The sequence below is a fragment of the Canis aureus genome, chromosome 10 (assembly GCF_053574225.1).
Source record: "Canis aureus isolate CA01 chromosome 10, VMU_Caureus_v.1.0, whole genome shotgun sequence".
NCBI classification, from domain to species: domain Eukaryota; kingdom Metazoa; phylum Chordata; class Mammalia; order Carnivora; family Canidae; genus Canis; species Canis aureus.
In genome coordinates this window covers 27,365,021-27,648,224 of record NC_135620.1, presented here as the reverse complement: position 1 = coordinate 27,648,224, position 283,204 = coordinate 27,365,021, and the positions used below count along the sequence as shown (strand labels likewise).

Sequence of the window (283,204 nt, the reverse complement as noted above, 5' to 3'; positions counted from 1 at the left end):
TGTCGGTATTGATTTGGGTACTACCAACTCCTGTGTGGCAGTTATGGAAGGTAAACAAGCAAAGGTGAGCATGTTTGGAAGCTCTGGATCTCAAATAGGAGTTAGTATCCAATCTGGGATTCTGTGCCTTTTGGCTTAGATAAGGGACATTCTAAAAGCTGATTCTAAGTTCCTAAGTTTCTTTTGAGGCTAACCTATGTACTTAATTGCAAGATGCTGTAAAGTGCATGGATTTGACACCAGGATTTAAGGGTGTCCTAGCATAGAGATAGGACTGTTCCCATTTAGGACCAATTGGGATGACTTGCTCTGTGGATTATTTCTATCATCAGAATCATGCATTTTATAAGTCAGATGAACCATGGCTGAAGGTGCAAGAAGAGTCTAGAAGCAAGTGAATCTCCACATAACATGTAGGCTGCATCTTAGGAGCTTTTACTGTGATAGAGGCTGTTCCTCCTGAAGGACCTCCTTGGTTTGTTCATAAAACCTTTATTCCCACTGGTTTCTTTATAAGATGCAGAGCACCTGGTATTCCTGAATTGTTATTTGGCAATTTCTTTTTTAAATGCCTGAAACTTGTAGCAGCATGAAAAAAAATTGAAGTAGATTTAATTTTCCCTACAAAAGGAAAGAGTACCTTGTTCCATTATCTTAGTGTGAAAGATTTGATATTTATTCGTGTTTTTGTTTTTAGTTATAAAAAGTAAAGAATTAAAAATACTTTTAGGGGCACCTGGGTAACTCTGTTGGTTAGGTGTCCCAAATATTGATTTCAGCTCAGGTCATGGTGTCAGGGATGTGAAATGGAGCCCCACATCAGGCTCTGTACTCAGCTGTGTGTGCATGTGTATGTCTCTCTCTTAAATACATTAAATGAATAAAGTCTGTTTTTAAAAAGTAAAGAAAAGTAGTTAAAACATGTACCTCAAAGAGGAGGTATTTAGGAGCTTTCACAGCATAAAAGCATGCCCATTAGTACTATTGTTGAACATTTGTTTTGTGATTTGACAGATGTTTTGTGTCTTAAAACAATAGCAAGACTAGTGGTGACTGGAACCTCATTTTCTGTCTGTCTCTGGGAGTTTTAGGTGCTAGAGAATGCTGAAGGTGCAAGAACCACCCCTTCAGTTGTGGCCTTTACATCAGATGGTGAGCGACTTGTTGGCATGCCAGCCAAGAGACAGGCTGTCACCAACCCAAACAACACATTCTATGCCACCAAGCGTCTCATTGGCCGGCGATATGATGACCCTGAAGTACAGAAAGACATGTGAGTAATAGGAAAAGCATAGTTACTTCTAGAGGCTATGAGGAGAATCTTTTCACCAAGATTCTTGGAGCATCTAAGAATTTTGGAGTTTTACATACTGTCCATGCGGGCATGTCCTGCCCCTACCAAAAGGGTGTCTCCTTCAAAAACGTTTTTCCTGCCTTCAGATAATAGGTCTTCACTATGTATTGGCATGACTGAAGATTTGGCTAGTCATTTAGGGACCACATAAATTGATGGCATATAAGGCCTAGGCCCCATCATGTGCTGTTCAGCGATGTTTTCAGCATTTGTCTGTGCTGTAATATGTATCAGTACTTCGTATCTTTTTTATGGCCAGATTACATTTACATCGTATGCATATACATTTAACCCTTAAACACACAGGGCATTGTGGGGCTGACCCTTCATGCATTTGAACACCTGTGTATAATTTTTTGACTACCCAAAAAGTACTGATAGCCTACTGTTGAACAGAAACCTTGCTGATAACATAGGCAGTTGATACCACATTTCGAATGTTTATTGTGTATTGTTTATCATGTTTTAGTAAACTACCTTAGGATTTAAAAAAAAATGTTAAGCCATAAGGAGGAGGAAATCTTTTTACAGTATTGTATTTACCCAAAAATATTCACATATAAGTGGACCAGTGCATTTAGAACCCATGGTGTAAGGGTTAGCTGTATACTACATTTTATTTATTGGTTTGTAAGTTAATGGGCATCTGGGAGCTATTAAGAATACTGCTACAGAGGTGCCTGGCAGTCTCAGTCAAAAGAACTTGTGACTCTTGATCTCTCAGGGTTGTGGGTGTTCAAACTCCATTTTGGGTGTAAAGATTACTAAAAATAAACTCGAGGGACGCCTGGGTGGCTCAGCAGTTGAGCACCTGCCTTCATGGCTGGGGTGTGATCCTGGAGTCCCAGGATCGATTCCCGCATCAGGCTCCTCACATGGAGCCTGTTTCTCTGTGTCTCTGCCCCCCCCCCCCCCCCCCACGAATAAGTAAAATCTTAAATAAATTCGAAAGCATACTGCATAAACATTTATGTAGTTTTTGTAAGGATCTCTGTTTCTCTCTGCTAGATATCTAGTAATGGACTTGCTGGGTCCATTGGTAATTCTCTAATCACTTCCAGAGCAGGGGCACAAATCTTGTGTTTGGCAGGAAGTAAAGAATGTTCAGGTTTCATCAGGGTGTTTCTACGTGTTAATGACTGCTTTCTAAAGGTTTTCATTAAATGGATTCTTGAAATTTTCATTTGTTGGCCATGAATCTCTTGGGATAGAGGATGGACGTTCATGGTGTATGGTCACCTTGTCATGGTAGGTTGTGCGGGCACATTTTTTCAAATACAATTTTTATATCTTTCAGTAAAAATGTGCCCTTTAAAATTGTCCGTGCCTCCAATGGAGATGCCTGGGTTGAAGCTCATGGAAAACTCTATTCTCCAAGTCAGATTGGAGCATTTGTGTTGATGAAGATGAAAGAGACTGCAGGTGAGAAGGTTTAGATCCCATCTGGGAAAGTTTAAAGAACTGGATGGTTCCTCAAATACCCTATGTCCCTTTGATGACTATGGTGGGTGTTGTACAGAAAACCTAGAAATGGGGAAACTATTATTGCTTACACATTACCGTACATATTGAGTTTATCTTCAGAGTTTCCTAATGGTGATTTGTCTATCTTTTCCACTATAGAGGGGTGGTATTCTGTATTGAAGGCTGAAAGACTACATAATAGTCTTTGGGCTCTGTTAGATAAAACTTCTCATTTGGAGAAACCAGTGGCTGTTTTAAGTCTTAAGAGTAGGTCATTGTAGCTGGTGAACCTTCACTTAATGTTAAAGGTGAGATCTTGGGTCTTCAACTACTATCTAATTTGAGTGTTTTCCTAAAAGGTCTCTCTGTATTAGGTCACATACAAAGAAACTCATGAGTATTGTCTGTGGCTCCAAGAGGATGACAGATTGTTAGCTTGCATTAGTAATTGTATTAGCTGTTTCATCTGACAGAGTCTCATGATTGTATTTCATTTTTTAATTCTTTTCCAGAAAATTACCTTGGGCATACAGCAAAAAATGCTGTGATCACTGTTCCAGCTTATTTCAATGACTCTCAGAGACAGGTGAGTTCAGTTGGTGTTCTTATTCAGGAAGGTAATGGTACTTAGGACACAGGGTGGAAAATGCTTTTTTCTTTTCCTTTAGGCCACTAAGGATGCTGGCCAGATATCTGGACTAAATGTGCTTCGAGTAATTAATGAACCCACAGCTGCTGCGCTGGCTTATGGTCTAGATAAATCAGAAGACAAGATGTAAGTTTGTGTAGTAAACTCCACCTAGGTTTGTGAGACTCCGTCAATGGAACTTGTCTGGCCCATTCGGTACAGTATGTGACTTTTTTTTTTTTTTTTTAGTTTATTTATTAGGCAGAGGGAGAAGCAGGCTCCTTGTAGGGAGCCTGATGTAGGTCTCGATTCCAGGTCTCCAGGATCACGCCCTGGGCGGAAGGCAGCGCTAAACCGCCAAGCCACCAGGGCTGCCCTGAGTATGTGACTCTTAATTCAGGATGGTGAGATCAAACCTAAGTTGGGCGTGGAGACTGCTTAAAAAAAAAAAAAAAAAAAAGTACTGTCAATTTTGCTTTTAAAAAAATATTTTAAAAGCTTTTTTTTTTTTTTTTAATTTTATTTATTCATGGGGGCGGGGCAGAGACACAGGCAGAGGGAGAAGCAGGCTCCATGCAGGGAGCCTGATGCGGGACTCGATCCCAGGACTCTGGGACCACGCCCTGGGCCAAAGGCAGGCACTAAACCGCTGAGCCACCCAGGGATTCCCTTAAAAATGTATTTTAACTGTGTATTTACCAATAGCTATTAGGCCCACATTTTAACATACTTGTTACTGCCTAAGAAAACTTGGATTTCATTATTATACTTCAGGGAAACCATCAAGTTTATGTTCATTTGGTTATTAAAATTTATACCCTTGCAGCAGGTGTTAATTCCTTTCGGTCTTTTTTCTTTCTAGCATTGCTGTATATGATTTAGGTGGTGGGACTTTTGATATTTCTATTCTGGAGATTCAGAAAGGAGTGTTTGAGGTGAAGTCCACCAATGGAGATACATTCTTAGGTGGTGAGGACTTTGACCAGGCCTTGCTACGACACATTGTGAAGGAGTTCAAAAGAGAGGTTAGTTACCAGTATAGTTAATATGTAGACATTGGGATGTTGAGAATTTCTTTATTCAGATGGATCTTTGCTTTATGTTTTGCTCTTAATAGAACATTGACTAGAATGCTGAAATAATTGCTTTTCACTTTCATGGGTGTACTGAAACATGTGGTTGTTGTAGTTTCAGTTTGGGAATAAACAAATTAAAAAGGATATGGTACTCTGTATAATGTTCGCAAAAGAATTCTGGGAACTCCTCTTTTGAGCCAGAACCCGGTGGTTGGGAAGAAATATGATTAGTTTAGCCTTCTGACTCCAGGCACAGATAGGCTTTGCAAAATAAGATTTCTTTTCCTTACTGATTTTTAAGGGTAGTAAATGATTCATGCTTGTTTATAAAGGTACAGTTCTGTTTTATGTTGTTATATGTTATCACTATACTTGAAATAGTATTTATCACCTTGCTAATATTAGTATTGTGTGTTTTTATTTTGTAGACAGGGGTTGATTTAACCAAAGACAACATGGCACTTCAGAGGGTTCGAGAAGCTGCTGAGAAGGCTAAGTGTGAACTCTCCTCATCTGTGCAGGTGGGATGTGGACAAATCCTAATAGTCTTAATGTTTTTAGCCTTAGTTTATTTGAAAAGCATGTTCTAATTGGTGTAATGTCCATCTAATCTTTTTAGACTTTTCTGGTAAAAGTATAAAAACCTTCATAAGGTAGTAAAAGGCTTTCCAGAAACAAAGTAGTATTTCTTTAAGGATGAGCTAGAATTTGTTAACCACCCAAGTAAGATTCTATATACCAGAGCCAAAAAATAATTAGGATTTGAATGACACTGAATATGTTTTATTTGCCTTAAATTAAAGATACTGATTTTTAAGATCTATACTGGTGTTGTGCAAAATTAGAATCATTAGCCTAGAAATAATAGGAGCGTCTAGGAACTGCTGCTGTCTTAAGATCCCTCTTTGTGGGAGTCTCTAATTGTCTCATGATTATTTGGATCACCAATCCAGAAAGTGGGCTATGAAACCTGGCTGAAGGCTGGGGTGTATACACTTACATACATTTCTCTCTGTTGGCATCTGTTGAAGGTATCAGCCTGTGTTGTTCCAGTCTGAGAGGTGAAGCTTCACTTTGCCTTAACCACTAGGAATAGAACTGTATAAAGCTTGCTGGGTCTGGGTCAGAGATGCAACAAGATGGAAGGTAGATTTGTTTCTTGGTTCTTAGGCGACAGCAGCAGGAAAGCAGAACCTGTGACTACTTTAGTTCTTACTTTGACCATGGATTATCCAGTGTGGGGAGACTTGGATTTAAAAAAGTTTTTTAAAGTAGCTGTGAGGAGTAACAAAGTCATATAGTCCTCCAGGATGATGGTGTTACTTTATCCCTGCTGTCACACAGAGTGGCAGAACTGCAACATGTGATGGTTAGGGTTAGAGGTGAACTATGTGACGTAGTTCATAGTTCATAGTGCTGCAAGAGCGCTTAAAATTCTTCCCAGGAGTTTGACACTTTGGAAGGGAGAGGTTGGTGGTTTTTAGCGTGATTCTTATTAATGGGCATTTGAATTGTTTCCTGCCATTTTGCTGTTGAAGCAAAATATGTTGAGCATTCTTGCATATTAATGTTTGTGCATGTGTGATTATAAATCTATAGAATAAATTCCTAGAAGTGTTAACCTTCGTGGGGTTTACAGAGTGGTTTGGAAAGATAGATTTTTTTTTTTTTTTTTTAAGATTTATTTATTTTAGAGAGGATGTGGGGGAGGAGAAGAGGGGAAGAGAGAATCTCAAACAGACTCCCTGCTGAGTGCAGAGCCCAATGTGGAAGTCCACCACAATTGTGAGATTGTGAGCTGAAATCAAGAGTTGAATGTTCAATCAACTGAGCCACTCAGGCACCCCAAAGAGGTAGATACTAATTAGGACATTATATTAATAACTGTCAAGCCAAAGGTAATGCAGTAAGTTAAGATCCCCTGTAGGGATCCCTGGGTGGCGCAGCGGTTTGGCGCCTGCCTTTGGCCCGGGGTGCGATCCTGGAGACCCGGGATCGAGTCCCACGTCGGGCTCCCGGTGCATGGAGCCTGCTTCTCCCTCTGCCTGTGTCTCTGCCTCTCTCTCTCTCTCTCTCTCTCTCTCTGACTATCATAAATAAATAAAAAATTAAAAAAAAAAAAAGAGTGGCCCTGTAGACAGAGTGCTGGGATTAAAGTCATATTTTATCACTTAATAGCTGTGTGGCCTGTGATAAATTATTTAGCATTTGTTTGTTCTTATTTTTAAAATGAGGATAATGGTGCTGCTTTCTCTCTTAGAGTTGTAAGGATTCCTGAATTGACATGTGGTTAAGACGTATCTTAACTAGTACTGTAAAGTGTCATTAATATGGTAAAAGAGCAAAGTTAGATTTGTAATTGACAGATGCTGAGAGATGAGTTGATCAGAAAAAGATAAAAAAAGGGTCAAGGAAGTATGAGGCCCTGCAGTGACCTGAGAAAGGGCTAGTGTGTGAAGAGCAGGAGGGCAGGGAAAATGGAACATCATGAGACTAGATGCTTTATAGATGGGATTTAGGTCTATCCTGAGAAGAATGAGTATAAACCAGCAGGGAAAAATTTTTTTTTAGTAATCCCTACACCCCACATGGGGCTCAAACTCCTGACCCCAAGTTCAAGACTCATACACTCTGCCACCTAGCCAGCCAGGCACCCTGGTGAAAACTTAATTTAGGGGCAGTAATATGGTCAGATAAGAGATTATGAGCAGTGCTCTGTTAGAAGTGGAATAGAGGTTTGTTCTGGGAGGGGTCCTGTGGCACAGGCAGCCTTGGTGGAGGTGGTACAAGGTTGAGACGCTGTTGTGGTACATGATCAGCTGGTGGTGAGAGGAAGGACTGGGACTAGAGTGTGATAGAATGTGTTGAATTTGAGAGGGGGGGACAAAAGTTCGTGACAAACTGGTTTTAAAGAGGTGAAAGTCCTGGAGTTCAGGTTGTCATTAATGTACAGCGTTTGAACTGTCATTAATAGTGTCCATGTGAGGGTTTTAAAATTAAGTTTTAGAATGCTGTTTGTCATTTGTACAGCCTATATTTTAAGTGCTGAGCTATATGTGGCTAGTGGTTGCTGAATTGAACAGCACAAATTACCATTGTAGAAAGTTGTATTAGGTTGCATTGTGGGGTTTTTTGATTTTTTAAGATTTTATTTATTCATAAGAGACACAGGCAGAGGGAAAAGTAGGCTCCATTCAGGGATGTCGGACTTGATCCCGGGACTCCGGGGCAAGCCCTGAGCCAAAAGGCATACGCTCAACCACTGAGCCACCCAGGAGTCCCAGATTGCATTGGTTTAGATCATTAAATTGTTTATTTGGTTTATTAACATTTTGCAAGAGAAAGAAGGAAATTGTCCGTGGTGTTCTTTAAAGCAGTACTCAGTACCAGTGTTCTACAGAAGGTTGTGTTTTAAGTCTTGCTATTTATTAAGCATTTAAATAACTAGGGTAGTTCACCTGATGAGAGATGGTTAAGGATTTGTTCCTCTCTCTTTCTCCCTGGCCATGCTTTGATGTGAAATTGGAGGGGAGGTAGAAAGTAATTTTGTTTGAGGGTCTACCTTGAGACAGGTTTTGGCATGTTTAGTGATGAGTTTTATTTAGTCTAAATATTCTGAATCCAGGCCTTTTTAGGATTTGGGTTTTATTAAATAATGGCTGTTACCTGGTATGGTTGTAGCAAGGTATACTGCTTACCATGAATGCGATGGTGGTAAAGTCAGTCCTTGGAGTTACCTTTAGCATTTCTGTTACAGCTTTCTTCCCATATTCTTGAAACTAAAAAGCCTTGGCGTGGGGAGAATATTTGGTTCAAAGTATGCCTTTGACTTTATTGTGTGCGTGTACAGAGTTTTTGAAAACATGGTTACAGAAAACAGTGGTATGACTCTTAAAGTATGTTTAGTGGAACTGTTCTTTGTGTCCTGAAGGGGGATTTTCCTTGCTATCAAAATCTTCATTGTTGGTAACAGATTCTAGAATTTTTGCCTTTGGGAATAGAAGACCTCGAATCTTAATGACTCTTAAAGAGTCATTGTCTTTGGTGGCCATTCGTGCAAAATGGGTATCACTCTCCCAGTAACTTTGAAAGTCTTCCTAATGTGGGACTGTGGTCTTGCTTTATTTGAAGTAATATAGAAACGTCACCACTACGCATGCTCTCTCTGCTTCCTTTGCAGACCGACATTAATTTGCCATATCTAACTATGGATGCTTCTGGACCCAAGCATTTGAATATGAAGCTGACACGGGCTCAGTTTGAAGGCATTGTCACTGATCTAATCAGGAGAACCATTGCTCCATGCCAAAAAGCCATGCAAGATGCAGAAGTCAGCAAGAGTGACATTGGAGAAGTGATTCTTGTTGGTGGCATGACTAGGATGCCCAAGGTATGGACCCATAAAATCCTTGGCATGGAAAAGCAGAGAGGGCAAGCACATGTTTTTTCTAGACAAATGGTTTGTGTAGGGACATGAGTATGTGGTGTTCCTGCCACAGTGAGCTGAAAGGATGAATTTGTGCCCTCACTACAGTTCTTTTTTAGCCTTTTTTTCTTTTTCTCTTTAATTAAAAGGTGTCAGAAAAAGGATTGGGAAGGGCAAGGATGTCTTTGAGGTGGTAGCATGGAGGATCCTGGCCTTCATTCTTGGAGTATTTTTAGGAATGAAACAAAGTTTGAGATCAGACATAGCTTAAAACTGGTAGTATCTAGCCTGTAGAGGCGATTATGGGCATGAGTGTCTTTGCACTATGGTGTTTGGGGTTTCTAACTATCTCTTCAACAGAGACTTGTGCAATGATGGATTTTATTTATCAACACATCATTCTGATAAGATAGGTGTGTGGAAAACTAATGACTGAGCACAGAACCTGTTGAAGATGTAATTCTTGTATAGCTTGAATAGAATTATCTTGGGCCTTGGTAGTAGTTTTTCTCTTGGGGTTTCTGGGCTTAGGAAAATATGCAAAGAATAAACACTAAGAATAAGAGGCGTTGGACCAGGAAGATATCTTTGGGTTAACAAATTATCCCAGAAGCTATTTAAATAGCACTTTTTTCTAGCATTAGTAAAATAAGCAGGAGGGAAGAACAAACCTCACATTAGCACCAGTGTTGAATTTTTAAATTAATCACTGGTGCTTTTCTTTTTGTTTTTTTTGTTTTTTTTGTTTTTTAATTTTATTTATTTAGGGCAGCCTGGATGGCTCAGCGGTTTAAGCGCCTGCCTTCGGCCCAGGGCGTGATCCTGGAGTCCCGGGATTGAGTCTCCCGATGGGCTCCCTGCATGGAGCCTACTTCTCCCTCTGCCTGTCTCTGTGCGCGTGTGTCTGTCTGTCTCTCTCAAATAAATAAATAAATAAATTTAAAAAATTATTTTATTTATTCATGTGAGACAGAGAGAGGCAGAGACACACAGGCAGAGGGAGAAGCAGGCTCCACGCAGGGAGCCTGAGGCAGGACTCCATCCTAGGACTCCAGGATCCCACCCCAAGCCGAAGGTGGCACTAAACCACTGAGCCACCTGGGCTGCCCCAACCACTGGTGTTTTTTGTTTTTTGTATTTTGTTTTTTGTTTTTTATTTATGATAGGCACACAGTGAGAGAGAGAGAGAGGCAGAGACATAGGCAGAGGGAGAAGCAGGCTCCATGCACCGGGAGCCCGATGTGGGATTCGATCCCGGGTCTCCAGGATCGCGCCCTGGGCCAAAGGCAGGCGCCAAACCGCTGCGCCACCCAGGGATCCCCGCTGGTGCTTTTAAGTTAGTTTTTAGTTGAACTGTACAAAGAGGAGTTGGAGTATATCTGAATTCTAGTGTCTTGTATCCTGTTTCTTTTTTCTTGGTGTTTGTTAAGTAGACTCCCTGTCCAGAGTGAAGCTCAAGACCTGAGTGAGCTGAGATCAGGAGTTGGTTTTAAGATTTTGAGAGAGAGCACATGAGCTGGGGGAAGAGTGGAGGGAGAGGGACAGTCAGACTCCATGGCCTATCCCAGGACCCTGAGGTCATGACCTGACCTGAAATCAACAGTCCAGCATTCGGTGTACCATGCCACCGAGGCATCCCTTCACCTCTGTTTCTAATTTAATGTGTTCTGTGGGAAACCTAGTAACAAAAATTCTTCTCAAATCTTAAAAGGGCTATGAATGATAGTCAAATATTTGAGTGTTACCCACTTGGCACATTTAGGTCATTTAAGAAAAACTAAAATATGAAATAGTAACTTGAGTGAATATTCTTGGATCTGTAGCAGCTTGTCCTGAGATTTTGCTGTGATTTTTGGGACACGTGTACTCTTCCCTTCTTGAGTAGTTGCCACTTAGTAATGAATGACAGGTTCTTTTTTCTTGATGGCTCAGGTTCAGCAGACTGTACAGGATCTCTTTGGCCGAGCCCCAAGCAAAGCTGTCAATCCTGATGAGGCTGTGGCCATCGGAGCTGCCATTCAGGGAGGTGTGTTAGCTGGTGATGTCACAGATGTGCTGCTCCTGGATGTCACTCCTCTGTCTCTGGGTATTGAGACTCTGGGAGGTGTTTTTACCAAACTTATCAACAGAAACACCACTATTCCAACCAAGAAAAGCCAGGTAAGAGTCACCTACTCCTACATTGTCATGGAGATACTAGGGTCTCTGATAGATGTGATTGCACCCCCTCTTGTGGAGCTTTTCCTAGAATACTTTGCTTTCTGTATTGAGAGCCCATAATAGTTGAGTGGGTGCTAAGAATCTTGTTTTTTGGGAGGTTTTTTTTTTTGTTGTTCCTGAAAAAGTTATTACCTGTCAATAGTGATGATTGTAGGGAGGGTATCAGTAGTCTCCTTCACCAGATTAAAATAACTTTACAGAAGGAACTTCATCATTTGGGACTAAATTCCCTGTGTTCTTCTGTACTGTTCTAAAAGGCAGTAAAGAGAAGGAACTGGCCAAGATTAGGGGAGTGTACTTGTTTTATGGGTGAGTGATGGCGGGGGTTCCTTAGATACCAAGCAGGGCTAGTTGGACAGTGGCTCACTTTTTTTTTTCTGTCTTAGATTAAGAACTATTTCTTGCCTTTCCCAATTTTGAAGTTTTTCTGAAAAGCTGTTAATATCTAACGGATATTGCTATTTGTTCAGTGATATATTGCCAACACATCATTCTGAAGAAAACTGTGGTGACTTCTGTGACTGAGTATAAAATAAATGACATGGTCTCTGATCTATCTCTTCAGATGAGCATGTTTCAACATTTCATCTTTTTAGCTCCTCCTCTTGAAGCCTTTTTTGTGAATGCTCCTGCTTTGTATAGTGCATTTACTTAGTAGAAACAGTAGCTATTGTATACCCTTTGACTATGCTAATTAATCCTACTCCTGTTCCCTGCAAAGATTTAATAAGCCTTTGTTCGGAACATCCTGCGCCTTGGACTCTAAAGTGTTGAGATGTGAATTTCTTTCTTTGGCTTGCACTTTATATAAGGGAATTAGCCTGATCAGACTGCCAATCCAGAGAATTTCTTTCTCCCTAGGTGTTTTCTACAGCTGCTGATGGTCAAACTCAAGTGGAGATTAAAGTGTGTCAGGGTGAAAGAGAGATGGCTGGAGACAACAAACTTCTTGGACAATTTACTTTGGTGGGTATGAGGAATCATGGATAATATATTGCTCATTCCTTTTACTATACAATTAAACTATATTTTAACCCTTAATGATAACCAAAACACTAAAACACAAGGACCTAGTCTGTTACCTTAGTTCAATGTACAGATGAATTCTGCAGCTGGATACCCATGGCTTCAATTTTTACCTGAAAGTCTTGTTTGTTCTCTGTGTCTTAGGAACTTCATCAAGAAGATGATAAATACAAGAGCCAGGAAAATATTCATAAACAATATTAATCAGGAAAAATTCCTGATTGCTAATTTAAGATATATGCTATTGGCCTTTGTCAGCATTGTTTATTAGTTCTTGGGAGATGAAAAGTCGAGGAGACTTTTCCTTTCATTCACTAGGTCCTTGGGTACATAAAGCCATTATGGTTACTTGCTGTGGTGAATCTTTTACTGAGCCCTGTTTATTTCAGGTAGCAATGAAACTTCTACCCTTATTAGAAACTTGTGGTTTTGTACATTTTATTTTAACTATTGTTTGTTCCTCCCAGGAACAAGTTACTTGTTTACCCAGAAAACTGTACAGATATGGAAAAGAACACGGGACCTCTTAGGGGGGAAACTTAATACTGTGTATTTATTTTAGATTGGAATTCCCCCAGCCCCTCGTGGAGTCCCTCAGATTGAAGTTACATTTGACATTGATGCCAATGGGATTGTACATGTTTCAGCCAAAGATAAGGGTACAGGACGCGAGCAGCAGAGTAAGTACTCTTATTTATCAGAGTGTTAGAGTGAGGCGAGGGACCTTGGAGTTCCTCTGGTTGAGAACTACACCTAATAGGTTGTACATATCTTTACCCCCAGCCTTAGGGGAGAGGAGTCAGTCCTTTTTGCCTCTTTTCTCTTGGATTGGCAGGTTCAAATTAACAAGTGTGATGTTTATTACCCCAGATAAGCAAACACTGGGCTTCTGGATTATTGAAGTTTTGGTAAGCAGGCAGGTCAGTTTGGTCTGTGTATTTCAGACCCTTCATTTTCTTTTTATTGTAGGAGTACAAAGTTTTCCTGTCTTTTATAATACACCTCAAAATCGACTACTCTGAACAGAAATACTCATTTTTCTTAATACGATAGAGTAAGAAGCAGAAGATTTTACTTGGAAAATAACAGGATGCCTTTTTTTTCCCTCACTGTAGTTGTGATTCAGTCTTCTGGTGGGTTAAGCAAAGATGATATTGAAAATATGGTTAAAAATGCAGAAAAGTATGCTGAGGAAGACCGGCGAAAGAAGGTAACTACTTTCTGCCTCTGCAGCTGGGAGGTGAAAGTGGGAGTTTGGAGATGTATCCTTGATCATCTTTGTAATCTTTCTTGGAATCTATCCTCCTTCCCTCTTTGCTGGAAGCTTTTGTGTGGAATGCTTCTCTCAGTCTTTCCGTATCAGAATTCTTATGTTCTACTATCTCAGCTAAAATCCCTTATCGACATCCTAGACTACTTCAGACCACAGTAATTTGTTTTTATTCTGTAACTGTATGCATCATTTAGCATGTGGTCTTGCTCAATGGGGACATTCAGCCAACTGGTTGTTTGGGAAGTCTTCATACTAAATTTCTAATTTCTCTTAGGAACGGGTTGAAGCAGTTAATATGGCTGAAGGAATCATTCATGACACAGAAACAAAAATGGAAGAATTCAAGGACCAATTGCCTGCTGAGGAAGTGAGTCTTCTTTTAAAATAGTAAATGAAGTTAAGAGGTAGTGTCACCAGTGTCAATGAAGTTTGTTTTTCTGTGTGGGTCTTGATAGGCATTTGGCAGTAGTTTTTGTTTCTGAGAGGCTTTATATTTCTTTTTCATATTTTCACATTTCATGAATGTTTATTCATTTGGGGCCATTTCACAAATAAATGGAGGGGCGCTGGGGTGGCTTAGTTGGGTAAGTGTCTGTATTCAGCTCAGGTCATGATCCCAGGGTCCTGGGATTGAGCTCCACATCAGGATCTCTGCTCAGCGGGGAGTCTGCTTCTCCCTATGCTCCTCCCCCCTGTTCATGCATGGACGTGGGCGCATACGTGCATGCCTGCTCTCACTCCCAAATCTTTTTTTAAAAATAAGAAAATGTAGATAGAATTCTAAGGACAAGTTCTGTCAGTGATAGGAATTTGGGGGTTTTTTTGGTTTTTTTTTGTTTTGTTTTTTAGATTTTATTTATTCATGAAAGACACAGCATGAGAGAGAGAGGCAGAGGGAGAAGCAGCTCCATGCAGGGAGCCAGACATGGGACTCCATCCCGGGTTTCCAGGATCACAACCTGGGCTGAAGGCGGCGCTAAACCGCTGAGGCACCTGGGCTGCCCTAGGAATTTGTTTTTTAATGTTTCTGAGTATTACTGCTACATAAAATGGGATAAGAAACCCAGGGGAAAAAATTTTTTTTTTTTTTTTAAGTGCAACAAGCTGAAAGAAGAGATTTCCAAAATGAGGGAACTTTTGGCTCGAAAAGACAGTGAAACAGGAGAAAACATAAGGCAGGCAGCATCTTCCCTTCAGCAAGCATCACTGAAGCTCTTTGAAATGGCATACAAAAAGGTATGTGGGCTGAAGGGCATTTTGCGCAATGAATTTGCCCCTAACTTGATCTCAACAGAACCGCTGTTGATTATTATCATTGATGGCACTGTACATGGCCATTTATGAAACAGTATTGGAGTTGGAAATACTTTTCCTGCCTTCTTGACTCTGCTTTGGAAGGGAGGGTAATAGCAGCCAAAGGGAAGGACACACAGAAGCCAAAAGTAGTGTACAAGGAGGGAGGGAGTGGAAGAGGCAGGATATGCCTCCATTTTTTAGTTTATCAAAGTGCAAACTGTCAGCCTTAACATTAAATGAGTTGCTCTCAAATATTTTAACAGATGGCATCTGAGCGAGAAGGCTCTGGAAGTTCTGGCAGTGGGGAACAAAAGGAAGATCAAAAGGAGGAAAAACAGTAATGCCAAACTTTGGAGTCGAAATATGATGCTTGGGAGTGAAGGGACTTCTGAGCAGAAATGGGCAAACTTCAATCTTTTACTGTGTTTTTGCAGTATTCTATATATAATTTCCTTAATATGTAAATTTAGTGACCATAAGCTAATGATCATTTAATGAGAATTTCAACCGTACAAAATTCAGAGTACTCTGTAGTCATTTATCACCTGCATGTAAAGGGAGGGGAAGATTTGTTGATCATTATAAAAACAATGTTTTGTGCTTTAGTAGCTGTATTTTCAAGAGGTGAAACCATACCATTTCTGAGAACGATGAAGGTAGTCGGCCACACACCTGGAATGAGACCATATGGGGATGAGATCTTCTAGTGAATTAAGAACTACTACACCAGCCTATGTGTACATGGGATTCTTCATGAAACTGAGGCTTTACAAGGCAAGCCAGCAGTGCCATGCTGGAGGGTAGGGCAGGAGTAGCTAGATCAACAGAAAAATAGCTGTTACGTACAGCTTTGTATTTTTAAAGGTAATAGGGCTCCCTGACTTTCCTAAGGCATATTTTTCTAGCTGCCTTCTGGCCTGTGTCTGGCTTCCTTGTTGATGGCTTTTTTTGATCATTTTGGTTTTTTTTTTTTTTTTTTTTTTAATAAATCTGAAACAGTATCTTGATCTCTTGTTTGTGAGAAGTGAGGCTCTGAGATTTAGCTTAAGGAATAGGACATGAATACTTCCCCAAGTTCTCTGACCTAAAGCCATTCGAGTGGAATACAGGATTTTCTAACATCAGCTGAAAATACAAATTCAGGATTTGGAAGGGCTGGTTGATGAAATAATATGCATTAATTACCAAGAACAAGTCCATCAGGAACTGATGCTTCCAACATTTCTCCTGTTTAATCTTGAGTGAGTTGCCTTGTCCCATATCCTGTCATGTAGTTGCAATTACATGCGGACACCTTCAGAAGAAGGGTGAATATCTTTCCTATTTATTTAAATGTGAAGAATTCTTTCCAAAAGTTTTCCAGCAGATCCCCCCCCCCCCTTTTCATGGATTACTGCCATATACTGTGCTCAAAGGAATCTACTGTTCAAGAACATGGGCTTAGATCCTGTTAGATGTAATGCCTCCTTTTATTTTGTGATATCTAGAAATTGCTGTACAATTAAGTCAGTATAGTTAGTGCTTTAATGTGAAGGAGATTGTTTACACAGTAATTACATTCCTGGAAATTTTAAGTGTTCCTTAACACCCATGTAAACACTTGTGGAGATTCCTATGAAAAATAAATCCTAGGCTCAAATTTTCAGCTACATGAATACTTGGGAACCTTGTGGGATGCACAGTAACTCTTTGTAAAAGATTATTTTTTGACATATTGTAGCATCTTTTGTCAGCCTTTCCCCACTGAATGCCTCTAGAGTATCCTAATCATTGTGATAATAAGCACCCCCGCCTCCAAGGACTTCTAAAGCACCCCAGTTATAAACCAGTGCCTTTTTATTACAGATTCATCCTTGCTATCAGGTAAAACTGCTGCTTGGAAAGGTACTCAGATAACATCTCAAGCTACCCCATGTGTAGTGAACACATGGCACAGTATTTCAGTTACCTACCAGTAAAAATGATAGTGGTGCAGACAACCTTGAAAGACAAAGTTTTTTTATTTTTCAGATCCATTGTCCCTTCTGTAGTGACAACTGCTTGCTTGGGCACCAAAGGACTTCTTTACCTTGCTAAGAGGTCTTCCCAGTTAAATAAGCTGCTTATAGATGCCTAAACAAAGTCGTCAAATCTTAGTCATTGCCCCAAGTACACCCAGAACCATCCTCCTACCACTGAGTGTAATTTACTGGTTAGTAGTTTTCCCCATTTAAAATCACACCCTTGGGGCAGCCTGGGTGGCTCAGTTTAGCACCGCCTTTGGCCCATGGCATGATCCTGGAGACCCGGGATCTGGTCCCATGTCAGGCTCCCTGCATGGAGCCTGCTTCTGCCTCTCTGTCTCTCATGAATAAATAAAGTCTTTTTAAAAAATAAAGTCACACCCTTGCCACTGATGATTTCCCACTGTAGTCCTCAAATCAAAAGTAATACGTGGCATTTCAGGGTGCCTGAGTGTCACTTAAGGCTCAGGTCATGATTTCAGGGTTGTAGGATCAAACCCTAAGCCCAGTAGGCTCTGCTCAGTGGGAAGTCTGCATGAGATCCCCTACCTCTGCCTACCATCTCCCCTTACACACCCTGTCAAATCTTTTATTTTTTTTTTAATTTTATTCATTTATCCATGAGAGACAGAGAGAGAGGCAGAGACAGGCAGATGGAGAAGCAGGCTCCATGCAAGGAGCCTGATGTGGGACTCGATTCAGGGTCTCCAGGATCACACCCTGGGCTGCAGGCGGCGCTAAACTGCTGTGCCACCGGGGCCGCCCCCTGTCAAATCTTTTAAAAACCATGTGGCATCTGTCCTTTTAGGTAATAATAGTTTCTTTACTTTTTTAGGACACTGATTTTTGAGTATAGGCCATTTCATTTATAGAATGGCCCTTTGTATTCACCTGATGATTTCCTTGAGTTCGGAGTCCTGTACGTAGTATTGGTAGAAATACCACATAGGTATTAGGTGTATCGATATATTCATTACCAGGGAGGATAAATTGCTATGCTCCACACCTGTTCGTTATGAAACTACTTTTAATAAGTTTTTATGGTGGCTTGATTTTCAGTATAACATTTACACTAGAGATTCCATAGCAAGAAGGAACTTTAAGAATAAAAGTGAATTCTTATAGATGGCACATGAGATAGAATGAAGGGACGAGCCAGATTTTGGAAACTCAGATACCACCGTGACTGCTTTGTAAGAGCTATGTCTCCTCTAGTATCAGAACAACGAAACGGGTGAAAGCTTTAGATAGAGGAACTATAGGGTGACCTACATTAATCTGTACAGCATGGAGGTAATTTAGCAATTACAGAACCACTGAAACAGCCATTTCCATAGGTTAAAAAACACTGAATATCAACAATTTGATATGGTTAAGCCTAATACAATGTACCATCCTCAAACCCATTTCTGCTGCAGCACAGTCAGGAAGCGGAAATTTGGGGGGAAGGGTGGAGAAGAGTCTTAAGCAGGCTCAAACACAGAACCCAATGCTGGCCTTGAGCTCATGACCCTGGGATCTTAGCTGAAATCAGAGTTGGATGCTTGACTGATGGCCACCCAGGTGCTCCAAGAAGCAGAAATTTTGACTCTAAAGAGAACTGGCAGCTGAATCAGCCTTTAATAGTTATGAACTTCAAGTTTGAGATCAGGCAACAGGAAAGAAACATTGCTACCTAGGACAAGTGGGCTGGCTCAGTGGCAAAGCATACAACCATGATCTAGGGGTCATGAGTTTGAGCCCCACACTGGGTGTGGAGCCTAGTTAAAAATGAGAAAAAATTCAACCTAAATCACAGGTTCTTTTTTTTTTTAAATCACAGGTTCTTAAACAGGTTCGTTCTTGTACTCCTGACCCAACAGGTGGAGGTTTGAAGTAATAGGGAAACAGGGAGTCCACATGAGTGACTTCCGGGAGTCCATAAAACACTAATTCTAGAATTCAATATATTTCTGAAGAAATGGTCTGTTGCTTTTACTGATTTCTTGGGAACCTGACCCAAAATGGGTTAAGACCATTGTTTTCCTCGATGGGAACTCATTCCACCTTTACTGGTCTAGCTTAATAAATTCAAGACCTACTCCTCTGGTCCATGTCCCCCTTGCATTTGCCAGTTCATCAATTTTGCTTTTGTATTTCTTAAGCATCCTTATCCATCTTCATTAAGCCTTAACCACACTGGCTGTGTACTCATAATTTTACTCTAATATTTCTAAAAGGATTATTATAAAAAAAATGATCACATAAAAAAACGTGAGCAACTCTTTAATAGCAACCAAATGTCCAAATTTACCCATTTCACAACTTTAAGAGCTTATTTTAAGTAATTTCTACACCCAAGGTGGGGCTCAAACCCTGAGATCAAGATTCACATGCTGTACCTACTAAACCAGCTGGACGCCTGGTTCACAGCTTTTTGAAATGTTAAACCAGAAACCAAATAAAGGCTACACATCCTATATTGGTTGATAGGTTCCTGAAGACTTTCAGACTATACGTTTCCTTGCTTCCTTTCCCCCCGCAACTTTGCTATTTATTTATAAAAATTTATTGTTTTAAAATAATATTCTAAAGAGGGAGGGATTACTCTATAATATTCTAGAGACAGAGAGCATCTCAAACAGCCTCCCCATTGAGCAAAGAGCCAGACACAGGGCTCAATCTCATGACCCGCAATTTATTTAAGAAACTGGCCCACCTGTCCTATAATATCCCACATAGTACATTTTACTGATTGCATCCCTGTGATGACATTTAACATGTTCTTCCATCCCCAACTGTGAACTGATTCAAGCTTCCTGACAAGAATAGGTGCTGCATATTTCCATCAGAGGGTACATAATTCTGGTTGGTTCTTACGTGATGTTAGCCACTGATAATTATTAACCTAGATCTCTAATTTCATTAAAAGTAATGTAGCCTGGAGCACAAGAGTGTCTCAGTTGTTTAAGTGTCTGACTCTTCGTTTTGCCTCAGGTTATGATCTTGATCTCTCCCTTTCCCTCTCTCCCAGCTCTCGTGGGCGTGCTCTCTAAATAAAATCTTAAAAAGTAGGACTATCCTATCTTCACTTTTTAGTTGGGATACGTCTGTAGTGAGAAACTTGCCCTCATAAGAAGTACTTAGTTACCCTGAGGTACAGTTCATACAGGATTCTTTATGTATTGGTTTTAAGAATGAGTTGGTTTTGTATTATTCAAAGGTGAGACCAATGAGGTTTCTTAGGTGTCAGTGTGAGCTCACAGATTTTATGTGTTTCAATTCACTGTAGTTCATAATGATGCTGAAATTGTTCTATTTTTGGCCTGTGGAAGCTCTTCATGTTGACTCTTAAGTTCTTTTGATAGGACCTCAGTAGTCAAGAACAAGTCTCTTCAATAAATGATGTTGGGAGGGCAGCCCCGGTGGCGCAGCTGTTTAGCACCGCCTGCAACCCAGGGTGTGATCCTGGAGTCCCAGAATCGAGTCCCACGTCAGGCTCCCTGCATGGAGCCTACTTCTCCCTGTGTCTCTGCCTCTCTCTCTCTCTCTGAATAAATCTTAAAAAAAAAAAAAAAAAAAAAAAAACCATGGTGTTGGGAAAATTGGATAGCCACATGCAAAAGAATGAAGAAACTGGGCAGCCTGGGTGGTTCAGCGGTTTAGCGCCGCCTTCAGCCCAGGGCGTGATCCTGGAGCCCCAGGATCGAGTCCCAGGATTGAGTCCCAGGTTGGGCTCCCTGCATGGAGCCTGCTTCTCCCTCTGCCTGTGTCTCTGCCTCTCTCTCTCTCCTCTCTGTGTATTCTCATAAATACGTAAATAAAATCTTTAAGAAAAAAAAAATGAAACTGTACCACTATCTTACACCATACACAAAACGGATTAAAAACTTCTAAGAGCTGAAACCATAAAACTCCCAAAAGAAAATAAAGGCCTTAAGCTCCTTGACATCTGTCTTGGTGATTTTTGGATTTAACAACAAAAATACAACAGGAAAAAAGTGGGACCACATTAAACTGAAAAGCTTATGCACAGCAAAGAAAATAAGGCAATCTAATGAATATAAAATAAGTAAAATATCTGAAAAGGGTTTTTCTTTTTTTAAAAGATTTTATATATTTACTCACGAGAGACACAAAGAAAGAGGCAGAGACATAGGCAGAGGGAGAAGCAGATTCCATGCAGGAAGCCTGATGTGGGACTCGATCCCAGGACCCCTGGGATCATGCCCTGAGCTGAAGGCAGATGCTCAACCACTGAGCCACCCAGGTGTCCCGAATAATAAAATCTTAAAAAAAAAAAAGATTCTCTCCCCTTCTTGGAAAAAAAAAAAAAAAGGACAAGATATATCAAGTGTTGGCAAGGATATGGAGAAATGGGAACATTGTGCACTGCTGATGGGAATGTAAATTGGTGCAGCCACCATGGAAAAGTGTGGAGGTTCCTCAACAAGTTAAAAACAAAAATACCGGGATCCCTGGGTGGCGCAGCGGTTTGGCGCCTGCCTTTGGCCCGGGGCACGATCCTGGAGACCCGGGATCGAATCCCACGTCGGGCTCCCGGTACATGGAGCCTGCTTCTCCCTCTGCCTGTGTCTCTGCCTCTCTGTCTCTCTCTGTGTGACTATCATGAATAAATAAATAAAATCTTTAAAAAAAAAAACAAAAAACAAAAATACCATATAATCCATGGAATTCCACTTTGGGTTATTTACCCAAAGAAAATGAAAACACTAATTCAAAAAACTTGCAGGAGCACCTGGGTGGCTCAATTAAGTGTCCAACTCTGATTTTGCTCAGATTATGATTGCAGGGTCATGAGATGGAGCCGAGTCAACGCCGCACTGGGGTCAGGCTCTGCACTGGCACGGAACCTGCTTAAGATTCTCGCCGGGCAGCCCGGATGGCTTAGCGGTTTAGGACCTGCCTTTGGCCCAGGGCGTGATCCTGGAGAACCAGGATCGAGTCCAGCATCGGGCTCCCTGCATGGGGCCTGCTTCTCCCTCTGCCTGTGTCTCTGTCTCTCTCTGTGCCCCTCATGGATGAATAAATAAAACCTTAAAAAAAAAAAAAGATTCTCTCTCGCCCTCTGCCCCTCTCCACCCTGCCTGGCATATGTGCCACATGTGCACTCTTGAAAAAAGGCGGTGGGGGTGGGGGTGCATCCCATGTTCACTGCAGCATTACTGACAACAGCCAAAATATGAAAAAAAAGTCTAGGCATCCACTGGTGGTGAATATAGAAGATCTGTGATGCATGAGCAAGAACACACCTATACTATATATATAAATAATAAAACACTCTATGGTCATAAAAGAATGAAATCTTCCCATTTGTAATAATAAGGATAGACCTTGAAGGCATTAGGCTAAATGAAATCAGAGAAAGTCAAATATATGATCTCACTTACATGTGGAATCTTTAAAAAAAAAAAAAAAATCACAAGCTCATACATACAGAGGACAGATTGCTGGTTGCCAGAGGCAGGGGTGGAAAAGGGGGGCATGGTGGGGGTGGATAAAAAAGGTTACAAGCTTCCTATTATAAAATAACTACATATTAGGGATGAAAAGCATGGTGACTATAGTTAAAATAATTTTTGCGTATTTGCAAGTTGCTGAGGGGCACCTGGATGGCTCAGAGTCTGCCTTTGGCTCAGTTCATGATCCCAGGGTCTTGGGATTGAGCTCCACATCTGGCTCCCTACTCCATAAGAAGCCTGCTTCTCCCTCTCCCTCTGTCTGCCTGCCATCCCCCTGCTTATGCTCTCTGTCAAATAAATAAAATCTTTTAAAAAATAAAAAATAAACTTGCTGAGAGTAAATCTTAAAGTTCTCACCACAAGAAAAAAAAATGGAAACAATGTACAGTGATATATGTTAACTAGACTTACTATGGTGATCATCTTCACAATATATATATTCAATCTTTATATTGTACATCTTAAAATAATACAATGTTTTATGTCAATTATATGTCAAAGTCTATTAAGATGTTACAAATACTTACATAGAAGGAAAAAAAAAGGGGGGGCAGCCCGGGTGGCTCAGTGGTTTAGCGCCGCCTTCAGCCCAGGGCCTGATCCTGGAGACCCGGTATCGAGTCCCACGTCAGGCTCCCCGCAGAGTCTGCTTCTTCCTCTGCCTGTGTCTGTGTCTTTCATGAATAAATAAAAATCTAAAAAAAAAGAAGAAAAAAAAAAAAGGCCCCAGTAGTCTTTGATAATTTCTTTTCTTAAACATATACAAAGGTATTTCGGGCTCATCTTGATCATTTCTGCCTCAGTCTTGTAAACAGCTACTTCTCTTTTCATAGTTACCTATTTAATATTCCTTTGTTCTTTTTCCCCTTAAAAGAGACCATAAGGACTGCACTACATCTAGTTTTTCACCACATTATAGAGAAAACTGGTATCCACTAAGTATTTATGGAATTGAACTAAAGGATTATCATTTGGGGACACCTGGGGGGCTCAGTGGTTGAGTATGTCTGCCTTCGGCTCAAGGTCCCAGGATTGAGTCCCATATTGGGCTCCCTGCATAGGGAGCCTGTGCTTCTCTTGTCTCTGCCTTTCTCTGTCTCTCATGAACAAGTAAATAAAATATTTTTAAAAATTATCATCTGTCTCACTATTCTACCAATGTCTACTGAGTCAAGAAAGGCACCACTGGAAACATTAAACACTTACTTATCTCCTCCCCAGATGATCCAAAGGGCAGGACTCAATCTCACCTTGCTAATTTTTCTTTGATGCTATAGGAAGATAGTGTATCAGCTAGTGAGTGCTCCTTTCAACAGGACTCTTTTAAGATTTTATTTATTCACAAGAGACACACAGAGACAGAGGCAGAGACACAATCAGAGGGAGAAGCAGGCTTCCCTGCGGGGAGCCCGAGGTGGAACTCAATCCCAGGACCCCAGGATCAGGACCCGAGCCAAAGGCGGATGCTCAACCACTGAGCCACCCAGGCGCCCCTCAACAGGAACTCAAAAAAATTCCAGAACAGAAAGAATGAGTGTTTTCTATGTGCATTTTTTTCCTAGAGTTGGGGTGTGATCCTGGAGACCCGGGATCGAGTCCCGCATTGGGCTCCCTGCGTGGAGCCTGCTTCTCCCTCTGTCTGTGTCTCTGCCTCTCTCTCTGTGTCTATGAATAAATAAATAAATAAAATATTTAAAAAAAAAGAAAAAACAAAAACAAGATTACAAATTCACATACAGATGTTTGATCATTTAGAAAAGAAACTACTGTCCTTCCTTAGTTGTAGCACCCATCCCACTAAAGGGTTATATTATACCTCCTGTGTTCAAGTATAAATGGTACTTTATACTTGACCATTTCAAGTCACTTTCATACACTGTAATCCAGTTAAGCAACTGGATCTTACGCCAATTTACACAAACCTTTGAGCTTTAAATTACACCAGTATGTCTTCTTCATTGGCTTTTACTTACTGTAAGATTTCATTTATTTAAGGATGGAATCTATGGGATGGAACTGCATTCTTCAAATTCATCATGCTTAAGTACATCCAAGAACTTGAGGGCAGATTAGACATGTTCTTTATTGATCTTCACCTACTTCATGAAGTGGTAAGCACTTACACACTTTTTTTTTTTTTTTTAAGATTTACTTATTTGAGAGAGTGCACGCACAAGACGAGGTGGGGGAGGGCAGAGGGAGAGAGGGACAAGCAGACCCTCCACTAATTGAGGAGCCCCACTCAACCTCACAACTCTGAGATCATGACCTGAGCCAAAATCAAGAGTCAGACGTTTAATCCCAACTGAGCCATCCAGACATCCCACTTCACAGATAGCCTAACTCAGAAATTATTTTTAACTATTTTTAGGCAATTTTTTTCTTTTGAAATAAAATCCTTTTTAAAAAAAAAAGATATTTATTTAAGTATTTGACAGAGAGAGTGCAAGAGAGCACAAGTAGGGGGAACAGCAGAGGGAGAAGCAGGCTCCCCACTGAGCAGGGAGCCTGACATGCAGCTGGATGCCAGGACTCCAGGATCACAACCTGAACTGAAGCAGATACTTAACTGACTGAGGCACCCAGGCGCCCCTAAATAAATCTTACATGGAACTCTGATCGATCAAAGACAGGGAAAACACATAACTAAGAAGATACCCAGGAAAAAATAATTCATTATACTATAAATAGTTATCAGGATGTTTATTAGTTAGGGTAAATAAAAAGCCATGAACATAGAACTTGAGATCTCCAAATTTTAATATTGTACCCACCACAGTAGTTAGAAGCCAATAAACATTAAGGATATTCCAAGGGGAATCTTCCCTAAATCCCAACCTTACCTGGGTTGGATGATACTTGTGCCCTCCTCAGACTACTCACCTAGGCAATAGCAAAAAAAAAAAAGACCTTCTCTCCTTAAGTTATTAAATATTTTTTTAAAGATTTTATTTATTTATTGAGAGACACAGAGTCACAGACAGAGTTGGAGAAGCAGGCTCCATGCAGGGAGCCCAACATGGGACTCGATCCCGGGTCTCCAGGATCACGCCCCGGACTGAAGGCGGTGCCAAACCGCCAAGCCACCGGGGCTGCCCTAAGCTATTAAATATTAAACATCATCAGGAAATTCCTGCTTTTCTATCTATAACCATGGGACCCTTGTATATAACAGACAACTCCAAGCTGGGCAAATTGACAATGTTTAACAGTAACAGAGAGAAGGAACAAACAGGGACAAGTATATCTAGTTAGAGACCCTTGTGATAGCTAAGACAAACACAATGTTGAGGCTTCAAAAAGTTTGCTGCAGCCCAAGAATAGTTTCCAAATCACATAAAAATCCTGCCACAAAGCAACAAGACACTTGTGATTGATATCATGGCCACAGTAAGTATAAAGGAGGCATTATCCAAGAACTATCAGATGCTGACCAGCCTAAGGCCCAATTTCTAGGCCCTAAACCACCACAATTGTTCCTTGGCACCCACACAACCCTCCCCACATAAATCCCCAATATTTTACCCTCTAGCTGTGAAAAGTTCCAAATTTCTAACACTTATTAACACACCAGCCACTGAAACAGGGAAAAAGATCCCACAGACCATTTTATTGGGTTCCTCTTTTCACCAGGAGAAAAAAATCCCTAGGAATTGTAATTTGGACCTGCTCTACCTTTAGGCTCTCAACTTCAATTTTTGCTAGAAGTAGTGTAACAGGTCAACAGATGGATACTGAAAACAGTGGAACAGGACAGAACATATTAGGAGAAACTAAAAAGAGAACTAACATCCACTATTGACATAGGTACTGCACACAACAGACAGCATCCCCATCTTTAAAAACACAGATTCTGCAAGATTTAAGTGACTTGCCCAACGTAAGGAGCAAAGTCAGGGTTCAATCCTAAGGCTTCCTAGCTCCAGAGATCTTTCCTTTAACAACCCCACTGACTTCCAGAAGAGTCAAAGGGTACAGCCTTTAGTAAGTCTTTCCACAACCATTCCTCCTCTGCTTTCTTCACCTTGGCTACTCTTAAAACTGGTCTGCACACTGGCAACCAATTATCTCATTCTGTACTTAATGGCATTGTGTTCTCAAGCTGCTATTGATATTTTCAACATCATCAAAACAATCCATTTCTCCTTCCCTCCCTGACCTGCACCACTAACTAGGAATATTATCTATATCTCAATATTTAACTTTATTATCTAACATTAAACCTGGAGAAGTAGTTCTGAGGTCAAGTACAAATCCTTCACTTTTCAGAAAAGGACCACCTTTGTCTAGAGAGGTTATATACTCTATTCTCATCATATGACATTTTGATAAAATCTGTATCACTCTTATGTCACAGGAGGTTCTTCCTGAACACAGATGGTCATGGTTGCATTTTCAAACCCTCTTCTTTGATGAAGGAAACAGCATCCCTATTCTATTATCCTCCAAACCCTTCTGCTAGAGCTCAATGCCAGGATTTGCCTCTAAGACACTGGTTTCCAATTCTAAATGCAGAGATGGTGAATTTACAGCAACTAGGCAAGTAAGCTTCCGGAGCTACAGTTAAACTACCTGGGACTAAAGTTTCTAAGAAACAAGCTACATATCTCAGTGATTACCAAGTTTGAAGGATTTAAAGGCTGACCAACAGCAATTCTGAGATGTCACCATCTTACTTCAGGGTGAATCACATATAAAAGCAAGCCTGTGAGGTGGTCTAGAAAGCCTATAAAGCATGAGACATGGACCTGAAGAAATCCTATAAACATAAAAACGAAGAGAGGTAGATCAAGGCAACCAACTGAAGAAAGTAGGAATTCGGGCAAGGGAAACAAAGCAGGGAAAAGCTTGGGACATAGTACACACCCAGTCAGTAACAGTGTTTATGATGATTTACCTTGAGAAAGTCCACTACTAAGCACAGAAAATGGCACACAGAAGTACAGTAACTATTACGTAATAAATGAACATATGCCATGAATTACAAAATGGTTCCTAAAGAAAAGATTCCACCCTGGGAATTAATTTGCTGGGGAAGAGACTTACCCATGTAGAAAATGCATCCTCACCTTATGGCAAAAGAGGTAATGGGGCTGCTGCATGATAAAATGCACTGGACAATGAACGTGGAGTCTAGAAGCCATAAACTAGCTGTGTGACTCTGAGTAAATCCCTTTCACCTTTCTTTGCCTCAGTTTCCCAATCGATTAAATGGGGATACCCCCATCTCCAAGGTGTGAGCAAAGTAGAGGTAAGATGGAAAAAGGAGTCAAAGTCCACACAAATCCAACTGCCTGACATCACCAATCTCAAACTTGACAGGCCCAAGAAAAAACTTTCGACCATCCCCCAAAACCTGCTCTTCATCTTTCCCCTCTCAGTAAATGTAACCATTTCATACTCTGGAAAGTCTTGCTTTCTCTCTTTTTTTTAAAAAATTTTTTTAAAGATGGTTTATTTATTTATTCATGAAAGACAGAGAGAGAGAGGCAGAGACACAGGCAGAGGGAGAAGCAGGCTCCATGCAGGGAGCCTGACGTGGGACTCGATCCCGGGTCTCCAGGATCACACCCTGGGCTGAAGGCGGCGCTAAACCGCTGAGCCACCCGGGCTGCCCCCAGTCTTGCTTTCTCCACACCCAATCCATCATCCAGTCCTATCCATTCTAACCCTCTGTGTATCACTGACCTCTGTCTGCACTATCCTCACCCTAGTCTAAGCTACAATTATCTCACATGAATGACTGCAGCCGCCAAAATGATCCCTAGGCTTCCACTTTTGCTCTTTCCAATCCAAACGGAACCATCTCCTTAAAAACATAACCATATCTTCATGTCATCTCCCTACTTCTTAAATCCTTTAAGCTGTCCAAGGTCAAGAGAAAGAGGCCAAACTCCTACACCTGGCTTTCAAGGCCCTAAATGACTGTCCTCTGCTCCTCAAGCCACTTTACCCATTCCTGCTCTTGTTCAACACACTGGCTTTTTATGCACACTTTTTTTTTTTTTTTTAAACGTGTTATGCTCCTTCCTGATAAACCCCTACTCATTCTTTGGGTCTCATTCCAAAATTAGGCCCTCTTTTACTACAGTAACTACGCTTTTATGCAGCTAATTTATTATACAAAAGTATACAATCACAAGTGCCGTCGCAACGAAACTGAAAGTTCCACGGAGGTAAGCACCGTTATAGACAGTTCACCTCAGCATCCTCAGAGAAACCGGGTCTGCCATACAGTTTGGGCCCAAATATTTGAACAAATTCACACACAGTCAACTAAAAACCCTAACTCAAAAAGATAAAGTTCTAATTTATACAGCTGCCCATATTGCTTCAACACCGTCCCACCTTCACTCTCAAAAGCTCAGACTAAACCTAAACCCTTGGTGACCTATTCAGGTACCTCAAGGTTTCCAACCTCCCGCAGCCCCCACTCTCCCCTCCCGCCCCCACAAGGTTCCAGGTCCAAACTGAACAATCCTAGCCCTGAGGAGAGACGAAACGCGCCTCCTTTGCCCCTGCGGGTGGCGGGGTCCCAGACCACCCGGGGAAAGTTTCCTGACCCAGACACCCATGCTGGGAGCCTGGCACAAGTCCGCGAACACTGACTGACGCACGTCGGCCGGAGCACGTCGTCAGCTATCAACCCACGAAGCTTGAGGCGTTTCTTCGAGACTTCGTAGGCGCAACTCAAACCGTGCGTCCCGGCCCGAGCGCCTCGCCGTGCGTCGTAGACTTCCAGATGCCCATTCCATTCACCGAAAACAGACCGAAAAGACGACGACGCCGGCGCCTCGCCCTTTAAAAAAACACCCCCATTGGAGGCTGGCGGGTAGCTGAATGAATCCTCGCGAGAGCCACCGGCTTCCGCCCGCTGCCTCCGCTCGGCTCGCCGGACCGGAAGGAAGGCGGTACTTCCCCGCCCCGGGCCCTACCTCACAAGGCAGCGCGGCCCCACTGAGGCCAATCAGAGAGCTTATTGTAGGCCGCGGCGCAGAGAGCCAATGGCAAGTCGCGGCGCGCTCAGAGCTTCCTCTCTTCCGCACCGGCCCCCTCCCTTCCGCCCGCTGACTTCCACTCAGCCTCTGGCGGAGGAAGTGATGTCACAGGCCCCATGTGAGCGGATTGCAACACATGCAGCTGCCTGGAGAGAGGGAGCCGGTGTCCTACGTCAGAGCCGCCGCCGCGGAGCCGCCGCCGGGGAGGAGCAGCCGCTGCCGCCCAGGACTGGGCCCTTAGGTAAGCCGAGGGAGGGAAAGGCCAGCGACCGCCGCGGCGGACCGCGCAGGGCGGGAAGAAGAGGGCCTCTTGGGGGTGGCAAGGAAGGGGGCCGCTCTGCCCCAGCGGCGGCGCTAACTCTGTGGTCTTGGTGTCTCCGGGCCCCGCCGGGCCGCTCTAGGGAGGAGGAGGCGAGAAGATGGCGGACGACCCCAGTGCTGCCGACAGGAACGTGGAGATCTGGAAGATCAAGAAGCTCATCAAGAGCTTGGAGGCGGCCCGCGGGTGAGCGCCGCGTCCGGCCCCCCCGTGCCCTCTTGGTTCCCGGACCCCTCAGGATGGCCGCCCCCGCGCCGCATGGCCGGATGAGAACCAGGCACTAGTCAACTCCCGCCTTCTGGATCTCTGGGTAGTAGCCCCCAACCCAGGGGCGAGGGTCTGCGCGGTTGGCGGGAGAAGGGGGTCCTTCCCCTGCTTCGGGGTAAGGGGCCCCGCTCCCGGGGCTCGGACCACTTGACCCCCTCGTGGAAGGCCATTGATACTTTTGAATCTCTCCCAGACCCTTGAATCCAGCACCTCTCTCTTCTAGCTCCAGGTGCTGCCACCCTGCCCGGGTGCTGTTGGGGAAAAGGGCTCGGCCTTCCTTTCCGAACGCCCTTCCCTGATTTCCTCCTCTCTTCCTTCACGTTTCTTAGCCAGGTCTCATTAAAATGGCCTCCCCCTCCCGGTCTTCTAATACCGGTATGGGTGAAGTTTGGATGGGACAGGAAGGAGAGGTGGTGAGGGACAACCTCTTTATGACTCTTCCTGATATCTCTGGGTCTTCCAACACTCCCAAGATGACTTCCCCCAAATCCTCTAATTATCCCGGAGTTTCCTGGTGTTAGCTGTTACAGTATCCACCTATGAAATGAAAATGCCAACGTGTGCGGGGGGAAGGGGGGGATAGAGAGAAGATTTTGGTTGACGAATGCGTATCTGTATATTCAGGAGAAATTGGATTGTGAGGCCGTTGAAGTGAACTGTTAACTACAGGGTCCTCTTCGGCCTTTCTCTGGAACTTCCAGGGATAGAGGTGCCTGATGTACTAATGCTTGTTGAAATTTAGAACTGAATTAGGTGGGCTTTTGGTCTCCTTTTGTAAGTTTTCTGGGTGGGCCCAGGGGAAGATTACATTGAAACTGGCTGTATGTGCTTTTTTTTTTTTTTTAGATTAAAAAAGAATTACTTGTTTTGGGAATGTATGTCAGAGGTATTCCCATTTTTTTAGTTTACTTATTTTGTTCCTTTCCTGGTTATAGGAACTTTTTGCTTACAGGAAGTGGCCCAAAAAAAAAAAAAAGGCGTTTGGAACATTACATATTTGTATGTCTGAGCATTCTTAGAATAGCAGAGTGCCTTGCTCCAGGCTATGTTGAAAGTTTGTTTTCAAGGCAGGAATTGGACATTCTGGTTTCCATCCCAGGGCTGTTCTTGATTGGTTGGTTTGCAGTGATAGAATTAATCAAGCTTTTAATTGTTACTATATGAAATAAGGTGTACTTAGTTACATGGACGGCCCTGAGCTAATAGATTGGTTTTGCCTTGTGTTTTGTACTTACTAAATTAGTGACAGTCCTGCTTGAGATGAAGCTCCTGAAAGTTTGGCTCTCAGTTTAGCGACTTGGGCTTTTGCTAACCCTTTCCCTAGTACAAATTGAAAGTAGCAGCTTATTTTTTACTTCTTAAGTTTGTTTCTTTGAATTTAATAAAATACTCAGACCTATTTAATAATCTTACAGGAACTTGAACACAAGTGGTTCTCTGCCATATATGTTAGATTGAATAATTAGTCCTCAAGTGTGAGCATATTTTACAAGGGGGGGTAGGTAGTACAGGTCATGACCCATTATGTATGATGCACTACCAAGAATTAGATTCTTTTATTTCACTAGGATCTTCTGTTGTGTTACTTTCAATTGAGTATGGCTTTTATGGATTGTTGTTGCAGTGTTTAAAGTTGGATATGACCTGTATATTTGTTCTCTTATTACTTTACTTTGGGGGCATTAGAATCTGCATACCTGATATTCTCTGCAGAAGTCTAAAGTGTACATTTACGACGGTAGTTTCCCGGTTGTCTGAGTGTAGTGACGTTAAAAAATAACACTGTGTAGTAACAGTATTCCCTTCTGCTTAAGGAAGCTCATTCTCATATTTGTCCCTAGCCATGTTACCTAGCTACCTGAAACTTTTAAGCTCCTCTTCAAGGCTTTTAGAGGCTTTATCCCTTTGATTAGTAAAGTTTTAAGCACACTTAAAATGAAATTCTTATGCATAACTTTTCTTCTAAGTGATGGAGTTAGTTTGAACATTTTAGATAAGGATTAAGCTGTCTAAACTATCTGGGAGTAGTCTTCATTTAAACAAATAATGTGGTTGATAATCATGTCCTGCTTTGCCTTTATTCAGGGTTTGATTGCATTTTGATCCCATGAAAATTTTAAATCTTTGCCATCTCTGGGTATCAGTAAGGAGCCACAACTGTATTCAGTTTGGCTCTGAAGTTTCCCAGTACATATCAGTTTTCTTTTCAGAAATAGGAAGATTGCGTGTTCATGGCTATATTGTATTAAAATCAGACTCAGATCATCATACTGTATGATGAGAAATGTTTTCTTTACCTAATGCTAAAATATTTTAAGGAGAAATGCCATGACCTTTAAAAAACTGGATGACAATCTGTGTGCTGGTGTTTGCAGGTAGCCTTTGGGCTGAAGGAGAAAACTGAGGTCTTCAAGCATGGTTATTAGCACTAGTAAAACTTAGTGTTGGATTTATAGAATTGTTTTTGAAATAAAGTTTTGTGGGGTTTTTGTTTGTTGTTTTCTTTTTTAACTCTCCCAGCAGTATAGAATTCTGGGCACGAAAACCAGATTGGTTTGTTTTTAACAGTAACTATAAGAAATGCTGGGATAAGAGTAATTTTGAAATTCAAAGTCGGTTTATGACTATCTCTTGATAATATCACCCAAATGTAGCTTTGAAAGGGAACCACTGCAAAATGGACCCAGTAATTAAGTACATCTGAACAGAATGAAGTTGCTAAGCACAATAATTATTAAGTGTGTAGTATATTATAGACACTGTTAAGACACTATTTCATTTAATCCTCACAAGAAGTATTGCCACCTTTTGATAGCCAAGGCAACTGAGGCTGAGAGGGAAATAACTTGGTGTCTGAAGTGTAGCAGAGCTCAGGACTTGAAGCATTGTGTTATACAATGCATTGAATATATTTTATTTTTTCCAAAAACACAAGGCTGGGTTCACTCAAATTGTAATCTAAGCTATAATAGACTATTTTATTTTAAAGATTGTATTTATTTAGAAAGAGAGCATGGGTTGGGGGAGGAGGTGGCAGAGAGAGAGAGAAGCAAACTCCCCACTGAGCAGAGTCCACAATGGGCTCAGCTAGATCTCAACCCTGAGATCAGGACCTGAGCAGAAACCACAAGTCTGGTGCTCAGCCAACTGAGCCACCCAGGCGCGTATAACAGACTATCGTAATGTTGTCATGTCTTTGGAAGAGCATTCGTAAGAGCCAAAATGGCTAAAATAGGGAACTTGGTGGAGGCTTTTGTAGCCCTCCTCATACTTAATTTTCTGAGTTGAAAGAAGTATTACACGTATAACTTAAATTTCGGTTTGTGGAACATACCTATTTAGTCTCATGTGAGTCTAATAGAATGTTAGGTTGTATGTTAATAAAATAACCTGCCACTACTTTTGGTATACATAAATCCCACTTAAGGTTTAGTGGAAGTTCTTCCTGGTTTGTGATTGCTCCTGGTACATTCTTCACCGTTGGCTGAATGAGGACAAATGTGTACATAAGCCAGAACTGGAACTAGAGCCACGTGAATGGAACTGTGGTTGTGGATATTTTGGATAAGGAACTAAAGCAGGTGAATATATCTTAAAAGAAAGATGGGTGGGAAATTTTGGTGTTTTTTTTCCTGCTAATGTTTTCTGAACCAGCAAGAAGTAGCTCCAAATATAAGGCTGGGAGATTTATAATTTTCATGTAATAAAATCATTGCCAGAGCCTGTTCTAGTTAAGAGCAGTGGTAAATGTGACAGACAAGGATAATTTGGGCTAAGTTGCATCTGTGAGTGTTCGAATGTTTTTTTACTTAACTTGACCAAGGAACCTTGTATATTTCAGAAATAATCTTAGATAACCCATGTTTTAAGATCTGCCCAGTTTGTAGACTTTATTTGGGTCTTCTGTGGTGGTCTTGGGCATTTTAAAATCTTACTGTTTAGTTAGAAGCAATTTGTAGGTACTTTGACTTTGAAGGAAATAGAAACAACCTAGCTTACTGACTGCTTTTCCTCTCCTGAAATACATAGCTTCTTTTCTCCTCTAAGTAGTTCTGATAACAGATGGGGCAAAGGGGGTTCCCCCACATTAAGCATTTTTCCAGTTCTTAGCGGATAACAGCTGGGTGTCCTCCAGTTTAATTCTGGCACTACATAAAGTTAGCATCTGTCCCGTTAAGTGCTCAGTCCCACAAGACTGCCCCCTTTTATGGTAAGTCTGGGCCTCCCCTATTTCTGACCTATGGGCATTAAATTGGGGATTTAATAATTTGCTAGAGTGGCTCACAGAACTTAGGGAAACACTTTATTACGTTGACTGGGGGGAGGGTTGTTTGTTTTGTTTTAAGATTTTATTTATTCATGAGAGACAGAGACATAAGCAGAGGGAGAAGCAGGCTCCCTGTGGGGAGTCTGGTGCAGGACTCAATCCCAGGACCCTGGGATCACGACTTGAGCCAAAGGCAGAGGCTCAATCACTGACCCATCCAGGTGCCCCCACATTGACTGGTTTTATAAAGAATACAAATGAAGATTATATAGGGTGAGGGTCAGAAGCATCTGAGTACAAGAACTTCTGTTGCTGTGGAACTGGGGCATACTGCCTGGGTTTACCAACCTAGAAGTTCACTAAATCTTACTTACGAGTTTGTAAAACTTAATCTGCAGACTCTCCTTCCACACCAGACCTTTCTCAGAGATCTGTGGATGGAGCTGAAAGTTCCAGCCCTCAGTTAGGTGGTCTTCCTGGTGATCCCAGTGGCCCCACCCTTAAGTCACTTTATTATCATAAACTCAGGTGTACTCCATAGATATTCCTTATGAATAGCAAAACCCATCACCCAGAACATTTTAAGGGCTTTAGAAGCTTTGTCAAAAGCTATGTACAGGGGATCCCTGGGTGGCTCAACGGTTTGGCGCCTGCCTTCAGTCCAGGACGTGGTCCTGGGACCCGTGATCAAGTCCCACATCAGGCTCCCTGCATGGGGCCTGCTTCCCCCTCTGCCTGTCTCTTCCTCTCTCTGTGTGTGTCTCTCATGAATAAATAAATAAAATCTTAAAAAAAAAAAAAAAGCTGTGGACAAAGACCAAATACATTTCTTATAGCACATAGCCATTTTTTAAAATCTATACAGAATTTTTCACATTGTGTTGGATTAAAAGTAATTTTGTGAGAGGCTCCTGGGTGGCTCAGTTGGTTAAGCATCCAACTCTTAATCTAAGGGTCATGAGTTCAAGCCCTTTTATAAGGCTCCATGCCCTGGTGTTGAGTCTAATTTTTAAAAAAGTAATTTTGTGAGATGAATGGGCTTATTTTAACCATAGAGACAAATAAGATGGACAGGCTATTAATATGGTTTTATATTAAATGTGTTTGAATACCTACTCCAAGTGAAAATTATTGTTGATTTTTTTTTTTTTTAAGATTTTTTTATTTATTCATTAGAGAGAGAGAGGCAGAGACACAGGCAGAGGAAGAAGCAGGCTCCATGCAGGGAGCCCAACACGGGACTCAATCCAGAGACTCCAGGATCACACCCCAGGCCAAAGGCAGGCGCTGAGCCACCCAGGGATCCCAAAATTATTGTTTAATAGAACATTCACCTGGGCAGCCCAGGTGGCTCAGTGGTTTTGCGCCACTTTCAGCCCGGGGCGTGATCCTGGAAACCTGGGATCGAGTCCCATGTCGGGCTCCCTGCGTGAAGCCTGCTTCTCCCTCTACCTGTTTCTGCCTCTGTTGTGAGAAAACTTAAATAAGTTTGGCAGCAGGGCTGAATGGCCTTAAATCGTATTTGAAGATTCAGGAGAAATGTGCCTCTTTTCCTTAGACCCACTGCTGGAACTGTCTAACTGAGAAGGTGAAGAGCAGAAATTTCTTCAGAGTCCAGTGAATTCTCTAGCAATCTCAGAATAAAACCTTCTCATAGGCTACATTCTATAGATGTCTCTTATCTTAATGAGGAGGAGAAGTGATTATAGGGGTTCAAGGCTCTCCTCTCCTTTCCAACAGGTTGGAAATTAGGTTTCTTGGGCAGCCCGGGTGGCTCCGTGGTTTAGCGCCGCCTTCAGCCTGGGGTGTGATCCTGGAGACAGAGGATCCAGTCCCACGTCAGGTTCCCTCCATGGAGCCTGCTTCTCCCTCTGCCTGTGTGTGTGTGTGTGTGTGTGATGAATAAATAAAATCTTTTAAAAAAAGGTTTCTTGTGGGTACTTTCCTCAAAGAACATGAAGGTTCCCTTTGATAGCAGCTTTATCTTATACCACTGGACACACTTTAAACCCTGTCTGCTGTCTGTTAAGATGGAAACATCCATTTTTTCATATTTTTGTCACTTTCTGAACAGACAGGTTTTGTTTTGTTTTGTTTGTTTTTGAGAACACAAGTGGGGAGGAGGGGCAGAGGGGGAGGAAGAAGCAGGACCCCCCCCCCCCCCCCCCCCCCCGCCAGTGAGCAGGAAGCATTATGAGGGGCTCTATTGCAGGACCTCAGGACCACAACCCCAGCCAAAGGCAGACACTTAACCAACTGAGCCACCCAGGCACCTAGAGGATGTTATCTGTTAACTTTCATTTTATTTTTAAGATTTTATTTATTATCATTCTCATAGATGCAAAGATGAAAACAGATTTCATTCTTATACATTATACACTGATCACATTTTCTGTGATCCAGCCCTTTCTCTTTTATCTACTTAATTTGTATGTTAATGGATGCTTTATAAGTTTGCATTGTTCTTTTTTTTTTTTAAACCCTCCAAGTTCTGTATCTTTTTTTATTTTTTTTAAGATTTTATTTATTCATTCATGGTAGACACAGAGAGAGAGGCAGAGACACAGGCAGAGGGAGGAGCAGGCTCCATGCAGGGAGCCTGATGTGGGACTCAATCCCAGGACTCCAGGATCACGCCCTGGGTGGAAGGCAGGCGCTTAAACCGCTGACCTACCCAGGCTGCCCTGTTCTGTATCTCTTAACAGTAATTTTCAGACATGAAGTTTTCATCCAGTTTATGCTTTGTCTTTTGTCACTATCTTTCCATTTTCAGATGCCTGATAACTTCTTGTCATGCAGATAACTCAGGAATATTGGGCATATGCTCCTTTGTTTTCTCATTTTATTTGATATCCTCTAAGGTCCCCTTTAGGAGAATGATCCCAGTCAAAACAAAAGATTGTCTTTTCCCTGCTGTATTTGGGGCCTTTAAATTAGATTTTTCCTCAAACTCACATCTAAGTATATGAAAAAGAAGCCCATAAATGCATTTTAACTACTAACCAGTCAGCTTAGAAGCTTCATCAAATATCTTCTATAAGTTGGACACAGGACATTTGGAAGAAACGTGTGATACAATGAGAACATGGTCTCACACAACCCTGGATTGATATGAATCATTTCCAGATCCATGTTAGTAAATACAGAACAACACAGTAAATGTTGAAGTGGGACATGGTGTAAGCAGATGAATAGGGTCTTGAGCAAGGTATTGGACATTGTCAAAAAAACAAGACATTGTATAACTATTCAGGCAGATTTCCTAGGGGTGGCAAGTAGCGTTTTAGAATGTTACCTAGGGAAGTGTTATTTGGCTGATACAGTATCTTTGATACAGTGGTGGAGTGGAGCTGTAACTGATCTGCAGCTTTGAAATTGAAATTGAAATTCATTCTTGATTGAAAGCCAGTTAGCCTAAAATTAGATCCAAGAGCTTTGTGTTGGTTGATGGTTGGTGAGCTGTCGGGGTATTGAAATAGCGCAGAGCATTTGTGCATGTGTGCCTTGTTCATAAAGTTGGCATGACATAGCTGAAGACAATCCCAACAGTTTGCCTTTCAACCTAAATAAACTTTAGTTTGCAAGTAATGAAAATGTGCTGATTCCCAAACATGAATTCCTTAATACCTCTGGATTTTTTTTTTTTTTTTTAACTTCAGTTTGCCAACATGCAGTATAACACCCATGCTCATCACATCATGATGTGATTAAGGGCCTTCCTCTTTTTTTTTTTTTTTTTTTTTTTTAAGGGCCTTCCTTAATGCCCATCACCCAATTACCCTCTGGATATCTTTAGCTTTTTACTGAAAAAGCGTTTTCTTCCCTTTTTGGCTACCCCATTCTCTGGCATCTTCTGGCCTTGATGACTTCACTTAAGCAAGGAGCAGCCTCAGGAAAGACAAGGTTAGAGGTTCAGGACTGGGATATGTTTTAATGAAGTTATAAAACTAGTTTTCTGAAGATGAGTTGAATAGCATACATTTTGACTCATAACAGCTTTTTGAGGAAACTATGACCATTTCATGGATGAAGAAATTGAAATATAGAGATTAAGTAGCTTTCATGATATCATAACCTTACATAAGGGGCAATGTTAGATTTTCTGTTCCTACTTTTCTGATTTCAGAGCCTGTAATCCTGTTATACCATACTGCCTTGCTCTTTGATTAGTGTTTTTTCTGCTAAGTAAAAACATCTCCCATTCCCTTCTGAAAGGACTCTTATCCAAGGAGATTTGCATTTACTAGAGGGAGCAGGTGTGCTGAGACCCAGAAACAAAGATAAAAGGAAAACAGGCATGCTTTTTGCAAATCTACCCAAGGAAGAACGTGGGTACCAAACATACTCTTAATGAGCATCACTGGTGAGGGAAATAACTTGCTTTGAAATCCTTCTCCAGAAGCTCATTTTGTGTATTAGAAAGAACAGTAACAGGAAGGCAGTGGCTTTTGTTTTATTTGAAAAGTACTTGCATTGTGATAAATATCAGGTAAATTGTCTCATTTATAAGGTCCCATGTAGAACGCTGATCACTAATGCTGGTTGTGATTGATATCTCTAGGCTTTGCCTTGATGAAAGAATGCTAGAGAAAGTTTCCAGCTGCTGCTTCCTGGTGGAACATTCCACTAGGTGAGCTTTGTGAAGTTGTTATAATTTTTTTATATGTATTTTTAAAAATTTTTTGGAGCAAAGGGCAGAGGGAGAAAAAGAATCTTAGGCAGGCTGTACACCCAGTTCAGATGTGGAGCTTGATCTCACAACCCTGAGATCATGACTTGAGCTGAAATCAAGAGTTGGATGCTTAACTGACTGAGCCACCCAGGTGCCCCTATAGTTTTTCTGAGACCAAGTAAATGCCTATAAATTGTAGAAAAAGTAATACACCAGATATATACATTTTTGTTTTGGATGACTAATCCTAATGTTGTTGAAGGTAAAGTATGAAAATGAACCTTTGTAAACTTTGTGCTGGAAATTTTTGCTGGGACATGTGAGTTACTCTTTATGACAGAGGCTGCTTTAATGTCTCAGTATGTTCAGATCTTGGACCTTGTCCCATCTGGTAATGGCATCTGACCCCTAAGGTCAATTGCATAAATCAATTTCAGGTAACTGTCTAGCCTTTTGAACAGTAACAGAATCCTCCCTCCTAGTTTGATATTCTGCAAGCTCTTCATAAAAGACGGCCCCATCCACCTCCAACCAGCATAAGAGATGATGGGGCAGGGCATCAAGTTGAGGGTGAACAAAAGAAGACACTTTGGAAGTATTAGTTTTGTTATATTAAGGACTAACAATGGTTTGAAGGGTTTGGCAAAGGTAAAGCTGAGACAGTCATTTCTTGGGGAGTGTTAGTTCCTCTCCAAAGACTAGCAAAATTTTAATTGGTATTTTGTATGGTAGTTTAGAATAAATCTCTGGTGTTTGCTTAGAAGAGACTATGTAGAGAAGATCTTATTTCTGATGTTAGGAATTAACTGTATTCATCAAATTCATGTTCTAAAATTTTTGTGCCCTTAAGGTTATGTAGACCTAGTGTAAGCAACACGTTATTTCACTTTTTGATACTTGGTGGAAGAGAAAATGGGTTCAGATCTTTGAAGTGACTGATAACCAGACAAGTGGTGACTGACTCTGGATTATGTCACAATAATGAAAACCCATGCCACAGCTGTACGATAAAGTTACTTAAAGTTTCAGAGGGAAATGGATTTCTGTATTTCTTATGATAAGTTACAAAACCATTTTGTAACTAGTGTTCTTGCCATATTATCTTGAACTGCATTTTTGGTTTGGTTATTTGTTCTATTGGAAGATTTGGTAAGACCTGTAATCCAAGAAAGGTAATTACCACCTACTACCAAGTCCCCTTTTATCTCTGGACTTAGACTCTAGTAAGACTTACCACACCATCTAACGTGCTTCCCCCCTCCCTCTGCTGTGATGTTAATTCTTTCTGACTATACTATTAAAGAACAGAGGGATAGGGTACAAGGAGCTAGAATTCCATGTAGTTACCTTTTAGTGAGCCCTTAATATTTGTTATCCACGCTAAGCACTTGACATATATTACAGAATCCTCATGACCTTGTGAAGAAAGTAGAAACTCAGGCCCAAAGAGATTTATGTAAGTTGCTGTAGGTTATGTAGATAATACATGACATGAACCCAAATCTGATTTTATAAATCTGTGCTCCTGGGGTGCCTGGCTGGCTCAGTCAGAAGAGCATGTGACTCTTGATGTCATGATCATGGGTTCGAACTCCATGTTGGGTGTAGAGATTACTTAAAATTTTTTAAATCTTATTTAAAAAAACAAAAATCCAGGCAGCCTGGATGGTTCAGCGGTTTAGCGCTGCCTTCAGCCCAGGGCGTGATCCTGGAGTCCCGGGATTGAGTCCCATGTCGGCTCCCTGCATGGAGCCTGCTTCTGCCTCTACCTGTGTCTCTGCCTCTCTCTATCTCTGTATCTCTCATGAATAAATAAATAAAATCTAAAAAAATAAAACACGGGATCCCTGAGTGGCGCAGCGGTTTAGCCCCTGCCTTTGGCCCAGGGCGCGATCCTGGAGACCCGGGATCGAATCCCACGTTGGGCTCCCGGTGCATGGAGCCTGCTCCTCCCTCTGCCTGTCTCTGCCTCTCTCTCTCTCTCTGTGACTATCATAAATAAATAAAAATTTAAAAAAAATTAAAAATAAAAATAAAAAATAAAACAAAAATCCATACTCCTAACCAACCTCCCACATTGTTTCTGTATTAGGCCCATATCAAAAAGATATCTACAGTTTCAAAGTTAAACTTAGTTTTGCGGGCAGCCCCAGTAGATCAGCGGTCTAGCGCCACCTTCAGCCAGGGGCGTGATCCTGGAGTCCTGGGATCGAGTCCCACATCAGGCTCCCTGCATGGAGCCTGCTTCTACCTCTTTCTCTCTCTGTGTGTCTCTCATCAATCAATAAATAAAATCTTAAAAAAATAAATAATAAACTTAGTTTTGCATGTTTGGTAAAAGAAAAATAGAAATCCCATGGTGAATAAAGAATATGGACAGGGGATGATGCCTAGGTGACTTAGTCGGTCAGGCATCTAACTTTGGCTCCTGACCTGCGGTCTCTGCACTCAGTAAGGAGTCTGCTCCTCTCCCTCTCCTCCTCCCCCTGCTCATGCTTGCTCTAGCTCTCTCTCATATAAATAAATAAAATCTTAAAAAAACAACATATGGACAAAGGCAGTAGAAATTAGAGAGGAACTCGTTGCTTTATACCCGATGATCCATATAATGTGGCTAGCTTAGCGATTCCCAAAAATGATTTGAATAAGATTTAAGTTGAGCTTTTTTGAGCTTAAAAAAGGATGGTGGGAAGCTTTGGCTACTCATCTCCTAGGCACAATCCCAGTCATCAAACATTGATATGATAGCTCCTTGGGGAACACACACTCTAAATCCCAACTACAGAGTATAGTAGGCAGTCTACTACCTGGTCCTAAACTGAAAGTAATTCTGTTAAGTTGGGGTGATGAGATGGGTGGGCAGGGCATTTGGGGGTAGTGGGTGTTCTGTCAGGGAAAAGTTGGACAGTTCATTGTGGTTGTACTGCTGCTAGGCCAAATGACATCTGCTTACCTCCAGCTGGTGGCTTTCTGAGTTTGTCTTCTCTAGTTGGGGACAGAGTCCTAGAATCCCTGGCTTCAGCTGGCCAAGAAATTCTGCTTCAAGTTGCAGAAAGCAAGCCAGACCCAGTGATTCTCAGCCCTATTACACATCAGAATTGATATGATTGTATTTGAATCAGTCTTTTTTTTTTTTTTTTAAGATTTTATTTATTTATTCATAGAGACACAGAGAGAGAGAGAGGCAGAGACACAGGCAGAGGGAGAAGCAGGCTCCACGCAGAGAGCCCGACGTGGGACTCGATCCAGGGTCTCCAGGATCACGCCCTGGGCTGCAGGCGGCGCTAAACCGCTGCGCCACTGGGGCTGCCCAGGAAGGGGAGATCTTTTTGTGTATGAGAATTATTTTTTTGTTTTGCTCTTTTAGAAAGTTTTCCCAAGGAAAACTTGCACTGAAGTGCAAATAGTTCAGTAGACAGCCTTGCATGAACCACAGTTTTTTTTTTTTTTTCCAGCTACCTTTCTAAAGTGTTGAGCATCATTGATGAACTTGATAAAACTTATACAAGTCAGAGTGCCTAGATTGTCTTTGCCTGTCTTTTGTCAGAAGGTACCTTGAATCCAAAGTCTGCAACTCTGTGATACCTGAAGTTCTACACACCCCGGAGTACAGGCTCTGCTCTGCTCACCTTGCTTTTTCTACCTTACAGGTATTTCAGACCTGGCCCATAGAGTGACTTTATCAATGCTGCCCTGTCCATATTGCTCAGGGTTCAGGAAACCTTGGATGAATAACTGGTGGCACTATCGTAACTTCCCACATCAGGAAGGGAAACTTTTCCTTCAGCGGTGTGAGACTGAAGGAAGGAAGAGCTGTCAGCTCTTTATTTAAATTCTCTTCCTTCCGGAGTTCTGTCTGGCTTTATTTACTGTCTGCATTTAGTCTATTTACAACTACTTCCTTCTGTCTCCCAGCTATTTTGTTGCTCAGAAGTTAGTCCTCTGGAAGCATTGATAAACCCTTCTTTGATAAGGGAAAGTGCCCCAAATATGGTGAGAACAAGAAGGAATCTAAGAGCAGAGGCCCCAAAAAGCCTTATGTACCACATTGTTAAATGCTTTGTCTTGCTTTGCCCAGTCTTTACAACCTGCATGTGAATCATTGCTGTGCTGCATAATTCACTGACTCTTGAATGAGAGCCTTTTGATTTTTGGTAAAGGATATAGTGACAAAGCAGAACAGATGAAAACCTATTAAAATTTTTTTTTTTCTATTAAAATTTTAAAAGGATATGTTGCAGATGTGTCCAGCAACTCCTTGGTGAAAGGTTTACTTCTTCTTCCCTGTGGGTTGCTTGGGTTGCTTTAAAATAAAATATTCAACTTCCTTGATTTTATTTTGGTGTTTACACAAACTGGTCTAACAGCTTTGATTGGCTTGCCTTGGGGGTAAATGAGTGCTTATTTTGTTTGGAAGCTTTACTGGAAAAACTTTATTTCTCTTAAAGCCAATATACAAAAACAACAACAACAACAACAAAAAACCAGGTATTATAAAGTAGCCTTTAATAAAGAGGAACTTTAAAAGGTGGGGTCACCTGGGTGCCCCAGTGGTTGAACGTCTGCCTCTGCCTTCGGCTCAGGGCGTGACTGGAGTTGGGATCGAGTCCCACATCGGGCTCCCTGCATGGAGCCTGCTTCTCCCTCTGCCTGTGTCTCTGCGCCCCCCTCTCTCTCTCTCTCTCTCTCTCTCTCTCTCACAGTGTGTGTGTCTCTCATGAATAAATAAAATTTTTTTAAAAATTAATAAAATAAAAACTTTAGGTGTTTGTTTCCACCACCACCATCCCACATAGGATAGTTTCACGGAAACTAGTGAAAGGTACTTTTTTGAGTGTTAATCAAAATCCAAAGGAGTAAGAAGCCAAAACTAACTTTCAGGTGGTGCTTGAGATTGAGCAACTTGGCAGAAATACGACGATTTTTTTTTTTTGCAAGCTACATTTCTGAATTAGTTAAGTAGAAACCTATTCCTCGGGAATCTTCACTACTTTGTACTCTCTAGAATGTTACATGGATGTAAGTGTAAAGTTGGTTGTCCAGCTCTGGTGCTATACAGTGAAGTTGCTTAATGAATGCTTATCTGCTTAACCTATCTGCAGTGGAAAGTAAATAGCTGCTTATCTTAAGGTCATTGCTTTGTCCTCTGCATGATTATCTTGCTTTAAGGATTTCCTTCAGGCATTTTGAGTTAACTCAGTGAATTTGTCCCAACATCCTCTTTAGCGTCAAACTTTTCATCCTTTGGGGTTTGGTGCCTGTTTGCTTCCTGAGCTGAGTGAGCTTCACCCCTGCTATCCTTGGAGCCCCTTCTCATTCCATTCCCTACTGATTGCCTCTTTGCTAGTTCCATCTCCTAGGAAACTACTCTGTAAATCAGAGCACGTAAGCTTTTAAAAACTGAGCCCTTTTGAGAAATAACTCTTACTCTGTAAAGATTTCCAAGAGCTTATAGGGTAGAGAAATATGCTCTCTTGAGAATTATTAATCTAAAAACTAGCACAAGCTAGTAAAAGTCGGTATTAAAATATGTCTTTTTTCCCCATCTTCTATATTTTCATATTGTGCATGTGCATAAATTGACAGGCTCCTGTGTAGAGACAGGTAGGTGGTAGCTACAATAAAAGGCCATATTTGAAGTTAAATTTACCTGCCTAATGTTTCCACGCCCTCCCAGAGGAAACACCTCATCTCCTCCTTGATCTGTAGAGTTTGACATAACGTCATAAGAAATTATCAGAAAGGCTCTTTGGAAATTTCCTTCTTAGAAACCTAGCCAGAGGGCAGCCCAGGTGGCTCAGCGGTTTAGCGCCACCTCCAGCCCAGAGTGTGATCCTGGAGACCCGGGATTGAGTCCCGCATCAGGCTTCCTGCCTGTGTCTCTGCCTCTCTCTCTCTCTCTCTCTCTCTCTCTCTCTCTGTGTGTGTTTCTCATGAATAAATAAATAAAATCTTGAAAGAAAGAAAGAAAGGAAAGGAAAGGGAAAGGGAAGGAAACCTAGCAAGATAAATATTGGAAGAATAGCAGTTTGTTACAGTTGGTTGCTTTAAAAATAAAAATAGGATCCAACAGATTCACTGTAAAAGCTTTTTTTTTTCTTTTTTTTTAATACAAGGTACCAATTTTGTTTCATTTGGGAATTCTTTTTCCATCTAGTTCAGAAACTGGAACATGGCCACAGGTAGATCAGTACGTAGAAATTTTTATTTCTAGACACTTTGTCCTCCTTTAGAAAAAGTTTCTTGAGACACCTGGATGGCTCAGTGGTTTAGTGCCTGCCTTCGGCCCAGGGCCTGATCCTGGAGTCCTGGGATCGAGTCCCGTATCAGGCTCCCATGCCTGTGTCTCTGCCTCTCTCTCTCTCTCTCTGTCTCTCATGAATAAATAAAGACCCAGGCAGAGGGAGAAGCAGGCTCCATGCAGGAAGTCCAATGTGAGACTCAGTCCCCGGACCCCAGGATCAGGCCCTGAACCGAAGGCAGGCACTAAACCACTGAGCCACCCAGGTGTCCCTAAATAAATAAAATATTTTTAAAAGTTTCTTTTTGTAGTTGTACTGAGAAAATTGATATGAAAAACATTTAAGAGAGTGATAAACCTGACTTAATGTGTGTTTGCACATGAGCAAAGGATTGTTTTGGTTTGGTTTCTTAAGATAGATATTTATTTATTTATTTATTTATTTATTTATTTATTTATTTATTTATTTATTTATTTGAGAGTGGGAAGCACAAGCGGGGGGGGATGACTGAGAAGCAAGCCCCCCGCCCCTCCCCACAAGCAGGGAGCCCAATGTGGGGCTCCATCCCAGGACCTTGGGATCATAACCTGAGCCAGATGCAGATGCTTAAGCAATTGGGCCACCCAGGCGCCCACAAAGGGTTGTTTTGAAGCATCTTTGCTTTGTGGTCATTTTGATTGTGTTTGTAATGCCAAGTGAAGCTGCTCTTCTGTAAGACGGCTTGATTGTCTGGTTTGGCTAGAATATTTGCTCCCCTACCCGAGGGGTGGCAGCAGTGCACATAGCATACTTTACTGTGTACTGTCATTGATCAACTTGTAGTTCATTGAGGAAAGTATTGCGGAAGTTATGAACATGCCTTCTGGGTTTTGAATAGAAACCTCAGCAGAAACAGTGCCAGTTTCAGAGATAGAAAAAAAGCTGATAATCTGAGAGTAACTATTTGATAGTTGGAAAGGCTAGATAGGCAGCCTGTCTGCTTATAGAGAAAACCTGTCAAGAGAACCTGTGGTATTTACCACTAGGAGGAAACTTCGAAAGGGCAGGGTCTTCTGTAAATGAGGTCCCTTTCTATCACTAATACTGAGGAAAAATAAATTTGTGAAATTCGTTTTACTGTATATAATACAGTTATGTATATTATATAATATAAATTGGTTCAATTTATAGGTAGCTATTGTAAGAAAGCCAGCTATTAGATATGGGTCTCATAACTTCCTATATATATGTATTACAGAGTTGATTCTGTTCATATTGCCACTCTTCCTAATAATACTGATGACCTAGTTTTTTTAACAAAAATAACAATTTATTGTTAATTTAGTAAACACAAATTAACATTTCTCAGAGAAACCTTGGCTTTTCTAGTAAGCTGTCAGGTTAAAAGTCCAAGAGATTTTAAAAGGAGTAACCTGTTCTGAGTCTTTCCTATAGATTTTTTTTTTTTTTTTTTAAGATTTTATTTATTTATTCATGAGAGAGAGAGAGGCAGAGACACAGGCAGAAGGAGAAGCAGGCTCCACGCAGGGAGCCAGACATGGGACTGGATCCCGGGTCTCCAGGATCACACTCCCGCTGAGCCACTGGGGCTGCCGATTTTTTTTTTTATAAACTGCCTTATTCATACACAGTTTTACATACTGTAAAAATTATTCCCTTTTTAAATATCTATTTTTAAAGTAAATAAGCTCTATGCCGAACATGGGGCCCAAACTCACAACTCTGAGATCAAGAGTCCCATGCTTCACCAGCTGAGCCAGCCAGGCACCTCTAATTACTCCCCTCATCATTTAGGGGCAGGATGGGGTTTTCCTGCTTTTGTTGTTTTAAAGATTTATTTATTTGAGTAATCTCTGTACCCAGCAGGGCTCAAACCCACAACCCCAAAATCAAGAGTTGCACTCTCTTCTGACTGAGCCAGCTGGTCAACCTCTTAATTAGGCCCCTTTTAAAGGACACAGCATACTGGTTTCTTAAGAGTTATGCAACAATCACCGCTATCTAATTTGAGAACATTTTTATCAACCCAGAAAGAAGGTTCCCCATACCCATATTTGTTTTCATTTCTCTTGAGCATATACCTCAGATGGTATGGATGGATTGGTTGTATCATGTGGTTAACTGTTGAACCTTAAATGATTAGCAAGTATTGTCTCCCATTCTGAGTTGGCTTTTTACTTTCTTGATGGTGTCCTTTATCTTTTTTTTTTTTTTTTTTTAAGATTTTATTTATTTGCAAGAGATTGAGATAGTGAGAGCTCGAGCAAGGGAGAGAAGGAGAAAGCAGGCTCAGCCTGGGAGCTTGATCCCAGGACCCTGGGTTCACAACCTAAGCCAAAGACAGATGCTTAACCACTGATCCACCCAGGCACTCCTGATGGTGTCCTTTAAAGCATAAAAGTTTTTAATTTTAGTAAAATCTTTAAAAAAAATAAAGTGGAACTAAAAAAGGGACGTCTCGGTGGCTCAGTGGTTGAGCGTCTGCCTTTGGCTCGGTGCGTGATCCTGGGGTCCTGGGATTGAGTCTCCCATCTGGCTCCCTGCATGGAGCCTGCTTCTCCCTCTGCCTATGTCTCTGCCTCCCTCTCTGTCTCACGTGAATTAATAAAAAATAAAAAAAAACTTTTTAATGTACCTTCAGATAACGTAGCTAAAAAAGATGTCATTGGCATCAGCATCAGTTAGAAGTAGGTGGCTACTCCTAAGGGTCCATCCATGTGGCAAGGCCTTGGTAATAGTGTCTGTCCTCCATAGTTCAGAGTTTGGTCCTCATTTTTCATTCTGGAAGCTTAAAAAGCTTGAATTTGTTTAAGCACCCAGAATTGACCAGGTTCTTAGTGTATGGTGTGTGTGTGTGCACGCGCGCGCGTGTATCTTCTCAAAATCAAAAGTGATTAATACGGGGATCCCTAGGTGGCTCAGCGGTTTAGCACTTGCCTTTGGCCCAGGGCGTGATCCTGGGGTCCCAGGATCGAGTCCCACATCGGGCTTCCTGTGTGTGGCCTGCTTCTCCCTCTGCCTGTGTCTCTGTCTCTCCCATGAATAAGTAAATAAAATATTTTTTTTAAGTGATTAATATGTAAAGCACATTTAGAGATACACATAGATGTGTGTGATTTCTTAATTGGGAATATGTGTGAATTCCAAGACACTCCCATTATCAGATTACTTAGGGTGCTAAATTAGTGATTATAAATTCATAGTGAGCCTGGAATTTAAAGGGGGTAAGGGCAGACAGGGTAATATTCATTTGTTATTTCATCTGGGCTTGGTAAAAACTGGTTACATCATCCTGTGACAGCTTCTCCCACTGAAGAACCACAAGATTCTAGGCCTCTGCCATGGACTCTGTCAAATTCCAGCCTGTTGTCACCCCCTAATGAATGTTTCTCTCTTGACCCTTGAAGAATGAGGTGTTTCCCAAGCATCTCTTAGAGGGCTGTCTTTTTCTTTACATAGCTAAAATTCATTCATATACTTGAGTACGGGGGCATCTGGGGAGCTCAGTTGGTTAAGCGACTGACTTCAGTTCAGGTCATGGTCTCAGGGTCCTAGGACTGAGCCCAGCATGAGGCTCCCGGTTCAACAGGGAGTCTGCCTGTCTTTCTCCTCTGCCCCTCCCCCCTGCTTGTCCGCACACATGTATACACACACACTCTCTCTCTAGCAAATAAAATATTTATTTAAAAATAAACGGGGGGCAGCCCTGGTGGCTCAGCGGTTTAGCGCCACCTTCAGCCCAGGGTGTGATCCTGGAGACCCGGGATCGAGTCCTGCGTCGGGCTCCCTGCATGGAGCCTGCTTCTCCCTCTGCCTGTGTCTCTGCCTCTCTCTCTCTCTCTCTCTCTCTCTCTCTGTGTCTCTCATGAATAAATAAATAAAATCTTTAAAAAATAAAAATAAAAAAATAAAATAAAATAAAAATAAACGGCGACAGCCTGGGTGGCTCAGCGGTTTAACACCAGCTGCAGCCCAGGGCCTGATCCTGGAGATCCAGGATCTAGTCCCACTTCGGGCTCCCTGCATGGAGCCTGCTTCTCTCTCTGCTTGTCTCTGCCTGCCCCTCTCTCTCTCTCTCTCTCTCTCTCAAATAAATTAAAAATCTTTAAAAGTAAATAAATAAAAATAAACAAACATGGGACACCTGGGTGGCTCAGTGGTTGGGCATCTGGCTTTGACTTAGGGCATGATCCTGGAGTCTTTGGGATCAAGTCCCACATCGGACTTCCTGCATGGAGCCCGCTTCTCCCTCTGCCTTTCTGCCTCTCTCTGCGTGTCTCTCATGAATAAATAAATAAAATCTTTAAATAAAATAAAACAAATAATTGAGTGCCTACCATATTCTGAACAATGATAAACATGAATTTAAACTCTTCACTAATGTGGTACTTGAACCTCTAATGTTATTCTTTCTTCCACAGCAATGGCACAAGCATGATATCATTGATCATTCCTCCCAAAGACCAGATTTCACGAGTGGCAAAAATGTTAGCAGATGAGTTTGGAACTGCATCTAACATTAAGTCACGAGTAAACCGCCTTTCAGTCCTGGGAGCCATTACATCTGTACAACAAAGACTCAAACTTTATAACAAAGGTAATCTAGAGCTTAATCATTTTCCTCCTCTACTTTATCTTGGTTATATTTTCCACTGTGATCCTGCCATGATGCCTTTGGTTACTAATGTTTTTGTTTTTTTCAGACATCTATCAGCAATGTCCCTTCGGCCTTGGAATTTAACTTTTTTTTTTTTTTTTTTTAAGTTTTCTTTAGTAGTTCATTAAAGACATAAATCCTCCTTTTTAAAACATTTCAGAATTTTTCAAAATTAGGGAAAGGATTCTGCAGGAAAGATGACAAATATTTCTGCCTTATATAAATTAAGCTTTAAAGGAGCCAGGGACATAGGGCATCTGGCTGGCTCAGTCAGTAGAGCATGCAGTTCTTCATCTCCAGGTTGTAAGTTTGAGCCTCGCATTGAGTGTAGAGATTACTAAAAATAAATTTTTAAAAAAATATTTGAAAATAAAGGACCAGGGACAGTAGACTGTTGGAATATTTTCTGTTAATTGAGGAAAATTAGCTGCAGGTTTAAGTAGAGAAATTGTGTTTTTTTGCAGTACCTCCAAATGGCCTGGTTGTTTACTGTGGTACAATTGTAACAGAAGAAGGAAAGGAAAAGAAAGTCAACATTGACTTTGAACCTTTTAAACCAATTAATACGTCATTGTATTTGTGTGACAACAAATTCCATACAGAGGTAAGAAGTTCAAACAGAAAATTTTCATCATTCTAGAAAGAAACCACATACCCATTAGAAGTCATTACCAATCCTCACTTCTTTCCCACCCTCTCAAGACCTCTCACCTCTAGGCTATGACTGATCTTTACTGTCTCTAGATTCGCTTATGTTGGGCATTTCATACAGTGGGTAGCTTTTTGTGACTGGTTTCTTTAACTTAGCATCAGTACTTCATCTCTTTTTGTTATGAAATGATATTTGTTGCATTTTATGTATCTGTTCATGATTTGATGGGCATTTGTGTCATTTCCACTGTTTGGCTATTAGGAATAATGCTGCTCTGAACATGTACACATTTTTGCATGACAGTGTGTTTTCATGGAGGAGGGGCAGGTGTATGCTTAGGAATGGAATTTCTGGGCGGCCCTGGTGGCTCAGCAGTTTAGCGCCGCCTTCAGCCCCGGGCGTGATCCTGGAGACCTAGGATCCAGTCCCACAGCAGGCTCCCCGCATGGAGCCTGTTCTCCCTCTGTCTGTGTCTCTGCCTCTCTCTCTTTCTCTCCTCTCTGTGTGTGTCTCATGAATAAATAAATAAAATCTTTTTTTTTTTTTTTTAAATAAAATCTTTAAAGAAAAAAAAAAGGAATGGAGTTTCTGGGTAATGTAATTGTTTAAGCTTTTGGAGAATCGTCAGACTGATTCTAAGTCATTGTACCACAAGGCTGGCTATTAGCAAAAAGTAAAAATACTTTGTGACACACTTAATGACCTAAGCATTTAGCATGTTTGAGGAAAGTGCTAAATTGGGTTTGGAGAACTAGTTAGAGGTAAAGATGTAACTGCCCACCTGATCTCCATCTCTCTCTCTCTCTCTCTCTCTATATATATATATATGTATATATATATTTATATTTATATATATGTATGTATGTATGTATACATACACACATGAACTTGGTTGTATTTCTAGCACCCTTAGTTATCAGCTCACAAATGATAAAATCTTTAGGACTATAAGAGCTTCCCCCCCACCCCAATAAAACTTTTGAGTGACAGAGCTGCCATAAGATAAAATTTTAAGGGTGGAAAGGAAGCCTCATTAGAGTGACCTAAATCAGTCAACAGTAGAACAATCAGGAATTCACAGCTGGCTCCTAGTTCAGTCTTTTGCTTTTCATCGACCTAGGGAAAAACCTCTACAGTGGAATTAGAACTGACATTTGTCGACACAGTTTACAATGGATGATTTCTGCTAACTTGACGGGAAGTCCAGTTCCAGTTGAATCTTGGTTTGTTGCATAGATGGTTGAGATTGTTCTCTTGGCTATCTTGTCAGTCTCCTTCTGGGAAAAGCTTCATTGGGAAGGCTCTTATCTAGTCCCATTTACCTGTATCTAGTTTCATGAAAGCAGATTTTAAGTCTTGTTAATTTAAATGCTACCTGGTATGCATATTATTTAGCTTTAACTTATTAAGCTAGCTTCATTAGTATTTCTAAACCTTAACTCTTACAAGGTACTGTTTAATCTTGTTAGCTCTGTTTATTTTGGCTTTTAATTGATATATTGATAAGTACATATGAATGTGACCTGCACAACACAATTTATGTTCCGTGTAATCAGGATGATTATACAATTTTTTTTTTTTAAGATTTTATTTATTCACAAGAGACACAGGCAGAGGGAGAAGCAGGCTTCATGCAGGGAGCCCGATGTAGGATTCAATCCTGGGTCTCCAGGATCACGCCCTAGGCTGAAAAGTGGCGCTAAACCACTGAGCCATCCGGGCTGCCCTGATTATACATTCTTATGAGGGATAAGTATTCCCCAATGAGAATTCCTGAAAACCTAAATTAAGCTACCAAACACTGTGACATAATGTGTATAACATTCATGTCTTAATGCTAATGATCAGACATGGTTTGGTTAAAGATTGACCCTTATCCCTGGGTGGCGCAGCGGTTTAGCACCTGCCTTTGGCCCAGGGCGTGATCCTGGAGACCCAGGATCGAATCCCACGTAGGGCTCCCGGTGCATGGAGCCTGCTTCTCCCTCTGCCTGTGTCTCTGCCTCTCTCTCTCTCACTGTGTGCCTATCATAAATAAAATTTAAAAAAAATAAAATTAAATTAAAAAAATAATAAAATTAAATTAAAAAAAATAAAGATTGACCCTTAATGATTAATCTGCTTTCTGGTCAATTCTTAAAAGAAATTTTCTTCCTTAGTTAAAATGGAATGGATATTTCTTAGCTCCAGAAAAGCCTGGCATCTAGCATTTAGTCATCTATCAGGTGTAGACTCCCATCATGAAAACTCTTGCCCAGGACTGTTTAAATATTTGCTCTTTCAGGAGGCAGAACCATGGGGATACAGTTATATGTTAACCCAGAAGGAGGGTTTTCCCCCATAAAACCCAAATCATTTAGCTATATAATACCTTTAAAAGAAGATTGAGTTTTATATCCTGATACCATTAAGGAGGCTCAAGACATAGGAGTTAAATGAAAAATTTCCAAACTAGATCTTTTTATAGACTTTGTTTCCGGGTTTTTTACTCATATACTCTTACTCTAGAGTTGATTTACAAGATACTCTTTGCTATGATGAATACTGCCTGTTGATGCTGGGCTTTTACAGAAAGTCAGCTTTTGGAGGTTAGACTTATTTTGTTAGGTTAGACTTCTAACTGTTATGTTTGATGAATTGCCATCACTCTAAATTAAATCAAAGACTAGAATGAACCTGAATCCTCCATCTCTTTTGGGTTTGTATTCATGTGTCCAGGTCAGGTTTGTTGAAAGGCTTCACATCAATATTGTTGGGTTTTTTTCCCCTGCAGCTGGTTCAGAATTGTACATATGGGTTACATATTTATAGCTGAATTCCAGATTATTCCATAAAATGGCTTTTCTCTAAGTATTCATACCATTCTGGGTGGGGTAAAAGGGCTAGTATACCTGCTTTTGGGTTTTGTCTTTACCCTAGCAAAGCTTAGGTATTTATTGTGTGGTACTTATGTTTGCTTTTCAGGCTCTTACAGCACTACTTTCAGATGACAGCAAGTTTGGCTTCATTGTAATAGATGGTAGTGGTGCACTTTTTGGCACACTCCAAGGAAACACAAGAGAAGTCTTGCACAAGTTCACTGTGGATCTCCCAAAGAAACATGGTAACACAAGAAGAGAACACAAGCCCATTTTATCTGTGTCTAGCAATAAAGAAACAAATAGTACTGTTGACCCTTGAACAACATGGGAGTGAGGGGCACTGACCCCACACACACATAGCTTTTGTTGAAAATCGGCATGTAACTTTTGGCTACCCAAAAACTTTACTAATAAACTATTACTGGGAAGCCTTAGCATTAACATAAACCATCAATTAACACATTATAAATGTTATATTATACTATTTTTTTTACTATATTTTTAAAGTAGGAAAAAATATTTTAAAAATCATATGGAAGAGAAAATATATTTACAGAACTAGATTGTATTTATTGAAAAAATCCATATATAAGTGAACCCACACAGTTTAATTCAAACCTTTATTATTTAAGGGTCAGCCTGTAGGGGCGCCTGACTGGCTCATTTGGTTGAGTTTGCAACTCTTGATCTCCAAGTTTTGAGTTCAAGCCCCAAATTGGGGGTAGAGATTACTTTAATATATATTTTTTTAATAAATCCAGGTGATAGGATAAACATCATGAAAGGACTCATGACTCCTTGGTGCCTCTGGCTCCTTCTTTTGATAAGATAATTAAACGTTTTAAGCGGGTAACTATTATCAGTTTATGCCAAACATTTAGTTAAGGAAATAGTAATTTTTCTCTTTGTACTTTTGTTGGGTAATAGCATGATTGCTTAGTTTTTATTTAGCAAGTTATTTTATGCTTTTTAATGATTGCCCTTTCTCCCCCCACTTTTTGTGTCAAAGGTAGAGGAGGTCAATCAGCCTTGCGTTTTGCTCGTTTAAGAATGGAAAAGCGACATAACTATGTTCGGAAAGTAGCTGAGACTGCTGTACAGCTGTTTATTTCTGGGGACAAAGTGAATGTGGCTGGTCTTGTTTTAGCTGGATCAGCGGACTTTAAAACTGAACTAAGTCAATCTGATATGTTTGATCAGGTAAGTGAGAAGTAGATGCTTTAATTGCTAGGCGGTAGTAAGTGCGTCTTTTGAGTACTGGAACACGTGCATCTCTTTGGGTTTTCAAATGATATATTTCGTGTTTAAAAACCTAGCTCTAAAAAACAAAGAAAAAAGAACCTAGCTCTAATTGGCAGAATTAAGGTGTTTATTAAGAAACACCGTCCCCCACCGCCCCCCTGAACGCCTGGGTGTCTCAGTAGTTAAGCGTATGCCTCCGGCGCAGGTCATGATTCCAGGGTCGTAGGATTGAGTCCCACATTGGGCTCCCCACTGGGAGCCTGCTTCTCCCTCTGCCTGTGTCTCTGCCTCTCTTTCTCTGTCTCTCATGAAAAAATAAATAATAAAATCTTTTTTAAAAGAAAGAAAAAAAAACATTCCCCCAGGGGTATCTGGGTGGCTTAGTCGGTTAAGCATCTGCCGTTAGCTCAGGTCATGATCCTGAGGTCCTGGGATCGAGCCCCACATCATGTTCCTGAGCAGGGAGTGAAGAAACATTCTCCTGTACTTTTCTCGGTATTTTTTCTCTTTTAAAACCAGCCATTTTAGATAGAATCATTCTGGTCCTATGGCAGCTCCTAGTATAGTGGATAATTGGCCTCCAAATGAAGTATGATTTCAAAGAAACTAAGGGCTGATTTTTCTGATTTATTCGTTGAGGTAAATAAAGCATTAAAACTCTTAGCAATATGACAGAGCGGATTAGCTGACTTGATCCAGAAATATCTTTGGTTTATGACATGGGCTGGGACATAATCACATTTCCAAGGTGCTCTACTGGAGAGGGAGCAGCATTATGATAGAAGTCTCAACCAAAATGGTGGTGTACGCTACCAACTTAGATGGCAGGAACAGTCTCCTTTTTCCTTACCAAGAAACTTAGTCTTAAAAAAAAAAAAAAGAAAGAAAGAAACTTAGTCTTGATGATTAATGAGTTGGCCTCTTAAAGGTCTAAATGAGTATATGAATAATTGGCTGGGGAAGTTTTATCCTCGACGGTGTTGCTCATGGAGATCTGCTCCTGAATAAACTGGGTTCTTACCCTATATTCTCCCTTTTCAGACTTAAGTGTTCACAGTGCTGAGCTTTGCATGCCATTAAGAAGAAGTGGGTGTTAGCCCCAGTGACCCAGCAGTTTAGCATCGTCTTCAGCCCAGGGTGTAATCCTAGAGACCTGGGATCGAGTCCCCACATCAGGCTCCCTGCATGGAGCCTGCTTCTCCCTCTGCCTATGTTTCTGCCTCTCTCTCTCTCATGAATAAGTAAATAAAATCTTTAAAAAAAAAATGGTGGATCTTGGTAAAAGAGTTTTGAAGTACTAATGATGCTGTTTTGTTTTTTTTTTTTTTAATGTATATCTTTGTCAGAGGTTGCAATCAAAAGTTTTAAAATTAGTTGATATTTCCTATGGTGGCGAAAATGGATTCAACCAAGCTATTGAGTTATCTACTGAAGTCCTTTCCAACGTGAAATTCATTCAAGAGAAGAAATTAATAGGTATCAGTGAAATACAATTTATTTACTTCCTCTTTGAAATGTTTTTATCTGTATATTTGTGTGTACGTGATTTTATGTATGTAACAAGATGGTGAAAAGGGAAAAGTTAGATTTAGCATTTGTATTAAAAAGTTCTTCAGGGCAGGCCCGGTGGCTCAGTGGTTTAGTGCCTCCTTCAGCCTGGGGTGTGATCCTGGAGACCCGGGATCGAGTCCCATATCAGTCTCCCTGCATGGAGCCTGCTTCTCCCTCTGCCTTTGTCTTTGTCTTTGCCTCTCTCTCTCTCATGAATAAATAAAATCTTTAAAAAAAAAATTTCTTCAGTGGAACCCATCTTTTTTAGTCATGGGTTCTAATAAATGGGTTCACATTTCTACTATTTCTACCGTTTGGCAACAGGAACCAAACTTCAGTCTTATTTTGCAGATTATCCCTTGTAAGAGAGTGGTAAATAGAGGCCCTTAATTAGAGACTAATCTGGCCATTATTTGGCCTCGTTTCTGATTTAACAGCACACATATTTTTACAAACAGTTGTGTTTTTGGTCCAGCTCTTAACCTCTTGAGTCAAATTCTAGAGTCTTGACTAGAGTAGTAATAATTTTTCACTGACTTTTGGCACATAACTCATTTTTTAAGGTTTTTTTTTTTTTTTTTTTTTTCCTCTCTCTCTCTCTCTCTCTCTCTCTCTCGGATTTTGAGCAAGAAAGTCTGTATCTACAAAGGAAACCTTAACATATGTACTTACCTCTCCCTAATCACAGGACGATACTTTGATGAAATCAGCCAGGACACGGGCAAGTACTGTTTTGGAGTTGAAGATACACTAAAGGCTTTAGAAATGGGAGCTGTAGAGATTCTAATAGTCTATGAAAATCTGGATATAATGAGATATGTTCTTCATTGCCAAGGCACAGAAGGTATGTGAATTAGAAAATAAAATAAGACTGCTATTTCTTAGTGACCTCTGTGTTCTGGAAACCTTGGGTGGCGATTTGGAAGAGGTGGCTTCATTTTTCATAAATTGTTTTGCTTGAAGTGATAAATGTCTGCTTAAGACTTAGGTTTCCTGAGAACAAGAATCTTGAATGTCTTTGGTGTTTACTTATAGTAGGAGCAGCGTACCTGTTAGCCATTCAGTGCATGTGGACTAATGTTTATGAAAAGAAGGTTTATGGGAGTTCAGAATCCCTTTCACCTAACCTGACTTTTCTCATGAGACTTATATCTGTTACTATATGAGAACCAGGTTAACACCTTTTTTTCCCCAATACTACAGAAGAGAAAATTCTCTATCTAACTCCAGAACAAGAGAAGGATAAATCTCATTTCACAGACAAAGAGGTATGTGGTTGTTTTCCTAGTTTGGTGATACATGCATGGAAACATAAATCCATGTTAGAGGGGCATCTGGGTGACTCAGTGGTTGAGCATCTGCCTTTGGCTCAGGTCATGATCCTAGGGTCCTGGGATCGAGTCCCACATCGGGCTTCTCGTGGAGAGCCTGCTTCTCTCCCTCTGCCTATGTCTCTGCCTCTCTCTCTCTCTGTCTTTCATGAATAAATAAATAAAATCTTTAAAAAAAAAAATCCATGTTAGAGCACTGACAGTGTAGAGTATCTGCCTTAGGAAACTGAACTTCATACTGTTGGCACTTGGGAAGTGGTGGGCAACAGGACGTGGTCACCTCTTTTCTCCAACATGCCAGTCTGATTCTAAGAAAGGAGGTTATGCCATAGTTACTGTTGCTTGGGATTTTTAAAGTAGTTAAGCATTTTTTTTTTTTAAGATTTTATTTATTTATTCATGAGAGACACAAAGACAGGCAGAGGGAGAAGCAGGCTTCCTGCAAAGGAGCCCAATGTGGGACTCAATCCCAGAACCCCAGGATCACGCCCTGAACTGAATGCAGACTCCCAACTGCTGAGCCACCCAGGCATCCCTAGTTAAGCATTCTCGTTCTTGAAGTAGTAGAGAGGAAGATTTGACTGACTAGTCAAATCTCTTTTGCACTGTGAATCTGCTGCTTGCTTCACTGACTTTATCAGCTCTTACACTGAAACAGCTTCTATAGGTTTGGTCTAAATGGTCTAAATGCCATCACCATAGCTTAAAGTGTCGTCTGCCCAGCACAGATCCCTTAGGGGTAGTAGCTTCCTCAAATTGTGTCTTGAAGGACTTTATTTTTTACAAGGCTATTCCCAAAGCAGTTCTGTTGTGTCTCTTCTGGGTTGTTAAACGAGTACTGCCTAGAGACACTTTACAGTCTGACTCTGAAACAACAGGAACTAGAAGCTGAAAAACTAAGTGTGTGTTGACATTTCATCACTAAACCAGAGACTTAGGAGGAATGTTATCGGAAATAGAACTGTCCTGGGCAGCCCCAGTGGCGCAGCGGTTTGGAGCCGCCTGCAGCCTGGGGTGTGATCCTGGAGACCCGAGATTGAGTCCCACATCGGGCTCCCTGCATGGAGCCTGCTTCTCCCTCTGTCTGTGTCTCTGCCCCTCTCTCTTTGTGTCTATGAATAAAAAAATAAAATCTTTTAAAAAAAAAAGAAAGAAAGGGGATCCCTGGGTGGCGCAGCGGTTTGGCGCCTGCCTTTGGCCCAGGGCACGATCCTGGAGACCCAGGATCGAGTCCCACGTCGGGCTCCCGGTGCATGGAGCCTGCTTCTCCCTCTGCCTGTGTCTCTGCCTCTCTCTCTCTCTCTGTGACTATCATAAATAAATAAAAAATTAAAAAAAAAAAAAAAGAAAGAAAGAAAAAGAACTGTCCTATCAGAATTATGTCACTAGAAACCAGAACTCATATAGAAAGTTGTACACCCACTCAATGAGAGGGAGAATGAGAATGATGGCGGATGGGGAAGCTAGGATCACTAAGTCTTGATACATCTTGATCCCATTTTTTCTGTATCTCATGGTCACCCTTGTAGACAGGACAAGAACATGAGCTGATTGAGAGTATGCCCCTGCTGGAGTGGTTTGCTAACAATTATAAAAAATTTGGAGCTACATTGGAAATTGTCACAGATAAGTCACAAGAAGGATCCCAGTTTGTGAAAGGATTTGGTGGAATTGGAGGTGAGTAGCAAGGAAGGAAGTTAAAGTCCAGGGTCTCAGGTCAAAGCTTTACTGTCTATCCCAAAATCAAGTTACTTCAGGCAAGGTGTCCTTATCACCCACCAAGGCAGGTGGGTGGAGGCAACACTTGGCATGGTCGTGGGTTCCTTGGTTGGGACCCTTTTCTTAAGATTGATTTATTTTAGAGAGGAGGGGGAGTCTGCATGCATGGTGGGTGCGGAGGGGCAGATGGAGAGACAAACTCAAGCCTTCTCTGTGCTGAGTGTGTGGAGCCTGACATGGGGTGCAATCCACCATCCTGAGATTACTACCCAACCTAAGCCGAAACCAAGGGTCAGGCATCCAACCGACTGTGCCATGCAGGTGCCTTATGGTTGGGACTATTTTTTATTACCATCTCTTTGTTTCCTGTAATTCTACAAGGGAATTGGGCTTTCCTTATCGAAGCAAACCCTCCCCATCGCAAGAACACAGACACAGATGATTGACTCTTTGATTTGCTTCCCCAGGTATCTTGCGGTACCGAGTAGATTTCCAGGGAATGGAATACCAAGGAGGAGATGATGAATTTTTTGACCTTGATGACTACTAGGTAGTCGACATGGGTCCGGCAAAATGTGCCTCACCCTCCAGCATCCAACCCAAGGAGCATACCCGTGGTGGAATCCAAACAGATCCCTGCCTTACAATTGGAACATTTCCAGAACTTAATCCATGAGCATTGGATATTGAAAAGAAAACCGAAACAAAACGAGACCCAACCCTACACTTTGGTTTGTCATGGTGTCAGCGCAGCAGCCTACAACTAAGTTCCTAAAATCCCACTTTGGACTAATTTAAAAAAGAATCCCAGTTTTTACTTTTACTCGATGGTGAAATTGGTTGCTCTTGTATTTTATGAAAAAAAATGATTTTTTTAACCTTCATACATAGAATCAAAAATACTTTAACTGCTGTAAACCTTCAAAAGTTAATAGAAATGAGATCATACTGGTTTGTTTCTTATTTTGATTGGAGAAAAATTAAATTGCTGCATTTCGCAGTGACCCATTTACATGGCATTCTCAGCTTAGACTGCATAAGAAGAAATACACGCGGTGAAATGTCGGAACCGTTTCTCTCTTGGTCTGTTTAATGTTGAAAGGGTGAGCTAATAGGAGGCAATTTCAACTTCACTCCCTCACACTACTCCTCCCCCTCCAGACTGTCAGTTTCAAGGATGCAAACTGCATTGCAAAGTCAAAACTGACACATGAAGCATTTGGGCCAAGTGCACTGTTTGCTTCCATCTGTTTTGCAGTTGCATTGACAAGGGTTCCCATAATCTTAGCCTACTAGAAACCAGTTTGGGATGGATATGATGGGGCTTCTGTGCTATTGCTGGGATTGGGAGAAATAAAACATGCAATTTAAGTGGACGCAAAGAAATTTAAAGAATATTTTATTTTGCTTGGGTCTGTCCTTGGTAAAAGGGAGGTGGTCGTGTTTTCCTTGTGTTGGATGGCATGAGATTATGTGAATGTTTTGATTTTTTTTTTTTTAATGAACTGCAAGGTTTTTCACAGGAACGACTGACAAGACATGTATGACTGTGCATGTAATTATAAACCCCTGGCCTCCTGGTGGGGTTGGAGCATCTGTTTCAAATATGGGACTTACAAGCACCTCTCATATGAGAAATTATGGGAGGGGGGTGGTGGGGAGGGCAGGGGTGGGAAGGGATGGGACACAGCTTCTGGCACCAAGGACTTAACTATATGGTGGATCCAAAAGTGGGCCTGAAAACCTGAAGCTTATGCTTCACAGCTGGGCTCTAAGTGGGACTTGACCCCAGCTGGCATGCAAGGTCATGGCATGCCCAAGGTGGTGACAGTGAATAAAGTGTATAGGATGTGCCCAGTGGTAGCAATGGAAAAAAAGTATACCAAATGGACTTTGAAGGACCAAAGGTTTTTAAAAGTCAATTGGTATCATTCCCACACTGATAGGGTAGTGGGGTGCATTTGGTTTTCAAATTGGGTACTTTTAACACTTTAGTGCCTGACTGCTGTTCTTCACTGACTTGACTCAGTCACTCGTAGCTTTATTGGTCTGAACCAGCTCCTTGTTCCCAGGTTGCAGACCTGCCTATCGTTCCAATAATCCTGTTTCACTTGAATGAAGGGAGTATGTCTTAAATGTAAAGCTTCTGGTTCTCACACTGTACTCTGAGGTCCAAATGACTGTCTTTCAATGTATAACCTGATGTCTCAACCCCCAGTGAGAAGAGTCAATTCTTTGGTATTCACCAACGTGGGAGGCTTCACCGGAACAGGCTTTTGCTTTGGGCTCTGCTGTTTGTTTGCAGAACACCCAAGAGCGAGCAAACATGCTCTCTTCACAGCAGTACCTTAGGGTTTTGCCATTGTAAATGGGTCTAATGTGATATGACAAGACCAGAGAAATTGGATGTAAATTTACATTTTTGAATATGCTTGTTGTTTCACATGATACATTTAGGGTATGCAGCTCCTTTTGTAGTTTTTATTTTTACTATTTAAGTTTGGAAATGATGCCAAATTTTTGTATTTCTTTAATCAATGTGTTCTCTTTGGTGATATATATTGCATTATATATTGATGTGTGTATCAATATATACTGATATGTATTACACTTACACATACAAACACATAAATAAGAGGGGGTGAAAACCGTAGCCTTTGCATTCTCTATAGCCTCTACAGAGAGATCCTAAGCAGCGAAATCTTGGTGTTGTGATGTACAGAAATGGAGAAGAGTATTAAACCATATTTAAGAATATACTTTGTGTGCTTGAGATTCTTTAGGATTGTTCCCTGGCGAGGTCTGAACCACAGAGTATGAGTGAGCTCTCCAAGGTGTGATTCTAGTTGTCTTCGTTGCATTTGCCTTTGGAAGGATATATGCAAAAGATGCCTGAGGTCATGATCCCAAAGTTAACATCAGAAGGTGAAGGTTCACGTTGCTGGGGTGAAACTAGTCTGTAGCTTCCTTGATTCCACATGTCCACCAAAGGGAAACCTGTCCCTTTTTTAAAAAGCTGTTTCAATTTACATTATCCCTGTAACTCAAGATTTCATGGAGGTAGATGGTGTGCCCATTTTATAAGTGATGAAACAGGCCAAAAAAGTTTAAGTAGCAGCCCTGCAGTAGTGAAGCAAAATTTACCCCAGGCCTAATTCCACAGTCGATCTTTTTCTACATCTGGTTACCTGTGGATGGTCCAGATGGAAGAGCAGAAATTAAGCCTCCTTGTTCTCCCTTACTTGGTATACTGGGTAGGAGAGTAATGACTTCATCCAAGAGCCAAGCCTTCCAGATTGGGTCAAGAGAATTCATTTGCTTTTCCTAAAGAAAGGTGCTTAGAGCTATCTGGTGTTTTAGGGGGCCTGGTTTAAAAGGGCAAGGTGTGATGCATGCTTTGCTCTCCATATTTAAGGAAATGTATTTCACAAAATTGACCAGTAATACTGCTTCAGCATATTTTTGCCCATTTCCTCACCCAATTTAGATGAGAGCCTTGATGAAACACAGACACCCTCTGAGAAGGGGAAGACATGCCAGTGCCTGGTGGAGGTATATAATTTTTCCTAATACATCCCTAGGTGCTGTTTGAAGTCAAAAGTTGGAAGGCAGCACAATGGTGCTGGCTATGTGGGCTGTTGTGTTTGCCTGTCTGGGCCCGTAGCGCTTGCCATCTTTTGTTCTCTGGCTCCAGTTCTCATGTGGTGACGCTCTCAGACAGGCACACTGGATTCAGGGCTGAGTGCCAAGGTGGAATTTAAGTCTCATGCCAGCTTCTCCCTTGTTGCCAATTTGAGTGAGCGCCTGCTGGGACTCCCACCTGCCAAGTCCCACCCTGGTTGGGACTCTGCCTCCAGGGACATAGGAAATGACCAGCCAAGGAGTACAGAAGCACAGGATGCCAGAGTTTCCGAGGACATGGCTGAACAACAGGAACCAGAGGTGCATGTGTAAATACTTCACCTCCAGGGTTCTCTGATAATCGACACTGAGCCCTGTCTGGGAATGCTGTTTCAGGTATAATCTGAAATTGCCTGGCAGGCTCATTCTGGGGCTAAGAGCCAGGTCAAAGAGTTCAGCTGTTAGGACAAACACCCTTGGTTCTGGCTCCATATGAGTTGGCCTTGTGATTTCAGATAAGTTTCTATCCCTCAATTTCCACGTCAGGGTAAGGAAGTCTGAACCTAAGAGCTTTTCCAGCCTTAATGCTATCAGGGTAGCATCATGGCGAGCAAGTCTGATATCTGGGGTAGAAATCTTGGCTCTGTTAGTAATACTTTGGCAACTTATTTTAATGCCTCTGAACAGCAATTTCCCTACCTGTAATAATGCCTACTCCATAAGGATTGTGAAGGATGAAATGCAGTGAGGTACGTGAAATGCATAGTTACAGTGCCTGGCATTTTGCAAGCAGTCAGATAAGAGCTGCTCTGATGGTTCTGCCACTACCAACCTCGGTCCTCTGGACGTAGCCAGGATGTTTGCACTGGCAACCACGAGGTGGTGCTAGAGGTAAGGATACTGGCTGTGGAAGAACTTGTTTCTGGTGGGGAGATTTTTGTCAAACAGTAAGAGGTGCCTGGGACAGCTTGCTTACCCTTAAAGTTTTGAGAAACAGAGGGGGCAAACTACTAAAGGATGGAGTGAACAAGGAGAATGCAGGAGTCTCAATCTGGACTTTGAGCTACCCATCTGTAAAGTAACTACAATCACCAACATTGGTTGAATAGTTGCCAGACACTAGAGCTCTTGTCACATGCATCAATCTCATTGATCCTTAGAAAAAGGGATCCCTGGGTGGCTCAGTGGTTGAGCCCCTGCCTTCTGCCCAGGGCGTGTTCCTAAAGTCCTGAGATAAAATCCCACATCAGGCTCTCTGCATGGAGCCTGCTTCTCCCTCTACCTGTGTCTCTCATGAATAAATAAAGTCTTTTAAAAAAAATCCTTAGAAAAACAATAAGATATTGTTTTATACCTGCCCAACCAACTTCATAAGCTACTAAGTGACAAAATCTGGAACTCAAAGACAAGTCTTTTTGGTTCAAAGCCAACGTAAATGCAGGTCATTCCTCACTCAAGGGAGAGAAAAAAAAAAAAAAGGGAGAGAACAGTTGCTGGTACTGCTAAGACGGGTGGATTGACCACCAACCCTTGTGCTTTCAGGGATAACCAACAGCTCAAAGTCATCGGGAAGGCACCCATCTAGCAATTCTACCCTTCCCCCAACACATACAAGTTTTGACTGGTCAACCCAGCACAGCCACAGTTGAGGATGGATAAAAGAGCTCCCTTGGACTCTACAAGATCCCTATAAGTGATTCAGCATCTTCAGAAGAATGTGCACACATAGTGGAATTTCTCAGAGACCAGGGCATCTGCCCCTACTCTTAATATATCATCAGCAAGACAAAGGAACTGGAATGTGGACTATAGATGAAAAGTACTATATGAGTGTTAATCTCCTGAATTTGATTACTGTAGTTATGTAAGACAATATCCTTTTTCTTAGGAAATATACATTGAAGTATCAAGGGGTTTATAATAAGACCTATTCATTAAGGAAGATTTTGAAATTTCAGAAATGTAGAAGAAAAACAGCATTACTTAACTATCTTTAACAGTTTAGAATCATGAACATCCACTATACAATAGTGTGATAATGAGTATTTAGGTTTGAACTGGTTCACAAGGTATTTAAAACACAACTTTGGTTTAATTCTTCATTAAGTTTGGTTTTCACTGAGAGGTCATCATTTAGAAGTTAGTTCTGCTACAGGGTTTACAGCTCAGGAGAAATCCTTATAGAGTCAGCCGGTGGGGCTAGGGGACTGTGCCTGAGAGTTGGGCCCAGACTGGAAAGAAGAGAGGAGAGGCAGGGCCAAGAGAATAGCTGCTGTCACATGCTTCAGATTAAATCCTATGGGGCTGGGGGCACCTGACTGGCTCAGTAAAGCATATAACTCTTGATCTCCGGGTTGAGTTTGAGCCCCACATTAGCTGTATTCTCTACAGATTACTTAAAAAAATAAGATCCTAAAAAAATCATTTTGGGGTTGGTCTCGTGCTGGATGGAGGAGATGAGGCTGTGTGAAGTACAGGGCTTCCTGGGGGCCCTTGGCCCCTAGCTGAATGGGCAACCCTGGGGATGATGGGAAGGAGGCAGCTACAGTCATATCCTTATACAGCTGTTCTGTTGCCCCATACTTTCACTTCTTAAGGAATCATAATTTTAGTACTTGAAGGGGACTTTGCTACTTCAATCCCTTCATCAGAAAAGGGCAAAAAAAAAAAAAAAAGAAAGAAAGAAAAGGGCAGCCCCGGTGGCTCAGCGGTTTAGCGCCGCCTTCAGCCCAGGGCGTGATCCTGGAGACCCAGGATCAAGTCCCATATCGGGCTCCCTGCATGGAGCCTGCTTCTCCCTCTGCCTCTCTCTCATTCTCTCTCTCTCTCTCTGTGTCTCTCATGAATAATTTTTTTTAAAAATTAAAAAAAAAAAAGCTGAAGCCCAGAGAACATGACTTGTCATGCTTGTGCAGCAAATTAGCAAAGCCAACGTGGAACACCTGATGTTACAGCTCCAAAGTCTTTGCTCTTAACACATGGATGGTTTTGTTATTCTTCATCAAAACTCCATTCTCCCCCTTGTTTGGGGTGAGAAAAGGGAGGATCAGAGAGTGAGTGGCTTGATGCCAAAGACAGAGCTGGGAGGGGAAACGTGGCCAACATCCAGGTGGGGTTATGAAAGCTGTTTTGAAGTCACTTCCCTGTGAGTCAGGGTTGGCTTGAGTGGGTAGATTAACTTGCTTCTCCAGCCCCCAGGGTTCCAAATTACCCCAATCTAGGTTTCCCTGTCAGACTTCCAGCTCTTCCACTCAGCTGGAGATACCATGGGCTCAGCCCCTTCTGCTCAGTTCTTCATCCCCACACAAAGGGAATCTAGAGGGCAAACCCATTTCCCAGGGAAGCCTGGACACCAGGAAAGGAGGGTGTAAACTTCAGAGACTCTCCAAAGAATGGCAAGGACCTTCTAAGGTAAAGGCAAAAATGCAGGGATATTGTGCTACATAGGAGAAGGTAGATGGGAGCTCGCTTTAAGAAGGAAAAATCAGGGATCCCTGGGTGGCGCAGCGGTTTGGCGCCTGCCTTTGGCCCAGGGCGCGATCCTGGAGAGCCGGGATCGAATCCCACGTCGGGCTCCCGGTGCATGGAGCCTGCTTCTCCCTCTGCCTATGTCTCTGCCTCTCTCTCTCTCTCTCTCTCTCTCTGTGACTATCATAAATAAATAAAGAAAAAAATATTAAAAATAAATAAGGAAAAATCAGGACGTGATACAGTACAATCCACTCCATGTTACATGGCTGTCCAGAGCCATGTACATTCTCAGCCTAGGCTCTCCAAGGAGTAGGATGCACCAACCACCTCATAACACAATCCCCACTGAAAGGCCTCCAGAAGAGGATTCTATCAATAATAGTTCAGAATGTCATCCAGCGAAGAGTTGCTGCATGCAGTTCCCTTAGACAAAGCTGCATTCCTGTGCTAGGGCTAGAGGCCCTCCCTTGCACTCCTGTCAAATTGACTCTGAAGAGAGATGGCATGGAAAGGGCTCTGCCTACTACCTGGGCAGCTGAGCAAAGGCCCTTTGAAACTCAGTGTCCTCAGCTTTCTGTTTCCTCAGCTCGCTGCCACCCCAACTCCTTAAATGAGACTTGGGTTAACCCAGTTTTTATTCTTTCATTCAAAATTTACAGGCATTTCTTGTGTGCTGGGCCTGTGCAAGATGCTGGGATACAGTGGTGAACAACAGGCACTAATTATCCCTGCTCTTTAGCAGCAAAGGCAGTTAGCAAAGAATGACAGGAGTGTCAGAGAAGGGATGGGCAGGATAACTCCCACTTCATCTGGGAGTGCCTGACCTGCCTGGTAAGCAGGGGTGGGCAGCCTGGAGAGAGAAATAGATGAGAAGGTTGGAGAGGGAGAGGAGTTGGTCCTGTCTTGACCCAAAGACCAGGATGCCACTTAGATTTCAGGACACTGATTTCTTCACCCTGCTATCATTTTTGTTATTTGCAGTTTTATTGAGGTATAATTTGCAAACCATACAACTTACCCACTGTAAATATAGTTCAGTGATTCTTTGGAATAAGTTGTACAGTTGTATAAATAACACAATCCAGGGCAGCCCGGGCGGCTCCGTGGTTTAGCGCCGCCTTCAGCCCAGGACATGATCCTAGAGTCCCAGGATGGAGTCCCACGTCGGGCTCCCTGCATGGAGCCTGCTTCTCCCTCTGCCTGTGTCTCTGCCTCTGTGTGTGTGTGTGTGTGTCTCATGAATAAATAAAATCTTAAAAAAAAAAAAAAAAACACACAATCCAGTGTCATCACTGCAAGAGGCCTTTTGTGCCCTTCTGCAGTCAATCCTGCTCCCACTCCCAGCCCTAGCCAACCACTGATCTGTCTCCCTAGTTTGCCTTTGCTAGAAACTCTGTATTCCTGGACTAGTACAATATGTAATCTTTTACATGATCACACTTCTTTCATTTAGCTCCTTTCATTTTAGATGAACTTTTCAGATACATTCATGTTGTTGCATGTTTGTTTCTTTGTATTGTTGAGAAGTGTGATACATTAAGAAATATATATTTGCTCTTTGTCCCCAGCTCCTGGCACAGGCTCCTAAAACCCTTGGAATAGGGACTCTTGGGTGGCTCAGCCGTTGAACATCTGCCTTTGACTCAGGGCATGATCCTGGAGTCCCAGGATGGAGTCCCACATCGGGCTCCCTGAGAGGAGCCTGCTTCTCCCTCTGCCTGTGTCTATGCCTCCCTCTCTCTCTCTCTGCTTCTCTCTGTGTCTCTCATGAATAAATAAATCTTTAAAAAAATAAAAATAAAACCCTTGGAATCTCCACAGTGATAAGAGTACATTTCATATGCTAATGAGATGACTGGTGGCTTCGGATGGAGCCAGGTTGCCGGAAAGGCCTAATCAGGCCTTGGAACACTCAGCCCCACTTAGAGGGGAGAAAGGCTGGAGGTTAAGTTAATTACCAATGGCCAATGATTTAACCAATAATGTCTGCGTAGTGGTGCTTCCATTAAAAGCCCTAAATTATGGGGTTCAGAGAGCTTCCCGGTTAGTGAATACACTGAGGCACTGGCAGGGCTCCTTTTAATTCCATATGAATTTGTGGATCAATTTTTCCATTTCTGCAGAAAAGATCACTAGAACTTTGATACAGACTGCACTGAATCTGTAGGTTATTTTGGGTAGTATTGCTATATTAAAGATATTAAGTCTTCCAATCCACAATACGGTATGTCTTTATTTAGGTCTTTAGTTTCCTTCAACTGTGTACAAATCTTTCACTTTCTTGGTTAAGTTTATTCCTAGGTATTTTATTCTTTTGAATGCTACTATAAATAGAATTGTTTTCTTAATCTCTTTTTTGGATTGTTCATTGCTTGTGTCATTCTGGTTTTCATTTGCATTTTCCTACTGACTAATGATGTTGAGCATCTTTTCATGTGCTTATTAGCCATTCATGTAGCTCTTTGGCAGAATGTAATCTTTCACTTTTTTTTTCCCCAGACCTGTTTATTCTAATGTTTCATTTTAACTGAAAACCAGTTGACTCTCAATGTTACATTAGCTTCAGATGTACAACACAGCAATTCCACAACTCCATAATTATACATGCTCACCATAAGTTAGGTATCATCCTAACCTTTCTTTTTTTCTTAAGAGAGAAAGCAGTGAAGAAAGGAGAGAAAGAATCTTAAGCAGGCTCCATGCCCAGCACTGAGCCTGACACAGGGCTCAATCTCACAACCCTGAAATTATGACCAGAGTTGAAATCAAGAGTTGGACACTTAACTGACTGAGTCACCCAGGGGCCCCTAATCTTCCATTATTAAATCTCCAACTCTGCATTTCCATTAATGGAGACAGGAGGAAGCCCTTTGTCTCTCAGTTACCTTTCTTCCCATTCTTCCCCTTCTCTTTATTTTCCAAAGAGTACTTAACAGGTAGGGAAACAACACAGGTCAGGGACTGGAACCAGATGACTATGTCTCACTCTGGCACTTACTAACTACATGAGCTTGGAAATAATTTTACTTAACCTTACTTAACTTCTCTTTCACTTTCTTCAAGTTTAACACAGGGCATTTTGTTAAATAAACTGTTTATTCCATTTGTTACATAAAATAAGTGTCTACCACAACCAAACATTGTCCTAGACCCTAAATTATAGTCAGGAGCAAAAGATACACAATTGCCATCCCAGGCTAGTGGATCACTCCAATGAATGTGAAATTCCTATTATGATGAACACCTGAGAGAGGACCACACATTGACAGACTGTTGCACAGGACTCTGACCGGGCCAGAGAGCCCAGAGAAAGCTTTTATAAAAACAATAATACTTGAATTGAGCACAAAGGTGTTAACTAGGCAAAGAGGAGGAGGAGCATCCCAACAACTTGGGAGGTGGGGAGAGTACAATTGAGGAGGTAGGTGAAGAGCAGTGTGGAAGAAGCTCAGAGAATGAAGGAGAGGTGCAAAAGAAGATGAAACTAGAAGAAAAGCCAGCAAGTGAGAACAGGCTAAGCTTCAACACCTTGCTGAGAACTTGAAATTTTATTCTGAATATTATGAAAAGCCATTCAGGTGTGTTAGGCAGGAGGATAACGATTTAGATTTTTGAAATTTGTTTCACATTTGAGAAGAGAGGGTGGGGCTCAGTCCTGAAACACTTAACATCCAAGTAGAACACTGTTCATCAAGACATATAAGCCATGGGGATCCCTGGGTGGCGCAGCGGTTTGGCACCTGCCTTTGGCCCAGGGCGCGATCCTGGAGACCCGGGATTGAATCCCACGTCGGGCTCCCGGTGCATGGAGCCTGCTTCTCCCTCTGCCTGTGTCTCTGCCTCTCTCTCTCTCTCTATCATAAATAAATAAAAATTAAAAAAAAAAAAAAGACATATAAACCATGAAAGAGAGGGCTTCAAGAAGAGATGATCAGGGATCCCTGGGTGGCGCAGCGGTTTAGCACCTGCCTTTGGCCCAGGGCCTGATCCTGGAGACCCAGGATCGAATCCCACGTCGGGCTCCCGGTGCATGGAGCCTGCTTCTCCCTCTGCCTGTGTCTCTGCCTCTCTCTCTCTGTGTGTGTGACTATCATAAATAAATAAAAATTAAAAAAAAAAAAGAAGAGATGATCATGTACAGGTCAAATGCTGCTGAAAATTACTGAAGGAAGATGAGGACTAAAAAAAAAAAAAAAAAATCTACTGGATTCAGAAACAAGAGGTCCCTGGTAACATCTGAGGAGCCCCCCAAACACCACTGCTCAGCTTCCAGAGCCTGTCTGCTATCTCCAACCCCCATGGCTGCTGCCTCAGGACTTCCCTTCTGGCAGATCAGAGCAGGTCTTTGTCACTAAGTTTCTTAGAAGAATTCCTTGGCAGCTCTCCCGGCTGGCTGCACTAGCTGTGTCATGGGGCAAGGCCAGTTCAACCATGCCTGCCCACCTCATCTAACAGTCTCATCCATCAGCTGTCTGGAAGCCAGATGTACCTACTGGGTGCCAGCATAAAGGCAGCCACTTACCACGGTTAAGCCCTACTCCTAAGTTAGACACCAGTTCCTATCACAGCTCTACCACTTAACAAAGATCTTGGTGAAAGCATGTATTAAGTACTCCACAAACAGTACTGGCTATCATAGATTCATTTTCATTCATTCACATTCATCCAACAATTGTTCATGATGTTATGACTATCATAGTCAACAAGACAGACACCATCCATGTCAACAAGGAGTACCAAACTAGTGAGAGACCTAGTCAAGTAAAACTCCGATGCTTTGATGAGAACACAGGACACTGAGAGAAGGATTGGGTGGTCGGGGGAATAAAAAGCACACCCAACCCAGTTTTGGTAAGGGAGGGTTTGGTTTTTCTTTTGGCAAGATCACTTGTTACAGCATGAAGGGGGGCGGGGGGGGGGGGAGTTTAGTTCCTGTCCTTTTTTCTTTCTTCTTTTTTTTTTAAGATTTTATTTATTCATGAGAGACACACAGAGAGGGAGAAGCAGGCTCCACGCAGGGAGCCCGATGTGGGATTCCAGGATCACACCCTGGGCCGAGGGCAGGCACTAAACCACTGAGCCACCCAGGTGACCCTGTTCCTGCCCTTCAAGATAATACAACTTGGCTGAGAAAACAAGCAGAGAAAAACAATGAGAACAAAAATGCATAAAAATACCAGGCAACCATCATATTGCATGTCACGCTGGCTTTTTCTGCAAAAAGTCTCAGCTTATCAATTCTCAAATTCCAAATATTCACCTTAGAAAGGCTGAAAAGCCAGGCCCTAGAGCCACCGTAGTAACCTACCTCTCTCAGACAAAGCAGGGAGCAACCCAGGACCCCTACTGCTTTTATAGGGCTTTCTGAGGCTCCACGCCTTTTCACCCAGAATAGAACACAAGGCCTGCCCAGCAGAGGCCTGGGGTTCCTGCAAATCCTGTAGCTGGAGAGGCGGCTGCTGGAGCTCCCTGGCTTCTCTCAGGCCTTCCCCCACGGCTAGGCTCAGCTATAAATAGCTTGCTGGTTTCCAGCAGGGGATCTCCCAGCCCTGCAAGGAGCAAGCACCGCCTTCTCACCCTGCGCTGCCCTCAGCTTGGAGCAGAAGGGGGTGGTGGCTGGCAGGGGGGAAGGAGATGAGGGGAGGGCAGGAACCAGTACCACAGAGAAGCTGGCCTCTGGACTACATTACCCATAATCCTAGACAACAGCTCGGAAGAGGAGGCTGCTGGGAGCCTGCAGCCTTACATGGGAAAACAAGGCCAGAGGCATCGAAGGCCCTGGGTATGCAGCCCAGGCCCTGAAACCCAGTTTTTTTTTCCATCAAAATCTAACCTCTAAACCCTCAGTCCTGGACCTTGGAAATCATCTCTTCTGCCTGCATCCAGTACACAGGCACAGCCTACCTGGAGTCAGGGAGACCAACAAAGCTCATTATCGTTTAGCCTTATTCAGAGAGAGAGAGACAGAGAGAGGGAGAGGGTAAGAGAAAGAGAGTGCAGGCACGTGTGTGTACGCGTGCGTGCATGTGCCTGCACTCATGTGCTTGTATACACACGTGCATAACCAAAAAACTGGAAGCCTGTGAGGAATCAAGGCCAAAGCTGCTTGGCACTAGAAGCCCTTTCCTGGGCATATTCTGTGACTCAGTTCAACCTCTGAGCTTTTCTTTCCCTGCCTCACCTGAGGCAGAACAATCAGGGGCTCACCGGTTGGTCCAGCAGACAGCCTGTATGCTGAGGTGTTGCACTTCTGGAAGAGCTGGGGGGTGGGGGTTCGGGAGTTGCTGGTGGTGTGGTCTGCTGAGGTCTGGTCCCTCTCTCTGACCTTTGCTCATCTCCAGGCAGATAGATCAGGGTAACCACATGGCTGGGCCAGGTTTAAGTCCCTGGAAGTGCTGCAGGGAGGGCCTGTTAGGACTTGCCGGTTCCTGCAGTAGATAAACCAGAGTTGTCAGGCTGAGCGAAGGAGGCCATTCCAGGCAGCGGGGCACTCGGTGTGCACTGCTCCAGGCGTCACCTCCCTCGGCTCTGGCTCCCCCCACGCCACCCCTCCAACCTTCCCTGCAGAGTCACAGTATTTGTGTAGAGTTCTGGGGCTCACAAAATTCCACACCACAGGGAGCACAGCGTGTTAGGGGCCAGAACGACAGTCAAAGGCCCCTGTCCGTGATGACACGGCACTGGGGTCTAAAATGGGGTCCTTTCCCTTTTTCGTCTCACCCAGATAGCATTCTCACGGAGCTAGGCACCAGGAACGCAAAAAGGAGTTGGCTCAAATAGCAGCCTCAGCAAACAGACGGCGGTAGGTGCCGCGTTATTTCGCACCACACGCCTAGGAGCTGGGGGCGGGGAGGATTTCCAGGTGGCCACAGGCCCCAACCAAGTCAAGGATGAGAGTGGTGTGGGAAGGGCATTCCAGGCGGGGCCGACAGCTCCAGGAAAGGCAGAAAGGCGCAAAAACAGCACGGGGGGACGAGAGGACAAACAGCAAACACCGGTTTGCAACAGCAAAGAGGAGCCCCGCGGAGGGGGGCGGGCAGGCCGACCCGGCGGGTAGGAGCGGCGGAGGGTTCTCAGCGCGGTGCGCCTGCCGAGCGCAGAAGTGCGGCCGCACGGGCGGGGGCGACGGGGCCTCGGCCTGCGGGGGAGGAAGCACGGCCCGCTGCCTGCATGCGGGCTCCCGGCCTGCCGGTCCGCATTTACCTCAGCCAGGCGCGTTCCCAGCGCCGCCGGCCGCCCCCTCCTTGGCAGCGGGTCCCCGGCCGCCGGCTCCCGCCCACAGCCGCCCGCGGGCCGCCGGCCAGACGTGCCGGGAAGGAAGCGCCTTGTATGGGCCTCGGGCAAGGAGGAAGCGCCTCGTAGCGCCGGGGAGGAAGCGCCAAATATGGCGCGGGGCGGGGCGGGGCGGGGCCGGGGGCGGGGCGGGGCCGGAGGGCAGTCGGCCGGGAATGGAGGCGGCTTCCGGCGCCGCGACGCGCCTCCCCCTCCCCCTCCCCCCCGCGCAGGCCTCCAGGCCGCTCCGGGCCGCGGCCCCCCCCGCCCCAGCGGTCCCCGCCGCCTCCGCCCCTCCTCCGCCCCCGTCCTCCACCCCTCCTCGGGCGGCTGCGGGGCACAGCAATGGGGCGGTGGGGGGCGCCGCGGGGGCTCCCGGGCGGCGCGGCTGGACGCCCAGACCGGCCGGGACGCCTGGCCGAGCTCGGCGGGATCCCCGGCTCCGCCCGGCACCCGCGCTGCGACCTTGGGGAAAGCAGCTCCGTCTCCGAACCCGATTCGTCTTCCGAGGGTCGAGCGGATAAAATGAGAGGATGTCCGTCCACCGCCTCCTGCGGGGAGCACGGCCCTCGGCGCGGTCCTATCACCCCGGCAATTGAAGGGGGCGGCTTTTCCAGTCACCTGCTGGGTCCCTTAAGCTTCTCCCCAGCCAGCTCCTGGGGACCTGGATGAAGGGCTGTAGGGGAGGGGACGCCTTCAGAAAAGATCTTTCTAGAAGAAAATAGGGCAACTTTAAGGTCCAGCTTTCCCTTCAAGTCTGTGAGGTTCCCATAGAGAGGGTTCCAGTCCCTTACTAACTGCTTGATGCTGCAAAGATACCTTCCCTGAATCTTAATTTCTTCAGAGGTAGAATGGAGATCATCCTGATTTGCGGGCACCTGGGGGCTCATTGGTTGAGCAGCTGCCTTCAGCTCAGGGCGTGACCCCCGGGGGCCCGGATAAGCCCCACATCGGGCTCCCCCGCAGGGAGCCTGCTTCTCCCTCTGCCTGTGTCTCTGCCTCCCTTTGTGTCTCTCATGAATAAATAAATAAAATATTTTTTTAAATAAATAAATAAATAAATAAATAAATAAATAAATAAATAAATAAATAAATAAATAAAATATTTAAAAAATAATAATTCCTGGTTTGCGAGGTTGTAGTGATGATCAAATGAAATGGAGTCTGTGTGCACATATGCTCGATATCAGTTCCTCAGGTCCCTGTGCACTTTCTAACAGGCGGGGGGAGAGGACATGAAGGGCTTGAGGAGTTGGCCATTCTTCTGCCCCTTCTTTAGCATCTCTGGAGCTTTATTGCCAAGGTTTGAACCTTTATCTGAGGAGGGGGGCGGGGGCGCTAATGCTCACCTTTCTCCGTTCAGCCACCATCCAAATGACCTGTCCTCCCTGCTGCTGCTCTTCTCTACCTGCCCCAGAGCATAGGTGACCCCAACCATCCTGCAAGGGCAAAAAGAACTAATTGGAAGTTGAGGTTCCCTTTGCAGCCAGAATCTGATATCTAGGACAGCATCCCCTCCCATGCCTGCTGGCAGTACCACACCCACACATTTCAACAAGAGGTGGGTATCAATCTCAGAAATCCATTTCCCAATCCTCCCTTATTGGCCCTGCCCTGCCCTGTGGGTTCCATCTGTCCTGGAGTCCCACTTACATCTAACCTGAATCTTCCTGCCTCTCCGTCCAAGCCCCATCCCGCAGAGCTGCAGTTAGCCGCCCCCAAGAGGTTGGAGGCAAGTTTGTGGACATGCACAATAGATGTGTGTCACCCACGGCCTTGTTTCCTTTCATCCGAGTTGGGCAAGGAGGCTGTCGTTGGCATGGTAACCTTTCCTATAAAAGTTGCAGCCCTCAAGGATGTCTTTCAGTTCCAGCAGGGACACAGCTCCTTCCCTGCGCTGTAGATCATGGGGTGACACGTAGCTGTGTCATTATGGCCTCCCCCAGAATGGGAACATGGTGCTGGTGGCACAAAAGTAGGTCTGGTTCGTGGAGGGCAGCAAAGGGCTTCAGGGAGACACTGATCAGATCTCCAAGGAACAGGTTCCTTCTGCCTTACGTGTTTGTTGATCCTTCATGGCCCAGAGAAACCAGTTCTGAGGCCCAGAATATGTAGGGAGCCTCTCCAGATCTTGTGGTGAATGATAAACATGTCTTCACTAAAATGAGGCACCCGACAAATGGCATGACGCCCAATGCTTAATTCTGTAGAATAAGCTGATAAATCATAAAGCCTCCAGAATCCAGTGACTTCCTCTCTCCTCAGTCCCTCTGTGGAACACATGAATATTTATTAACCATCTTCTGTGCTGCCGTTTCCCATACATTATTTCAACTAATTCTTCCCACAGTCCCTATGGGAGACGTATCAGGACACTCATTTTACAAATGGGAGGGATGCCTGGGTGGCTCAGCAATTGAATGTCTGCCTTCTGCTTCGGGCGTGATCCCGGAGTCCCGGATCTAGTCCCATATCTGGCTCCCCACAGGGAGCCTGTTTCTACCTCTGCCTGTGTCTCTGATTCTTTCTCTGTGTTTCTCGTGAATGAATAAATAAAATCTTTTTTAAAAAATGGGAAAACAGAAACTTGGGCAAAGATCTTATGAGATGTGACCCAAAATCACAGGGTTGTGGAGCGGTGGCATCGGAACTCGAACCCAGGTCTTCAGATTCCCAATCTCACACCCTTTATCCTAGGTTTTGTGTTCCTTTGTATTTGCTACCTTGCTACCGAGGAAGCAATCCTTCCCTCTAGGTGCCAAGCCGCTGCTCTTGTGGCAGGTCCTCGGGAACAGAATGGGCACTGGCATCAGCCACCGCAGCCGCGGGGTCCCGTGTGTCTCTGTGTGGCCAGGCGGCAGCAGCCACAGCAGCGTCCTCAAATCAAGGCCTCCCCCCGCCAGCTGCCGCCTCTCCGTCATGGAGTTCCCCGGCAGAGGGCAAGCTGAGGGAAGGTGGTTCCCAGCTGCCAGCTTCGTCTAGGCAGGATTGCGTTAGAGCCAGCCCGGCTTCCCTCAGTCCCTCCAGAGTGAGCACGCCCAGCTCCCCCGCAAAAAGGAGGGGGAGACAGACACCAAGGAAAAGAGGAAACTTCCATTTCTTTCCCTGGTTGGAGGCTGGGAAGCACTTGGCTTCAAGCTGTCACTCATCTTGTAGGTGGGGAAGATGAAGACTGATCCTCTTGAGATTATCGAAGTCTCTAAAATGAACCCTTTGGCAAGAGCTTCGCCCTGGAGAGACATTAGTAGGAAAGCCCTGGATTTGACTGTGATGGGAGGGAGGAGAGGCAGGTCTCAGGCAAGAGACAGACTCCTGGATCATTTTTCTTTCTGCAGGTCTTCTGCCCAGAAAAATATGAGAAGAGTCCTGGCAACTGGAAGAGGAAGAGGAAGAAACAGGGAAAGAAGGGCACTAGTAGGTATTGACCTCAAGCAGACCAAAGGAACGATTAAGAGTATTAACAGTTAATATTTATGTATAAATATTGTGTCAACCTGCTTCCTTTGTTATCTTATTGAATCAATTCCCTCAGGTACGTCCTACTGTTATCCCAGTTTAGAGATACGGAAACCGAAGTTTGGGATGCCTGAGTGGCTCAGCGGTTGAGTGTCTGCCTTTGGCTCAGGGTGTGATCCTGGGGTCCTGGGAACAAGTCCCAACATTGGGCTTCCTGCAGAGAGCCTGCTTCTCCCTCTGCCTGTGTCTCTGCCTTTCTCTGTGTGTCTCTCATGAATAAATAAATAACATCTTTTTTTAAAAATGTTTTTTAATAAAAAAAAAGAGAAACTGAAATTTGTGGACTCCCCAATAACAAGAGCTCCCAATTGATGGGAGTGGGCCAGGCACTCTGTAGACATTATTTCATATAATCCTCACCACCAACCAATGAGATGGGACCTTTTTTTTTTTAATTTTTATTTATTTATGATAGTCACACAGAGAGAGAGAGAGAGAGAGAGGCAGAGACACAGGCAGAGGGAGAAACAGGCTCCATGCACCGGGAGCCCGACATGGGATTTGATCCCGGGTCTCCAGGATCGCGCCCTGGGCCAAAGGCAGGCGCCAAACCGCTGTGCCACCCAGGGATCCTGGGACCTTTTTTTTTTTTAAGATTTTATTTATTTATTCATGAGAGACAGGGAGAGAGACAGAGACAGAGAGGCAGAGACACAGGCAGAGGGAGAAGCAGGCTCCATAGAGGGAGCCCAATGTGGGACCCGATCCCAGGACTCCAGGATCACATCCTAAGCGGAAGGCAGACGCTTAACCGCTGAGCCACCCAGGCGTCCCAAGAAATGGGACCATTATGCCCATTTTCTACAGGTGAAAACTGAGGCTCATAGAAGTAGGAGACTTGTCTGTAATCAATAAGTAATGTAAGTGGTGGAGTGAAGGCTGAAAATTTGACTGTGTGACTCTAAATCATCTGGGCCTTACTACTTGTCCGTGCTGCCACCATGGTTTCTCCATGGATTCTGGGGCTCCTGCTCACACAGGCTGAGACCACAAAAGTCTGCCCATACCTACATTTCTTTTTTTCTTTTTTAAATATCTTATTTATTGGGATCCCTGGGTGGCGCAGCGGTTTGGCACCTGCCTTTGGCCCAGGGCGCGATCCTGGAGACCCGGGATCGAATCCCACATCAGGCTCCCGGTGCATGGAGCCTGCTTCTCCCTCTGCCTGTGTCTCTGCCTCTCTCTCTCTCTCTCTGTATGACTATCATAAATAAATAAAAAAATTAAATATCTTATTTATTTATTCATGAAAGACAGAGAGAGAGGCAGAGACACAGGCAGAGGGAGAAGCAGGCTCCATGCAGGGAGCCCAATGTGGGACTCAATCCTGGAGCTCCAGGATCAGGTCCTGGGCCTAAAGTGGTGCTAAACTGTTGGGCCACCCAGGGATTCCCCATACCTACATTTCTATAGTGCTTGCCACACAAGCCAGAACCTGGCTGGGAGTGTTCACTTGATTAGTTCAGAGTTGCTGCCAGAATGAATATTTCTAGGGTCTACACAGATGGACCTGGGTCACATGGGCCCTGCAACTAGGGGCTCTGGTCAAATCCAATCCAATTCCCCAGACAAAAGGAAACATGGAGAGGGGTTCACCACCTGTCCCCCCAACCCCAAGACTTGACATTTCCCTAAGAGATGCAAAAATGTCTAAACCCAAGAGCCCTCAGGAGGTCTCCTTAATGTCTGAGGGAGGTGCTTGTTGGAGAAAAGGCTGGAGAACCCAGCACCTCAATCAGGGCGACCACAGAGTGGCAGCCTCTCCAGCTGGGGGGGCGGCAGTGGGGGGCTCCCAGTGGTCTCTCCCAGAGGACCCTCTGCTGGGTACAGGAGCAGACTCTGGTGCTCCCATCCCTGCTGCAGGCTGCAGGGCTGTGGTGGTGGGAAACAGTTTGAACCCTGAGTCAGAGAAAAGGTTCCACTTCACTTTTCCTGAAATAAGCCCGTCAAGGACCCAGCAGTCAGTCAATCTAGAGAGAAACGGGAACTGGAAAGTGAGAGTGATAGTGCTCCTTTCTTTCTTTCCCTACCATCTTTTTTATGCTTAAAAACATTTTATCTATGCAATTTCTACTCCATTTGTGTATTTTTTATGCATGTTTGTTGCAGAAAATACATGTGATGATAAGATTTATTAGTGTGAATGTTCATTTTTCTTTCTCCCTTTATCTATCCATCAAAAGTTTTCCAGCTTGGAATCCAATTCCACTTTCAAGCTTCCAGTTTGGTCTTTGCCAGCCCAGTTCCTGGATCTTTTTAAATGCAGAATCAGAAATGCTGAGGAAGGGGGAAGGGGCTCAGCTGGTTAGAGAGAGAGAAGGAGATGTATAGAGCCTGAGAGGCTGGGAGGGGAAAAAACTTGGGCAGAGAAGCAAAACTGATAATACAGAAACATATAATAATAAAGAAACAAAGAAGGAGAAGGGAAGGAGATGAGTTGGAAAAGGAAAAGTTGGAGGAATTTTATGAAGTATAAGTATGGGGCATTAAATGGATCCCCTGTAATTCCTCAAGTAGAGATTGGAATACAATTTTTGTTTTCTGGCTCCAGCATTATAATTCTTTATTTGTAACTCCACCTAGAGCCTTGACCATATAAGGACCCGGAATTTATTAGGGCTCCATACAGGAAAGTACAAAATATCATTCTTTGATAAAATAAAAAGTAGCAAGTATTTATACCCCCCCCCCTCCTTTTAAAAACAAGTATCATTTTTTAAAATTAGGTAAACTCTACCCCCAACGTGAGGCTAGAACTCATATTACCTGGAGATCAAGAGTCACGTGCTCTACTGACAGCCAGCCAGGCACCCCTTAACAAATGTAATTTAGTCTAAATTTTTTGTTAGATTCTGGCTAATAGGGCAGCCCGTGTGGCTCAGTGGTTTAGTGCCACCTTCAGCCCAGGGTGTGATCCTGGAGACCCAGGATCAAGTCCCACGTCGGGCTCCCTGCATGGAGCCTGCTTCTCCCTCTGCCTGTGTCTCTGCCTCTCTCTCTCTCTCTCTGTGTCTCTCATGAATCAATAAATTAAAAATATTTGAAAAAAAAAGAAAAAAGAAAAGGTTACATATTGTATGATTCCATTTTTTTTTTTTAAGATTTTATTTTTATTCATAAGAGACACATAGAGAGAGGCAGAGACACAAGGCAGAGGGAGAAGCAGGCTCCCTGCAGGGAGCTCCATGCGGGACTTGGGACTCAATTCCAGGACTCTGGGGTCATGACATGAGCAGAAGGCAGCCGCTCAACCACCAAGTCCCCCAGGCATCCCCCATACCCTTTTCCTATGTCTCCTTCTCCTTGACAGAACGAGTCATTCTCTGTTTCATACACACCTCTAATGTATCACACTGTGAGATACTTATTTGTGTCCAAATCTCCCCCACATCGAATTCTGTGCTGCCCCAGACTCTATCTCATTTACCTCTACACACTCAGGGTCTAACATAAAGTAGATATTTAATAAATGTTTTCTGGATAACATTCTGGGGCCTGAAGGAACAGCATAGACTTTGTATGGCCCAGTGCTGAGCAGCCCCACAGAAGTTACCAGACTTGAGCTCCTCCTTTTATGTGCCCAGTAAGTGGGGACACACCAAACAGTCTGACCCAAGAATAACCAGCAAAACCACCTGGTTAATATCAACTTAGCAATAAACAGAAGAAAGAAATTTAAGAGAAAGACTTGAGCCTAGTGGCATGCTTGGATTGTATATCGGAAATGGGTGTAGAGATAATTTAATGATGGGTCAAGATCTCAAGAGTTCTCTAAGGCATAATTTTTTTTTTTTCTAAGGCATAATTTTTTTTTTTTCCTAAGGCATAATTGAGTGAGCTCAGCAAGTTAACAAAATAACAACCCTTCCTGATTTTTAGAAAAACCTACAGCTGTTAGATTTAGAAGCCAGCGATAGCTCCCTAGTGCTTCTATCCATTTAGCCCCAATAGATGACCTGCAAGGAAACAGGCAGTTTGTGTCCACACAGCAAATAACCTAGAACCTAGAGTCTCTGGAGATTCTATATTCTTAAGCACTCTTCTTTAACACCTTACAAATAAAGAGGCAAGGCCTTGCCGGGGGAGAGAAAATACTCTACCAGAGGAACTTCATGAAGACCCCTACATTCATTACACCAGATTCTAGAAAATAATTATTTGCTTTGTCTTGTATTTTTCTTTTACTTCCATCAATAGAATGACTCTTTCTTTCTTTCTTTCTTTCTTTTTACATTTTTTAAAAGATTTTATATTTTAACTGAGCTCTATACCTAGTGTGGGGCTAAAACTCACAACCCTGAGATCAAAAGTCCCATGCCCTACCAACTGAGCCAACCAGGCACCCCTCTTTTACATTTCTCCCAGCTTTACTGAGATGTAATTAATATACTAAAATTGTGAAAGTTTATTTATTTTTTCTTAAGATTTTATTTATTTATTCATGAGAGACACAGAGAGAGTGAGAGAGAGGCAGAGACATAGGCAGAGGGAGAAGCAGGCTCCATGCAGGGAGCCTGACTTGGGACTCCATCCCGGTTCTCTAGGATCATGCCCCAGGCTGAAGGCAGTGCTAAACCGCTGAGCCACCCAGGCTGCCCAGATTGTGAAAGTTTAAAGCATACAACTTTTTTTGTTACTTCTGGGGATTTTTTTGTTGTTGTTGTTTTTAATTAATTTTTTAAGATTTTTTTTTTAAGATTTTATTTATTTATTCATGAGAGATACAGAGAGAGGCAGAGACACAGACAGAGGGAGAAGCAGGCTCCATGCAGGGAGCCCAACGTGGGACTTGATCCCAGGTCTCCAGGATCGCGCCCTGGGCCAAAGGCAGGCGCTAAACCACTGCGCCACCCAGGGATCCCCCCTTTTTTTGTTTTTAAGTGAGCTTTCCAACCTATGTAGAGATTGAACTCACAACCCTGAGATCAAGAGTCGCATGTTCTACCAACTGAACCAGCCAGATGCCCCTAGAATGATATTCTTCTGATGATAAAAATTGAAGGGGAGCCCGGGTAGCTCAGTGGTTTAGCGCCGCCTTCAGCTCTGGGTGTAATCCTAGAGACCCGGGATGGAGTCCCACGTCGGGCTCCCTGCATGGAGCCTGCTTCTCCCTCTGCCTCTGTCTCTGCCTCTCTCTCTGTGTCTCTATGAATAAATAAATAAAATCTTAAAAAAAAATTTTTTTTGAAAAATACATAGGGTGCCTGAGTGGCTCTATCAGTTGAGTGATTCTTGATTTCGGCTTGGGTCATGATCTCAGGGTCACCAGATGGAGCCCTGCAGCTGACTCTGAGCTGGGTGAGCTAGGCGAGGAGCATGCTTAGGTTTCTTCCTCTCCCTCTGCCCTTCCCCTGCACAGGCTCACTCTTCCTCTGAAGGAAAAGAGGGGAGGGGAAGGGAAGGGAAGGGAGAATAAAAACTTTATGAAGCCTAATTAATAGTTGGGCCTGAGGAGATTGAAAACAGTGTTTCTAGATAGACACAAGACACTTCTGATAAGACAATTCTCAGGACCTTGGCAGTCTCATTAGCCAAAAATGAAATCTGGCTCTGAAGGGAATAAAAGATGATTCTGAGACGATAATTTGAGGGAGTCATCACAAATATGAGGGAACAAAATCAGTTCTGAGGTTGCTGAAATAGAACTAGAAACAGTCCGACTCCAGAGTTTCTGTTTTATAGGGACCTAGGGGCAATCAGAGTTGTGTTTACATCATTCATAGAAGGTTAGGGATACTCCCAAGGTACTGTTGGCCTCATCACTGAGTTGAGAAGGTTCCAAGTCACATGGACCTGACAGTACTAAGTAGGTGGTTCTGAGAAGACAGTTGAAGATGTTGGCGTTGAAGTGACTGGAAATTGGTTGTGATAAGGCAGCCAGAGGAGATTCACTGTCTCTGAGAAGCCAGTTTGAGGAAATTCATGGTTGGTTCTAAGATGGGGAGCCTGGGTGGCTCAGTCCCTTAAAGAGTGACTCTTGATTTCAGCTCAGGTCATGATCTCAGGGTCATAAGATTGAGCCCTGCATGGGAGCCTGCTTGTCCCTCTCCCTCTGCTCGCCCCCCTCTCTAAAATAAATAAATAAATAAATAAACAAACAAATAAAATAAAATAAAATAAAATAAAATCTTTCAAAAATAAAGAGATTTAAAGGTGATTGGCAGGCTGGGAGGGATTTTTTTTTCTCTTTCTCCCAGACCACCTCTAAATTCCCTGGAGCAACTCACCCACAGTAGAAGCTCCACTAATTTGTTGAATAAAGGGAGTACAGTTTGGTTCTCAGGAGTCTGGTTATTGGATCTGAAAAGATTTTGGGGTAAGAAGTTGGTTCTGAGGAAACATGAGTTCTGGGAAGAGCTGAAATCATTTTCTCTGAAGAGGGCACCCACTGCTAGTTGTGTAGAAACTCGACTTCTGGGTTTGTTTGGGAAGTGAGGAAGCACTCTAACCCAGATGGGCAGACTGATTTACCTGGGTCACAGAGATGAGAGAAGACACTTCAGGATAGACCCATTGCCACCCATTTGCCTCCCCAGATTTTTATTTTTATTTTCTATTTTTATTTATTATTTTTTAAAGACTTTATTTATTTATTCATGAGAGACACAGAGAGAGAGGCAGAGACACAAGCAGAGGAAGAAACAGGCTCCCTGCAGGGAGCCTGATGTAGGACTCCATCCCAGGACCCCAGGATCACGACCTGAGCCAAAGGCAGATGCTCAATTGCTGAGCCAGCCAAGTGTCCCGACTCCCCAGATTTTAAAAGTACCTTCCTGGGAATCCCTGGGTGGCTCAGTGGTTTAGCGCCTGCCTTTGGTCCAGGGCATGATCCTGGAGTCCCGGGATCGAGTCCCACATCGGGCTCCCTCCATGGAGCCTGTTTCTCCCTCTGCCTGTGTCTCTGCCTCTCTCTCTCTGTGTGTCTTTCATGAGTAAATAAATAAAATCTTAAAAAAATAAATAAATAAAAGTACCTTCCTTCAACATGAATCCCTAAGTGAGAGTCAGGAGGACCTCCCCCAGCCCCCACCCCACTACCCTAGGGCCTGCTCTTCAGCCTCCAGTTTGCAAATCAGCACCACAATCTGAGAGGGCTCCCTCCTTGGAGCAGAGGGTCTGGTCAGAGCACAGGCCAAGGCAGCTAGCAGGAGAGAGATTCCAAGAAGCTCACCCTCAAGGATGGAGAACAGACCTATAGGGTAGAATTAACATTGTGAAGCCCACCTGGAAAATGGGCATTCAAAGACCAGCGAAGGAAAGGATTTTTAAAGTCTAGATTTATTGAACTATAAGGCATTAAAAATAGCTTTTTTTAAAGATTTTATTTATTTATTTATGAGAGACACACAGAGAGAGAGACACAGACAGAGAGGAAGCAGGTTCCCTGACTCGATTCCGGGACTCCAAGATAATGCCTGAGCTAAAGACAGACATTCAACCATTGAGCCCCCCAGGTATCCCAAAGTGGTACCTTTCTACATGTTCATCAGCATTTCCTTTTTTTCTTTTTTTTTTTTAAGATTTTTATTTATTTATTCATGAGACACACACACACACACACACACACACACACAGAGAGAGAGAGAGAGAGAAAGGCAGAGACACAGGCAGAGGGAGAAGCAGGCTCCATGCACGGAGCCAGATGTGGGACTCGATCCCAGGTCTCCAGGATCACGCCCTGGGCCAAAGGCGGTGCTAAACCGCTGAGCCACCCCGGGCTGCCCTTCACCAGCATTTCCATATCCTCACCAACACTTGTTATTGTCTGTCTGGAAAGGATAAATGTTAAGGATAATTTTCTAAATAATTTTCTAAAATATGTAAAGCCATCTGTCCTCATCCTGACCCTGACACATAACTCAGGCCGGCAATGAGTGCCAAGTTAACACAGTTGAGAACACGGAGCCTCAGTGGCCTTTTCTACTCTCAGGCCGCTCTGCAGTTCCAGGCTCTCTGGGCCCAAAGAAGACAGAGAGAGAGAACTTGTAGTTACAGCATTACCTCAGAACTGAGAGTTGAGAACTCCATAGGATAGGGACTTTGACAGCTAGTGAGTGAGTGGGGCCTGTGTTCCAGGAAACCCTTCCAGGGAAGAAGACTCACAGGAGGAGACAGTGAGGGATCCCTGGGTGGTGCAGCGGTTTAGCGCCTGCCTTTGGCCCAGGGCGCGATCCTGGAGATCCGGGATCGAATCCCACATCAGGCTCCCGGTGCATGGAGCCTGCTTCTCCCTCTGCCTGTGTCTCTGCTTCTCTCTCTCTCTCTGTGTGACTATCATAAATAAATGAAAAAAAAAAAAAATAAGGAGGAGACAGTGATAATGTGGACAGATAACCTCTCAGGACAAGTATCCCAGGGCAGCTTGCATACCTTTTGAGCTTAGCCTTTTCCTCTGCTTGAGGTCAAAGTGCCTCATCAGTGTGCATTCCCCTGACTACCAGGTACCTTAGAAAAGTATCGCCAAGGACACACGTACATTTGCCAAGCTGAGTAAATAACAACAGTGTACCTGGCTTAGCCTTAGACTGGCTCTGTTTGAGGAAAATGTAAACAAAGCAGATCTTTTAGGAGGCTGAGCCCTAACTACATGAGTGTGGGAGAACATGGGTGATTATTGCTTCCAGTAAGAGGGAGGTGAGTAAATGGGAACATGGTAGAAACAAGGAACAAGAATGGGGGGCTTTGGAGTAAATGGGAACGCATGCATGCAAAGATGTGTACTCAGATGTTCACAGCACCCTTATTTATAACAGCCCCAAAGGGAACCAGCCCCAGTGTCCATCCACCGGTGAAAGAGTGAACAAATTGTGCTATAGTCATAGAGTGAAATACTCCCCAGAAATAACACGGAGGGAACTCTTTGTACAAGCAACAACATAAGGATGCCTGGGTGGCTCAGGGGTTGAGCATTTGCCTTCGGCTCAGGGAGTGATCCCAGGGTCCTGGGATGGAGTCCCAGCATCGAGCTCCCTGTGGGAAGTCTGCTTCTCCCTCTGCCTGTGTCTCTGCCTCTCCCTGTGTCTCTCATGACTAAATAAGTAAAATCTTAAAAAAAAAAAAAAAAAAAAAAAAAAAGCAGGGGATCCCTGGGTGGCTCAGCAGCTTGGTGCATGCCTTCAGCCCAGGGTGTGATCCTGGAGTCCTGGGATCGAGTCCCACATCAGGCTCCCTGTGTGGAGCCTGCTTCTCTCTCTGCCTGTGTCTCTGCCTCTCTCTCTCTCTATGTGTCTCTCATGAATAAATAAATAAAATCTTAAAAAAAAAAAAAAAAAAGGCAAGCAAATCAGTGGTTGCCCCGGGGGACAGGGATGGATGAAGGAAAGATTTCCAAGGGGCACAAGCAAAGTTTTGGCAGTAACAGATATGTTCATTATCTTAACTGTGATTATGGTTTTTTCACCTGTGAACACATATATCAGGACTCATCAAATTGTACAGTTTATTCTATATAAATTATACTCCAATAGAGCTATAATAATAATAATCATAATAAACGACCTAAGCACTGAGGAGGATGGCCTTGTTGGAGACAGCGCCCCAAAAAAGAGTTAAGATAGATTTTCTTGCAAATGAGGAGCCAAGCTGCTAACCTGATCTAAGAGAACGTCCTTTTTTTTTTTTTTTTTTTAAGATTTTATTTATTTATTCATGGAGACACAGAGAGAGAGAGAGAGAGAGAGGCAGAGACACAGGCAGAAGGAGAAGCAGGCTCCATGCAGGGAGCCCGATGTGGGACTCCATCCCAGGTCTCCAGGATCACACCCTGGGCTGAAGGCAGGCGCTAAACCCCTGAGCCACCCAGGGATCCTTTTTGTTTTGTTTTGTTTTTGTTTTTAAGATTTTATTTATTTATTCATGAGAATACACAAAGATGAGAGAGAGAGAGGCAGAGACACAGGCAGAGGGAGAAGCAGGCTCCATGCAGGGAGCCCAGCGTGGGACTTGATCCCAGGTCTCCAGGATCGTGCCCTGGACTGAAGACAGGGCTAAACCGCTGAGCCACCTGGGCTGACCCAACCAGGGATCCTAAGAGAATGTCTCCTGTAAGCTTTGCCTCAAAAGACTTACCCAGGCTCTAGTAATGGGAAAGGGGACTTGGGAAGAAAAATCACTACAGTGGAGGGCTAGATTTGCTATTTGGGCACAAAAGTCTTATTAGCACCTGGAGACTTATGAGTAAAATGTTGAAACCATATTTACTCAATGCCTGATTCTTTTCTTTTAGACTTGGCCTCATTTCCCTTGGGACCATTGTGATCTCACTCTTTTCAATCTTCCCCTCTCAAACTACACCAATCGTGGCTGAACCAGGGAAAACAGCAGGGATGGGGAGAGAGGAGGATGTTGCAGGAACTATCTCTGACCCCATAGTATGCATTCCTGACCCCATTTCTTCCTGGGTTGGAGGTTCCAAGAGGGGCCAGGTAGAAGGAAGCATACCTTAAACCCAGCCTGACAACCAGGCTAAGCTATGTCTTTCTGAGTGCTTAGAATCTTTCCAAAAAGGTGAGGCTCAACATTCCTGGAATTCAAGAGAAAAGAGTATCCCTCAGGTACTAGGAAGCAGGGTCAAGGGTCCTTAAAACCTGGTTCTTTTTTTTCCTGCAGAATCTAAACCTAGCCTTGGCCAAGTTTTCCTGCCCCCCTCGCCTCTTCCACATCCTTGAAGCCCCACACAATGTCCCCAGGTAACAATCAATTGTTCACACTATCTGGGTGCCTTCCTAAACCTCAGCCTTGATGATGATAGAGCTTTTATCAGCAATGCCCTATGCCCTTGGTTTCAGATTTCCCTCACAGGAGCAGGAGTTAAAATGAACACTTTCCTTTGAACACTTTCCTTTTTCTTTCTTTTCTTTCTTTCTTTCTTTCTTTCTTTCTTTCTTTCTTTCTTTCTTTCTTTCTTTCTTTCTTTCTTTCTTTCTTTCTTTCTTTCTTTCTTTCTTTCTTCTTTCTTTCTTTCTTTTCTTTCTTTCTTTTCTTTCTTCTTTCTTTCTTTCTTTCTCTCTTTCTTTCTCTCTTTCTTTCTTCTTTCTTTCTTCTTTCTTTCTTTCTTTCTTTCTTTCTTTCTTCTTTCTTTCTTTCTTTCTTTCTTTCTTTCTTTCTTCTTTCTTTCTTCTTTCTTTCTTTCTTTCTTTCTTTCTTTCTTTCTTTCTTTCTTTCCTTTTTAATACTATAGGACTGTAAAATGGGGCAATTTTTGAGTCTTGCTGTATTTCAGCTGTGCAGAGAAACTTGAGTTTCAAGTGGCAGAAGCCAAAGGAACCCTGGTGACAGGACTAATAAAAATTAGCTAGCAATCTTGGCAGAATTTCTCAATGAGCCATCTGCATCAAAATTGCCCGGTGTGGTTGTTATCAAGGCAGGTTCCAGGCCCCCATCACAGACCTCAAAAATAAGATGTCAAAATAAATAAATAAATAAATAAATAAATAAATAAATAAATAAAATGCCACAGGAAGGGGGTCTGGGAATCTGATTCTGAGATATTGTAATAATGACATAAGAGATTTTTTGCTTTAAAGGAACAGAGTCCTTCTGCTCCTTTTTTCATATTTTATTTTTGCCATGTTTTCCCTCGCTGCCCCCTCCCCCACCTAGGTAGTCTGTGGTGAGAAATTATTAAGAATGTGTAACAAGTACAGACTGGTGATCCTGGGCCCAGAGTGAGATGGGGAGGGGTAGGTGGGGCTGGGAAAAGGTGTGCCAATGCAAATGTTGTCTCATCAGGACCTGGCAATTTAGCCAGGAGGCTCATAGGAATGTGCCCTCAGCTAGAGAAGGTGGCTTGGTTTCTCCTGCTCCAGGCTAAGGAGTCTAGTATCCTGGGAAAGGGCAGATATCAATAGATTTGGTGGTTGAGGGCTAGAATGGAAGAGAAAGAATTGGGCGAATGCCAAGAGATTGCTGGAATTCCCCTGGTTTCAGGAATGGTGTTGGTGGCTAACCTGGGAGACCCTCAGAGGGAAGAGTGGACCAAGTGAGACCTCAATCCCACTCAAGGCCTGAGAGCCATACTGAGCCGGGAAGATATTTCATTGTCCTTGACTGGGAGGATCAGAAATTGAGAGGGGAGCCAAGGCTTGGGAATTCTGGGACATCAAATCTATTGGACCCAAATGATCACTGGATGGTCATGTCTGACCAATTCCTAAAAGACTCTAATCAAGGCTGAAGGTGGTGCTTATGTTCCATAATCTATCTGTTCACTCTCTCATGCAAAGAGTCACCAACACCCTCCCTGGTTAACATACAAAGCAAGTGAATTGAGTTAACTATTACTCTTCCCTACTCAATTTTCCATCTTTCCTAAGCTCCTGGGTGGGTTCAGCATCCTTCTCCATGCTCTGAGTCCCAAGCTTGTCCACATTATGTAACATAACATCATGTAATAATTTTTGGCTTACATCTCTGTCTTCTTAACCAACAATCTGCATTGTTATGACCAGCTCAAGACCTCTCAAAGAGTACACAGATGCTAAAAAGGCTCACAAGGATTGCTTCAGCCATTAGTGTGCGCCATCAGGGAGCTGGAGCCAGGGAACCTAGTACCTCAGGCCTCCTACACAATGGGGACAGACTTGATCTGTATGAGAACCTTAAATACAAGGCCAGCCTCCTGCCCACTCCGCCCTGTGCTCCTGGAAGCTGCCAAGGATCACAGCTCCAGCTGGCAAGTGGTGAGATTTCTTCCTGGAAGGATTCTTGGCTTGAGAACTGGCCCTCGCCTCTTCTAGGCTTCTTCGATGCCCTCAGGTTTCTGGGGACATGGAGGATGGGAAGGAGAGGCTGAGTCAGCTCCAGTCTTGTTACTACTTCTCAGAGCCTTCGTGCCCACCCTTTACCTCCCCCAAGTGTAGATAGCAAGGATTCCCAAGAACACAGCTTTCCCCAACCCTGGGTAGAGACATGGGGCAGGGCCAGACAAATTATGTGGGGCCAGGAAAATAGCACGGCCTCTGGGCACTCATGTTCCACTTTAATTAACCAGATAAAGTAGGCAGTCCACCAGATTGAGGAAGAGGCCCAGTATCAAGAAGAGATCCACATAGTTCTCAAAGAATTCACTCCAGTGACACACAGCAGCTAGGACTCTGAATGGAATTTCCCTGTCTTGGGGGTGCCTGGCTGGCTCAGTATAGCACAGGACCCTTGATCTCCCCGTTGTAAGTTTGGGTCCCATGTTGAGTGCAGAGATCACTTAAAAAAAAAAAAAAATCTTAAAAAAAAAAAAAGAACTTTCCCTGACTGTAAAAGCCCTTCAAAGCCTTCAATTAAGATGGCAAAATTGGGGGCCCTGGGTGGCACAGTTGGTTAAGCGACAGACTCTTGGTTTCAGCTCAGGTCCTGATCTCCCATCGTCAGATGGAGCCTCAAGCTCACACCCCACCTCCAACTCCCTCATGGAGCTTTCCATGGGTTTCTGTGAGGAGTCTGCCTAAGACTCTTTCCCTGCCCCTCCCCATTGCACTCTAATAAATAAATAAAATCATTTAAAAAAAAAAAAAAAGATGGCAAAAGGGCCCCCGCCCCCAACCCAGGAAACACGCACCCAACCGCAGCTATTTTATTTTCTTTTTAATTTTTCTGAAGGATATACACCACATATCCCATGGGCAATAAAGCGCATTCAATGTGTTTATAAGCCAAACAGTCACTTTGTTTAAGCAAACACAAGTACAAAGTAAAATAAAACCACAAAATAATGAACTGCATGTTCATAACATACAAAAATCGCCGCCTACTCAGTAGGTAACTACAACATTCCAACTCCTGAATATATTTATAAATTTACATTTTCAGTTAAAAAAATAGACTTTTGAGAGTTCAGATTTTGTTTTAAATTTTGTTTTCTTACATTCTGGAGAGCCGAGGCTTAGCTCAGCCCTCTTCCTTATTTTGCTCCCAAAGCCTCCCCCGAATCGTCACTCCCTGCCCCCCTTAAGGCTAGAGGTGAGCACATCCCTCACAATTGCACATGTCAAGCTGTCAGCAAGGCGCATCACACAAAAGGCACCAAGACGTGAAACTTTTTAAACCAAAAGGACGGAAAAAAAGAACACTTTCAAAAAAAAAAGAAGAAAAACCAAACCATATTTTGTCACGTGTGAGAGTACAGTCGGGCACTATTTACAAAAAGTTAACGGAACGTCACTCTGACACATGCTCTGATTAATACCAAGGACTGCTGTTTCAAAAAAAGCTTCAAACTTAATCGTCACAGCATCATCACAAAATAAAGGATCACCGTTGGTTTGCTTGGCTTTTCTTTTTTTTTTTTCCCCCCCCAAAGGACCTAATTCCAAATAATACAATAGAATATGCAAATTATCTTCACATCAAGAGTACCCCAAGAAAAACAAAATCCATGGCACAGACACTGTACAAGGGTGCAGGGCTGGGCTCTGAGGAGCCCAAACCCCATTTTTGCCAACTTGATTTTCTAGCATCGAAGGGAGCAGGGGGGGGTCAGGCATACGATGGAGATGATACTGAAATGATATATCCAAAATCCATGCAAATCAAGTTCTTTGGATAGAGGTGAAGAACTTGGACATGGCTGTTTCAGGCAGCTGAAGTCACAGGCAGTAGGAACTGCAGAGGAAGGGCAAGTGGGCAGAAAGGATCGCAGGCCAACAGACCTTCCACACCAGCCCTGGGGTGGAGTAGAGGGGGAGGATTTGGCTCTGAGAACCTCCATCTCACCTAGAGGAACCCCCTCCTGTGACCATCTCCTCCTCCTGTCTCTTAAGTCTCTTGTGTTTCTTTCTCTTTTCCCTGGTTTCTCCTTTCCCTTCAGCAGATTTCAATTGTCCTGGGAGAAAAGGTGGTTGTCATGTCCGAAAGCCCTGCAGAGGCGCTGAAGGAGTTGGTGACAGCCGAGGAAGGGAAGCTGCTGACTTGGGCCGGGAAAGCAGGGGGGACGGAAGAGTATGTGGTGGCCACTGAGGGTGAGGGGAAGCCACTGTGCACAGGGGATGGGTAGGTTGAGGAACCGGGAGAGGAGTAGGAGGTGGGTACAGGTGACGGATAGGAGGTGGTGGCTGGGGAGGGATAAGAGGTAGTAACCGGGGACGTGTAGGAGGTAGCCACCTGGGACGGGTAGGAAGAGAGGGAGGTGGCAGCTGAGGAGGCCACAACACCTTTGTCTGCTTTTTTGTCCTTTTGCCTTAAGTGGATCTTGGTATGCCTCTTGCGCTCATCGCTCCTGGCAAACTTTCTCCCACAGATGTCGCAGGCGAAGGGCTTCTCGCCCGTGTGGGTGCGGATGTGGGTGGTGAGATGGTCACTGCGGCTGAAGTTGCGCATGCAGATGCGACACTGGAAGGGCTTCTGGCCGGTGTGGATGCGGATGTGGCGCGTGAGCTCGTCGGAGCGGGAGAAGCGACGGTCGCAGGACTCGACCGGGCAGGCGTACGGGCGTTCGTGGGGGGGCGTCTTGCTGGGCCGGTTGGGGTACTTGCGCATGCGGCTGGGTTTGATGAGCTGGGACTGGTAAGTGGTGTTGAGGGTCTTCAAGTCCTGGGAGCCCGACTGCGTGGCAAAGGCCTTGATGGTAGACAACGGAGTGAGCGAAGGCTGCTGGGTACGGCCCTCCAGGCCTTGGAAGGGCTTCTGGTCGGGGGTGCCCAGGCCCAGGTCCCCCTGCTGTTGTGGAAACAGGTAGTCAGGGATCATGGGGACCTGGAAGCCACCCTTGGCCGCAGGGTAGGTGGGAGGCGGGTACTGGAGCGCGGCGCCCGTGGAGCCCGGGAAGGCCTGGCTCTGCGGCTCCGGGAAGATGTCACTGTTAGGCGTGGGGAAGGTCGGCGCGGCCGAGTAAATGGGGCTGCTGTCGTTGGACTGGACGGCACAGCTCAGGGGTGGGCTCTGAGAGGCGGCGGAGGAGGAGGAGGCTGCTGGAGACGGCGCCGAAGACGAGGTGGCCGGTGGGTTGGTCATGCTCACGAGGCCGCTGACCAGGCTGAAGAGGGGCTCTGGCCACAAGGTGTTGCCGCTGTTGGGTGCAGGCTCCAGAGAGAAGCGGCCAGTGTAGGTGATGGGCGGCAGCCGCGTGGTTTGGCTGGGGTAACTGGTCTCCACCAGAACCTTCTCGTTATTCAGAGAGATGTCGGGAAAAGACTCTGATGGGGGGGAGAGAGAGAGGAGGGAGGCCTGGTTACTGGAGAGCAATCACCGGAGGCCGCGGAGGACCCGAGCTGCCAGGCAAGAGGTCAGGCTGGCCACCTGACCCAATAATGGGCTCGCGAGCTGGTTAATAATTGATAGCGGCAGATTGCAGTGTTCCCGGCCCCGCTCCCGCGGCGGAGCCCGTTTCGACAACAGCTGACGCAAACACGGAGAATCCCCCTCCACTGCAGCGCACGGCGCTCCGCAGCGGCGGCTGCGCCACGCAGGGATTCCCGCCAGCGCCCCGACCCCGGGCTGCCAGGACGTCCCCGGCCCGCACCACCGCCCTCCCCCGGGGCAGGCGGCAGGAAACGCCGGCCCGTCTGGAGAAAAGGGGGCGCAGCCCAGCTCTTCAAAACAAGCCCTCCCCCACCTCCACCCACCCACGCAGCCCGAGCTCTCCACCCCAAACAGAAGCCTGCTCGTCTGCGCACCGCTAGGGGCGAGGGGGGTGAGGGCGAGGGCGAGGGCGAGGGCGAGGGCGAGGGCGAGGGCGAGGGCGGACGTCCGCAGGTATCTCGCCAACACATGCCCCCGAGGACGGAAAGGGAAGCCCCGCTTGCACCCCAGAGGTCCGGGAACGCTGCTGCGGTGAAGGGGGGCGCTGCCAGGCGGCGGGGGAAGGACTGACTGGTCGCCGGGCTGGTGGCGAAGGGGCTAATCCTCGGCGTAGGCCACCGCTTACCTGCGGTCAGGTGCTCGTAGGGCTGCTCGCCCGCCTCCCCCTGAGGGTTGAAGGCGCTGCCGCTGCTGCCGCCGCTGCCGCCCCCTCCACCTCCACCGCCCCCGCTGCCGCCGCTGCTGCTACCGCCGCTGCCCTCCGAGGCCCCGGCTGCACCGAGGAACTGGGGAGCCCCGTTGCTCAGCAGCATCATCTCCTCCAGCTTGGGATAGTTGTCCATGGTGGGCGAGTGAGGAAAGGAGCCGAACGGGTCGGAGATCTGCAGCGGAGACATCAGCTGCATCTCGGCCTTGGCCGCGGCCATCCCGGACGGGCGGGCTGGAGAGCTAGTGTTGGGGCGGGTGGGCGCAGCCCGGAGCCGCGGCTGCGGGGGACACACTCTCGGGGGCCTGGCCGGGTCACATGCGGGACGCAGGGCACACTGTGGCCAGGGCAGGTGGGGCCTCCAGGCTCGCCCTCGCCGCCGGCCGGTGCGGACGCGGCGCTGCTACCGGGGCTGGGGCAGGGGCCGGTCCTGCGGCGGCGGAAGCTGGCGGCGGCGGCGGCTGGCGGCGGCGGCTCCCCAAGTTCTGCGCGCTGGGATCTCTCGCGACTCCCCGGATCCGCCTCTATTTGAAGGGTCTGGAGCGCCACGGGTCCGCCTCCGTCGTGACGTACATGGCCATATATGGGAAGCAGGAAGCCCTAATATGGCAAGACCCGCCGGGAGGACCCGGAGTGACGTGAAGCCCCCTACCCGAGATCGGGGAGCACCGCGGTCGCGCACCCCGGCCCCCTCGCCGACTCCTGCACCCTGGGCGCCCCGGCCTCGAGAAAGCCTAGGGCTCGGGCCTCCGCTGCGGGCTCCCCGGCCCGGGCTGCTCCGGAGTTCCCAGCACTGCCCCCGCCTCTTCCCTCCGCCTTCTCCCCTCCTCCCGGAGCCGGAAGCGGCCGGGCCATATCGGGCCGTTCCAAACAAGGCGCTGCCCAAATAAGGGTTGTTCCGGCGGGGGATCCTTCCTGCTCCTTATATGGCGTTTCCGGGTCGTTGCTGGCTGCTCCCTGGCTCCCTCCCTCCTCCCGGGCTCCGAGCCGGGAGCCCGAACGTGCGCAGGAGCTGGGGACGCCCGGGTGGAGGTCTCGGGGCGCCGAGAGCTAGGAGCACCGCGGCTCAGGCGGTTCCCCCGCGGGGACTGGCCTGGGGAAGCCCGCGCCCGGGGCGGGGGCGGGGGCGGGGGCGGGGGCGAGGGCGAGTCGGGCCGGGGTTCTGCCACCGTCATCCCGGGCCCTCCCGCCCACCTCTGGGACCGTGGGAGCGGGGCGGGAGCTAAGGGGAGGAGGGACTGGCTCGCCGGGGCAGAGGCCGCCCAGGAGAGGCGGAGCGTGACCCCTCGGCCTTGACCGTTGGCGCCCTGCCTTCCCAGGTGTCATCGGGGAAACTGAGGCTAGGAAAATACCCGCCAGGTGATCCCCTACGTCCCTTTGCGTCGTGGTGGGCCACCTGCTCCTCAGCCGGGAGCTGGCGGTCCTTGCGCGGGTGGGAGACTTTCCCACCTTCTCCGGAAGCAGTGGAGGCGGGGCGGGCAGTGCGGCCGTCGGAAAACCGGGCTTCCCTGCGGGCTGTGCGGGGACCCCTCCAGGCCAGCGCCGAGAAGCCCGCTTGGCGGCCTGGTGCTGCCCCCTGGAGGCCCCCTCTGCAGCTCGGAGCCCCGGGCCCCGGGCCGAGCGGGCTCTTCCGCCGCCTTCCCGCCCCCCGCCCCCCCGTCTGGTGCCGGGCACCGAGCCAGGCCAGGGGAGCCTCCGACGCAGTGAGCGCGAACTGAGCAGGCGCCGCAGCCCGGGCTGTCCCCGCAGCCCCCGGGGAGCCGCCGCCGCCGCCGCCGCCGCCGCCGCCGCCGCCGCCGAGGCGCCCGGACTCCGCGCGCGATGACGCTGCCCTCCCCGAGCCGGGCGGGGAACCGGGGCGCGGGGGGCGCGCGGAGCAGGCGGGAACCAGTTCTGGGGTCTCCGCGGAGTCGGACGTGACGGGGAAGCCCCTCGGCCCCATCCCCACCCCCCGCATTCAAGGGTGCACCCCAAAGCAAACAGGGATTCCGAGGGGGAAGGTTCCTGTTCTAGCTTTGAGTCCAGGGGAGGTGTTGTTTTGGTGAATTTAAAAAAAGAAGCAGAAAGTATGTGTGTGGAAGGGGGGTGCTGAGGACACTGGGACAGAAGCGGGTTGGGGCTGGGGTCTCCGAACCCAAACTGGTCGGAGTCAGGGGAGTTAAATTGGGGGGAGGGGCGCAACTCTCTTGGACTTCATTCCTCTGTATTCCCTACCCGCACGCACAGGCAGAGATACACATAACATTTTCTTATAAAAATCTATTTAAGGAATCTAGCAATGAACCCTGTCTGCCCTCAAGTCTGAACTCCCCAACCCAAAAGCCTAGGGTGGGGTGGGGGGCCCACTCCCACCGCCCACCGGAGTTTTTCTTTAGGAGCTTGAGTGATGCACCTCTCCGAGGCCTCCCGCCAGCCAGGGTCAGATGGTCTTGGATCTCAGTGCCCCTTTTGCCACTCCCTGGTGGGGTATCTTGCCTAGGCTTTTTGTATATTGCTTTCTTCAACTGTAAAATAGAGCTAATGTTATTGGTACCCAAGTGGGAGGATTGCTGTGAAAAAACTGAAACTTAGATGGATTGAGTCTCTGAAGTCCCTAAAGCACAGAGCCTACCTTGCAATTGCTATTCAATAGACACTGGCTATTGTTATTTTCAGGAAATTCACCCACCCATCTTCAGCCTCCAGGTAAATTCCAGGGACCCTTTTCTGAAAAGAGGTACAGAGAGGGAGGAACATTCCAATTCTATCACAGGGGGCATTGTCCTGAAGAGCTAATCTGAATCTTTCTTGCTGAAGTAGAACATCATTTCCCAGAGCAGAATTTTTCTACCCTGCTGGTTTAACAATCACCTGTAGAACTCCGGGGGGTGGGGGTGGGGGGGATTTAACCCTAGAGCACTGGAATCAGATTTTTTCTGAACTTGTGAGTGCCAGAACTGAGTGGGTTCCTCATCCTAAGAACCTATTTCTGTTGCTGGGGAGCTGCCCAGATCCCAAGAGCACATCTCCCAACCCCAGCCAAAGCAAACCAATTCCCCTCTGATTCTAATATGCAAAATGACCTTTCACCTTCTTGCTGAAGGTGGACGCTGGGAATCCTTATAGTCTGCATCTTTTGTTTTGCATATGCAATATCAATTCCCCTTTCTTTTCATAATAGCTCCTAGCCAGTGATTTCCTTGGGGAACCAGTCCAGTCCATGTGGTTAGAGGAAGATAACCCCAACCCAGATCTAGGAGTGGGTATGTCACTCACATGTAGACAACCATCTAGGATGCTCCAGTCTCAAGCATTCCAGATCCCTAGCCACAGCGGTTGAGTCAGGATGGGCATATGATCCAAACCAAGCCAGTGAGAAGCACTTCTGGGATATTTCTGGAACTCTTGAAAAAGGGCAATTTTCTCCTACTAAGCCAATGGAATGTAAGCCTGGAGGCCATCTTGCCTTGGACTGCAAAGCCTACCTGAACAAGAAGGCAATGGAAGAAAAACATAGAAGGTATCTACTTGCAGATAATAAGTTTTTGGATACAACCTGGGCTTTTTAGTTATGCAGTCCAATGCATTCCTTTGTGATTTAATAGAATGGGCTCGTTTCAGTTTCTGTTACAACCCAGCAGTTTCTGATTAATACACTCATTATCCACAACAACAAAGAATTTTTCTTAAGACTTTCTGTGGGCAGGGCCTGGGAAGGCCCAGGGCATCGGCCCCTGCCTCTAAGGAGCTTACAATTGGGTAGAAGGAAGACTGAATTCCATGTTGCAAGAAAATCAAGAATAGGAAGTGGTCCTGTTAGCCACCAAATGTCAGTTATGCTGAAGAACATAGAAGATAAGAGGAGGGAGAGGTTCCAGGGAAGGGGGCAGGGATGATGAGATTTTGGAGGAGAGAGAACATGAGAAGGACCAAATTTTGTGGTGAGGAAGTGAGGCAGTTTCAGGCCAGGGTTGAGGGTAGGGAGGCCAGGACAGTCCTTGTGTGGTCTGTCTGGAAAAAATGGGCTGGAGTTGAGAGGGTTCCAAGGGGGAGATAGTAGGAAGTAGGTTTGAGTAAAGCATTCTTTTCTTCTTCTTCTTTTCTTCTTTCTCCTTCTTCTTCTTCTTCTTCTTCTTCTTCTTCTTCTTCTTCTTCTTCTTCTTCTTCTTCTTCTTCTTCTTCTTCTTCTTTCTTCATAAAAAGGGCTTATTGGCCACCGCTTCTATCAGAAGCAGTGCTAAGTCTTGGGAATTCTGCAGTGAAGAAGTATAGTTTTGCCCTCTTGGAAACTGCCATTCATTAGGATACTTGTGTCTAAGTAAACAGATACGTAAATAAAAATGATTTCAGATTATGGAGAGTATAGCATACTAGAGAGGTGAGGGAAGGCATCTCAGAAGAGATGAAATTTATGTGGAGACATGAAGGATGACAGGAAACCAATGCTACCTAGAGGAGGTGACGTGAGGGGACGGTGAGTGGAGGGCATTCCAGGCAAAGGGGACAGTGGCATCAAGGCCTCAGGAAGGAGAAGGCCATGGTCTGACATTTAAGGCCTCTGGTTGAGGTGTGGGCTGTGAGATAGGATGACCTGTAGGCCTCTACCCTCGTCTCCTTCTGCCCTCTACAGCTCCTGCAGGACAGGAGGTGGCCTTCACAGCCCTGCTCTGCTTCATGGTGTATGCCCCGAAGACAACTTCCATAGGAACAGTGAGAGGAGCTGGATCCAAGCCCCTACACACTACCCAGACCTTAGCCCTCTCCATGACTGGGAAACCAGTGCCTTGGACCTCCTCCCTGGGTGGGTTATCCCTAGACCTGCCTTCTTAGCCATAGGGCTGGAGGCACCTAGGTCATTCCCGTTCTCCTCTGGTCTATTTTTTGGCCGATGGCACATGCTCCTTTGCTGTGACTGGGGGACTGAAAGGGGAGGAGACAGGATGAAAAGAATGGTGCCCCTCCCCAGGAGCCAGATCTCGGGGGAGGGGTATTGAGTCCCTACCTAGTGACTGACAACCAGCCTGGTGCCCAAAGGAAAGACTTTAAGGAAGATTGGAGGGTGAGGAAGAGCCACTTCTGCACCTGGCCTGAGTGCCCATAGAACTCGAAGGGGCATTTGGGATGAGTCCAGGGCTCTCACACCTGGCCCTCTGGGGATGGGTGCCAGAAGACCTGGGAGAGACGAGAGGTGCTTGGTGGGTATCCAGGTCTGAGCTGCTGTCTGCAGTCTTCCTTGAAAACAGGACAGGCGAAGGGTCAGAGGTGAGAGCAGAATGAAGCTTGCCCACGGCAGATGAGGCTCCAGGTGAAAGCCAGTGGGAACCTCAGAAACTGGAGCCATGGCTGAGCAGCCTGCAGCTCTCAGAGAAAAACAAGCCCCTTTTTCCATTGCCACTTCCTCCTCCCCAGCCCCGGCTACGTCAGCACCCACATGTGCTGCTCAGATCGCGGTTTGCCTCCGCTGTGGCCAGCCTGGGGCTCAGGAAGTGACTTTCCCTTCAGTTCTGTAGGGCTGCCTGTCACTCTTTCCAGTAGCTGAGGGGCTCCGCCGGAAGTAGGGAGGGCCAGGCCTTCAGTCTGTCCTGGGACAGCGCTGTTCCCACCCTGCGAAGGGCTGTGAGGGGTGAGGAGAAACCCCAGAAGAGGCCGGGTCTGGTGCGGGGTTGGGGTCGGGGTGGGGTAGAGGTGCTATGACAGAAGAGGAGGCACAGACAGGAAGGATGACTGCAGGAGACAACAGAGAAAATCACCCCTGAGTGCTGGAGTATGAGGCCATCTCAGATGCTCCAGCTACAGATGGGGAAACGGTTCCAGACGCCAACCCCGAGGCCTAGGGCGGGTGGAGACTCACGGGTTCTGAGGAGGGCCCATGGAAAGGGATGCTGAGGCCTGAGGCAGAAGGGGTCTCGGGGCTCTGACGGGGGAACCTGACCTGCTCTGATGGATCCAGGAGCTGCAGGGACAGACCATGGAGGATTTGGCTAAGGTTGGGGGATCTGCTTAAAAGAGTCGGGGTCTGGGTTGCTGTCCTCAGAGTCAGCCTAAAGTGTCATGCGCCAGAGTTAGGTTAGGCCTCCAGTGCAGAGCCCTGGGGAGGTGGCCCAGAGCATCTGTTAAGGGAGGAGGCAGTGGGTGAACACTCAGGCCTCTGCGTCCTTTCTGCCCCGGATTTAATGAGCAGATGCAGAAAGAGGTTGCCATCCTCAGACATCAGTCTTTTGACCCTGTGCCATGTGACCCCTGTCCCAGGCCCAGGAAGATGTGGCCTGTGGTGCCTTCTTTGCTCCCCCCACCCCCAGCTGAGTGTGCAGCAAAGCTGGCTGCAGAAATCTCTGGAAGCTCTGGAAGCTCGTTGGGCAGGCAGAGGGAGGGGAGTGTTACATAAGAGCCCACTGATGTGCAGGAAGTCTAGAGCAGCCTTTAGATGAGAAAGGCAGCGTTCCCATCCAGCCTAGAAAAGCAGGAATAGCAACGGCGGTTATTTCTGGCCCCTCACCACCGCCCATCCCAGCGCCGGGGCGCTCAGCTTCATGGTGGGTGAGCTCGGACTCTGCAGACCTGCTGGGAGGGGGAGGGCAGCAGGGGCCAGGCCGCCCCCTGGGGTTACCCCACAGTAGTGCTGGCCTCACCCCCCCCCCCACACCAGGATGCAGCAATCAGCGGAGGGTGCATGTTTCTTCTGATTTTACTTGGTCTCTCAATGCACTCTCTGCCCCCTCCCTACCCCCAGACACACAACGTGACAGGCTCTGTGCTAAACATTGGATGGGTGCTTGTCTTCACAATGCCTAGTGACATAGGTGCCATTGTCACCCCCACTTCAATAATGAGGAAGGGGCTCAGAGAGGGTGGGAGGCTGGATTAAGTTCAGAGCCAGGCGGTGGGGTGGCCAGGATTCCAATCCAGATAGTCTGGCTTCAGAACCTCTGGGCTGAAACCTAGCTTGTGCCAAGAGCCACATGTTTCCTGGGGCCCCAGAATGCACTGGACAAAGCTTTCACCCCCTAGGGGTTCTCCAGTCAAGTCACATAGGGTTTGGCCTATAGTGAAAGGTCATTTCAACAGTCACTTATGAAACATCTGCTCCTCTAGGCATTACAGATAAGAAGAGAGGTAAGAAGGTGATTCCCTGTTTGCAGGTCATGGGCTGGTGAGGGAGGCAGACAAATAAACAGGCAGTGGCAGCAGTGGTAAGTGTGCTGTGGTAGAGGAAGCAGGGACTGCGGGAACTCCTCTGACCCGCATGGCTGATGTGCTCCCCAGGACCTGGGACAGCCATCTGGCCTTCGTGCAGGAGGCCGGGCGCGGAGTCCGGGTGTGACAGCAGCCGGGAGCCCGCCGTCACGCAGGACAGGGTGAGGCCTGGGGCCTCGGCTCCGGCTGCCCACGTGCCTGCAGGGGCCTCCGGCCAGAGGCAGGGAACGAACGCCGGACACCTGGATACCCGGACTCACAGCCCGGCAGCTCGGCCCAAAGATGCACCCTGCCCTCGGTGCAGTGGCAACCGGGGGGCCCGGGGGAGCGGCTGGTTGCAAGGTCTTCCCTTTCTCCTCGTCCAGCCACCCCCTGCCACTCTACCTGGGTGGGAACTCTGTTTAGGGCAAAGTCAAAATGAGCCACTGAAGGGGAGGCTGGAACACAGGAGGAAGAAGAGCTTCCCTCCCGATTATTGATTATCAATTATCACACTGACAAGAGGAGATATGAGATAGGAAGAGTTAGCTCCTGTGCTAGGATGGGGCGTCGGGGCGGCTCCGTCAGTCAAGCAAGCGGCTGGCTTCTGGTTTTGGCTCAGGTCATAGTCTCAGGGCCATAGGATCAGCGGGCTGTGCGCTCGGTGGGGAGTCTGCTGGAAGATTCTCTCCCTCTATTCCAGCCGCCCTGACTTGGGAGCTGGCTCTGTCTCTCTCTCTCTCTCAAAAAAGAATAGGGGATCCCTGGGTGGCTCAGCGGTTTGGCGCCTGCCTTTGGCCCAGGGCGCGATCCTGGAGTCCTGGGATCGAGTCCCGCGTCGGGCTCCCAGCATGGAGCCTGCTTCTCCCTCTGCCTGTGTCTCTGCCTCTCTCTCTCTATGTCTATCATAAATAAATAAATAAATCTTTAAAAAAAATAGATAAATAAATAAGTCTTTATTGGGAGGACTGTCCACAGGGGGATCCTGTACCCCAGGCAGAAGCAGCTCTTCCGTTCCTGTTGGCAAAGGAAGGGATCACTGGAACCTCAAGGGCTCAGTTGCCCCCTGGCCAAGCCTCAGAGAAGAGCCCTCATGGCAGGATGACTGAGTCTTCAAACTGACATTGGACTCAGTGTCTTTAAATATATATATATTGTGATAAAATATACAAACCATAATATTTACCATTTTAACCATTTTACTAACCTTTTTTTAAATTTTTTTTTATTTTTTAAGTAAGCTCTATACCCTAACCCGGGGCTTGAACAGAGGAGATCAAGAGGCAGGTGCATACTCCACCACCTTAGCCAGCCAGGCACCCCACCACTGTAGTCTTTTTTTTTTTTTCATTTTAATCATTTTTAAGTGTACGATTCAGTAGCATTAAATACATTCACAATGTCGTGCAACCATCACCGCCATCCAACTCCAGAACTTTTTCATCACCCCAGACGGAAACTCTGTACCCACGAAGCCAAGCCCCTCCATCCTGCCCCCTGGCACCAGCCTCTATACCCTCTGTTGTAGTTTCTGTCTCCGTGAATTTGTCGGTTCGCGATACCTCGTATGAATGGAATTCTGACACTTGTCCTTCTTTGACCACCTTGTCTCACTGAGCGTAATGTTTCCAAGGTTCATCCCTGTTGTAGTGACATGTTGACACATCCATGTGTCAGAATCCCACTCCCCCCCTAAGGCTGAGTAATATTCCACTGTATGGATGCACCACTTTGTTTACCCTTTCTTCTGTTGGTGGACACTTGGACCGCTTCCCCCTTTCGACTACCGTGAATAATGCTGCTGTGGATATTAGTGGGCAAGCATCCCTGGACTCTGCTTTCATTCATCATCTACCAGCCATCACCAGAGGGATTGAAGTTAGATTTAAGAAGGACTTCCTGATTTTGTCCTTCCTCTGACCAAAGCAGCAGCATCTCCCTCTTTTCATAGTTTTAATGACCACAATCTCCTCTGCCTCCCCTAATCCTACCCTGGCTGGGGTAATGCCCTGAATGGCTGCACTTGTATGGGAAAGAGGCTTAATAGGGGTCACTCTGGGGTCATAGCGATGGATGGTTTATTTTTGGGAGCTGGGTGGTGAGGGTTTCATTGTCTTCCCTCAGCTCTGGGTACGTATGCCACCACTCCCCTACCCCACACCCAGCTTTCTCCTTTTACTGGCAAATCCAGGCTGTCTCCCTTTTTCTCTCCCAGGCTAAATCGGGAGTGTGAAGCTGCTCTTCTTCCCAATTTAGCTTTTGAATTAAAGTGAGAACTGAATGTGGCTGGAACGCTGACTCCCATCTGTGTGTGTGAGAGAGAAAGGAGAGCAAGTGAGCAGGAGCACATGCAGGGGGAGGCAGAGCAGGGAGGAAGCCCATCGAGGCAGATGCCGTCCTCAGGTGCAGGCAGACAGCCCAGCACAGAGACTCCCAGATTTAGAGGCTGGTGCTTTCTCACGAGTGGACGAATGCTGTGGGGTCCTCATGTGAACATTGCATGAAACTGTACCGAGTGTTTATTGTGCGCCAGGCCCCCTACTAGATGCTGGGGCACTGTAGTGCAGCCGGGGAACATCACCGACATCCTGGCTTGGGGTCTGCTGGGGCGGCAGCAGGGACCAAGCAGGGGGAGGTGGCAGGAGGGAGAGCCAGGCACCACAGGGATCAGGTAGGAGGGGGCAGGGGTGGCAGCTGAGCTGAGGCTTGAAGTGTGCCCTGCCTGGGCACGAGGCCTGAGTGTGCCTGGCTTCTCCCAGGGAAGGGCACTGGCACCAGGTGAGCTCGAGAGCTTTCACCTGCTCCTCTTCTCTCCTCCCCTTCTTCCAGAGAGAGCAAACCCAGAGAAGTCTGGGAACATGCGTGTCCCTGATGCTCATGCTCTAAGCAGGCAATCTGGAGGACAGAGGACCAGCAGGTCTCCTTCCGAGCTGCCACTCAGAGAGCAGGAGCTGGTGGGCCCCAGACGGACATGGAACAGAGGAAATGGGATCGCTTTGTCTGGAGACAAAAGTACCAAGAAGGGTCTCTGCTTGGCCTAACTCACCTGAGTCTCCCCAGGTTGGAGCTTGCTGGCTGGGTCTCTGGGGGACCTTTCCTGGCTGACATGGGAATAGGTTGAAATCTTGGCAGAGACAGACCCTCTGTTGGCAGAGACGGGAGAGGGTTCTCTGGGGCCATGCATTTCCCTGTCAGCTCTAGTTCCCCAATGACAGGCACAGTAAGGGATGCTCGTGTAAAACTTGCCATCAATATTTCAGGCAGCATTATTTATTGATCACTCAGCTGGCTGGGACAAAAGGAGATGGTAATTCATTAGGAGTGGGGTCCATTTGGGAAAGAGGTCAGGGAGGAGTAGGTCACTAAGGAGCCCCAACCTCGGCTCTTGCAAAAGTACCTTGGGATTCCAGCTTTTGGAAATTAGGGTCTTTTTTTTTCCTTTCCTTTTTTAAACTTGATCTTAGCCAAAAGGCTGAGAAGCACTTCCTCTCCTTTTTGAATCTGGCAGTGCCCCAGATGAAAATGAGGGAAGGTTGGGGGAATAGTAAAACCTGGGGCAGGCCTGGGACCACCACTGTGGCCATCAGGGAGATCGTATCCAGACGGTCCTGCAGCCAGGTGGGCTTCTCCCTCTCTGGGCCTAGCCTGCCCCTCCCAAGGGCCCTATCCCGTGCCACCTCTCAGGTCCTTCTCTTCACATGACCTTGACATTAGCTCCAGGAGCCCCTCTGGATGCCATTTCAGACACCTCTGTTGGGTCCCTTGGACTGCAGGGTGCTTCCAAAATCATCTTGGCAACTCCTCTACTTCCTCTTGTAGAGGGAGGACCTGCCCTTTGGGGCTGACCGTCCCCTGGGGAGTGTGCAGGGGGTGGGCACACAGGCTGGGCTTAGGAAATCATAGGTGTTCCATGCACCTGCAAGGCTGTTCTCTTCAGGAGCCTCCAACCCCAGGGAGCGGGGCGTGAGGCACTCTGCTCGCCAGACCCCAGGTGGGCTGTGGGAAGTGGTGCTCCCCTCAGGGGGGGGAAGCCATAGTGAGAGTGAGCCGCGCCACCTGGTGGGCCTTTCCTTCCTTGCAGGCCCCCCCACCCCCACCCCCGTGTTCATCCCTGCCTCCTGCCTTAGTGTGGGACACGTTCTTGGGCAGAACTCAAAGGCTTCCATACTTGAGGGGCCCTCCCTCGCCAGGCAGGCCTGACTCAGCGTAGAGAGGGGAAAGTGGAGAGATTTGGGAGGGAAACGACCACGAACTGGCTGAGATTTCAGGCAGTGGGAAGCCAGCAGTGCCTTTGGCCTGCATCTCCTGGTTGCAGTTTTTCCCCATTGTCATGGATGCACTGACGCTGCCAGGCCCAGAGTCCCCAGCCCCTGGCTCCCCATCAGCCCTCCTTCCTCCAGGCCGAGCAGGACTGGGCTCAGCTCTGCTGATTGGAGAAGGGCTAGCACAGGCTGGAGCTGCCGGCTTTCCTCTGACGTCACAGCCTGGAAATCCCATTTTCAGCAGGTTCTCAGGGTGTGGGACACACGCAAGAAAGGGAGGGGGAGCCAGCTGAGGCAGCTCCAGCCCGGAGGACACTCTGTCCAGGGACCTGAGGCCTGGAGGGCCGTGTGGTGTCCCCAAGATGATCTGAGCATGGGACGCAGGGCCAGACCTCAGCTCCCACCCCCAATCCGACGTCCTCTATGCCCAATGGGGACCCCGGCCATAATCAAGCCACTTCCACATGGCTCTGGCCTCAGTTCTCACACTGCTTCCCCATGCCCTGGCCTAGGGGTCCTACTGAGGCAGAGGGCACAAGGCAGGTGGTCCCAAGGAATGAGACAGCAGGATGAGACAGCAGGATGTCACCTAGATCCAAATGCGTCCCACCAGCCCCTCCCAGGAGTCTTTGCCTGTATCTTTTGCCACCTTCCACCCTCCTCTCCTTTCCTGTACCACAGGTCCCAGGCCCTGAGCCGAGCTCTAGGAGACTGCCTGAATGTTTCCATGGCAACGGACCAAGGAGCCTGGAAAACTGAGCATGTTCCTGTTGACACAGAGAAACCCAGATGTGCCTGGGGAGCCTGGTGTGGGGGACTGGCAGTGACCTCCTTAGCCACCAGGCCCATGGATGTGTGTGGGTGTGTGGGCCCACGTGTGCATGTGTGTACTCTGCAGCAAGCCGGCTTTAGGTTAGGGAGGGCCGACCCTGGTTTCCCGGCCATATGGCAGCTGCTAGCATGAGACTGCGGCATCTTACTCTCTAGAGAGCTTTCTAGAACAAGGTAGTCTTTCCCCTGAATTTCACCCCGACACATCCTCTCCTTTGGGAGAGTGGAAGGGGCCAATTTACTCAGAGGCCAATGGTGAAGGGAATGACCTTCCTCCGAGGTCTGGAGGACTCGGGGAAGGTGACAAGGATGTTTCTCTCCTCACATCCACTGTGATGTGAGGCTTCCATGGCACAAGCGTGGTGGGAGAACCTACCCCTGTGATGCCGGGAAGGGAGAGGAACGTCTGCAATCGGGGCATTCCTCGGACCTCGGGGCCCAGAGCCTGGGCCGGGTCCCCACTGCCCTGTGCCGCTGGGGGGCTGCCTTCTCACCTCCCTCCATGGGGCAGTGCCTGCCCCCTCACTCCTGGCCATGCTCCCCCTTCCCTCGGCCCATGGCCTTGGCTCCCCCTTCAAGGACTCAGGCCCTTTCCTCTGCAGCCTCCCTCTTTCTTTCCTCCTACCCTGCCGGGCTGTCCTGGGCTTACATCTTCCCTCCTGGTGCCACAGCCTTTGGTCCCCTGTCCTCCTGTTGCCAGTTTACACATGCACCCCGAGGCTGCTCCCCGTCATCACCTCTTCCCTCAGTCCACCGTCTCCCTGCCAACAGTCTCTAGCCTTTCTGGGCATTGTAGCCATCCAACCCCCAGCCCTTGCCCAGAAGCCCCCAAATCCTGTCCTTTCTTCCCTGGAAGACCTCATGGGGGTCCTTGTCCTCAGAGCTTTCACTGGCACTTTGCCAGAAGAAGGTCCACTGGGGGAGGAGGCCTCGGGGCAGGATTCTGAGGGACAAGACAACCTTGAGGGTTGGGGCTTTTAGCCCTCAAGTCCTGGCCCCTCTACTATCCTGTGTTTTTTAAAAAAATATTTATTTGTTTATTTACTTAGTTATTTAAGGTTTTATTTATTCATGAGAGACAGAGAGAGAGAGAGGGGCAGAGACACAGGCTGAGAGAGAAGCAGGCTCCGTGCAGGGAGCCCGATTTGGGACTTGATCCTGGGATTCCTGGGATCACACCCTGAGCCAAAGACAGGTGTTCAACTGCTGAGCCACCCAGGGGCCCCAAGATTTATTTGCGGGAGAGAGTGAGCGCACTTGAGTGCACACGAGCGGGGCAGGGGCAGAGGGAGAGAGAATCCTGAAGCAGGTTCCCCATGGAGCAGGGCCTGATCCCAGGACCTGAGCCCAATTCAAGAGTCACCCACCCAGTTGACCGACCGAGACACCCAGGGGCCCCCCCTCCCTGGCCATATGTTGAGCTTCCAAACCAGTTTCACAGACTGAAGCAGCGGAAGCCTACTTATCTTGGGGAGCAGGACTCCAGGGCTCCCAGTCTCTCTCTCTCTCCTACGGCTGGGCCCTGCTCTTCACCCGAGGTCCTGGTCCCCCACCAACTGAGAGGCAAGAACCAGGCAGAGAGGCTGCGGGAATCTCGTTTATTGGCTCATCCAGTGCCAGAGGTCCAGTGGGCACCCCCTTTCCAGAGTTGAAGCCCTTTGGCTCCCACATTTGTCCTTCGCACATGCCTCCTCTCCTGGCCCTTACTGAACCACTGCAGAAGCTGGGAAGAGCGTGGGGCAAAGGCTGGGCTCCTGAGCATCCGTTCACACAGGGCCCCGTTTGCTTGGCACAGGAGGACTCTGGGGCAAAGGAAATTGGGCCCCAGGTCGGGAGGAAAGGGGCTGGCTCAGCAGAGGCTTCTCCAGCTGCCGGGGGCTGGGGCGGGTGGGGGTGGGAGGAGGCCACAGGGCCTCAGGGCAGAGGAGGGCAGAGGCCCCCAGAATCCCATGCAGGGCTGGGCTGGGCTCCTGAGGATCCAACAGGAGGAGGGAGGCCTGAAAGCCATGAGGGGGCCAGCTGGGGCTTAGGGTGAGGGGTAGTCAGTGCAGAAGGGAAAGTCCTTTACCCCACACCCCCAGCCCTAGACCCAGAAATGCACACGCACACGCACACGTACACGCACAGCCCCAGAACCTGCTTCCGTCTAGTGGGCACGGATAGCACGCAGCCCTACAGTCCTACCCACGGCCCCAGCTGAAGCTCCCACCTGGCCTCCACTCACAGCTGTGGCCAGGAGCCCTTGGCCAGGTTCTCAGAAGCCTCCCCACCCCGTCCTGCTGTCCCAGCTGCCTTCAGGCCCACCACAGGCCATTTGGGGCTGGGACTGCCCCACCCCCACCCCAGGGAGAGCGGTGGGGCATGTTAGGGCCGCAGTAAGGGGGTGGCCATGGTCCTCAGCAAGGCACTGGGTGGGTGGGGCAGGCCTGAAGCAGGGAGGAGAGCGACATGGGCTCGGAGGACCCCACCTGCGCAGGTGGCTCAGTCCTCGGCAGCTCCTCCAGCCTCTACCCTCCACCCCCACAGTGGACCCCCTCTTCGACTCCAAGTCTTTCCAGAGGCGCGGTCACTGGGCAGGCACCGGAAACAGCCATCTGAGGGGTGCCGGGACCTGAGACACGTGGGCTCCTGGCACAGTGTGGAGCAGGGGCTCTGTGGCCTGCGGCTCAGGACCTCAGGCCAAGTCACCCCCGCCAGGTGTCTTCTTCTTGGGCCGAGTCTTCAGTGTCTTGGAAGCCAGGGGCTGTGGGACAGAGGGAGAAGTCAGAGGGCCCAGCCCAGGGCCACATCGCCTCCCACGTCCTCAAGCCCTGGCCTGGGCTCTTACCTCAGCTTTGGGCACTTTTTTGACAGGTTTGACCCGCTTAGGGGCCTTGTCCCCCATATCATCCTCGGAGGCCTCTGTGCGGGGGTCAGCCTGGCTGCTGCTCGACCGCAAACTCAGGGCAGGGTCATCTGCTTTGGGGGAGGAAAGGAGAGCACGGGTCTGGTGGCTGTCTACCCTGGCCCGTAGCCCTTGTGGCTGTCCCTCCCTGTGCCCGGCACGGGGCCCCGCCTGTACCCAGGTCCTCGATGGTGTCCAGGAGGCCGCCGGGGTGGGGTCGCAGTCGGCTGTCGGGGCCCTGCAGGGGCAGCGCATCCTCGTCCCGGATCAGGGTCAGGTCCTGCATGCTGAAGCTTCGGAGCTTCTCTGACAGCACCCCTTGGCCCTGGGGTCACCACCACGCACCGGGAGAACCAGGGGCAGGGCGGGTGGAGACAGTGTCACCATGGAGCTCCATGCTTTCCTTGCACTGTCCTCACTCAGTCCCATGGCAGCAGTGACAGGCTGGGGCTGTCCCTTCCCCTTGGGACACATGAGGAAACTGGCCCGGGGCATGGAAGTCACTTAGCTGGAGGGGCGCCGGGCCTGGAACCCTGAGCTGCACAAGCCCCGGCGCATCACAGCACCACAGATGGCGGGGGGGGGGGGGGGGGGGGGGGGGGGGAGGGGAGGGCAGGGGCGGGTAGAGGGGCTTGGCCAGGGGCCTGGGTGAGCAGGGCGGGGGCCCAGAGGCTGGTGTGCCCACCTCACCTTGGCAGCGGCAGTGACTGCAGCATTGGCAGCCAGGTTTAGGCCCCTCTTGCCCACCCTCATCATGGTCTCGTAGCTCTTGTCTCGGGCCTGTGTGATGTACTCGTCGATCTCCTGGGGGCCAGGGGTGGTGGTCGTGGAGAAGGAGTAGGGGGTGAGGGGAAGGCCTGGCTGGCCAGGCCCTACCCTGCCCCCACCCCCACCTGGACAAAGGCCCAGGTCCTGCCTCCGGATTCTAGGTGCCCCAGGGAGAGCTGCCCTGGCCTGTGGCGGGAAATGGGGGCACACCTTCTCCTTGTTGGACAGCGTGGGATGCACGAACTTGCGGTAGAGCACACTGGAGCCCTTGGTGTAAGGGGACAGCAGCCATATCACGAAGGCAATCTTGAGCTCGAAGTAGAAGGGGAACCTGTTGGTGGGACAGAAGCGAGCGGCGGAGCCTGGGATAGGGACTTGGGCGGTGCGCTGGTGCCCGCGGGCCCTCGGCTACAGCCCCTCATCCCTTCTGTACTGCGGTCCCCACAAGGTTCAGGCACCCAGGCGTTTCTAACCCCCAGGGGAAGGGGGGCTCAGCTGAGAGAGCGAGACGTGCCCCTGGCAGGAACCTCAGCACTCTGGGCCCCCTGCCCCCTGACAGAGGGCCCACTCTTCTGTCCTAGGGTGGGCACCCCGCCCCCCACCCCAAGCTTCCAGGCCTTTCCCACCCAGCTTGCCCAGCTTCCCATGAGGAAGACTGAGGCTTCTCCAGCTGTGCTCTGGACCCCATCCTGTCCCAACAGTCAGGACATGCCTCTTGCTCTTAAGGATTGTTGTCCATTCCCGGCTCCTTCTCCTCAGGCCACAGACTCCTTTGTGCCTCCTACATCCTCACAAAGTTTTGCCTTCATGTCAAGAAGCATCTATGCTCACTGTCCTTGATTTCTAACCCAATATTCTTTTCTAACCTGAAGAAATTAGAACTTCAACTTGTGCTAAAATTATTTTTCTCAAAGGCCACAGGCCCTTACAGTCTACAAATGCAATCATCCTTTGTCTTCTACCTTCCATAAAACTCTCTTTGTCTTACAATGTTCTGTGCTTTGTTAGTCCTCTCTTCCAAGAGGCATTTGCTCACTCGATAAACATTTTTTGAGCTCCTGCTATGAATATACATACAGTTATTGAAGGCATTCTCTGTCCTGTGAGTGCTCCCAATGTAGCCTAGTGGTGCTCTGAAATACCAGCATCGGGTGTTGTTAAGACTGAATCCTACTTTACAAACAGGGAAACTGAGCCCCAAAAAGCTATAACCTGCCCCAGGCCACACAGTACGGCTGGCAGAAACAGGTTTCCTGATTTCTGTGGCGGTACTTCGGCTGCCACCAGAAAGAAAGGCGGGGCTATGTCTCTTAGTCTACTGATCAAGCCGGGCCTGTGGAGGGGAGGGGAACATTTGGGACCCCAGGGAACTGCAGGGGTACTCCACCCCAGGTCTCCATCTTCTGTTTGGCAGATGGGGTAGAGAGTTTAAACCCTGGGCCCAGAGGTGTGGGGCAGGGATGCTGGATCTCACCAGGAAAGCACAATATCCGTGAGCGTCTCAGCCGTGGTGAAGAAGGCAAAGACGATCCAGTACATCATCCACTTTACCTACAGGTACAGAGGGCGGCGTGAGCTGGGGCCTCAAGGGAACACCCAGGGCCCCCAAGACTGCTTGCCAACCATGCTGGAGGTGGGAGGGACACTCAGGGCTTCCACTGTGCCTGTGGATCACAGCAGGGCCAGGGGAAAGGGACACAGAGGAGCCTCTTGGAGGCAGGATCTGATGAGTGCTTAAGCACAGCTACAGTTAGGTACTACTGTCTGTGCTGTGACCCTCCGTCTGCCCCTACCTCCACCACGTAGGAGGGTGGGGGATGAAGTGTCACAAACTTACATATTCCTTCACGTTTTTTGTCTTCACGGCCTTGTAGGAAGAGTAGGCTGGGTACAAGGTGCCAAAGATGAGCCTAGGGAGGCAGGCAGGGTTACTGGTCCCCTCGGCCAAGAGCAGTGGCCTCTCCCTCCCAGCTCTCCATCAGTCAGTCCCTGGGTAGGTAAGGGGAGAAGGACAGAACTCCAGAGTGCCACATCAGCTGGATCGATGACCTCAGGTCAGTGATCATGGTCACAGTGGTGCAGCCTTAGGTGATACACAAGCATGTGGGCTCCCAGCTGGTTAGGGTGCTGCCTCTTCCCCTCCACTGTTCAGGTTGTCTCTACCCCTTAGGTGAAGAAAGACCCAGAGCCCACAGCATCCAATGTGGTCTCTTTAGCCACGATCGTTGATTGTACATAAACCTATCATGGGGGGAAGGGGGGGTCTGGTCATTGCCACCAATGTCTTCCTTCTCCAGATGCTGTGCTCATTGTCACCCATCTGCCCTGAACCTCTACTTCCTATCTCAGAGCCAGGCTGGGCAGGGCCGGGTCCATCTGGAACATGACGCCGCCTATCGGGGCAATCTATGTGGCGGCCAGAGGCACCTCTGTAGCCCTGTGGCCCTGGGGGGCACAAAGGTTGATCACCCCATGTAAGAGCCTCGGGACCCAGCTCAGCGGAGGCCCTGGCTGGAGTACAAGCTGGTAGCGAACTCCTCAGCGGCCATACATAGGACACAGGTGTGGGAAGAGGAATGAGGTCCCAGGAAGCTCATCCAGGTAAGAGAGAAGCTGCCACTCAGAAGGCCACAGGATGTAGGAGGGATTCCCTCTGGGCTGGGCTGGGGAGGACCGAGGGAGACCTTGCTGGGTCCAGAGGAGCCAGAGCAAGCACATGAGGGCATGGATGGGAGGAAGGCAGGGGTGGGGGGAATCCTGGGGTGCCAGTCCCCTACGGGGGGTGGGGGGTGGGGCGCTGAGGCCATCGCAAAGGCCTTGCCAGGCCCAGCCCTAGGACAATGTGCAGGTGTTTGCCTGTTCTCCCGGACTGGCCTCGTAGGGACAGGACACGGCCCAACTGACCTGTGGAGGTGGGGGGTGGGGTGGGGGACTCCTGGGGGCAGGGTGTGGGACGTGGGGGCTTCCCTGCCGGGGCCTGGGGGCGGCTGGCAGCGCAGTGAAGGCTACCAACTGCCCCCCCGTGGCTCCCGCAGATCCTGGCTGGGCCCGCATGTCCTCTCCCGGGTACCTCCCACACTTTGTCCTCAGCATCCCTGCTTCCCGGCACCCAGATGTAACACCCCCCACCCCCCACCCCCGCCCTGGGCCCCGGGGCACGTGCCCTCCTCTCCCTCCTCTCCCTCCTCTCCGGCTCCCGGCTCCCGGCTCCCGGCTCCCGGCTCCCGGCTCCCGACCCAGGGAAGAGGGCGGAGGCCAAGGCCGCAGCTCCGGCCCTGCCCCGCTCCCCGCCATCAGCCGCTCCCTGCAGGGGGCCAGACCCGCTAGGTGGGGGAGGGCACCGCCACCCCCTCATCAACAGGCCACGCCGGCGCCGGGATGCAGGGGGGCGAGGGCACACGAAGAGGAGAAAAATAAACGGGGTGGGAAGCCAGGCGTGCGACGGCCCCGCCAACATCCCCCGCCGGTCCCCCGTCGCCGGGCCCAGGTGCGGACGACGCGCCTGTAGGTGACTCCGCGGGACGAGCCGCCGCGGCTCGTCCAGGCCCCGGCCCCCGCCCCCGCCCCCACCCCGCCGCCGCACTCACACCACCAGCCGAGAGATGATCCAGGACACCATGGCGGGGCCGGCGGGGCGCGGGGCGCGGGGCGCGGGGCGCGGGGCCCGGGCCGAGGATGCAGGTGGCGGCGGCGGCGGGAGCCGCAGGAGCAGCAGCAGCCGCAGCAGCAGCCGCCGCGGGGGCCGCGGAGCGGGGAGCCGCGGCGGTTAAAGGGGAGGTCTCTGCCGCAGCGGGGCCGTGGGCGGCGGCGGCTCTTAAAGGGGAGGCCGGCGCGCCCCGCACCTGCCGCCACCGGGCATGCGCCTCTGACCCTCGGCGCCCGCCCGCCTCGCGCCGCTCGCTCCTCTGGCGTGGGTTCCAAGCTCCGGCTGGGGTCCTCGCAGGCCTCCAGGCTCCGTCCCGACCTACCAGCCCCCAGCCCCAGGCCCTCCTCCCGCCTTGCCCACACTAGGCTGAAAGGCTTAAAGATTCCCCGAGGAATACTAGCTGGGGCTTCCTGAGTGCTTAGGGAGTTCCCGGCCCTTCACCCGCATCATTTCACTGAATCTTTAGGGCCCTTCCTATAGGAGGTTATAATTATCCTCATTTTAAAGATAAGGAAATGGGAAGCTTAGGAAGTTCAATAATTTGCCAAGGTCACAAAACCACCAAGTCATGCTGCTAAGATATAACCAACCCATGAGGTCTACTTTAATCAGGCCACTTCTCCCAACTGCTGACTAGTTGTCCTCCCCCATCACAGGCCCTGTAAAGACGCCCACCCAAGAACTCCTGAAGTCAAAAGTATAGCTCCACCTGTCCACCTTACCCTTCCAGCCATCCCCAATTACCCCAGTTGGAGGACCCCCCGCCTCCTTTGATGTTCTTTTTTACTTTGTCATTGCTTAGCCTTGCAGGGGGAAGGAGCCCATGCTCTCCAGGTGACTACCCCAGATGGACCCTCTTTTATCAGAAGAGTTGGGGCGTCTGATGTTGGAGATGGATTCAGGGGCTCCAGTTCCACCCCCATCAGCAAACGCTGGCAGCAGTGTATGCCCTAATTCTGAAGACATTTATATCCAGAATGTAGGCTAGCCCGCCTCCTGATTTTCACCAAAGCAACAAAGCTCCAACCTCTGCAACCCCCTTTCTCCCCATTGCTTTCCTTTCCTGTCCCATTTCAAAGGTTCTGCATTCTTTAAGTGGAGGTGTAAGTCTTCTGGTGATCACAGCCTCGACCCGTGCCCACCCAGGCTGAAAGGACACGGTTAGAGCTCTGTATTTCGGTTATGGTACTATTCAAACTTAGTATCCTTGAACCACACAATGGTCTATTTCCACCCTGATAATTGTATTTCCAGGCTCAAACACTTTGGAAGATGTTTTCCAACAGGGTCTGGAGAAGCAGCCTCTGATGACCTCTCTTGCTATTCTTTACAATTTCCTCTTCAAAAGGCCTTTTCTAATTGGAATGTAGTTTATCCTCACTTCTCAAGTCACTGTAATTGCTGCTTGACTTAAAAAAAAAAATTGCCATTTGGGTCTTTTTCCACCAACTCAGAGGTGGACACAGGACCACATGTTTCATATGTGGGCAGCCAGGCCCCCTGTTTTGAGGAATCTCATTACTGATTGCCCAAAACCTTGCTCATGCCATGCCCTATCTCGCTCACTCCTGACTGTCTCCGGAAGGTCAAGACCTCACCTTTCCCATTCCATTCACACAGCATAAACTATGGAAAACCCATCTTTTCTCCCACCTTCTAACTCAAGTGACCTTTCCCCTTCACCACCCACCTCCTCCTTCCCCCTGCAAACCCACAAGCCACAATGACCTGGCACTTCCCTCTCTCAAACAAGCACAAATTCAGGAAGCAAAGGGTAATCGGAAGCAGCAATGTAATAAAGATCTGAAAACAAACCATCCTCTACCTGTACTCCACCTGCCTTTACAGAATGGCTGGCTCATAAAGAATTCAGTCCACTCCAAACTGATTTGTTAGATTTTTAATAAGAACATGGAAATCCCAATCAGCCCTTCAACAAAATTAAAATACAGAAAGTGAAATTAAAAGTATTCTACAGTAAATGACTTTTATTAAAAAAAAAAAAAGTAACTGTGAACATATAAACAAGCCTGCAGGGCACTACAGTACAGCTGGAAAGAAGATAGATACATTTTCCAATGTATCTATGGGCCAATGAATTCCATCATTTTCAAATAAATTCTTAATAAAACTCCACAGAGTTGGAAAGTTTTGCTGAAAATATTTCTGGACAAAAAAAACCCAAAAAACCAAAAAGCCTCATGTAGGAAATCAAACTTTCCTTCGCATTTGGAAGTGTTAAGAGGAGTTCCAAGGGAACGCTGGTAATAGGTGAAAATGGTTCTTGTGTCACCAGTGTGTGTATTCTTAAAACACAGCACAGCTCAGACATGACAAAGTTCTTTCTCAGTTGGCTGTTCCCTCAAGATAGGACTGAGATGGGAGGGGAAGAAACTAAAAGAATCCTAAAAAGCCAATTTTTAAAAATTCTGCTTTGGCTGATTTTGTGCTATAATGGGTAGTTGAGTTCTAAAAATCATATTTCTTCAAAGATTTTTATCGAAAGGAAGACTAAATGTAATGTGCCTTTCCTCATAATCCAGGAAAACAACTGTGGTATTTCAAAAATTCTAAAAATATCTACTTTCATGAAATAGTAACTATTTCACTACAAACCTATTTTTCACTAAATACACACATTTCCTAATCCTGGAGCCTCCTGGGAAAAGCAGTGGATTCTCCCTGGGTCCTGCAAGACTCCAGTGTTCACGGGAGAGATTGTGGGGAATGGCTTCACCCCATCTCCTGGGATAGGCTGTGTCAGAGGTCACGTACAGACACTGTCAGGCTTCCACCGGGCATGTTTAAGCAGTTAGCCCCTACTTGTACCAGTTGTGTGATTCCCCCTACCTCCAAACACATTCCCACTTCACTAGGCACAAGAGAAAAAAGAAAAGAAAGGTGTGCCCACATTCCCGGTTTCCGTGGATCTCAAGTCACGAGAATGTGCAGGAAAGCCCAGCAATGTTCAGGCAATTCAGAGTCCCAAAAGACCACAGGATGGGGATATGGCACCCTCGGCTTGGAGTCTGAAACTGTGTGTGTGAACAGTGCGACTTTCCTGTGTCAACCTTCAGTGTTGAGGCAGCGTAGAAAGAGTGGCTGGAGAGTTTGTAATACTGACCACACTGGTTCCAAGTGAAGGGCCTCTGCTCCAGCAGAGTAGCCCGCCGTTCCCTGTATGTGTTGTGAGTGAAAGACCTGCTTCACAGGGAGTCTGGAGTTTCTCCATGCCTAAGACCTTGCCAGTTTGGATTCGTGAGCCTTGAGGGTGCCAACAGCATCTTTCACTGCGTGATAAATGATGTTCTTCACCTGGAGAGAGCAATCACCAGTCAGTTCAGGGCAGCCCTATATTATACTCTCAAACAAAAATGTGTGTTTTATACAGCCTATAAAGCCTACTAGTCAGTGAGGAAGCCCCTCAGCCAGGACTGCATACTTCCCAAATCAATCCCAAAGACAATTTACAAATCACAGAGAATATAAGGTCTGTATTTTAAAAAGAATGATGAAATCATTTGAAAGGCTCATAATCACTTTCATCTATGTGCTTAGTTTAAGTGCTGGGCACTACTGCTGGGCTTTTTTTTTTAAATAAAGATTTTACTTATTTATTTGACACAGAGGAGGAAGAAACAGAGAGAGGGCAAGAGATAGAGATAGAGATAGAGATAGAGATAGAGAGAGAGAGAGAGAGAGACTAAGTGCACAAGGAGGAGCAGCAGGCAAAAGGAGAGGCAGGTTCCCCACCGAGCAGAGAGCCTGACTCGGGGCTCAATCCCAGGACCCTGGAATTATGACCTGAGCTGAAGGCAGATGCCTCACCAGCTGAGCCACCTAAGTGCCCCTACTGCTAAGTTTATTACATGGACTTTCATTTCATCCTTACCATAACCTTATGAGGTCCATTCTATTATTATCCCTATTTTTACAGACGAGAAACTAAAGAAACCGAGGCCTGGTGGTTAAGAACCTGTCCTAAGGTCCTAGAGCTAATAGGAATGCACTAAAACAACAGTGGGCAGGTTGGATTATTGGATATTTTTTCCCCTTTGTGCTTGTATGTATTTTCTAATTGTCTAAGAGGAAGACATATTATACATCAAGCAGGAAGGAACAGTTAAGAGTCACTAAAATAAAGCAAACAAGTTAAAGAGAGTTTTAAACCAAAATAGTGATTATTTCTGGGGAGGGAAAGTAAGGAGACAGAACAGGGAAGGGTACATGGAAGCTTCAATAATGTAGTGCTCTATAGGTGTTATGTTATACATCTCTGTGTACAGGATGCTTTAATTCTTAAGCTGAGTGATGAGCACACAAGCCCCCTTTTGCTATTCTCTTATGCAGAGACACAAGGCAGAGGGAGAAGCAGGCTCCCTCTGGGGAGCCTGATGTGGGACTCGGTCCCAAGACCTGGGGATCACGACCTGAGCTAAGGCAGATGCTCAACCACTAAGCCACTCAGATGTCCTCTTTATTACATTTTTGTAATAATTTAACAAATATTTACCGAGTACCTATTATGTATCAAATATTGTGCTAGGAAACACCAGTGAAATAAAACAGTAAATCTCTGCCTTCATGGAACTTAAATAGCTTACAGGGATAGAAACAAAGAGATGAAATACATAACTGGTTACTGAAAAATACTACCAAAAAAATAAAACAGTGCCAGAGGCCTGGGAGTGTTGAAGGTGACATGTGACAGGCAGAGACTAACAGAGGTGAGGACTGAAATATGTAGGCCTGCAGAGTTGCACTTTCTCTATGGTATCAGTGTTATCTATTTATCAATGTGATTGAACTTTTATGGTTGAAATGTTCTATATTTTTTAAAAGGAACAGCAAAAAAGATCAGATCAGGGCTGAAGGTGACTGGATCTACCAGCGGGAGGCTGAGACACTGCCTATGCAGGTTGCTGAAGTTCTGCCTGGGGAATCTGGCTTCCTTCTTTTTTAAATGCTACTAAAGCACCCAATACTTCGAGGGACATGGATTGCAGTCCTAGTAGGGCTTTACGGAACTGAATTTGCACAGAAATGTATTGTGAGAAGCAGCTCTGGGGAAGTGCCCTTCTTGGAAATATGCCTAGAGCAGGATGCCACAGTGCTTTCGCCACCTGACTGGGAAAAGTCGGTCTGGCCAGTTATCAGCATTGAAATACTGTATCTCCCGGGGCTGAGAAATGGCAGGTGACAGCAGAAATGAGCAGGCTAAAACAGGAGTATTCTTTAAAAGAAAATGTGACGAGGACTGATGCAAAATGTGTGTTCTGTGGTTGTGGCCGAGCAGGAGATGAGGAGACCGTGTGGTAAAGGGGGAGTTATTTACCTGCAGTTTATCCTCATGGTTTGTATGGGTGTTAGAGAGATGCCTGAATTCCTGTGTCAGGCGGAAACAGTGCTTTACATGTTCTGGAGATACAAAGTCTTCTGCTACTTTTATGCAACTGTATAGATTGTGCACCTGGGAGGGGAAAGTACAGCCACACAAGAGCCATTAGAGTCAGCAACACCTGGGAAATGTTTATGATACAGTTGAAAAATCAAACAAAAACCCCCCAAACTTGAGAAATACTTAAAATATTCCATTTTCATAAAAACAAATGCAGAAAAATTACAAGTATAAATTTATACATGAAAATGTTAGTAACTGCACAGAAAACGATTTGGAGAAATAACACCAAACTGTTAATAGTATGCTACCTCTGAGAAGGCAGGAAGAGGAGACTATAAACACGTGTGGCACAGGTTGGTGAGCTGGGACTCACACTTTTTAAAAAATGGTCTCCCTTAATTTTTATTTTTATCCCTTAATTTTTAAATGTACATTTAAAATTACACAGAAGAAAACTAAAAAGTAGAAAATAAGTTGCAGTTTAAGAACGGTCTGTCCAATCCAGCTACTCACATCTACTGCCAAATTATTAAGAAACTCAGCAATAGGGAAGCCCATGGAACCAAGTGGAACCCACCTGGTGTGGGGCTCCAGCAGGTATGAAGACAGCATCTCCCAGGAACTGAACGATGGCCCAGCCTTGCACACCATACTCTTCATAGAGTCGCTTCCGGAGGGTCTGGTCCAGGTACCAACTTTGGTCATGAATTGGGTCATGATCAGGGGGATTTTCTTGGCCTTGCTCTTCTCCAACCTGAAGCAATAACCAATCCCAAAGATGGAAAAATCAATACATTGATTTTTAATAATAAATAAATCTAGCTTAGTGGACCAATGTTCCTAATGGGCCAAATCTTCTGCTTTATTCTATTCAACATCTTCCAGGTGTGGATTCAGGCCTTCGGGGCTTTTTGACAAAAAGTACAGGTCTTTATTTTTTTATTTTTATTTTTTTTAAATTTTTATTTATTTATGATAGTCATACAGAGAGAGAGAGAGAGAGGCAAAGACATAGGCAGAGGGAGAAGTAGGCTCCATGCACCGGGAGCCCAATGTGGGATTCGATCCCGGGTCTCCAGGATCGCGCCCTGGGCCAAAGGCAGGCGCCAAACCGATGCGCCACCCAGGGATCCCAAAGTACAGGTCTTTAAAGCCAAGAGACTCCACAGGAGAAACCCTAAGCAGGCTATGTCAGCAGCAACCCCAGATCCTTGATCTGGGAGCTGGGACCCTACCCAGGGGCATACCTTTCGGAGTAACTCTCGGATCTTTTCTGCATCCTTGGCTGCATAGATGTGCCACAAAGCACCAGGCTTCTCCTTTCCGTCATGAATCCTTTGCTTTGTCACTTCATCAGCATCCCCCTCATCAATTGTTTTGAGTACCTCTGAAAAGAGCAAAAGTACTTTTCAACATAACCAGCCATTTCAGTACCTCTGAGTAAAGTGAAATGTCAAATACAAACAAGTTTAGTCTCTGCTAGTCTCCATTTCTCTGGAATAATATAAAAGAGAATCAAAGAATCAAAACTCATATTTGTCTAAGCTTCCTATGCACAGGAACAGCAACCCTAAATCTTCCTTACCTAATGGAAACTCAGCATTTTTTGGAGCTAGAGTTTTCTTTTAAAATATATTTCCTTGGGATATCTGGGTGGCTCAGCAGTTTAGTGCCTGCCTTCAGCCCAGGGCGTGATCCTGAAGTCCCAGGATCAAGTCCCACATTGGGCTCACTGCATGGAGCCTGCTTCTCCTCTCTGCCTATGTCTCTGCCTCTCTCTCTCTCTCTCTAAAATGAATGAATAAATAAAATCTTAAAAAACAAAACAAAACAAAACAAAATATATATATTTCCTGCTCAAACTGTGTAGCCACATCTTATGTTCAAATTGCAGGTCATTTCTTACTATAAGACGATAGACTCCATATACTTTCTCAAGATCTCTTCAAACTCTAGGGTTCTATGGATTTTCTTTTAAAGATTATTTATTTATTCATTCATTCATTCATTCATTCATTCATTTATGAGAGAGAGAGAGAGAGAGGCAGAGACAGAGGCAGAGACACAGGCAGAGGGAGAAGCAGGCTCCATGCAGGGAGCCTGATGGGGGGACTCGATCCCAGGACTCCAGGATCATGCCCTAGGCCGAAGGCAGGTGCTAAACCACTGAGCTACCCAGGGAACCCCGGGTTCTATGGATTTAAGGCCATGAAATGTAAAACTTCTCTGGCAAGTTAAAAGGGTAAGCTTCTAATGCTTGTCTATTATAATCCCTTAAAGGACAACATAATGGAAGGATCTGCAGATGTGTAGCATTGAAAGCAAATGTGTGGCAGCAAATATACCAAAATAATGACACTGATAATCCCTGAACCAAGAGATTTTGAGTTACTTATTTTTTTTCTTTAAAATTTTCTGTTTTCTAAGATGTCCATAATTAATGCATATTAATTTTACATTGAGGTGGCTGGCAGCACATATGCAGCAAAGTATCCCTTTGATGCTTCAATTCTGTGCCAGCAAGCTGGCCTTATCATCTGTTGCCTCGAAGGTTATCTGGCTGATGATCGAGTGAGACGGTTAGCTCTTCCTTTTTCACTCCTCTTTCCACTCAGTGGAAAAGGAAGCATTCCCAGAAAGAGAATGACTCTGACCAAAGATAAACAAGTACCACGAGTACCACTCCTCTCCCCCAAAACCTCCTTTCATCTAGCAACATCCACTGGGCGTATAGTACATATTAGGTCTGGGAGAGAGTTAAGAAAAAGCCACTTGCCCTAAGTGAGGAGGAAGACATTTGATTCTACTTCCGAGGCCAAAGCTCATCATCATGAAGTAGTGGCTTCTAGAAATCATACCTTCATCATGAGCACCCTCCCCGATGGGGATCCCAACATACACCATCACATTAACTGCATCAGACACATCTAAATGAAGATTTGTTGTGCCAACTCTTCTATCTTCCGCGGTTATCAAGCCTAAGGGAAAAGGAGGATATGCAAAGTCAAAGGGTAATATTGTGAAAAATCCACAAAGACCCTACAAGTGCAAACATACTCAAAGATGTTCTTAAATGTGTAACAGTGGGAGAATGAAGTCTGTTCATTAAGAAATCATTCTCATCTCTTTTCTAGTATTTTAAGACTGAGTTTGAGCTCAGCTGACATTATCATTAAATTTGGCCACTGAACCGATCCATCATCCCCCACAACAATCTCTTCCTTAAAAGCAAAACAGGGATCCCTGGGTGGCGCAGCGGTTTGGCGCCTGCCTTTGGCCCAGGGCGCGATCCTGGAGACCCGGGATCGAATCCCACGTCAGGCTCCCGGTGCATGGAGCCTGCTTCTCCCTCTGCCTGTGTCTCTGCCTCTCTCTCTCTCTCTAAAAAATTAAAAAAAAAAAAAAAAAAAAAGCAAAACAGACGGAGATCCCTGGGTGGCTCAGCGGTTTAGCACCTGCCTTTGTCCCAGATGTGATCCTGGAGTCCCGGGATCAAGTCCTGCATCAGGCTCCCTACATGTGTCTGCCTGTGTCTCTGTGCTCCCCCTCTCTCTGTGTGTCTCTCATGAATAAATAAATAAAATCTTTAAAAAAATAAATAAATAAAAGCAAAACAGATACAGGCCTTACTGACTTGGCTTTCACAGTGATTTAGGACTTTATTGTGACTCCACAAAGAGCAGCCTGGGTGGCATGGTACTCAGACATCTTCACTGTTATTATTATTATTTTTTTAAAGATTATTTATTTATTTATTCATAGAGACAGAGAGAGAGAGAGAGAGAGGCAGAGACACAGGCAGAGGGAGAGGCAGGCATCATACAGAGAGCCTGACGTGGGACTCGATCCAGGGTCTCCAGGATCATGCCCTGGGCTGCAGGTGGCATTAAACCGCTGCGCCACCAGGGCTGCCCTTTTTTTTTTTTTTTTTTAAGATTTAAAAAATGTACTTATTCATGAGAGACACAGAGAGAGACAGACAGACACACACACACACACACACACACACACACACAGAGGGAGAGAGAGGCAAAAACATAGGCAGAGGCAGAAGCAGACGCCCTGTGGGTAGCCCAATGCAGGACTCGATCCTGGGACCACGGAATCATGACCTGAGCCAAAGGCAGATGCTCAACCACTAAGCCACCTAGGAGTCCCTTCTTCATGGTTAATAAGTCTCTTAAAAACTAAGAATCATGCCTTCTTGCACAGAATATTTGAGAGGAAACTTTCCAATTACTGGAGATTTACAAGTTATAGATGTGACACAAATCAATATGACAAAAGCAAACACATTCAAAACCATCCTGGGTGCCTGGCTGGCTCAGTTGGTAGAGCATGTGACTTTATCTCAGGGTTTCAAGTTTAGCCCCATGTTGGGTGTAAAGATTATTATTATTTTAAAAAATTTTATTTTAAAAAAATTATTCATGAGAGACACAGAGAGAAAGGCAGAGACACAAGCAAGGGAGATGCAGGCTCCCTGCAGGGAGCCTGATGCAGGACTTGATTCCAGGACCCCAGGACCACGACCCAAGCCAAAGGCAAATGCTCAACCGCTGAGCCACCTAGGCATCCCATAAAGATTATTTAAAAATAAAAAAAAAATCTTAAAAAAACAAACAAGGGTCCCTGGGTGGCTCAGTCGGTTAAATGTCTGTCTTCAGCTCAGGTCATGATCCCAGGGTCCTGGGATTGAGTCCTACATCGGGCTCCCTGCTGTGCAGGGAGCCTGCTTCTCCCTCTGCCTGCCACTCTGACTACTTGTGCTCTCTTTCTGTCAAATAAATAAAATCTTAAAAAATAAACAAACCAAAATCCAAACAGGGGCACCTGGGTGGTGCCCACTTAACAGTCAGTTAAGTGTTAAGACTCCTGGTTTCAGCTCAGGTCACGATCTCAGGGTCATGAAATTAAGCCCCGAATGGGGGTTCCATGCTCAGCACAGAGTCTGCTTAAGAGTCTCTCCACCCCCCATCTCCTCCCTGCCCCCCGGCTCATGCTCTGAAATCAATCAAATAATTTCATAAATAAATTAATTAAAATATAAAATAAAGACAAAGGGGCGCCTAGGTGGCTTAGTCTTAAGCCACAGACTCTTGATTTTGGCTCAGGTCATGATCTCATGGTCATGAAATGAAGCGCTGCAACGGGCTCTGTGCTGGGCAGGGAGTCTGTGTGAGATTCTCTCTCTCCTTCTCCCTGCGCCCCTCCTCCTTCTAAAACAAAATAAACAGAACCCCAAACCATCCTGGACACTGTTAACTTCTCTAGCACTTGTCACTTTGCCCTCTATTACATGACCCTAACTAACTATCTCCCTCTATAGGTAAAATGGGGAACAGTAGTGTCCAAAATGGGCAATTATGGCTTATCCCTCATACCGTAGGCATTATACATCTTGGGGCCCAGATCGGGCCTTACAAAGTAGCTGGGCAGCCTAGAAGCCAGATTGAGCCTGCCATCTCGTTTGGTATATTCTGGCAAAGGAAGGTTCTCCATTAGATCTTCAAACCTACAAAAGATCAGGAAAGATGACTTGCTTATTACAGGGGAAAAAAGCAAAGAGGCAAAGTTCCCCTTTCTAGAATTACTTTGCGATGCTTCAGCAAGGCCTAAGTGTCTTAAGATGACTCACTGTAGTCCACTAACCTTGTTGGCATCATGTCCCGAAAATCTTCCCCAGGAGGCCAGTCCTTGAGTTTAAGCACCATTGGCTGCCCATCTTCTGATCTTAATCGTTCTGGAAGATAGAAAGCACTCCCACAATTTGCTGCCTGATTTTTCAGTGATCAAAAGTTTTAGGAGACTAATTTCTTATTTTCAGACTTGTAACTTATCATAACTGAGTGTTGTTTTACTCACCCACTGCTTCAGTACATGCTATATTTTTCCATCTCACAGGGATTCCAGCCCCATTCCTCAATGAAAGTGCTCCACACAACCCATGGGAGCATGTACTTAATGTTCTCGCACCATGTGATTGCCATGGGAGCTACCTGGTTGGCATCAGGACAGAACAAGCCCCCTGCCCCTAAGAGGATATAATTTGAATCCAGGGGCATGACTGGGAATATAGATGCTCAGTTTGCCATTATCAAAGCTACTTACTGCATATGATCTCGAAGCCATCCCAGAAATCCCGAACTTTCACATCAGAAATTATCGCACAGTTCCTGCAGTTCACCAAGTCCACATCCTGGTCTCCAAATTCCTGACTAAAGGCTTCTGGCTTCCAGAGTTCAGACTTGAGCTTTTTATGTACCCCTGAAACCAGCACTGGCTGCAGAAACAAAAATATCCTAATCAGAACCATTTAGGAATGCTTTTAGCTCAGGGCTAAGAGACAGAATAGGTTTCCTGAGGACAACCTCTACTTCTTCAAGGTGATTTACTGTTCTTTGCTACTTTCAGAATCTCAAGTTTTGAACATGGCAGTTGCAGGAAATGGAAACTACTTCTACTCCATCATTATTCTTGATTCTCACCCTGGGAGGCATGCCACAGAAATCACTTCTGTTGCTCTGGTATCTTTTTTTTAAAATATTTTGTTTATTTATGAGAAACACACAGAGAGAGAGGCAGAGACATAGGCAGAGGGAGAAGCAGGCTCCATGCAGGGAGCCTGATGTGGGACTTGATCCTGGGACTCCAGGATCATGCCCTGGGCCGAAGGCAGGAACCACTGAGCCACCCAGGCGTCCCTGTTGCTCTGGTATCTACCACTATTTTGGGGTGAGAGAACAAAAGCTGACAAATCCACTTTTAAGACTAAGTCCTCATATATAGATTGAAAAACTATATGGACAATTCCATAACCTTCCCCTTTCTCAAGCACCTGCTAAAGTATAAACATTACTCAGTGTTATCACATTATTACTCAAACTTGTGTGGCCTTGAAATATTTACCTAGAAAAGCACCACACACTCCCAACCACCTTTGCTGTATGTACCCCTATGTCACACTTAAGGACTGTCCTCTAAAGGTGTCATTAATAGCAAATCACCACTTCACAGAAATATCAACTGCCTTTTTAAGAACTACAGAGCTACACAGGTTAGCAATATAAGGAACCACAATATATATTTAAGAATCTTCTGATATTTTTAAAATCCAAGCAGCAAGGCTGTCTACAACGAACTTACTATGTTTTAATCTCCCCGGCAAAAAGTCTCCCAGACAGAAATGAAAGTATCCTGGCAGCTGTGGTGGACAAGCAGCCAGCTGGCCCAGGGTAACCACTTATTCTTACTTACCTGGCCTTGCTTCCAACATTCCCGGAAGATCTTCCAATTGTTTTTGTTGCTGGGGTCATGAAGACAGAGAAGTCTGCCATCACAGAGCCATGAGTGAGAGGTATGGGGATCCAGAACATTTAACCCCATCACCATTTCTTTCACTTCTTTTTGGGTATCAGTCAAGTTACAGGCCCGCTTTGCAGCATCTGAGGTTTTCTTATTTTCTACCACTGAGGCAATGATGTGGTCAAGGAAGTTGGGTAGGCTGGCCTTGTTCTTCACTCCCTGTCACACACAATTCCACTGGGTAAGTCTGATTGAGGCATCATGACAAGAGCATTCATAAAGCTGTCTCAACAGTTGTCTTAATGAGAGGGAGTTCTAATTTACATCACTAAATCTCATAAAAGTTACTGAAATACCTAAAGTTGATATCTTAAATTTCCCTCTCCTTCATGTTATGTTTTACATTTATGAAAGAAAAGTACAGAAAGATCCCTTCTGTCTCAGGAAACTAGAGACCTAAGAAATAACTTTGGCATCCAGCCTAGTATTAAGGATTTGCATGGAGACCACAGGGCTCACAAAATACTGTAACTGAGTCGAAAAGTTCATTGACTTTGAAGGTTATGAATTTTTTTCTAGCCAGTATGCCCAAAGGATACAACACTTCAATTAAACAATAAAGTAATTTATCAAGGCAGTGTTTTTTTTAAACCAGGGAGTATACCCCAATAAAGGGGTAAACCAAAGTACCCAAGGACAAAGTACCCAATTGGAAATGTATATTCTGAGAGAAGTCTCTTAATCCCAATTCTTCCCCTGCTTATCATCCAAGTGAGAATCTCTCACATTTTCCAGGTATTGGGAAAGCTCAGACTCAGAAAACAAAGTGACATACCTAATGTCACAGAACTGAGAGGGCTTTTGTAAACCTGATATTCCTATGCCTGACGTATCACTAATCATTATCTGTACAGAGTACATGTAATCATGTAACTTCCTGGGAAAACTAAAAAAGAAAAAGAACTGACGGTCAGAGCACGTACAACAAAACAGAGCCAAAAGTAATTTTTTAAAAGTCACAAATCCAAGAAAAACAAATAACTCCTATCATACAGGGCTTAACCACCCACAGCTCATTGAATTTCAGTCATTACTTATAAAACAGAATGAGAAGCATGTTTATATACTTTCTTGAAATGATCTCAAAGAGAATACAAACTGAAAACAGAAAAGCAAAGTGTAGAATATGTATGTCAAAAGAGGGGGAAAAACTATACATATATGTTAAGCCACTGAAACAATGATGACTGACTTCTAGAAAGGAAAACAGGTGGCTGGGAGAGGATGATGGGAAGGAGACTTTTCACTCTACCATTTAAGTTTTGTATCTTGTGAATTCTTTTTTTTTTTTTCTTGTGAATTCTTTTATTCAGTAAATGCTTACCAAACACCTAATATGTATCAAACTGTGACACTAGCAATTTAGAAGCAAATAGAAACGTCAAAAGTCCTTTAAGGAGAGATAAGATAGAAAATAAATAAAAAATGGTAAGGAGGGATCCCTGGGTGGCGCAGCGGTTTGGCGCCTGCCTTTGGCCCAGGGCGCGATCCTGGAGACCCGGGATCGAATCCCACATCGGGCTCCCGGTGCATCATCAACTGAACATGGCAGTTGCAGGAAATGGAAACTACTTCTCCCTCGGCCTGTGTCTCTGCCTCTCTCTCTCTCTCTCTCTCTCTCTGTGACTATCATAAATAAATAAAAATTGAAAAAAAATATTAAAAAAAATGGTAAGGAATGTTATGGAAAAAATAGTTAAGCACAGAGAAAACAGAAATAGAGGATGGGAGTGAGATGGAGTTTAAAAAGACTTGATTTAAGGGATGCCTGGGTAGCTTAGTGGTTGAACACCTGCCTTTGGCCCAGGGCGTGATCCTGGAGTACTGGGATCAAGTCCCACATCGGGCTCCCAGCATGGAGCCTGCTTCTCTCTGCCTATGTTTCTGCCTCTCTCTGTGTGTGTCTCTCATGAATAAATAAATAAACTCTTAAAAAAAAAAAAAGACTGATTTAAGAAGAAGTCTTATAAGATGTGATATTTCAGGAGGGAGGAGATGAAGGTGGTGATGAAGCAGACCCATGGGTAAATGGGGAAGTTTGTACTAGGTGGAAGAAAAGGATAAGGGCAAAGGCTCTGAAGAAGGAGCCTGCTCCATCATGTTCAAGGAACAAGCAGGTGGGTGTGGCCAGATCTTAAGGAGAGTGGGAGGTGAAGTCAGAGAAGTGCAGTGAAGACGCACAGACAGGCTTGGAGCCTTCTGGTCCACTGAAAGGCTTATACTATGAGAGGAATGGAAGCCCTTGAAGGATTTTAGGCAGAGCTGACGTCAATCATGTCAATGAGATCACTTATATAAAAGAATCACACTAGCTGCTGTGTTGACAATAGACTACAGAGTGGAAAAGGAAAGAAATAGAAGACCTGTAAGGAGTTTACTGCAAACACGCAGGAGAGAGAGGATGTTGGCTTGGACCGGAGAGGAAGTGGTGGAGCTAATGAGAAATGGGTGGACTGGGGATCCCTGGGTGGCGCAGTGGTTTAGCGCCTGCCTTTGGCCCACGGATGATCCTGGAGTCCCGGGATTGAGTCCCACATCAGGCACCCTGCAAGGAGCCTGCTTCTCCCTCTGCCTGTGTTTCTGCCTCTCTCTCTCTCTGTGTCTCTCATGAATAAATAAATAAAATCTTTAAGAAAAAAAAGAAGGGTGGACTCTGAATACATTTTAAAGACCAAACTGAAAGGATGTGCTGGCAGATTAGATGTGAAATGTGAGAGAGAAGAGTACCAAATGACTCCAAGATTTTTGGCCAAGCAATAGGAAGAATGCAAATGCCCATGACCAAGAGAGGAAACTAAAGAAGTAGGCTTATGGGCAGAAGATGAGGAAGGAATGTGGTCTTACACTGTCAGGTTTGAGGTGTCTATTAGATATCCAAGAGAAGTTAGCATGAATGTACTGCCTAGGTTAAAAAAACACTTTAATACCCATTATTGTCAAGAAACTAGTGATTTCTGCTTGCTAAAAATGTCAATATCTCAATTTCTATTGACTTCTTAACACAGCACAAAAAGTTCACGATTTAAAAGGATCTCAAATGTTCCCTAAACCCAATGTAAAGAAAGATCTTGTAAGCTGGACAGACAACGTAGAGAACACAAGTCAGCCATATACACTCTAACCAGTTAACAGATGTCGGTTAGCTTTTCCTTGGAAAAGCTGCAAAAGCTAGAGTTGTAGAAAGCACACTTACTGCTGAAGACGTAGAGAAGACGGGGGGGAAGGGTATGCCTGTGTCCAAGGGGGTTTGAGGAAGCTTCCCAGGCCCGGAGTGAAGGAGGTCTCGAAGGCTAGAGCCTTCGGTTTTGTTGTTGGAGGCAGTAGGACCCAGTAACAGACTGTTAAAAAGCTTTGGAGTCAACGGAGAGACCTTTGCAGTGGAGTTGAATGAGTCCAGCCCAAAGGGTGAATGAGACTCTTTACTGAGCACCGACCTCAGGGACCCTGCTTCTGTAAGGACATAACCAGTAACAGTATTAGGCATGACAAGGAATATCCAGCAGGCAACTGACTCCTAAAAATCAGCCAAGTAGGAAGGTAGGAGATACATTCCCCTTCCCTAACCCCCAAACTACATACAGTTTGTCTGGGCCAAGGCTGACCAGGTATGACTACAGCAGGATCATGGCCAAGAAGCTCTCCTATTTCTTTCTTCCTTTCCCAGATCTGGGTTTCAAATTCCGTCTTGTTCCCACCCATCTTTCATCACCCTCACTTGCTAAGATAGTGTTTCCGCAAGGGGGTCTCCAGAACACTTGTACTAGAATCACCTAGAGTGATCATTCAAAATGGAGATTCTTGATTGTACTCTTAAGAGACTGTCATTTAATAGTTCTGGTGGGGTACAGGAATCTGCATTTTTAACAATTCCCCAGGTGACTCTTTGTGGCCATTAAAATCAACCCTGGTTGAATTAACAGAACCACCTGTAAGTTTATTAAAAATCTCCTACTGATTCTGACTACAGAAGTCTGGGGTAGAGCCCAGGCATGTGCCTTTAAAAAGCTCGACTTCTAGAAAGAAAATGAAAGAGACTCCCTCATTGTATGCAATTAGCAAGAGAAAGCAAACAGCATGTTTCATCAATGTGGATGGTAATGTGTGAGTCTGAAGAATCCCAGAATAACTTAAGTGTTCCACCCACAGGCAGGGCACAAGCTTGTGTTTATCTCACCTTTTGTTTCCTCTTTAGCTTTCTGAGTTGCTAAATCGGCCAACCAGTGCAGGGCAGAAGACGGGGGAGCTGTGTCGGGGCAAGGGGGCCTGATGGCTTTTAGCTCACTATTGCTATTTGAAGCCGAACTCTCTGCTTTCAGAGACTCATCAGATCTGATGTCAGTGCTGTCGGCTTTGGGAACATGGTCGGTCTCTGATGTTACTGCTGCAGTTCCTCCTCCACCTGAGAAGGTGGTTTCACTTCCAGAAGAGGCACTAGGGTTTATGCTAGGAAGCTAAAGCACAGAAGGCCAACATGGTTAAAGTGCTGTCCTTGAGTAGGAAAAAAAAAAGCATAGTAAGAGCTGCTGACACTAAAATAGTCTGGGAAAACAATGTGAAATTGTCCCATAAACTGCTATTTCTTTCATTCATTAATTTGGCATATATTTAAGGAGTCCTACAATGTGACAGAAACTATGCTTGGTTCTGTGGAAAGAATAGTGAGCATAACAGTAAATAATATATTTTAGAATGTTATTAAAATACATTTAATTAGCATGCCTGAGGCTCAATTTCTGCCATGGCAAACCGGTGATTAGAATGTGACCTCATAAAGCTGTTCTAAGAATTAAGTGAGATAGTATATGCAAAGAGCTCAGTAGAGTGTTTCGCACACATAACTACTCCACAAATGTTTATTACTCTATTACTGAATTTTCCAGATGATTTGCTCTAATATGTAAAGTCTACTGAAAATATATCATGAGATCTGTTAGCCTTAATTCCTGTGCCTCCTACTGACCATGTGTTACTTGTGTTGCTGGAAAGCCCACCAGACCCTTGGAGGTAGGGGTGTGTATGTGTGTGCACGTGCGTGTGTTTTTGAAACAGCCTCTTGTTCAAAACAGTTACCATCAAACTGGAATGACCTCCACTCTGACAGAGCAATGAGCAAACCACGGCCTCTCTGGAGGCCTGGGATTGTTTTCAGGGTAGAATGATCCCAGCTCAGCAGGCCAATCTTCATATTTCTGTCCTCAGTACCTAACATGACAAGGACAGGGACCATGCACACAGATAGGACTGCCTTCCCAGTAACCTTTTCTATACACTTCACCTATACAAGGACACTGAAGTATAAATCTTGACAAGATGCAGATAATTTTTTTTGTTCTTTAGCAACCCTTCCTGAATTGCTTTTAAAGATGAATGAAGAGAAACTCATACCAAGCAGAGGGAATTCAAACCTGAGTAACTTTTTGGGGGCTCCCTCTAGATAGACTTCTCCATCCCCTAATTCCTCAAATATCCTGCAGTAGCCTAGGACAACACAGGTGACAATGGGGCATTTCACAGTACTAAGTAGTAGTCTCTCTCACTTATAATCACATATAATCACATATGCCACTTTACCTGTGACATCCCATTGGTGACAGCAGGTCTCAACACAGATTTATTTTGCCGACTAATACAAGGGCAGTTTGCTTTTATTCCCCACTTGCCCCGGGCAGCATGTACCATGTCTCCAATATTGTAAAGAGCTGGAAGAAAGACAGCAAAAACCAAAGCCTCAGAATGTTTTATGTGCCAGGTATTGTCCTAAGGATCTCATTTACATTATCTTCCTCAACTCTTACCACATTTCACTGAGGTAGCAGCTTTTATCCTTAATTATTTGGAAAAATATTTTATTATTATTATTAATTTATTTTTAAAGTAGGCCCATACATAACGTGGAGCTTGACTTCACAACCTTGAGATTAAGAGTCACATGCTCTAACAACTGAACCAGCCAGGTGTTCATGAAGATTTTGTTTTTTAAGTAGTTACTATACCCAATGTGGGGCTCAAACTCACAACCCTGAGATGAAGAGTCACACACTCTGCTGACTGAGCCAGCCAGGCAGCCCATATTCCCAATTTTTGATGATGAAACTGATATTCAGAGTTTACATCATTTGCTGAAGTACACATAGTTGGTAAATGGAGATACTAATACTTTAACCTAGGTATACACAGCCCCAAAGTTCTGTGTACTCCATCCATCCATGAGAGACACAGAGAGGCAGAGACACAGGCAGAGGGAGAAGCAGGCTCCATGCAGGGAGCCAGGTGTGGGACTCTGGGGTCACGCCCTGAGCCAAAGGCAGATGCTCAATCACTGAGCCACTCAGGCGCCCCAGTTCTGTGCACTCAACTACTAAGCTACACTCTCTCCCTCTTCTAGTAAACTTTAACAAGGTGACCTGCAGGAGAAACTCTAGGAGTAGATTCCTTAGTGTTCGGGAGCATGTAAACATTTTGAATTTTTACTTGAGATTTATATATGTACTTAAATTTTACCTAACAAAAAAGAAAGAAAAGAGAAAGTGGGGGGAAAAAACAGACCAATGTAAACTTAACACGAACCGAACCGTTAACCAACGCTTAGATGTGTAGGGAGCAGGTATCTTAGCAGTGCACTGAGGGAACTCTTCTGCTTGGAAGCCCTGGGGTACAAGGATCCAAAGAGCACTCACTCCCTGCCACCACAGAGGAGAACACAGGCAGTATACTGACCGTTTTCAATGTGTATGTGTTATTGGAAGTATGGGAGCTGGACACAGCCTTTCTGGAGGAATCACTGAAGTAAGCTGGGGCTGTGACATAAACATGACCATCCATTCCTGCTGTTAAGCTCCCTTCTTCAAGGATTCAAGAGGTTTGATTAGCTTCAGCTGGATTTTTACCAACCTAAAATTAAAGGTCTTTCTGGAAGCACATGGGACATTTTCTATTCTGGTCCTGCCTAGCACAGGAATGTAAAATGTTACGTGGAAAACTATCCAAGGGATCCCTGGGTGGCGCAGCGGTTTGGCGCCTGCCTTTGGCCCAGGGCGCGATCCTGGAGACCCGGGATCGAATCCCACGTCGGGCTCCCGGTGCACGGAGCCTGCTTCTCCCTCTGCCTGTGTCTCTGAGCCTCTCTCTCTCTCTCTGTGACTATCATGAATAAATAAATAAAATCTTTAAAAAAAAAAAAAAAAAAAGAAAACTATCCAAGTTATCCAACCAGAAAGGTGAGACAAAGTGTGTGCACTGGCTGCATAATATCCAACACATATCCAAGATTCAAATGATCAGAAACATCTGGGGAGGCTTAACAAAAATCAGGCTGAGATAAACCATTTCACCAGATTTTATGGTATCTGAATTATACCTCAATTAAATTAAAAACACTTTTCCCCATCAAAGTTTTTTTTCTTCAATAGATTTTTTAAAAGCTTATTTATTTAAGTAATCTCTACACCCAGTGGAGGCTCAAACTCACAACCCCGAAATCAAGAGCCACCACTCCTCTGAGCCAGCCCAGAGCCTTTCTTTCACCAAATTTAACACAGAACTCCCTTACCTGTGCCAGGGATGATTTGTGTGGGCATGAGATTCTCTGGTTCATGGGACTGCCCCTTTGCACACTTCAACCAGGAGAAAACTTCTTCATCACCCATCTCTTCCGTCTCTGAAACAGAAATGAAATGACTTCATTTTACAAGGGTCACAAGATATATTCCTCTTTGTGAGTCAGAGTTTCAGATCCTAAAGGCCAATTTTCTCATGGGCCAGAAAAGATAACAAATAACTTAAAAAAAATCTGCTTCACTGATTGTTCTTTATTGTATCTACATATAAAAAAATGCAGTAATTTAAAGTGTGCACTTTAATGAATTTTGGCAAACACATACAGTTGTTATAAACACTACCACAATCGTTATATAGAACATTTCCATCTCTCTTCCTCAAGTTCCCTAGCCTTTTCTGGCCACCATTGATCAACTTTCTAATACTAATGTTTTGTTTTTTCTAGAATTTTATATAACTGGAAGCATACAGTATACAGTCATTTGTGTTGGGTTTCTTTCAAAAAGCATGATTTGAGACTTATACATATTACTCATGTATCAGTAATTCATTCCTTTTTATGGCTGAGTACTATTCCATGGTATGGATATACTTTATTATTACTTTTATTTTTACTACTCATTCACCAGGTGGTGAACAGTTGGATTGTTTCCAATTTGGGGCTATTATGAATATTATGGGGCTATAAACATCCAAGTATAATCTTTTGTGTGGACACATTTTTATTTTTCACAAATACCCAGAAGTGGGATGGTGGATAATTTGTTAAATTTATGTTTAAATTAAAAAAAAAAATGACCATACAAGTTTTCCAATGTGACGGCACCAATTTGCATTCCTACCAGCATTTTTAAGAGTTCCAGTTCCTCCATATCCTTCGCAAGACTTGGAACTGTCATCTTCTAAAATTCTAACCTTCCAAGTGGATATATGGGTTTTTCACTGTGGTTTTAAATTTCCTTTTCTTAATGAATACTGATAATTTTTTAAATGTACTTATTTTCCATTGATCTCTCTTCTTTGATAAAGTATCTGTTCAAATCTTTCACTCACTTAAAAAAATTTTTTTTAAAGATTTTATTTATTTATTCATGAGAGACACAGGCAGAGGGAGAAGCAGGCTCTATACAGGAAGCCCCATGTGGGACTCGATCCGGGGACTCCAGGATCACGCCCTGAGCTGAAGGCAGATGCTCAACCACTGAACCACCCAGGCATCCCTGGGTTGTTTTCTTATTGAGTCATTAAAAGGTCTTTATGATGGATTCAAGTCCTTTAAGAAAATATGGGATCAGTCAATCTTTTCTTGCAATTTGTGCCTTATCTTTTTATTTACTTGACCTGTCTTGTGAAGTGGAAGTTTTCAAATTTGCCAATTTTTCTTTTGCTTTTTGTGTCCTATCTAAGCAGTATTTATCCAACCCAAGGAAACAAAGATCTTTTATTTTTTCTTCTAGAGGTTTTATAGTTTTATTTTTTTAAAGGTTTTAATAGCTTTAGCTTTTATGTCTAAGCCTATGAGTTAGCTTTTAATATATGGCCTGAGTAAAAATTGAAGTTCATTTTATTTGAGTATGGACACACAATCATTCCAGTACTATTTTTTTCGAAAGAACTTTCTTTTCCCCAATGAATTATTGGGGCATCTTTGTCAAATATCAGTTAATTATATATGTATGTATATTTCTGTTCTATTGTATTACCACAGTGCCTCGATTCCTGCAGCTTTATAAGTCTCAAAGAGTAATATAAAATCTTCCAACTGCCTCCTCCTTTTTCAAAATTATTTTGATTATTCTACTCCTTTGAATTTCATATAAATTTTAGAACCAGTTTGTCAATTTCTACAAAAAGGTGTACTGGATTTTGATTTGAATTACATTTAATAGATCAATTTGGAAGAAGTGACATCTTAGTACACAACCTTCTTTCTATGAATATGGCACATCTCTGCATTTATTTAGTCTTTTTTTCATTTTTCTCAGAAATATGTTGTAGTTTTTAAGGTATGCGCTTTTTGCATATTGACTAAATTTATCCCTACATCCTTCATCTACTACTGTAAATTATATGGATTTAAAAATTCAAATTCTAATTGTTCATTGACTGCATATAAAAATAGAATTGATTTTTGTTGAGTTTGTCCTGCAGTCTTGCGAAATTCTTGTAGCTTTTTTGTAGATTTCTTGGGGTTTTCTTTTCTTCTTCTATTTTTTATATAACCTCTACATCTGGGATGCCTGGCTGGCTCAGTTGGTAGATGGTGTGACTCTTGATCTGGGGGTTGTGAGCTCAAACCCCACAGTGAGTGTAGAGATTACTTAAAAATAAAATCTTTTTTTTTTTTTAGATAATTTATTTATTTATTTATTCATAGAGATAGAGAGAGAGAGAGAGAGAGAGAAAGAGAGAGAGAAGCAGAGACACAACACAGGCAGAGGGAGAAGCAGGCTCTATGCACGGAGCCTGATGTGGGACTCGATCCAGGGTCTCCAAGATCACGCCCTAGGCTGCAGGCAGCGCTAAACACCACCAGGGCTGCCCTAAAAATAAAATCTTAAAAAAAAAAAAAAAAAAAAGACCATTAAGTTAAAAAACCAAACCAAAACAAATCTCTTCACCCAGTGTCCCCATGATCCTGAGATCAAGAGTCAGACACTTTTCCGATTGAGCCAGCCAGACATTGTACTTGGGATTTTCTATATAGATGATGTCACCTGAGAATAAAAAATATTTTACTTTGTTCTAGTCTATATGCCTTTTCTGGGGGGTAAGGGGGCATATGCTTTTATTTCTTCATGCTGGCTAGTAACTAAGCTTAGTGTTGAATTAAATTGTAAAAAAGTGGGTACCTTGCTTTGCTCCTGATCTTAGGGAGAAAAATTCAGTTTTGCAATACATAAGATGTTTCTACCTATACCTAGGTCCAGTGTTTTTTTCACCCTTTATTTCTTTATCACTCCCTCAAAGACCTTTCTAGATATATGGATTTTTAAATATTTTATTTATTTATTCATGAGAGACACAGAAAGAGAGAGAAGCAGGCTCCATGCAGGGAGCCTGACGTAGGACTCGATCCCGGGTCTCCAGGACCACACCCCAGGCCGAAGGCAGTGCTAAACCACTCAGTCACCCGGGCTGCCTCTTTCTAGATATTTTTTGTAATTGTGATACCCATCCCAAGAAAACAGAATATAAGATATACTGTGTATCTGTTTATTTGTCCCAGTTTTTGTTTCATTTTCTTTCTCTTGGTTTTTTAAAGATTTTATTTATATATTCATGAGACAGAGAGAGGCAGAGACACAGGCAGAGGGAAAAGCACGCTCCCTGCAGAGAGCCCGATGAGGGACTCAATCCCTGGACCCAGGATCACAACCTGAGCCAAAGGCAGACACTCAACCACTGAGCCACTCAGGCATCCCTTGTTTCATTTTCCTACTTCTTTAAAATTAATTGCTTTATGTTTTGATTTTGTCTCTGCTGTTGGCTTATTAGCTATATATATCTCTTTGTTACTGTTTGCTCTACGGTTTGTAGTATCTCTAACTTAGCACAGTCTATCTTCAAATATTATACCCTTCTTCACACACAGTGTGAGACTCTTATAAAACTATTTTTCCATTTCCTCTTTCTTTTATGCTATTACTACATATTTTAATTTTATAGACCATATAAACGCCACATTACATTGCTACTTTTCCTTTAAGCAACTATCTTCTAAAAAGATTATGGGACACCTGGGTGGCTCAGTGGTTGAGCATCTTTCTGCCTTCAGCTCAGCGCATGATCTTGGAGACCTGGGATCAAGTCCCACATCGGGCTCCCTCTCTGCTTCTCTCTGTGTCTCTCATGAATAAATAAAATCTAAAAAAAAAAAAAAAAGATTAAAAATAAAAAGTTTTTTGTTACTCACATATTTATCACACAGGAAGTTCTTCATTCCTTCAATGCAAATCCAAATTCCATTACTGTATCAGATTTTTTCCTGAATAACTACCTTAGAGAGTATGAATCTGCTGAGTATGACTTCTATCAGCTTTTCTTGATCTGACAAACTATTTCACTTTCATTTTTGAAAGATATTTTTACTAGGTATGATTTTTAGGTTAGAAGGTTTGTTTGGGGATCCCTGGGTCGCGCAGCGGTTTGGCGCCTGCCTTTGGCCCAGGGCGCGATCCTGGAGACCCGGGATCGAATCCCACGTCGGGCTCCCAGTGCATGGAGCCTGCTTCTCCCTCTGCCTGTGTCTCTGCCTCTCTCTCTCTGTGAATATCATAAAAAAATAAAATAATAAAAATGATTAAAAAAAAAAGGTTTGTTTGTAGCACTTGAGAATATTGCTCCATTGTCTTCGAGTAAAGAGGGTTTGGAACAAGTTGGCTGTCAGTCTTACCTTTGTTACTTTGTATATAATGCCTTTTTTCCCTCCTGTGATTTTTTTAAATTTATTATTTATGATAGTCATACACAGAGAGAGAGAGAGAGAGAGAGGCAGAGACACAGGCAGAGGGAGAAGCAGGCTCCATGCACCGGGAGCCTGACGTGGGACTCGACCCCGGGTCTCCAGGATTGCACCCCGGGCCAAAGGCAGGCGCCAAACCGCTGCGCCACCCAGGGATTCCTGATTTTTTTTTTTTTTTTTAAGATTTTATTTATTTATTCGTGAGAGACAGAGGCGGGGGGGGGGGGGGCAGAGACACAGGCAGAGGGAGAAGCAGGCTCCATGCAGGAGCCCAGGGTGGGACTCGATCGTGGGACTCGATCGTGGGACTCGATCCCGGGACTCCAGGATCACGCCCTGAGCCAAACGCAGACGCTTAACCGCTGAGCCACCCAGGAGTCCCTCCATTCTATGATTTTGATTTTCTCTTTATCACTGCTTTTCAGTAGGATGGGTTATGATTTGGTTTGGTGTGGTTTTCTTAATGCTTCTTCTGTTTGAGATTCATTGTTAGATTTGTGGTTTTATACCTTTTTCATTAAATTTGACAAATCTATGGCTTTAGTTTTTGTATCTATCCTCCCAGTGTTTCTCTTTCTGGAACTCCCAACAATTACATGTTTGGTAAACTGCCTGATACCACTTGATAGTTCAACAAGGTACTCTTCAATTTCTAAATTTAAGTCTGTCTTCTCTCTGTGTTTAGTTTTGGATGGTTTCCATTGTTGGGTCCTTAAGCTCTATTCCTTCTGCAGTGTCTAATTGGCCATTAACCCCACCTAGTATACTTTCCTTGAAGTATTTTTCATCTCTACATGATTCACTTGGGTCTCTTATGTATTTTTCCTTTCTCTACTCATCATGTTCATGTTTCCCTTTTTGAAATATGTCTTGAAATATGTTTATATCACTTATAATAGCAGCTTTAAGGTCCTTTTATAGTAATTCTATCATCACTGTTATTTCTGGATTTGTTTCTATTGACTGTTTCTTTCCTCCAAATTACTGGTCATATTATCCTGCCTTTTTGCATACCTGATTTTTCTTTTATTTAAAAAATTTTTATTACTGTAGTTGACATAAAGTTGATCTGTTGAAGTAGTTTCAGGTGTACAACATAGTGGTTTGATGATTCTATACATTATGCAGTGTTCACCATAAGTGTAGATGCCATCTGTCACCATAAAATGTTATACAATGTTATTGACTATATTCTCAGTGTCATACTTTTTATCCTTTTGACTTATTTTATCACTAGAACTTTGGATCTCTCTTTTTTTCTTTAAGATTTTATTTATTTATTCATGAGAGACACAGAGACAGAGAGAGAGGCAGAGACACAGGCAGAGGGAGAAGCAGGCTCCATGCAGGGAGCCCAATGTGGGACTCGATCCCGGGTCTCCAGGATCATGCCCTGGGCTGAAGGCAGTGCTAAACTGCTGAGCCACCCAGGCTGCCCAACTTTGTTACCTCTTAACCCCTCACCTCCCACTGCTTCCTTTCAAGCGATCACTAGTTTGTTCTATTTATTTATGAGTTTGTTTTACTTAACTCGTTCACTCTAGTTTTTATTATTTTTTAAATTATTATAGTATTTTTGGAGAAATAGCAAGCAATAGAGGAAGAGCATGTAAGTGGGGGTGGGAAGGAATGGCAAAGGATGAGGAAGTGAGAATCTTAAGCAGGCTCCAAGCCCAGGGTAGTGCCTGATGTGGGGCTCAATCTCATGATCCTAAATTATGACCTGAGCAGAAATAAGGAGAGTTAGACTCTTAACTCACTGAGCCACCCAGGTGCCCTTTTATTATTTTTTAATTAAAAAAAAATTTTTTTAAATGTAGTCTCTATGCCCATTGTTGGGCTTGAACTCATGTCCTCAAAATTAAGACTCACATGCTCTACTGATTGAGACAGCTAGGTATTTTGTTTTTTAGATTCCACATATAAGTGAAAAACGTGTTATCTGTCTGTCTTAATTTCACTTAGTGCAATACCCTGCATGTCCATCCACATTGTTGCAATATGTCCTTCTTTTTATGGCAGAATAATATTCTATAGTGTATATGTAGTTGTATATGTATATACACACATAACCCACACATATCTTTATCCATTCATCTATCGATGGACATTTGGGTTGGTTCCTTATCTTGACTATTGCATTTTTTTTTTAAGATCTATCTATCTATCTATCTATCTATCTATCTATCTATCTATCTAGACAGAGAGAGAGAAAGAGAGAGAGAGAGAGAGAGAGAGAGAAGCAGAGACACAAGAGGAGGGAGAAGCAGGCTCCATGCCAGGAGCCCAACACGGGACTCAATCCTGGGACTCCAGGATTGTGCCCTGGGCCAAAGGCAGGCGCTAAACTGCTGAGCCACCCAGGGATCCCCCTCTCTTGCCTATTGTAAATAGCAATGCAGTAAACATTGGGGTGCATCTTTTTGAAATAGTATTTCCATTTTCTTTCTTTTTTTAAAAAAATTTTTAAATTTATTTATGATAGTCACACACAGAGCGAGAGGCAGAGACACAGGCAGAGGGAGAAGCAGGCTCCATGCACCGGGAGCCCGACGTGGGACTCGATCCCGGGTCTCCAGGATCGCGCCCTGGGCCAAAGGCAGGCGCCAAACCACTGTGCCACCCAGGGATCCCAGTATTTCCATTTTCTTTGGGTAAATACTCAGTAGTGGAATTACCAGATCATATTTATTTATTTATTTATTTATTTAATTAATTAATTTATTTATTTATGATAGTCACAGAGAGAGAGAGAGCGGCAGAGACACAGGCAGAGGGAGAAGCAGGCTCCATGCACTGGGAGCCTGATGTGGGATTCGATCTCGGGTCTCCAGGATCGCGCCCTGGGCCAAAGGCAGGCGCCAAACCGCTGCGCCACCCAGGGATCCCCCAGATCACATTTATATGTTTAATTTTTTGAGGGACCTACATACTGTTTTCAACAGTGACTCTATTAATTTACACTCCTACCTATAGTGCATGAGGATTCCTTTTTCTTTACATCCTCCCCCAAAACTGTGATTTCTTAGCTTTTTGAAACTAGCCTTTCTGACATGTGGGACATAGTATCTCATTGTGGTTTTTGTCTGCATTTACCTGGTGAGAATGATGTGGAACATGTCTGCGTGTGTCTGTTGGACATCTGTATGTCTTCTTTGAAAAAATGTCTACATAGGTCCTCTGCCCATTTTTGAAGCAGACAGGTTTGTTTGTTTTTTTGGTGTTATCTATATAGTTTAGAAACTAACCATTTATTGGATATATCACCAGCAAGTATCTTCTTCCATTCAGAAGGTGGCCTTTTAGTTTTGTTGATGGTTTCCTTTGCTGTGAAAAAGCTTTTTATTTTGGTAGAGTCCCAATAGTTTATTTTTCTTTTGTTTCCCTTGCCTGAGGAGACATATCCAGAAAAATGTTGCTAAGGCGAGTGATTACTGTCTGTGTTTTCTTACAGGTGTTTTATAGTTTTGGGTCTCACATTTAGTTTTTAATTCATTTTGAGATTACTTTTGTGTATGGTGTAAGAGAGTAGGTACGATTTCATTCCTAGCATGTAGCTGTCCAGTTTTCCCAGCACCATTTACCAAAGAGATTCATATCTGATTCTTTTTTTTTTTTTTTCCCCAAAGTCAACTGTATCCCTAGCTTTGGGCTCAAATTAATGACCCTGAGATCAAGAGTGGCATGAGCTAGGCAGGTGCCCCCTGATTATTCATGGTTGAATGAAGAGCTTTGTGACTTCAATGTTTCAGAGTACTGGATTTTGTTGTGATCCTTTAAAGAATGTTTGGTTTTAGTCTAGTGCAGTTAAGTAACCTGCAGATCAGTTTGATCCTTCCAAGACTTGCTCTACACTGTGTTATCTCCAGAGCAGCCTTTATTCTGGGACTACATTAATCCCACTGTCAAACTGTGACCCTTCTGGACTCTACTTTTCACTCTGGCTGGTAACAATACAAATGGTAAGTTCTGGAAATTATTAAGTCAGTTGCTTTCTGAATGTTCCTTTTAGGGCCTCACAGAATATCACCTCATATGTGTGCAGATCACTATATAGTAAAAAACTGAGGTGACCTCTCTGCAGACCTCTAGTATTCTCTGTGCAGCTCTACTGTCTTTAGCATACTGCCTCACTCTTAGACTCTCATCTCTGTCTCAGCTCAGTGAGATTGCTTTTCCATCTACTACAGCCTGGAAACTGCTTATAGGCAGTAAATTGGAGAAACTGTAGAATTTGTCCTGTTTCTTCCTTTCTCTTAGGGATCATAGGTTCATGCGGCCTGCTGCTCAAGGTCTAAAACCATGGTTTCATATATTTAGTCTGGCTTTCTCGTTTATGGCAAGAAGGCAATTCCTATAGAAGTTGACCTTTCATGAGCAGAAGTGGAAAATCTGATAGCTATTTAACACATAGTACCTAGTAGATGTCAGGCCCTGTGCTAACCACTTTAAATACACTATTTCATTTAATTTTCACAACACTGCTGTGTTTTAAAGATGAGGAAATTGAAGCTTTGAGGGTTTAAAAAACTAACCCAAGAGACCACAGCTGGTATAATAAGATTATATAATATTAAGATTACATATTAAGATTATATATTAAGATATATAATAAGATTATACCAGCTGTGGTGAAAGTAGGTTTCAAATCCCAGTAGCATAAGCTTTAAACCACTGTATTCCAATGGCTGCACAATTATCTCTGAAGAGGGAAGAGTGAGGAGGTTAAGGGGCAAGAAGGTTTCTTGATAAAAAGTAAGATAAGGTGAGGACAGAAGGAAGCAAAAGATTATTCTTGAATAGCCATTTCTTCAAAGATAAACAGAGAAAACAGAGAGCCAATAAACACATGAAAAGATGCTCAACACTATTTATAGTCAGGGAAATGCAAATCAAAATCACACAATGAGATAGGGACTCCTTCCTAGCCACTATGATGGTTATAACCAAAACGGCAGACAATAATAAGCTTCGGTAAAGACGTGGGTGGGGGGAACTGGATCCCTCGTGCATGCTGGTGGGATTATAAAATGATGTAGCTACTTTGGAACACGACTTTACAGTTCCTGAAAGGGTTAAACACAGAGCTGTCATATAACTCATCAATTAAACTCTATAGCAAATACTCCAAAGAAACAAAAACCTATATTCACACAAAAACCTGTACACAAATGTTCATAGTGTACTTTTCATAATAGCTCAAAATGGAAACAATCTACATGTCCACCGACTAATGAATAGACAAACAAATGTAGTATATCCATACAATGGAATATTATTTGGCAATACAAAAGAATGAGTTAATGATATGTGCTATAACACGGATGAAGCTTTAAAATAGTATGCCAAAGTGAAAGAGGTCAGTCACAGAAGGCCAAATATTGTATGATTCCATTTATACGACATGTACAAAACAGGTAAATCTACAGAGATGAGACAGTAAGTAGATTAATGGTTACTAAGGGCTGACAGAAAGAGAAATACAGAGGTATTGCTGATGCGTACAATCTTTCTAGAGCAACCACAGTGAAATATGATAGTGGAAATGGTTTCAAAACCTTGAGAATATACTAAAAACTTTTGAATTGTACACTTTAAAAGGGTGAATTTTAGGGCATGTGAATTATACCTCAATAAAGAAGTTATTAAACACACACACACACACACACACACACACACACACACACACACACTCACACACACAGCAAGGGAAGGTAAAGAATAACCCTTCTTGGCTTCTTTTAGCCTGCTGAGTTAGGCTGGAATACTGGCAATTGTTAAAGGCCTCACAATGCAACAAAAATGAGTGAAGCTAAGCAGTTCAAGAGGGGGCACAAACCCATTCTGGCTTCAAGTCCCATACCTCCAATGACAGGTTACCTTTAGAATTGAACAGGACAATATTTGCTCACCACTGCGTGGACGGCTTTTTCTGAGCCTGTAACAGTCAAGGCAGACCCCAAATCCACATTTGCGACAAACCCAGTGGATGTTGAAGAGAGTTGTTTCACATACATCACACATTTCCCGTACACCACGCACTGCTCGCTTCCATGCCACTTTCTCTGGTGGAAAGAGGAAGAGAAATAATATTGGCATTGATCATCCTGAACAACAAGCAAAAGACCCAGACCCATTGATTGCTACTCGAACTGTTTTGTCCAGCAGAAAAACTAAAAAATGCAAGAAGTTAGTGCTTCTATAAATATGGGATGCCTGGGTAGCTCAGTGGTTTAGCACCTGCCTTCAGCCCAGGGCCTGATCCTGGAGTCCGAGGATGGAGTCCCGTATCGGGCTCCCTGCGTGGAGCCTGCTTCTCCCTCTATGTCTCTGCCTCTGTCTCTGTCTCTCATGAAAAAAAATAAGTAAAATCTTAATAAATAAATAAATGTATGTATGTATGTATGTATGTAAGAGAAACAAAATGGAATTGCTAACATTTCTGAACAAGTGTCAGTGAAAATAAATGCCACATGTTGTTACTTAAAATAATGTAAAAATTTCGATTTGGGGGAGTTGGAAATAAGAGGACTCTTCACTTGAAGTGTAGGGAATAATTTCATAGTATAATTTTCCTTGGCGTAGAAATAGGGTACAGTATCTCACAGACATAGAAATATCATAAATGTTTGAATAACGGTGGGTTCCAGGTGTGAAACATGGTACCCAGTAGTGCTTCATTTATTCACAAACCATGTAATATCACTTACTATTATAAAGTGGTTCAAAGCAAACTGAAAATATTCAGTGACCCAAACCCAGACAGGGATCAAGGAAGGAATGAGGTCTGCTGGATACAGTTAGGGCTTCAGATACTTTTTTCAGATACTTTTAGTTTGCTACAAGAAAACTCTTGTCAGTCTTAATTCATCCACAGAAAATTCCATCTGCCACTCCTTCCACTCCTCCTTTAAGCAACAGAAAATGAAAGTTCCCAAGTAGGAGTGCCTGGAAAACAAGCAAGAGGGTGTCTTACGGTGTGGCTCCACCATCATCATGGCCTCTTTCTCGGACATCACCAGCTGGCAGAACTGGTCCCCAACGTTGGCCAGGATATATTTTGAGGTTTCTAGGTCTATCCCTTCTGCTAGGGAGGAAGAGGGAATCCACAGGTTCATGGCATCAGGGTCACTTTGCTGGGGACTCAGAAACCCCTCCACACGGAGTACCCCCTTCCGAGTGAAGATCAACCTGAGACAGGAAGGTAGACAGTCAAGTACATGCAAACTAATACACACCTAAAACCCTAGGAGCTAAAAACATTAAATGAAACTTAAAAGGAATCAGTGTGTTTTAAGAATTTTCACCCTAGAGGGATCCCTGGGTGGCGCAGCGGTTTGGCGCTTGCCTTGGGCCCAGGGCGTGATCCTGGAGACCCTGGATCGAATCCCACGTGGGGCTCCCGGTGCATGGAGCCTGCTTCTCCCTCTGCCTATGTCTCTGCCTCTCTCTCTCTCTCTCTCTGTGACTATCATAAATAAATAAAAATAAAAATAAATTAAAAAAAAAAAAAGAATTTTCACCCTAGAGCGTATCTGGCTGGCTTAGTCAGAAGGGCATGCAGCTCCTAATTTTGCGGTTTTGAGTTCAATACCCAAATTGGGTGTAGACATACTTAAAAAAAAAAAGGCATTTCCACCCTATTTGACCAACATAGTATGCATTCTCTGCACTAGCAGAAAGGTTTGTGAACACTTAGTTATATCTGGATTCTTTAAAAAGCTACCCTCAGAAATGTTTTTCAGTTTCTTTACTTGCCTGTTCCACCTATACACCCATACCACTGAACGTGACCAGAGGAAAATAGCCATGTTCACCGTCACATTTGAAATTCATGTCTATCTATGTCAAGTGAGCCCTTCATTTTGCCTTACAATCACAATAGTTTCCTGGTACACACTCCCTCTTCTAGGTGCCTGTTTCATATCTTCACTTCTCATTTCTTTCTTGTTTTTAAAGATTTTATTTATTTGAAAGAGAGAGAGACTATGAGCGGAGGAAGGGCAGAGGGAGAAGCAGAGTCCCTGCGGAGCAGGGAGCCAGATGTGGGACTCAATCCCAGGACTCTAGGACCACAACCTGAGCCGAAGGCAGATGCATAACTGACTGGGCCACCCAGGTCCCGTTCACCTCTCTCTCTTTTTTTAAAAAAATTTTAAAAAAGATTTTATTTATTTATTCATGAGAGACACAGAGAGAGAGGCAGAGACACAAGCAGAGGGAGAAGCAGGCTCCCTGCAGGGAGCCCAATGTGGGACTTGATCCTGGGACTCCAGGATCACACCCTCAGTCAAAGGCAGGTGCTAAACCGCTGAGCCACCCAGGCATCCCCCCGTTCACCTCTCTTTTCTAACCTCTTTAATTTTCCCCATGAAGACCTGGCAATGTATTCCACTGAGAAAAATACAAAAAGCCAGAAAAGATATCCCCAAGTCCTCATCACCATACTACTGGGCCTTCCTGCAATTGGGCCCATATTCCATTTGACCTGCTGCTGCTGCTGCTGCTAGGAATGAGCTAGATCCTAGACAAGACCAATCTCTCCACCTATATCTGGAGACCTATCCTCTCCACTTGCATGGGCATCATACCATATATTCTCTTTTCCCGGCTGAGCATAGAACCCGATGTGGGGTTCGATCCCAGGACCCTGAGACCATGACCTGGGCTGAAGGCAGATGTTTCACCAACAAAGCCACCTAGGTGCCCCTACAGCAACATTTCCTCAGTTTTCTATACTGACTGTCACCAGTTCCTCTTCTCTTTTCTCTTACTCTACTCCAGTCAGGTTTTCCCTCACCAACATAACCAAACTGTTTTTGAAAAGGTCATACCCCCCATTAAATCCAATGGTCACTTTTAGTTCTCATATGGCCTGACCCAGTCCCCAGTATTTGCCATAGTTCATTACTCCTTCCTAGAAATACTTTCTTCGCTTGCCTTCCAGGATACATCACTGTTCTTTCTCCATCTCCTTTACCAGCTCCTTCTCCTCTTTCCTGTCTCTCCATGTTGGAGAATTCCAGGATTGGTCCTAGGAATGCTTCTCTTCTCTACCTACACTTGGACTCCTTCAAGGTTCTCAAGTAGACACAGCTTTCAATACCTGGTGGTATCCAAATATTTAACCTCCTGCCTGGACTTTCCCCTCAACTTGAAAGTCAAGTTTCCAGCTGCCCTTTCAATATCTCCATCTAGAAATCTAATAGGAGGCTCAATGGCTAAGCATCTGCCTTTGTTCGGCTCAGGGTGTAATTCTGGGGTCCTGGGATGGAGTCTCACATCAGGCTCCCTGCAGGAGTCTGCTTCTCCTTCTGCCTGTGTCTCTGCCTCTCTGTCTCTCATGAATAAATAAAATCTTAAAAAAAAAATTTTAGAAACGTAATAGGCATCTCAAATTTAACATGCCCACATGAAAAGTTCCCATTTTCTTCCCCAAACCTGTTTTCCCCCAAGAAATCTTATCAGTAAATGGCAATTCCATTCTTGTAGTTTTTGGTCAAAAGCTGTAGAATCATCTTTGACTCCATTCCTTCTTCCAAACTCCATATTTAACCCATCAGAAAATCATGGGAGTTCTCCCTTCAAAATATATCCTTAGGGGTGCCTCAGTAGCTCAGTAGTTAAATGCTCGACTCTTGGAACTCTTGGCTTTGGCTCAGGTCACAATCTTGGGGTCGTGAGACCGAGCCCCATGTCAGGCTCTATGCTAAGCAAGGAGTCTGCTTGAGGTTCTCTCCCTCTGTTCCACCCCAATAAACAGACAAATAAAATCTTCAAAATATGTCCTTTAAAAAAAATAAAATATTTTATTTATTTGACAGAGAGCGAGTGAGCACATGCAGGGGGGAGTGGCAGGCAGAAGGAGAGGGAGTATTAGGCTCCCTGTTGAGCAGTGAGCTGGATGTGGGGCTTGACCAGGACCATGGGATCATGACCTGAGCTGAAGGCAGACAACTTAACTGACTGAGCCACCTTCTCAAAATGTATCGTTAATCCAATCAGACTCATCGCAAGGCAACCATCATTTCTCACCTGGATAATTCCAACAGCATCTTAATTTCTCCATGTTTCTGCCTTTGCCTCAACATAATCTATTCTCAAGAAGGTAGTAACAGTGATCCTTTAAAACATTCCTGTCACTCACCAGCTCAAAACCTTCAATGGCTTCTCTTTCAGCACAAAAGCTAAAGCCCTCAGGAGTATTCCTTTAAAATATGGACCTATCATTAACTCTGTAACTTCAATTCCCCCGGCTCCCACTCTATCCTTTAGCCACCCTAGCTCCACAAACACACCAGGAATATTCCAGCCTCAGGACAGTTGCGCCTGTTGTGCCCTCTGCTTGGAATACTCTCCCAGAACAATGTGTGGATTACTTCCTCACCTCCTTTAGCCTTTACTCAAATCTCACTTTCTCAAATCATCCTATTTAAACCGTAGCCTCTCTAAACCTCTCGTCACTTCAATCCTGTTTCCTGTCTTTATTTTTCTCAGTTATTATCAGGTAACATGCCATATATTTAATCTTTCTCCCTTTATCATCTGCCTCCTCAGTAAACCTCTTAAGGGATGGATCTTTATGGTTTTATACACCACTTAATCCTCGATGCCCACAACACTGTTCAGTAAATATTTGCTGAATGAGTGAATCCACACGAGGATAAAACATTTGGATTTATTTTAAAAATTAAGAATTCTTTAAAGATCATTTAGAAGAAATTTGTCTAATTTATCAAGCAGAAGAAAAGTGACTATATATCTGGTGTCTGGTAAAAGCAGGGGATATTCTCAGGATTTTCATCAGTTATCTCTATTTCAAAGACACTTATTATCTTCTAATCTTCCTTCCCCTTCTCTCGGAGACTCAAGTTACTCTAGCAGCAAAGAGGAATAAGTGGTCAGACAGACAGATAGATCCATATTACAATATGGCATCCTTCTGCTTATACCACTTTCAAATGGAGCCCAAATTAGGAATAACTCAGTGAAGCTCAGGGGCCAGCAGCTGGGACTGTTAACTTCTGTTCCTTAAGGACAAAGCCACCAAGTCACTTTACAATCCAAACACCTGAGTGACTCCTATGGCAGAGCCTCAGTGAAGACTCAGAGCAAAGCGGTTAAGGAAAAGATGTGAGACAGGCTGGGATGTCTGGGTGGCTCAGTGGTTAAGCGATTGTCTGCGTTTGGCTCAGGGCATGGTCCTGGGATTGAGTCCCACATCAGGGTCCCCACAGAGGAGCTTTGCTTCTGCTTCATCCTCTGCCTCTCTCTGTGTCTCTCATGAATAAATAAACAAAATCCTAAAAAACCCCATGTGAGACAGCCTTACAGGTTCAGAGAAAGAGCAACAGTTATGTATCACTAATGGAAACTGGGAAGGAGATGGAGATGGGTCTGGGTACCTCCGGAAGTGAAAGAAGCGGCAGGCCACAGTGGAATCATCTTGCTCCTGTTCTTTAAACTTCCGATACCGCTCCAGGCGGCACTCCCGACACTTGTGCAGGTGAGGGGCTACATTGATGCATGACCCATCCTGCAGGAAAGGCTCTCCGGACTGCTTCAGCTTCTTTACCTTGCTCACATCTTTCAGCACTGACTGGCCAACTGTGACAAGGGAAGGAGGAGAAACAATTGGTCATGAGTGGTATTAATAAGACCCAATAACATGATCTTCCCGGAGATGAATTCTTGTTCTGACCTGGCTCACTCTTCCTTGCCATGGCTGGGCTTGTGCCTATCGTGTTCATCCTTGACAGAAAGGGAGGGAGGAAAGAGGCTTCAACTGGAAGCTAAGGACCATGGAGAGAATTTGTGGCAAGGGCCCCATTACAAGGAAACAACTCTGGCATGGGTGAGGAAAACCCAAGAAGGTAGAAGGAAGCCATTTGCCTCTAGCCTCTGGGGATATGACTGTTTTACTAATCAACAACTCCTATGTCCCCACGGGACACCAATTCCTGATGTTAACAGTTACTTTTACTATTAGACTTTCTCTTAGATACTTGCGCTTACACAATTCTGGACCATAGCTTTGCATAGGACTTAATGGCTTTTGGAAGAGGTGTTAAAACCCTATATATGTAACAGAGTGAAGCAATATGAGGGGTGATTCTTTTTGCTTAAACAAGTCTATGGGAAAAAAAAGTCTATGAAAGGCTGCTATGTGAGAATAAAATCCAATACTCCATAATACCTCTAAAGTAAAGTAAAGAAGATGAGCCAAAGAGAAAAGAAAAAGAGTTGAGAAAAACACCAGGAAAGAGCTCCTGACCAGGAGTACCAAGGCTCCTCCTTTGTGGAATTATCATTACACAGGTAGATCTCCTTCTTTAGTAAGGATGCTGGTTAGATGCAATCCTGCCCTGAACCAAAAAGTCTGAGGTGCGGCCTCTATTGGAAGAGGAAATTATAGAACTTTCCATCAAAGAAAGGACTTCTGCCCAAGAGCACAAAAGGCATTAAAGGCTAGTGCCAGAGCCAAGCCAATGGATAATCCCAGCAAGATCACCTTTTAGGGGGGCGGTCCGCGGCCGGCCCTTTGGAGCCTGCTTCCCTTTGCCTTTGCCCAGCAATAGCTCAGCACTTCGCTCCCCATTGGGGCCCAACTTCCCCATCAGGTGCTCTGGAATCCCCTTCAGGCCAGTCTTGGCCTGCAGCTGCTCCTCAGAATCGCTCAAATCCGACAGGTCACTGTTGGTACTGGAGTCCGAGTCCTGTCTGCAAGCCAAGCTTCGTTCATCCAGTGAGAACCTTTTCACAGCTTCAAAAGGAGCTTTGTTCTCCTGTGAAAAATCTGCTGGGGAGGACAGAAAGCTGCCTGAGTGCCTGCCAAAGACGTTACTAAAGGTTTTGAGGAGGGGATTGTCCTGCTGCCCAGGCCCCACAGTTGGCCTCTCCTCTGTGGGGCTGGAGGAGAGAGTAGGCATCTCAATGGGCTGGGTGAGGCTGCTGGTGGGCGAACTGGAGCGGCCATTCCCCATGGCAGAGAGGCTGGGACCCCCGGTGGTAAGAGCTGAGCCCAGAACACCAGATACCAGTTTAGAGGAGTCAGTTGTGATGAAGAGGGTTTTCTTCTTTGCTAAAGATGCCGAATCTGTAGAGGAGTGAGCCTCAGGCCAGCTGGGTGCTGCCTTAGAGGTGACTGTGGTAGCAGAGGAAGAGCTACCCGATGCCTGAGATGCAAAGCTGCTGAAAGGGCTATGTTCAACTTTCTCCACAAATGCCAGGAAAGGGTTAGAGGGCTCTTCTCGGGACAGTTTAGGGGGCTGTAAAAATAGATTTTCATGACTCTCTGGGGTGCGGGTATTTAGGAGGCTCCGTGGGAAGGCTGGCGTGAGGGTGGGCATGGACTCTGTAGGCACCTTCCGGTCCACAGAGCTGCCAGCCTTAGAGCCCGATTTAGGGTCTGCTCCAAGAGTGGATCTGCCTTTACACAGGCTCTCAAGGCTTTGTTTGAATGAGTCTCGACTGGAGGAATCATCAGCCAAACTCTCTGAAACGGTAGTGAAGTAGTTACTGGTAGGTAAAGTTTGGGACATGCATTGAAAAAACAAGTTTTTAGAGAGATCAGAGTCTTTCTGAGACTCTGGTGCAGAGCTACAGCCAAAAGAGAAGCCCAAAGGTTTGTTCTCTGTGGCTAGAACCCCATTGGACTGGCTCCTTCCACTTCCAAAAGTTAAAGGTTGTGATGAACTTGGGAGAGGTGCTCCAAATCCAGAAGACGCCAGAACAGTATTTCTTGAATTCTGAAAAAAAGATAGCCTGAGTTAGTGATGCTGGTTTTTCTGGACAACCTTATTATTTCTTCCCTGGACCTAGGCCAACGTTTCTTGTGGGTCAAATCAACTTTTCTCTCCTACAATTCCATGAAAATTGCTCTTATAACTACATTTCACCAGCATTAGGCAAGGAACCTGCCACAGACCACACAGAGGGCATCTTTTAACAAGGTGAGCTAGAGATAACAGGATGTCATTCATCCTGCCATTCCTTTGGTTGTTAGCCAAGTGGCTGTCAAAGCACTAGGAGGCTGTGTAGGCTTCTTAGTTTCTATGTGGAAATGAAAACACTACCAGGAATTGAAAGAAAGGGTTCTTGAATACACAAACATGAGCTTTCATTGTGACATGCATTTGGTGGCCCTGTAATATTAATTTACTTCAATGATCTCAGCTATCATCAAAGTTCTGATTTATTTAAAAGTTTTGTTTTGGGACATCTGGGTAGCTCAGTGGCAGAGCGTCTGCCTTCAGCTCAGGGTGTGATCCTGGGATACGGGATTGAGACCCACATCGGGCTCCTTGCAGGGAGTCTGCTTCTCCCTCTGCCTGTGTTTCTGCCTCTCTCTCTCTGTTTCTCACGAATAAATAAATAAAATGAAATAAAAGTGTTTTGATTTATTTAAATTAACAGCCCATCTTACAAAAGTGACTTCAGTCCCATGACAATGAGGAAAAATATTCTTTATTAGTCTGAAACTCCGCAAGATGGACCATGTCAGATTTTGGCCATTTGAATCCAAATCAACCTGAAAGTTGAGTATTTCTTTCAATTAAAGTTAGACCTAAAGATGTTAAATTATAGAAAGCACACTTATGAGGTGTCTAGGTGGCTCAGTCGGCTAGGCATCTGACTCTTGATCTTGGCTCAGGTCTTGATTTCAGGGTTGTGAGTTCAAGCCTCGCTCAGTGTGGAGCCCACTTAAAAAAAAAAAAAAAAAAAGAAAGAAAAGAAAAAGGAAGAAAGAAGGCATACTCATTACTGAACTCTTTTGTTATCATTAGATTCCAAATAGCCTCCAAACAGTAAAAGGGTAGATACTCATACATCCACCAAACAAAAGCATTCAGCTTAACAAATTAGCTAATGAAAAAACATTTTCCTTTTTTTCACCTTGAAATTGTTAACTTCTGCATGTGGATAAAAGGTGTGTAAAAAGGGCAGGTTTGCTTCCATATATGTACACAGAGAGAAACCTCCATTAACAGGTCTGAACACTTAAAATTAACTTGCAGGTTGTAGAGGACATACTCTTTCTCTGTAAAATATTTTATTTATTTGAGAGAGAGAGAGACAGACAGACAGACAGCAAGCAGGGGGGAGGGGCAGAGGGAGTGGGAGAAGCAGACTACCCACTGAGCAGGGAGCCTCATGCGGGGCTGGATCTCAGGAACCCCCCCCCCCAAATCACAACCTGAGCTGAAGGGAGATGAACTGAGCTGCCCAGGCACCCTGAGGATGTTATCTGTTAACATTCATTTTATTCTTTTTAAATTGTTTTTAAAAAGACTTTATTTATTTGACAGAGAAAGAGAGAGAGAGCACACGCAGGGGATAGTGGCAGAGGGAGAAGGAGAAGCAGGCTCCACAATGAACAGAGAACCTGATGACACAGGGCTCCATCCAGGACCTTGAGATCATGACCTGAGCCCAAGGCAGACACTTAACTGACTGAGCTACCCATGTGCCCTGATCAGTCATTTTAAAGCATTGGTAACAAAAACTATTCCAGGACTGCTTAATGGCTTCCTTCTGGGGTGATAAAATTTTTTGTAACTAGAAAGTGAAAACAGTTGTACAACATTGTGGATGTATTAAATACCACAGTATTATAACACTTTAAATAGCTAAAATGGTAAATTTAATGGTTACTCTTCCACAATTAAAAAAATTATTACAGAGGCACCTGGGTGGCACAGTTAGTTAAATGTCTGGCTCAGGTCATGATTTCAGGGTCCTGGGATGGAGCCCCATGTAGGGATCCCTGCTCAGCAGGAAGTCTGCTTGACAGGATATACTTCCTCTCCTCTCTGCTCCTTTTCCTGCTTGTGTGTGTGCTTTCTCTCCTAAATCAATCAATCAATCAATCAATCAATCTTCAAATTATTCCAGATATTCAAAAGGGCTATTGTTAAAAAAAGGGGGGTGAGGAGGAGATTGTTTACTTAAGGTGTTCTTAAATACGCCAAGAGGAACCTACATTAGGACTTTATCTGAGGGTGGAACAGAGACATGAGAAACAGGAAGGCCACCTAAGGCTTGCCTCCAGTTGATATTTGCTACAGAGGTTGTCTTGGCATTTTAGAGTTAACAACTTGGAAGTTTGTTTAAGGTAAACTTGAAGCCCAACATGGGGTTTTGGGGGTTGGAGATCAAGAGTCACATACTCTCCTGACTGAGCCAGCCAGGCACCCCATTATTCTTTTTCTTTTCCTTCCCACTAATCTACAACTATTGACTTAAAACCCCTCCCAACAAAAAAGAGAATAGAAAGACACAGCCCTAAGGATTGGCTAGCTATTGTTTCTTTCTTCTTCTTTTTTTAAGACTTTATTTATTTGAAAGAGAGAGTCAGAGTGAGCATAAACGGAGGGAGGGGCAGAGGAAGTAGCAGACTTCCCGCTGATCAGGGAGCCTGATATAGGGGTCTGATCCCAGGATCCTGGAATCATGACTTGAGCTGAAGGCACGTACTTAACCAACTGAGCCACCCAGGAACCCCTGGCTGTTGTTTCACTAGCAGAATTTGGCCAGGAGCCTTGACACCTGCATGACTCCAAGGATCCAGCATGGGTAGCTCAGGTTTCACTACTAAAGTTACCCTTTAAAAATAAATCACATGAATGAAAAATAATTTGGATGGCCTTTCATTTTCCTTCAAATGATTAAATTTTAAATCCTCTTCTTATAAGAAAGTGATGACAAACTGATTTCAATTTAATTTTTAGGGCAAGAAGTTTCCTGGGGGCTGTGTCCCTATTTTAGATTTGACACCATAATGGAAACATCCATTTCTGTACTTTTAAATCAGATCCCAGGAGAATACCTAGGCTGACACACTACTAAAGTCACTGATACAGTCACAGAAACTTCTCCAACCTCTTCAGAAAATGCCCTTTGAAACCATATTTCCTCTATCCAGCATTGCTACCCCAAGAATAATACCATTTAGTGGGCTTCCTCTTGTAGCATATAAAACTTAGTCTACTTTGTAAATCCCCCTTTACATCTATACCGTCTTTGACATGGAGGGGATTTTAATTAATTTGAGCAATACGTTGACAGAGGAAATCCACATAAGACCCTCATCTAGTTCTCTTGGGAATGCTGGTCAACTCACAGAGGACAAACTGTGAATAGTGTGAAATTCACATTTATAGGTCTTCTCTTCTGCCTGGACCTTTCACCTCCCTCCCCATCTCTGCACACTTAGGATTCACAAATTGCATCTGCTAGAAGAACTCAGATGAAATGCATATGCCATGCTTTACCTGGCACTGTTATACCTAAAATGATTCCATCTTAAGATGTGAGCTCCTTCAAATAGGGATTTCAATTCTTTGTTTATAATATACAGTACTTAGCACACAGTAGTTTCCTATACATAATTTAAAAAATCATTTAGTATTTTGTCTTTGTATTTCATATTCCAACTTGAGGAAACAGCCAGTCTGAAAAAAAAAATGACTAGCATCACAAATCATTCTTCGGTGACCAAAGTAAGAGTGAAAAGACTGTAAGAAATGATTTTGATATTGTTTTAAATTTGACTGGAGAGCCAACATGATGTTAACTTGTATTTAACAGAAGTTCTATTTCAGCAACAAACATGTTTATCATATAAAGAACATAGTGAGCTGGATACTACTGTGATTAATTCCATCAGATTTTCCAGGTAAGGCTTAAAGAGTAAGTTAGGAAAAAAAGGCAAAACTTTCATAGCCATATTAAATCATGGGAAGAAGCCCAGCCTCAAAGGAAAATATCCTAGAAAAAGATGAACTGAAAACAGGGGATGGTAATAGTCGCTTTCACAAAGCCTTAATTATAGTGTTCACTGTTACCAACACTGTAATTCATTAACCTTGCCTCTCATAGGCCAGGTGGAGGCTCAACCATTATGTGAACTAAATAGATAATTGAATTAAAAAGATTCCCCATCAGATCTATTTGAGCATCTCATTAAATTGGGTTTTATAATCAGTTTTTGATTAATGCAATTGTTCAGGTGACTTTTAAGAGCTAACAAAGTTATTAAAATATACACATTTGCCCAATGAGTAGTAAAGGAGTATTCGTACAATTTAAGCACATCTCAGAAATACTCCCTCCCTGGCATTTTAGATGCTTTTTAATGTGTTAACATTAAAAGAATGAACCCAAATCTTGCAAATCTGCCCCTGAAACAACTCACCTCTCCTGGGGCCTGTAATCGGCTGCCTTTCTGTTTTTCCGGCCCAGTCCCTGCTGCAAGGCCAGTGTCTGAGATCCTCACCGTGGTTGGGGTGGAGCTGGCGGTAGTGACCACAGCTGCTGAAGCCACTATGCCCTGGCCAACTTGTTCCAGTGTTTTTCCTGCCTCTTTGTTTTCGGCTCCACCCACCTCTGGGGCCAAAGGTGTTTGACCTGTGGCTGTAGAATATGGAGTGAAAGGTACAGGTGTGTCCCCACCTACAGGCTCATCCTGCACCACCAGAGTCCTGCCGTTTTCTTTGGTGTAAGTGGCAAAGCGAATGTTGCGGTTAATCTGGGGAACAAATGTAGTCGGTGGCTGCTTGGCTCTCTGATCCAGCCCTGGCTCTCCACTGGCATTCCCTCCTTTCCAGGGCCCTCGGCTTGCCTCACCTCCATCGCTCCCATTACTGTCTACTTCACCCCTGTCTCCTTTTAATTTCTTTGATGCAGGGTCACACCCAGAGTCCGAAGCACTTTTCCTCCTCCGGCCATCTTTCCCCTCTATGCTCTCTCTCTTCTTCTTTCCTTTGGAAGATTTTACCGCTTTTAACGTACCCCCCTACAAAACAAAATTCAAAAAAGATTTATTATAAGGAACCTTCCATCCTGTGAAAACCATACACCATTAGTTCTTTCCCATCTCTAGAAGCAGACAAAGCAGGCAGACTGCTACATTCCGACACCAGCTCTAAGATATCCCCTTAACCAGCTCTAAGATATCCCCTTAGTCAGAAAGCTCCAACCTTCCTGTGACTCAATTTATACACATATACAAGATAATGATTATGAGAGATTAACTCACTTGGCAAACCTTTCCTTAAATAAAAGGCTTCCTCAAATGGACTTTTTCGAGGGTTTGAAAAATTTAGAATTTCTTTTACAAAAGAAGACTGTTACTGGTAGGCTAGGAGCTCATTTGCCCCTTGATGGAAAAAAAAATCTGCTGTATTTCATATTTTTCTTCTTGTTGGACTGAAAATAGCATTTCAAGTATTGAAATATAAAATCTCCTCTTTTCAGATGTCACTAAAAAAACTGGTGACAACATTAGGAAGACCAACATTTGTTGAGTCCGTGACCAAAGGAAAAGTGAGTCCAATACAGACAGGTCTGGATTATTCTTATGGGCACTATAAATACACAAACAATCTCTAGAACTTCTTTGAAGATATTAGATAAAGGAATGCAAAAAAGGCAGGCTACCATAGACCAAACAGCTAAATCCCTTAGCTCTTCCAATAATTTCAGCCTATCTCATGAAATCTGACTTGTGTCTTACTTGAGAGGCCAAGCAACCTTAAAAGATAGAAGATTAGAAGACACAATTCTATCTCTAAATAAATTCCTTCCCTGACAAGGGCAAGGGGAAGGGCACTTAGAACTCAGCTACCATTCTCTCAAGCAATCTTTGTGCTGCAAGAAATTTTATCTAGAATATTCTCAGAATCATATCCTATCATGAAGCAATGTGTTTTTTTTTTTTTAAGCTTTATTCAGGTAACTTTCAGATAGTTTTACTCAGGTAACATGTGTTGGGGTGGCAATAAGCTAGTGACACACAGTTATTTAGCCATTAATATTTACCAACTTCATTAAACTAATCTTATTGCCCTTGAATATTTATAGCTTCTTTACATAGATCATTTCTGTCATAACCATTACTATACCTATTAAAATTGGAACTTTTTCAAATTTTATATTTCTTTTGGCCAGTTCTGGTTTCTCTATTCTCTCTCTTTTTTAGTTTCTCTATTCTCTCTCTTTTTTGCTCTTTTTTATTTCCATCTTTTCTCCCTTGATTTCCTTCTACAGCTCTTAACACTTCAAGATTCCCTTCTGTTTCCCTCATACTTTTGGTAATCTACTGCTGAAAACCACAGTTCTAATCTTTAATGCATCCAGTGAAGTTGCTGATCTTGGCTCATAGCAACCTCCCTGAGCAATAACTTATATTTATGTCCTACTTATAGTGAGCTCCTCACATGTGAACAGACAGCGTAAGGCATGGAGACCAGTACTCTCCAGTTACGTCTGACCATCTAAATAGTGTATTGCATGTAAGAGGTAATGAAAGAAAGAAAGAAAGAAAGAAAGAAAGAAAGAAAGAAAGAACGAACGAACTAAAAAGGGGCCCAACACACTATCAAAAGTAAAAGGTATTTTCAGTCATGTAAACAGTCCACAGACTTATCCCACTTGTGGCAATATGTGGTAAAGAGCTATTATATTTAACCCTGATTTTTTTTCCCCCTAATTTCATCTTATTTTATCAAGTCAAGAATGACTGGATAAAGATGAGAAGAACTATAATACTTAGCAGGAGTAGCCAAGACAGCAGTATTACAGAGATGCTAAGAGATTATGAGGAACATGTGGCTAGAGGACTATTATAGTCAATGTCTTCGTGAAGGAAATTCACACAGGATTCCTTGACTGGTTCAGGTACTAGTTTACTATCTTTTTGGGGGTTATGATAATTCTGAATGAACCAAGAGCTGGCATGATTCACAGTAATTATGGAGTAATCCACTGTGTGCTGAGCACTGACTTAGGCACCTATTTGATTTGATTCTTCTTGGGATACCAAATATCGGACTCCTTGGAGCTCACTACTATCTAATGGAAAGAAAAAGAGGATGCAGCTTCTCCATTTCCTACAACTGGGTAGGTTATAAATATTACCACTGCTTGTTATAGCTTTAACTGAGTACTCTATCTTTCAAATATACGAAATATACCTGTCCTGAAACAATGTAAGGAGAAATAGTTAGGCCATAGATTTTTTTAAATGGTTAGGCAATACAGTCATAATTAGATGAGTTTGCTCAGACTATACTTCCTTCTTTAGACTATATTCCCTTAACTAGACAAGACTGTGGAGAGAGAAAGTGATGTACAATGACCAGAATGGAAACCCAAAGGGCATCCATGGATAACACACATATGAAGAATCTGCATTAACATGATAAAGAAAGCTTATTAGTCGGCACAGAGACTCAGTCAATTACTGTACCTCGCTCTGAGTAGTTGAATTATCCATCAGCATCACATGGATCAGTCTGGGATCTACGGACTTGATTTCACCACTCTAGAGTAGGAGGATAGCAGAAAATATGAAAAAGGGGAGACGAAAAAGAAAGATTTAAGCCTTGTCCAAGGACATAATTATATATTTTTCTAATCCATGCAATTACCTCTTTCTTTTTTCTTGGTTTTTTTTTTTTTTTTTTTTTTTAAAGACTGTATTTATTTATTCATGAGAGACACAGAAAGAGAGAGAGAGAGAGAGAGAGAGGCAGAGGGAGAAGCAGGCTCCATGCAAAGAGCCCAATGTGGAACTTGATCCCGGATCCTGGGATCACGACCTGAGCCAAAGGCAGATGCTCAACCACTGAGCCACCCAGGCGTTCCTATCTTTTTGTTTCTACTCCAATATAATGAAAGCTCCATGAAAGCAGGGTTCTCTACTATCTTACCCACTGCCAGAATAACATCCAAAACAAGGTCAGGAATTCAATAAGCACTCAAATATTTGTTAAATTAACGAAAGAATTGAGTTCAATGCCCAATGTCTCTCTCTCTTTTTCTTTTTTTAACGATTTTATTTATTTATTCGACAGAAAGAGAATGCACAAGCAGAGGAGTACAGCAGAGGGAGAAGGAGAAGCATGCTCCCCACGGAGAAGGGAGCACCACCCCACGTAGGGCTCGATCCCAGGACCCTGAGACCACAATCTAAGCCAAAGGCAGACACCCAACCAACTGAGCCACCCAGGTGCCCCCCAAATGTCTCTTTTAGGGACATTAATTTCAAATTCTGCATCTCTAAAATCTTCCTATTCTGTACATACCAGAAGGTAAAAACTTACAGAACCAAAAATCATTAAAAGAACCACTCTACTAATAAACCATAAAACCACTGGGATCAGCTGATTCGACACCCTGCCAGATTTAACACCCATATCCTTTGATCTAGCAATTATATACCTAGAAATTTATTCCGATTAATAATGTGAAGTACCGTACAACAATATGTTCAAGGTTATTCACTGTAGCATTATTTGTATTACTGAAAATACAGGCAGTGATTTAAATGTCCATCAATTTTAGATTAGTTATGAAATACTCATTTAGTGGAAAAACACACAGCTATTTTATTTTATTTTTTTTAATTTTATTTATGTATTTATTTATATATTTATTTATGTATTTATTTATTTATGATAATCACAGAGAGAGAGAGAGAGAGAGAGAGAGAGGCAGAGACATAGGCAGAGGGAGAAGCAGGCTCCATGCACCAGGAGCCCGACGTGGGATTCGATCCCGGGTCTCCAAGATCGCGCCCTGGGCCAAAGGCAGGCGCCAAACCACTGCGCCACCCAGGGATCCCCACACAGCTATTTTAAAAGGATGAGGCAAATTTCTACATATATTTACATAGAAATATGCTGATAACCTACAGCTAAGCAAAAAAGGTAAATTACAGAACTATATGTATTGTATAATCCCTTTTGTTAATAAAGCATGGCTCATATACTTATCACATAAATAGATAACATGTAAATATTACAACAGACACACTGTATTTGAAAGAATATGGAATACATACCAATCTATTAATGGTAGTTACCACTGAAGGGAGTGATTTTGCCTGGGGAGAGGGGTGACTTCTAACATCTACTTAATGTATTTCTTTTTAAAATGAAGATAAATAGCAATATTTTTGAAAACACAATAAGAAATTAAGTAAATAAAATCATTTATGCTTATACTACATGTGACTGTTAAGGCCAAATCTGAAACCAAGGACAGCACAAGTACATTTCTGTTTGCCTCAAAACACTCATCTGTTACTTTTTCCTAGACAATTCTCCAGGTAGCTCTAGATGCTGTTTTATTTTTATTTACTTCATTAGAAAGGATTCATTTTTTTTCAGCATCTAAAGGGGAGTGGTTAAGTATTACAGAAGCAAATACTCACTGCCTAGATTTTAAACTACTAACGTTTATGGATATGATAAAAGAAGGATGATACCACTTCACATTTTAACATTAATGTTTAACAGATTTCAAAGCACTTTCCAATATATTATCTTAGTTCCCCAAAGCAGTGCTGAGGTGGGGTTAGGGGAGTACCCAATTATCTGTTAATTTACAGATGAGAACAATGAGGTTAGGAAAACTGAACAGCCTTTCTCCAGGTCATACAGTCATTAAGTGAAAGAGTGAGACAGAACTCAAATTTGTATACACAGTCAAGTGCTCCCTTCCTCTACACTGCCCTCTGTAAGGGGATGAATGAATCTTTTAGAGGAAATAAGCCAAAACCTCACCTCAGTTACAGAGACCTCCATAAGGCGGGTGATGGAGTCTTGATGGCTAACAACACCATAGAGCCAACTTTCTTCCCCCTCTGGCTGGTATACTTTGACCCTGTGACCTTGAACACTGTAGGGACCTAAAGGAGAGATCAGTCAGTACTGTGTATGCTTGGCTAAGCTATAGTTCATGACTTTCTAAAAGCATAAAGAAAACTATATGGTGTAAATATTTAGCACTTTCAGTTCTCTTATATGGAGTTAAATATAAATAAGCAATTTCAGATTTATCATACTCAGCAATTTAAAAACAAAACAGTTTTTCCTAGTAATCTTTGTAAATTCTTGTTTATTTGGAGATGTCTTACCATCTCCCAGATCTGATTTCACCTTCTTTTAATCTAATTCCAAAAGTAATATTAGGAAGAGAAAGAAACCTTACAAGCAACAACTATAGTTACTAAGAAAACCTACCAGATACATTTGATCTGACATATACATATAAAAAAATGAGAGGCCAGTAAGTTGACTATACTATTTTGTTAAGTGACCATAGGAATGATAGATAACCATTTACATTCTGCTGACTTTCAGTAACAGTAGGTGAAGAGTTCAATTTTCCAGCCCTTGCACTAATAATAGTCTGAACAAATATAGCACCTGTCTTCCGAGGAACAAAGAGTCTTAAAGATATTACTTTATCAGCAGATAATGTCACTCTACAATATCAACAGGCCTTCCAATAAGGATAGCTTCTCTCTTCTGCATATCTCATATATTTGAGAATATATAGCTAAATCATTACTGATTTAAATTATTTATTATCTTAGAACTATAAGTTTCCTCAATTTTTCTATACATACTCCCGTATACCTCCACCTTTCATTCTGTCCACTCAATTTTCTTCTCTCTGCTATAATTTTTTCCCTCACATTCTTTATGCCTCCATATCTTTCCTTGATTATTAAACATCACTTTATCCTGATAGTCTCCTTTCCTCAGTTAGCCAGTTTTCCTACCTTTACTCATTCAGACACAGCTTGAGAAAAGACAACCAAAGACCCTATTTCACTGAAAATCACGATTTAAGAGGCTCAGAAAGGAAGAGGAATAGGTGTGCACCACAAGGTTTATTCTTTTTGTGGAATCTTGGCAAAATCTGTATTTGAACTGGAAAAAGCTAATAATTCTTTTGTTGTTTATTTATTTATTTATTTATTTATTTTTTAAAGATTTTTATTTATTCATGAGAGACAGAGAGAGAGAGAGAGAGAGAGAGAGAGAGGCAGAGACACAGGCAGAGGGAGAAGCAGGCTCCATGCAGGGAGCCTGATGTGGCTGGGACTCGATCCTGGGTCTCCAGGATCATGCCCCGGGCTGAAGGCAGTGCTAAACCACTGAGCCACCCAGGTTTCCTTGTTTTGTTTTGTTTTTAAAGACTTTTACTTATTTCTATATGAGAGACACACACACAGAGAGAGGCAGAGACACAAGGCAGAGTGGGAAGGAAGCTCCCTGCGGGGAACCCAACACAGCACTTGATCCCAGGATCCTGGGATCATGACCTGAGCAAAAGGCAGATGTTCAACCACTGAGCCGCCTAGGCATCCCTTTTGTTTTCATTCTTTCTGCTTTTATTATTTATTTATTTATTTTTAAAAGATTTTATTTATTTATTCATGAGAGACACACACAGAGAGGCAGAGACACAGGCAGAGAGAGAAGCAGGCTCCCTGTGAGGAGCCTGATGCAGGACTTGATCCCAGGACTCTGGGATCATGACCTGAGTCAAAGGCAGACACTCAACCACTGAACCACCCAGGTGCTCCTCCAGGTTTGTCCTTAATAAATATTTAAGAAACGAGAAAAAAAAAAAAAACTCACAACAAAATTGGATATTTTGAAATGTAATTTAAAGAGGAAATAGTGGTTTGAGTGAGATCTTATTTTTCCAAACTATTCTAGATCTAGCTAAGTGGAGATACACTTGACTCTCCCCACAAAAAAGAAACACAAATGTTTAGAGTTGCATAGTGTCTTCTCCATTCTATTACTTTCAACACTGATCACATACGTGATTCAGGATTCAGGGATAGAAGACTAACTGTTCTTACCTCGGCTGAATATCTCTTGTAGCTTCTGGTCACTGATCAAAGCATTAACTGTATCTCTCAGTGCAGTGTGTTCCAGAAGAATCTGGTTTTGGCTATCTGTTCCCATCTGGTAAAGATAAAAGAAGAAAACAACCAAATATAAAATGAATAGCAATAATATCTAACCAGATTAGAAAAATCATATCCTCAAGGAACTATGCCAGCATGGCCAAAGAATGTTCTGTAGAACCCTAGTCTCATGAGATATTTTGCAAAAAATAACGATGCTACGATCAATTAGGTTTAGGAAATAATATATACTCTATCTTTTTTTTTTTTTTTTTTTAAGATTTTATTTGACAGAGAGAGGGGGAGAGCAGAAGCAGGGAAAGCAACAGGCAGAGGGAGAGGGAGAAGCAGGCTTCCCACAGAGCAGGGAGCCCAGTGCAGAGCTTGATCCCAGGACCCTGAGATCAAGACCTGAGCCAAAGGCAGAAGCTTAACCAACTGAGCCACCCAGGCACGCCTACTGTATCTTTCTATACACAGTAGTATATTAAAGGCTCTGAAGAGACATGGGGAAAAAAACTGTTTAGGGTCAGTGTTTCTCATACATATCTGACCACAGAATATTTTATTACATGTAAATTTTTTTGGCATATTTTGGTATTTATTTGACTTTTACCGAATGCCTATTCATAGAAGTACTAGAACTGCCAAGATGAATAAAGCACGGGTGGTGAGAGGGAGTGAGGCCTAAAGAGGGAGGAAGACGTATCAACAAAGAAATCGTCATTAATATTTCACACAACAGAGTTTAAGAAATAATGTTCTTGGCTGCTTTGATAAGACAACAAAATTCTTAGAAGTCTCCTAATTTTTAACCTTTGGACAGTAAACCTTACAAGTGAAAAATAAATATTACCATCCATAAATTCTGAAACTCTAACTTGGAAGCTAGTTTGTTTAAACTACTAACATACCCCTTTTCTTTCTAAGTAGAGATAAATCTAAGCTTTTTAATATTTAATGCTGCTTGGAATCAGCCCAAACTCCCAGTCTCTCTGCCACTGACCTAAGTATAGGCCCCTTTAAGTTACACAAGCAGCCATCTCTGGGAAGCCACCTTCTGAAGAGATCCTCAGAATTGTGGTCTTAAGTCTTAAGTGGTTTCAGGATAGGGTAGGGTGTGTAGGAAAACAAACAAGCCATTCAGCCAGTGAATGAACTTTCAGGGTAGCAGAGAAACTTTAAAAGGCACAGGGAATTATTAGGAGGAAGTACTTCTTTCAATGCTAAAAGAAAAGAGGGAACATATTTGTAATTAACAAAGAAATTAGCAAGGAGAGCAGCTTAGGACTAGAGCAAATGTCAAGTACCTGAAACAGATGTAATCCATTAGCATCTGACAGGAAACGAAGCTCTCGATCCAGAAGGTATTCCACTGGAACCACAGAACCCAAACCAAGTTTATCTACTAGGGGAGTGAAAGTCTGTGAAACAGAAAGGACAGAAATTGATTAGAACTTGGAAAAGATGGGCAGCCCGGGTGGCTCAGTGGTTTAGCACCGCCTTCAGCCCTGAATAAATAAATAAAATCTTAAAAAAAAAAAAAAATTGGTAAAGAAAATAAGTAACAATTCAACCACATCTCAGCTTCACAGAAAATATCTACTATAAATATATTTCACCCCAGTAAATATAAAGTCTAAGTCCCTAAAAACATTCCCAACCCACCATCTCCCCCACAAAAACTCATAGGAAGGAAACCAGAGCAGAAAGAAAGTCCACTTAATACTCTTATTTACAGCTAAAAAGGACACAAAAAATAAGAAATTCCTTAATCCCTCTAGGGATCTGACTAATCTTGTCAGGCTTTGAGAGAGCTAAATTACAGTGAATTCCCAGAATAAAGACTTACACCTGGCAGCCCGGGTGGCTCAGCGGTTTAGCACCGCCTTCACCCAGGGCATGATCCTGGGGACCTGGGATGGAGTCCCACATCAGGCTCCCTGCAAGGAGTCTGCTTCTCCTTCTGCCTGTGTCTCTGCCTCTCTTCCTCTCTGTGTCTCTCATGAATAAATAAATAAAATCTTTAAAAAAAAAAAAAAAGACACCAGTATCATCTCTAGAACTCCTAAAATCTTTGTGAGATTTGTAAAATAACCAGTGGTATAAATGTTCATGGGTAAATTCATATTGCTGTTTCATAAACAGCCTTCAAAAGTCACCCAGGGGCGCGTGTCCATTTGAACTTCTTCAAAAAGTTCAATTGGAAATGGCCTTAAAAACAAACAAAAAGACAGTATTAGAGTAAATGATGTTTTGTATAATCAATAGGTAAAAAAATATTAGGTAAAAAAATATTTGTTTTGAATATTTATTTAATCTGGTTAGCCATAGGAGAATTAGATTTTTTTTTTTTTTTTTAAAGTAACCGTTTATGGGGCAGCCCCGGGTGGCTTAGTGGTTTAGTGCCACCTTCAGCCCAGGGCCTGATCCTGGAGACCTGGGATCGAGTCTCATGTTGGGCTCCCTGTATGGAGCCTGCTTCTCCCTCTGCTTGCATCTCTGCCTCTCTCTCTCTCTCTCTCTCTCTCTCTCTCTCTGTGTCTCTCATGAATAAGTAAATAAAATCTTAAAAAAAAAAAAAAAGTAACCATTTATGTCTTTACTTTGCTAATAGGATGTAAACTCAGAATTAAACTTAGAGCACTGTGGGCAGCCCCGGTGGTGCAGCGGTTTGGCGCCGCCTGCAGCCTGGGGTGTGATCCTGGAGACCTGGGATCGAGTCCCACATCGGGCTTCCTGCATGGAGCCTGCCTCTCCCTCTCCCTCTCCCTCTCTCTGTGTGTCTATGAATAAATAAATAAAATAAACTTAGAGCACTGTTTTGTCACTTCAGAAAATAAAACTTAATAATTAAAAAAATCAAGTACAAACAACAAAAGCAAAAATAAATGAGACTATATTAAACTAAAAACCTTACACACAGCAAAAGAAATGACCAAAAAAATGAAAAGGCAATATAAGGAATGGGAGAAAATATTTGCAAATCATATATTAGGTAAGGGGTTAATATCTAATATATAAGGAACTCATACAATTCAAAAGCAAAAAAAAAAACAAATAACTTATTTAAAAACGGGCAAATCACCCAGATAGAGGTTTTTGCAAAGAAAATATACAAATAGCCAATAGGTACACAAAAAGAGGCTGAACAGGGGCACTTGGGTGGCTTAGTCAGCTAAGTGTCCAACTCCTGATTTTAGCTCAGGTCATGATCTGAGGGTCATAAGACTGAGCACTGCATTGGACTCCATGCTGAGCATGGAGCCAGCTTGAGATTCTCTCTCCCTCTTCCTTGGCATCCTATCCACTTCCATGTGGGCTCTCTCTCTCTCTCTCTCTCAAAAAGTGGAGGGAGGAGGGCCTGAACCTTACTAATCATTAGGAAACGCAAATAAATCCACAAGGAGACATCACTTCATACCTGTCAGAGGGACTATCATCAAAGACAAAAAATAACAAGGGCTGCCAAGGATGCAGAGAAAAAGGAATCCTTGTGCACAGTTGAAGGAAATGTAAATTGGTGCAGCCACTATGGAAAACACCATGGAGGATCCTTAAAAAATTAAAAACAGAACTACCATATGATGTAGCAATCCCACTTCTGGGTGTATATCTGAAGAAAATGAAATTACCATCTCAAAAGATTATCTACACCCCCCACATTGCATCATTATGCACAATAGCCAAGACATGGAAACAAGAAGAATCCAGTGATGGATGAATGGATAGGGAAAATGATGTGGTGTGTGCATGTGTCCACACATTGGAGTATTACTCAGCCATAAAAAAGGAGGAAAGCCCACACGTTACAACAACATGGATGAAACTTGCAGGCATTACACTAAGTGAATACATCGGACAGAGAACGACAAATAAGGTATGATTCTGTTTACAAATAGAAGCTAAAAAAAAAAACAAAAACGCATAGATACAGAGAAGACTGATAATTCCCATGGGATGGGGGAATATGAAATGAGTGAAGGCGGTCAAAGGCTGCATATAAGTTCTAGGAAGCCTAATGTGTACAGCATGGTGACTAAAGTTAATAATAACATATACTTGAGAGTTGCTCAGAAAGTAAATCTTAAAAGTTTTGACCACACATATAGAGAATATCAACTATGTGAACCAGCGGATATATTAACTAATCTTACCGTAGCAATGATTTTACAATATATATGTATATCAAATTATTATGTTGTTCACAAACTTGTGCAATGTTGTATGTCAATTCTACCTAACTGGGAAAAAATAAACAGTTCTTAGGGAAAGAAATGATGTTAGGGATTAAATTGTTTCATAACCTTACTATGAGAACACACTAAAGGTGAAAAAATTCTTTAGAAACATAAGTATCAGAAGTATCAAATGTTATCTAAAATATAAAAAGTTTCACAATGGGCACAAAAGTAGACACAAAGATCAACTGAACAGAATCAAGAGCCCAGAAGTAAACTCATGCTTATAGCTTATATTTATGGTGAATCAATCTCTGACAAAGGATACAAGACTATATAATGAGGAAAAGACAGTCTCTCCAACAAATAATATTGGGAAAACTATGTGCAAAATAATAAAACTGGACATCTCTCTCATATCAATACAAAAATAAACTCAAAATGGACTAAACACCTAAATGTTAAGACCTGAAACCAAAAAAAAAAAAAAAAAAAAAAGAAAGAAAGAAACAGAAAACATGCAATAATTTTGTGGACATCGGCCACAGAAACATTTTTCTCTTTCCTTTTTTTTTTTTTTTTTTTTTTAGAAATTTTATTCATTTATTCACGAAAGACACACAGAGAGAGGCAGAGACACAGGCAGAGGGGAGAAGCAGGTTTCCTGCAAGAAGCCTGATGCAGGACTCAATCCGGGGGTTCCAGGATCATACCCTGAGCCAAAGGCAGACACTCAACCGATGGGCCACCCAAGTGTCCCTAGAAACATTTTTTTTTTGATAGGTCTCCTCAGGGAAGGGAAATCAAAAGCAAAAATAAACTATCAGGACTACATCAAAATAAAAAATCTTTGCAGAGCAAAGGAAATCATCAACAAAATGACATGGCAACTATGGGAGATGATATATACAGTAAGGGGTAATATTCAAATTACATAACACCAAAAAAAAAAAAAAAAAAGAAAAAAAAAAAGAAAGCCCAAATTAAACAGGGGCAGAAAACCTGAACAGACATTTTTCCAAAGAAGACTTGCAGATGGTCAACAGACACATGAGAAGATGCTCAACATCACTCCTCATTAGGGAAATGCAGGTCAAAATCACAATGAGATACCACTTCACATCAGTCAGAAGGATAGGATCGAAAGGACCAAAAATGACAAGTGTTGGTGAGGATGTGGAGAAAAAGGCACTCTCCTGACTTGTTAGTGGGAACATAAATTGGTGTAGCCACTGTGGAAACAGTATGGAAGATTCTCAAAAAATTAAAAATACAATACCAAATAATCCAAGAATTCCACTACTAGGTATTTACCCAAAGAAAACATAAACACTAATTTGAAAAGATACATATATTCTAATGTTTCTTGCAGTGTTATTTACAATAGGCAGGATACAGTAGCAATCTAAGTGTCTATCGACAGATAAATGGATAAAGAACACATACACACAGAGACACACAAACAAAATGGAATATTACTCATCCATAAAAAAAGAATAAGATCTTGCCATTTGGAATAGCATGAATGGACTCAGTGGGTATAATGCTAATTGAAGTCAGACAAAGAGAAACAAATACCATATAATTTCACACATATGTAGAATTTAAGAAACAAAATGAACAACGAAAAAAGAAAGAAAAAACTAGACTCTTTAATACAGAGAACAGAGGGGAGACAGGTGGGGGCAGGAATGAAATAAAGAGAATTAAGAGTATATTTATCACAATGAGCATTGAATAATGTATAGAATTGTTGAATCACTGTATTGTACACCTAAAACTAATATAAACATTGTATGTTAACTATACTTCAATAAAATAAAGTTTTAGAACAAAGGAGAAAAGATCTCCAAACTTTTGCTTTAGTAACCTCAGAATAAAAAAATGTTAGGGACAAGCATGGAGTTGTGGGAATTCTAAAGAGTTCAGCTTTGGATAAACACCATAGTTACAGTTATAGCATAGGAGCAAAACCCAAATATGTTCCTAGCCAATAAGCCACTCACCAGGGCTGGCCACTGTGCGATTGAGACTCGAGTGCCCTGGACAAGGACTGGGTCCTTCCGCGGTGCCCATACCAGAGACCCTTCCAGTAGCAGCACAATAACTTCTTCAGCATGAACTTTAACCCAGGAGTGTTGCTTCCAGTTACAGCCATCAAATTCTACAAAGATCTGCAAAAAGAGATAAAAAGGAGTTTGGAGGTCACATCTGGAAAAAGCCCACAGTGTAATAATTTAACAAACATAAATTGTGACTAGGAAAAATTCTAACAACTTATTTTTAAGTTCTTTTAATGAATTTCAATAAAAATCAATGTTACTTCAGAGCAAGGAAGCTGAGCTCAGCTTCACTGTGAAAAGGATTAGCAGAGTTAAGGGGGCACATCTACAGTTAGCAATTTTTAGCCATGATCCTATTGAAATTTGTAACTCTAGGTTTCTAATTTACATCTACACACACCAGCTGGGGGCTTACTATGTATAAAGCACCGGACTACGTTCAGAAATACCAAGAGAAATCTAGTACATTTCCTGGTCTCAAGGAGCTCATAGTCTAATAGGATGGAGAGGAATCTTTTACACTTCTACTGAAAATGTGAACTTCTCTGAAAATTTTTTTTGAATAGGTGATATATGCATGTGGTACAAAATTCAAAAGGATAAACACTGGGGGGGGGGGGGGGGGGGGGAGGAAGCTGTCCTCCCAGTCCAGCCTGTGGATTTTTAAAATGACTCCTGCCAGGAGTGATCTCATACATGTTAGGAGGCATAATGCTATCATCATCAAGGCTTTGCTTTCTCCAACAAGAGACATTCACTTGAGATATGGTTAAAGCAGACAATGTAAGAAGTTTTTGGAAGTGATTCATATTAAATTAAATTACATTTTTTCTATTAAATACAATGTTTAGGTTTGGCTTCTCCATATACATTGTGACTTCTGAACATGTTTCACATGTAGCATAAAGAGCAAGACATAAACAAATAGGTTATTAGTACTTAGAATAGATATACCCAGGACCTAAAATATAGCTGGTCATAGAAGGGCTAGAGTGTTTATTCATGTTCATTGAATTTTAGTTGGCTTTTGAGAAACATTTCATGCAATAAAATGATAAAATATAAATTCAAAGAATCAAGACCAAGCAAACTACAACAGGAAGTCACTACTGAGGTATAAAACTGAAAAGTAAGCTGGCCCTAAGTATCTACACAGCTATACAACTGATCCATGTTTCTGGCTCTCAGCTTCCTAAAGGCCAATTTGAAAATGGGAGGTCACCTGCATAAGTCCCACAGTCTACATCTTTTTTTTTAAAAAAATATTTTATTTATTCATTCATGACAGAGAGAGAGAGAGAGAGGCAGAGACACAGGCAGAGGGAGAAGCAGGCCCCACACAGGGAGCCGGACAGTGGGACCCGAACTCAGGTCTCTAGGAGCACATGGGCCGAAGGCAGCATAAAACTGCTGGGCCATCGGGGCTGACCTACATCTTTTTTTTTTGTTTGTTTTTTTTAATTAAACTCTACCCCCAACTTGGGACTCAAACTCACAACCTAGAGATCAAGAGTCACATGCTCCACCCGCTGAGCCAGCCAGTCGCCCCTCCCACTGTCTAAAAGGAAAATAAAGCATGGTGCCTGGGCGGTCACTTGGTTAAGTGTCTGCCTTCGGCTCAGGTCACGACCCTAGGTCCTGAGATGGAGTCCCACGTCGGTCTCCACTTAAGACTGCCCAGCAAGGAGTCTGCTTCTCCCTCTCCCTCTGCTGCTCCCCCTGCTTGTGCTCTCTGTCAAATAAATAAATAAAATATTTGAACAAAAAAATAAAAGGAAAACAAAGCAATCACTCAGGGAAGCCATGCTTTTCCAATCCCTCGGCACTGTAGAGAATTTCTCACAAGTTTCCTAAAGCAACAATGAGTGATGCAGGACAAAGCCAGAATCCCTATAGCAACGACCCTCAACTGGAAAGGAACCCTGAAGTTACCAAGATTTTAAGTAGGAGGAGCACTAAGCATTTCCTATAGAGTGAATACTACATGTGTTGTACATGTATGTCCTATTATTTTTTGTACTATTATTTTTTAAATATGCTGGTGATATAATGAATAAAATTTAAATCCTTTAAAAATGTTACTGAATTCATATCAGCTTTTGTTGGTATACATGTTCTCATCCAGTCAACATACAAAATTTTAGGTACAATTATATGAAATTTCAGGATAGTTATACTTGAAAAGTGTGAAATTACTTCTCAATAGCCTACCATTAGGCTTAATCTCTTCGCAGGCAATATATACTTGTGGATGTAGAGTGCATTGCTGAAAAGTTATCCCAGGAATTAAATTCGTTATATAAAGCACTAGTTTTATTATTATAACAAGTAGGCTTCACTTCTACTTAAACACACACACACACACACACACACACACACACACACGGGAAACAAGTCTCAGAAATCGGAAGCACAATTTTTACAGAGAAAGAGAACACTGAACTGGCAAGGTATTTAACATATGAATGGCCTCACTCATATATACATATATGTTCCAAGGGATTAAAACACAACTTCAAATAACTTGCAGACAAATGGGAATCACACTTACACTCACATGCTGACTCAGCACCAAGAAGGGTAGTAGCAGCATAATAAACAGAGGTTGGAGCTTATGTTCCAGGAGGCTTGGATTTGAGTATTAGCTGTATTCTATGAACTGCAAAACCCGATAAATCACTCTTCCCTCCTCAAGCATTGGCTTCCTCCATTGTGATAAGACACATCTCTTACTTTACTCATACACGGGTTATGAAATTTAAATAAAGTAATGGATTCAAAAGTACTTTGGTCATTGCAAAGCACTACTCAGGCAATATTATGCCATAAAATAAAGTATGGGGGAATGTTCAGAGGCAGGAGAGATCATTCAGGAGTGAAGAGGGAATTACATGGGCTGAGGCCAAAAAAAGGTTTCAATCAAGTTCTAAGATGGCCAGGAGCTATACAAGCAGACTGCGGGGGAAGGAGTGGGAGATGACAGTAAAAAAAAACAACAACTAGGAGTCAACGTAGACCTGAATACTGGGATAAAAAACTGGGGCTTCATCCAGCTGCCACTGGGCGAGGTGAGCGTGTGTGCACTTGAGTGTGTGTGCACGTGCGTGCGTGCCTACAAGTGCCATTGAAAGGTTTCTAACCGAGGTCAGGATATGAACAGCTCAGTTGGTTTTACGGAAATTCAGCTACCTACCAGTGGATATAAATGGACTGAGTTGGAGGAAAGTAACAGGGATTCTTCCATGACCTAGAGTGGGAGCAGTGAGACTAGGAAAAAAATGACTCGTGCTTGTGAGAATCCATGAATTCTAACACCAAGCTTGATAACTGGCTGGATAGAAGGGTAAAGGAAAACGCAAAAATGGCTTGGGTTTTGAACCTGAGTGGTACCATTACATAACTGGTGTCAGGAGGAGGAGGTGACTAAAAAACACGCAAGACCTTGCTCGGTATTGAAAAGAAGCATAAAGAAAAAAAAAAAAAAAAGAAAAGAAGCATAAAGCATTAAATGCCCTGGCTGAGGGACACACTCCTGTACTGGGCATCACTCAGAAAACCAGGGATCCCTGGGTGGCGCAGCGGTTTGGCGCCTGCCTTTGGCCCAGGGTGTGATCCTGGAGACCCGGGATCGAATCCCACGTCGGGCTCCCGGTGCATGGAGCCTGCTTCTCCCTCTGCCTATGTCTCTGCCTCTCTCTCTCTCTCTCTCTGTAGGACTATCATAAATAAATAAAAATTAAAAAAAAAAAAAAAAAAGAAATTGTCCCCTTTAAAAAAAAAAAAAGAAAACCAGAGGTTGAGGCTCCATGGCTACTGACAACCAGGTACCATGCTGCGGTTCTAGTCCACCAACCACATTAAAAATTGGCCCATGAGTCACAAAATTCTAAGTTATAGCAACACACAAATAAAAGAACAACACTAAAAGGAGTCACTACTACAACTGTAACAATTTTTACTCTTTGTACAAAAGAACTTCAACATTCAAAAAGTTCATATTCAGGAATCCTAGCATCACTTATCTAAACACATCAGGGAAAAGTTCAATTAAGAAAGCCACATTTCACTTAATTTAGGGGAAACTGTCTCTCAACTCACCTGGGCAAAGGACACATATGGACTAAAGTGTTTACTTTGACAACAGTGCTATATATTCTGGGATTGTTATACCTAAAAGCTAACAATATGATTTGTTTTAAGAGCAACATGGAGGGGTGCCTGGGTGGCTCAGTCGGTTAAGTGGCTGATTTTTGGTTTTAGCTCAGGTCCTGATTTCAGAGTCCTGAGACTGAGCCCCAGGTAGTGAGATGGAGCTCCGCAGTCAATGCAGAGTCAGCTCTGAATTCTCTCTCTCTCTCTGCCCCTCCCCACCACACACGGTCTCTCTCTCCCCAAAACAAGTAAGTCTTTAGAAGTAAAATAAAGAGCAATATGGAATGTGGATATATGTAAAAATGTTTTTGGATAAGTGAGGCTTATTTCTGGCCCTAGCGCTATGCTTTACTTCCTAGCTAAAGTAATGGAAAAAGTTAGAACATATGAGGTAAAGAATCATTTCACATCAAAGTACCTAGAACACAAACTTTTAAAATGGTAGTGGCCAGGCCAGAAAACAGGAGGAAAGGATATAAACTAACAAAAATCAATGATTATGGTTGGGTTGAGTCAGAGATGACCAGGGCAGGTTGATCATCTGAACAGAGTAAGACTAAAACAGTTTGAGTTATTTAAAAAGTGTTTTAAAAATTAGGCACATGGGTGACTCAGTTGGTTAAGTGTCTGCCTTGGGCTCAGGTCATGATTCTAGCATCCTGGGATGGAGCCCTGCACCAGACTCCCTACTCAGCATGGGAGTCTGCTTCTCCTTCCTCTCCCTTTCCCTATACCCCCTGCTCGTGCTCTCTCTCTCTGTAATAAATAAAATCTTAAAAAAAAATTCTATTAGAATAGAGGTAGCAAATAGAACTATATAAGCTACAGCAAAAATCAAAGGACTAGGTATAAAATATTTTATTAGTCAAAGAGTTAGTGGTAACACTCTTGCTTTCTATTTCAAAATTCCTTTTAAGTATGTGATATATTTTAGTGACACTAAAATCAAATAAATTATTTGATAAAATCAATTAATTTCTCCTAAGTTTGATAACATCTGATAGTAGTAACCTGAGTCAAATAAGCTTTCATGTTTATTGTGTAATCAGTTTGGATTCTGGTTCCCCCTAAAGCCATGCTTACTACAATTAATAAAATTATTAATTTATTCACTCTCAACAAAAATAGAACACCTCTTATGTTAACATATAGCATTTACTGGGGCCAAGAATATCAAGGTGAATAAAGCCAGCAATTGACAGGAAGGACTCACACCCCAGGTGAGTCAACAGAGAGGTATAGAAATGATTACAAAGCTATGTAATAAGGGCAGTAACAAAGATCTGAACATGCTATATTAGGTCAGAAAAGGCATCTGCCTTGAGAAACTAGAACAATTTCACAGAAGAGGTGGTGGTACCCAAGTTAGGTCTTAAAGGACAACCATTCTGGCAGAGAATAGAGAGAAGACTTTCCAGCAGGTATGAAGAAAAAGAAACATAAAAGCAGAGTGCTTCAGGCTGCATCCACAGCTGTCAGTAAGCAAGCTGTAAGGGCTCTGATTGGCATGTTAATGTATGATACACTGAAATCTGGTGGCAAAGTGTCTTGTTTGGCCAGCAGAGTGGTTTTTTGTTATTGTTGTTGGTATGTTTTTAACGTGCATCAAACATTTTTAGGCAGTGTCTGCCCTATCCAGTTGCCAATCGCCACTATACCCTTTGGTCTATCACCTAGCTTATTTTATTTTCATAAGCCTGGATATATGTGGGTTTATGTTCCCTGATATAGGCCTTAGGGGAGCCACTGATAGTTTTTCAAGGGGGAGGGGGAAGACATGGTAAAATGTTTTATAAAGACAATGCCACACAGGGAAAAAACTTCTCAATGCTCAGTTTAAAACAGAAAATCAAAATAGAATTACAAAGTATTTAATAATTAGATGAATGGCCAAACACACTTTACTCATACTATTTAAGCAGTATTGGTAAGTTTTTTTTAAAAAATGAGATACATCTAAAAGACTAACAAGGAAAGACTTCCAGGATATATTATATACAAAAAAACTGGTTGCAGCGGTGACTGGGTGGTTCAGTTGGTTTAGTGTCTGACTTCAGCAGGGTGGTAGTCTAGGGTTCCTGGGATAGAGCTCAGCGTGGGCAGGGAGTCTGTTTGTCCCTGCCCCTCCCCCCAAACTTGTTCTTTTTCTCTCTCCTTCCCTCTCAAATAAATATCTTAAAAAGAAAAAAAAAAAAAAGAGCTGGTTGCAGATTTTAGGGGTGGTGGTGGTGAGGGAATAAAAGGGGTAGTAATAGTATTTTAGCCTTAATCAGTAAATGTTCCTCTCTAAAAAAAAATGTACTCATATAATGCTCAAATAATTAAAACTTTTTAAAAGGGAAAGAATTAACTTTGGGAACAGGGTGGAAGATTAAACAAAGCCATGATAACTCAGGAAAGAGATGAAAAAGGATTAACCCCATAAGACTGTAGGAATGGAAAAGGGTATTTGAGAAACTACAGAGATAAAAATAACTGGATATGGTGATGATTGAGAGTAAGGGAAATGGAAAACTAACTCAACTCCCAAGGTCCTAAATTTTCTCTTCCAATTTTCCTACCTACATTCTGTTCAAAAAGGACAACAGGTCCAAAATAGTCACTCGTGCTAAACCCAAGTCCTCAAACCACAACAAAACCCCTCCCAGGAATGGAATCTTAAAGCAGTAAATCTGGAATTACCTGGTCAGTACTAGTGAGGTAATCTGCCTGGTAGACCCCTGGTGTCCCCCAAGAAAAGTAACCTTGTCTGAAACAATCAGCTCTTTGCTAAAATAACTTCCCTGTTCCACCTCCTTCGGCCTTAAGTCTTTCATTTTGCACAGCTCTCTGGAGTTCCTTTCTATCAGCCACAAGGGATGCTGCCTGAGTCAGATACTGTTGAACAAAGCCATTAAGATCCATAAAATTTGCCAGTTGAATTTTTTTTTAACAATTCTAAACAAAATATAAACTCTGATTCAAATGATTTTACAAATGATTTCAAATTGTGGGCTATCTTGACAGCTAAGATGGGGGATGATGCATGTTTAGAAGATGGCAATTTTCAAACAAAAAATAATTTTCTCTATATGGTTCCTTTAAAAATTTTTTTTAGTTGTTTATTTATTTATTCATGAGAGACATACAGAGAGAGGCAGAGACCTAGGTCGAGAGAGAAGGAGGCTCCTTGCTGGGGGGGGGGGGGGGGGGGGAGGGGAGAAACGACCCTGGACTAGGACCTGACCTGAAGGTAGAGGCTCAACCACTGAGCCACCCAGGTGCCCCTATAGGATTCCTTTGATTAAGAGATAGCTTTCTAACTTAACCTCATTCCCCATCCCCCTTCTAATATCCACAATAAATTAAATGTTAAGTACTTGAGTATCATAGAGATAACCCGAATAAAAACTCAAGCATATACATATATAGTGCTTTTAGGGGCTGTGGAATCACAAAGATCTGGATTTGCATCCCATCTTGCTCCTTTCTTAGCTGTGTAGCCCAGGGCAAGTCACTTTAGCCTCTTTGAGCCTCACTTCCTTTGCCTATAAATAGGGACAATAAGTACCTCAAAGGATTGTCTGAAGATTAAATGAAATAAAAGCATAAAAGGCCTAGCAGACTTTGGGATCCTGATAAACATGCATTTCTTAGGAAACTCACTCTACTGGTCTGATTATAAATTGGTATGATTTTCAAAAAAGAAAAAAATGTTATCTACCAAGAATCTTAAATACATGTACGCTCTGTGTCTCCATAACACTCCTGGCAATAATCCTAGGAAATAACCCTAAATATAGTATAAGCTTTATTCACAAAAATGCTCATCACAGCATTATTGATAGAGCCTCTGAAACAATTTCAATATTCAATGAAAGAGGAATAGTTAAATAAATTATCCAGCCAATAAAAATAAGATTTTTCTTAGCATTTTATTGTTTTCCTTTCAGTTGTGGGAGCAATACATGTTACCTATAGAAAATAAAAGCACCAGGAAAATTAAAATCACCCATATACAAGAGTTTTCAGTAACACAGGAAAATTGCCACATTAAGTGAAAGAGCAAAACACAAAATTGAAAATACAGTATGAATTCGACTTCTAACAATCCTAAAAAAGAGATTAGATGAATATGTATCAAAATATAAACAGCAGTTTCTAATTGGTTACAGGGGCTACATTTTAAATTATCAAAATATTTTCTTCATTTTGTATCACAGGCATGCATTACCTGAGAATCACAAAAATAAAACATCTAATGCTTCTAATCTAACAAGCTAGGTATAAGTCACAAAAACCAGTGGACATTGGACCTTGGAGTCTCAAGTAAGATTCCAATAATCTCAAGACAAAAAAATTAGTACTGAGTCCCTATCAACAGAAATATGTAACAAAAAATTTAAAGATTATAAACACCTTATTAACAGGAGGCCAGAGTAGAAATTCCATAATAAATCAAATGTGAAAGTTAACATCTAGAATCGGCTTCTAAATATTCTTTTTAAGATATAATAGAGAAAGCCTCTTAAAATAGTAACAGAAAAATGCATGTTCTGTTCTTGATGGAACTTACAATTTAGTAGAGGCAATAAGGTATATATCTTGTTATATATCTATAAGAAAAAAAACTCTGATTAATATTCCAAAAGAGGTATATAACAAAGTACTAAAGGAGCAAAGAAAAAAATAAAAACACGCTGGGCTTTATAGGTGGTAGAACCTAGAATGGACAGGCTTTCTCATCTCCTCATAGGACTTCGATGGTGAACATTAAGAGCAAAGGGAAAAGCCAGAAAGTATTAAGTAAGTGGAAGATCACTGAATCAGGGTTGTCTGCTATAAATATCCTTTTGGTAACACTCAATTTCCCTCATACAATTCTTTGCACACCAAGGATCCTTCTTACCTGTAATTTGGTCTCTAGAGTAGACCAGGAGGGGGCTCTGTGCATATCTCTGGATAGGTATATCTCCCATTGTAAATTAATAACCTTATATGCAGATTTACAAATCAGTCTCCAGAGAGTCTGGTGAGAATCAGTTCCCTAGAGCCTGATTACCCCTGTACACACACACAAAAATGGAGTTTTTGCCCTTCCTAAACAGAGAGAGGTCATACTATATGAGTCACTACTGAACCATCAGGCAAGTCTTACCCATCTACAGTACAAGGGTAAAAGACATTCTGGCAGTTGGGTTAGTGGTGTAGGGAGGGCTTAAAAACCACCAACCTGTCAAAGGCAGTGGAAAACTGAGAAGCAGCAACAGGTGTTATGTCCCCCAGGCCTTGTGGAAGCAAAGCCTACAGGAATCAACTCCAGCTGTTGAGAAAATCACTAACAACAGAAAAGGCCACATTACTTACCCACCACTTAGGGGAAGCAAAGTGGAGAACTGAATCAACCATAACAAGTTGGAAATAAGAACTGCACAAGTGAGCACTGAAGGAGGCAATGAGCCCACGGCAGGTGGGGAATTAGTGAAGCAATTCTTAGAAACAAATAGGTAATTAAAAGGAAAGATCTGATTGTGTTGTAAAGGAAGAGGATGCTGGATGGACAAAATGACCAGAGTATGTGATCACTGGTGGATATACTGCACAGCTCTAAAATAATGCAAACACAAAGTAAGAGACAATTAACAATTTAACAATTATACACATATAAGACAAACCTAAAAAAAAAAAAAAAAAAAAAAAAAAGAGGGCAGCCCCGGTGGCTCAGCATTTAGCACCGCCTTCAGCCCAGGGTGTGATCCTGGAGATCCAGGATCGAGTCCCACGTCCGGTTCCCTTCGTGGAGCCTGCTCCCTCTGCTTGTGTCTCTGCCTCTCTCTCTCTCTCTCTGTGTCTCTCATGAATAAATATAAAGTCTTAAAAAAAAAAAAAAAATTGTCTCTCTCCCTCTGTCCCTCTTTCTCTAAAAAAATAAATAAATAAATTTTTAAAAATGAACAAGCAGAATGCAAACACAAAGTAAGAGACAACTGTTAACAATTACACACATCCACACAAGATGAACTTTTAAAACAATGAACATCTAAGTGCCGGGAAAACTTAAAGATGGCTCAATGTCTCAAAAACAGACCTCCTGCTCAGAGTATTAAGTTGAAAAGTGCAGTTAGAAGGGCTCACACTTAAACATTATATATTCATTTGTACAGTCTCACTTTCATTTAAAGTTCTCTACACCATACAGTGACCCACAAAACCATATTCTACTTACTTTAATAAAGAACTTATCATGTATCATGCAGATCTTTATTGAACTTGTGGAATTATAAGAAAAGGACACTTAAGGATAATCATTAAAATCCATAACTCCCATTTCAATTAGTGCTGAAGTTTTAGGTTTGTGTGAGATTGTGCACTGGAAACATGGTCCTGTCCTGGACCTGATTATAATCATTACATTACCCAGAAACAAACTAGAGAGGTATTTTAAAGTCCACCTAACCTGAGACAAGGAGGAAAGGTTGGAGGAGGACGTTAAAAAGTAAGGCAGATACAGATATGCTTTCATTCTTCTTGGAAGACTCCCAGATAGAAGAATCATGGTACTAGCCTGGACACTGCTACAATTATTACATTATCTGGAATCAAAGGAAAGGAGTACTTTACAGTGTACCTTTCCACCAGATAGAGATGCAAGATTAAGGGATAAAAAAATAAGGCAGATATGCTTTCACTCCTCTTCCAAGTTCTAGATAGCTGTGATAGCTACGATACACATTCAAAACAAATCAATGCTACTAAAAGCATCATTTAATTCTAAGAAACAGCAAGAAAAGGGCAGTTTACTGAATAAAATTGGTGCTGCCACAATTGGCAAGTTACCTCACATGCCATTTACAAAAATATTTCAGGTGGATCAAAGATCTAAAGGTAAAAACAAAGAAAAACTGAACAACCTTTTTACAGGCTCAAGATGGGGGAGCTATCCCCAAGCAAGTAACCCGGAAGCCATTAAAGAAAAGTCCAAGAGATCTGATGATATCAACATTTTGTTTTACTCTATAAACAACTTATAAAGTCAAAAGACAAAGGAGAGAAAATAAATGCAATACACTTGTGAAGTAAAGGGGGTCATATACTGAAAATGCATAGAACTTATACAAAGTGATAAGACAACAACCATTTTCAAATGAGCAAGATAGGCAGTTAACTCATTAAAAAATATAAACAGCAAATTGACAAAGAAAAAGACTAGGAGTCATGAAAATGATGTATTATTTTTCATCCATCAGATTGCCAAAAATGACAAAGACTGATGACACCAATGATGGCAAAGGTGAAGGGAAACCAGCACTGCTGGTGGGAGTATGAAATTCTATCATCTTATTGGAAAACAACCTGGCATTACCTAATAAAAGATGTATATACTCCTGTAACTCCTAACCCACTTCTGGATGTCTAAACTATAGAAATAAAACCATGATTACACAAGATATATGCACAAGTTTACTGACCACAGCATTATTTGTAGTGCCAAATTTTTTTTCCAATAACTTGAATGTCCAGCCTAAGGAGGAATGATTGAACAAATGATGGTACATCATCCATTCTATGAAATATAATGTAGTCACTTCAAAGGATGAGTAAGATCTATAGGTATTGATGCCCATTGTATAACGTTAAATGGAACTAGAGGGGTACCTGGCTGTCTCAGTCAGTAAAGCCTGCAACTCTTGATCTCGGGGTCTTAAGTTTGAGCCCCACATTCGATATAGAAATTACTTTAAAAAAAAAAAAAAGTCCTTACTTAAAAAAAGAGGCCGGGAGAAAGAGGATGCAGATATTGTGCAATGTGATACCATTTGCCAAAAAAAAAAAAAAAAGGGCAACTCTTTGTATATGGATGAATGTTTTTATATTTTTTGTACTAGTATTAAGAAAGATAAGCAAAGCCTCCTTTTTCAACTGGAAGCCTGTGAAAGAAAGATTGTTGGCTTTTTCTGTATATGCTTTTGGTTATTTGACATTTCACAAAATAGTTTTGCTTTTTAACCAAAAAAAGGAAGGAAAACCCATGTTTGTTGGTTTTTTTTTTTTTTTTTGGTCTGTTTGTTTTATCTACCACACCTACATATATGAAGGTCCCAAGGTCTCTGCAACTCATATGGATCAATAATGATTCAGAACACAAAGAGGACAGCCTTACCAGTCTGAAATGAAAGCATAAAAATCCATTAAACTAATATTGCAGCAAGACTGTTTTCTTTTTAAACAGGCCTATTTTGAAATACAAATTAAGCTACTATTCCACAGCGTGGGGGAGGGGGGAGAGGTTTTTTTTCCTATTACGTCTAAAAATCTCAGCAGTTATCTGTCAGCATGTTTGATGAAAATGCCCACTATCAAACCGTTATCAACCAAAACTCCCAATCAACAGGATCCTGACTTTTCTTTTTTCGTATTTCATCTTAAGGAAATACATGGCTTTGGTATTGTTTTCCAGAAAAGGGTTCACTAAATGGAGCAGGGCTACATTTTGAAAGATTTCAGGATCAAAAAGTATTTAGAAAGAGGGTATTAATGGAGCCTAAAACTGAAAAGTGTTTTCAATCACTTCAAAAACTCATTCATCCAACCCTCAATTACTCAACCTTAACAGGGGGCGCCCTGCTATGCATTACTCAAAACCAAGCATGCCTGAAAACATCTTAAACTAACTGAATGAAAATCTGCCCAATCACAGGCCAGCTGCTTGAAAACTCCACCCTTGAGTACAGGAAGAACACTTTTGATTGGAAGACGGTTGTGTTTACTACGGTGTGTGGTGCAAATTGGTAAGGCCCACATGTCTAGGGTCCAAAGAAAATCTCTTTAATGAAAAGGAAAAACAAACGGCCAGTTCTCATCCTAGACTAGTCATTGTCATTAATAGAACCTCTACATAGCAACTGCAATTCTTGAGCAATTTTGCGAACTGGTGAAAAATTCTAAAAGTTCTGAGTTTTGTTATGGTTGTTTTCTCATCCACGTACCTTGATATACACACAGGACAAGCCTGTTTATTCTCAAAACCCTAATCTGCCTTTGCTTCTGTATGTATACAGCTCCACGCAGGATCTCAACACAGATCTAATGTGCACTTTGCTTTAACTTCCAAGTATCACGGCAACTTTTTTCACTTGGTTTGAGAAACCAATTCAATGAGCCCAGTGGCAAAATGATTCAGTATGTAGCTTAGTAGGTGTCCAGCATTATAGTAAGCTTCAAAAACCTCTGCCCTTAGGGAGCCCAGCAAACAACAAAGTGAATGGGTAGCCATTTCAGGTGCAGAGCTCATTAGCAATTCATCTGATGGAGGAAACAACTAGAATATAAAATTTCAACTGAAAAGCTAGGGCAGGCTAGGCCTTAAGTCCAAGTATACATGGAACAGTGGATCTTCATTATGATTTGCATTTAGCAGGGGTAAATTTTTGTATCTGAGACAAGATGCTTCTCCCCCACCCCAACCTAGAAAGCAATCTTTTAAAGAAAGGAGGAATTTAAATCCAAATCCCCTCCTTAATCATCGTCCTCATCCCCTTATATTCGTGGCATCTTTTTACAAATTCGCCCCACTGAAGCCTCTAAATGGCCAAGCAGCCTTTTCTTATTTAGCGTGGAGAAAGATAAAAAAATGTGAACTCAAGTAGCCAAGGCAAAGACTACGCCAGCCGCAAGCCAAAAAACCTATAAAGCTTGCGTTTAAGGGGGAGGGGGGAGAAGCCTAACACCACTAATCAATAGGTAGAAAAGTGATGATCAGAAACCTACAATATTAGTACCAAATCTCAGAAAATCATTCCAATTGCAAAAATAGCAAATAACACATCTGCAGGAGCAAGTTCATCACGAAAATTTACCTTCTGCCTGCTGATGATTACATTCCAAAGGAATCTCCCTATTTTCGGTCTTATCTTAAACAGAGAAGCTAGGGCCGCTATGAGAATGAGGAACTAGGAGAGGCTGGCCAAAGCTCAAAGACAGTATTCTGCGGCCACATTAACAAAAATAACACAACATGACACCAAAAACTAGTTAAGTTCTATTTTACGAACAACTTTAATCACAAAATGCACCAAGGCAAGCATTCAAATCGCCGAGCTCCAACACAAAGTTTCAAAACAAAACCTCTCCCAGGGCTGAGGGAGTAGCCGAGCTGGGAGCAAAAAAAAAAAAAAAAAAAAAAAAAGGCACACCACCTAGCAGCCCCATTCGGCTGCTAAGACGCATCTCAAACTTATCGACAACAGCCACAACTGCAGCCCCTGTCACCCAGAAGCTCAAAGAGAAAGGAGCCCCGAGAGCGTCCCGAGAGGTGGCCTTTCTGGAGACCGCCAGGCCGAGTCAGGCTCAGACAAGGAGGAAGTAACTGCCAGATAAAAAAGCCCAGAGCCGCTCCGACTGCAGCCTCCGTGCTTCCCACAATTGCCCACATTCCCGCCCCACTCGGGGCTCCGGGAGGAGCGAACAGGGCGCAGGTTTCCAGGGAGGCTGGGACTACAGGTCCGCGTCTTTCGGGAGGCAGCGACGGCACCAGCCCAACTCTGAGGGGCCCCGGAGCCCAGGGTGCGGGAGCCCGCGCCCCAGGCGTGCTCGGCGGGGGGCGGGAGGGGGTAGCGCCGAGAAAGGGGTCGCTCCGGAGGCGGGGCCTCCCGGCGGAGGCAGCAGCTCCCGGCGCCCTGGCCGCCCCCCGGGGGAAACCGGGGCGCGCACCCCGACGCGGAAGCCATGCCGGCCAGAGCTCGGGGTGCGGAGGAGCCGGTGGGGGGCGCTAAGGAGACCTGGGGGCGCGGAACTGGGTCACCCCCACCCCACCGCCCCCTCACAAAGGCCCCCGGGGAGGCCGCCCGCAGGCCCCGCAGCCCCGGCCTCAAGTGCCCGCCTCGGCCGCCACTCACCGCCAGGTCCTGGGGCACCGCCCCGCTCATGGCCCGCACCGTGCCGGCCCGCCAGGCCCGAGTGCGCAGCGCAGGCCCCGGATCTCCGCCCGCCGCCGCCGCCGCCGCCGCCGCCGCCGCCGCGGGGACCGAGGCCGAGGCCGAGGCCGCGGTATCCGCGAACAGAAGCAGCAGCCGCTTGCCCACCGGGGAGGCCGCCGCGTCCGCCATCGCCAGGGCCGGCCAGACCCGCGCTCCCGCCCGCCGCCTCCCACCACCTCTGCCGCTGAGCGCCCGATCCGCCCGCAAGGCCTCCCTCCGCACCACCCGCGGCCGCGGCTCCCCCCCACCCCCCCCAACAGCCACCACCAACCACCGGCGCCGCGCAGCGCCCCCCGTGGCCGGGAGCGGAGCCGCAGCCCGGGCCCCGCACAGCGCCCCCCGCGCTCCGGAGCGGGCCGGCAGCTCCGGGCCCCTCGCGGCGCTCCGCCCCAACCTCCCCGGGGCCTGCAGTGCCCCCTGCGGCAGGGAGGGGAATTGCAGCCTAGGCCGGGGTGGGGAAGCGGGCGGCTCCTTCAGTCTTCGTGGCACCATCCCTGGCCCGAGCCGCGTCCTGGGGGTGCCCTATGTGAAGAGGCTTCAGCTTACCCGCCTCGGACACCAAAGACTTTTACTGGGGTGGGGGTGGGGGGCTTGAGGGGCAAGGTACCTAGAGTTGGTGTTTGAGCCAAACAGTTAGCGCCCCGATACCTAGTGATTTCCCATCCTGAAAATATGCCGTACCATTCCTTTTAGAAAACCCATCCCCCCTCGGTCCATCTTTTTTCTCACTAGCCCGTAACGTAGTACCATCCTATTCTATACCACCAGTATTTCATAGGTTCCTTTCCAAATGACCAATTGACCAATGTGCTGCATCCAATGGATGTTATAATACCATCCTTTTCACTGGGTGAAGGCCCATGTGCTTCCAACATCCTGGTATTTGGACTTAAACCCATGGAACTTCTTGCCTTTCCAAGTTGACCAATGTTACTAAGTACGGGTGTTTCTCAGTTAAACTTTGAGGGGAATTGGAAAGAGACCAGCAAAATTATCTTCTCTGGTTCAACAGCACTTCATCTTACCGTGGAAGTAGTGGGAGTGGGGGCAGAGAAAGCCCCACCTCTCCGGTCTGTAATACAGGTGTGGGAGATTGATAACTCCTGATAGAAAAGGGGCTGTAGAGAAGGGGAGATAACGAAATTTTGGCCTAGATGGTCTTGCACACCAGGTACTGGGAAACCTCAATCATTAACATTGGTGGTATCAGACTACCACAGGCTGCAGGGTCTTATGGATGCAGAATGAGTATATATGGAAGTAGTACAAACCAGAAAGACAAAGGGTCTAGAAATAATCCCTGGTTGTTGTCCTAAAAGTGACCATTTCTTTCAATGACCTCCCCTACAGACAGAGCAGCAGCTGGTTCTTTCTAGAAGACTTATGTGTCTACATGGGTATCTCCTGCCCATACCTTTTCTCTACCCTTGACCTATTTTTCTTGTAGCAAAGGTCAGGAGTTTCAAGGGGGAGCAGGCAGCAGCTGCTGACTTTAGAAAAAGTAGGAAACCTCTAGGGAAGTCATTCTAGAACCCTCTTGAGCACCAAGGAAACATTTCCTTGGATTTTCTTCTCTCCCTATTCCTTGGAACATCCGTCCATCTATAAGCCAAACAGGCCTAAATCCCAATGCTTTCCTGGGCCAAGAGACATCCCTTAAAGCACATGGCCCACAAACAATAGTCGGTAAAAGGAGAACAAGGGTGAATTCTTAAGACCTGGCTGCCTTGCAGGTTTTCTACCAAAATTCACTGTTGGGATTTTCTCCTGTATGGAGCTCTAATTACTGCCCCAGTGTTCTAAAGCTTACTTATCAGCACCAGAGACAGAAATGTGCCTAAGTTCAGGGACAGAAAGGCAAAGATGAGAAATTCATTCAACAAATAGGATAGGCACTTTTCACATACCAGTAACTTTTCAACATGCTGGGGACCCAACAATGAACAAAACCCTTGTCCTCATGGAGTTTACATTCTTTCCTATCCTACCAGGACTTGAGGAACAGAAGAGGAAATCTCACTTTGCTTCACAGAAAATAAACAGTAAAAATCTAACAACAGCAACAAAATGAAGGTAAAGGAAAAAAAGGAAAGTCATTTTAGATGGTTTAAACTTTATGCCTGCTTAAACAGTAGGTGAAATAAAACAGCAAGTTTTAAAGAAAGAAAAAACTCCTAACACTGAGCCCTCTTTAACCACATGCCAAAGCCCCATCCTCCTCAAAGCCCTTCCTTTGTTTTGGGGGCAGGTGGCAACCCCCACTCTTTCTGGAGTGTATTTTCATCCCCTAAAGGTTCCTGCTCTAGGTTATCAAGCCAATCCTGTCCTCCTGCACATTTCATGGGTATTCAATGATGAATGCCACAAATTTCAAGCAGGAAACTGGGACGGAGGCTAAGCAACTTGACTCTTCTTGTGCCTGGCAAGTCAGGACCCCAACTGGTAAAGAAAGGCTATGCCTTCGGGACAGAGGCTCCCGCCTGGATCTCTAAGCAAATCAGTTACACCCACACAAACTGGAAGAATGCGAACATAGGAAAAAGGGTGGAATAGCAACGTCTAACGAGAGTGAACCACACAGCTTCCCTGAACACAAACATCCCAAATTGAAGCATTATGGAAAATACCAACTTCTAGGGCAAAAGAGAAGCTCTGCTGTTAGGATAATTTTCCAAAAGCAGTATTTTTAGAATGGAGAAATTGCCGAGGTCTTTGGAATCTGAATTCTGATGACTAAATCTCCATCTCTCCAGGGTATAAGATGTGAAAACTCTTAAAAAAAGAAAAAGATTCCCAGTCAAGTCTCTCAGCCTTCTTTCCCCCACTTCCTAAAGCCCACAGACCAATCTAGACAAGTTCCTAACTGGACCATGAAACACTTCCCAGGGAGCTAGAATGTATAAATACTTGACTTCAACTTGCTGGAAGAATGACCAGAGGGAAGAGGAGATAGGTACCAGGGAAATAAAGACCAAATCAGACTGCCAGAAATAACCAAGGCCTTAACACAAGCCTGGGCCACAGGATATGACTGCAGTGGCTTCAAAGGGCCTAGGGACCAAGACACTGCCCTGGAAGGGGTGAAGGCCCAGCCATGCACTAGAGGAAAGAGCTGTTAGACTTAGATGGCCTTCTCCCTGCTTACTCCTTGCCTTTCTTTGTGGAGAAGGGAAGAAGACACTGTAGTACACAAGATTGCTTGGGAAAATGAATTATTCTAATAAAACTTTATTTTTTCAAACACAGCCACAGAGGCAGGACCTCATGTTTAACACACACAGACTTATGGATTTTTTTTTTTAATATAAAACAAAGTTTACGAAAAAATTTTTTTTCCACTTTTTGTATTTGTAATCCCATTAGCACAGGGACTTTGGCAGCAGGTGGGAGTGAAGGGCAGCTGGAGCTGCCACTGGGCAGTCACCGGGCACAGGAGGAGAGCACCAGCCTGGGAGTGGCTTCACTCACACACGCAGGAATACTCACCTACTGGTCAGCCACACCACACACACAACACAGATGCAGATGTCTACCCAGCGTCAACCACAGCCCTGTAAAGGTGTGCTCCACTCTGGGTAAGCCCAATAGGTGAAAATCCAAATAGTTAAAACAGCTAAAGTAGAGGGAGGTTGCTTGCTTTACAAAAGAAGCAATCACACAGGCTGCTTTTAAATGGTCAGCAGTCCAAAAGCATCGCAAAATAGCATTTGGCTTACACAGAACTGTTGGAACAGATCCACTGTGTAAAGCAAAATGAACCACTTCTTAAAAAGGCCTGTCCCAGGGTCATGGGCGCTTAGATTGGGAAGCAGGATGACAGTTTCAACTAATTTAACTTTCCAGATCTTACAGTGATAGAATTCAAATAGACTCTCTGTAGACCCTCTCCCCTAAGGATCGCACCCCTAGGGCTTTGGGGAAGCCAGGGTAGAGGCAGAATTACTGCCCTTACTTCTTCAGCTTGGAGCTTGCAGAGACCGCACTGGTCTTGCCAGTGGCCTACTGGAAGCTGGCATGGCCAATATGCAGCAGAGAGCCCAGGGATAAGGATGCCCCAGGAGAAAAAGAAGCTGGCATCAGGGAAATTATGGCCTAAAGAAGGAGAAGAGCCAAGGGAGGGATGAAACCAAGGATGGGCACCTCCTGGGCTCACAGATTCCCTGGATTCTCCAGAGAGCCTCTCTCAGGCCTCTACAGACCTGGGAGCTCACTGGTAATACATGGTAACGAGCAGAGGAGGAAAGCCCCGGAAGGGTAGAACCTCTAGAGCCAGAGGCTCAAGAAGAAATGGCCACCTCCTCTGGAGTGGAAGTGAGGAGACTGCAGGCTTGGTGACACTCCTATCTGACATGTGGGAAACCAAGAAAATGACAGGTTCAATTCCAGGAGGAAGAAAACATGTGGACTTTGGTCTTCTTCCCTAACATGAGGAACTGGATCCTAAGACACCCTGGAGGATCGATGAGAATGCCCTTCCTCCAATAAACAGGAAGGGCGGGTCCAATTCAGTTGTGCAGCGTCTAACCAAAGCTGGACAAAGCCTCACAAGCTACTTGGCAGCCACGTCAGTATGTATCTCCACTGGTGCCAGTCCTACCAAGGGTCCGGCAGCCATTAAACCCATCATTGCAGCCACCGGGACCTGCTGCCCCGGCTCAAGTTACGGGTGAGAAACAAACAAAAAGGAAATTCAACCCAACAACAACAACAAACTCCCAGCTGCTTCTCGTAGCCTTTGCTTTACACATCCTCAGCCAACCCTCACTGAGCCCCAACCTCACTGATGTCTCTCAGGTCCAATTAGAGGCAAATAAACATTTCCTGGCAGGAATGGAAGACAAGCAAACTGGTAAAAGCTGACATCCTCTTCCTCTTTCTCAAGCAAGTCAGAAAAGAGGTTAGACCTGGATCTTCTAACAACAGGTTTCCTAAAGTCTGCTTCCAAAGGGCAGTGCTGGGATGAGCTTACCCATGCTTACTTGACAAAGTAAGTCAACTTGACTGCCAATTCTGCTGCAGGTGGGCCTCAGGTGATAAGGACCAATACAGAGCCTCCCCTCCATGTTCTTGACCCTTGAAATTCAGACAGTGAGGGGGAAAATGTCCCATCAATAGAGAGGGAAAGAGAAAGATGGACCCCTCTAACTCTGCCTCAGTTGCCGACATGCACTTACATCTACTTAAGAGACAAAGGCTGTATATAGCCTAGGCAATCTGATGAGGAAAAAAGGCCAGCTCAGAATCAATGTAAAGAGCCTTCTCCAGTCCTAATATTAGATCTGTCTAGGGGAGGGGATGGGCCTAAGAAAAAGACCATTAGCTGAGGTCACAGCTCTTAAAGACCCTGCCATACCCCAAAAGAGAATCCTCTGCAGAGCCAGTGGTGCTTATGGATTATAAGCCTGGTTCCAGAGCTACTTAGAAAAAAAGAAAAACTTGGTGCTATCCTCTTGACTCCTTGAGTAAGCCTGCTGTCCTGTGAAAATTCAAGATCCTGGGGGTATCATGATGCTCTGCTGTTAAGGAGCAACTGCCTTCCTTCCCTAAGGCTACGCAAACACACCTTTCCCCAAGTATACTCCCATGCACACACACACTCTCACACAATTTCTCCGAGGAGGCTGAATGAACCCCCCACCCTGGCCAAATTCTAAGACACAAGTGCCCTTTGAAGCAAAGGGGCTAGTGAAATTCCCCGAGCTGGGGTCAGCAGACCCCTTCCTTCCCTGCCCACTGCTTTCTCGGTGGCAGGGATACTCACACTCAGGGCCGCCATGGGAAGGGTCTGCTCTGGGGCTGTCCCTCCCGCCACCAGCTCCGTTAATCTTGTCCCGGCCAGTCTCTTGGCATGGTCGAGCTTCCTGGAGCAAGAAGATTTCAGGCTGCCCTGAGTCGGAGCCCTCCACTCACCCCCATTCCCAGGCTGGGCCCCTGGCCTTGGGGCCTCGACACTTGTTAGTAGCCAGAGAGAGTCAGTCTGTGTGGCCCCAGGAAGTAGCCTCTCAGTTTTAGTTCTCCTCAATTAGATTCAAGTCCAGGTCCCCAAAGTCCTGCTGGCACAGTGTCCGCTTGCTCAGTGCCTGCCGCCCCCACCGCACGGCCCCCTCCTCCTCCTCTTCGCTTTCACTCAGCACCTGGGAGGAACCCCCAACGGGGCTGCAGGAAGCAGAGAGGTGCGGGGGGCTACAGGCCATGAACCACGGTGGAGAGATGCTGCTGCCTTCCCGGGCTGCTTCTTGGAGACAGAGACCTCCTGAGTATGGTTTCTGTCAAACAAACAACAAAGTTAAGAATGCAAAAAAAAAAAAAAAAAAAAAGATACCAACTTCCACAGAACCCTGGCCCAAGCTGGATTTCCAAGTGTCCTTCCTGGTTACCCTTGCAGGCAGGAGTTGTAGGCTTTAGGGTGAGGTATGTGAACTCCCAGATAACATTTGGAAATTTTTTAATTTTTCCAAATTCTTTGAGGAAATAGCTCATAATTTCTATCACATTCAAAATTAGGAGCTCATTTATAAGCTTCATGTGGGCAGAACATTTTCTGGATGTTTTACAATACTGTGAGTGCCTAGTCACAACCTGGTACATGGCAGGTATTCAGTAACATTTGCTGACTCGTTGGAGGAATGACACGATGAATAAGCAGGTAGATTCTCAAAGAGGTTTGTGACCCAGGAGACTAGAAGGAAGAATATGAAGAGTCGGCAAGTGCATACAACAGCCGTATTCACACTGGGAAGTCAAAATGTGTTTGCTGTACATGAATGATGCAGCAACCCATTCTGCGAAGCCCTCACAGACCCAGGGGAAGCTGTGAAGGGCAAGTGGCAAACGAGCCCTGAGGTCAAGAAGGGGCAGGGCACTAATGATGGGACTTGTATTGCTTATGCATCCTCAGAGTGCAAGGAAAGTGCCCTTGGCAGAACAATTGGGAATCCCTGTTGGAAGATTTAACATGGGTCTCATCTCAATTTCTTTAGAACCCCCAGGCGCAAGGAGTGACACAGGACATGAGACCTTGAGTACTAAATTGGGTATAGTCCTGGGCAACTAGGACGGTAAATCACCCTGGTGAAAGCTCAGTCAGTTAACGTTATACTCTTGATCTGAGCTCAGGCCTTGATCTTAGGGTCCTGAGTTCAAGCCCTGTGTTGCCTACTCAAACTTAAAAAAAAATTTTTTTTAAATTAGAAAGGAACCTGCCAGTTGTACATGGAGCTCGAGGATGGCTCTCCGTGAAAATGCAAGTCTCCCTCCTCCCAACCAAGCTTCCCTAGTTCTGCTGGTCCCACCTGATTCATCTTGTCAAAGTCCAAAGAAGGCCGCAGCCGCCGGGGGTCCTCCTCATGGCGCCGCTTGACTCCAGCTTTGCGGGCATCCAGATCACAGGGCTGTGAGCGGCTTCGGGGAAGATTGCGGAGGCCTCGAGGTCGCCAGGGCAGCTCTGGGGAGGATGCAGGGGAGCTCCGGGCAGAGGGCAAGAAGCGGCTTGCCTGAGGGCCCAGGCTGGGTGACAGGGAGAAGCGGCGCTGGGGTGGGCAAGGTGACAGGGACTCAGCATCACTCTCCCAGGAGCCACTTTGGGGGGAGGTGGCACAGGGTCGAGAGGAATCTTGGGCCAGAGCCAGGCTGAAGAAAGGGGGACTGTAGGGTCTGTGGGCTGGGGCACATTGAGAAGAGGCACTGGGAGCTTGGAGGAACCTGAGGCTGGAGACCCGCTTTGGGGGGCTCTGGTGAGGCACCTGCGGCCCACCCCCTCCACCACTGCCCCGGTGCTTGATGGGAGTCCACAGCTTGGAGGGGGCGGGCCGCCACACCGGCTGCCAGCGAGACAGGTCCACGGGCACTGAGAGTGAGCGGCAGTGCCTCTTGGATGGAGGGGCAGGGGGCACAGGAAGCTTCTCTGGGTCTGGGGGCTCAGGGCTTAGGACTTGGGAGAGGGGCTGCTCCTGTGGGGAACTTCCTGGGCTGGGTGGTCTGAGGTGCAGGCTCAAGCCTGAGGGGTGGTAGCTGAGGTTGAGGCTGTCCTGGAACTCAGCACAGGAACAGTGGGGCAGGCCCCTCCAGGAAGCACCTTCTGGAAAGCATTCATAGTAAAAACAGTATTAATGATAGCATTTTTTTTTTTTTAAGATTTCATTTATTCATGACAAACACAGAGAGATAGAGAGAGGCAGAGACACAGGCAGAGGGAGAAGCAGGCTCCCTGCGGGGAGTCTGATGCTGGACTTGATCCCGGGACCCCGGTATCACAACCTGAGCAGAAGGCAGATGCTCAACCGCTGAGTCACCCAGGCATACCCTTTTTTTTTTTTTTTTTTTAAGATTCATAGCTAGCTATTTTTAAGGGCTCACTATGTGCCACACAACGTAATGAACACTTTATGTGATGTTCCTCAAAAACTCATAAGGTAGGTACTATTATCCCCATTTCACAGATGACAGAGGTCCAGTAACTTATCCAAAGTCATATAGAAATGAAATGACCAGGGCACATAGATGGCTCAGTGGTTGAACGTTTGCCTTCAGCTCAGATCGTGATCCCGGGGTCCTGGATTGAGTCCCACATCGGGCTCCCTGCATGGAGCCCGCTTCTCCTCTGCCTGTGTCTCTGCCTCTGTGTGTCTCTCATGAATAAATAAAATCTTAAAAAAAAAAAAAAAAAAAGAAAAGAAAAGAAAAAAAGGAATGAAATGGTCAAAGGAAGATTCAAACTCAGGTTTGTCTGATGCTAAGGGTAGGGCTCTTCACCACTAGATGATACTGCCTTCATTCTGAGAAGCCAGCTGAAATTCAAAAGTGTCCTATATTGCCTGTCACTCCCTCTCAAAGGTAGATGAATTCAGAGAAGCAAATGCATGTGTGCCCTGCTCTTTCCTATCGCCACCTAACCCTACTCTGCTCCCCTACCCACTAACCCCTCAAGTTGGGAAAGCAGGCCCATGCTCTTCTTCCTTGGTCTCTCACCTTCCAAAATAGGAGTTAGGGCTGTCAAGGAGTAAGAGGTAATCAAGCATGTAAAAGATCATTTTTATTCCTCAAGAGTGTAAATAGGGTAGGGAAGGCCTTTGACAGTAGAACCTGTGATTGGGAGACCTTGAGACTATCCATGTTCCTTTGTGTCTGGCCACCCACAAAGAAATACTGAAATTAACACACTGACATGCAGAGATCTTCTAGCTCTATTATAGTTAAGTTAAAAAAAAATAAAAAAGCACAAATAATATATATAGTATGCAACCTTTTACAGAAATAAAAAAAACACACTTATGTTTGCTTCTATTTCTATTAAAAAACTCTAGTTGGATAGACAAAGTAATAACAAGAGCTGCTTTTAAGGAGGTGGTGGGAGATGGATGGAGAAAGGAAACTTTTCTCACTATAAACTTATTATTTCATATTTTTTTTTAATTTTTTTTTAATTTTTATTTATTTATGATAGTCACAGAGAGAGAGAGAGAGGCAGAGACACAGGCAGAGGGAGAAGCAGGCTCCATGCACCGGGAGCCTGATGTGGGATTTGATCCCGGGTCTCCAGGATCGCGCCCTGGGCCAAAGGCAGGCGCCAAACCGCTGCGCCACCCAGGGATCCCTAAACTTATTATTTCAAAAAAAAATTTTTTTATTTCAAAAATTTTGAACTACATGAGCATACTACTTATTTTTTTAAAAAATCAGATTATGGGAGGAGACAAAATATATAAACAAATAAATAAAATCAGATTATAAAAGTCCTATCAAGGCTTGAGTAAGAGCCAACTAAACAAGTAACTCCCATGCTGGGGTGGTAAAATGGAGGAGACAAGTGACAACCTTAGCAGGTAACCCCAGCAAGAAAGCCATGGAGGTAGGCTGGCTAGCCAGGGTCACTGGAAACCAGCGCAAGAAAAATGAGGATGGAGGTATGTACACGCGTGAGCGCATACGTGCACACACACGCGCACGCACACACACAGATGTCTTACCAGACACAAGCTGGAAGGGGTTCCCACAGCCGGAGAGGTCTGCATGATCAGGCAGGGGCTAAGGGAAAGATAACACCCATAATGAGTCAGGCTCAGGACACAGATTTCCAGGAAGCCCTCCACGGCTCACCCCTGGAGTCTATGGGTTATAGGGACGGGAGGAACTCCTAGTGATCTCTTCTCCTTGTCTTCCCAAAGTTAGTGAGTAAAATAATCCACATCTCCCAACATCTCAAACCCTTCTCCACCCCAGTTTTGGTGTCCCTTCTCTACCAGTGGAAAAGTACCTGCCCCCTTCCTTTTGGGCTGGGTTTGAGCCTTTACTGGGCTTTTCCAGTACAAGTACAATGACTCATATGACACAGGACATGGGTAGAGTAGTAGCAACAAACAGCCTCAGAAAAAAGGGGGAGGGGGTTGTAGAGAAGCAGGAAGACTGGTCTTTTACCAGACTGATGCTGAAGCGTGTGCATTTCAGCTCATCCAGAGTCTGTTTCTGTAGCTGCTCAGTGATCAGGGTTATCATGATTCTCCCCAGGATCTGACTTGCACACTTTGGAGCAAATGATGGATGTCTTCCCTGTCGTTCTTCCAGACCTCACTCGTGGGCCGTCTTCTGCCACTGCAGCACCATCCTAGCACCATTGGGACTTCCCTCTCCAGTCATGCCTGCTGAGTCTGCCAATTACAGAGGGACCAGCCCCAAGTGATATTAGAGATGTACCTGGCCCAAAGGTAGAAAATGCATGGCACACATACCACAGCATCCCTATGCCAGGCCTCTGGCAGACATCATTAATTGATCACAGCTCTTTCCTACTAAGCCTAAACACAGCCTTGGAAACATCCTGAACTTGACACTTTAGTTAACCAGTAAAACGAACTAGAGTAAGCAAGCAAGTTGAGACCTAATTGCCACCCCTAACCTGGTTCATGCTGGGCTTTGCCTACCCAGAGTACCAGCACCACTTAAAAAACAGCTCAAGTGAGAGAGGGATATCCAAATGGTTACTTTCATCCTGATTCCCCCAATACTTTATCTTCCAATCAGAAACAGAGAGGTAACCATTTCCCTAAACTACATTAAAAGGAACAGGGAACAGCAAGGAGAACTGGTTGTAGGAATGACTTTCTGCTTCAGGTCAATCAGAGTAAACAAGGTTTTATGTTCTCCCTAAGCTTCAGTGTTTGATATATTATTGTTTTCCAACAGATACTGTAAATATTCTCTCTAAAAGGGTTAAGAAGATAGAGAAATGGTACCAGGATTTTTCCAATTACATTTCAACTCTATACATGTTAAAAACACCAACTGTATGACTTCATTCAACTAAGTTTTTAGCCTGATCTTACTCAAAGACCATGGATTCAATTAATCAAGGCTCCTTCCCATGGTCAAGTTCAGTATAAGCAAACTAATTCCATCAGAGAACAGGCTTCAAGCCCACACAATTGCCTGAGGGGCCTTGCTCAATGGAGGAGGGGAGGATAACCTAGTGTTTCCATATGGTTCCGCCTATTCCCAGAAATGACCAGCAGGCAGACAGCTCATCAGAAGGTGTATGTAGCATTCTCCAGTAGATATAACAAACATTCAAGAAATCTACGTCTTGTGTTAATTTGCTGGGACAGTTCTGGGAAATCACTGGAGTTTTCTTGGCCTTAGTTAACCTACATGTAAAATGGGCAGAATAAATGTCTTAATCTGTCATGGGTACAATATAATGTGAAATATCAAAGTGTAAAAAGCATACCATCTAACCTGCACAAATCAGGAGTCCACATAGACTGTTTCTCAAACTCTCCTGTTTGTTGCTCTACACAGCCTAAGAATGCCACATGTGATAATATCATTAATCTGAAGAGGACAATTGGGTTTATCTATTTGGCTGGATGCCAACCTCCCTCACCTGAACACCCAGGGAAGCCCCAAACAGCTCTTCTGTGACCTTGGAGGTAGAGTACTTTCTACTTTTGCAAAAAGAGGGAATCATCTCTACCCCGTTCCACCTTGGAGAGAAGTAAGTAAAGAAAAGCAAAGAACTACGTGTTGATGTATCTGCAGTTTTTTGGAAGCTGTGGGAGAAATCAACCATCATTACAGTTAACTATCATTTTCATGCATAATTATTATTACCACCCTCAAAGAAGTTCTAGCTTCCTGAGAGCTCCCTTCAGCGGCTTCCCCTATGATCTTGTGGGAAAAGCTAAAGCTTATATCACATTGCTCTTGGTTTCTTAACTCTGCCCCCAAAAGATCAACTAGAGAGGGACCCTAACTGCAGGCTTTTACCCCAGAGATCCCAGGCCTCAGGCTCACCAGCCATGAAGAGCAGGGAGTGAAGCAAAGTCTTTCAAGCTTTTCATGAGGCATTTGGCCAAACAGCAAACTCCCAGCCCTCTCTGGGATCAAGTGAAGAGAGTGATTTTGTGTTTTTCTGCATTTTAATTGTTGGGATGTGGCCACACACGGCGGTAATTGGAACAATGCAACTACCACCACGCAACTGATACTCTCAGCCTGAGTTTCCTAAAACAGGCCAGGCTGAGAGGGGGAACAGAACGGAAGCCATAAGGAATCAAACCAGGACACAAAAGAAGGCAAACCAGCTCCGCGAGGGGCCTCCTCTTTCTCAGGCAGGCATAGAAAAAAGTGTAAGAAACCCTCTCTTGCCGCCTTCCTTCCCCTTCCATTTTGTGTATCTGAGGGGCAGAGACAGCCCTGAATGTTCACTAAACAAGTTAAAACTTCTCAGCTTAACAACTGGCACAGGGCTCAGCCCTTCACAGAGCAGCAGGCCGCTAGGCCCTCCCTACGACCCCACCAGGCCCAACTCTCAATCCAGGCTTTCCCTCCACCAACAGCCCCCTAAAATAAAGACTGGACCCCCACCCCATCTACTATTGGATGGTAGTAACCCCTGACGTTGGGGTTTCAGGGATGCTAAGGTTGTGCTGAAACCTGGAGAACCCAGGATCAAATCAAGCCAAGAGGGAGGAGAGTCACAAATCCCCTGGGGACCCTCCCCCCAGGTCCCAGCCCCACACCTCTGGGGGACACTAAAGAAAAACATGAGGGAGGCAGGGAGGTACATGAACAGGTAAGTGGGGAACTGACTGCTCTTCCTCCATATGGCTCTGGCGGGGATAGGGGTGACAAGTGGGGAGCACCCCTCCCCCCACCCCGATGAAGAAGCAAAAGGCTAGGCCCCCCTCCAGTCTTCAACCTCTCCCTCGGTTGCCCTGCCTGTCCCCGCGGGGTGGGGCATGGGGCGTCCGCTAGCCCCTAGGGGGGCACCAGGGCTCGCTCAGGGGGGCTGTCTTTCGCCTCTTCCCAATCAGCTTCCATCATCTGGCCGCGGGAAGCGAACTCAGGACGCAGGAGATGGAAAGGGTCTGGGACTTAGCACTCCGCCAACCCCTCCCCCACCGGGTCCCGTGCTCTCCCCGCGGAGGCGTCCAGAGAGGCCGTGCCGCGCGCGCCGCCGGGCTGGGGGAAGGGAAAGAGGGAAGGAGGGAGGGACAGTCGAGGTGCCCGCCCCGAGGCCCCAGCGCCACCTGCCCTCGCCACCTACCGCGGCTCCTCCAGCTCCCTGGGCCGCGGCCGGAGCAGCTCTGAGCGCTCCGTTCGCCCCACGGTGCCCTTAAAAGGCGCCGGCGCGAACCAACGGGCCCCGAAGGAGAGTGGGGGAATCGCTCTGGTTCGCAGAATCGCCCTGAACCGCCCGGGGAGGCTCGAACCCCGCGTCGCTTCTCTCCCAAAATCTTTTTTGGAAAGTGCTGTCGGGAATGAGCCAAGCTCTTTGATTTAGGGATGAAGGTGGCTTCTTCACTATCGAGTCACCCCCTCCAAAATATTGCTGAAGGTGGACGGACCCAGTTGGCGGCACAGCTCCAAACCCGCGGGGGAGACCGTGTCGGACGAAGGTAAACAAAGCGATTCTCCTCGCCCTCCATTCCAACATTGGCCCTAGTACGGCCCCCTACCCGGTTCGGGCCGCGTAACAGAAATAGCCAGAGTTGCTCTTACCTGCTCTCTCCTCCCGCCCTCTACGGGCACCTCTCAGAAGGAATCCCCCTTCCGCCAGCAGAGGACCGGCCCGCGGCGTGAAGACTTCTGGGAAATGTAGTCCAAGAGCCGATCAGGGCCTGCTCTGAGTCCCGGGAGCCCCTCTTCCAGCTGCCGGATACCCTCCAACCTTATAAACCCAGGACTTGTAACGGTTGCGGGGCCGTTCCCAATTGATTCTGTAATTAGCCCTCACCCAAAACACTTTGTAAAGCTGAAAAGGGCCCAGGGCTGCTCACTCCTCCTCCTTCCTCTACGCACCCCCACCCCCCAGCAGGATGAGGTAATGGGGTTGTGATTATGACATCATAGGCGGTTCAGTTGCTTGCGGGGGTGGGCGGGGGAGGGGGGGGGAGTATGGTGGTTACAGCTGGACCACTTTCCTTAAGACAGAAAGGGAGGGAGGAAGGAAACAGGCAGCTGGGTAAAAGATGTTGATAGCTTTGTATTTCCTCTTCAGGAAGAGGATGCCACCCTTTATTAAATTTCCACCACTACCATCACCTCCCACCTCAGCCAAAGTTTAAGTCTTTTTTGAGAAGCCTGAATGTAGACGTTAGTAGGGAGGAGGTTGGGGAACAGCAAAATGGTTACTGGCTCTTATGTAAATTTGAGGCTCAGCTATCAAAGAAGGTTTAGAAAAGCAGGCAGAAATGGAAAAAGAAGTTTTAAACAATGCTTTCGTGTTGTGATCTCTTTGTAGGGCAGTTTTAGATTTTTTTTTTTTTAATCCATTGGGAAGTAGCAGTAATGCAGGTAATCTTTACTGTTACACTTAGCAACACGTCCCTTGAAAGACATATGCTTTCTCTAAATATTTTGTGCCTCATTCAAATCTGGGACAGGTATGTAACTGTGATCAGCTAGAAAGTAGAACCAGTGGTGTTCTTCCTCATAGAGCCAGGGAAAGGAGTAGGCAGGAGGTACCAAGTCTGCAAACTGAAAAAGAAGAGTAGAGGCAGAGTGAGCTACTTATGAAGAAAATGGGGGTGGAAGGAAGATGCACTGCACATTTCCTTTCCTTGCACATTTCTCCTTGGCAAAAGAGGGGACAGGAGCCATGAAGTGGGGAGACCTAGTTTCCAATAATTGCTGTTGTGGAGCACTTATTATGTGCCAGGCACCGTGCTACATACTTTAATATGTATTCTTATTTTTTGCTTAGAATCATCAAATGAGACAAATCTCCCTATTTGACAGTTGAAATGGTTGGAGAGATGAAGTGATTGTCCATGTGGTGGACAAAGGTAATATTATAAAGCAGTCCTGAGGCTCTAAAGCCCTTGGTCTTCATTCCACTTGGTAATCCTTGTTTTTTTTTTTTTTTCTTTTCCTTTTTTTTTTTTTTATTGGTGTTCAATTTACTAACATACAGAATAACACCCAGTGCCCGTCACCCATTCACTCCCACCCCCTGCCCGTAATCCTTGTTTTTATTATCAACCATACTTTATTAAAGTTCAGTGACTGAGAATAAGAAGTAAAGTTAGCATTGGCTCATTTGCAAAATATTGAAATAAAAGGAGACATTAAAAAAGCCATATCAGGTTTCAAGGCCTCAATTCCAAGAAATATTGTACTCCTTTCATCAAGTATAAAATAACCCCCAATGCAGCCCAATTTCCCACCATTGTTAACTACAATTAAATGTCCTTATGCCACCTTTTTCTTAGATATTTTAATTCATGTCCTATTTTTTCTTGCTGCCCAATTTTTCTTCTTTTGTTTTTCGACTACTACCTTGAACCCCATCCTAATTGTTACCTTGTGGGCCAGACCCTACTCTAACCCTGCTCCAATGGGTTTTAGAAAAGGATACTACCTGGGCTCCCTTCTGGTCTTCATTCAGATTCACTGATGGTTCCAGGGCCTGGAACCAGTCATCCAGGAGGTCATCCGTAGGTGTGGAACCCATTGGCTCTAAGAGATGCTCCATTCCCTGGCTGGGAAAGTGGCAGAGTCAGAGGAATATGCACCTCTTTCAGACTATCCCTTTTCAGCCAGAAAAAGCTAAACCTCTGCAAAGTGAGGAGAGGTAGGGCTCAGTCCACCACTCCTAACAAGGAACCAAGAATAATACACACACCCCTCGGACCTCCTGCCTTTCGGGGGCTGGCTGGGGGGATCCCAGGAATGCAGGGCTCTTCTCCACTGCCTGATCTGGGCATCCCAGGAGCGGCGGCTGTACCTCCTCTTCTTGTTTGGTGTTTGAGGGTGAAGTCCTGGCTGTCGCTTTGCCCTGGCGATGGCAAATAAGTGTCAGACTCAGGCCAAAATAAAGGGGCACAGTGCATTGTTTATCACAGTGAATTCAGAGATTCATTAGGGATTTCCTGAGAGTAAGGTAAGACCAGTGTCCTCAATTCAATGGGAAAAAAATAAATCTTCAGATGGGATGAAGCACTGAACTTTCTAAATTTCTAATATTCTTCTGAGAAAGGTAATTTAGATAAACTCACTCCCCCAGAAGTCAAGATAGATATAAGATGGTATCTGACATCCCTTTAAAATACATACTACCAAAAATAATAAAATAAAATAAAATAAAATAAAATAAAATAAAATAAAATAAATAAAATAAAATAAAATAAAATAAAATAAAATACATACTGCCGGGCAGCTTGGGTGGCTCAGCGGTGTACCGCCACCTTCAGCTCAGGGAATGATCCTGGAGACCCGGGATCGAACCCACGTCGGGCTCCCTGCATGGAGCCTGCTTTTCTCTCTGCCTGTGTCTCTGCCTCTCTCTCTCTGTCTCTCTCATGAATAAATAAATAAAATATTAAAAAAAATAAAATACATACTACCCTTTAATACATTTTTGTGTGTATGCATGGAAACTTACATATAATTAGGTTGTAATTAGCGAAGTCAGCTGAAGGTATGAGGTAATGGTTAGAAAGAAAAAACTTCATAGCAAACATGAATAGAACTCTAAAAACTCTCAGGGCTCAAGTATGATTTGTTCCATTAAAAAAAATCTTGAAAATTTATTTTTGGGGCTACATTTTAGGAGAATTAGTTGTAGTAATGATAGAACTTTGTGAGAGCACTCAGATTCTAGTATCTTTCCGTCATCCTACATTGAAACAAACAGCTTGGCTGACACTTTTGTTGTGACCACCCACAACTGCACTCACTTGGGGACCTGCTGCAGGAAACACTGGTAACCAGGTGTGCGCTTGCCATAATCTATCTGTTTTTGCCGCCGCTGTAGAACAGTTTCATCTGTCTCTACCTCCCACCTGTGGGGGAATTATACAATGGCCCCATGAAGTATGATTAGGGTTATCAAAGCAGAAATCAATTCATCCCATACTCCTTTAACCCCCAGTCTGATTTTCAAACTCACCTGGAATGGCAGGGCTCTGTGCTGACGCCCACACTCACCATCTCAATCCCAGAGAATAAAGACTCTTCACATACTTTCTTTCTGGGGAAGCAGATTCTACAGATGAAAAGAGTATTAGGATAGTGTAGTCTGGCTGACTACACTGCACCACCACCAAGATGTGGACACCAGTAAAGGTTGTATGCCAGACTTAACTGTTTTTCAAAGACAAAGGTTTTTGTTTTGTTTTGTTTTGTTTTTCTGATTTGTTTCTCAGACTGGTCTGCAAGCCATCAGCATGAGTAGCCCCTGGGAGCCTTGAGAATTCCTAGGCCCCGCTCTCGACTTACTGAATCATAATTTTGGGGCGTGCATTTTAAAAAGCTTCTGGGCTATTTTGATCATTTTTTTTATTACAGAAATTTTCAAAAATACAGAGAAGAACACAGTATAATGTTTTGCTACTCAAAGTGTGGTCCCAGGACCAGCTGCACCAGCATCAGCATCAGCTGCAAGCTTATTAGAAGTGCAGAATCTTGGGCTCCAACCCAGACCTATTGAATCAGAACCTGCATTTTAACAAGATCCCCAGATGATTAGTATGCATTTTAAACTTTGAGAGTAATAATATAATGGATCGCCACTCACCCATCACGTAATACTCATGGCAAACCTTGTTTCATCTATACCCACCACTACTCCCACTGGATGATTCAAATCTTCAATATTAAGAATTATTGAAAAAAATATTGAGGGTCATCTGGCTTAGCTAAGTCCGAAATCCATGGGATTCTTGATCTTGGGATCCTGAGTTTGAGCCCCACATTGGGTGTAGAGATTACAAAAGTAAATAAACTTTGGGGGGGGGGGAAGGAATAATTCTTTAATATCACCTCATCAGTGTTCAAATTTCCATAAACGACCGGTTTGCGATCCTTTAGTCTGTAATAAGGATTACGCCAAGAGATGGTTCAATCCCCCCGCTTTCCTTCAAAAGATATTTCCTTTATCCTACATAACCTAGCTTCTAATAGATGCTGCGCTCTACAAGAACACAGAACAAGGAAAGCTCTTGCAAGGGGCCAGTGCTGCTCGACATAAGCACACACACCTGTCTTGGCTCAACATCTGCTACACCAGCGGAAAACGCTCCATCTCCGACCGAAGGCAAGCAAAACGGAGAGGAAAAGACCCACGTAACGACAGAAGAAAGAAGCAAGGAAAGAGAACCTTTTAAGACACCTTGCATCCAAACAAACCTCCTTAGGTAATATCCTAAAGAGTGATAATCGCTCTCGAAGTGCAGTTTAAATCTCCCGGGGTTGGAGGGGCACAGGAAAGGGAGCGCCCGAGCCCGCGGTGGCGATTGGCTGGAGGGAGAACCAATGGTGTGCCAGGCGTCCAGGGGGCGGGGCTTGCCCAGCTTGCTGGACGCTGGTGGGCCAATGGGCATCCTGCTCCGCCTACGGGGCGGGGCAAATTGTGCTCCTTCCAAAGCAAGCTCACGCCTGGTGACGTAGGGCCAAACGATTGGCTGTGGCGGTGGGGGCGTGCGCAGATTGGCTGGCGCAGCTTTGCGGGGAATGGGATAGGGTTACTGGGAAGGCGGAAGGTTTGAACAGCCAGGCCCTGGGACTCCGGACTCTTCCCCGGAGGCCGCCACTTTGGTCGTTTCCTGGGAGAAGCGCAAAGCCCGACTCCAGCCTCTTTTGTCTAGAAGCAGAATTGTAGGCTGGTGAATTCACTCCTTTCCTCAGGTTTCTTTTAATTCTGCTCAAGTGTTCGCTTGTGATTGATCTCCCAGGTGCGTTTGTCCTGAAGGTGAATCTCAGGGTCCAACCTGAGGTAAGCTCGGAGCTGTCTCCGCCGGGATCACGGAGACCCCAGCGTCCCCTTGGGCTCGGGGCGCCACAAACAGAACTCCAGGGGACCTAATGGTCTTTGTCGTGAGTGAAGAAACCTAAATTCCTTCCTTTCACGAGTCACGAGCTGTGTGGGCCCCGAACTAGTGAAAGCCCTCTTTCATTCCTTTTTTAACGTCTTGGTTTTGGGGCGCCTGGCTAGGTCAGTCGATGGAACGTGGGACTGTTGATCCTGAGGTCGTGAGTTCGAGCCCTACCTTGGGTTGTAGGCCTTACTTTAAAAGAGGGGGGAGGGACGCCTGGGTGGCTCCGTGGTTGAGCGTCTGCCTTCGGTCCAGGGCGTGGTACTGGAGTCCTGGGATCGAGTCCCGCATCGGGCTCCGTGAAGGGAGCCTGCTTCCCCTCTCTCTGCCTGTGTCTCTGCCTCTCTCTCTGTGTGTCTCATGAATAAATAAATAAAATCTTTTTTAAAAATTAAAAAAAAATAAAAGAGGGCGGAGGTGAGTGGCTCCGTGGTTCAGCATCTGCCTTCGGCTCGGGTCCTGGCCCAGTGGTTCTGCGATCCAGACCCGCATCGGGCTCCCCGCAGGGAGCCTGCTTCTCCCTCTGCCTTGCCTCTGTGTCTCTCATGAATAAATGAATAAATAAGTATTTTTTTAATGGAAAAAAGTATTTTTTTCTTTTTTTTAATGATTTTTAAAAGTTCAGGCTCCAAGGAAAAGGGCAAGCCGCTTGGGGTGCGTTTGATTTCACCTTCAGGTGGAGCTATGTGATTTATCACTTGAGATGCCCCTCCTCCACTGCGAACCACTCGGCCTGTGCTGGGAAGGGTGTAGAAGGTGTGAAAACTGGACAGTCTGTGGGGTACCTATGTAGGTGACTTTCACCTCCTAGCTAATTTTTATTATTATTTTTCCCCCCTTAGGATTGAGAGGCCATGTCTGCAGAATTCATTTCATCCATAGGACAGGAAGGATGCCCCGGCTCAGGACCCAGTTTTAGATCCAGTCAGAGGAAGATGTTAAACCTGCTCCTGGAGAGAGAGACTTCCTTTACCACCTGCCCAGACCTCCCTAGAACTCCAGTGAACAAACACTTTGGTGATTCTGCCAACCTAAGCATTTTGTCTGGGTAAATTCATCTTTTCACACCTTATCGACTTTGCTTTTCTGAACAGTCTTTGTTTTTTTGTTTTGTTTTGTTTTGTTGTTTTTTTTTTAATTAACCCAGCTCGAAGATCAGGGGTGAAATTTTAAACCCTGCCCTTAACTAATTGTGTGACTCTTGAATCTCAGGTTTCTTTTCTATGACATAGAAATAATCTCTTCCTATCTTACTAGGATCTTGTGAGAATCAAATGATCTGATGTCTGGGAGAAGTTTTTGAAAACTCTATATTGCATTATATGAGTTGGTTGTTTTATTAATATTTATACTAGTGTTATTGTATTTTAAATTCTGGTCATGCCATGCTCTGACGCTTCAGCTAGCAAACAAACTCGGAGAGCTATAAATCTGAGAAGTACTAGAGACTCCAAAGAGAAATCAAATAAATCTGTGTGCTCACAGTGCACTGGGCAGAAGATGTGGGGTCAAGGCCAACTTCAGCCAATAATATTGGTTCTCAATTAAGAAAAAAATTACTTGTCTCAGTATGTTGGTGAGGAGGAAATGGTGAATTATTGGAGTAGAGGAAAGTGGGAGATTTTTCTCAGCCTACTCTGAAATATTTACAAAAGGCAGCTAGATTTATTTGGACATTGTTCACATTGTGTGAATGACTATGGAGGGGTGCTTCAAATTGAGAGGATAATGTGATCTTTGCCTCTTTTTAAAATTTTTTTTTGATCTTTGCCTTTTAAGGATATTACAATCTAATAGGAATCTTGATGTATTGTTATGTCTCAATAGAGGAACCCCCAAATGTTGCCTTGATCTTTCGAATCTTAGCAGTAGCGGAGAGATATCTGCCAATCAACTTACCACTTCTGCAGACCTTGATGAAACTGGTAAGGGGAAGGGAGGTAAAAGCCTCAAGGGAAAGAACAACTTTTAAGGGAGATAACAGAGTAGTTGGATAGAGATGAAAGGTGCTAAAAGTCGGTAGAGTTCCCTGAAGTTGGAATTCTGTGAGTACCTAGTGGTGGATTTTTGAGAATGATAAGCCAAGAAGAGAAATGTAATATCATTAATAGGAGTTACTTTGCATTTGAAAAATTTAACAGGAAGGAATTTTTTGTTGATTGGTGGTGGGAATGAAAGTAGTAGTTAAAATGAGACGTTTCATGTCCTAGTCTAGTCTTAAGAAAGGCAAAGAAGTAAACATAAATAATTGTTAACTAAACCTTCTGTTTTTGTAGGGTCTGATCTCAAAAGGAGTAATTAGTCAACCATTTTAGTATTTGTTCTACTTTTAGATTTTCTGAGTGATAAGCATTATTTTCTACTCATGAAAAAAAAACCTCTTTTGGTTAGGGTAGGGCACTGTTTCCCAACATTTTTTTTTTCTTTGTGACACATGTAAATTCTTAAGTTACCATGAACTTGTACCTTGTACCATAAACTTAGTACCTATCAAGAGACTTTGTGTTCATAACATCAGCTTTTGAAATTAATATGGCTTACTGGTAATGAAGATAACCAGAAGAAAAGACAGGATGCATGGACAAGAATAACTCTTCATATTTGATTACAGGTCACTTGGATTCTAAAGGACCTCAGGAAATACGTTTAGTTGGGATGTAAGTTCTTTTACTAAATGAACCCCTTGCTAAAGCCTTTTTAGCAGTGGCACAGGGTTTTTATACTATGCAGACTCTGGAACCTTTTGCTTTGAGTGTAAGTGGGCTTGAAGGCCTGGATCCTTCCCTTGAAAGGTCTTTTAAATTTCCTGGATCTAAATAATTCATTTTAACCATTATATACAATCCATATTATTTTTAAAAATGAAAGAAAATGGTAAATTGTATTTAGGCATCAGCTCTTACCTGCATGTGAATAGTGCTATGTTAGAGCACTTAGGTTCCAGTGGCTTACTATGTCACCACCAGCTATGACTCCGAAGAGTTTCTTTAACTTCACTGGACCTCAGTTTCTTTATTTGTAATGCATAACAATGGAGATAATACTAATAGTACTTCTCATAACTGCTCTTCTAAGGATGAAAGTTAGTACATCCCAAGCATTTTATAATGTTTAGTACTATTATTCACAGCATGGGGAATTTTTTTCTTTTTTTTTTAGCATGGGGATTTTTTGTTGGAGATCCAAATGTTCAACTGGGGAATCCTTAAGAAATGAAAAGTAATTTTAATTCAACTTCTTAACTACCTGGGCTTATTTGTAAAGTTTACATTTGACTGTTTTATTTATTTATTTTTTTTAAGATTTTATTTATTTATTCAAGAGAGACATACAGACAGGCAGAGACACAGGCAGAGGGAGAAGCAGGCTAAACTACTGAGCCACCCAGGCTGTCCTGTTTTAATCTTTTTAGAACTTTATCCTTCCATGTGTAGGTGAATTGGGTGCCACTATAGTGCACTAGTGGAAGCATTCCATGACTTTTAAATTATTTATTTATTTATTTATTTAATTTTATTTTTTATTTTTTATTTTTTTTTAAAGATTTTATCTTTAGGGCCAGCCCGGGTGGCTCAGCGGTTTAGCACTGCCTTCAGCCCAGGGCCTGATCCTGGAGACCCAGGATCTAGTCCATGTCAGGCTCCCTGCATGGAACCTGCTTCTCCCTCTACCTGTCTCTCTTTCTCTATATCTCTCATGAATAAATAAATAAAATCTTTTTTAAAAAAATAAAGATTTTATCTTTAAAATTTATTTATTTATTATTTTTTATAAGATTTATTTATTTATTCATGAGAAATATAGGCTGAGAGAGAGGCAGAGACACAGGCAGAGGGAGAAGCAGGCTCCTCACAGGGAGCCCAATGTGGGACTCGATCCTGGATCCAAGGATCATGACCTGAGCCAAAGGCAGGTGCCCAACTGCTGAGCCACCCAGGCATCCCAAAAATTTTTTTTATTATTTTTTTAAAGATGTTATTTATTTATTCATGAGAGATACAACAAGAGACAGAGACATAGGCCGAGATCATGGGACTTGATCCCAGGACCCCAGGATCATGACCTGAGCCAAAGGCAGATGCTTGAGTGGCTGAGTCTGCCTTTGACTTAAGGTGTGATCCCAGAATCCAGGATAGAGTCCCACATTGGGCTCCCTGCGAGCAGCCTGCTTCTCCCTCTGCCTATGTCTCTGCCTCTTTCTCTGTGTCTCTCATGAATAAATAAATAAATTTTTTTAAAAAAAGATTTTGTTTACTTATTCATGAGAGAGACAGAGAGGCAGAGAGGAGAAGCAGGCTCCATGCAAAGAGCGAGCTCAATATGGGACTCAATCCCGGGACTCCAGGATCACATCCTGAGCTGAAGGCAGATGCTCAACCGCTGAGCCACCCAACGGTTCAAAACATTTTTTTTATATTTAAGGCATCTCTACATCTAACGTGGGGCTTGAACTCAGAATTCCGAGATCAAGAGTTACATGCTCTAGTGACAGCCAGCCAGGTACCCCTCCATGACTATTTTTAATAGTACATGTGAAAGTTTCATTTTGGATTGCTTGTAGTTTCTTTGGCTTGTTTAAAATGTCCTAGTCCATGTAGACTGGATAAAATCCTGGCAGAAAGGATAGTATTTCATAAAAAATAAATATTAGGGGATCCCTGGGTGGCTCAGCGGTTTAATGCCTGCCTTTGGTCCAGGGTGCGATCCTGGAGTCCCTGGATCAAGTCCTGCGTCAGGCTCCCGGCATGGAGCCTGCTTCTCCTTCCTCCTGTGTCTCTGCCTCTCTCTCTCTCTCTCTCTGTCTATCATAAATAAATAAATCTTTAAAAAAAAATTAGCTCCCAGTAGCCAATGCTGAAAAATTAGTCAATTGTGACTGTAAGATGTAGAATAAACTCATCATCTTTGACGCATATCTGTTTGTATGATTATGCATGTGAAATGAGTGCCTTATTCCCAGGATGTCACTCAACATTTTCATACTTAACACAGAAGTAGAGACACATTGTTACTGAAAGAGACCCATCGACTAGGTATAGGGTTCCCAGCATGGAAAAAAGGAAAACTTGGGATGCCTCAAGCCACTGACGAATAACTGAATAGTATTTGGTGTTAACTGCACAGCTTTTTTTTGGTCTACAGGAGTCATCACCAGCACCTTATAAAATGCAGCCCAGTGAGTAGCACCTCTTTCTTGGGTTTGGGTTTGTTTCTCAGTTGGGAGACAGAAGCTTTCCAGCTTATCTGTGGCTCTTGGATGCTGGATTTTCTCAGAAAACATTCTCTTGTAGGCACAACTGTTTTGTAGCACTCCAAATGCTTTGGATCATGGCAAGAGAAAGAAAGATGCAATATGTCGCTCATCCGCAAAGAAAGAAAATGTGAGTGTTAAACGGGAAACCTATATACATTAGCACTTTTCTTGCTGTGAGGGCAGCAACTCATCAGTATCATTATGAGAGCCTAGGACCCTATGTGTCAAGTGCTGCAAACAAGCAAACTGCAACACTATAGACAAAAAATTCTTTATGGTTTGTTTTTTCAGGACTTGACCCTAGAACATAAACTTAGCTGCAAGTCTTCCACAGCGGGTCATCATTATTACTCCATGTTCAGTTGATTGATTTAAGGACAAAAATCTCTGTTACTGTAGTTTGGGAATTTAGAACTATTTTCTTTAAACAGATAAAGGTAATGTATATAAGTTGTTCACATACTCTTTGAATGGCTTCATGCATAGGTCTTCTTTATTTTTATTTCTCCCTTAGTCCAACTTATTAGCCCATATTCTGAGAAAGCCATGGGCCTTTTTGTGTGAGCCTCAGGCCTTCTATCAGTTCTTTTTTTTTTTTTTAAGATTTGTTTATTTTATTTTATTTTTTTTAAGATTTTATTTATTTATTCAAGAGAGACACAGGGAGAGAGAGGCAGAGACACAGGCAGAAGGAGAAGGAGGCTCCATGCAGGGAGCCCGACGTGGGACTCAATCCTGGGTCTCCAGGATCAGGTCCTGGGCTGAAGGCGGCGCTAAACCACTGAGCCACCCGGTTGCCCAAGATTTGTTTAATTTTTTTTATTTTTTATTTTTTTTTAAAGAAAGTTATTTTCTTTTTTTTTTTTTAATTAATTATTTATTTATTTATGATAGTCACAGAGAGAGAGAAAGGCAGAGGGACAAGCAGGCTCCATGCACCAGGAGCCAGACGCGGGACTGGATGCCCGGTCTCCGGGATCGCTCCCTGGGCCAAAGGCAGGCGCTAAACCGCTGCGCCACCTAGGGATCCCCAGATTTGTTTATTTTTAAAAAGATTTTATTTATTTGAGAGAGAGAGAGTGAGAGACAGCATGAGCCAGGGAAGAAGCTAAGAGAGGGAGAAGCAGACTCCCCGCTGAGCAGGGAGAACAACATGGGGCTTGAACCCAGGATCCTGGGATCATGACCTGAGTTGAAGGCAGATGCTTAACCAACTGAGCCACCCAGGTGCCCATATTTATTTATTTGACAGAGAGAGAGCACACCTGAGCGAGTACAAGGGAAGGGGCAGAGGGAGAGGGACAGAATCCACAAGCTGACTCCTGCTGAGTACAGAGCCTGAGGCAGGGTTGATCCCATGACCCTGAGATCTTGACCTGAGCTGAAACCTAGAGTCAGATGTTTACCCACTGAGTTACCCAGGTGCCCTCCCCACCATCAGTTCTAAGTTTAACTGGGCTCTACAGCATTACCTAATCACCAAGATAATTGTCTAAATAATCCCTTCAACTAGCCATCTTTTTCTTTTCCCTGCTTCCCATCCTTTCCCTCATGTCAATGTATATAAAAGATAGCTGCTGTTCTTTCCTCACATTGACTAAGTTATACCCATGTTTTTGACTGTTCTACTCCGCTTTTTCTAGATGATTTGATACTGTCCTTATGATGACTTTTTAAAAATCTCACCATCCCCTCCCTGCTCAGGCTCCCCTCTTCTCCCTTCCTTTGGCTTGTGATTGTAAAATTAGTATCCTCCAAAGCAAATCTAAATATCATACGTCAAATTCAAACCATAATTTGTATCATCAGGATATAGGATCAACTTTGATTACTCTCAATGTGTTTTGTGAGGGTTATTCATGGCTTCTCCTGATGAAATGTGTTTGGCAGGGCTTGCTGACACTTGTCTTCCTCCAGACAAAGTAGTTCTTCTTGTGCAGGAGAACAACACTTTGAAGTCCTTGGGGTGGGCACCCAGGAGCCTTAAGTTTCGAAAGACACCAGGGGAGCCTTACATGTCTCCGCTTTCTCTCCCAGTGAGTCACTGAACATCCTCATCAAGGGTCTGCTAAGGTGTTGTGGATTATAGGATGGCAGATCGCATTTACAACCCTTTGAATTTTTCTAGGCTTGCTTGGGTGAGAAAAGGGGTTGGAGAAATAACTCTAGAAAAGGGAGGAGACACATCTTCTGATCTTTTTATTTAAATTTAAGGAGGAAAAAAAATTTTTAGGCCTTTTACATATTTTCTTTTATTCTTCATGTAGCTCCCTCCCCTCCCATTTTTTTTTTAAGATTTTATTTATTTATCCATGAGAGACACTGAGAGAGAGACAGAGAGGGAGAAGCAGGCTCTTTGCAGGGAGCCCAATGTGGGACTCGATTCCTGGACTTAGGATCACGACCTGAGCCAAAGGCAGATGCTCAATCGCTGAGCCACCCAGGCATCCCCCTCCCCAATTTTAAAAGTACTTTGTGCCCATTGTGAAAATGGTTTAAAAATATAAGAGTATAAAAAAGAAAATAGCTACCTCCTAGAGGGAAAACTGCTGTTAACATTTTACTTCGTTTCTTTACAATCTTTTGGTATAGTTTTCCAAAGTCATATTACGTATATATAACTTTGTATCCCATTTTTTAGAGTTAATATTGAAATTCCTAGTAAACGTTATTTTTTCATAGATGCTTTTACTCTAACAAATGGACCATAATATATGTACTTCCCTATTTTTGGTCACTTAGTGGTGTCGATATTTTGCTTTTACAAGTAACGTTATTATGTAAGTTCTTGAGCATCAATCCTTACCTATATTTCAAAATATTTTCTCTAGGATTAGTACCAAGAATTATAATTAGGAGGTTAAAGCATATATTTTTAAGATTTTTGATATATATATGGCCAGATTCCTTTCCCAAAAAGTTGTGAGAATTTACATATTTGTTAACAATCTATAGGTCTTTGGATAAATGATCTGTTTTTATTTTTTATTTTTTAAAGATTTTATTTTATTTATTCATGAGAGACAGAGAGAGAGAGGCAGAGAGAGAGGCAGAAACACAGGCAGAAGGAGAATCAGGCTCCATGCAGGGAGCCTGATGTGGGACTCTATCCTGGGTCTCCAGGATCACGCCCTGGGCTGCAGGCAGCGCTAAACCGCTGCGCCACCGGGGCTGCCCTAAATGTTTTTATTATTTTAACTGCTAATTAGATTGGTAAAATGTTTTATTTTATGTTAAAAACAATTAGTAGTAATTTCATGTGAATATTAGCCATGTACATTTCCCCTTGTAAATGACTGTGTTTCCTTTGTCCCTTTAGCTACTGGAGTCTTAAGTTCCCCAGGCACTTAACTTGCTTTTATTTATTTATTTTTTTTTTTTAAAGATTTTATTTATTTATTCATGATAGTCACACAGAGAGAGACAGAGAGGCAGAGACACAGGCAGAGGGAGAAGCAGGCTCCATGCACCGGGAGCCCGATGTGGGATTCGATCCGGGGTCTCCAGGATCACGCCCCGGGCCAAAGGCAGGCGCCAAACCGCTGCGCCACCCAGGGATCCCTTAACTTGCTTTTAATAGACAGTGGATTCAAGATACTCCAGAGATTTAGAGTCTAATCTCAATCCTAAGGAAAAGTCATTTTAACGCGGCCCATCCTACATAGATTGACTGTGTTTTAGGTTTTTTGTTTGTTTTCTTGTTTTTTTTTGTTTGTTTGTTTATTGGAGTTCAATTTGTCATCATATAGCATAACACCCAGTGCTCATCCCAACAAGTGCCCCCCTCAGTGCCTGTCACCCAGTCACCCCAACCCCCTAGGTTTTTTATTTCTTGGAGATAAAGAAGACTTGGAGCATGGTAAATTATTGGATAGTCTCCTCTATGTGTGTGTATCTTTTAATGTGGTAAAGTATACATAACATAAAATTTGCCATTTTAACCAATTTTAAATGTACAATCCAGCAACATTAAATACATTCATAATGTTGTGCACCCATCACCACTGTTCATTTCCAGGTTTTTTTTTTCATCATTTAGAATAGAAAGTCTCTACTCATTAAAAAATAACTCCCCCATTTCTCCCTGCCTTCCACCCCTGGTGACCTCTAGTCTGTTTTCTGTCTATGAATTTTACTAGTCTAGGTACTTCATGATGTGGAGTCATAAATTATATGTCCTTTTGTCTCTGAATTATGTCACTTAGTACAATGTCTTTAAGATTCATTTTTGTTGTAGCATGTTTCAGAATTTCATTCCTTTTTATGGCTGAATAATAGCCCATGGTCTGTCTATACCACATTCCTTTTATCTATTAATTTGTTAGTTGGACATTTGGGTTGTTTCAACCTTTTTCATTGTGAATAATGAATATTGGTGTACAAATATCTGTTCAAATCTTTGCTTTCAATTCTTTGGAGTATATACCCAGAAATGGAATTAGTGGATCATATGACAATTCTATATTTAATTTGAGGGGAAAACACTCTACTGTTATCCATAGCAGCTGCACCATTTTTAAATCTTTTTTTTACTATATTATGCTGCATGAGTTTTTAAATATATTCTAGATATTAATCATCCCTTATCAGACATATAATTTGCCAATATTTTCTCCCATTTGGGCATTGCCTTTTTACTTTCTTGGTATTTTTTGATGCACAGAAGTTTTTGTTTTGTTTTGTTTTCTGTTTTTTTATTCATGAGAGAGAGAGAGAGAGAGAGAGAGACAGGCAGAGGGAGAAGCAGGCTCTATGCAGGAAGCCTGATGTGGGAGTTGATCCCAGGACTCCCGGATCACGCCCTGAGCCAAAGGCAAACGCCCAACCGCTGAGCCACCCAGGCGTCCCTGCACAGAAGTTTTTAATTTCAATGTCTAATTTGTCCATTTTTTTTTCTGTTGCTGATGCTTTTGTGTCATATTCATGAAATCACTGCCAAATCCATTGTTACGAACTTTGCCCACCATTCTAAGAATTTTATAGTTTTAGCTCTTATATTTAGGTCTTTGATTCATTTTGAGTTAGTTTTTGTGGATTATATAAGGTAAGGATCCTGAATAACTTTTAATATTAATATTGTGAATAATTTTAATATGATTGACAGGACCATGGAAACATTTTGGAAAGTGAAATAAAATATCTGGGCAGTCCCATTACTACACTTCCAAAATTGGATAAAAATCCAGAACTAGAAGATCAGGCAGTGGAGATTTTTGAGGAATTGATGACGTTTTCTCTGGAAGATCAAGAAGAGGGCAAGGTAAAGTACTGTCTGATATCTGCATTTCCATATTCCTTCAATCTTGGATAAACAATCTTGTGTGTCTATTGGGTTTTAGCCACTGTACTGAGTGGTAGGTCTGCAGAGATCAAGAGGACATGGTCTCTGTACTCTAAGGGCTACCTGAATGGTGGGATTTATGTGTTAACCATATTACTGCTGAGAAGTTTCCAGTTAGTAGTTTGAGTACATCACCATCAATGTAATTTGGCATAAGTGATGCTTCCAGAATAATAGTCATTACTATTGGAACATACCTAGCATGATTTTTCAGGTGTTTTACAGTATATCCTCCCTGTTCCTGGGAGGCATACTGGAAGCCTGTGGCTTATTGGTCATGTACTGATATGTCAAAGAGATTCTGAAACATTTAGCGTTTCCAAATCAACTTAATTCCTTCAAAATAAATATGTATAGGAGAGTGTTTTTTAAGTTTATTGATTAGACAGGCAAATGTGCTATAGTTAAGTCCTCGGATTGTAGTCCAGGTCATTCTCTTATTTAGTGTTATGAACATGAGAAAGATACTTAACCAGTCTAAGGCTCAGTTTCTCACTTGTAAGATAGAGAGCATAATAATGAGATATACTTCCTCAGTAGGATTTCTGTGAATATGATTAGGTATTAAATGCAGTTTATAATATTTCATATATTTTATTATTGTTAATAAAAACAAATGTAAGCTATAAAACCCTTGATAAATATTTATTATGAGACTGATATGCACCAGGTGCTATATTAGAACTGAAGACAGAGTCATGATTAAGATGGTCAAGATTTGGGGGACGTCTGGGTGGCTCAGGGGTTGGGCGGCTGCCTTCAGCTCAGGTCGTGATCTTGGAATCTGGGATCGAGTCCCACATCAGGCTCCTGCAAAGAGCCTGCTTCTCCCTCTGCCTATGTCTCTGCCTCTCTCTCTCTCTCTCTGTGTGTCTCTCATGAATAAATAAATAAATCTTAAAAAAAAAAAAAAAAAGATGGTCAAGATTTGGGATCCCTGGGTGGCTCAGTGGTTTAGCGCCTGCCTTCGGCCCGGGGCCCAGGATCGAGTCCTGCATTGGACTTCCTGCATGGAGCCTGCTTCTCCCTCTGCCTGTGTCTCTGCCTCTCTCTGTGTGTCTCGCATGAATAAATAAATAAAACCTTAAAAAAAAAAAAAGTGATTTAAAAAAAAAGAAAAAAAAGATGGTCAAGATTCCTAACTTTCACAGAGCTTATATTTTTTCTAGTTTAGAAGATAGACAACAGAAGCAAAACAATACCCACAATAATAGAATGTCATAGTGGCATGAAAAAGGACCTAGAGGGCAGCCCCGGTGGCGCAGCGGTTTAGCGCCGCCTGCAGCCCAGGGTGTGATCCTGGAGACCTGGGATGGAGTCCCACATCAGGCTCCCTGCATGGTGCCTGCTTCTCCCTCTGCCTGTGTCTCTGCCTCTCTCTCTCTCTAGCTGTGTCTCTATGAATAAATAAATAAATAAAATCTTAAAAAAAAAAAAAGAAAGAAAGAAAAAGGACCTAGATGTTTAGTAGGGTGCTGCTTTTAACTTTAACTTGAGTAACTAGAGCAGTCCTGACATTGCAATGAATTTGAAAAAGAAGGATGGATTCAAAGGGAATCAGATGCATTCTGTTTTGGACATTTGAGTTAGAGGCGTTAGTAGGAAATATATTCTCCTTGAAAAAAACTAAAACATAATAGCTAAAGCTAACCCTGTGTGATCACCATTCCTAGCCCCTGTTGAAAGGTGACTTTGAGGATCCCTGGGTGGCGCAGCGGTTTGGCGCCTGTCTTTGGCCCAGGGCGCGATCCTGGAGACCTGGGATCGAATCCCACATCGGGCTCCCGGTGCATGGAGCCTGCTTCTCCCTCTGCCTGTGTCTCTGCCTCTCTCTCTCTGTGACTATCATAAATAAATAAAAAATTAAAAAAAAAAAAAGAAAAAAGGTTACTTTGAGATTATGTGGGATTATAGGGAAATGTCAAGAGCATGGGAGTCAATGGAGCATATTGGTCTAGAAAGTAACAGATCCTGGGTCCAGGCTCCCTGGGTTCCATAACTTGGCTCTCTATCAGTATGGGTAAAGTCATATGATTTCCCTATGCTTCAATTTCTTAATCTACATAAAAGAAAAGATTTTGATAACTATTTCATAGGGTTGTTGTGATGATGAAATGAGTTAATTGTACATAAAGCATTTAGAACAATACTTGCCAATCACTAATGCTGGATTATTATAATGTGATATAAGTGCTTAATTATTGTAGGATAAGGACCGAAATGTGTGGAGTTATAAAGACTGGTAGAGAAGGGATGCTCAGGCAGCCCGGGTGGCTCAGTGGTTTAGCGCTGCCTTCAGCCCAGGGCCTGATCCTGGAGACCCAGGATCGAGTCCTACATCGGGCTCCCTGCATGGAGCCTGCTTCTCCCTCTGCCTGTGTCTCTGCCTCTCTCTCTTTCTCTCTCTGTGTCTCTCATGAATAAATAAATAAAACCTTAAAAAAAAAAAAAAGCAAATGTCATTATAACATGTTCCTGGGACAATTTTTACCTCCCAGGTATATTCAGCAAAAGACATTACAATACTGCTAAAAATACCAGCTCAGAAGGAAGTCAAGCAAATCTCAGCTTAAATCCTGACTCTGCCAATGGCTAACTTTGTGACCTTAGTTAACAGCCTTTATCCTATGGTCTTATGTTCCTCCTCAAAGGGATCATACTAAAGAAAAAACAAAAGAGAGAGAAGAAAGAAAATAAAAGAGCATTATGCTTCTATTTCAGGACTGACATGAAAATGAAATGTGATAATGAATGTAAACAGCTTAGCACACAATGCCCAGTACAAGTAGTCAATAAACTGGACCTACTATTATTACTTGCCTCTCATTTTTTTCTTTCCCACTCTAGTCTCTCAAGATACTCCACATTCATACAGTGTTCTAAAAACTGAAAACCCTTCAGAGAGGGACTCCATAACTTCTTAAATAATCGCACCAAGCTTCTCCTGCACTCCATATCAGTTTCTCAACAAACAGGGACCAAAAAACAACAACAACAACAACAAAAAAAAAAAAAACCCAAGAAAAACAAAATTTTGCAACCCTCCTCTATTACTCTACCATCAAGAATTCAAACTTGGCATGTCCTTAATTAACTAAAATCTCCCCTAGTTCTCCAAAGTTCCCAAACCAGATGCTTCTTCCTCCTCAGCAACCTTCAACCATATTACTGTTCTTATTTTACTGAGTCTACCCAGTGAGACATTTGGCTCCTTATCCAGGCTTTGATCCATCATTATCTACTTCTCTGTTACTTTCACCATCACCTATGCTAAGTCAACCCCTTTTTCATCTGCCATTAGTAACCTCCTACCATAACTTAATCATCCTGGGAGTTCCAGTCTCCAATCTTGCTTCTAGGCAATAGCACACTATGCCATGCAGTCTATTACATAAAACCTTACAAATATCATTTCATTAGCCTTTTAATAATTCCCTTCTGTGGCTTCCAGAAGTTGATTATAACTTTCTCCAAACTCTTCAAGACCATCACCTAACACTCTCGCCTGAATCATCAGATTACTGCAACTTTCACTTTGCTAAAGACATCAAGGCCATTGAGCATTCCTTCTCTTTTTTTTCAATTTTTTAAAAAGATTTTATTTATTTATTCATGAGAGACACAGAGAGGGAAAGAGAGAGAGGCAGAGACACAGGCAGAGGGAGAAGCAGGCTCCATGCAGGGAGCCCGATGTGGAACTGGATCCTGGGTCTCCAGGATCAGGCCCTGGGCTTAAGGCGGCGCTAAACCACTGAGCCACCTGGGTTGCCCCCTTTTTTTTTCTTTTTCTTTTTTAGATTTTATTTATTTATTTGAGAGAGAGAGAGAGCAAGCAGGGGGAGGGGCAGAAGGAGAGGGAGAGAGAATCCTAAGCAGACTCTGCACCAAACTTGGAGCTTGACACAGGGCTCCATCCCAGGACCCCAAGATCATGACCTAAGCTGAAATCAAGAGTTGGATGCTTAAACAACTGAGCCATCCAGGCATCCCAACATTTGCTTTTTTTTTTTTTTTTTAATATTTATTTATTCATGAGAAACACAGAGAGAGAGAGAGAGACACAGGCAGAGGGAGAAGCAGGCTCCATGCAGGGAGCCCGACGTGGGACTCGATCCCAGGTCTCCAGTATCACACCCTGGGCTGAAGGCCGCACTAAACCGCTGAGCCACCGGGCTGCCCCCAACATTTGCTTTTTGCGTAAAGATGGTAAGGTTAAATACCTGAGTTTAAATTGACTGAAGTGTTAGGAAGGATGGTGAATCAATTATCTAGAACACTGCTATGCTGTAAAACTTTCTGAGATAATGGAAATCTTTATATTTATCCAATATAGTAGCTACTCTATGGCTTTTGAGCACTTAAAATGTGACTAATGCCACTAGACACTGAAGTTTTAAATTTTTTGTTTTAATTAATGCAGATAGCCATGTGTGGTTAGTGTTAGTATAGTGGGTAGTCAGATCTAGAGCCCTCTATAAAGTATGGTCCCTGGAGAAGCACCATCTGTATCAGATAGGAATTTCTCAGCAATGCAAATTTCTGGGCCCCATCCCAGACTTCCTAAATCAGAAACTGTGAGGGTGGGGCCCAGCAGTCTGTTTTAACAACCCCTCCAAGTGATTTTGATGTGCCCTGAAGTTTGAAATCCTAGGTGTATAATGCAGTATTAAATCCTGTTTTGGTTTAATGTTATTGATTTGTGAGAAGACAACAGAACCAAGGTATAATCTGAAAAAGACAAGATGAGTATTGGGAGAATTGACAGCGACCTTCCTAAAACAAACATTTTTGAGGACTCGCTGATAATGGAGGATAATATGCAGAAAAACAGCAAGTTTAAGGATAGTTAGCATGAGAAAAGTTGCTAGGCCTTCTGGGGAAAAAAAGAGCAATGGAAAGCGAACATTTAGTGGGACTCTTACGAATATATGTTAGTCTTCATATTTGTAAAATGTAGCTGAAATAGTCAAATCTCAACTAGGATTAACTAGTAATTAAATTTAATGTTGATTAAAAAGAAAATCTTTTGTTTTCAATTCTATTGTTGAAAATTTGTCTTATGTGGTTAGTCTGTTTTTAAGAAACAATCAGTACAGGGGATATGGTTGGTTCTTTCCTTCCTAAAGGTCTTTTATCATCTTAGAAACGTCATTCTGAGTTGTTTAACATAGTATAGAAGAGTAGGTTTAAAATAGACTAACTCCAGGTAGTACTCTGGAAATTTTGTTTATGTGGAAGAAAAGCATCTGGCTTTCAGGTATTTTTTTGAGGGTTTTGTTTTTTTTTTTTTGGTTGGTTTTTTTTTTTGGTGTTTAAAAAACTTAAGTCCCCTTATGTGCTCATTTTAATGCATTGTGACTCTTACAACATCATTTTCAGGTGAGGGCATACTGTATATGAATATGCATAGTAGTAAGTTTTAGAACAGAAAAGGAGTAGGGATTTTCATTATTGAGTTTATCACTTTGATGCTCAGTGGAAATAGATACCTGACAAAGCAAGGAGATTTGTATAACGTTAGTGATTTCTGATGTATTCATTTAAAAAATATTTATAAAGTGCAGGTTGTCAGGCCCTGTGTTAGGCACGGGTAGTACAATGATGAACAATACAGACTAGGTTTATGTCCTCTTGGAGTTCATATGCTTGTCAAGGAGACATCAACAAAAACAACAAACTCACATTTGTCAAGTTGATAAGTGTTCTAATTTAGAGTTCTTGGTTGCAAATAAAACAAACTGATTTCTAGTTACCTTAAGCAGAAAAGGGATTTTCTGGAGGGTATTGAGGAATTCAGAATTACCAGGAAGGCTGGAAAACAAGGTAAGACCTGGCCAAATGCTGCTGTGGGGTCCTCATGCTTGGGATATCACCACCTGCTGGCTGAATAGTTAGTGTCACCATTGCTGCCCCCTGCCCCAGAAGATAATCCAACCTGTTGCTGGACTCTATTGCTCTGGACCATTTGCTGCCACCCTCTATATTCTCCACTGTGATGCTACAACCATAAAAAAGACTCAGCCAACCCTATACTTTTGTATTATTCCTCAAGTTTCAAAATCCAGTCAGGAATATCTGGTTGATTATAAGAGAATGGAAAAGGGAATATCTGTCCCCCTTTGACCTCCTTATCAGGAGTCAGGGCTGCCTTCCATCTAATTTAAGATTTTACTAAATCTCCAGTTTTAGCCAAATTGCAAATGGCTGCCATAAGAGACAAGATAATTTAATTATTGCAAATTGTCCAAGTATAATGAAGGAAACAAAATGGGGACTGAGATAAACACTAATAAAAGGGGACCTTTAAGTGGGAATAAATAGGAAAGGCCTCTTTGAGCAAGAGATATTTAGCTGAGAACAGGTTGATAAACTGTCCCCATTTGTGTGCCGTTGAGGAGGCTCCCATGACCTGGGCCTTTCAGTGCTGAAACTGGAAAATCCCAGACAGATTTAGATGGGTTGGTCACGCTAGCTGTGCACGAAACATATATGGCATGACTCGAGGCAAGAGCAATCCATGAGGAGGGAATATTGTAGGTGCAAAGGTCCCAAGGTTGAGTAGATCTTGGTGTGTACAAGGAAGCCAGTGTGAGGAAGGGAGAGAGTTGCCTGAGGTGGGACGATAGAGGTAAGCAGGGGATAGACTGTGCAGGGCCTTAGAGCAATGGTGAGTGTATGGAGTTTATTCTAAGTGCATTAGGAAGCCATTAGCGGGTATTCATCAGAGGAATGATGGGACCTGGTTTGTTTTATGAAGTCCTCTCATTGCTAGATGAAAAAGGGATTAGAGAGGATTAAGGGTTCGAAGGAGGAGAGATGTTGGAATCAGGTGAGAATAGGATGGGAAGCTATTGTGGTAGTCTCAAGGAGGGTTGGTTGTAGCCTGGACTAAGGTGGTGGCTACAGAGACAGAAATGGATGAATTTAGAAGGTATTTTGAATACAGAACAGACAAGACTTGATGGGTTGGATATAGGCAGTGAAGGAAGGATAGGATCAAGGATGACTTTAGAAATTTGAAGTGTTTTTATTTCTAAGGGAAGACAAAAGCAGTCAGAAGAAAACTACCTTTTTCTCTCACCAAATATAGCATCCTATCTGCTTTCATACCCATATAACTGCCTTCCCTCTTATTCTGAACAAAGTGTCCCTTCTCCTATCTGAACTCCCTCCCCTTCTGCACTTCCTCCTATTCATCCATCCATCCATCCATCCATCATTCATTCAGTAATGATGCAGATACAGTAGTGATAAAGTCTGGGCTTTTGTACAGCTTATATTCTGGTCAGGAGGAATTTGTTTCTTTGTCTGGTCAGACAAAGAAACAAATACAGGGATGCCTGGGTGGCTCAATGGTTAAGCGCCTGCCTTCAGCTCAGGGAGTGATCCTGGAGTCTGGGGATCAAGTCCCACATCGGGCTCCCTGCATGGAGCCTGCTTCTCTCTCTGCCTGTGTCTCTGTCTCTCTCTTCTCTCTCTCTCTCTCTCTCTGTGTCTCTCATGAATAAATAAGTAAAATCTTAAAAAAAAAAAAAAAAGAAACACATTTATAATATGACAGACGGTGAAATACTACAGTAAAAAAGCAGGTTAAAGAGAATAGGGAGCACCTGGCCTGGGATGGAGTATAGTGGGAGTTGATATTTTTTATAAGTTGTGTAGATTACAGAAGACCTCTCTGAGAATGACATTTGAGCAGACTTCTGAAGCAGTGAGGGAGCCAAACAGTTATCAGAAGGGATGAGTTTTTCTAGGCAGAAAGAAGATCAAATGCAATGCTTCAGAAGTGGGGCTGTGCGTGGCATATTCATGGAACAGCAAGAAGGTCAGTGTGGCTGGAGTAAAGTGAGCAGGTACAGAGTGGTAGATGAAGGCAGAGAGCAGGTAGCAGGACAGGTCTCAAATAAATAAAATCTTAAAAAAAAAAAAAAGGAAAGAAAGAAACCCATAACTAACATCATATTCAGTGGAGAAACTGTAGGCCATTATAAAGATTTTGCAAAAACCCTGAGTCACATGGAAGCATCTCCTCTTGCCTGCTCCTGCAGTAATCTGCTCTTTTTCTCCCTCTTGTATTATCAGTTTTCTCCTTTTTCCTAGATTAATACTTTTCAAATTTTTTTTGGTATGAGAACTCCTTTGCAATCTTAAAAATTATGGAGAACACTTTACCTTGTAACTGATCTTAGGGGAAAAGCATCTAGTTTTTCTCCACTGAATATGATGTTAGTTATGGGTTTCTTTCTTTCCTTTTTTTTTTTTTAATAGATTTTATTTATTTATTTGAGAGAGAGAAAAAGCAAAAGAGTATGAGTCAAGGGGAGGAGTAGAGGAGAAGGGGGTGGGAAAGAATCAAGCAGACTCCTGGCTAAGCAGGGAGCCTGACACGGGGCCGGTTTCACAACCCTCAGACCATGACTTAAGCTGAAACTGAGAGTCAGACTCTCAACTGACTGAGCCACCCAGGCACCCCTTGTTTTTATTTTTTTTTTTGTCAAAGTAAGCCCCATGCCTAGCATGGAGCCCAACGCTCAAACTCATAACCCTGAGATCAAGACCTGAGCTGAGGGCACCTGGGTGACTTAGTGGTTGAGTGTCTGCCTTTGGCTTAGGTCGTGACTCCAGGGTCCTGGGATCAAGTCCCACATTGATCTCCCCACAGGGAACCTGCTTCTCCCTCTGCCTGTGTCTCTGCCTCTCTCTGTGTGTCTCTTGTGAGTAAATAAGTAAAATATTAAGAAAGAAAGAAAGAAAGAAAGAAAGAAAGAAAGAAAGAAAGAAAGAAAGAAAGAAAGAAAGAAAGAAAGAAGAAAGAAAGAGAAAGAAAGAAAGAAAGAAAGGAAAGAAGAAAGAAAGAAAGAAAGAAAGAAAGAAAGAAAGAAAGAAAGAAAGAAAAGAAAAGAAAGATTTGAGCTGAGATCAAGAATCAGCTGCCTAACCAACTGAGCTACCTAGGCACCTGTAGTGACAGGTTCCTTGAGATACCCTTTGTGAAGCTGAAGAAGTTCCATTCTAAGTTTGCTGAGAGATTTTAGCAGGAACAGATAATAGATTTTCTGAAATGCTTTTTCTGCATCTGCTGAGATGATCATGTGAGTTTTCTTTTTTAATCTATTAATATGGTTAATTACACTGATCTTATGATGTTAAAACAACATTGCATTCCCATGATAACCTTGTTTGGTCATGATGTAGTTTCCTTTTTATATATTATTGGATTTGATTTACTGAAATTTTACTGAGAATTTTTGTATCTCTGTTCATGAGAGATACTGATTTTTAGTGTTTTGTTTTCCTTGTAATGTCTTTCTTATTGAATCAGTGTAATGTCATCATTTGGAAAGAATTCTTTTTCAATTTCTGGAATAGAATTGGCATTTTTTTTGTGTGTGTTTTGTTTTTTTAATGTTAGGCCAGATTCACCAGTAAAGCCATTGTGACCTGGGCTTTTCTTTGTGGGAAATTTTTTAATTACTAATTCAGCCTCTACTTTTTGTAGATCTAGTTGGACTCTCTGTTCCTTCTTGATTCACTTTCACTGATTTTTATCTTTTGAGGAATCTGCCCATTTAATCTGAGTTTTCTCATTCATTGATATGTGGTTGTTTATAGTATCCCTCAAGACTTTTTTTTTTTATTTCTGAAAAATTGCTAGTAATGTCCTCTCTTTCATTCCTAGTTTTAGTAATTTGAGTCTTCTTTTTTTTCTTGGTCAGTGTAGCTAAAAGTTTATCAATTTTTGACTTTTTCAAATAATAACTTTTGGTTCTATTGTTTTTTATTTTTCTGTTCTTTTTTTTTTTTTTTTAATTTTATTTACTTATGATAGTCATACAGAGAGAGAGAGAGGCAGAGACATAGGCAGAGGGAGACCCCAGGATCATGACCTGACCTGAGCCAAAGCCAGACGCTCAACCACTGAGCCACCCAGGGGTCCCTTAGTTTCTTTTTTGATAGAAGGTTAGGTCATTGTCTTCAGGTTGTTCTTTTTTCTATTATGGGCCTTTGCAGCTGTAAGTTTTCATGTAAATACTACTTTAGCTTTATCCTTATGTAAGTTTTGGTGTGCCATGTCTTCATTTTTATTCATCCAAAAGTATTTTCTAATTTCCCTTGAGATCTTTGTTGGCCCAATTGTTATTTAGGAGTGTGTTGTTTAATTTCCACCTAACTGAATTTTCCAGATCTTTTTTCTGTTATTAATTTTTAAAGATTTTATTTATTTATTCATGAGAGACCCACAGAGAGAGGGAGGCAGAGACACAGGCAGAGGGAGAAGCAGGCTCCATGCAGGGAGCCCAATGTGGGACTCGATCCCGGGACTCCAGGATCACTCCCTGGGCCAAAGGCAGGTGCCCAACTGCTGAGCCACCCAGGGATCCCCTTTTTTTCTGCTATTAATTTCTGATTAATCCATTGTGGTCAGAGAGCATACTTTGTATGATTTTTATTGAAAATAGCTATTTGAGAGTCTTCTATATAGAGGGAAAATTTGAATTTACAGATAGAAAAAATCATGTAAGGCAAAAATGAGGGGATTTAAAAGGGCCAGAACCTAACCATGACGAATCCAACATCTGTTAGAGTTTTGGCAGGTAAGGAGGCCCAAGAAAGAAGACTGAGAAGGAGCAACAGAAAGGTAGAAGCATCATGGTTCGTTTAGTTTAGGGATTGCCTGTACTAGCACTAAACTAAACTGGGAGGTGCCATTGAAGCCAATGAAGGAGGCAATAGCCAACTCAGTGGAAGCCACTATGAAGTTCAGAGAGGTCTATGTCTAAAGAGTGACTGTCAGATATGGTGACATGAAGACTGTTGAGAACCTTGACAAGAGCAGTAGTATGGTGCAAGCAGAAGCAAGCCTGTGTGTGTTGAAGATTGTGTAGGCCATGAGGAAATGATGATGCCTCCTCACTTTACAAAATAATGATTATTCATTTAGACCTTTTTATAAAATATGCAGGTAGAATCGAGCTTAGCAAGTTTCTTTTCTTCTTCTTGGCCTTTTCAATCCTTAAAACTCCCGTATATTCAAAGTGTTTATTGATTCCTTAAAGAAGAAAAGTCTCTAATGCATAGATGATGAATGCAATCTAATCCAGCTGGTCCTGGGTTCCTCGTATCTATCACTGCTTCTGAGAACTGGGAAATTCGCTAGACAAAGCTACAGTATCATCACTGTCATCATCCCTTCATGACCAAACATTTATGCTCTTTGCAGTAAGTTGCTGTTTGTTTTTATATACATGTTTTAAAAAGACACTATCAGAACAGTAGTGGCTGTTTCTATTTGTTAAAGTAGTTTTCTCCTATTATTTATTTCTGGATTCTTGCCTTTAGACTATATGAAACCCAAAAAGTTGTTTATCAGTTTAATTATCATAATAACAGCTACCAGAAACCTAAAGCATTGATGCAAGAGAATAGACTTGAGAAATAGACGCATGCATATATGGACAATTGATAATTAGCCCAAGATACAACACAATTAAACTGAGAAACAATTTCAACAAATTGTGCTGCTGCAATTGACAATCTATATGAAAAACAAAAACTTTGGGGCACCTGGGTGGCTCAGTGGTTGAGCATCTGCCTTTGGCTCAGGTCATGATCCTGGGGTCCTGGGATCAAGTCCACTATCAGGCTCTCCTCAAGGAGCCTACTTCTCCCTCTGCCTCTCTCTCTCTGTGTGTCTCTCATGAATAAATAAATGAAACCTTTATAAAAAACAAAACAAAAAACCTCAATCCGTACCTTATATCTTGTATAGAAATTAGTGCAAAATGGTTAATAGACCTGAATATGAAATCTAAAACTATAAAATATCTGAAGAAAAAAACATAGAAAATTTCTGTGACCTTGGGTTAGGTAACAATTTCTTAGATATAATACTAAAAAATGGATATGGGGATCCCTGGGTGGCGCAGCGGTTTGGCACCTGCCTTTGGCCCAGGGCGCGATCCTGGAGTCCCGGGATCGAATTCTGCGTCGGGCTTCCCGTGCATGGAGCCTGCTTCTCTCTCTGCCTGTGTCTCTGCCTCTCTCTCTCTCTCTGTGTGACTATCATAAGTAAATAAAAAAAATTAAAAAAAATAAAATAAAAAATGGATATGTTTCCCTTACTAGCTAAATCATTAGACTCTTTAAAATGAGCCCTTAGAGGCACCTGGGTGGCTCAGTCAGTTAAGCTTCCAACTCGATTTTGGCTTAGGTTGTGATATCAGGGTAATGAGATCCAACCTGGCATCGAGCCCTTTGTTCAGCTCCACTCTCAGTGGGGTGTCTGCTTAAGATTCTCTCTCTCCATCTGCTCCTCCCCCCCAAAATAATAAAGAAATAAATCTTTTTTTAAAAATAATAAAATAAATTACAACGAGCCCTTAGCTTAGGAATTTGGTGTGTTCTAGAGAGGCTCTTTTGGTTAAAAGAAACAAAGATCGCAACTAAGACCATCCTATTGGAAATTTTGATCTGGCTTCCTCCTGCCTTCTCAGGGTATAAATGAAATTATCTGAAGGGAAATCTGTCAAGAGGTCTGGGTAACCTGTTCCTCAATCTTTCACCATATCTCTTCTGCCACTATAACTTTGTTTCAGCCATGTAGTCATCATTGGCCTCACAGCCTTGACTGTATCTTTTGGCATCTTCCTTTTAAGCTTTGGCATCTGTTGCTGCCTAGTTATTTTGCCATTTTCTAAGTTAGACTCCCAGGAGAGGAAACCTAATTGGCCCAGATTATTACATGTTCTAGGCCACTGGATGGATGCGTCAAACTAGCACTGGCTGGTCAGTGGCTCTGAGTAGGGTTGTGGGGACATAGGGAGTTGACTGGCAGAGATCCAAGGGAAGAGGTAGATATAAAATATTGGAATGTAAAATGTGAACTGTACCTTCAGCTGGTATTAGGAACCATGGAGTTTCCCTTAGATGGGACCATGGATGTTACAAATGCTGCAATAGATAAAGTTATTATAAAATAAAATATTGATGTTTTTATTTTAGTCTCCCAGAAACCATTGACCATCAATTTGTTTTCTAGTTATGGCTCTCTTATTATCTAGCCCCCTTCTAAATCAATACACATTAGTTAGTGAGATGAATGTATAAAGTAGGAATTCTTGGTTTTCGTGTAGGCCAGAGGTAGAAGGTATCTGGGAACAAGGATAAGAATTTTGGATTAGTTGAGGGATCCCTCACTGCCTCAGTCAATAGAACACAGGACTCTTGATCTTAGGATCATGAGTTTGAGACCCACTTTGGAAATAGAGATTATTTTTTAAAAATTAAAAAAAAATCTTGATTATTTGAAAGTTATTATCAGAGGTCATTTAATATATCCCCCTGCCTCTGGTTATAACACTCAAATCATGGCTTTCAAGGAGATAGTGGTCCACCTTCTTGAACATTAGTCTGAGTTAGTAACTTCCAAGGCCAGTTCTTTATGGTATTTAATCCATTTTTTTCCTGATGGGCTTCATAATATCAATCCTATAATGGCCATCCTGATGCCAGATTCTAAAGTTCCCTTTTCCCTTGCATGATGCTTATTTTGCTATTTTTCTTTCCTATTAACAACCTGCTTTATAAGAGAGCTGAGTTATTTTTTCCTCTCTCCCTCAAAGAAACCATTACCCCAAGAAACTGACACATACTCTTGCTGCCTAGTATTTTTTCACCTAGACTGACCCTTTTGGTTTGTCATCTTCCATTTTGTTGGGGTTCTTAAATCTTGATTGTCAGAGTCTTAGGATCCCATAGAGAGACTGTGGGGTTAGGTTGGTTTGTTTGGTTTTCACTTGACTGGAGGAACTGAGCTTGCATTTGCTTTCTCCTATAAGAATTGGTACATATAAGATGGTCAGGTGGTGAATTTGATTTGGCTAGAGTTAATACATCTTGGGGAGATGGAACATCACACACCCTGAGGAGAAAGATGTTAATGAGGTAGGGAAGAGTGGTTCCTTACCTAAGGTTTTGCCTATCAAAGTTGAGTGTTGCTAGAAATCGCCAGGGCAGCTTGCTAAAATGCAGATTTTAATTCAGTAGGTCTGGGGTGAGGCTCAACATCTAGGATTCTTCATTTCTAACAAGTTTGCAGGAAATGTTCATGCTGCAGGCCTGAAGAGGAGTAAGAACATATGGGGTTGATATTCCCATACAGGCATCTCTGAATAGAAGCTCCTTGTATCGCTCCCCTTCGTTGCCAGAGAATTTGAACAGGCCAAGACTGAAGCGGACTGTAAAATTCAAGGACAGCCCAAAATCACATAAAGACAAAAAGGAGTCTTGTTCTAGCCACAAAGAGCTCGGGAAGGTAAGCTCTTTTAAGATGAAAATCTGTTTGGGACCCCTGGGTGGCTCAGCCATTGGGCATCTGCCTTTGGCTCAGGGTGTGGTCCCAGGCTCCCTACATGGAGCCTGCTTCTCCCTTTCCTGCGTCTCTGCCTCTCTCTGTGTGTCTCTATGAATAAGTAAATAAAAAAAATTTTTTAATCTTTAAATAAAAAAAAAAGATGAGAATCAACTTAATCCTCTACCTTGTTGTGTTCTGTGCTTTTTTGGTATGAGGATTGCTTTACGATGTCTTGTCTTCTTTCTCATTAATTTATATCTCTTTGTTCTTTATGTCTTGTCTTTTCCACATCTGCACCCCTATATAAAATATTTAACATTAAATATCTCTTATATTTCTGGAAATGATGTTGGCATACTGTCTTCCCAACCTTCTTTTATGAGATTGAGAGGACACAGAGAAATGTAAATTTTTTAATGCTGTTTTACCTGTATTCTGACAGAAACAGCATCATGGAACACACTGGTTTGGTGGGAGGTAACTTCTGAAAAATTTAGCCATTATTCCCTATCCCTCCTTAAAAAAAACCCTAGATACTATATAATAAAATCAGCGTATGGTAGTGTAGAAATGCACATAAACAAAAGAAGCTCTTGTGAAATGCTTGCAATCCCATAGGCCAGAGTTAATTACTTTCAACACTTGGTAAATATATTCCTCTAGTCTCTTTGATGTAGATTTTTTTCTTTTATTAGAGTAGGGTCACAAAGCACTCATTTTCTCACTTTCTTAAGGATATCATGAACTTATTTTCTTGTCAAGCTACAGCATAACTTTTTTTGCATATGTGTATACCATATAATGTATTAAATATGATTTGTTTAACCAAGAACCTGTTATTTATTAGTAATCTTTCTCTATTATAAACTTGCTGGCATATCCATTTTTACAGCCAGATCTTTGTGCATATTTATATTTCCCTAGGAAAACAAATGGAAATATTTGATCAATGTGTGTGCATATTTTTTTTTCCAAAGGGTATGCATATTTTTAATAAATCTCCACTCCTTCTGTCTCTTGGTTTTTAAACCTCTAACATGAGAAATGGGGTTGGGGGAAATCTTGTCATTCTCAGGGCTTAGGTCTAAAGAAGACAGTTTCTCTCTGTGACATTAATATCATTCAGATGCTGGAGGAAGATTCTTACCAGGGATCTCTGATTGGTGATTTCTCCAAGGTGAGTTTGGTTACATTCATCTTATATTCCATTGAGTCATTTTGGATCTTAGTCTTTTTTTCTTTGCTTGAAGAGGATGGTAGGTATAATATGCATCCTCACCAAGTACTATTTGATAAACTGAAGATGCTATGGTGGAAGATTTAGATCCTAAGCCTCTCCAGTGAAAAAGTATTTCTATTCATTCTGGGAAAATCCAGAGCAGTGGGAAAGTATAAGGCTTTTTACTTTTTTTTTACTTTTTTCTTTTTAAAAATATCTTTTAAAATTATGTAAATAATATCTGGTCATTACAGAAAGAGTAGAAAATGAAATATACCTCAAATCTTATAAAAATATATATACTTTAAAGATTTTATTTATTTATTTATGAGAGACACAGAGAGAGACAGAGACACAGGCAGAGGGAGAAGCAGGCTCCATGCAGGGAGCCCGACGTAGGACTCGATCCTGGGTCTCCAGGATCACGCCATGGGTTGAAGGCATCGCTAAACCGCTGAGCCACCTGGGCTGCCCTCAAATCTTATAAAAATATTATTGCTTTTAACATCTTGGTATATGTAAAATACCTCCAGACTTTTCCTATGTATTTTCACAAACACACATGCACATACCCAAATAAATTTTTTTATTTTCTCACAAAAAAATGATTCTGTTATACTGTTTTGTTATACTGTTTCCCCCATCATTTAATGTATCAGGAACATCTTTTCATGTCAATGATTTTTTTTTCCCATTGGTTCTTTTGAAGGCATCTGTTTTTGTTTTTGTTTTTGTTTTTTATTTATTTATCTTTGGGGGTGGGTAGTGGCAGAGGGAGAGGGAAAGAGAAAGAATCTTAAGCAGGTTCCACTCCCAGCGTGGAGCCTTTCTCAGAGTTCTCTGTATGTAACGACCCTGAGATCATTACTTGAGCTGAAATCAAGAGTCGGAAGCTCAACTGACTGAGCCACCCAGGCGGCTCATGTAAAATCCCACAAATGAAGAACAATATATGGGTCTTTGATCTCAAATTGAGGTATAGAAAACTTGCTGTTATTTCAGTTTTTCGGTATTTCTAGGTATGTGTGTTGCCAACCGTGTCAGGGAGACACCAAGATCTGAAGTACATCAACCCAGAAACAGTAAGCAGATTTCTGGAGATGGTAACTGGTTACATAAGCTACCATCTGGTCTGTTCTGTCCCTAAAATCCCCACTTCCATTGTATTTCACTGTGTTCACTTACATTAGGTTCCTCATTCATCTGAAGCTGTATTGAAGAACTCCTATTTATCCCATTCTTTTGCCTTTGTTTTTAATTCAACAAATGATAGATAATTGTTACAAAGGAAAGAAAGCAAGGAAAGAAGAGAGAGAAGTAAAAAAGTCAAAATCACTCAACTTTTGGCAACCTTATATCCTGGTTTAGTCCCATTGACACCTTTTAGTGCATGGTAATTATTAATAGTATTCTCTCACTCTCAAAAGTGTCCTAGTTTGTGCAATAATTATTTGGTTGCCCTACCCATAATCTCATTGCTAGAGATAACTACTAGCAATATTTTCCTTATGGCCTTCCAGATTTTATTCTGGAATATATTTGATAAAAATAGTATAGTAACATGTAAAGTCAGCTTATTAGCGAATCATTGTAAACATTTTTTTTTTTTTTAGATTTTTTAAAGGTTTTTTATTTATTTATTAATGAGAGACAGAGAGAGAGAGAGAGAGAGAGACAGGCAGAGACACAGGCAGAGGGAGAAGCAGGCTCCACGCAGGGAGCCTGACGTGGGACTCGATCCCAGGTGTCCGGGATCACACCCTGGGCTGAAGGTAGTGCTAAACCGCTGAGCCACCCGGGCTGCCCTTTTTTTTTTTAGATTTTATTTATTTATTCATGACAGACAGAGAGAGAGAGGCAGAGACACAGGCAGAGGGAGAAGCAGGCTCCATGCAGGGAGCCCGATGTGGGACTCAATCCCTGAACTCCAGGATCATGCCCTGAGCCTAAAGCAGAACTTAACTGCTAGGCCGTCCAGGCGTCCCTGTAAACATCTTTCTACATTGTTAAAACAAAACTATATTATCCTAATGACTATATAATATTCTATCTTAATTGACATGTATAATTTAACCAAATTGCTATTTTTGAAAATTGAAGTTATTTGTAACTTTTAAAAATTATTTGATAACTTAAGCTAACTAATATTTAATAGTTAATATTTGATATTAACTATTAACTATTTGATAACCTAAAATGATGGCTGAGATGAATATTGTTGTGCCATATCTTTGCATACGTTTCTGTTTGCTAAAGATGTTGGGAAAGAAATTGCTGAGTCAAAGTTAATTACATGTGCATTTACAAAGTTAGCTCCTGGAAGGTTGAACCAAGTTACACTCCTACAAGTAGCTTAAGGATATCAACCCTTTCCTTCCATATCCTTTTCTGAAGAGCTTGCTTTCTTCCTTTACGATGGAGCATGGGGAACCCATTTCCCATTTCTTCTTGCAAAGTCAGAATTGCTACCTGCTACCTGTACCACTGCAGAAGTCCTTGGGTGTCCTGAGAGGCTGATTGCAATGCCTTGAATATGGTTTTCTCTGGTATCTTGGCAATACCAGCTATTTTGGTGCTCCAAAAGACCATTTTATATTTTATCCTCCTGACTGAGGGGTAGAGACAGGTGATTTGGAGACCCTACTCTTCCGCCATCTTGCTCCTCCCCTGACTGAGGGGTAGAGATGAACTATTGCCCCATTTCAAATATAGGGGGCTTTTGGAGACTGGGGATAGAGTGGAATCCTGGGTGACTAAAGGGAATGCAAATCAGGAACTGTGTGATTGACTCTTGTCTCCCAGAGTGATGAGGAACAGAGTATTCGATCATTTCTATACAGGTGGCTGCCTTACTGACAGGGAAGTTCCAGAGTCTGATTGAGAAGTTTTATATCATCGATTGCCGCTATCCATACGAGTACCTGGGAGGACACATCCAGGTTAGGTTACATTGAGGCCATTGGTGGGGAGGAGTTGGAGGTAGCTCTTTAATGAGAAGGGTCTATGGACAAAGATCCTATGAACTCCAGAACCAGGGAAGAGGTTCTACATTTAGAGCACATCAGAGCTACACATCCTCATTCCTGTTCTAATTCTGTATACCTTGAGCAATTTACTTTTCCTTTCCCTCCTAGACCAACCTCCCATTATTCTATTGGAGCCAGGGGCTCCTGCTTGGAAATAAAATATTAATCCAAGGACTGAGAAGCACTTTGTAGACACTCATAAACATTCCTCACAATGATTCCTACACATTGGGGGTGAGGGGGTGGTCAGTTCTACAAACATTTGAATACCTACTACATGCCAAGCTCTATGCTAGTCTTTGAGGATGGACACAGAGACTTAATTAGATCTATACCCTGAAAGTGCTTACAGTCTAGACTTCCTGTCCCAAATATCCCAAGATGGTATCCTAGTTATTTCTAAGTGTTGAAACTATCCGCAGGCCCTTAAGAAGAAAATACTGAAATTCTTCTGCAGGGAGCCTTAAACTTATACAGTCAGAAAGAACTGTATACCTTCTTTCTGAAGAAGCCCATTGTTCCTCTGGATACCCAGAAAAGAATAATCATCGTGTTCCACTGTGAATTCTCCTCAGAGAGGGGTCCCCGAATGTAAGTGTCTAAATGGGGTAGGGCAGGGGTTAGAAATGGATCTTGAATTGGGACTTACAACCAGGGAACCTAGCCAGACCAGTTCAGACAGAGACTGGAATGAATGAATGCATTCTTTGCATTGTAGTTTAAAGGTTAGGGAGGTGGAAGAAAAGGTTTCTACAACTTAAAAGTTTGGTGCAGAAAAGGAAAAATGATTGGGAATGAGGAGGAGAAAGAATGACTACTTGAATCTTGTTTTGGAAAAACAGTGAGATCTGGAGGTCTGTTGGGTTACCCATAGTCTATTCTTCCTTCCCCTCCCCAGCGAATGGCCCATGGAATCCTGACCTTGCTTCTTTCCACCCCACCCACATCTGGGTTTTCTCTAAAGGTGCCGCTCTCTGAGAGAAGAGGACAGGGCTCTGAACCAGTATCCTACATTGTACTACCCAGAACTATATATCCTCAAAGGGGGCTACAGAGACTTCTTTCCAGAATATACGGTAAAGGATGGGACACATGGGGCAATAGGAGAGCTCAGACTTAGGGGAGCCAACTTAAGCATGCAACTTCCAGGGCTTGCAAAGCCCTCTGAGAAGAAATTACTGCTCCTTCTTAGCCACCACCAAACAGCATCTCTATTATACATAGTAGGCAGAATTCTGGATACTAGAGCATCCTTTACTTTGTCCCCTACCTTTCAGGAGCTGTGCGAACCACGGAGCTACTGCCCTATGCATCACCAAGACCATAAAGCTGAGCTGCTGAGATGTCGAAGCCAGAGCAAAGCATGGGAAGGGGAGCGGCAGCTGCAGGAGCAGATTGCCTTACTGGTGAAGGATGTGAGCCCATGATAATGGGTCAGTGGTTGGCTGCTTAGGAGTCACCAAAAGACGCTGTAGAAACCCTGAGCAGAAAGAGTCCATGTTGTATGTGGCTAAACCCAAGATTGTCTGCAAACCAACAAGTTGCCAAGCTAATGAAATTCCAGGCCTGAGGGTTGGTTTTAGCAGAGCTGCTGGCTGGTGACGGAGTCTGAGAGTAGCCTTGAATTATATGGAGATTTGTGTTGCTTCAGGAAGTAGTTACATTCTCTTCCTAATTAGACTTCTCTTCTAGCAGGCCAGCCAGCTCTTTTCCTGGGCTTTTGCCTGTATAAGAGAGTTGCCCATCTTCTTTCTTGCCTTCTTTGGTTCCTTCTCTCCCTTTTTCTTAAATGGGAAAATAAAAAAAAATAAAAAAAATAAAAAAAAATAAATGGGAAAATAAACACTGCAAAAGGAGAGATTTGATTGTGTGGGCCCACTCCGCTCCTAGAAGATCTTTACAAGGAAGAGATCACCAAGTTAGACTCCTTCAAGCAAAGGCATAACCATCTCGATTTATAGCTGGAACCAAGATGCTTTTCTCTAGACCAATGGTTCTCAAAGTTTGGGCCCTGGACCCTGGGCATCATCTAAACTTCTTTCAAATGTAAATTTTCAGGCCTCACGGCAGATCTACTAAATCAAAACCTCTGAGGGCTCAGAATTCTGGGTTTTAAAATTTTTCAAGTGATTCTGATGTATGCTGAGGCTTGAGAACCACTGCTGTGGAATTAAGGAAAACTTTTTTTTTTTTAAGTGAGGGTAGGGGGTAGGGTGGGGAGAGGGGTGCAAGAGGGGCAGAGGAAGAGAGAGAGAATCCCCCTGCCCAGTGCAGAGCTGGAGGCAGGACTCATTCCACCAATTAAACCACCCAGGTGCCCCTTAAGGAAAACCGTTTCAATTGCATTCTTTAGCAATATCCCAGCTTTCCTTTCTATGGTATGAATTACCTGAAAGTGTGCCTCACACTCAGCAGCCTGATAACTAGGCTCAGAAAACCAAGGTGATTGGCATCTCTAAGGCAGGTTATAGATCTGAGTTGGGCTTGAAAAGATTCCTTATCTCCAGCCTCAATGGAATTTTGACTTTTTCCATTTCCCAACTCTTTCCTTGACTTCATTTCACATTTCACAGAGATAAGCTTAAGACTTGGGATAGCTGGAAATAGAGATCTGTGCTGTCTGAAGATAGAAATAAAAGGATACAAAAGTAGCAAGCAAGGGCACTTAAGGAAGACCTTTTACTTTTATTTTTTAAAATATTTTATTTATTTACTTAAGAGAGAACACAAGTAGGCAGAGAGAGAGGGAGAGGGAGAAGCAAGATCCTCGCTGAGGAGGGAACCTGACTCGGGTTCAATCCCAAAACTTTGGGATCATGACCTGAGCCAAAGCAAATGCTTAACTGATTGAGCCACCCAGTCGCCCTAAGGAAGACCACCTAAACTGCATTCTTCAGCACTATTGCAGGCTTTCCATTCTTAGAGTTCTTGAAGGCAAGTAGGCTTCTTAGTGAGATACAGCCCTATAGCCCAGGGTGGCAGTGGAATTTACTAAGTATTGTCACTGTCCTGCATTAACCTAGTAGCAATGATAGCCCAGAACTAGAAAAGGACAGAGAGGCTCTGAAGCTTGGCTGAGATGAGACAAAAGTGACCTCTTCCCAGGTTCTGGAGCAGGGAGACTTTTTGTTGTTGTTTTTGTTTAAGATTTTATTTATTTATTCACGAGAGACACAGAGAGAGAGAGGCAGAGACAAGCAGAGGGAGAAGCAGGCTCCATGCAGGGAGCCCAATGCGGGACTTGGTCCCGGGACCCCGGGATGAGGACCTGAGCCAAAGGCAGACACTCAGCCACTGAGGCAGCTAGGTGTCCCACGGAGACCTTTTTTAGGTGAGTGGGAGGAAAGCAGGGCAGTGGCTGGACTGGTGTTTTTAAGATTCGCCAGTGCGGTTCTCCTGAACTGTCGTGCGTGCGCCACCCAGCAGAGGGCACTGCTGTACTCTTTAAAGCAGCTTCTGGAGCGAAGCTATCTGGCCTTCTCCTGGAGCCTTTGAGCTCAGAGCTCAGGGCTGAGGGGCAAGGAGAGAAAAGCTGTTTCCATATTAGGTGGATTTGGAGAATATTCTGCTCCTCCATCCCACTACCACATACTTACCACTGCCAAACAGGCACCCTGAGAAAAATGAAGCACTTCCACCTCCAAGTATGAGGAGGGGGTCCCCTGATTCATTGCCTAACCTAGTGGGTCATTTCCACTAGGAAATGACCTGATCATTTTCCTGATCATTTTCTTCAGAAAAGTAGAACCAAGCCCCTCCCTCTCCTGGGAAGAGACTGCTACACAGGTTCACATTTCAGTAATCTTAATTAAGTAGAAATTCGGGATCCCTGGGTGGTGCAGCGGTTTAGCGCCTGCCTTTGGCCCAGGGCGTGATCCTGGAGACCCAGGATCGAATCCCACATCAGGCTCCTGGTGCATGGAGCCTGCTTCTCCCTCTGCCTATGTCTCTGCCTCTCTCTCTCTCTCTCTCTCTCTCTGTGTGACTATCATAAATAAATAAAAATTTTTTAAAAAATTAAGTGGAAATTCTGAGTCGCAAAATGAAAACTAGGGCTTAATTAGTTTATCTGCTTTGTGAAAAAAAGAGTATTTGCCCAAAAGGCACCATTTTCCTATATAATATCTTGTAATATCCTTCCATTGCATAGGTGCCATGTAATTTGATTCATGTTATTTTCAGGAATAATAATAGTAAACATTTTTCAGGTGCTTACTATATGCAAGACTTTTTACAAACTCATTTTATATGTATAAGCTAATTTTCACAATAATTCTGTGACACAGGTACTTATTGTGCACATTTTACAGATAAATTGAGAAACAAGGATTAAGTAACTTTTTAAGATCACACAGCTAATGATGACAGTGTTGGGATTTGAATATGGGCAGTATGGCTCCAGTGTTTGTAGCTTGAATGGATTCACTGTTACCAAATCCTCATCAAAGAACAGTGTGCCTTTCTAGAGTGGCCTTGTATTAGATGTTAAATATATAAGAGCCTCAATTATAGATTTCTTAAGAAGTCAGGGCCATAAGGGTTGCATGGGCTTAGCAGGTGAGGCTAAGGGCTAAGACCCCAGCCCAGAGACCTTGACATGAAGCACAGAGCCGGTTAGCTCTACACTAACACTGACTGTATTTGTTCATCATAAAGTCAAGAAAGGAAGGTTGGAAACCTTTCTAAAAACATGGTTTTCTATCTCAGCTCAGGACCCGGCTGACCTCTGCCATAGAGAGGGGAGGAACATTTTCCTTTCCTCATCAATATAAAGTTGGGAGGAAGTATAGAAGATTCTCTTTCCCCATTCAGTTCAGGCAAATGTTGAAGAAACACCAATTCCCTTAAACATATATCTGGGGTTGTCAATTCTAAGTACCACAGGTATTCAATTATGACACTGTCCCTGCCCTCAAGAGACTGACAAGGTAGGAAATGATTCTCCCTTTTTTCCCCCATCCCTATAAGCAGTCTGGCCCACTAGCAAAGGAAAGAGGTACTATAGAGGTACTATAGCCTACAGCTCCAAAGCAGCAAGTCTGGTGGTTGGGGGCAGGCCAAGATCACAGAAAAATTAACTCCTGCGTGCCCCCTGGAAATGATACCATTTATTCAGCACTTGCTCTGTGCCAGGCACTATGTATATTTGTATAATCCTCACAACTGTTCCATCAAATAGATGCTGTTATTAATTTTACCTATGAAGAAACTGAAGCACAGGAAAATTAAGTGCTGTGCCCAAGGCCATCTAGCCTTTGTTGGAAATGGCAGTCGGATCCAGACAGTCTAGAAAGCTTGTGTTCTTAACTATTCACCATACTGCTAACATCCTAGGTGAGGTTAGCAGCAGGAGTTAAGGCTTCCAGTGAGAGAGGGCTTGCTAGAATGCAGAAAACCATGACTACAAATGAAGGTGGAGTAAGATGCAAGGTTTTAGACTGTTGAACCCAATCAGTGGATTGCAAAGCCTCCCAGAGCAGGATTTGTGTCTTAATCATTGTTGCACCTGGTACAAAGTTAAACCCATAACCAGTCTCAAAAGACATTGAACTGAATGACAGCATCGTCTTTGTAGAAAGGACAGACTCATTTGTCATTATCCACAAGGTTCCCAAAGGCAATGCTGCTTATCTAGCAGGTGTTGGCAGTCACAGGGGACATGGTTGGTAGGGAGAGTGTGTGCTGGAAGAGCTGTCAGTATAAATGTTGGAGTCCTATTTATTTGCAGAGTCTTCCTCATCCCTCTCCTACCTCTGGTTTCCAATCATCATTCAAGGCCTAGTGATGTCAGGCTCTCCACTCCACTGCCCACATGGAAAGTTGCTCCAGCATCTCATTCTCACAAAAAGGCTGACCTGTTAACAGGTGGAATTGGGCATTGGTCTTAGCCTAGCATTTTGACTTTGTTCCTACCTTCCTTGTCCATTCCATAGGGATGGCACTGAATAGACACTTAGAGTATGCATTCTGAGCACATGCTTTTTCCCCAGCCTATTCTGCCGCCAAACTTGATTAGGCTTGGTTGCTGAAGGAGGGGGAGAGCAGAGGTGACACCCCTCATCTTGCCCTCCCGCCTCTGTTGATTCATACATCTCTGAGCCGTTTCCTAGCATCCCAGCCATCTGAAATTGTTACCTTTTAGGGTGAATGGGTGGTGCAGTTGGTGATGCGTCCAACTCTTGGTTTCATCTCAGGTCAGATCTCAGGGTCATGAGATCAAGTCCTGAGTCAGGCTCCAAGCTCTCGGAGTCTGCTTGAGTTTCTCTCTTCCTCTCCCTCCGCCACTCCACCCCTCCCCACATACACCCATATTCTCTATATCTCTCAAATAAGTAAATAAAATTTTGATGTTGTTACCCTTTGCTTTTAAATTCCATTCTGAAACTATTGCCAGAGTGGAGTGGACAGTGGGGGGCTATCTGTCCCCAGGTCAGCTCTCTAATCTTACTGGAGGAGAAGTTATAAGGAGGTAGTATGGAGCTGGCTGAAAACAGGCCCTGTACAAAAGCTGAGTAGCCAGATGTTCACTTTCACAGCTCTTCTGGAAGACTGGCAGGGCAGATAGAGATTAAAGCGAAGCACAAACTCCATTTAAAGTGCATTACAGCTCAGGAACTAGCTCCCCCTGGGCAGGAGAAGGGAGGAAAGGGCACAAGAGGCCACATCTCTTCTTCCTTATCTAGGGCCACATGTCTCCCTTCTAGCTTTGTGAAGGGTGATTTACACCCCTGGCCGGAATGACTCTCTTTCTGGGCTGATTACATCGACAAATGCCCCCCAGAGGCCACAGCAGGATGGCCATATTCAGAAGCAGCAGCCAATAAATCTCAGAGCTTTATATTGCACTTCTCAGTACCCCACTCCTGGCCCTCCGCCAGGCCTCTGTACAAGTGAGGAGAGGGCTTGGGCTTCAGAGGTAGGGGGCAAAGACCCCCACTTGCTTTCATCATTTTCTATCTGAGCACTGCTTATTCTTCCAAGTCATTGTGCCTCTGTTTTTACCCGGGCAGCAGGTGGGAATCAACCCTAGATCCAACAAATACCCTTACCCTTGTGGGGAGAGATCCTGGGCTCTGGGCACAGATGGGTTTCTACCTCGCTGTTTAATCCTGGTAGAGCAGGTGCTTTCTGGAACATTACCTAAAGATGAGGAGGTCTTTCTAGCCACCTTCCTCAGCGATCCTGTCCAGCGATCCATTCCTCCAGGGAATATTCTAATCTGAGGAGGGTTTGATCCTCCCACGCTCCCTCTTTGCACTGAATTTTGGAGGAGGCTAGTCTGACATAGATCCTGGGTCTGGCCACAGGACCGCCTTCCGCCCAGCCACTTCACCTGTCTGGGACCTACCTTTGCAGAATTGTGGGGTTAATGATAACAGCCTGAGCTTATCCTTGAAGTTACCTACGAGGGGAAATGGAGGATGGGTGTGCAAATTCCAATCGGAAAAATAAATACTAGAAGTTAAACTGCCCTTGTGCTAGTTCGAGTTTTGCTGCAAGATTCCGCTTGAGGTTCCTGGAGAGTGTAGGGAAGGGGGTGGGAGCTCCAGCAAGTGAGAAACAGCGCTTTTCTGGATAAATCCTGGAGTCGCCCAAGGCGGCGACTCTCCAGCAGCAGCGGCCAAGAGTGTCTGGGGCAGAAGCCTCCCCCGGGGGGCGGCCAGCAGCTCGCAGGTGCCCCCGCCCGCCCCGCCGCCTCCTGCCCCCGGCGGGAGCGGCGAGGAGCTCGGTGCGCCCGGGAGGCGGAGGGCGGCGCCCAGGCCCGGGCGGGAGAGAGCGGGCGGGCGGGCGCGGGGAGGCGGGGGCGGCCCCGGAGGCGGCTCGCGGAGGCCGGGAAGCTGCGGGGCGGCGAGTGGACCGAGCCATGGGGCGTCCCCCAACCCCGCGGGCCCCGCCGACGGCGCTCCTGCTCGCGCTCCTGCTGCTGCTGCTGCTGCTGCTGCTGCTGCCGCGGCCGCTCCGGGCTGGTGAGTGGCGAGTGCGCGGGTCGGGCCGGGCCGCTAGCGGGAGGGCGGGAGCGGGGCTCACGGCACCCGGGGGCTCGGGCACCGCGTCGCGGGGTCCCAGCTGTCGGGGGGAGGAGCCCCGGGGCGCCAGGAAGGGCATGCCCTCCCTCCGGGTACACTTCACCAACTACGGCGGACTGAAGGCCCGCGGCGGCCGGGGCAGCAGCATCTCCTCGCCGTCCCCCATCCCGCGCCCCTCTGCTGAGCTGCGTCTGCACGGGCAGAAGCGTCGGGGCCGGGCCGCTCCACGACCGCATCCCGAGGAGGCGGGACCGCCGTTTGCCCCGCGTGGGTTCAACGCTTCCCCTCCCGTAGGGACTGGGGACGCGGGCACGACGTACAGGTGAAGAAAGACGAGTTTTTGCTAAAACTGACTTGTCACAAATGCGGGTTGTAGACTGCTGCTAGAACTTGCTAACATCATTATTGGAGGATATTTCTCTCCACCAACCTCTCCCCGCCCCTCCCGCCTTCAGGACCCATTTTTATTGTTTTAGCCGGAGCAGAAAACTCGCTATAGTGGAAAATGGCTCAGCACGGTGCCTGCCCTATTCTACATACAGTGGACAGTTTGTGGACGTACAGTTCAAGGCCTGGCTTTAGGACCATGCCAGTTCCCCGGCAGGGTAGTGTGGGGTCCAGGATCCCAGGGAACATGCCCAAGACCTTTGGGGGTGGGAGGGGTGCATGGAATCTCATCGTGGGGCTCCTGCACAGAGCCTGGGTGGAGGCAGTGCGGAGGCAGACGCCGCGCGGGACCATCACCTCGTCCACGAAGTGGTACCGCAGACCTGCAGTCTTTACTGCAAAACAGAAACGGGAGAGGGAAAGCGCTGGTCTGTCCCGAGTGGTTCCATCAGCAAGGTATCGCCAGGCTGATTTGACCGCCCAGAAAATTTCATTAACCTCAACGTATAGCTGCACATCAAGATCGGGGATAAACAGGCAACACCTTCCTCATTAACCAATTAAGTAGAACATGGGCAGCCCGGGTGGCTCGGTGGTTTAGCAGGGCCTTCAGCCCAGGGCTGATCCTGGAGACTGGGGATCGAGTCCCATGTCGGGCTCCCTGCAGGGAGCCTGCTTCTCCCTCTGCCTGTGTCTCTGCCTCTCTCATGAATAAATAAATAAAATCTTAAAAAAAAAAAAGTGGAACAAGTTCCCCCACTTATGATGAAATTTAACATTGCCCCTACCTTCTTTTGTTGAGCTGCAATTGCTCCTAAATCCACTGCTGTTCGGATCCAGTGAACTATCAGCTATGAAATAAGAGAGATTTACTTTAAAAAGTAAAATACATATTTGAGAGAGAGAGTGAGCATGAATGAGGAGCAGAGAGAGAGAGAGAGAGCGGGAGAAACAGACTCCGCTCTGAGCAGGAAGCCCCATGCTGGTACCGTTGGGCTTGATCCCAGAACCTGGAGATCATGACCTGAGCCTCCCAGGCGCCCGGAGAGATTTACTGTTGAGAATTGTTGATTCAATATTAAGTCCAGTTTAAGCAATGAGATTTGGACTTTTTTTTACATTTCTTTCATTAAGCACTTACTAGATATACCTACCAGAAGTAACATCTTAAACATTTAGTATTTTGCAAACTGTTTAAATCTGTTTTCCTTTTAGTAAAGATAAATATCTCATGCCTTCCCTAAATCTGTTTTTGAAATTTCAAAAGTTGTTTTTTCGTCTTCCACGTATATAATGATCAAATAGCTTTTTTGAACCACCCATTACCTTTGGACACTTTTTATGTATATATTTTTAATATTTTTTCTTTATTCATTTGAGAGATTGAGAGAGAGACAGAGAGAGCACAAGCAGGGAGAGCGGCAGAAGGAGAGGGAGAAGCAGACTCCCCACTGAGCTGGAAGCTTAATGTGGGGCTCAATGTGGGGCTCAATCCCAGGACCTAGAGATCATGACCTGAGCCAAAGGCAGATGTTTAACCATCTGAGCCACCTTGGGAAATTATATACCTATTAAAGGGGCCTAACCTGTCTCTTCCCTAGCCCTCCTTTGAGAAACACTGGCTTAATCCAAATCCCTCACCTTACATTTGGGCAACTAAGGTCCAGAAAGTGAAGTAAATTGCCCTACGCAAGATTGGAACTGAGGTGAAGGAGTGAAGGAGATACCAAGAAATAGTAGTCAAGATAAAGAATATTTTAATGCAGTATTTTTAAAAAGATTATTTCTTTGTTTTCTTTTTTAAGATTTTATTTATTTATTCATGAGAGACACAGAGAGAGGCAGAGACATAGGCAGAGGGAGAGGCAGGCTCCATGCAGGAGCCCGATGTGGGACTCGATCCCAGAACTCCAGGACCATGCCTGAGCCAAAGGCAGATGCTCAACTGCTTGAGCCACCCAGATGTCCCAATTATTTCGTTTTTTTTATGTAATCTCTGCACCCCACATGGGGCTTGAATTTGCAACCCCAATATCAAGAGTTGCATGCTCAACCAACTGAGCCAGCGAGGTGCCTCTCAGTGTAGTATTTTTTTTTTAAGATGTATTTATTTATTCATTCAGAGAGAGCAAGAGAGGCAGAGACACAGGCAGAGGGAGAAGCAGGCTCCATGCAGGGAGCCCAAAGTGGGACTTGACCATGGGTCTCCAGGATCACGCCCCGGGCCGCAGGCGGCGCTAAACCGCTGCGCCACCAGGGCTGCCCAGTGCAGTATTTTTTAAAGTCAAAATTAGTGCTCACTTCAGCAGCATGTATACTAAAAATCAAAACCAATGATCCCCCCCAAAATGCACGATGAGCAAAATATCAAAAATTTAAATAAAAATGTGATGCCACGGTGAAGCTTATTGGAACCTGAAGCAAAAGGTGTAATCAATACTACTGATCCTCCCTTTGTTTGTGCATTGGATATGATCACTTCTCAGGGTGCATAATATTTTCCAGTGAACTTGCTAAAACTCAGATTCTCAGGCCTTATCACCAGAAATTCTGATCCAGTAGTTCTAGGGTGGCATCAGAAATCTGCATTTTAGGGATCCCTGGGTGGTGCAGCGGTTTAGCGCTTGCCTTTGGCCCAGGGCGCGATCCTGGAGACACAGGATCGAATCCCACGTCAGGCTCCCAGTGCATGGAGCCTGCGTCTCCCTCTGCCTATGTCTCTGCCTCTCTCTCTCTCTCTCTCTCTGTGTGACTATCATAAATAAATAAAAATTTAAAAAAAAGATTCTTTAAAAAAAAAAGAAATCTGCATTTTAATAAGTAATCTACTTGATTATCATCTGATTGGAAGAGAAGTTTGGAATAACTAAACTCAGGCCCCTCCTAATTTTAGCACTTTGATTTTAAGTAGAGTGAAGGGGCTCAGAGAAGTTAGAGAGGTGGCCCACAGAATTTCTCTATTATTTGGTTATTTCATAAATAGTAGGAGCTCATAAAAAACAAGCACTATCCTAGGCACTGGTGACAGAGCAGTGATAAGAGAGATGTAGAAGTCTAGACTGGGAGATAATCAGTAAAAAATCAAGTTAATGGGATGCCTGGGTGGCTCCGTGGTTGAGCGTCTGTCTTCGGCTCAGGGCATGACCCCGGGATCGAATCCCACATTGGGCTTCCTGCATGGAGCCTGCTTCTCCCTCTGCCTGTGTCTCTGCCTCTCTCTGTGTGTGTCTCTCATGAATAAATAAATAAAATCTTTTAAAAAATATATGTCATAAAAAATCAAGTTAAAAAAATCAAGTGATAAAAAAAAAAATCGAGTGATAGAAAGTGCTACGCAGGGTCTTGGAGTAATGATGTGATAGAGTAGCTAGGGGGTTATTTTACACTGATTTGTTGTGGATGGTCTTTCTGTGGTAACATTTAGGCTGAAAAGTGAATTACCAGCAGGGGCCAGCCATGTGATTGATGATCAGGGGAAGAGCATTCCAAGCAGAAAGAAAGGCTAAGGCAAAAATGCTAAGGTTCACACAGGTTTGTCTGGGTCAGTGGCAACAGAAGGCAGGTGTGGGTGGAAGGAAGTGGGAGAGGAGTTAACATGAGGTACAGGATGTATTAACTGATCTTATTGGGTTGATCACTGCACAATATATACACGAATCAAATCATCACATTGCACACCTAAAATTTACACAATGTTAGATGTTAATTATTTCTCAATAAAGCTGGAAAACAACAAAAGATGGCCGAATGGTATGGGAGAATGAATTTGGAAAATAAAATTGAGGAGACCAATCATCTTGGAAGTAGTTTGGACAGGAGTTGATGGTGGTTTGAGCTAAGGAGGTGGTGTTAGATGTGGAGAGAAGCGGACAGCTTCCTAATATTTGCGGAGTTGACAGGACTTGGGTTGAACATAGGATGTGAAGGAAAGAGAAGAATTAAAAATGACTCATAGAAGTTTCACCTTGTAAAGTTTATGACATGATGGCATTTTTGTTACCATTTGATAGAGGTGCTAAGTCCTAGGATGTAGGGCCTTCCATGAAGGCTAAACCATAACCAACCTTGGTATTTTTGAGTGACAGAATCAGCAACAGCTCCCCAACACCAGCTCATTCCCTCTGGAAGGTATTTTTAAATGACTTTGAGTGGAAGCCTCAGAGTTGTTGCACTCCCATTCGTGTTGCCATGTCTCTGGTTATGATACTAGACCTGCCCATGCATTCCTCTGCCAAGAGCCTTCTTTCCTGTGCCTGGTAGGGTCACCAGGTTTAGCTTCAAAAAATAGTCCCCCTCCTTCTCCCAGGAGGCTGAGCAGCTTCTCTTCAAACCCACCTCTTCTTGGACCTGATCTGCTCTGTCCATACTGTGACAGCTACAGATTCTTGACTCCTATAGGGCTTTTCTCCTCACTTAGTCCTAAAGGCCTTTGGGCCACCCCAAAACTTTGCTGTCCAAGGTTGTCTTGAATCCCTCCCCCTACCCTACTCTACAACTTGCCACTCCCAGGTAGCTCCTGCGACCATATGTGATCCTCACCTGGTCTCTCTTTCTCCACCACAGACCCCCTCCCCACCGAAGGCCGACTGGTAAACTGTATCCAGGCCAAGAAGAAATGCCAAGTCGATCCTATTTGCAGTGCTGCCTACCACCACCTGAATTCCTGTACCTCTAGTGTAAGCACCCCATCACCCGTGCAGGAGTTTCTGGTCCCTGAAGAGTGCAGGGAGGCAGCACAGCACCTCAAGAATAGCTCTCTGATGAGCTGCACATGCCACCGGCACATGAAGAACCAAGTCGCCTGCCTGGACATCTACTGGACCGTTCACCTTGCCCGCAGCCTTGGTGAGGCCCCTGTTGTAGAGTGAACTTGGCTAAAGAAGGTGGTTCTTGTGGGTTGTTGTTTAATCCTGCAGAATATAGGCTAGATGGGTGGATTCTGACTGGGGTGGTAACAAAGCTCTGCATTTGATATCAGTAAGGAGCAGAGGGAGGAATTGGCAGTATCCTTCTGGGCATCCACAGCACTGCCCTCTCCTCCCCACTTCCCCCTTTCTTGCCTAGTAGTATGTAGCTGCCTCCTAGCAGAGCTCTGTACCAGGCTGAGGCCCAACCTGGATGGCTCCTGGAATAGCAGAGTATGGACAGGACAAGGAGGGAAATGATCTTAACCCCTTCACAGATTCCAAATACAGTGGAATCAGGAAGTTCAGAGAGACGGGGAGGTGATGTCCTGGTCCTGCCTTTCACAGAAAGGACACTCATCAACAGACAAAAGATAGTAAGAGAGAAGGCACTGGAAGAACCAGAGAGAGGGGAGCTTCCTTTGACTCTTTCCAGCGATTCCTTTCCATGTTCGTCAGCTTTCACTGGACTCTGCTGCAGTAACAGAACCGTGACCTGTAAAACAAAGATTTAGTTCTTGCTCATGTGCTGTGTTAGCTATGCCATGTGTGCACTTCATTCTGGAATCCAGGCTGAAGGTACAGCCTCTGTCTGGGATGTTCTTTTTTCATGGCAGAGGGGAATGAGCAATGGCAGGTGCCTTTAAAAGCTTCTACTCAAATGTTACATGAAATACATAGGCCTCACATTCCATGAACAAAGCAGATCAGGTGACCAAGCCTGAAATCTCTGGTGGGCAGAAGTATACTTCTCCCACAGGAGACCCTGAAAATCACGGGGCAATAAGTGAAGACATCTAATCTTACAGGGAGGGCAAAAATAGTCGGAGATAATATACAATTTCCCAGAGTCCCAGGTTAAAATAGTCATTTCTCTCTCTTCCATAAGCAAAATGTATCAACTTCCTCCCTTTCTTCCTTCCTTCCTTCCTTCCTTCCTTCCTTCCTTCCTTCCTTCCTTCCTTCCTTCCTTCCCCCTTCCCTCTCTCCCCCCTCTTCCTTTCAGATTTTTTATTTTTAAGTAATCTCTACACCAAACATGGGGGTCAAGCTCACAACCCCAAGATCAAGAGTCGTGTGCTCCTCCAACTGAGCTGGCCAGGCACCCATCAACTCACTTTCTAAGGAAGATCCCCTAAGAGTTCTAGCCAAACAGTGTATCAGGCTACCAGTCTAGGACGTTATGATAATTTCTCTGTTGGGTCTGGATATGACTCCTCTTGATCTGATCTAGCTACTTATGGACAAAAAAGACAGGTCACCTGCCTCTAATATATACTCCTGGGATCCCTGGGTGGCGCAGCAGTTTGGTGCCTGCCTTTGGCCCAGGGCACGATCCTGGAGACCCGGGATCGAATCCCACGTCAGGCTCCCGGTGCATGGAGCCTGCTTCTCCCTCTGCCTATGTCTCTGCCTCTCTCTCTCTGTGACTATCATAAATAAATAAAAAATTAAAAAAAAAAAAAAAGACAGGTCACCTGCCTCTAATATATACTCCTTGTACAACAGTGGAACAGGGACAGGAGAACCACAATGAACTCTCAGAAAGGGGAGCAGTGAGGAGCACATGGCAGACGTTGCCCCAGAGCTGTTCCGCTGAGGTCCTACTGCATGCACGTCGTTGGTCCTCGTAGGGGCCATCCTCCCTTGGTAGTGGTGCTGCTCCTTAATAAGGCTCTGCTTTTGCTCCTTATGAGAGTTGCTTTATATGTTGTTCTCCAACAATCTTGGCCTAGCCCCTGTGCCCCTGGCAGGTCCTTCCTTCTCCATTGTTTTCTTTGGCCCTGTCTGAGAAGGGTATTGGAGATTACCACCTCCTTGAGGCTTCCTACCTGAGGAATGTTGGGGCATTTTAAGACTCCCAGAGAGTCTATTTGAATTCAGGCTGGTGGCTCTTGGCAGTACAACATTCTCAAAACTTAATTGCTTTTTGTATCTTTGGTTTCTGTCACCTCATGGGCCAATAGCCTTCCCTATAATTCAAGACATGTGTCTCTAGATCTAATTAGAAGTGTCTTGCTCTTGGGGAGGGCCACCTGGGTGGCTCAGGGGTTGAACATCTGCCTTCGGCTCAGGTTGTGATCTCTGGGTCTCAGGGAGTCCTGCATCAGATTCCCCACAGGGAGCTTGCTTCTCCTGCCTCTGACTCTGCCTCTCTCTGTGCCTCTCATGAATAAATAAAATCTTAAAAAAAAAAAAAAAAAGTATCTTGCTCTTGTCAGGCTTCTGTGGAAGGGCCACTACCCTAGTCTTCTTTCCCTGAGCATATTTGTCTGTCTGGCAGGATTTATTAATACCATCTTCATCAGTGAGAGATCACAAAGGGCGTGGTAGTCATAATCATTGAATTGGTGCATGCCCCAAGGCTGAGTTGGGATCATCTTATTACTCAAAACCTCTTTCAATTTTATATTTTACTATTTGAAGGATATGCAATTGCATCTCTTAATCCTACAAATCCTGGAATTTCTGGATTTTTTTCTTTTCTTTTTCCTCCCTATTTGCAAACTGGCCAGTTCTGCCCTGAACTTTTATCTTTCTTGTAGTACCTGGCAAAATGCAGCCAGTAGCAATCAAGACATACTAGTCATACTGGACTGCTTCTCCATTTCTTTCCTTTAAAGCACATTCTCATTCAGTACATCTTCCTTGCAAATTATTGCAGGCAACAATTTTACCAAAGGCTTTGACACTACATATTGAAGACTCCTACTTTCCATTATCCCAGACACAGCTTATTCACCAACCATTCATTGCCCAGCCCCAAAGGCAATACCAAACATTTTAGATTTTTTTTTAAATTTTTATTTATTTATGATAGTCACAGAGAGAGAGAGAGAGAGGCAGAGACACAGGCAGAGGGAGAAGCAGGCTCCATGCACCGGGAGCCCGACGTGGGATTCGATCCCGGGTCTCCAGGATCGCGCCCTGGGCCAAAGGCAGGCGCTAAACCGCTGCGCCACCCGGGGATCCCTAGATTTTTTTTTGTTACTGCCGCACTCATTTCTAAATATCAGTTACATTTTTTTTTTGTTTTTTTTTTTTTTTCAGTTACATTTTTAATAAGAATTTGCTAGATTATGTTGTAGTAAAAACTAACCAACCCCCACGTATGGGGGCCTTCTATAACAAAAATCTCTTTTCTGTTCATGTTACACACCTGCTGTGGGCTTCCTTGAGTTGGCTTTGTCTTTGCTCTCTACCTGTCTTCTTCTTTCAAGGACCCAGGCTGAAAGAGGGAAAAGAGCAGCCACAGGACCACGTGATGGTTCTTTTTTTTTTTTTTAAGATTTTATTTATTTATTCATGGGAGACACAGGGAGAGAGAGGCAGAGACACAGGCAGAGGGGAAGCAGGCTCCATGCAAGGAGCCAGACATGGGACTCGATCCCAGGTCTCCAGGATCAGGCCCTGGGCTGAAGGCAGTGCTAAACCACTGAGCCACCGGGACTGCCCCACATGATGGTTCTTAAAGCTTCTCCTCAGATGTGATTTATGTCACTTCAGCTCACCATCCATAGGCCAAAGCAGGTCCCACAGGCAATCCTTGCTTGCAGTAGGGTGTGGAAGTGTACTCCTCTTCTAGGGGGCCTGAGAGTCACATGGCAAGGGGGAAAGGGGCTGGGTGTATAATCCTCTCACAGGGTGCATACCTAGCTATAACTGGAAACAATAATACAATTTACCATACTTTTTGTTCCTTGTTTCTGCTCCTCATCCTAATCAGTTCTCTTTCAGAACTTCCCCAGAGACTTCTCCCTGGATCTCTTGCCTTCCCACTTTTTCCCTTGGGAGCTTTCAGATATCCCCAAATATCTTGACCACCCTTTCCTGTTTGCTTGATCTCATCCATATTTCTTCTCTCCTAAAGATGCACTCTCAAAGGCATATTGGGTGACACCTTGCATTGTCTCACCTCTCTCTTCCAACAAGATTTATTAGCCAACTTTTATTGAGGGTCCACCATGTGTATGAGCTATACAGTGACTTTATAGGACCTTTTATGTCCCCTGCAGGAACCCACAGCACCCTGGGGGTGACTGGGAAAGATATGTTTCCTTTGAGATCATTGTCTCTCCCAGAGTTCTGTGCTTTGAGACTCAGCCTCACTTTGCCTCCTCAACATGAATCCATAGCTACATGGTCAGGCCTCAAACAGGGTCTTCTACTGCCCCTTCCTCAACAGTAGAAGAAAACAAGATAGAGTTCCCTTGCCTGCTTATGTACCCATAGGCCATGTGGTTAGTGGTTAGGAGTGGAGACTCTGGAATCAGATAGTGTAGGTTTCAAGACCCAGCTCTACTTTTTAGCCTCTGTGAGCCTGAGAAAGTGACTTAACCTCTCCTCAGCCTATTTCTTCTTACCTACTCAAAAGCTTCTAGGACAATTAAGTGAGATTGAATTCTTTCTTCTTTTTTACTTATACCCTGGTACCCAGCACACAGTGTACTCAACACGTGGTAACTTTATTCTTCTTGTAGTTAAACCCAGTGTATTCATTGAGCCCAGCCTCCAACTTTATGTCCTTGTTTTGCTTTTTGTCACCTCTGAACAGCTTGCAGCTAGTTAGGTAGAGACTGTGACTTTTCCTTTTTTCCACAGGGCTTTGAGGGCTGACCTAGCAGCTTCAGCCCCTCCTGCTGCCACTCCCTCAGCCCAGTCCTCAAGATTCTTGTTGCCTTGTCTCTAGGTGACTATGAACTGGATGTCTTCCCCTATGAAGACACAGTGACCAGAAAACCCTGGAAAATGAATCTCAGCAAACTGAACATGCTCAAACCAGGTGTGGAGGGCAAGCTGAGGCTGGGGAGTGAGGGGCAGGCCTTGGACCCTGCAAGGAGGGAGGGTAGCTGGTGGGAAACAAAAACCAAAGGGTGCCATGGGGGAAAGTTCTAGTCTGCCAGGTGACTAAAGAAGCATTGTGTCAGGGTGGGAGTTTGAGCTGTAGGCATGGCATAGTCTTGTAAGTCAACAAAGAGCCATAGGTATTAGGGAGGCATTTGAAGGTAGCCTATTAGGGCTCCCCGGTTCCAAAAGATCGGTCTCTACAAAGGGTTTGGTGGGGTGGCAGCCGTCCCAGAAAAAATATGCTGAAATGTAGTATTTACCCTTATTCGAGGCAGCCAGGAAAGTAGCTATCTGTCCCTGAAGACTAGGAAATTGCTTGTTTTCAAACCATTCTAATGAAATGGGTGAGGAATCCGGCAGGGAACATGGTGAGAGAGACGGTGACTCCTCAGGGGTGACTCAGGGTGGGAACCATCTGTCTAGCAAGGACTAAAATGCATGTTTTTCAGGAAAGTGAGGCTGTTGTGTTAATTGGAAAGGAGCACACACGCATGCACTCACTTTTTGAGAAAGATGTGAACTTTGTTGCACAGTCAAGCCTGTAGTGGGATTAGAATTTTCAGAGAAAAGCATAGAGACTAATACATAAACTCTTTGTTACAAGGAATCTGGGAATACTTTATTGTTTTGACTGCTGGAATATTCTGTTAATAGAAATATCACCATAATTTCCCGGGACTCAGAGTATAGGGAGTTTTTAGGCATCATGCATCAATCATTAAAGACAGACAGGGTACAGAATGGATGCAAAACAAACATGGTGATTTCCACCATGAGATTTTGTGGGATTGAGGATGGAGGAGTTTCCTTTTAGCTTTCTGGCCACTTTAATGCTAAACGAGAGAGATATCTATATCTATAGAGCTGCTGCTACTTCTCCTTTTTTTTTTTTTTTTTTTTTTTTTTTTTACACCCAGGCAAGCTGAAGACTAGGATGAGGGAGGACCACAAATACCAGAGTTTGTGGGTAGTGGGAAAGCCCCGAGGAGCCCCGGGTTAGCGGAGGCCGTATTCAGGGTCCCAGGGGTTCCTGGCTACACTGGGCCACACGTTTGCGGAGACGACTGGTGACCTGGTGCCCTTCTGCCCGCAGACTCAGATCTCTGCCTCAAGTTCGCCATGCTGTGCACTCTTAACGACAAGTGTGACCGGCTGCGCAAGGCCTACGCGGAGGCGTGCTCGGGGTCCCGCTGCCAGCGCCGCACCTGCCTCCGGCAGCTGCGCGCCTTCTTTGCGAAGGCGTCGGAGCCGCACGCCCAGGGCCTGCTGCTGTGTCCCTGCGCGCCCTCCGACCAGGGCTGCGGGCGACGGCGGCGCAACACCATCGCCCCCGGCTGCGCGCTGCCGGCGGGGGCCCCCAACTGCCTGCAGCTGCGGCGCGACTGCGTCTCTGACCCGCTGTGCAGGTGCGGGTGCGGGTGCGGGTGCGGGTGCGGGTGCGGGTGCGGGTGGGCAGGGCGGGCCGAGGGCCCAGTGCGCACCGGTCCTTCCCAGCCCCCTTCCTGGGCTGCGCTGGGCTTGCCCCCTGGTGACTGGGGACTGACTTCACCTGGGAGCTCCCATCAGTATTTTGGGGAACTCTTTTCTCAAAAAAACGAACAAACAAAAAACCCACAACTGTGTGTAAAAACTTCAGAAAATATAAAAAAGTATAAAATAACACTCAGAATCCATCCCCTGAAGATGATCCACACACTTCGGGGAACCTTTCCTTCTAGTCTTTTTTTGTATACAGAGAAACAAAATGATATTCTAGAAATATACTTGTATCCCGCTTTTTTTCACTTATGTGCACATCTCACCCGCCAAGGCAGGAAGGACTAGTGGTGAAGACAGGCTCCCGAGGCAGACCGATATGAATTTAAATCCTGGTACTCTGGGCCCCTGTGTGGCTCAGTTGGTTAAGTGGCTGCCTTCAGCTCAGGTCATGACCCTAGGGTCCTGGGATCCAGCCCGGAATCCGGCTCCCTGCTCAGCAAGGAATCTGCTTCTCCTTCTTCATCTGCCTCCCCTTGCCTCTCTCTTCTCAAATAAATGAATCCAAAAAAAAAAAAAAAATCCTGGGACTCTGCGACTTTGAGCCCATCCCTTTAACCTAAAACTCCATTACTTAACCTAACGTTCCTCTTAGTCCTCTGTAAAAAGTGGAGTAATAATACAGACCTCATGGGATTCTGGTGAGAGTTAAATGGCATAATTTATGCAGAGTGCTTAGCTTACTGGTGCAGAGTAAGTGCTCAATAAATGGTGGTGCTTATTTTGTCTTTTACTCTCCTTGGACAACAAAATGCCTACATTGTATTCCATTTTATAGATGCCCCATACTTTATTTAATCCTTCTTCTATTGTTGGATATTTAGGTTTCTTTCTTTCCTGCTATAAATAATGCTACAGTAAATATCACTCTTGTTCATTCTTGTGCATAAATCTAATTACTTAGGACGTGTTGCTGTAAATACCATTACCACATCAAAGTACATGATGATTTGTAAGACGTTTGATACATAATTCCCCACAAAATTTGAAATTCTGATCTGGCTTTCCTCTGCCTCTTCAGGACAAAACACTCACCGAATTGAAGTTATTATCCATTCAGGTAGCATTTGCTAACAATGAGAGTCACCCCAAGCTTGTTTTGCAGCCTGGTTCTACCCCCTATTTCTCTGTAACCTTGGGCAAGTTACTTAACTCTCCAACCTCTCTGAGCTCTACTTTCTTCTTTTCTAAATTATCACATAAAAGCTCTCAATCATCATTTCATTAACACTTACTGAATACTTACTATGAGCAAAGTACTGTTTTGGGTAGGTTTTTTTTTTTTTTTTTTAAGATTTTATTTATTTATTCATGAGACACACAGAGAGAGAGAGAGAGAGGCAGAGACACAGGCAGAGGGAGAAGCAGGCTCCATGCAGGGAGCCCAACGTGGGACTAATCCCAGGTCACCAGAATCATGCCCTGGGCTGAAGGTGGCGCTAAACCTCTGGACCACCAGGGCTGCCCAGTTTTGGGTACTTAATAAGTATTAACTCACATAACCCTTACAAGAACCCTGTAAGATAGATGGTGGTTTTTTTTTTTTTTTTTTAAGATTTTATTTATTTATTCATGATAGTCAGAGAGAGAGAGAGAGAGGCAGAGACACAGGCAGAGAGAGAAGCAGGCTCCATGCACCGGGAGCCCGATGTGGGATTCGATCCCGGGTCTCCAGGATCGCGCCCTGGGCCAAAGGCAGGCGCCAAACCGCTGCGCCACCCAGGGATCCCTAGATGGTGGTTTTTTGTTTTGTTTTTTGTTTTTTGTTTTTTTTTATCCTCACTTTACAAAGAAGGAATCACGGCAGAGAAAGTTTATTTTATTTTATTTTCAGAAAAAGTGTAAATAGCTTGTTGAGGTTCATCCAGGTAGTAAGTCAGGTTACTTAATGAGGTTTGGAATAAAGTCTGGCCTAACTACTCAGATATACTGCCTATTGTTATGGTCCTAGCTATTCCCATTATGGAGCTAGTGTGGGGCTAGATGACTAAGATACTGTCCTTTCCTCCAAGGAATTTGCATTTGGGAGGGGGTGAGAGAGAAATAAACCACCCATCTGATAAAATGCAAAATGTAAGGAAAGCTGCAGAAGTATGCACAGAAAAATTTATTTGTAATTCTATCACCCGAAGATAATCAGCTTTACCTATTACAGAATCAGTGTGAACAATAACAGTATCTAACATTTAATGAGCACTTAGTCTGTACCAACCACTATGCTTAATGCTGTATTTGCAATCTCTTATTTCGTCCTCACAAAAACCCAGGAGGAAGTACTGTTTTCATTTCTTTTTTTTGTTAAAGGATTTTATTTGTTTGTTTGTTTATTTATTTATTTATTTATTTAAGATAGAGAGGGAATGAGCAGGAGGAGGTGCAGAGGAAGAGGGACAAGCAGACTGCACTAGGGCTGCAAAGCCGGACACAGGGCTGGATCCCATGACCCGGAGATCACCACCTGAGTCAAAATCGAAAGTCAGACACTCAACCGACTGAGCCACCCAGGCCCCCAGTACTGTTTTCATTTCTATTCATAGTTGAGAAGATTGAGGTTAAAGAAGCTGCCTGAAATCTCATAGTTAGGTATTATGGAACCTGAATTCAAAGTGGTATGCTCTGAGGGACAGGGTGATAGTGCATTTAACCGCGACAGAAACAGGCTTCACTGAGGGGGGTGCCCTGGACCAGGTCTTGAAAACAGAGGAGGATCTGGCATAAAGGTGGGCATGTGAGCTGAAGGGGTAACAAGGGTGAAGGTTGCAGACCAGGCCCTCAATGAGGACTCATAATTTCTCTTTTCCAGATCTCGTCTGGTGGATTTTCAGACCCACTGCCATCCTCTGGACATCCTAGGGACCTGTGCAACAGAACAGTCCAGATGTCTACGCTCATACATGGGGCTCATTGGTGAGAGGCTGGAGTGCTGTGTAATGGGAGTCGTAGGGTGACTGTCCCTGGGGATGAAAATGCTCTGGAGATTGAACCCAGGTGGAGTGGTCCTGAGACAAGTGTCAAAGAGTGGGGGTTGAAGTTTGGGTTGGCCTGAGCCCTGATAATCCTCTCTTTACCCTCAGGGACTGCCATGACTCCCAACTTTGTCAGCAACGTCAACACCAGTGTTGCCTTAAGCTGCACCTGCCGAGGCAGTGGCAACCTACAGGAGGAGTGTGAGCAGCTGGAAGAGTCCTTCTCCCACAACCCCTGCCTCAGTGAGTGTGTTCCACCTGCCCCCAGCCCCCGTGGTCCTGTCAGCTGGGCAAAGGGAGAGGAGAGGGGTCAGCTCTGTGGTCCACACTGGGTCCATCCTTCTTCTGCAGGTATCTCCTGACCCCTCCTCAGCACAGGTTTATATCACCCCAAGTCTAGGCCTTTCTTCCTTCTCCCACTCCCTGAGTGACCCCCCATGGTGCCTGTTCTACCTGTCTCGGCCCCAGGGACATTCTTTAGCTCAAGAAATAAGCAAGCAGAATGAGACGGTATCCCACTCCCACTTGCCCTGTTATATACCAGGGCCCTGAGATGTTCCCTTTCCATGGGATCCCGAGAGATCTCCAGCATCTGCCTGCTTCCATTCTACCTTCTTTCCTCTCCTTAGTGGAGGCCATTGCAGCTAAGATGCGTTTTCACAGTCAACTCTTCTCCCAGGATGGGGCAGACCCTACCTTTTCTGTGATGGAACGCCAGGTAGGGCCACCTCCATTACACACCTCTTGCCTTTACTGGACTAGCTGGGGGAAACCCAGGAAAGGGGATTGAGAGGGTGACCTCACTTTGGTCATGAACTATAGGCTTCTAATGGATACCTCAGGGGAGGTGGACAAGGCCTTGACTGAGGCCAAGGTGGTGAAGAGTATGGAGCTGACTCCATTCCATTTCTTCTACAGAACAAAAGCCCTGCTCTGAGGCCACAGCCCTGGGTACCCTCTCTTTTCTCCAGTACACTTCCCTTGATTCTGCTCCTGAGCCTCTGGTAGCTGGACTTCCCCTGGACCCCTCTCCCCTCTACCACACCAGGCCTGACCTGCAGCCTGCAAGGGTTGAGGAAAGAGCAACATCAGGAAAGAGATGCCCTAAACAACATGGCGACCTTGACTGCACCCTGCACCCCGCCCCCATATCCAGATGGCTCCAGAGGGGGTCATAGCAGAAACTGACTAGCTAGGTTCTCATTCCCTCTGCTTCTGACTCAGGCGCCCTTCCTTAGGACTTAGGGACTTTGGTTTTACCATGTCTTCTGGGGGAGGCCACCTCTCCCTAGCTGTCTCCTGAGCCCTTCCTCCTGCCCACCAGAATCACCCAGGCTCTAACAAATCAGTCACTCTCTGTTGCATTCTCCAGGTAGGCAGGGCTGGATGTTCTGAGGCAGCCTAGAAAGACATTCCCCATTGTGAGGAAGACTGAGGCAAGACTCCTACCCCTCTGTCTCCTCCTCTGAATGGGGAATGGGAACCTGCTGCCTCCCCTACCCAGGGATCCTGCAGAACATTTGAGCAGGAGCCAGAGCGTTTGGGTCTTGCTTTCTTCCTGCTACTGTCCTGAAGTACCCCCCAGCTCCTTGGATCATGATTAAACATTTGACTTAAAATTTTGCTCTTTTCTGGGACACCTGGGTGGCTCACTAGTTGAGCATCTGCCTTTGGCTCAGGGTGTGATCCTGGAGTCCCAGGATCGAGTCCCACATTGGGCTCCTGCAAGGAGCCTGCTTCTCCCTCTGCCTGTGTCTCTGCCTCTCTCTCTGTGTCTCTCACGAATAAATAAATAAATCTTTAAAAAAAAACTTTTGCTCTTTTCCTATTTTCTCACAATGTGAATTTATAATTAGGATTGTTACAGACACAAGAGTAGAGGCCAGGCGAGACAGAAACCCTGCCGCCGATTGCTATGTGACTTCCTGCAAGTCTCTCAACCTCTCTGTGTACTTAACATGGAGTTGGAAGAAAAAATAGCTAATGTGAGGCTGTGGACTAGGTATCTGTCCCAGACCCAGCCATTTCTGGGGTACTGCCTAGGATCTGCCACAGCAGCTGAGGGGGAGTGTCCATCTATAGCACCTGCTTAGGTTATTGGTTTGCTCCAGATGATAATGGGGGCCAGAGGAAAGGAGACTGGTCCTTGATCTCATTTGCAATCCTGTTGGGATAAGGAAACAAAGTAGTTGGGAAAATATATTTATAGAGCTGTGGATATTTGCCTCTTAATTCATTCACTCACTCTTTCCATAAGCATCTGATGCGTGCTGGCTCTGCAAGGCACTGTGCTGGATGTAGGAGATTCTGAAGTAATAATTCAGAGCCTGTTTCCAAGTCTTTCACACACCAGAGCAGGGAAATAGACAAGATAAGAAGAACAAGGTAGTGTGATGAGTGCTGTACAATAATTATAATAATAACCCTCATTTATTGAGCCCCTACTACATGCATTAATTCATTTGATCCTCCAAAAACACTTGACTCTGTCAGTTACTAGCTACATGACCTTGGGTTCAACCTTTCTAATCTCATTATCTCCCTCGGTAATGTGAAAAAGCATAGAACCCACTTCATAAGGAGTGAGATAATCCATGGAAAAGCATTGGGACTGACACGTAGTAAGAACTCAAAAATGGTAGCAATTATAGTAAGTGGTTTTTGTAGAGAATTTGAACAATACAGACAATTATAAAAAAAAGAAAGTAAAATCTTTAAAATCCTCCTTGCAAACTGCCAAATGCTTTCTGTATACCTGTGCATGTGAGAATCTGCTGGTGTATATAATTTCATGTAAATTGGATATCGCTGTGTAAGTCACAGATATCTTTCAGCATGCATGAGTAGAGCTTGAACTACAGCATTCTTGTTATCAGCTGCACAGAACATGGACTTGTATAAATGCATATTCCTTCATACATGGGTTATTTAACCAGTACTACATCGACAGATATTTGGTTGTCTCCCCATTTTTCTCCCAACCAAGTTTCAAGGTCGTGAGGAGGTGACTGAGGGTGGATGAGCAGAGTTGCTGCCAGAGTGGTGGGTGGAATTAGGGCGGCCTCTCCTTACACATTTTTGTACTCCCATAGCCCACCCTACCTCCAGGAAATGCTCTGCCAACAAGCCTGCCTGCAAACTTCAGTGGGGCACTGGGTGGACCTTCCCTTCCTCCCCTCCCAGGAAGATCTTGGAGCTGGCAAAGCCTCTCCATTTGCTCCAGCTCCATTAGCCTGGGGCTGGGGGTGTGAATAATACAGTCATTCCTTGCTAAGTGCTTGAATTAGACTAATAGGTCATCTGCGCTTTTCTCTGAAGAAGGTCCAAATTTCTGGTAAACAACCAGACCACTCCCTGAACCCAGGGCCCAGAGCCAAGACCTGGGTTGGGGAACAGTGGCTGGACTGAAGCTTTTAATGGTATCCTGGCTGACTGCAATGGTGAATGCCATTAGACTAGCCCCTGGGTAACAAGGAGGGAAGAGCCACTGGCTGCAGTGGTGAATATGAAATGCTGAATTACAGGCTTCTGCATGGTTGGGGTAGAGCAGACTGTCTTTTAAACAACTATCTTTGGGCAGCCCTGGTGGCTCAGCGGTTTAGTGCCGCCTGCAGCCCAGGGCATGATCCTGGAGTCCCACGTTGGGCTCCCTGTATGGAGCCTGCTTCTCCCTCTGCCTGTGTCTCTGCCTCTCTCTGTCTCTCTCTCTCTGTCTCTCATGAATGAATAAAAGAGGGACAGAACCATACATTCTGTGCCAATAAACAAACAAACAAACAAACAAACAAACAAACAACTATCTTCATACTCACCCATTTAGTCATTTATTCATTCAACAAATCTTTAACAAGGGCTTCCCTGTGCCTGGTTGTGAGTATTTTTCAAGATCTTTCCCTGACCATTCATGAGCTACCATTTTGGTGAACGGGCAGCCCAGGACTCTAACAGCCAGATCTCAATTGTTTATGTTAATTTTAATGGTTTTGGTTGGCAAGTTTTTGGCTTCCTATGTCTATAAAAGCTTGTAAGTGTGAGGAATTTATGCTTTTTTGCTCTCCGTGTACATGTACATTAAATCATAGTAAAAATATTTAAAACAATTAAAAAACCAATCAGTATTCTTTTGAGGACTGAAAATAATATTTGGCACAGCATCTCATGCAGGATGAAATGGTAGCTATTACTATTGTTACCTCTGAGAGGGGATCTGCGGGTGCCCGGCGTTCTGGAGCAGATTAGGGATGGTACTGGCTCTCCTTCCAATTGTAGGCTGAATTCTGGATGGAGCTGTCCTGGGATGGAGTGAAGCTCTGAACTCCACGATGGAAACCAGAGCTCTGGGTCTGTATATTTGGTCTGAGAGAACTTGGACAAGAAGACATAGAGTCAAAGAAAATCAGTGTTTCAGTCAAGGATCTTTTGGCTAACAGAAAATTGGAATCACATAGTAAAGGGGGAATGTTATGCACTTCAATCCCAAGAAATCCAGCCAGGCCTTGGGGTGCTGGGACTGGTGAGTCAGGAACTAGTCTTGATTGCCCTCTGGTGAAGGCCTGGACATCTTGAACCATCTACTATATTCTCTCTGCAGACCTTCTTCTGCATGACCTTTTAAGCAGCTTCACCTAAATGATTTCCTATCCTAGTTCCAAATTCACAGAAAATCTGAATCTCCGTGCATAGGTTCTTGATTGGCTGCTCTGGGTCAAGGCACAATCCCAGGCCTGCCAGATGGGCAAAGAGAACAAACAGATCCACATACTACTAATGTAATTACAGGGTCCAAGTCTATTAGTGGAGGGCATTTCTCAGAAAACACAGTGTGGCTCAGCAGGACCCCCAGAGGCATAGACTCTTGTCAGGGAATTGGGGTGAATCTTAGTCACCCAAAGACCATTTTTGCTTCTTTTGTGGCTTCCTTCCTAGCCTTGGAGTATCTTTTCTGAACTTCCTTCTTGGATGCCCTGAAGGGATGAGAATGTAGGCACACAGGCCAGGTGCTGTGACTCTTTGGGTCTGAGAAGCACCTTTGGAGCTAAATCTGAGTGGAGTTTCTTTATGGCTGCAGAAGGAGGCTTTGCTAGATTTTTGGTTCTGGCAGCTGAACAGTCAGGTAAAGTGAAGGAGCTCAGAGCATGCCATTCCAAAATACGCTACTTTGGCGTAAGGATTCTTTTGAGCCGAAGGCAATCGAGAATCAATAGATGCAGGAAGAGTTCTGTGCCCTCCCCTTAGCAGTCTGAGAGCAGGGCACAACTGAAGATGGGGATTCAACACCAAGATGAATGTGTGTAAACAGACCTTCCTAACAGCCCTTCTCTTCCATTGGTTCCCCTGTGTATTTCCTAGTTACTTCCCCACAATTCATTGCCCTTTGGCCCCAAACTCTCTTACTTTGTTGGAAGGGTACCTAAGACCCCTAATCTAACCCTGGGTCTTATTTGATTTCACTTCTTTTGTGTAAACATCCATGCAGGTAAATATTCACAGGCTTCCAGATACTGAATGTAGGAGGGCAGAAGAAAAGATTTTTCCCCTGACAAAAGCATTACTATTTCTTTGGCTGATAACCCTCCATCTTTACCTCTACATCCCATCTGACCGACAGTCATGGTCTCTCACCCTCTTCTCTCTTGGGATCTCTGGTTTTCAGAAATTCCAGCCTCTTGTCAGCATCTCTGTTCCTCTCAGAAGGAAGCCTCTTCACATCTGGAACTTGGGAGACTCGGTCCAATAAAATTCTTTCACCTATCGAGAGGGTCAAGGCCTAACTGACATGACATATTGTGGGTGAGTGTGGAGGTAGAGGAGAGCCAGAGATAACAGCTAACATTTATTCAGAGCTTCGTGTGTGCAAAGCATAATCCTGAGGGCCGAATGAGCATGATCTCATTTACTTTTCAGAACTATCCTATTTTTCCCCCTATTTTACAAGGGGGCTTAACAAGGCCAAGAAACTTGTCCCGGATTACAAGGCTGACAAGCAACTGATCCAGGAATCAAACCTCAATCTCCCTGACTCCCAGGCACCATCTTTGATCCACATGGCATTTGTGCAGTGTTGGGGTGAGACCCTGTAACCTAAATTAACACAGAGGTTATGATGAGGAGTGTAGGGTAAGGAGGAGGAGCTCTTTTAGGATGAAGATGGGGTTTCCTGGAAGAAAGGTATTTGGGCTGGAACTTGAAGAATGAATAGGGTTTAATTAGGCGGATATGGGGGAAAGGCACCCCAAAAACCAGAGCGAGCAAACACAGAGACTAGAAAGGACAGGAAGCGTTGAGGGAATGCCAAGTAGTTTGCTGTGACTGGAGTTCTGTGAGGGGAGAGGCTCCCAGGTCTTCCTTTCACTCATCTCCCCCCACAGCTGACCTGGAGGAGGGGTATCCTCTGCAAACACACCCAACTGCCCGAGCTGCTGTTCTGAAAGCCAGGGCCTGTGGGACAGGCAGGAATCCTGGGGAATTGGTGCGAGGAGTTGTGGCCTGGCATGGTTAGCATCCCTGGCCATAGGGAACTCCATGGCCCCTTGCCCCTGAGTGCCTCCCAGGGCACAGAAGTCAGAGTGCGGGGGTGAGGATGAAATGAGCCTGTGTCTGGGCTAGGGGTAGTGACAAGTAGAAAGGAAGAACCCACCCCTACAGCGGGTTATAGCACAGCCCCTCCCTTTTGCTGACCTCGTTACATGGCTGCGGTCAGTTTAAGGATCAGGGCATTTGTTCTGGGACTATGGTCTTCCCAGACTTTGGTTGGCTTTGGGGTTCCCACAGAGACTTCTTCCTGCTGAGCACCTACTGTGGGCCTTGTAAGGCAGGCAGTAGGTTGGCACAGAGATAAGGACACGTTTTATGGTAGAGACGGATAGACAAGTTCTAAAGAGATCATCATTTGAGCACTTGGTATGTGTTAAATGCTGCACTAAGAGCCTCACAGGCACGTCTTTTTTAAAGCTGAGCTGTCTCAGGGCTTGTCTCTACATGGTATCAGTCTGGCACCCACAATATCTGAAACAAATTTAAATAATTATTCCACAGTCTTTTGGAAAAAATACACAGCAAAACTTAAAATCCTCTTTCCCCGTCTGTCTCATATTGTATATACCAAGCAGCCGTCTCTACACAATCTTCTGTCTCCATGCTCCTCAGTGGAGGTTTATGTCATGAATATATGTAGTTAATATTTCATCTTGTGAATCATCCAACTGAAACCCTCACAGACCCCTGAAGACGGGCACTATTATCCCCATTTTACAGAAGGAGAAACAGATGTCTAGAGTTAATTCTTGCCCAGGGTCACACAGCTAATCACCAGCAAAGGAGACTCTGGAGGAAGATACAGTGCGTTCATGGGAGGCTTCATTTGGAGGAAGCAACCTCTGAGTAGAATCTTAAAGGAAAAAAGAAGCTCAACAAATAGAGATGGGCAATAGAAGTGTTTCTTAGGAAGGAAGGGACACCCAGGAGGTGAGCACAGCACACACTGGGCTGCCCAGAGAGAGGCAATCTTGTTCCTCTTCCTCTCACCAGTGGTGGGCCTGACATTTGAGAGACTTGCTTCATTTCCCAACTTTTCCCCCAGGCTGATCCTGCCTGTGCCCTTTAACAGCCTCCATCACAAAGCTGCCTTGTGGCTTCTGAAAGAGACCATCTGATTCAGGCTGCCCCCCTCCCCATGGGGGAAGAGAATTCCTTCCTAAGCCAAATCAGATCACTTAATTCTTCAGAAATTACATGTCAAGACTGTATTAGGCAATGCAGCTCTCTAGTTGTTCAAGAAAAACATGTTGTAGTGAAAAGAGTACAATGGAAAGTGGATCCAGCCTGATCTGGGTTTGAATTTCAGCAAAGCTATTTATCAGCTGGGGAAAGTCAAGCGAATTGCTTAATCTCGTGAAGCTTCAGTCTCTTGATCTAGAAAAATGACTATTACTAAAATGTGGTGCCTGATATGTTTGTCAGAGAGGAAGAGGAACAGGTTGGCTGGAAATACAGGGATCTAATAATATTCTCTTCGGTATTGAGTGTCAGGGACTTGTCAAATCCCCGTTTCTCCTGCAGGAGGTGGACAGCAGATGTCAGGCAGGTGGGCAGAAGGCGACTCTCGGTAAGTGTAAGAGGAGATGGTGGCTGAGGCATGGACTGAGAGTTCCCAGGCCTGGAGTCTTGTCCTGCTGGAACGGTTCCATGAGCCTCTCCCAGCCTCAGCTTCCTCACATGGAGAAGCCAATTCAACTTATTGAATATTGCCCAAATGCTTGAACTGCTATTTCATCTGTTTTTTTTTTTTTAAGATTTTATTTATTTATTTGGGAGAGATAGAGACAGAGATAGCAAGAGAGCATGATCTGAGAGGAGAGGGAGAAACGTGCTCCCCACTGTGGACGGACACCTCTGTGGGACTCCATCCCATGGCCCTGAGATCATGACCCAAGCCCAAGGCAGTTAGCCAACCGAGCCACCAAGTAACCCAATCCATTTTATTTTTAAATGTATTTTTCCATATTTTGCCTTGTCCCAGAAGAGATTTGAGGTGACTTTTAAAAATACACAATACAAAGGTGCCTGGGTGGCTCAATCAGTCAAGACTCTTGCTTAAGACTCCTGTTAAGATTCTTGTTTTTGAGGGCACCTGGGTGGCTCAGTCAGTTAAGTGACCAGCTGGTGATTTCCGCTCAGGTCACGATCCTGGGGTCCTGGAATCCAGCCTGTTATCAGGCTGCCTACCAAGCAAGGAAGGAGCCTGCTTCTCCCTCTGGCCCTCTCCCTGCTCATGCTCTCTCTTTTGCTCATCACCCTCTCTCAAATAAATAAATTCTAAAAGACTCTTGCTTTCAGCTAGGTCATGATCTCATGGATTGTGAGGTCAAGCCTCTGGCTCTGCATAGGCCTCCCGGAGCTTGACAGGGAGTCGACTTGAGATTGTCTCCCTCCGTACCTCCCGCCCTTCCTGTTCCTCCTTCTCTCAAAAATCAATCAATCAATCAATCAATCAATCTTTTTGGGCAGCCCAGATGGCTCAGCGGTTTAGCACCACCTTCAGCCCGGGGCGATCCTGGAGACCTAGGATTGGGTCCCACGAGACCCGGGATCGAGTCCCACGTCGGGCTCCTGCATGGAGCCTGCTTCTCCTTCTGCCTGTATCTCTGCCTCTGTGTGTGTGTGTGTGTGTGTGTGTGTGCCTCTCGTGTATAAGTAAATAAAAAATATTTTAAAAATTTTTTTAAATAAATCTTTTAAAAAATTCACAATACAACAAAATGAAACTAAAGGCTCAGAAACCAGGTTGCAGAGGGAATCAGAGTAAAACATTGACAGACACATTATTTCAGTAATCAGTAAACACGTGAAAGGGTCCTGCCCTGATTAATTCCCATTAATGACAGAACCAAGCATATCATGTTTGCCAGTAGTAGACGTTAGGAAATGTATCTAACCTAGAACTACACATTCTATTTTACAAATGAAACTGAGCGTAAGTCTCGCCCATGTTGCAGCATATAATATGCATGTGTGAAGAGGAGGGAGGAAAAATCCTTTGAAAATTATAACGAGGGATCCCTGGGTGGCGCAGCGGTTTGGCGCCTGCCTTTGGCCCAGGGCGCGATCCTGGAGACCCGGAATCGAATCCCACATCGGGCTCCCGGTGCATGGAGCCTGCTCCTCCCTCTGCCTGTGTCTCTGCCTCTCTCTCTCTCTCTGTGACTATCATAAATAAATAAAAATTAAAAAAAAAAAAAAAAAAGAAAATTATAACGAAGTACAGCATTTGCTATCCTTGTGTTTGGCAGGAGACCACAAGCAGCTGCCTCTGCTTTCTCTGGGGCGGAGAGATTATAACCCTGACCGTGTGGTTGGAATGGGCGTTCAGGGAGGGGTAGCAACGGAGAACCAACCTCAAGCAGGTTTTCAAGTTACACTAAAATAATTATTGAGCGCTTATTATCAGCCAGCTAGTCTGCTAAGCACTTCAAATTTTGCTTATTTCACATTTAAATTTAGTCTAAATTAAATTAAATTCCAGATTTAAATACAGTTTCGATTACACGTTGGAGGGTGGGAAGTTTAGGAGTTAAAGGCAGCAGCTTGGGGGCAGCCCGGGTGGCTCAGCGGTTTAGCGCTGCCTTCAGCCCAGGGCCTGGTCCTGGAGACCCAGGATCGAGTCCCACATCGGGCTCCCTGCAGGGAGCCTGTCTCTGCCTGTCTCTCATAAATTAAAAAAAAAAAAAAAAAAGGCAGCAGCTTGGCTAGGCAGGGTTGGGAGTCCCACCTCCCTCAGTAAATCCTCCACTTTGCGAGCCCCGATTTCATTTCTTCCATTGCTTCTTGGGTCGCTGTAATGAATCAGCAGCTAAATCATGTTTCGGTGCTCTGCTCTGCGCAGTGTTGGCGCAAAGTAAGCAACGGCGGCAAACGTTTGTTAGCGGGCACCCAAACCCTGAGCCTGCCCGCGGCACCCTAACCGAGCCTGTCCCGCACCCGCTCCCGCGGCGGAGCCCGGGTCTAGCGAGGCGGTGGCGGCGGGGAAGCCGCAGGCCGCATGCGGGGGGCGCGGCGCCTAATGCAGCGTCGGTTAATTAGCGGAGAAGGTTGTGTCATTAACGGCGGGATCGATGCAAAGGGGATTAAAGGCCCCGGCAGCGCCGCCGCAGCGCTCTCCGCGCGGGCCCGGGCCGAAGTCAACAAAAATTCGATACGCATTAGCGGAGGATCAGCGGCCGCCCGGGGCGAGGGGCGGCGGGGCGGGGGCGGCGCCTGGGGCCGCGGGCGGGCGGCGGGGCCCTGCGGGGAGGGGCTGGTCGTGGACGCCTTCTGCGCCCCGAGTCTTGCGGCCGCGGGGTGCGAGGGGTGCGAGGCCGGAGGTCATCGCCGGGGAGCGCCAGGCTGGGGAGGCTGCGGGCAGGATGCTGGGTCAACGTTTAGTTTTTTAACGTTTTATTATTATTACTTTTTTAAGATTTTCGTTTATTCATTCATGAGAGACACACAGAGAGAGAGGGGGTGGGGAGGCAGAGACACAGGCAGAGGGAGAAGCAGGCTCCAGGCGGGGAGCCCGACCTGGGACTCGATCCCAGGCCCGGGGATACCCTGAGCTGAAGGCAGATGCTCAACCCCTGACCCACCCAGGTGCCCCTGGGTCAACGTTTAAACTTTGTGAGGAGGGGATCCCTGGGTGGCTCAGCGGTTGAGCGCCTGCCTTCTGCCCAGGTGTGATCCTGGAGACCTGGGATCGAGTCCCGGGTCGTCGGGCTCCCTGCATGGAGCCAGCTTCTCCCTCTGCCTGTGTCTCTGTCTCTGTCTCTCTCTCTCTCTGTATGTGTGTGTGTGTGTCTCTCATGAATAAATAGATGAAATATTTTTTAAAAAGAAGCAGTATGAGGAGCTCCTCCTGCAGTTCTCCAACTCGCTGTACCCCTGCTTCTCACTAGGCCCACTGCCACTCATTCAGGCCCAGGGACCGTCATCACAGAGAAGCAGCTCTGACCTCCTCTAGGCAGGGCCACACTGTGACCCATCCTCCCAGGACTTACTCCTCCTTCACCACCGTTATCATCGTTTCATTATCTGTACAACTTTCTGGGCAATGCCTGTCTCCTGACCAGACTCTCCAGGAGCGGGGCAGTGCGGGCCTTTCCCGCACAGCAGGTGCTCGGGAAATATTCGCAGGAAGAATGAATCCCCTAATCCCCTCAGCAACAGCAAATTAACTGGTAGGATGAGGAAATTAAGGCTCAAGGAAATGAAGTGACCTGCCCAAGATCACAGCCATTCGCCAGCTCCCAAGCTCTTTCCTTGAACAAATCACCTAATCTGTCTGAATCCTAGTTTTTCCATCTAGGAAAAAATTAGTTACAGTTGCCTCCACACTGCCTTTATTTGGATTTGCTCCTTTAATTTTTACGAGAACCCCATGAGATTGAAACCATTTATAATAAAGGAGAAACAAGCAAGAGCTAGGCCCATCGTTTGCCTGTTTACTCTCAAGTCCATTGCTCCCTTTCTGATGTTCTGTGTCACAGGTGGGCCACCCCACCTCTTTCCTGTGATTCCTCTTCCCATCAGGCTGCACCTCTCTGGCACCCTTGTCAGCTAGATTTTGGTTCGGTTTGGACAATGGTTGCCACTGTCCAAGACTGGAGGACTGAGGATGGGAGGATACGGGTTACCTGCCTCGACAGCTTCTGGGCCCCTTCCTCTGACCTCCAGACCAGGATGGTAGCAGTTATTTTATCTTGCTAATCTCTGGCTTACCTCATTTTCCCCATTTGGCTTTAAAGTTCTTCTGTCACCTGAGTGGCTCCAGTGTGTGTTAAATTCTCTGTATTAGGGGTGCCTGGGTGGCTCAGTTGGTTTGGTTTCTGCCTTTGGTTGGGTCATGTTCTGGGGGTCCTGGGATGGAGTCCCCCATCTGAGTCCCTGCTCAGCAGGGAGCCCACTTCTTCCTTTCCTCCCTGCTCCTGCTCTATCTCTCTCTCTTTTTAAAGATTTTATTTAAAAAAAAATAAAATAAAGATTTTATTTATTCATGAGAGACACAGAAAGAGAGAGGCAGAGACATAGGCAAAGAGAGAAGCAGGCTTCACGCAGGGAGCCCGATGTGGCACTCGATCCTGGGGCTCCAGGATCATGCCCTGGGCTGAAGGTGGCACTAAACCGCTGAACCACTCTGGCGTCCCTGCTCGCACTCTTTGTGACACTATCTCAGTCTCTCTCTCTCTAAAAAAAAAAAAAAACAAAAAACAAAACAAAACAAAACAAAAAAACCTCTCTGTTTGAAATACTTAGAGTGAATTCATTTTCCTGATTATTTGTAAGAGCTATGATTTGAATCCCAATCTGTCTGACCACGGGGGGGTGCTTAAAACATTTTACAGAAGATCAAGGGTGGGTAAAGCATAAGAGAGTGATGACCATTTAACCATCCTGGCCAGACAGCTCTTTCCAGAGAGCTTTCCAGAGAGTCTCTTCTGTGAAGGAAATTAGTTTCAAAGTTAATGGTCCACTTATAAAACCTATTCATTATTTATTTTTATGTTTAAGAAAGTCTACTGTCCATAGCTAAAATATTTTATGCCTATAAGTGAAGATATTAATAACATCTACCTGCTAGAGTTGTGAACATTAAATGGACTAATGTATGCTAAACACCTGGCATGTGGTAGATGTTCTATGACAACTCCCCCCCCCCCCTTTTAAAACCTGAAAGATTTTTTAGCATCTACAGATTTTCCTGCTTGGTAATGCTGGCGTATGGAGGACAGCAGTTCTGTTGTCCATTTCCCAGCATTGTGCTTATCACGCTGTAGATCCACCTTGACCATTGGACTGATGAGTGAGGAGTAGTAAGCAGAGGGCCGGCCCAGCAGCAGAAGATGTGTGCAATGATCGTTAGTTCTGAGTGAATGCTCCTAAATCAATTGGACTGCCCCAGAGAGTTGGTTGGCAATGAATGAGAGTGTGAGGTGCTTTTGACACACACATCCAGGATCTGATTTGAGCGAAGATGTCTGCTCAACGGTCCCGAGGGCAATTTTCTCCTGATTGATTTGCAACTTTCAATCTTAATGGAAAAGAAGCCAAGTGGAAAGGAGATAGTTTTTGTCCTCAACCAGAAATCCTTGTTGTGCTTCTCTTTCTGAACTTGGCGGGAGGGGGGGGGGGGGGGCGGATCTCCTATTACCTGAAGTTTGCCAGGGAAGGGTATTTAGGGGTGGGTTGGTAGCCAGGGAGAGGGGCTTCTTAACCTACACAATCCCAATGATGTGGGGGAACCAGGAAACTAGAAACTGCCCTTGATGACAGAACAACTGCAGTGGGTAAGTCTGGTCCTCAGCAAGCACAGCCTGGAGCCTGGGGCTGTAGAGTCGCACCTGTACCCTTGGACAAGGAACTTCATTTGAGCCTGCCCTGACTATTCAGAAGTGCCGGGTGCTTATTTGGAGTCACTGATGTAAATGCAATTTGAGGAAGTTTGTAGACCTTTGTAAGGTGTATTTGATGCGATGGTTTTAAGCTATTCAGCAGCTGAAAATTGCTTTTTATGGGGCACCTGAGTGGCTCAGTCAGCTAAGCGACCGAATCTTGATTTCGACTCATGCCATGATCTCAGGGTCATGAGATCAAGCCTTGCACCAGGTTCTGTGCTGGGTATGGAGCCTGTTTGGGGCTCTATCTCTCCCTTCCCATTTCACCCCCACTCTCTTGAGAAAAAAAATGCTTTTTACCACATTAGCATAAGCCTGTACCCCTAGAAGTAAAGAGCAGAGGATTTGGAGTCAAATAAACCCAGATTCCAATCCTGGTTTGTTGTAACTTGACTACTTCTCGCTTAACTTTTCTAAGCACTTCTTTCCTCATCTGTTAAAACACAAATGATAATACCTACCTGGGTGGGTTGTTGTGAAGATTAAATTAGATGCTAGAGTGAAAGCTTAAGAAATGGTAGCTACACTTAAGCTGTTCACAAATTTATCCACCAGCTAGTATTCTAGAATAAAATAGGTAGTCTGGTCAACTAGGTCACTACAGTCTTCAGAACTCTCTACAAATCAGGGGATCCCTGGGTGGCGCAGTGGTTTAGCGCCTGCCTTTGGCCCAGGGCGCAATCCTGGAGACCCAGGATCGAGTCCCACGTCGGGCTCCCGGTGCATGGAGCCTGCTTCTCCCTCTGCCTATGTCTCTGCCTCTCTCTCTCTCTCTGCCTCTCTCTCTCTCTCTCTCTCTGTGACTATCATAAATAAATAAATAAAATTAAAAAAAAAAAGAACTCTCTACAAATCAAATGCTTTGGTTGGCATCCCTTGGTCCACTTCAGGAGTTATTCCCACTCATAGTCCCTGCCAAAAAGCTAAACCTGAGGGGTGCCTTTATCTCAGAGTCATGCATTTGAGTGCCACGTTGGGAGCAGAGTTTACTTAAAAGGAAGAAAAAGCTAGACCTGGGCAGCCACGTTTGTATCCTCTCCCCTTGGCCACTGTTGATTGGACCAAGGGCAAATACTTAATCTTGTTGGACAAATCAGATCCCTCTCCTGAGAGCTGAAATAGTCAATTGTGGGGAGCCATGAAGAATCCAGAATGAGCACCACCACCACTTTGAAGTATGTACAGTTGACAGATAAGCTGAGGAAACACATATGGAGATGTATGACGAGAAATACACAGAAAGAGACCATTTAGCTTTAGTCCGTGTGAAAAAGAGAAACGGCCCTGGTCCTGGTGAGTTTTTAGTGTCATGAGGTTTACCTTTGCTAATATCCTCTCTTTGGAGTCTATGTAGTCTCTACCCAGCCACCAGTGCCCACCTTCTCCTGAGCTAGCAGGAGTGCATCTCTCTTCCTTTCAACCACAGAGACCACACTAGGATGAGAACAATGCTGTCCTTTTATCTTTTTTTTTTTTTAAAGATTTTATTTATTTATTCATGATAGTCACAGAGAGAGAGAGAGAGAGGCAGAGCGAGAAGCAGTCTCCATGCACCGGGAGCCCGACGTGGGATTCGATCCCGGGTCTCCAGGATCGCGCCCTGGGCCAAAGGCAGGTGCCAAACCGCTGCGCCACCCAGGGATCCCAATGCTGTCCTTTTATGAAGTAAAAATGCTTCTTTAAAAACTCAGGTGGTCTTCTTAGGAATGAGCTTATATAAAATACACCCTTACATCAGAAAGTAGTAAGCACAAATTGGTCAGACCAGTTATGATGAACCAGAGTGCCAACAAGAAACTGGTTGACAAACACGTTTTCCCATTTTGTCATTGTATTGGGTCCCAAATTGTTTGCCTTGCAACAGTGCCTGGAAGTTCCCAAAGAATTATATTACATGATCTTGTAGTTTCTAGAAGGGTGTTGAGGACCCAAGCATGGGTGGGGTTCAAGGACTCACAAGCTCTAAAATTAGAATTAAAGTAAATGCTCTCTGGATGCCTGGCTGGCTCAGTCAGAAGAGTGCATGACTCTTGATCTTTGGGTTGTGAATTTGAGCCCCATGTTGGGTGTAGAGATTACTTAAAATACATGCAATTTTTAAAAATAAATAAAATGAGGGCACCTGGGTGGCTCAGTTGATTAAGGGTCTTCCTTGGGCTCAGGTTATGGTCCCAGCAGGGATCCTGTTTCTCCTTCTGTCTCTGCCCTACCTCCTGCTCATGCTTTCACTCTCTCTCAAATAAATAAAATCTCAAAAAAAAAAAAAAAAAAAAAGAAGTTGGGCAGCCCGGGTGGCTCAGCAGTTTAGCAGTTTAGTGCTGTCTTCAGCCCAGGGCGTGGAGCCTGGGATCCTAGAGACCTGGGATCCAATCCCGTGTCATGTTGGGCTCCCTGCATGGAGCCTGTTTCTCCCTCTGTCTGTGCCTCTCATGAATAAATAAATAAAATCTTAAAAAAAAAAAAAGGTAATTGCTCTGGTCCACTCAACTTAGTAATTTTGTGAAGGTAGGGATTGAATCTTGGCTGCTATGTTTTGTCAGAGCTTAGTGCCTGTTCAAGAAATCATTTTTTTTTTATTTTTATTTATTTATGATAGTCACACACACAGAGAGAGAGAGGCAGAGACATAGGCAGAGGGAGAAGCAGGCTCCATGCACCGGGAGCCCGACGTGGGATTCGATCCCGGGTCTCCAGGATCGCGCCCTGGGCCAAAGGCAGGCGCTAAACCGCTGCGCCACCCAGGGTTCCCAAGAAATCATTTTTCAAATAAATATTGAGACTTCAGTATGGTCATCTCAGGACTGAAAAGGATTTTGAAAGCTTCAGAAAGTAAAATAATTATTTTTTTCTTTCTTTTTTAAAAACGATTTTACTTATTCATTCATGAGCGACACAAGGAGAAAGAGAGGCAGAGACACAGGCAGAGGGAGAAGCAGGCCCCATGCAGGGAGCCTGACGCAGGACTCAATCCCAGGTCTCCAGGATCAGTCCCCTGGGCTGAAGGCGGCGCTAAACCGCTGAGCCACCCAGGTTGCCCTAAAATAATGACTTTTAAGTGGATTCTAATTTTAGGGTCGAAGTATTGAAAAGTAGATAGATGAGAAGGGTGGAGAGAAGCTGTCCACGGACTTACAGCTTCAAAAGGGCCACAAGAAGCAACACCAGCAAAGTCTGAAATTTTCAAAGTTTGGGGTCATGGACTTAGTTGAAAACTCCTAGCATGTTATGGGTTGAATTGCATCTCTTCAAAATTCCTATGTTGAAACCCTAACCCTCAGTACCTCAGAAGCACCTCATTAGGGGATAGGGCCACTGCAGGGGCACCCGAGTGGCTCAGTCTGTTAAGCCTCTGACTCTTGATTTTGGCTCAAGACATGATTTTAGGTTCCTGGGATTGAGCTCTGAACTGGGCTCCACACTCAGCAGGGAGTCTACTTGAGATTCTCTCTCTCCCTAGCCCCTGCTTTCTCTCTCTCTTTCAAATAAATAAATCTTTTTAAAAAGGAGAGAGATGAAGTTTATTTATTTAAGATTTTATTTATTTATTCATGAGAGACACAGAGAGAGGCAGAGACACAGGCAGAGGGAGAAGCAGACTCCTGGCAGGGAGCCCAATACAGACTCAATCCCAGGACACTGGGATCCCACCCCTGAGCCTAGGTGCAGACACTCAACCATTGAGACACCCAGGTGTCCTGAGAAAGTTTATTTATTAAAAAAAAAAAAAAAAAAAAGGAGCTGGGGCCATCACAGATGTGGTTAGTTAAGATGAGGTGCTGCTGGAGTAGCATGGGCTTCTAATACAGTACCTTATGAAAAGGGGACAATTACAGAAGCACAGAGGGAGGACATCATGTGAAATGAAGGCAGAGATCCAGGTGACGCTTCTACCACCCAAGGAGTACCACGGATGGCCAGCAAACCAGCAGCCCAGGAGAAGCCTGGAACAGATTCTCCCTCCCAGCCTCCAGTGACAGCTTAATTTTGGGTTTCTAGCCTCAGGACTGTGAGAACAATACATTTCTATTATTTAATAAGAGACCCTGTTTGTGGTACTTTGTTACTGCAACCCTAGCAAACTGATAGAGCGCGCAGATCCAAAAGTGCTTGCCTTCCATGTCTCCAGCCGTAACCCACCCCCAAGCCCAGGTGTCTAGGTCTATGTGGGCTCGCCTCACACCCTTTCTGTTTTAACAGCTCCTGTCAGGCTTGTTCGGCAGGGAGTCTGCTTGGGAGTCTCTCCCTCTCCCTCTCTTCCTCCCTCCACCCTCGTGCTCTTTCTCTTTAGAATAAATAAATAGGGACACCTGGGTGGCTCAGCGGTTGAGCATCTGCCTTTGGCTCAGGGCACAATCCTGGGGTCCTGGGATCAAGTCCCACATCAGGCTCCCCACAGGGAGCCTGCTTCTCTCTGTGCCCATGTCTCTGCCTCTCTCTGCATCTCTCATGAATAAATAAATAAAATCTTTTTAAAAAATAATAAAATAAATAAGTCTTAGAAAAATATTAAAATTATTTAGGTATTTTACCCTACTGTTATTTGAATAAGTAATGATAATTGCTTTACACTCATTGAGTTCTGTGTCGGGGAATTTGCTAACCACTTTAGAATTTCATTTCTTTAATCCTCTCAACAACCTTAGGAGTTAAGAGCTACTATTATTTCCAGGTTACAGGTGGAAAAACAGACTCAGCGAATTGGCTTATCTATAAACACACAGCTAGTCAGTAATGGAACTGACCTGGGACCCAAGGTGGCCTGAGCCCCAAGTCCCAGTTAATACCATGCTGCTCTGTCTCTCAGCCTAGCACACGGCAAGAGCTTGTGGAGTATTAGTTCTCTCCCCTTGTCTCTGTCTTGAGATTGATTTAAAAGCTACTGCTCATTCCGTCTGCTTCCGGCTCAGAATGAAAGTAAAGTGAGTGGCACGTAGTAAGTGCTCAGTAAATGTCAGCTATGATCACTATTAATATTGCATTGTACGTGTCTAGCAAGGATGCTGAAACCTAGTATGTTGCTGATAGTGCATATTTAGGCGTGTTCCTGAACAAGGCTAGTGGGATAGGGACCTGGAAAGTAAAGTTGATCTAGGAGAAAATGAGGGGCGAGGGTGGGGAGGTGAGGAAGGGAGAGCAGGACACAGAGAACAGTTGGCAGAAGGCCAGACTCCACTTTGCCTCCACTGAGGCTGCCCCTGGGGCTTGGGAGGTGGGGTGTGTGCAGCTCTCTGCTCCTCATTGGTTGGTCAGTTTACTCTCTCCTTCCTCCCTTTTGGGGTGATGGGGAGGCTGCGGCTTGTGGTTACATAAAGCTTCCTGGAATTCTTCCAGGAAGAGGACAAGCTCATGAGGTGCTAGCAAATTCTGGGGGCTGAGGTGCGTGTGAACTGGAGTGACTATGCGCCAGCAGTCAGTGCCCTGTTGAGGCAGGAGTGCAGGGATCAGCAGGTTTAGGTGTAAATCCCAGCTCTTCCATTTCAGCAGCTGTGTGACTTTGGGCAGATCATTGACCTCTGGAGTCTGATTTCTTCTTCTGTAATAAGGATGAAATGGTATCTACTGCACAGGCACGGAAATGCCTAGTACGACACCTAAGAAATAATTGCCATTATTATTATTGTTAGGATTTGATGTCCTCTTGGGCTAAATATAGGAATGTAATATATAAATCCTGTTCCCTCAGTCCTGAAACTATGAGCCAAGTATTTCCAAGTGTCTCCTTGACACCCCTACTTTCCCCTGGGCCTGCCAGTGGAGCCAGGGCTTTGGATACCCTTGCACAGCCCCAGGAGAGTAGATAGCAGGTCTTCATGACTCTTGGATGGTCCTTTTCCCCCTACAGCTCAGGAATGATTGATAAAAGCCTTATCTGAGTCACATTCCATTATGGGATTAAATCAGATTTGCTCTGGGCCTTCTGGCTGCTACCTCAGGCTGGATGCCGGCAGCTCCTGGTTATTGCCTTTGGCCCAATCTGAGGTCATCACACTTATATGGGCCCAAGGGATCTGCAGAGGCAGGAGTGGAGGAGAAGCTCCCCCAGCCATTTGGGATTAGTTTCAATTAGCATGACCAAGCATGGCAGCCACAGCCAGGCACCCAGGAGGCACCACAGGGTAGCAAATCAGAGACTGGACATTTATCCAGCTAGCTCCAATCCAGGGCAACAGATGATAGGCTCCTTGGGAGTAGTGGACAGAGAGGTGGGAGATCAGTAACTGGAGTAATGAGGCAAAGCAATGTAATGAGGCTGCAGGGAAGTCGCTAAACTTCTCTGAGTCTTCAACTCTCAACTGGAAACACTAGCATTTACTACAAAGGTTAAAGTGTTGGGAATGTACTAGTTAAGGAAAAGATTTCAGTGATAAGTCTGGATTTGGGTCCTGGCTTGGTCACCCATTGGCCTGGTCAGTCCCATTGCTCTTAACTTCTTAGAGCCCCAATTTCCTCTTAGATTGAAAGAAGGAAGTAACCACTTCCCCCCCAAAGTTGTGAGGGTTAGGGAAAACCCGGTGTAACAGTGAGCTTTGATTTTGACAAGTGGGCCTGTACACGTGGCCCTCCCCACCCTGCTGCCAGTGCTGTTCAGTCAATAGGCCTCATGATTTTTCTTCTTCTTAGGGTAGTGTGGAGGGTGGCCTTCTCATCTCCCTTCCCAAATTGGAGAGACAGGAGAGAAGTTGCACTTCTCTTGCTAAGGCCCTTTGTGAATGTCTCTATGTGTGCCCTGGCCAAAGCCCTGACTGAACTGGATGCCACCTCAATGTGAGGTCACCTGTGTGGAGATGAACTTGGAGATGAACTACTGAACTTGGGTGGGCTTGGGTGGGCTTGGGACCAGCCTCAGCTCCAGGGACAGAGCAAAGAGAAAGGGAGAAGGAGGGATTAGCTTTCACCAATCAGGTGGGTTTGGGAGGAGGCAGATACAAGCTGTGAGCTATCTGCAAGGCCTTCCATAGACAGCAAAGCCTAAATGCTCGGAGCCACGCTGTCCCAGCAAAGGCTCAGTCTGGAGCCTGGGGTAGCAACTCAGGACTCCCAGCTTGTACTTCATTCTCTCTTCCTAAGTCTTTAGGCTTCCTGGATCCCCTGTTTCTCCTTTACCTCTTGTTTTTATTTGCCACCACTTCTGAATTTATTGTGGTTGATTATTTCCCGTCCGGGGCCCACTCGCTAATGTGGGCCACATTTGGCATGTGTGAAAGGACACCAGATCCTGAGCCTGTTGGAATTGCAATGGTCTTTCTGTACCTCCTATATGCCTGACATGATCTCATCTCATTCTCAAAACAACTCTACAAGCAAGCTTCTCTTAAAGTCCTCCTATTTAAGATGAGGAAGCTCTCATTCTAAGAGATAAGACAAATTGCCCATGGTCACCTGGCTAGGAAGTGGTGGCAGCAGGTCTTGTCCAAAGACCACATGACTCCAAAGCCTGTGATACTTCCGCTCCAACTCCAGATAAAGAGCATTCCTGGTTCTGAGCTGCATCTTCTACCCTGATGGACCCTGGGGAAGTGTGAGGGCCATGTTGTTTCCTCAGGAGAGGGCTAAAAGCCCACCAGAGTGGCCTCGTGGCCTTCAGAAACAATGGGGGTAGGGAGTCCCCTGATGTCTACCTCAGGAGACAGAAATCAGGCCCTGAGCTTGCAGGAGGAGGGATGCTGAGAGTGGAGATTGTTGCAACCAAGTTTTAAAAGGAACCCAGAAGTTCTAGGAGAACATAAGCAAATAAAACAAAGATGAGGGAGGCGAAGGTTACTTCGAAGTGGTACCAGGAGATGTGTCCTGTTATGACAGTGGTTGGGCACATAGGCCTTGGAGTCCGCCAGACCTGGGTTCAGTTGCCACACTGGCATCTGTTTCTGTGGGTGACCTTAGGCAAGATATTTAAATTATCAAAGCCTCAGTCTCATCATCTGTAAAATGGAGAGGATAATAGCACTTTCTTGTGAGGATCAAATGATATCATGCACATAAGCACTTAGTCTAACACCTAGACCTCAGTCAACGTTGGAAAATGGTATTATTAGTAATAAAATTGGGTTAAGAGGAGCCACCTTTCAGAAATGTTCTATATCTTAATCCTTAATCTGAGTGCTGGTTGTATGAATGTGTACATATGTAAAAAAAAATCATTGAATTGGACTGTCAACCTTAAATCAAGAAACCAATTCAAAAGGCAAAGCACTGGGGGACTAGGCTTGTGCTCCACTGGTCAGATAAAGTAGTGATTGAGCAAAAGTCCACTTCTATCAGTCTTTTCGAACAAGATTTTCTCGTTCTTGCTGACTTCTGGGAACGTTGGCGATTTGGTCCAGTTCAAAGATTTAGAAAACATGACATGTGAGACTGTTCCTCAAAATGCTGCTCTGTTTGTATTTTAAAAATGGCTCAGGCGCGCGGGGCGGGGGTGGGGGCTGGGGGTGGGGTTGTTGTTGGTGGTGCTCATTGGTTGAGTGTCTGCCTTTGGCTCAGGGCGGGGGTGATCCTGGAGTCCCAGATGGAGTCTCACATCCGGCTCCGGCAGGGAGCCTGGTTCTCCCTCTGCCTATCTCTGCCTCTTTGTCTCTCATGAATAAATAAATCTTTAACAACAACAACAACAACAACAACAACAACAACAACAAAACCTTTCCAGCCTAAGATGTAGGGAAAATGTATTATGGAAATATGTCAGGCAGTTAATTAATAAACGCATACGGGGAACGCCTGGGTGGCTCAGTGGCAGAGCATCTGCCTTCGGCTCAGGTCGTGATCCAAGGGTCCTGGGATGGAGTCCCACATCGGGCTACCCACGGGAAGCCTGCTTCTCCCTCTGCCTGTGTCTCTGTCTCATGAATAAATAAATAAAATCTTTTAAAATAAATAAATAAATAAATAAATAAATAAATAAATAAATAAATAAACGCATATGGTTCATCCCTGAATTTTGTCATGCTTTGGGGATTTGTCAGTTTTCTTAAATGTATAATTTTTTCGTGACTTCTTGTGTTATTCTGAGTAATTCTGAGTGATTCTGAGTTATTCACTTTTACGGTTTAAAAAATGTAAACCCCACCCTCTTTGGTAGGGTGTAGCAGTGGGACCCTCTTCCCAACAGGGAAAAAAGGCAGGAGTTGCCAGGTTGAATAAGGATGGAGCCACAGCCAGCAGGCCCTCCTCTCGCAGGCAGCTGGATCCCATGGGGGGTGCCTGGATGTGGGGTCTGGTTGTTGTCCTTCGGAAAGCCTGCCTACTGGGGCTCAGCCTGGTGCCCCTGCTGAGGGAGCTCCTGCAGGGTCATCTTCCCCAGGAAAATGAACCACACGGTGATGTCGGTCCCATCAATTCCCAGTCTTCCCTACAGTTCTCAGCAGTGACCTTGAGGTGAGGCGTCCTTGGGGGGACCTGCTGGAGTCAGGGATGAAGGACACAGAGAAGGGGGCTGCCCAGGAGGTCCTGGTGAGCAGAGCTGGTAGGGAGGCAGCCCATTACGCCCTGGGGCTATCCCTTGAGGAAATGGAGTTAGACAAGCCTGCCTTTCCATTATGCAAAGAAAGGGCTTTTCAAGTAAATTTCCATTCAAGTATTAGCTTAGATCAGTGAAGGTGCGGCCATAATAGCTTAGATGGCCATCACAGCTATTAAAAACACATTTTTTCCCCTGTACCCAGGCTGCCTTGTCATCTTCCTATTGTTCATCCCCAGGAGACTGTGACTCAACCTTTCCTAAGCTTCTGGGAGCCAGGTTAATCTCCATCTATATTTTCAACTTTTTAATTCTTTAATGTACATGGTATATGAAATTTACATGTTTGAAATGGCCTGTAGATGTAACCAGAATATTATAAAAAGTAGATCGATGTGCGGGGGCGCCTGGGTGGCTCTGTGGTCAGGCGTCTGCCTTCAGCTCAGGTCATGATCCCAGCAGCCTGGGAAGGAGCTCCACATCAGGCTTCCTACCCAGCAGGGGGTCGGTCTGCTTCTCCCTCTTCCCCTTCCCCTGCTCATGCTTTCTGGTGCACGTGCACTCCCTCTCTGAAATAAATAAATAAAAATTTAAAAATATTTAAAAACCTAGACCTGGGGTTGGAGATGGGCAGTATATAGTCAGTAAAGCACCCCTCACTGTCACTGCTTACCATGTGGGCTTACCTCTGTCTTCACACCCTCTTACATTGCCCTTTCCTTGCTTAGATCCTCGTACATACACGGTTCATTTTTAGCTCCAGGCCTTCAAACTGGTATCTTTGCTGCCTGGATGCTCTTCTCCCACTTTCTCACAGACTGACACCCACTTATTTTCAAGGTCTCAGCTTGAATCTGAGGAAGCCACCCCCAACCCACTCCCCACCCCCAGACCAGGATAGGGCTTTGAACTGATTTTCTCTGTCTGGGTAACAAACCACCCTCAGCCATATATGTGCTTTGTGCTTCTGACTGGGCTCAGTCTTGCTGGGGATGAGCTGCTTATCAGTTGTTGGGCTGACTGGATGCCTCACTCATATGTCAGGAGTCTCAGCCAGAATGATGGGAACAGTTGGAACAGCTGGAGTGTCTGGGATGGCTAGGAGGCTACCCTGGGGTTTCCCCTGGGTCTTCAGGCAATAAGACCATGCTGTAGAAGCTACAAGGCTCCTGGAGACAAAGACTCAGAGGTCACCTAACAGAGTCACTTCCACTGCATTCTGTTGGTTAAAGAAACTCATAAGACCAGCACAAATTTAAGGGCAGGGAGATAGTGTGACCTCTTGATGCAAAATGATATTGCAAAAGGGCACACACCCAGCGAAGCCAACACGGACAGCTCTGTGAGCTTTACTTTCACCACTCTTACCAAAACTGTTATCAATCAGCAATAATCGCGCCTTGGATAAACCTCATTGGCTACGATACTGCCACTACACAAAGCTCCCAAACTATTATTATATAATTCCTTCTATGCTTGTTTATAGTTTTTATCCCCCACTAGACAACATCCATGTATGTGGGGATTGACTGTCTCATTCATCAGTCTATTCCCAGAGCTTGGCACACAGTGAGAGCTAACGAATTGTTGTAAACGAACATGTGGATGGATGAACGAATGAAAAAATGAAAGATAAGATTCTTGGAGTTCCAAAGTTGCACCATAAATCCTAGGTTTAGATCTCAATTCTATCACTTCTTAGGTGTTGGCTTTTTTTTTTTTTTAAGATTTTATTTATATATTCATGAGAGACAGAGAGAGAGAGAGGCAGAGACATAGCATAGCAGGGAACCTGCAGGGGAGCCCGATCCAGGACTTGATCCTGGGACCCTGGGATCACGACCTGAGTCAAAGGCAGACACTCAACTGCTGAGCCACCCAGGTGCCCACTTCCTACGTGTTTGACCTTATGCAAGTTGCTTAATCTCTCTGAGCCTCAGGTGTTTGTTTTTTTAAATCTTTAAAGTAGGGATAAGAAAAAAAATCCCATGTCACAGTCAACTCCACATTCATTCTCCCCACCTCCTTTTCTCTGAGACCCTCTTAGCTCTTTTTACTCATAAAGTGAGGACTGCTAGTCCCTTTATTTTAAGGGCCTTCCCACACCTCGAAAGCATTGGAAACTGGGTTTTCAGGGCATAGTACATTCCCCAAAGATTACCAGGAGTCCATTCTATATGAACCACTGTCCAAACACCACTACTGGCTGTGAACCAGTGGTTCTCAACTAGGAATGATTTGGGCCCCTGCGTGCCCAGGTCATTTGGCAATGTTTGTGACAGTTTGGATTGTCACAGCTGGAGGTAGGGGCGTGCTACTAGCATCTGGTGAGTGAAAGCCATAGACACTAAATATCTCACAGTATACAAGACAGCCCTCCCCCAGCTCCAGCAGAGTTATCTGGCCCATAATGTTGATAGGGCCAAACTGGGCTGGAACTGACTGTTCTTTCAGTCCTCACCCAGTTTATTATTATTATTATTATTATTATTATTATTATTATTATTAAAGATTTTATTTATTTATTCATGAGAGATACAGAGAGAGAGAGGCAGAGGGAGAAGCAGGCTCCATGCAGGGAGCCCAATGTGGACTCGGGTCTCTGGGATCACACCCTGGACTGAAGGCGGCGCTAAGCCGCTGAGCTACCCAGGCATCTCCAATCCTCATCAGGTTTAGATATAATCAATTATTGGCAGTAGTCATTCCCTGGCCCTGCTCTAGCCTCTGGTGTCTGGCGATGGCCACAATCCTCCTATCCCTGGACCACGCAACTTTGAACAACAGCTTTTCTGCCTGAGCAGTTTGAAGAGAGTGTAGGGAGGAAATGGCTCCATCTGTTGGCCAGAGCCCACATCACAACAGGGCAGGCACTAGATTTTTCCAGGCGAGGCCTCAGGTGTGCCTTCACCAGGGCACACACTCCAAAGCAGGGGGCGAGCTGTAAGTGGGACAGCATGTGAGTAGATGAAGATGTTACTGAAGCTGTCTTACGTGACAAGCGTGGGATTATTGTATTTAGGGTTTCAACGTGTTTAGCAACTTCTTATTCTTCTTGGATTTTTTTTTTTTTTAAAGATCTTATTTATTTATTCGTGAGAGACACACAGAGAGAGGCAGAAACATAGGCAGAGGGAGAAGCAGGCTTCATGCAGGGAGCCCGATGTGGGACTGGATCCTGGGACTCTGGGACCATGCCCTAAGCGAAAGGCAGAACCTCAACTGCTGAACCACTCAGGTTTCCTTCTTCTTCTAATTCTTAATTGTGAAACATATGTTGATATCACATATAGTACATAAGTGTGCTTGTACACGGCATACAGTATATAAGTACAGTTTAAAGAATAATATTAAAAGAAACACCCATGGGGGCACCTGGGTGGCTCAGTGGTTGTGTGTCTCCCTTTGGCTCAGGTAGTGATCCTGGGGTCTTGGGATC

The 283,204-nt window shown here is 44.4% G+C and overlaps 9 protein-coding genes, 2 long non-coding RNA genes, 2 other non-coding genes and 1 pseudogene across 39 annotated transcripts in view; 7 read left to right on the top strand and 7 right to left on the bottom strand.

Annotated features, from left to right (window-relative positions):
• Window positions 1–19,691, top strand: part of HSPA9 (heat shock protein family A (Hsp70) member 9) — a 21,627-nt gene extending 1,936 nt beyond the window's left edge. The window contains exons 3-17 of the mRNA XM_077911867.1: window positions 1–64; window positions 1,092–1,273; window positions 2,652–2,776; window positions 3,331–3,404; window positions 3,487–3,593; window positions 4,309–4,471; window positions 4,951–5,043; window positions 8,703–8,912; window positions 10,881–11,108; window positions 12,030–12,134; window positions 12,757–12,874; window positions 13,310–13,404; window positions 13,742–13,834; window positions 14,563–14,703; window positions 15,027–19,691. The exon at window positions 1–64 is cut by the window's left edge and continues 24 nt beyond it. Of these exons, the coding sequence (XP_077767993.1) occupies window positions 1–64; window positions 1,092–1,273; window positions 2,652–2,776; window positions 3,331–3,404; window positions 3,487–3,593; window positions 4,309–4,471; window positions 4,951–5,043; window positions 8,703–8,912; window positions 10,881–11,108; window positions 12,030–12,134; window positions 12,757–12,874; window positions 13,310–13,404; window positions 13,742–13,834; window positions 14,563–14,703; window positions 15,027–15,104 (1,876 nt within the window). The 3' untranslated portion in view covers window positions 15,105–19,691. The remainder of the gene's footprint in view (window positions 65–1,091; window positions 1,274–2,651; window positions 2,777–3,330; window positions 3,405–3,486; window positions 3,594–4,308; window positions 4,472–4,950; window positions 5,044–8,702; window positions 8,913–10,880; window positions 11,109–12,029; window positions 12,135–12,756; window positions 12,875–13,309; window positions 13,405–13,741; window positions 13,835–14,562; window positions 14,704–15,026) is intronic.
• Window positions 9,315–9,389, top strand: LOC144322843 (small nucleolar RNA SNORD63). The gene has a single exon (XR_013388458.1). It is a non-coding gene; the product is annotated as a small nucleolar RNA SNORD63 (small nucleolar RNA).
• On the top strand, window positions 11,633–11,698 carry LOC144322844 (small nucleolar RNA SNORD63). Its single transcript, XR_013388459.1, has one exon. It is a non-coding gene; the product is annotated as a small nucleolar RNA SNORD63 (small nucleolar RNA).
• A 9,618-nt stretch (window positions 19,692–29,309) lies between the features above and the next one.
• Window positions 29,310–61,763, top strand: ETF1 (eukaryotic translation termination factor 1). 3 transcript variants are annotated; one of them, XM_077911868.1, is made up of 12 exons: window positions 29,310–29,467; window positions 29,628–29,731; window positions 38,641–38,709; window positions 49,415–49,590; window positions 50,115–50,254; window positions 53,267–53,405; window positions 54,173–54,363; window positions 55,752–55,881; window positions 56,645–56,800; window positions 57,160–57,224; window positions 58,817–58,964; window positions 59,474–61,763. In XM_077911868.1, the coding sequence occupies exons 2-12, from the start codon at window positions 29,646–29,648 to the stop codon at window positions 59,554–59,556; spliced, it is 1,383 nt and encodes a 460-aa protein (XP_077767994.1). In that variant the 5' UTR covers window positions 29,310–29,467; window positions 29,628–29,645; the 3' UTR covers window positions 59,557–61,763. The 3 variants fall into 3 exon arrangements, with proteins under 3 accessions (XP_077767994.1, XP_077767995.1, XP_077767996.1); XM_077911869.1 differs by lacking the exon at window positions 38,641–38,709 and having other exon boundaries at window positions 29,311–29,467; XM_077911870.1 differs by lacking the exons at window positions 29,310–29,467; window positions 29,628–29,731; window positions 38,641–38,709 and adding an exon at window positions 42,379–42,401.
• Window positions 61,764–69,627: 7,864 nt separating this feature from the next.
• On the bottom strand, window positions 69,628–73,460 carry LOC144322176 (uncharacterized). The gene is made up of 3 exons (XR_013387729.1): window positions 73,302–73,460; window positions 72,306–72,526; window positions 69,628–69,952 (listed from the first exon to the last, which is right to left on the bottom strand). It is a non-coding gene; the product is annotated as an uncharacterized LOC144322176 (long non-coding RNA).
• LOC144322175 (uncharacterized) lies at window positions 72,245–76,868 on the top strand. Its single transcript, XR_013387728.1, has 2 exons — window positions 72,245–72,904; window positions 76,706–76,868. It is a non-coding gene; the product is annotated as an uncharacterized LOC144322175 (long non-coding RNA).
• Window positions 76,869–90,449: 13,581 nt separating this feature from the next.
• Window positions 90,450–94,307, bottom strand: EGR1 (early growth response 1). Its single transcript, XM_077911865.1, has 2 exons — window positions 93,742–94,307; window positions 90,450–93,010 (listed from the first exon to the last, which is right to left on the bottom strand). Exons 1-2 carry the CDS (start codon window positions 94,040–94,042, stop codon window positions 91,683–91,685), a joined length of 1,629 nt encoding a protein of 542 aa, XP_077767991.1. The 5' UTR covers window positions 94,043–94,307; the 3' UTR covers window positions 90,450–91,682.
• Window positions 94,308–107,651: 13,344 nt separating this feature from the next.
• REEP2 (receptor accessory protein 2) lies at window positions 107,652–113,461 on the bottom strand. 5 transcript variants are annotated; one of them, XM_077911860.1, is made up of 8 exons: window positions 113,307–113,461; window positions 111,557–111,629; window positions 111,194–111,270; window positions 109,930–110,050; window positions 109,642–109,755; window positions 109,129–109,276; window positions 108,895–109,025; window positions 107,652–108,810 (listed from the first exon to the last, which is right to left on the bottom strand). In XM_077911860.1, the coding sequence occupies exons 1-8, from the start codon at window positions 113,336–113,338 to the stop codon at window positions 108,742–108,744; spliced, it is 765 nt and encodes a 254-aa protein (XP_077767986.1). In that variant the 5' UTR covers window positions 113,339–113,461; the 3' UTR covers window positions 107,652–108,741. The 5 variants fall into 5 exon arrangements, with proteins under 5 accessions (XP_077767986.1, XP_077767988.1, XP_077767987.1 ...); XM_077911862.1 differs by having other exon boundaries at window positions 111,557–111,708; window positions 113,307–113,432; XM_077911861.1 differs by lacking the exon at window positions 113,307–113,461 and adding an exon at window positions 112,189–112,208.
• Window positions 113,462–115,250: 1,789 nt separating this feature from the next.
• Window positions 115,251–191,113, bottom strand: KDM3B (lysine demethylase 3B). 3 transcript variants are annotated; one of them, XM_077911836.1, is made up of 24 exons: window positions 190,983–191,113; window positions 170,058–170,225; window positions 165,181–165,294; window positions 163,823–163,928; window positions 161,724–161,848; window positions 159,404–159,478; window positions 156,350–156,949; window positions 150,665–151,901; window positions 149,559–149,760; window positions 145,130–145,344; window positions 144,066–144,218; window positions 133,681–133,788; window positions 131,703–131,830; window positions 130,306–130,582; window positions 129,325–129,581; window positions 126,024–126,290; window positions 124,878–125,049; window positions 124,419–124,509; window positions 124,151–124,281; window positions 121,625–121,744; window positions 120,014–120,153; window positions 119,344–119,520; window positions 118,701–118,835; window positions 115,251–116,680 (listed from the first exon to the last, which is right to left on the bottom strand). In XM_077911836.1, exons 1-24 carry the CDS (start codon window positions 190,995–190,997, stop codon window positions 116,600–116,602), a joined length of 5,094 nt encoding a protein of 1,697 aa, XP_077767962.1. In that variant the 5' UTR covers window positions 190,998–191,113; the 3' UTR covers window positions 115,251–116,599. The 3 variants fall into 3 exon arrangements, 2 of the variants coding, with proteins under 2 accessions (XP_077767962.1, XP_077767961.1); XM_077911835.1 differs by lacking the exon at window positions 190,983–191,113 and adding an exon at window positions 185,141–185,365; XR_013387727.1 differs by lacking the exons at window positions 115,251–116,680; window positions 118,701–118,835; window positions 190,983–191,113 and adding an exon at window positions 185,141–185,365 and having other exon boundaries at window positions 119,381–119,520; window positions 121,543–121,744.
• FAM53C (family with sequence similarity 53 member C) lies at window positions 188,417–199,534 on the bottom strand. 2 transcript variants are annotated; one of them, XM_077911855.1, is made up of 5 exons: window positions 199,217–199,534; window positions 195,635–195,864; window positions 195,187–195,244; window positions 192,514–193,298; window positions 188,417–191,487 (listed from the first exon to the last, which is right to left on the bottom strand). In XM_077911855.1, exons 2-5 carry the CDS (start codon window positions 195,710–195,712, stop codon window positions 191,230–191,232), a joined length of 1,179 nt encoding a protein of 392 aa, XP_077767981.1. In that variant the 5' UTR covers window positions 195,713–195,864; window positions 199,217–199,534; the 3' UTR covers window positions 188,417–191,229. The 2 variants fall into 2 exon arrangements, with proteins under 2 accessions (XP_077767981.1, XP_077767982.1); XM_077911856.1 differs by lacking the exon at window positions 199,217–199,534 and adding an exon at window positions 198,762–198,913.
• Window positions 198,178–235,577, top strand: CDC25C (cell division cycle 25C). 17 transcript variants are annotated; one of them, XM_077911841.1, is made up of 17 exons: window positions 198,178–198,287; window positions 198,999–199,113; window positions 200,421–200,502; window positions 203,611–203,853; window positions 205,374–205,579; window positions 206,359–206,456; window positions 207,143–207,188; window positions 209,674–209,707; window positions 209,823–209,912; window positions 214,890–215,045; window positions 229,288–229,440; window positions 230,555–230,656; window positions 231,718–231,780; window positions 233,539–233,637; window positions 234,182–234,315; window positions 234,689–234,800; window positions 235,002–235,577. In XM_077911841.1, exons 5-17 carry the CDS (start codon window positions 205,386–205,388, stop codon window positions 235,149–235,151), a joined length of 1,431 nt encoding a protein of 476 aa, XP_077767967.1. In that variant the 5' UTR covers window positions 198,178–198,287; window positions 198,999–199,113; window positions 200,421–200,502; window positions 203,611–203,853; window positions 205,374–205,385; the 3' UTR covers window positions 235,152–235,577. The 17 variants fall into 17 exon arrangements, with proteins under 17 accessions (XP_077767967.1, XP_077767965.1, XP_077767971.1 ...); XM_077911839.1 differs by lacking the exon at window positions 198,178–198,287 and having other exon boundaries at window positions 198,739–199,113; XM_077911843.1 differs by lacking the exons at window positions 198,178–198,287; window positions 198,999–199,113 and adding an exon at window positions 199,310–199,538.
• LOC144322171 (oocyte-specific histone RNA stem-loop-binding protein 2-like) lies at window positions 199,803–204,071 on the bottom strand. Of its 2 annotated transcripts, none has more exons than XM_077911863.1 (6): window positions 203,846–204,071; window positions 202,608–202,703; window positions 202,396–202,500; window positions 201,342–201,494; window positions 201,078–201,198; window positions 199,803–200,194 (listed from the first exon to the last, which is right to left on the bottom strand). In XM_077911863.1, the coding sequence occupies exons 1-6, from the start codon at window positions 204,037–204,039 to the stop codon at window positions 200,066–200,068; spliced, it is 798 nt and encodes a 265-aa protein (XP_077767989.1). In that variant the 5' UTR covers window positions 204,040–204,071; the 3' UTR covers window positions 199,803–200,065. The 2 variants fall into 2 exon arrangements, with proteins under 2 accessions (XP_077767989.1, XP_077767990.1); XM_077911864.1 differs by having other exon boundaries at window positions 201,351–201,494; window positions 203,698–203,972.
• Window positions 235,578–241,531: 5,954 nt separating the features above from the next.
• Window positions 241,532–257,542, top strand: GFRA3 (GDNF family receptor alpha 3). The gene is made up of 8 exons (XM_077911834.1): window positions 241,532–241,691; window positions 246,702–246,983; window positions 251,733–251,825; window positions 252,984–253,296; window positions 256,230–256,333; window positions 256,501–256,635; window positions 257,022–257,110; window positions 257,311–257,542. Exons 1-8 carry the CDS (start codon window positions 241,589–241,591, stop codon window positions 257,398–257,400), a joined length of 1,209 nt encoding a protein of 402 aa, XP_077767960.1. The 5' UTR covers window positions 241,532–241,588; the 3' UTR covers window positions 257,401–257,542.
• A 23,592-nt stretch (window positions 257,543–281,134) lies between these two features.
• Window positions 281,135–281,209, bottom strand: LOC144322873 (U4 spliceosomal RNA; annotated as a pseudogene).
• Window positions 281,210–283,204: the final 1,995 nt, after the last annotated feature.

What these genes read in the sequence shown, in the direction of transcription:
- LOC144322171 (XM_077911863.1), bottom strand. Translation starts at nt 204,039, where the DNA reads ATGCCCATTGGCCCACCAGCGTCCAGCAAGCTGGGCAAGCCCCGCCCC. An exon ending in ACAGAGCCCTGCCATTCCAG is followed by an intron (nt 202,501 to 202,607) that starts GTGAGTTTGAAA and finishes ATTCCCCCACAG; the next exon opens with GTGGGAGGTAGAGACAGATG. An exon ending in AAGACCAGAAGGGAGCCCAG is followed by an intron (nt 200,195 to 201,077) that starts GTAGTATCCTTT and finishes CTTCTTTTTCAG; the next exon opens with TTTGCAGACTTGGTACCTCC.
- KDM3B (XM_077911835.1), bottom strand. Translation starts at nt 185,350, where the DNA reads ATGGCGGACGCGGCGGCCTCCCCGGTGGGCAAGCGGCTGCTGCTTCTG. An exon ending in GATTACAGGCCCCAGGAGAG is followed by an intron (nt 151,902 to 156,349) that starts GTGAGTTGTTTC and finishes TCTTTTTTTCAG; the next exon opens with AATTCAAGAAATACTGTTCT. An exon ending in CGGGACATGATGCCAACAAG is followed by an intron (nt 124,282 to 124,418) that starts GTTAGTGGACTA and finishes GATCTTTTGTAG; the next exon opens with GTTTGAAGATCTAATGGAGA.
- REEP2 (XM_077911858.1), bottom strand. Translation starts at nt 111,956, where the DNA reads ATGTACAATCAACGATCGTGGCTAAAGAGACCACATTGGATGCTGTGG. An exon ending in GGTCTTTCTTCACCTAAGGG is followed by an intron (nt 111,630 to 111,882) that starts GTAGAGACAACC and finishes CTGCCTCCCTAG; the next exon opens with GCTCATCTTTGGCACCTTGT. An exon ending in ACGGATATTGTGCTTTCCTG is followed by an intron (nt 110,051 to 111,193) that starts GTGAGATCCAGC and finishes TCCCACCAACAG; the next exon opens with GTTCCCCTTCTACTTCGAGC.
- EGR1 (XM_077911865.1), bottom strand. Translation starts at nt 94,042, where the DNA reads ATGGCCGCGGCCAAGGCCGAGATGCAGCTGATGTCTCCGCTGCAGATC. An exon ending in CTACGAGCACCTGACCGCAG is followed by an intron (nt 93,011 to 93,741) that starts GTAAGCGGTGGC and finishes CCCCCCCATCAG; the next exon opens with AGTCTTTTCCCGACATCTCT.
- FAM53C (XM_077911855.1), bottom strand. Translation starts at nt 195,712, where the DNA reads ATGATAACCCTGATCACTGAGCAGCTACAGAAACAGACTCTGGATGAG. An exon ending in CACGCTTCAGCATCAGTCTG is followed by an intron (nt 195,245 to 195,634) that starts GTAAAAGACCAG and finishes TCTTTCCCTTAG; the next exon opens with CCCCTGCCTGATCATGCAGA. An exon ending in ACTTTGACAAGATGAATCAG is followed by an intron (nt 191,488 to 192,513) that starts GTGGGACCAGCA and finishes TTTGTTTGACAG; the next exon opens with AAACCATACTCAGGAGGTCT.
- GFRA3 (XM_077911834.1), top strand. Translation starts at nt 241,589, where the DNA reads ATGGGGCGTCCCCCAACCCCGCGGGCCCCGCCGACGGCGCTCCTGCTC. An exon ending in GCCGCGGCCGCTCCGGGCTG is followed by an intron (nt 241,692 to 246,701) that starts GTGAGTGGCGAG and finishes TCTCCACCACAG; the next exon opens with ACCCCCTCCCCACCGAAGGC. An exon ending in CTCCCACAACCCCTGCCTCA is followed by an intron (nt 256,636 to 257,021) that starts GTGAGTGTGTTC and finishes TCCTCTCCTTAG; the next exon opens with TGGAGGCCATTGCAGCTAAG.
- CDC25C (XM_077911841.1), top strand. Translation starts at nt 205,386, where the DNA reads ATGTCTGCAGAATTCATTTCATCCATAGGACAGGAAGGATGCCCCGGC. An exon ending in ACCTTATAAAATGCAGCCCA is followed by an intron (nt 209,708 to 209,822) that starts GTGAGTAGCACC and finishes ATTCTCTTGTAG; the next exon opens with GCACAACTGTTTTGTAGCAC. An exon ending in AAGATCAAGAAGAGGGCAAG is followed by an intron (nt 215,046 to 229,287) that starts GTAAAGTACTGT and finishes ATTCCCATACAG; the next exon opens with GCATCTCTGAATAGAAGCTC.
- ETF1 (XM_077911868.1), top strand. Translation starts at nt 29,646, where the DNA reads ATGGCGGACGACCCCAGTGCTGCCGACAGGAACGTGGAGATCTGGAAG. An exon ending in ACAACAAATTCCATACAGAG is followed by an intron (nt 50,255 to 53,266) that starts GTAAGAAGTTCA and finishes TTTGCTTTTCAG; the next exon opens with GCTCTTACAGCACTACTTTC. An exon ending in CTCATTTCACAGACAAAGAG is followed by an intron (nt 57,225 to 58,816) that starts GTATGTGGTTGT and finishes TCACCCTTGTAG; the next exon opens with ACAGGACAAGAACATGAGCT.